The 288,358-nt window shown below is 44.4% G+C and overlaps 2 protein-coding genes across 8 annotated transcripts in view; both read left to right on the top strand.

The window, feature by feature from the left end:
* The window catches only part of AUTS2 (activator of transcription and developmental regulator AUTS2), a 659,297-nt gene extending 628,020 nt beyond the window's left edge, over positions 1-31,277 (top strand). For 3 of the 7 annotated variants that reach the window (XM_085240906.1, XM_085240905.1, XM_085240907.1), the window contains 13 exons: positions 5,522-5,999; positions 7,572-7,825; positions 8,724-8,965; positions 9,411-9,455; positions 13,045-13,140; positions 14,268-14,339; positions 15,741-15,770; positions 17,178-17,249; positions 20,087-20,228; positions 20,729-20,806; positions 22,225-22,308; positions 23,235-23,457; positions 28,081-31,277. In XM_085240906.1, coding sequence (XP_085097032.1) covers positions 5,522-5,999; positions 7,572-7,825; positions 8,724-8,965; positions 9,411-9,455; positions 13,045-13,140; positions 14,268-14,339; positions 15,741-15,770; positions 17,178-17,249; positions 20,087-20,228; positions 20,729-20,806; positions 22,225-22,308; positions 23,235-23,457; positions 28,081-29,320 — 3,056 coding nt within the window. In that variant the 3' untranslated portion in view covers positions 29,321-31,277. The remainder of the gene's footprint in view (positions 1-5,521; positions 6,000-7,571; positions 7,826-8,723; positions 8,966-9,410; positions 9,456-13,044; positions 13,141-14,267; positions 14,340-15,740; positions 15,771-17,177; positions 17,250-20,086; positions 20,229-20,728; positions 20,807-22,224; positions 22,309-23,234; positions 23,458-28,080) is intronic. The other 4 variants (XM_085240900.1, XM_085240901.1, XM_085240904.1 and 1 more) reach the window with 4 other exon arrangements.
* A 66,030-nt stretch (positions 31,278-97,307) lies between these two features.
* Positions 97,308-282,727, top strand: GALNT17 (polypeptide N-acetylgalactosaminyltransferase 17). Its single transcript, XM_085240767.1, has 11 exons — positions 97,308-97,953; positions 144,187-144,370; positions 162,821-162,987; positions 170,836-171,010; positions 172,882-173,079; positions 214,460-214,577; positions 267,009-267,194; positions 270,227-270,364; positions 271,536-271,631; positions 279,238-279,405; positions 279,667-282,727. The coding sequence occupies exons 1-11, from the start codon at positions 97,716-97,718 to the stop codon at positions 279,793-279,795; spliced, it is 1,797 nt and encodes a 598-aa protein (XP_085096893.1). The 5' UTR covers positions 97,308-97,715; the 3' UTR covers positions 279,796-282,727.
* The last annotated feature ends 5,631 nt before the right edge of the window (positions 282,728-288,358 follow it).

Raw genomic sequence — 288,358 nt, 5'->3', positions numbered from 1 at the left:
TTCATATGAAATATTGGAGGGTTCTGCATTCTCAAATCAAGGCCAGCAGCAGCTCAGTGACTGAAGAATTGTCAACATCTTGTGCAATTCCATTAAGTGCTTCTTTTCATTGATCTGCAACTTTATTGTTGACAATTAAATCCATTTCCACGCAGAAGAGAAACACTTCTAATAGGAGGTAGCAAAATCTTTTGTCCTGAATGATTTTTCTTCTGTTTTATAATTAAGTACAAAGTGTGTCACAAGCCTTGCTATTCAGTTGTACTAAATACCTGCTTGCTGTAGGATAATTGATATCAGCAGATGACAGAGCTGCTTGCAACACACTTTCAAATGCGTGTTTTTAATTTGCATAATCAAATACTTTGTTAGTGTCCTTGGAAATTAGGATAAAAGATGGCTGTGTGCTAAAAATGAAGCGTTGTTTTTAGCAGATTATTCTGTATGCAGTACAACAGATGAGCACTCTGGGGTCCTCCTGATACGTGCTGGCTGCTGCACCCAACGATCTTCCCCAGCCTTTGCAGTAATAGTTTCTGTCACCTGCCTTTATTTATCCAAATGTTTCATTGACTGATGTCTAATCAATATGAAATGTACAATCAGGACTTAAATCTGATTAATTATTTCAGGCCGTGTAGAATACTTGTTGAAGTACACATCCCAAGGCTGGCAGTCAGCAGGGTGTACGTTCTCTGCATCCCATTGACTTCAGAGAGAAGTTAGGACAGCTTGTATTGTTGTGATAATCTGCACCAACTGCCATGTTACAACCAAAGCAATTCATTTTATGTTTTCTGAAAGGTGTATTTTTTTTATCTTGCATAAATAAGTTATCAGAAAATGTTGGCTACACAGATTATCTTGTCAAGAGCAGAACTTAACTTACTGAAGAAGCAGAAGAAAAACACATGCTATTCGTAAATTTAATAATGCTACAGAAATGTAAGATTTCCTTGTAGGCTGAATGCTCAGTCCCAAAGAGCACCCTGGCAGGTACAAGAGAGTGAAAGCTCTGATAGTTTTCATACTTTTGCAGGAAGGACTTTTGAGCTTTATCCAGCATCCTCTTGGAAGAATAGAAGATTCAGTATTGATTCTGAATTGCTCTCTCAAGATGACCCAAAGCAGATATGGAAAGAATGAACCTTAATGTGAAGGGGAGCAGTAGGGGGCTGAGTGCTGTGTGTTCTTGTTTTCAAAGCAAACTGTGCATGGAAAAGGTGAATGATGTGGGTTTCAAAAATAAACATTTGGCCTCTAAGTTGGCAGTACCATGCCTGATATTGTTTGAGGACTTCATTCCCCAGGGACTGCCTGGTCAGGTCAGAGATGCCCGATTCGTGTCTGCTCAGCTGCCACTCGGGAACCAGCCAGCTTGAAGTTTAGCAGGTTTGGTCTTTGGTGCACCCAAATGTAGAACTTGTCTTCAGACAACACTTGATCAGGGAAAATTAGTGTGTGCAATGAACTAGTGAACCTCTAGGAATGTAAAATGTGGTGAATTTCAGCAAGGTGTTTGTGCTGAAGAACAGTTAGGGCTTTGTTGTGTGGCTGTGATGTTCTCAACTGGTGCCCCTGGCCTCCTGTAGCTCTTTTGGATCACCTATATGGTACAAAGGAGCCAGAACACAGACTGTGGGTCAAATTTTACTGTGCCTTAGTAAGACAGACAGCGGCATGTCAGGTGGACACTGCATATAACCTGTGTTCTTCATAAAAATCCACGTCTTTCTATGGAAGTGTTTGCTTGCACAGTGTATTTCTTTGTTAACTGTATGTATGCATATAACAGATCTGGCTTGGAAAACAAATGGGTATGTATTACACGTGACATATACATGTATGCAAACTCACAGGAGTGCATGAGTATGTGTGTATCTTCATGGCACTTACATGGAATGGGTTCCCTCTAGTTCCTGTCTGGTCATCTGGTTTGCTTAGAGGACTTCAGTGTGGCCTTGTCTGATCCTACCAAACCAACCAAGTAATAACCACGTAGACACAGCAGAGGGATAACTGCACTTGTGTTACTTGGAGGGGACCGAGCCCTGCATCTTGATTGATCCCCACTTTTTGTGTGTTAAGTGAAAAACAGAGGAATTTCAGATTTCAGACACATCAAAAGGCAAAACAGGAAGGGAAGATAATGGAAGCTGCATGTGCTGTCTGGGTGGTACGAGCTCAGCCAGTGTTTTTCTTCATTCTTCAAAGAACATGGAACTGTGGCTTTGTTCCCTTCTCAGTTAAAAGACTGTCTGCTGCTGGATGCAATAGCAACCCAGTGGAAAAAGGGGAGCCTTTGCCAGCACAGAAGTTACATCACAGTTATTTATCCAAAACAGAGTATGGAGTATGGAGACTGCCATCAAATGAAGCCAGCTTGTCATGGGTGCACAAAGGACGTTTTCCCCTTAGTTTTTGTGAGTCAGTCAACGCTCATAAGTAATGTGTTGGTAGGAAAAGAGTGATCTTGTATTTATGGCTGTGAAGTATTGTTGTTTAGGACTTGAGCCTTCCATATGAAATGCATGGTTGGTTGTGTTCATCACTGATTTGGGATTTCAGCTCCCGAAAGAAAAGTTGTGGGATGAGGAATTCTCTCTTATTCATGTAGCATAATTATCAGGGATGCATGTGGAGAACATGCAAGGCTCAGAGAGACTGCAGGACATCTGATGGCGTTGTGGGGTGGATGCTTAGGTGCAGAGGTGTGAGAGGGAGGGGGAAGGTGTGCACACGTTCAGGGTTTGACACTTGGAATAATGTTATGTTACTGAATGCAGCATCTTCTAAGCCATGAACTAACAGGAGTGGTACAGAAGGGGCTGTGTAATGAAGATGTAAGCAGCAGCAAAGAGTCCCCAGGAGATGATTGGATTCCTCGCCCTTTCTCTCCAGGGGAGGAGGAACTGAATTCCCGGCAGCGAGTTGTGCTGAATAAATGTTATGCACACCAGAGACTCTAAAAATATCAAATGGAAAGATTTAGTGATTGCACCAAGCATGAGGTATTCCCTGTAGCTTCAGAAGTATCACCTCAGCTGAGTTTTCAGACCACCCCACCTACTGTATTCAACTGGAAGGGAATTTCTAATAACTAAACGAGGCCCTCAAAGCCTTAATTATTGTACCTTTCTGTCAAAAATCAAAATATTACAATTCTTAAGCCTGTAAGGTCTAGGAAATTATTTCTCAACAAACTATAGCTCGTTTCTTTCCTCTTTGGGCTCCTGTCTCTAACTTAAAATAATGTTTGATCAGACAAGGTTGAGCCGAAGAATGAATGCAATAACCTGCAACACAATTGCAATGAGGGAGACCTGGGGCATACAGCAGGCCACCATGGTTTTCTGATCCAAATGCCCAAGCAGATCCTGGTGCCCATTACAGGCTGAGTACTCTCAAGTACGTCCATGTCAAACAACTCAGTTTGTTCGTCTCTCCCCAGTTCTCCCTTGCAGTTCCCTTTTGTCCCATCTCCTGTTCATGAACCATTAAAGCAGTCTCTACTGGGCTGCTGCTGTTGTACAGGGCCAGCAAACCACTTAATAACGGGCCTGGCATAGTTTGATGGGTTCTCTGCATGAGAAACCCAAATGAGGAAGAGTCTCTGACACATTCCTGCAATTCTGGTGATATGCAGGTTGGCAAATGCTGTGTACCTGCTGTGAGACCTGGAGAATTACTTCTCATCGTAGATATTTGTTCTCCTTCACTTCAAGGTTTGACCAATTCAGCTGTCAACAATTCTTTCTGAATGTATGTTAATGCTTATTCATTTTATCACTTAGCATTGGCAGATGAATGAGTGAAGTTTTTCTGTCTGAAGATTATTTGGAAACCTGGATGCTTGACCCCAGGCCCTTTAAATCTCGTGCGTTTCCCATATGCTTCATCTTTGTAATTGCCAAAGTTGTAAGTCCAGCTTTACACCATTGCTATGCAATATTGACGTAAATAACTCCCCCAGTTCCTGCGGCAGCTGCTGTTGCTCACTTTTCCAACCCTGTCTTGGCAGCGTTCCCCCAAACTTGCTCAGAGAGATCAGATGAACAGGTTGTCCAGTGAGGTTGTGGATGCCCCCAGCCTGGAAGCACTCAAAGCCAGGCTGTAGCAACCTGGTGTACAGCGAGGTGTCCTTGCCTTAGCAGGGGGTTGGAACTACATGATCCTAAAGGTCCCTTCCAACTCAAGCCATTCTACAAAATACTTGTTGGCAGAAGTTTGGGGGCGTGATTGAAGTGGGAGGTCTTTGTGAAGCCCCAGTGAGGAGAACTCCAGTGTAGCAAGTGTTATAATTTTAATAGCAGTCATTAGTATTAAAGAGACACAGCTGGAGGACCCAAACAAGTCGCTCCATGGCCAGCCAAACCAAGGAAGCCTTGCCTTCCGACCAGTAAGCGTTTAAATGTTCAGAATTTGTGTAACGAGGCACAGAGCTCACAGTGCATTTCCTCCCTCAGTGGGTTGGTGAGGGAGTGATGATAGAGGAACAATGACAGAAAATAATCGTAGTGTACAGGCTTTCTCTTTGGTAGCAGGTGGTTTATTTTGAGGAGAATTGTTGGAGGAAGAAGGAGAGAAGCAGATGCACACACACGCAGCGTGGCTGCCTGGCTCATGTCTTTAAAGAAGACGTATTTCAGGACTAAGTATGTCACCCTCCAAACTTTTTTGGCCATTCTTCTGAAGAACAGTCTCCAAAATTAATGCCACCAAAAGAAAATCGAGGCAAAATTATAGTATTTTCCCTACCTGTGTGTTCTGCTCATTTGGAAGCCCAAGCCATGGCAATGCTGTAGTAAGCACAGGTGTAGATGGGGCAGAGAGGTGCTCCTGGGCAGGGAGTGATGCTGGGCATCCTGCACAGCTCTCCCCTTGGGATTTTCCCAGCTCTGTACATGTGCCCCTATGTAATTGCATTGCATTTCGTATGGTCACTGAGAGAGACTGCTTTGGCCAGACACACATGCAGATGATTATACCCAGCCTCAGAAGTTCATCGGGGCTGTTACACAGCCCAGTCTTGGAGTCACGTGTTTATTGTAACAGCCTCATTTTCTTTAATGATCCATGGTTGCACTGGCAGAGTGGGAAACGAATCCCAAGGAGACGTGAGCTGGGATGCTGGTACAACAAACCCGGTGTCTGTTGAGCTGAATACACAGGACAAAGCAAAACGAGCATTTCAGGGCATCTGCCTTCAGACAGATGTGATGTTTATTTGGGAGGTCTGACTGAAGAATTTTAGAGCCACTGCGCTTAAGTTTTGTGTAGTTGCTTTTTTCATGCATTAATGAAGACACAGAAACTTTCTTGTTATGGTGCAATAGGAGAAGAAATATTGAGAGAAGGATCTGAGGATTAGGGAGACTGCTGGAAGTTACTTCTGCTTGGGTTCAATTCAGTATGAAACCAAAATGTGTCTGTCTGAAGTGCAGCTCTGGCAGATAGCTTACGCCTGGTCTTGCCCGTGTAGTCCCACACTCACCTGTCCTGTCTCTCTTTTTTGTTGCAGATAAAGAGTTAGGAGTCAGTACGCTCGCTGAAAATGCCGACCCTGGTGCTAGGGGGCCAGCTGTCCCGAAAATATCAGGACTAGAGAGGAGCCAAGAGAAGAGCCAGGACAGCAGCAAAGACCCAATACTTGAGCCCGTGGTGCCTAAAGACCCCTGCCCTCAGGTGGCCCAGCCTCTGGCCCAGCCCCAGCTGGAACCACAGCCGGAGGTACCTTGCCCCAGCCCCGCGCTCGCCCCACGGCCGGAGGCTCCGGCCCCACCAGCCCCACCGCCGGCCGCACAGCTGCCTCCAGCCCCGGAGGAACCCACCCGTCCGCCCGCGCCGCAGCCTCCTGTGCAGCACCCGCCCCGGCCGCAGTCCCCGGTGCAGCCGGCCCACCCCAACCTCCCTGCAGTGCAGCCCCATCCGGCCGCTCAGAGCCTCTCGCAGCCGCTCTCTGCCTACAACAGCAGCAGTTTAAGCCTCAACAGTTTAAGGTAGGCGTGCGGAAAGCCAGGCGTGCCCATGTGCTGTCTCTTTGCAAACTTGCTGCCCCCGGTGGTGATGCTTTGTGGTGCCTGGAGGAAGTGAGGGGGGAAACTGGGATAGAGGTGACAGTGCGTCCCACCCCATCCGTGGGAAACTGAGGGGGATTTGTGGCCTCTTCCTCAAATTCTTCCTTAAAACGAGCCAGAATCAGTTTATTTTCTGGTGTTCCCAGCAGTGCTTGGTGATCTCAAGCTCTTTGTTAATTTGCTTTTGCTTTTCCTGCCTGTCCTTGCACACTCAGGTTTTTGAATGGGATTTCATGCAACATAGACCAGTGGAAGAAAATCCCAATTCTTGCAGGCTGAGCTGTTCTCTGAAGGCTCCTTACTTTTACCCTTGTCTCCCTGTAAACCAAGTCTTCCCCAACTACTGACATGCCCCAGGGCAAGAAATACGGTGCAGCTGCTGTTAGCCCTGCTGACAGCTTGGCATAGGCTCACACTGATGACATTCAGGCTTAATTTCTTCCTGCACTGACAACACCTTACATTCTTCAGTGTTTTTCACCTCAGTTGGCCACACAGAGATAATCCTCACCTTTTGTAGGGGGATAACAAAATTAATGGAGATTAAGCAACGTGTTCACAGGATCCCGTGATGTCTTTGTAAGTCACAGACCTCAGGTTTCCCCTGTGGCAGCACAGTGCTCTCAGCAGTGCCTCACCTTTCCCCGAATCTGAGCTTGCAGCAGGCACATGGCATCCTTCCTGACCTGGTGAACCAGTAGATGGTTGCTCCATGGTTTGACTAAAACTGGGAGTTGTTTAAGACTTGGATTTATTTTTAACCAAATTGGTATTGCTCGTCTTTAAAAGCCACTGCAATGTAAACGTGTCATTACTTGAAATAACGACAAGTGGGATTAAGCACTGTGTGATTATACTGGAAACTTTCCCTGCTAAGAAATGAAACCTGAAAAATTGCAACCAGTATAATCCTGTGTATTTATTTTGCTGATTCATCTTCTCTCTTTATATTGTGGAGGTAAGGAGAGTCATTAACAGAATAATAAGCATGTATCTGTTGATGCCTTCCCAACTTCATTTCACGTTTTCCACACTCTTCCATCTTCCTAAGTCGTAGCAGAGAAATTAAACTTTTATTAATGCAGCAATCACTGATGTTGAGCTTCATTTGCCTGAAAACATGAATCAGGAGCAGTCATGTAGAAAAGACCCGATAATTAAGTAATGAATGCACAGAGCTGATTACTCCTTTGTGTGCTGTGCCTCTGTTGTTGAGGACAGAATCCCAGCCTCCTAGAGGGAGGGAGATGTCTTGGGGCTTTGGTGTGGAGGACCATAGGCAGTAAGAGATGCTGGATAAGGGAGAGGTTGGAGGAAGGTGTCTCGGTGGTACTGATAGAAAAACAGAGTAGTAACTTGTATTTGCAGTGTATTACTTTAATCAGTGACAGGTTTATCATGAGCCATGCATAGTACATTGGGGTAGTGTATGTGTGCTTTTAGAGCTTTTCCCTCCTCTGTGCAATGCTTAATTGCTTTTCTTTTTGTTAACAGCAGCAGCAGAAGCAGCACTCCTGCCAAGACTCAGGCTCCCCCTCCACACATATCTCACCACCCCTCCGCCTCACCATTCCCCCTCTCTTTACCAAGCCACAGCCCACTGCATACCTTCACGCCCACCCTCCAGCCCCCCGCACACCCACATCACCCCAATATGTTTGCCCCTCCTACGGCTTTGCCTCCTCCACCTCCATTGACGTCAGGGACCCTGCAGGTTCCAGGACACCCAGCTGGTAGCACTTACTCAGGTAAGAGACAGACAGATCGTGGCCTCAGTGTGGCAAAGGAAACTCAATCTCCAGTTTTAGTCAAAATGACTCCTTTTGGGTCCATTCTATGAGAGCTGCTGGTTGGGTAAAGGGGTCACTCACCACTGAACGATTTGGGGCGATGTCAAAAGCAAAAACCACGCAGACTTTCCCAGTGACTTTTCTTCTGCTCCGGGAATGAAGAATTTTTGGAAGCCTGTGCTTTTCTGTGTCTGCTCCCCAGGGTAAAACCACTTCAGAGTTCATATGGGGCCACCCAAAATCTGTGAACACTGTAGCAGATGTCTGTGCTGTAGCTGTGGTCTGTGCTCAGCCTTGCTTCCCTGCAGCCAGCCTGGCTAGGGAGAGGTCTGGTAGCCATGCACACAGTGCTTCTGAGGTCGGGTGTGTGCAGGGCTGGGGGGAACAGCTAGAAGTGGAGTGAACTGTGCTCTGTTGTACTTTGTGGGAAGATGTCAGTTCCTCCCTGCTCACTGAGAGGGATCTGAGGGAAGAATATCAAGGATGACCAGCGCTTTAGTAACATAATTCATGTCCATGAAGTAGGTGTTTGTGGCCACTCTCCGTTCCCTGACTTCAACTTACCCACACTGCCCCCCTGCTCTAGGACGTGTCGAGGAGTTTAAGGAGAACCTTCACGCTGCGCCTCAGATGAACGTTGAAGTGAAGGCAGGCTCCATGAGAGAGGGGAACTGGAGGCTTTCTTCTCTCAGTGTGGCCTTTGGGGAAGAGCTGGAGGAGCTTTCTTAATCTGTACAGTGTCATGCTTTACTGTGAGGAAGCTTAATGTAGAACGTACTACCACAGCCAGCAGAAATTGGCACAAGGTCTGGACAAGTCCCTGAGCTCACAGAGGTTGCTTTGCTTTGTGTTTCAGAACAAGATCTTCTCCGTCAGGAACTAAACACGCGGTTTTTGGCCTCGCAGAGCGCGGATCGTGGGGCCTCCCTGGGCCCACCGCCGTACCTGAGGACCGAGTTCCACCAGCACCAGCACCAGCACCAGCACACACACCAACACACACACCAGCACACCTTCACGCCTTTCCCTCACGCCATCCCACCCACTGCCATCATGCCGACGCCAGCACCGCCCATGGTGCGTACCCCAGGCAGAAATGTGAGGATAAGTAGAGCACAACTCTATTCTTTATTACGAAAATTTGAGAATTTGCCAGGTGGTGGGGAAGGAGTGCTGTGCTGCCCAGGTGTGGTTGGGGAGGACAGGACGGGCGGTCCTTTCCCTACTGCTGTTGTGTGTGTGATAGATCCAGGTGGCAGCGCAGGGGCTGAGGGATGAGGCTGTTGGCCGAAGGGGCACTCGTGCCTGGGAATCCCTGGTGGTTGGAGTGGTGCACTCTGGTGCCTCCTCCGTTTTCCTAGCTCATAAAGACCTCGTTATACCTTGAAGGGAGAAAAACCCAAACCGGCTTCACTGGAAGTTCATTTTCTGCGTATTTTTCCTCTCTGTTGGTTGCCTAATAATAGGGAATTAGTCTGTGTTACCAACAGAAATGAAGCAACGAAATAGAAAGTAACTAGTTTGTGCTTTGATCCCTTTGCAGTTTGACAAATACCCTACAAAAGTTGACCCCTTCTACCGTCACAGTGTGAGTTTTATTACTCTGTTTAAAACTGACTTAATTGCTTTTCTGTGGTGGGTTGGGATCACCACTCGATCAGTGGCACAATGTTGAATCTCTCCCTAATCATCACTCCAGGATTTACCATTATCGTTCTTGATCGCTTTGGCTTTTGAAGGCTTGCATTTTCTGGTGCTTGTTTCTGATAAAGATGCAGTATCAGCTTTTCTAGTCAAAAGATCTCTTGCTCATACACCACTGGAAGACAGATCTGCTGTGAAAAAGATGAGACAAGAGGTGACTGTAGCATGAAGCAGTACAGAGCAGTAGTTTCATCACTGTGTTTCGGTGGTGCCAAAAGCACTTAAGAATGATATTTTCCCTGAGAAATCTGAAACGAAACGTCAAACTATCATACAAACCCTTGAGGGATAGATAATCTAATAGCTATTCTAATATACCGTATTTTGTTTTATAAAATTTGAAAGCTTGTCTTATTCTTCCCATTTCAAAAGCCTGTCTGACGTACTGGGCTGGTTGTGCTCTGCTTGATGGCAGCGAGGCGATCCAGCTATGCACTAGACATGCTTCTTTCAGAGCTATCAAAAATGTTGTTTACTGAGATGAACTCATTTTTAATATGAATTGTAAAGCTTCTGCTCTTAAGGTTTAGAATCTACCAATTCATTTGCTGCTTAAAGATGGGTGACATTTCCTTCTTCATCCCAACGAAGGCAGGCATTTCATTCATTTGGACAAGAATTTTTAAATCCAGTAGTGATATTTTGATGAGAGAAGGAGTACTGCATCAGCATTCAGAAATTTGCAAAGCATTTGGCTTCATATGTTGATTTTGCTTAGAAGTGGAACTGGGTGAGAAGACTGGTTAAGATGATGGTGTGATGCTTTCTGCTGTCCTGATTAAACGCAGTTCCTGCTCATAACTGATGCCTGTAGCACATGTGAACAGTCCCATTAATTCCTGACACCTTGGTTAAGTGATACAGCGTGTGAGTACCTGCAGGATCACACCTGTGGGAGTATGAGGCAAACATTTAAGCCAAGGATAATCACTCAGAAGGGTCACGCTGCTGTTTGCATCACTGTTTGCAAAACTGCACTCTTGTTTGTGTAGCTTTACATGGATTCGAAGGATAGATTATCCTGAATGTGGCGTGTTGATTCAGGCAAGAACATGGAGCTGGGAAATAAGTAATGAGTTTTGGAGAAAGAAGTACAAGGGTTGATGTGTAAAATAGGAAACAGTGAAATAGTCCTCAGCTGGATATTGTTTTCAGACTCATGGTGAATCCTGCAGGTCTCAGTGTTAACTCTTTTCAAGTAAGGTCAAGCTTTCAGTTGTTCTGTGATAGCCAAGGTGCCGGGATGTTGGCTTTGGCACAGGCAGAGCAGCAGGACCCCGGTGCATTAAGCTTCCCTTGCCTTCCTTCAGGAAAGGTTTGTCCTAATGAAGTTATTGCAAAGTAATCACAATTGGCGTCTGTTGGATATTTAGCAAGCTAATGCCAAAGATCAACATGATGGCAATAAATTTCACTGGATTAGCAGCCTTGCTAAAGCTACAGCAAGGTCGTGGTAGCCAGAGCATTTCAGTAATCACTCCTAGGATGAGTGTGGTTTATGAAGGTAACAGAGCTGCTTGTGTAGTTTCCTGACCAGCCCTTTTTGCTGCCGTAAGTGCATGCCTGCCAGGGCTTTTTCTCTTCTCCAAATACCTGAAACTTTGGCACATCCATGGATCCTTCTTTAGGGGTGAGTTTCTGCAGTAAATCTTCACTATGTGTTCAGCTGCATCTTAAAAAAAAGCTGACAATGTTGTTAAAGCCTGTAAATGAACTCTGCAGGCGAGCAGGAATGTTTGTTGGAGAGTTAAAATCGATGTACGTTAGAAAAGAGAAAGCAGGGGAAGGTCAAATTTAATTAACTTGGCGGTCGTTATAAAACTAAGAAAAGCATTCCTTATTATTAGCTGTAGATAATAGAATATTAAGCCTCGCTCCATCTTTTGAAATTAGTCCATTATGCACAGAATTAAATACAGAAGACACTGGAGGATTCAAACCACATTTTAGTTATTAAAAAGTTACTGTCAATGAGGACATGTCTTGTAATGATTTCTCAAATACCCACAGCCCAGCAGCAACTCATCTGAAGTTTTTTCTGCATCTCTGAAAGGAGCAAGTCCAAATTAAAGAGAAGTGAAAACAACAACAGAAATGTGTTACGAAAGGAGACTTTGTTCCATGCTTTTAAATAAACAATCTCTTGATATCTCTGACATCCTGAAATAATTTCCCATATCTCAGTACCTGTAGTGTGAATAAATGGCTTTCCAAGATCGAAAGGGGAACTCTGATTTTGAGAGAAAGGATTCAGAAAAGCACACACGTGCATTGAGTTAAATCATCAGAACGTTGTGACACTGATTTACTGTGGGATGTGATTCTCTCAGTGTTTGTCCCCTCCACACGTCCAGCTTTGGGCTGTTTCTGTTCAGCTGGCCATCTAGTCCTTTATTTTGATCCCAGAAGCAGCACACAGGAGGTTCATTTTCGATTGGCTGAGTTCAGAAGTGAAATTTTATCAGCTCCTCCAGGTATTTGGCTGGCAGTACCAGTGATGTTAGCAGCCGTCCCCTGCTAGATCCCAAGGTTTCCCGGTGAGAACATCTTTGCAATGAGATGCTCTGAATCCCCACCTCCTACCAGAAAGCAGTTTTGTGTGTGATCTCTGCAGTTCCTGTGGAATTGTGTGACCTCAGTGTGTTACAGCGTAAGGGAAAGATTCACAGCCAGACCACAGAGACCAGACAGGACTTGGTCATGATGGTTTACTTGCTTGTTTCTCATGTGTTTGTGTCAGCATAGGAGAACTTCGTTTTTACTGAGTTGTCTTACTACAGATAAACTGGGGTCATTGAGATCAGTGGAGATTTGCCTCTTTTTATGCTTCGTGGTCTGTCCTGTAAGACCAGAGCCCTCCAGTTTTGGGGGGTTCTACTTTGGCCTTTTTTAATAAGCAATCTTTTTTAGCAATTAAGTTCATCTGTCTCTGCTGCTACTGGAAGTGGCAGGATATCCTCTCAGACAGGCTAATGAAGTAAGAATTGTGCATATTTTCCTCATTTCCGACAGAAACCATTAAAATCCTAGCATACTAATGGGGTTTTAATGATGCAATATCCTAGAGCTTGTGCAGGTTTGTTTCCCACTCAAACAGTAGCGTTCTGTGCCCTGTTTGGCCGGGCCCTGCCTTTTCTCTTGCAGTCTTCTGCAAACCCTTCAAAATCCCCATCCAATTTAAAATCCAGTCACTGCACAACAAAAGCCTCGGCTACGATGGCCCAGTGCAGAGGCCAGGTTGCTGGCTGTATGATTTTGGAACTGCTTTTAAGCTCTGAAGTGAACATCATGACATCTGTGAACATCTCATTGACTGCTTTAACTAACATCGTTGGGGCGGGATCACATCTTCAGCACTTCTCCATGTACCATTTCCCTACCTCTGCAGGAATGCTTTCGCTGTCTCATTCAGCTGTCTGTCCTTGTTTTGTAGTGCACACGCATTTATCCTCCTCTCTCTTTTTCTGTTTCAGCTGTTTCACTCCTATCCTCCAGCTGTATCAGGTATTCCTCCCATGATCCCTCCAACGGGCCCCTTTGGCTCACTCCAAGGAGCATTCCAGCCCAAGGTAGGCTGTGTTTCCATCTTACCACTCAGATGCACTGGTGGCACGGTTAAGTTCAGAAGCAATGCGATTGCTTCTCAGGGTAGCATGCAGTAGTGTGAGGTCATGTAATAATCCGGATTTTAAGAAACAGTGATGGTTATTGTTTTCTCATTTCCATAATTATCTCAGAGCTCCAGCACAATGCAGTACATTGATTTAGTTCCCCACTCTTTTATGATGGCGATGATAGTTAAGTGTGATGAGTTTGTTTCTCTTTTCCTTTGTTTTGATGAAGTCACTCTTGATTTATGAGTGGGAGGAAGTCATTTTCTGTAGCCTGTAGTCTCTGCGACTGAAGACTGAAATCAGGACTGAAATTTCTGCAGAGAAGACACCTTTCTTAAATTGGCCCATCCACTCTAATGACTGAATATGTAAATTGCAGTTCATTAGTAGGATTCTTCATATATATGGTAATCAGTCTGTTAACAACTCTGTTACTTAATTGTTAGTTATAGTGCAGCTGATTTCTTTTTTCTTCATTTTAAGTGAGGAAGATGTTGTCTAAATGTAGTATTTTTTCCTCCAAAAGATGCATTTTGTTGTGTTAGCTGAATATTTACATTCAAATCAAGGGAAAAGCTTTAATTTTTTCCAGCTAGATGTTGCCTTTTCTGATGCTGGTGTGGTAATAGTTCATTGTGGATGCAGTTCAGATCCTTGCACGGTAACCACGTGGATTGCTGCTGCTTTGTGTGCAGCAGTGAGGGCAGCAGTTTTAGCCAGCTCCAGTGCATTATTGATAAGCAGCAGAGCACAGCCTGGGTATCCCAGGTGCTGCTTTAGGTGCTGTCTCATACTGCTCAGCTTTTCAGAGGTGAAAGGAATTCCCAGTGCAACACTGCTGTTGTTGCCTCACGTGTTTCAGGTTACTTTAACTAGTGGGAAGGCAGTGAGCAAAGCGAGTTAGGAAATTGAGATGATAGTACATACATCACTACGTGGATTATAGCAGTTATCCTTTTTGTTTAAAAGAGTTGATCTTCACAGCATAGGCAGTGTTAATGATGAAGAAGAACTGTTTTTCAGTTTGTGTTTTTGTATGGCTTTGTACTCATAAATGCTCTCTTTCTGTGTTACAATTCTAGACTTCCAATCCTATCGATGTTGCAGCCAGACCTGGAACTGTCCCACATACCCTCCTACAGAAAGATCCACGGGTGTGTAAAAAGTATTACAGTATTCTTCTAAACTAAAGCTATTCCTCATGAAAATATTGAGCACTAGGGCTGCCGTCTTCTGCATGTCCAAATCAACGAGTGAAACTAAAGCTTAATCTGAACTATTAAGTCAGTGAGATCAAAGAAGTTGCATGAGGACGGTTTAAATCCTGGTCCTCCTGTCCATCACTGGCTAAAGCATGTGGATGCTGTGCAATGCAGAGCTCTTTCCTTGCTGTCAGGTGGCATCCCCACAAGACTGAGGGCAAACTCCAATTCAGCGTAGAAACGTACAAACCTCTGAGATTTACGTTTGTATTCTGTAATTGTTTCTAATGTGGGTAATGACAGTTATTCCCTTGGTTACTGTATTATTGATTGCAGCAGCAAAATGTGGATGCACTTTATTGATCACTTGGTGCCTCTGGATTTTGAGTTGAAGCACATGTGAACAGCATTTATTGTCTCAGCGCTTCGTCTTCTGGCTTTTTTCTGTTCTTTGCAAATGCCCTCGGGTTGTTTGCTTGTTTGACTGAATATACATTGTTTGCAACAAGGAACATCATGTGGTCCTATTTATTGCAGAACTCTGACAAAAATCAGTGTTGTGGAATTGGTCAACTTCTGAGCTCTGCAGAGCTGTTTTCTTTGGGTTCTACTAGATCGAGTTTGCTCTAAACTGGTGCTGTTGATACCAAAAGGACCCACGTGTTTTTATGTCTGCTCATTCCACCCAATCAAAAAGATAACTGGAGCCTCCCATTGTTAAGTCCCTTCTCTTTATGCTGCCTTTCAGCTTGTAGTGCAGTTTTGATTGTTTCAAGATGATGCCGCGTGCCATCACCAAGTCTGCAAAACAGCTCTTCCATCTGTAGATCTCCTTTTAGAGGAAATGGCTCTCTGGATGTGCCAGCACCAGGTGCCATTGCTGCTGAACGAGCAGGGCAGTGTCCTGCAGGGCAGTCCAGCACACTCGGTGGGAGCAGCCCTCTAATACTGCCAGTACTGCCCTGCCCAATCCCAGCCTTCTCGCAAGCCAGGCAGTTCTGAAAGATGAGAGCAGAAGTTTGCCCAAAGGACATAGCTGTGTTCTTCTTCAGAGCAGTTAACCAGTCATTTTGGTAGCATTAAATCAACAAATTAATGCAGATGCCAGAGGACAGAGTGCTCAGTGTGAGGCTTGTTTTGTTGCTTGTCAACACTTAGGTACAACAGCCATGGGGGGAGGGAGGCCGGCTCCAGTATGGAGGCTGAGGACTAATTATTATCTGAAAGGACTTCATTTGAAAGTAAAATTATAACATTTTAATTTCATCTCTTAATGAAGCAATACAAATTTGTTAATTAGAGCAATTGTTTGAGTGACAGGCATGTAACCAAGCTGTCATTTCTTCTTCACAGTTGACAGATCCGTTCAGGCCCATGTTGAGGGTAAGAAACCTTCTTGTGCTACAGTTTGTCATCTCAGTCCCCGCCGGGTTGCAGCAGCACACTGATTAAAAGCAGCATCGTGTTCCATCTTGGGGATTTTGCACTGTGTTTGCTGAGCAGTGTGGTCAGCATCTTATGATCACTCAAGAAAGATAAGCTGTTTTAAAGCTAGAAGTTCTCCTGTTCTCACACAACCCCTTATTGCAAACAGCAGAGGTTAAATATTGGTAATCCTTGTATTGCTGTGGCTCACAAGGTTCCCTGAGCTGATCCTACAGACTGCCCTGGCAGACATCTCTTGCCATTTTAATGCAGGCTGAAGGATTCTGCTTTTTAATGTTCATTGTGTGTTTTGTGTGTTATTCAGTATGGAACTTCCTACCCGAGTATCTTCTTGTCCAGCACACACACACAATCCAGTTCAAACACAAAATACTTTAAAGATCCAAAATCTTACAGTAATCCAGAAGATATTTTTGTTGGTTTTGCAACATACTCAAGGAAGTACAGACCACGTGAGCTCATTAAATCACTAATGCAACCAATTGCTGTGAATAAGCAAAAGACTTGACTTTATGTTTGTGTGTGTGAGAGAGGGGTTTTATTTTTTTACTTTATTTGTAATTGATTTTTAACTGTTGGCTGATCTACACCTAGATATAGAAGGCAGGCCTATACCATAGTTTGTGTAGTAATTAAATTACTGGTACTTTAAGGAGCTGCTTTCATTCCTATGATTATTTCTAAATCTGTGCAGGAATCATTGTTCATGTGGTTCATTCAGACCCCTAAATAACAAGATAATAGAAAGTATGTCATTATCAAGTCCCCACTGACATGATTTCCAGATGCCCTAGAAATGGACTGCTGAATCAGCAAAGAAACCAAATCATGCTCTCTGGTTCTTTCCTCCCTTTTTCAGCCCCATGATTTAGAAGCATGGTGACAGGAGAGATGCAAAGAGCCAGCTTAAGCCAGTTCACCTTCCCAACCAGAGTGAACTGACTGGCATCCAATTTTGGGGGTTTACTGATGAGCCAAAATGTTGCAGGTACAGACCTATAGTGACGTGAGGGTGTCAGATTGATTTTGAAAACCGGCCTGAGATTTTTAAGTGTTTTTATTTGGATCTTTTGATGGCAAGGTCTTGGAATAGCAGCGCTTTTGGAAATGTACTCAGTGTACTGTATGAAGCAATCCAGCTGTGCAGAGCAGTTGCTAACAGGCAGATAGTTCCAGCAGCACGAGTTGCATTCTCAGCCAGTGGCATCAGAAGATTGCAGGAGTGCAGAAAAACAGAGCGTGGGTTTGTCTGGAGAGGAGGATGAGCAGGAGCATTCCTAGGGTAAAGCATCACAGGTATTGGAAAATCACTAATTCATGCTGTATCCCTCCTGTTTTTTCCAGAAACCCGGGAAGTGGTGCGCTATGCACGTCCACATCGCCTGGCAGATTTACCATCACCAACAGAAAGTCAAGGTCAGTCTTTGGGGCACACTTGCTTTTCACATACATTGCACAGTGCAAACTTGTGAGTGGGAGGATTTGCCTCTTGCTGTTAGCAGGTCTGTACCATGGCTAATGCCTTGTTCACATAACCACAAGTAGCATTATAGCTGCGTTGCTCCTGCAGATGTTCGCTATAATAGGGAGGAAAGATTGGTGTCTTTGTTTGGCCTTACATTGCAGGAGTCAGGAGCTTGTGCTAGAAAGTGAAATCAACGAGGAGACCCCACCACTTTGCAGTCTTTGTATGCAGCTGAGTTGTATTATAGAAGGTAGTGCTGTAAGATTATGAAGATGTTGAGCAGATACTAAAATCTACAGCTAATAGAGTTTAAAAATAACCCTTTTAAACAAGGTTGACAGGTTAATTTGCTGCAGTAGACGTATCTCTCTTCTCTGCTTCCTTATGTTTCCCCTGCTAGTGATCTTCATTCATCTTCCTATTATCAAGAAAGACAAGATTATAGACCTAGAGAGTTATATCTCCTTTTTTTTTTTCTATTTTATTGAAAAGATATTTTCTTGAAATGAAATTATTGTTCCCATGTTATCTGTGTCCTTTGAATCTTCTTTGATTTGATATTCAAAGAGGTCATACTGCTATATTTATAACCTGTGGTAAATGCCATTTTCATGCAGCCATTTCTTCTACCTACTGACTTTGCCTGTTTAAAAACAGTAATAATGCTTGGGCTGTCGGGAAAGGACATTATTTGGTTTTTTGAGGCATGGATGATGATAATTTCAAAAATAATTGGAAAATGCATTTCACTACCTCAGTTCAGTCAGAAAATGAGATATGGTTTGCAGTCATGAAGGCAAAAATGCAGGAAACCCCAGGAAAGAATGCATGTAGCTGTAGATGCCGTTTGCCTGCCTGTACCTCAGCAGCAAGACACCATTCAGACGTGTGTAACCTGTGTGCACACCCAGAGGATTCCTGAGACACAGCCTGAGCCAGACAGCAGCCCTGGGCACAGAGCAGTTCTAGCTGTGGAGCAGGATGACCAGTGTGGGGTCAGCCTGGATTCCAGGCAGATTTTATGCTCCCTAATTGGCCTGCTGGAAAGGACTTACAGCTTGATGTAACGTGCCATGAAATTAGTGCAGGCATTTGCATTGAGTTTAGTGGGCCCTGTGTTATGGTGCTCAGCATTTGCTGCACCTGAAATACATTCATAAGGGTTATCATCAGTAGGGAGGCTCTCTGGAGCAGCAAATGGGAGTAAAATGAATCTGATCAATTTTTTTCCATATTCTTTTGAGGTAAATCAACACATTCAGAAGTCTTTTAACACAGCCGTGATGTTCCATTCCTCTTCAGACAAGGGATTTTTTCATTGTTAGAACAGTACTATTCATATGGCAGCAATTAAAGTTTCTGCCAGATTTGCTGTTCTGAGTAATGCCTGTCAGAGGTTTATAACTTGGTTGTTAAGAAGAATAAAAAGAGCTCACAGCCTAGAAATCTGGCACACAGCCTTCAATTGAGGCATTTATGTTTTCTAATCTTTTTAAATCAATGAAGTACTGCAATCTAACCTCTAAAAGACATGACCTTAACATGGTCATCTTTTGCATTTCCGTATTTTTGCAGGTTATTATCTCAAAACATTGATAAATCTGCTTTTTTTTTCCTTTTTTTCCTGCTCATAGCTTCATAGACATGTTATTAGCACTTGAAAAACAGCTAGTAGGCATGCACATTAACTTGGTCATAACTTTTTAATATGCATATTTATATCATTGTAATAGTCTGTACTCTGAGCTGGCACGGTATTAAATATTGATTTATTAAGCATAACGTGCTCCTGAATTACTGTTCAGATTTACTGGTTCAGTGTTACACGTTGGTAAATCCTTTCAGCTGACCTGCACAATTAATCAGCAATCTGTGTTTAGGGAGTTCTGGCAGCACAGGTAATTGGGAATTTGGTTTTCCTCTGCATTCTATAAAACTATTGAAGTGGGAACCACTAAAGTGAGTATGTGACACAACGAAGAATCCATCCTTCATCCACTTATCATTTACAGTACAGCTACATCGGGAAAGACACTTTCAAAGAGAAAATCTGCTCGTTCGAATACCATATAAATAGAGGCAGTGACATACAGTGCTTTGAATTGGGAGTGCAAGCTATCAAAATGAGACTTGAGTTCTTCAGACACTACTACACCTCATATGTAATTTGCTTCATCTTAGCCCCTGTCTTACTCGATTGCAGTTTGAGAGGCACTGAAAGATACGCAGCATCAAGTGTTCCTTGGCTGCAGCTCCACAGTTAAATGTGGTGGCTGCGGTGTGTGTGTCACTGTCTGATGAGTGATCCCTGCAGTCAGAGGTCAGCAGGCAGCTCTGCCTCTTGCACTTGGTGCTTTCCCTGCTTTCAGCATGCCTGCCCACCCGGGGCTCACATCCAGACCAACATCTCTCTTTTCACTTTGTTTTTATTGTTGTTTTAAAGACAGACCTGTACTTACAGCCAAGTATGTGTTTAAGGCCTCTTCAGAGGTTTCAGTGTTTGTTCTGTTCAGTCAAGCCTGTGCTAAAACTCTTTGCTCCAGAGAGGTTTATGTGTTTGTGAAGATGCTGGTGAACCCTGGGCATTGTTTGGGAACCTGAGGTTGTTTGCCTGCTGTCACGAGGCTGGCTCTGCACCTGTGTCCAGGGTCCTAAAAACTAATATCTGTTAAATCATCAGTTGTTATGAGTAAATTGCTATACCCACAGCATTCTGAAAGTGCCTCTTAGGACAGTCTCTTGCAAATCTTTTTTTTTTTTTTTTTTTTTTTTTTTTAATATATTTCAGAAACAGATGCAGTCAGATCCACACAAGCTGGACTTCGGCCTGAAACCTGAATTTCTGAGCAGGCCCCCAGGCCCCAGCCTTTTTGGAGCCATCCACCACCCCCATGACCTGGCCCGGCCCTCGACTCTCTTCTCTACAGCCAGTAAGTATTGAGGATCAAACTCTTTCTTTGGCTTGCTCATTAACATGCTAATCTGTGCCATGTTGACAGGAAATTTCCCATATGCTTTGGCTTATGAACTCAGCAAGATGTGCCAGAGGCTATTAGACTATTTGATAAATATTTTAAAATTATTCCATATGCTTTTTAAAAAAAGAACAACAATGTGATGAAATGCCATGCAGGTTATACACGGAGAAACATTTCACGCAGTGATATCTGCATCATGGAGATGACAGGTTGGAAATACACTGTACTGTGTGTTCCCCCTTTTTTTTTCCATACTGACACATTTCTCCTCCACCTTCTATAACTGACAACTTCTGTTCAGAAGAGCAGCTGCTGTTTGCATGGGAGCCTGACCTGAGCATACAGCCATCTCTGCTTATGTGAGGTGCTGTTTAAGAATAGTCAGCCTAGAGCACAGGGAGTCCCTCTCTGAGCATTAGCTAGGAATTCACTGTGTTGCTTTGTTTTGGCAGGTGGGGCTCATCCAGCCGGCACCCCTTTTGGTCCTCCACCTCACCACAGCAACTTTCTCAACCCAGCTGCTCACTTAGGTAAGTGAGTACTGCAAAGAGCAGTTCTTGGCCCTCTCTGTGCAAGCCACTCACTGTGAATACAACTCAGAAGTAACACAAAGACATTTTCTGCCCTGTTACCCTTGCAGGATTTGCTGTAGCTTGGTCTTAATTCATGTCTTTTGGTTTAGTCCATTAAAGGTTGTCTATGTGCCAGTTTAACCTTTAAAAATTGTACATTTTATCCATTTGTCTTCTGTAACCCAAGCAGCAGTTCTAAATGCACATGATAGTAAAACTGACAGCACCATTTAAAATACTTCAGAGAAAAAACTGCCTGGGTGTTAGAGGAGTAGCAGGAGGTTAGGATTCAGTGTAGTGGTGTTCATAAGCAGTCAAAAAATACTTGAAGATTAAGGCTTCAGAGAGGTGTTTCTGTTCCAAACTGCTACTGAGATGTCTGCTTTTTATTTCAGTGAGTGGGAAGCAGATCCTTAAAATCTTGTGATCCGGTCTTAAATGTGTCTGGCAGTGACAAAATAGCAAATAAACGTTAAAGAAAAAAACAACATTCAACAAATGTTAGTTTCCTTTTTATTTAATGATGTAATAAGCAACCCGGTGCACCCAAGAGCATCAGAGATCAGGATTATAATTTGATATTTTGTTTTGCATAGGGAGGGATTTAGGAGGACCCACCAAAGTGCTACAGCAGACTCATGGCGTGGTTTCATCGTTCTGTACTGAGCTGCCTACAAAAAATGCTCAGGTTGTCCTTCCTCTTCTCAGTGCTGATGGTTTCATCAAAATCATTAAACTTCTCTGAAATTGAGAAGAGAATTTGCTTCATTTGGCTTACCTACACTCTGTGTACATTAAGTGCCAATGTGTTTCATAGTCCATGCTAGTTTTCCATACAGTACTAGCAGTAAATACCAAGAGCATTACAAGGTGCTGAGGTCAGCATGACATATCCGTACAATAAGACATTTTATATATATCCTGACTGTGGTGTAGGAGACATGGCTGAGGCATGGCCTGAAGGTATTTTGCAAGCGCAATTGCCAGACTTACTAATTGCCTTGCTAGACAGGGTCGTTTCCTGAGGACAATGGAACTGAGTTGGAAGGGAATGAAAAGAGAGAAAAAATTGAGATGCGTGCAGATTTTAAGTGGAGTCGCTGCTTTTGCTGGATTGCAGGCCTCCCTACTGTGTGTAACATCTTGTTTTGCTTCGAAGTAGAAGTTTTTCTTGTAAGATGATCCCATACATCTTTGTCACTGGAGAAAAGATGGGTTCGTATTTCCCACCCTCTCCCCATCACTGCTGTGATGCGAGTGGATGATGTTGGTGGACACAGACTGAGCTTTCATGCAGGCGTAGCACAGCTGGATAACACAGTAATGCCTTCTCACAATGACCAACACACCAGTGAGCTGTTCCCATTGGTTTGCAGAGCCTTTCAATCGACCAGCTTCCTTCAGCGGTCTCACTGCAGTGGGTAGCAATGCCTTCGGGGGACTCGGCAACCCGACAGTCAGTGAGTAACCTCTTTGTTTATGAGTTCTTGTTTGCTGTGTAATTCAGGACGTGGAGTGATGGTGACTATTTGCTGTCATTTTATCAGTTGCGTAGGTCACACATCAGTAAGGGATGGTAATTTGAAAAGTGGACTTTTTCTTTTAAATAACAACATTTTTAGTCACCAGTAAATGATTTCTTTAAGTTACCTCATAGTTTGGGTTCAGCGTAGTGCTAAATGTCACCATTACGTTGTTTATTAAAAAAAAAATAACTGCATCTAGAAGTCATGAGTGTGAGGAGTTTGTGGGATTCCACGTGGTTTTGTTGCATGGTCAAAGTAGTTAATGTGCAGTGCTTATTTGTAATCCCTAGCTGTGGATGAGAACATTCTTTTTTCCTTTCTCACCAGTGAATCCAGGACATGTGCCTGGAAAAGATCACTAACCTGCATTTATTTGTCCAGGGTCATCAACATTTCTCTAGATTTGGCCAGTCACAAAAGATCATCCTTTTAAAAATCACTCTCTTTTACCATACTCCAACTCTGGCATGATTTTGGTCGCATATTATATTACTTTGGTTCAGGATCAAATGCAACAAGTTCCATTATTTATATTCAGTTTATATTCAGTATAATGGTCATTTCCTGGTGTCTCCAAAATATTTGGATTAAGGATCATTGTCACTTTTATCTTTCTACTTTCATCCCCTGTCAATTTTATCCACAGCATTTCCCTATCCAATTAAAACAGCTGTCAGATGCCTGCCCATTTTTAGGAATGAGACCCTCTAATGAATCTCTGTTAATTTCCTTTCCTTTTCCAGCTCCCAATAATATGTATTCATTTTAACTCTGAGTGCTGTAAAAGTTTTTTTGGTAAGTACCTTCACTAGAGCATACCTTTTTCTTAAACCTTTTTGTTTTCCACTTCACCATTTCAGCACCCAACTCAATGTTCGGCCACAAGGATGGCCCCAGTATGCAGAGCTTTAGCAACCCTCACGAGCCCTGGAACCGACTGCACCGAACTCCTCCTTCGTTCCCGACCCCTCCGCCCTGGCTGAAGCCAGGAGAGCTGGAGCGCAGTTCATCTGCTGCAGCTCATGACAGAGATAGAGATGTAGATAAACGAGACTCATCTGTTAGTAAAGATGACAAAGAAAGGTACGAAAGAACACTTCCAAGAATTGTCTAGTTCAAAGCTTGGGGCTCCGTTCCGCTTTTAACCCTTCCCAGCCTGGCACATTGTTAAACCAGAGCTTCAGAAGAGGGACAATCGGGGAGCTGACGCCATCACCGCCTACGATGCAGCACGGTCAGTAGGGAAGCTGCAGATCTGCCTCGGGTGCTTCCTGCTGCATCTGTTTCTCTTCTCACTTGCACCTCAGTTCATCAGAAGGAGTTTTGCTGGAGCAGAGTTCAGGCGGTGTCAAGTGAGAATAGAATGCTTGCCTTGTGGGTGACTTTTTTATAGGTTTTTTGAAGATTCGATGTGTAGATAGGTGCCTGACAGGATGCAAAAAGAGCTGTGAAGTCCATCAGACACATATCTGCACCTGTGAATACTTAACTTTGTAAATCCGATCCTATCTGCAAAACAGATAACCCTGCTTCCACCCCCTAAAATGGCCTGAGGAGAGAAACCACTGATAAAGTTGTAAAATTACACCACCATGAAATACAACGGCATGGCATTTTCCAGTACCACAGCGAGCTTCAGTGCATGCCATTTGTTGAATTGGCCTGAATTCCCCTGCAGAAAACACACATACATGCACTGCTGTTGCTTTCCTTCAAGCACAGTTTTTCTTCAGTGTTTTACATGGACTTGCACTCTAACATGTCCAGGCTGGGAAGGGTTAATGAAAAGTAAAACCTGGTCATATTTTTTTTTGTCAGGACTGTTCCCATTCTACAGTTAACTCCGTAACAATTCCTCTTAACATTTAAGTACCAAATTATAAGAATTTGCCATTCAGCAAGTGTCATGCCTTCCTTGAAAAATATAGAGAGGCTGATTTCAGCTTTTTCAGTTGTGGCTTAATGGCTTTCCTGCTAAGTTTGCACATTACTTTACTACATAATGGCTATTTGTTTCTAATTTTTTAACATAAAAAAATATTTAGGAGATGTGCTTTTCTGACTTCTCTGTCACTAACCCAGATATTAGTAGCCTTTTCAAAAAGAAGTTATGCTAACACATTAGATATTCTAAAAAATACATTGAAGAGCTTTTCTATGTTATTGTAAAATGTGAAGAGCAAGTCAAACTTCAGATCTTGTCACCTACATTTTCCATTTGGAATATTTTCTGTTTGGTAGCATAGCTTCATTATTTTCATGTCTGGTGTTAATGCTTCCAAATAAATTTCTGTTAGAAATTGGGGATTCTGTCCTGCGAAATGCTTAAGCATGTGAGTAACTTTACTGGCTTGAATGGCAAAGCATTTTAGTTACTAATGATACGGGTAGTCTTTACAACTATGTGATTCTTTCAGTTGCTGTTCTGTTGCTTTGTTATGAGGTGTTCCTGCTAAAGAAAATCCCTTTCAGAAATACATCCCCTGCAAACAGCTTTAGCATTGCCTGAACTCCATATCATAGCTCAGAACATAATTTATTTTCAGTGATTTGAGAGTTTAAAAGTAAACGTCATTCATTCTTCATGTTTCTGCACAATTACGGCTACCAGTTTAGTACAATAATGGTTTTGCTGATCCAGTATCGCTATGCATCCATGTGATTTTGAAGAGTTCTACTTTGCAGCATGCTCACTCTGTTGCCTGTTTGAGAAGATGCAGAGAATTCCTTCCTGGAGACGTTCTCCCTACGTAGATGTCTGGGTAGCTTATGAGCCTCTCATACCTCTCCTTTGACCTTTAGGGGCACCCAGCAGGGTGAGGGTGTAGCCTCACCCTTATGATTGAGATCCCAGTCTGTGTTACCTATTTTTTACTAACTTGACCAGACAGAATGGGGAATCACGCCCAGAGTTCTGGTATAACTTCATCTCAAAATTGTCCCATCATCAAAATTGTCCTGAGCTTTATCTGCTGCCAAACGGGCCATCTAGACAAAAGCATTCATCTAGACTTATCAGTGGCAGGTCCCTCGCAGGTTCCTCTGAGCTTTCCTTCTCCTCATTTCAGATTGCTGTGGAAATGAGTTGCAGTGAATCGCTCATTGCTCTTTTAGGATAACGTCTATGGCCAGAGTACTGCAGCCCTTCCCTAGCTGGAGTGAGATAGGATAGGTCCCTGAGGAGAGTTTAAGTATAGAAAATAAGGTGAAGCTCCTCTGTGAGCTCCTCCCAGGGGCAAAGCTGGTTGGGGAGCTGCACTGCCACGTCCTGTTACAGTTCTTGCTTCCTCCTGGAAGACTGCATGCACCTTTTTGTTGTTGTTAAGGACTCTTATTACTGCACTCCAGCATTAGAAAAAAAATTGGTGAATACAGCTGTTGTACAAAACAGAATTTGTTTCTTCTCGGTGTTATTTAATTTAAAAGATGTCACTGAGCAGTTCCATTCTAATGAGGACATCGATGTGTTTGTAATCCTGGAACTTCAGAAAGAATACAATTATGTATTGTTCTCTCTGTCAACATAAATGAAGTAAAATAATTGGCGTAAGATGCCTTACGCATTACCTGTCAGTATAGCATACAGCCTCAAAACATACCTTATTTAGTAATAAGTTGAGAACATGATCTTAAGTTTCTTTTTTGGGGAGTGTGAGGCTTCGAGCTCTTCCCATATTATTGATCTAAGGAGCCCTTGATAGATTTGAAGATTAAAAAATTACTCCTTCCCTGACCAATGGGCAACCATTTACATAAGTGAATAATTACCTAAGTAATCAATAGCCTCTTGAGGTAATGCCATCTCTGTAACTGAAGAGGATGAAATTGGCAAAGGAAAATGTTATTTTGATTGCACATATACTTTCTTTAATTACAGAAAATGTCCATTATTTTCTTAAGATTTTACAAACAATTTAAAATACGTAAATTACACAGAAAAATTGATTAAATATCAATAAAGGACTCAGTCAGCTCCCCCTAGTGAAATAAAACAATTAAGAGTGCCCTTTCGTCAAGTTTTTATGACTTGGTCTCACTGTGTCCAAATCTGGAAGTTGTTTGAAAGACTTAAGTGTTTTGTGGAGAGCAAGAGGAAAGAAAAGTAAAGCCAGGACACAATATTTGGAGTGTTTAGGGCACAGTCAGTCAAAGCAGAACCCCCTACCCAGAAGTTAATTAGTAGTCAGTGCAGACGAAGCAGCTCTGGTATCAAGTGCTCCAACACTAACAGTTGCATTCTGAACTCTTAAACTTTTTTTAGACATAGCCCAAAAACTGACAGTTTTGACAGTTCAGTCTAGATACAGCAGAAGATTCTTCTGGTGAGGTCCCAATAATGACAGTTTCCTTTTTCAAAGATATTTAAGCAGTTGCTGCAGTTTCACTAACCAAAAGTACCTACAGGTTAGAGATACCCAGAGAAGAATGTAAACTGGAGCTGTTCAGGGACTGCAGAGGACCCAGCTGCTTACCCCTCACTTTTGCCTTTAACAGCATGCTGTCCATCACTGATGGAACAGAATTCCCAAATCTAGCAAACAGCACTTGCCCAACACCGAATATCTGGAGCTACCTTCATGGAGAAACTGCAGCTCTGAAATCAGTAGCAGTTAGTGAGACTTGAAAAACATTGGAACTGAGGAATTCATTTTACCTTTCAAATTTGATTCAATCTAAATAGGAAGGCTGCTCCACTTGGTCAGCTCTTCTTCCAGAAAGTAGTTGGTACAGGATCCATTCAGATATGTGTTTTGTTACCTGCTGCCAAACAGTTATTCTCTAAATCTTGTATGCAACATAAATAGGTTTCAGAGATGGAAAGAACTTGCAATGTTTTGAAGGCTTCCTGGCCAGTAGCAGGGAGATAAATCAGCTGTGCTCACTCTATTCTAGAAATGGGAAAGGATTGGTAATCTTAAAAACAACAGACTCCAGAGAGGCGCTACTTTAAAAGCTAGTTTCAGTGATGGGCATCGCTGCTGAAGAAGTCAGTGTATAATCTATTTGTGATGGCCACCTCTATTAAGAGACCTGCTCTGGGGCTTATTTCACACTTAGGTGCCTGTCTTTTTGGAGGTGATTTGTCTCCACAGTACTGGTGTCTTGCGAAGTTTTAATCTTCAGTTTTGAGGAAGAAATTAAATTGTGAGAAGTAAACTGAAAATCTGGAAGGATGAAGATAATGTAGATAAGAAACTTGTAGAGAGGTACGGAAGCTTCTCTGAAAGTCAGTTGAACAAAATATTGTCTGTTTTCCCAAATTTATTCTTAATAGAAGCAGTGGGTAAAATCCTATTACCCGTGTAATTTGGATGTAATTGCCTCCACTTTTTTTTGCATGAAAGTAGTATGTTTTTATAATTCTCTCTCCTTTTTGCAAACAGTTAAGGCTGTGATCCTAGAAATATCTTTTCTAGAGCTAGATTCCTTGGGATCCATGTGTGGACTTCACTGTTTGAAGTTTCAGCCAGATCACTCACAAAGCAGCTACTTCAGGGATCTTCTCCTGCACTGAGATAACAGAACAGACCTAGAGTAGAGATGGGATGCTCTTCTGGTGTTCTGAATGTGTAAAAGAAGCATTGCATTAAATGGTGCTTGTTAGTAGCTTTCTGCAAACCAACAAGTATAGTCAGACATCCTCAAGGCTATGTTTTATTTTTGAGAGTTTCTTGTGCTTTAACTTTTACACTTCTTTCTTCCTAGAGAGAGCATTGAGAAAAGACACTCCAGCCATCCTTCGCCAGCACCTATCCATCCAGTAAACTCCCTCGGACATAATCGCAGCTCCAGTGAGCAGATCAGGAGCCATCTGAATCCTGAGGTTCGAGAAAAAGAGAAACCCAAAGAGCGAGAGAGGGATCACTCCGAATCTCGGAAGGAAATTAATGTTGAAGAGCACAAGGTGAAGGACAACTATATTTCAGAGAAAGAAAGCCTGAGCCATGAAAGCCGAGTGGTGGAAGAGTCGAAGCAAATGTCCAGGGTTCCTTCACCCTATGCTAGGCCACCTATTGTGGAAAGCAGCAGGCCTAACAGTACTTCAAACCGTGAGGCTGAGAGGAAGAATGAGCCAGCGTACGATAATCCGAAGAAAAGCAGTGAAGTCAAAGTGAAGGAGGAGCGAAAGGAAGACCATGATGCTCAACATGAGGGACCTCAGACTCACAGGTCGTCTGATCAGCCACCGCCTATATCTACATCTAACGTCCATCCAAGTCCTTTAGTGTCTATGCCCATGACCGTAGGTGTAACTGGGATACATCACATTAACAGCATCAGTGGTCTGGATAGGACTCGCATGATGACCCCTTTTATGGGAATTAGCCCAATTCCTGGTGGAGAACGCTTCCCTTATCCTTCTTTCCACTGGGATCCAATGAGAGATCCCTTGAGAGATCCTTACAGAGAACTAGATATTCATCGGAGAGACCCCCTGGGCAGAGACTTTTTGCTAAGAAATGACCCCCTTCATCGTCTTTCTACGCCAAGATTATATGAAGCCGACAGATCGTTCAGGGATCGGGAACCTCACGACTACAATCACCACCACCATCACCACCACCCTCTCTCCGTTGACCCTCGACGTGAGCATGAGCGGGGCAACCACTTGGATGACAGGGAGCGGTTGCACATGCTCAGAGAGGACTATGAACATGCACGCCTGCACTCAGTTCACCCGGCCGCCTTGGATGGACACCTGCCTCACCCAAGCCTCATCACACCAGGACTTCCTAGCATGCACTACCCCAGAGTCAGTCCCCCGACAGGACACCAAAATGGTATCCTCAATAAAACTCCTCCCACAGCAGCTCTCAGTGCCCCTCCACCACTTATTTCTACGCTGGGGCCTCGGCCTGGGTCTCCAAGAAGGACTACTCCTCTGTCAGCAGAGATGAGAGAGAGGCCTCCTTCTCACACCCTCAAGGACATCGAAGCTCGATAAGCAGAGCGAGACTAAATAAAAAGCAGAGAGAGGGACAGAACGTTGTAAATGAACATAAATATAAAGACCTTCTTACTAGTCTATTGATACAGACTGGGAATGTGACCCACTGTACAATATGTATAGACCTGAGTGCAAAGATTTTGAAATGTTTTTTTTGTATATTATATGTTGAAATTTTCCAGATCTTTTAGCTAAGTCCATACGTTCCTCGTGTCTCCTACTCTATTTTATTTCTAGTTAAAAAGTTTCAAAATTTGAACTGAAGAACAAGACATTAATCTGAATGATTTGCCTAGAAACAAGCCACCACCAATGACAACCGTACAAAGCTCTTTCAGACCAGAAGTGAAGACATTTGTAGATATTTATGTAAAAAGAGTGCTTCATGGGTTAATGGTTCATATATGCAAAAAGGGTAAGATGAAAGCTTTACTTTGTACAAATGTAAATAGATAAAATTAAGTAACATAATACATTAATACTTCTTAAACTGTGCTATTTGCAAACTTAATATTGATCAACACAGTCTGCTTATGCTGTGTTACATATATTGTTATAGACAGCTAAACCCCTTCAACTATGCAATTAATTTTAAGGCTTTTCACAAAAGCCTTTATAACTCAAAGGAGCCTTTTCAACACACAACATACTTAAAGTCATATTTTCCCTGAACAAGCTCATCTGTACCTGAAACCTATTTCTCCTGCTTGTTTTGATGAAGAAACGGCCCACTAGAAGTGTAGTTTTCTGTCTGAACCCCTGCATCAAGATGCTGATGTTACTGTACCTCATGTATTCCTTAGAACGCGTCAGGTTAGCAATCTAGAATCACTGATACTGTCATGGCAAATAGGTTTTCAGTCACATTAATCTGGGTTAAACCGAGTAATGATCAAATGCTGGCTGTTTTCGAGAACATTCGTCACTTAACACGTCAGATTTATTTTTGGAAGAACCTCTGCTGATAACCATTCATGTCTGTGTGTCATTTTTCTCTGTACGCACACTTTTCTTTTTTTTTAAGTGATGTTTAGCTACACTGAAACAAATCATACAAGAAAGCCAATACTTTTCTAGAAAAATGATGGATGTGTTTTCACTGTGGATCAGTAGTTTAATTAATGAACTCCGCTGCAGATTTCATAATGCAATTTGTTGTATTTCAGTTGGTAATAAAGTCTGTGAATAGTTAACAGGTCAGCCTTGTTGTTCCCTAATCACAGAAGACGGGAATTCACATGAAGAACGTGGTTCTTTTTAACAAAATGCATCATTCTTCTGAAATCTGTCTTTTCATAACACACTTTTTTATAATGCATTAAGTTTCTTATCTAAATATTTGGAGAGAATATGACTTTATCAGAGAGAATTCACTATCTTGTCTACTGGACTGTAAAATATATGTATGAAATAAAATTAGTTCCATTGGTCTTCTAGTGTATTAAAGTGCTATCTGAAGTTGTTATCCTGTTTTGGCAAAAAAAAAGAAAAAAAAGAAAAAAAAGAAAAAAGGTAACCACAGACAGTTGTTTCTAATGATCAGAGATCTATTTTAGTAGTCAACTGAAGGTTTAGTTGTGAGCTTCAGATTTTGTGAACTCCAGATGTTGTGCAGTGTTCTTTTTCCGTTTTGTTTTTTTTTTCTTTTTTTCCTTTTATTTTCAATTTTTTTTTTTTTTTAAGAACAGAAGGAAAAATACAAAACAAAAAACAACAAAAAAAAAAAAACAACCCTGAAGAATATGTACACTGGAACCGTAGCGGTAGCTTTCAGTATTGTAAAGAGATTGTTATATACAAACCTTTTTGCTGTTTATCCTGTATGTAATAAAGTCCTTTCTAGATCCTATGTGAAAAGAAAAGTGAAGCAGCTCTCAATCTTCAGCATGTTTCCTCATCAGCGAAGACTTGTGTAATGTAAATTGTGCCATGTTATTAAAAAATGTGAACTAAACTGCTAGGTGCTTCTTTGTGTGGAGTACCCCATCGTTGCTATGGGGAAGAAATCATACCTTTTCCCAAGAGTGGGTTTTTGTTCAGAAGAAATAGCTGTTAAGAATGGAAAGGACATGACAAGACTTTATAAGCTATCTTATAAAAATCATTTTCATGGTCAGGTAGAAAGGAACAAAAAGGAGACCAAATGCTTGGCTTGCCTGGATTGTTTTAAAATGTGCTAATGCCCTGCTTATGTTTTCTTTTAACTGCTGACCAGCTGTTCTTTTAGGTTACTCCCATACTTATATGTATGCAATTCCTTGTGTGAATTTCATGCAAGTCAATGGCATTTTACCAGCTTCCAGCTGAGGATATGGCTCTTGGTTACTGTGACCAATTTGGGAATAAATACGTACCATTTCTTGCAAAGCTTTTAGTTCCTAGCACAGCTTTCACGGTGACACTTTCTGAAACAAGCAATTGGCTCCTCATGGCATGATTTCCTGCAGGTGCTCGCTCATTTTCTTTGTGTCTGTTACTGCAAACTGCAGAACTTTTTTTGAAGTTTCTTTTGCCAGAGATGATTCATGACACTGAAACTTTTTTTCCTTAGCAAGACTTAAAACTTTCTTCTGCCTCAACAATTACCACTTGTTGTGGTAAACAATTGAATGTATGCAGCCATACATTCAAGCTTAGTTTTTTTGTTTCTCTCTGCTGTTGTAGAATTTCTGCCTGTTCTGTGTTATTCCCACACAAATCTGAAGAAAGTGGAATTCCTCTGAATTTCAACTGTGTAACTAAGAGAAAAGAGTAGCCCAGTGTATTTCTGGAAACCAATTTGGTGTGATCTCTACATTTTCTCAGCAGCAGCGTACCCAGCAGTAGTGTAATACATGAAAAGAGCTTTGAGGTTTTTTTCAGCAAGCAGCCTGTATCTCAGTCTTCTGTATGCACATCATTAAAAATAATTCAACTTGATGAAGGAAAGCAGTCACAGATGTCTGTAGAAGGATAAAACTATGGGAGAAAGCTTGCATGGGTACAGTGAGGGAGTCTGTGAGAGAGGCCCCAGTGAGAAGATCATCTTCCAAGCTCATCTCAGCATTTTGATAGGTGTTACAGCAGCTTTTTCCATGTCTTCAGGGGGAATAAATGTGGATTGTACCGACTATGACCCTTGTCCTCACAGGTGCTGGGAACACTCCTGCTAATGCTCCTGAATTTCCAACCAAGCCAATGAAACCTCAGTCCCAGAGTCCAAGAAAGAATTGAGGCATTTCAGTCTTTGAATTCAATGCAGTTTAAATGGGTGTCTGCCTTTGAAGAACAGTGTGAGGTCTTATATGAGTGCTGACGTTCAAAGAATATGCCTGAAAGGTTTGACAAAAGATGTAACAAGATTTTAATGCTTATAAATTTTTCAGATGTGTTCATAGCTTCTCAGAAGTTTTACACTGAGTCTTTAGCTTGCAGGTAGAGAACAATCTTGGTAGCGGGGTTTTTCATAGCAGACATTTGTCATAATTCTTGTACTTGTGAATCGCCAGCCTTTGAGAAATAAAACACTTGTTAAGATGATACGACATACCACCCATAGGAATGAAGGGACACCAAAGGGTATTGTTTTACGGAATAGGAGACATAAGGAACAGAAAACCCTGAGTGACTGTGCTTGAAACGCGCAGGACTTTGTGCTTTAAAGATCCCACCATGCCCCACTACAACCAGTTCTTCCATCTAGCAGCGTCCATCATAAGTTGGGATGGCAGTTAAATCAAGGTATACAAAGAGGTTCTTCAGAAGCAGTTCTCTGACAGAACTTTGATTTTTTGCTTTCATTTTGACTTTCCATATTGTCTTTGCTGTCTTTCTAAATTTCTGAATGTTTCCTGCTATGTACACTTTACCATGCCTTTCTGCCACTCATGCTTTTTTTTTTTTCTTTTTTTGTGCCTCACAACAGCTAAATATAGGTAGTGATACATACTGCAGATGGATTTTGCTAAGAGCCATGTGCAATGTCTGCTTTTGTTCCTTTTTACCTTCACCTGTTTGAGCTTATGAAAACAGAATTTGTAGTCTTTGTTGGACTGAAAAATGGCAAATGGCAACTGGGGAGGATTCTACTGAAAGTTTTTTGTTTGCTATTACTGTGTCTTATAAAGTGAATATTTAGCATGATTCTTGATAATTTGAATTCTACTCTTTCATGCATGCAGGTGACCTCTGCTGAAAGCCACTTGTGGTACTGGAAAAAGGTAACAGACCATTGATTAGATTTCTTTTACAGAGGAGCTGCTTGGCTGACGGCTTTTTGTTTTGGTAAGAAAGAAGAAAGAGCTGTGGTTCCAGCAAAGACCAAAGACTCAAACAATGCAGGGTGGTGTTAGTCCCATGGTGACTCCATTAAGTCTTGTCTCGATAATTGGACTTAACTCGCCTAGACTCCCATTGCTATCTCGGGGGACATAATCATCTAGTTTTCAGAAGTTGATGTGGATCAGGATCCCATCTTAAAAAGTCTGAGCTGCCTTTTGAAGGTGCTCATTTCTTAACTAGGTAAAGACTAGTCTCTCTTAACTTAGCTGGTTCAGAGAAGCGTATGTGAAAATGAATCATGTTGATTTTATAGTCTCCGGAGATTTTCCATTCTGCTTTTCTATTGTAAAGTACCAATCCTGTCCATTCTTTATGTGAAGCTCTGTGGAACAGTCTGACTCTCGCAATGTGATTGCACCATGCTGGGTGCCCTGTGCATTTGTGAGTGCTGCTGTCTCTGGACAAAAGAAAACAGGGCTTCAGTGAATTAGTGCGTTGGGTAATCGTTGTAATAGACTCCAATAGAATTAGCTTTTGCTGGCCAAAAAGTGACAAAGCTGCAGGCAAGGGCAGGCTCTCTTCTTCCTGCAACCTCCATCTGCAGCAGCTTGTGTCCAGGAGCAAGGTTCTTAGCATCTCCAGGTGCACATTGTGGAGTCAGTTGAGAGTTTTCAGCACAGTTTGTTTTACAAGTTCTGTGTTTGACTGGGCCTATATGTTTCTGCAGGTGTCTTACAACTAAAATAATTACAGAACAAATGCATTTCCTGATCACAAAGAATATGCCCCTCCTCATGTGTACTCTATGTATAGAAATACATGTATTTATATATATCAAAATACATCACGTACAATATTCCTGGGATGAAGATCTGTACAGCAAAGAGTGGAGAATGAAATCATCTTGGTACTTTGTGATCCTTACACATCCCTTTTGCTGGTTTCTGCTGAGAGTTTTACTATAGGATGCGTTCATTGCATTTGATGTCTTCACAACTGGTCTGGTGATACTATATACCATTACACCTGTTTTACAAATGGGGAAAGTTTTGTTGGTAACAAAAAGCTGAGAATTACCAGTATTGTAGGTAACAGCCACCTACTGCCTGAATCATCCCATTAGTCTCCAATGGGAACGAGGTTCCTGCCTCAGTCACCTAAAGAAACAAAAAAAAAAACCTAAATCAGGCAGTCAGTTGCAGTGAGTGATGAGGATTTTCAGAGAGTGCCTTAGAGTACCACTCTAACCTATGCTAACAGCCACCTTTAGTCCTAAATTTCCTAAAATTATCTCCATGAAATAATGGTTTTACTTACTTATTGTAGCAGAAATGCTAAGTCATGGCCTGAAACAGTGATTGAACACCTGTGGGAAGGCAGGGCCTATCCAGGGGAGCTCAGGTGCAAGCAATGCCCCTGATCAGAAGTGGTGGAGCCAGGATCCACCCTTTCGCAGACCTCATCTAAAGGCTGGCAGTGAAGGGAAGGGGAGTCTTGGAAATCCCTGTGTATCTGGGGTAAGTGGCTTCTTTCCTTTGTTTCTGTGCCCATGGCTGTTGTATTTGAACAAGTCCTTGCTTGCTGCAGTCTACAACTTCATTACTCTATTTTCATTGATGTGCCTTCCATTGTGTTACACATCCTAATAGAATAATTTAAGTATCTGTAAGGCCTGTAAGTTGTTCTAGTTATCAAAGGCAGAGAGGCTATAAGGTGACACTGAGCGTGGCTGGTTGATGGCTACCACATAGTGTAGTGTTGAAGCTCAGAGGGTAGCATTTTTGGATTTGTCACATGTTTCTCTATTGAAAAAGCAGGGCTTAGCCCCAGGTATCTAGCCACCACTCCTAGTACAATCATCTTTGTTTCAAGAGAAGAAAATAATTAAGGAAGAGCTTAACTGATTACATAGCTGTCAAAATATACGTTATTACTGCAAACTGATGACATGCATTTCTTGCTTTGCATATTCAGAGCCTTTAACTAATTTCTATTGAATCACTGGCAGACTTCTTTTGTTAAGTGGTGACTGTAAAGCATAGGATCTAACTTTTTTTTTTTTTAATAATGAAAACTGCAAGTATAGGTTTCCTGGCGCTTTCAGTAATCCCCGTGTGTGTGTGAACCTCAATGTATCTGGGACAAACATAATGCATTTGGAGCTTGTAAAAACAATCACCAGTTACTTGTCTTCTAGAAGAGCAGTTTTGTCTGAATTGATACTGGAATGGACCAAAGTACTGGATTTATTTTCACCTGCTAGAAAAGACTGTCATTCTTCAGAGGCACCACAAGAGGGTAGTTAAAGAGAAACTGAAATACATGTAGGCTGATAGAATGGCTATACTGTTTTGTGCAAGGTGAATGTGGTTGTAAATTATTTTCATATGAGCCTGATCTGCAAGGAGTTCTCCTATTTCCTAGCGTAAATGACAGAAATATCAATGGTGATGTGGCAGACAATCAGGTTGGCTAGGAAGTGACCTTGCTCTATCATCTTTAGTAAGAGGAACCAGAAGTGGTTCTTACCCACAGCATTTGGCTAGATAAAGGTAATCATATTCTGGAGAGTTAGGCTTTAAGTGCATGGTGCTGCAGTGAAGCAATGCACTTTGTTGCTGATGTTACAGGAATAAAGCATGCTACTCTGCTGGAAGCAGTACGTACAAGTGAGAGCCAGTGAATATCAGTTCCTAAACCATTCACGAGAATATCAACGTGTTCCCCACCACCTGCCATTTGGAAGGACTAACTGCAGTCAGTAGTGAATTGTTTCCTTTGGAGAAGGGGGGAGGAGGGTGAGGGTTGAAGGGGAATGAAAACCAGGATGTGAAACTGTATATTTAACATTGATAGAGCTGTCTGGTTAACACGAGCAGAAATCTAAGCACTTTTTTTTTTTTTTTCCTATTCTAACATGTTCACCCTTGCCACATCAGCAGAAAGCTAACTTATCCCTGATGCAGTCAAAACCCTGCTGACTCCGAGAGGACTGCCTGTCTCCAGGGGCATTTCTTCAGGGCAGCCTCACCAGTGAGCAACAGATCGCTGCTAAATGGCTCACATCTGCAGGTGCAGCAGCTGTGAGCTTGTACCCTAATTGGCACTGAGATAAACTTGTGCTGAAAGTATCTGTTGTGTGGTGGGTGCTTGCATGGAGGTCTGAAGGGCAATTTGTCCACAGGTGGGTTGATGGGTGGCTCTCAGCACCCTATGGTATCAATCCTTTGGACTGCTACTCTGACTGTGGGCAAGCAGGCCTGTTATGGGGCAGGCCAACCCCTGCAAATTGATGCTTAGCTCCGCTCACTTCTGAGTCACCAGAGCATTTTCCATGAAGCCAAGCACCAAGGTGGGCTGGCAGCAGGGTGAAGAGCCATGTTAATGAGATGACAACTCCTACCCAAGTGCCCTGTGGAGGGCAGGAGCCATCTGTGCTGCCCCGTACCAGTGGGACTTCCAGCAGTGCTAGGGGCTGCAGAGCCAGCAGCCCTGTTGTGTTTTCCTTGTGGTGCTGCTGAGCAGTGTTTTGTTGTCAGCATAGCTACATTATGATAGTCATTATGGTCTTAAATGACTCATTTTCCACTTAACTGTATCATCGCGGCTTATAGAGCATCTGGAGCTTTGCAGCAGTAAATACATAGCTGCCTGCTACAACAATATACTAACCTATTTCTTTGAAGGATTTATTTAGCAGAAGACAGTCGCACAGGCAGGTGCATACAGATGTGTGTGCTGTGGGACATGGGACATGTCCTGGTAGCCCACCAATGTGGGTCACAAATGCATCGTGCTGCTGGCAGACCCATGGAAACTCATTTAAGGTTTTAGTATGACTCACTGCAGCTTGAATTTGGCTTTGCTTTGGGAGAAAAGGAGAGATTCCTGTCAGATGTGTGTGAGAGACCCTGCGCTAAAGCTGTCCTGTGAGGCGTTGGAGCCCCAGGGGTTGACATGGGTCTGCTCATACCTCTCACTCCTGACTGACTGAGGGAGAAGCCCCTCTAGACACTTTAATTTATTCGTTTTATTTCATTTTTCTTCGACTTCAGCCCTTCCTCGCTTAGGGAAAGCGGCTGCAGAGGGCGTTGTGGGAGAGCGAAACCCTCGCGAACATGGCGGCGGGCCGCGGTCGGACGCTAGGGGGAAGCCTCGGCCCGGCTGCCCGTCGCTGGCAGCAGCACATAGTCCCTAAAATGGGATTTCTGTCTGCTTTTTGAAAGTCTCAGGCAGATCTGGCTGCTCCGCGGCCGCAAGAGAGCTCTGTGTCGGCCCGCAGTGAGGAGGCGGGAGAGTCCCGCAGGTTGCAGCGGTGCTTTCAGCAAAGCTCAGCGCTTCCTTGTTCTGATTTCAGACCCGTAAGGTGTTGGGATAATAAAGCTCTGTTTAGGGGGTGTTTTAGTAAAGGTACTTTAGGAAATATATTCAGGAATACAGCAGAAGAAAAGGTTCTGGGGATGTATCAGCAATAGTATATGGAGCAGGAGCTGACCGGCCCTGGTGAGGCTGCATCTCAGTGCTGCGTTCAGTGCTGGGCCCTCACTGCAAGAAAGACATGGAGGCACTGGAGTGTGTCCAGAGAAGGAACAGAGCTGTGAGGGTCTGGAGTACATATCTGATGGGGAGCGGCTAAGGGAGCTGGGATGGGTCAGTGTGGAGCAGAGGAGGCTTGGGGGAGACCTCACTGTTCCCTACAACTGCCTGAAAGGAGGTGGTGGGGATGGAGGTCGGCCTCTGCTCCCAGTGCTAGGATGAGAGGTGATGGCATTGAGCTGCTCTGGGGAGGTTCAGGATGGATGTTAGGAAACATTTCTCCTCCAAAAGAGTGGTGCTGCAGTGGCATAGGCTGCCCAGGTAGGTTCTATGATTCAAATTGAAGTAGATGCGGAGAAAGAATGTGTCAGTACTAAGTTCATCCTTCACCTATGGTAACTAGTTACCTGAATAAATAACAAGAAGGAGTAAGCATAATATACAAGGCTTTTAAAATACATTCAATCACTTATTTGTCATCCAAAGTACCACAAGGTCCTCTCTTAGTATGTCCACAGGTTGTCCCTCCTAGTTGCAGCCATGGAGCAGCACCTGCCTTCTGAGGTGCAAAGGGCCTGGCAACGTGTGCCTGCAGCTGGGACAGGTGACGTGGGAAAAGCATGGGGTTTCACCTCAAATGAAAGGATTGTATGTGTTCAGTGTGCTAGCTGGATTCATGAGCTCTGGCAACTTGGGTGTATGTGGAAGTGAAATTTATCTTTGGTTGTATGGAGATGAGCCAAGTGTGTGCTGTTCTGTAGTGTGTTTCTGTGTATGACTGTGTTGTAAAATTCCATCTCAAAGCAAAGAACTGGAGTATTGAGTTTTGATTTCTCATCTTGCCTGATGAGGGTTCTCAAGAAGGTCACGGTGGGGATCTGTGCCTGTTTCTTCCTCTGTGATAGGATTTGCCTGCCTGGCCCCACTTTCCTCTTGTAAAGAGTGGTTAGGTCTCTTACTGGAAATTCTGTGTGAGAGGTTTCACGGTGTGGGATTATTTAATTTTTCCTCTCTGTACTCCCCCATTGTTCTTGGTAATACTGATAAGCAAAGCAGTAAGTCTGTTCTGGCATATGTTTAGATTGACTTGAATTTAGAGGGATTATAGCCAAAGTGAGCATCAGATTTTAAGAATTATTCTGCACTGACCGCAATAAAATTAGCAGTAATATAAAGCTTAACTCTATTTGAATTCAAATGAATTTGTTCCTTGTTTCCACAGTTTCAACTTGGCTTTGCTCTCAATGGCACCAAGACTGCTTGATAAAACAGAACAATCTATCTCCAGGAAATTCAGCAGAAAGTAGTTGGATCTCTTTCTAATTGATCATGTGAGTTTCTGTGAAATCCTGGCATCCAGACTTCTTGGGGGTCATTCTGTCCCTTATTTTTATCCATGTACATTTGACAACTTCAGTTCTACCCAGACTGAATTTGCCTGTCACTGAAATGCTAAATCTGGAGTGTCCTTGACTTTCTCTTCCAAAATACCTTGCATATGAATGCCAGCAGTGTTTTGGTATGAGCTAAGTACTATGTTAAACCTAGGAATCCAAATGAAAAATAAGATGATAACTCTGCCAATGCTATACTTACCAGGAATTTATGCTTTTGATTTTTTTTTTCCCCACTTTAAATGCATTCTGCTATTGAATGTGCAGTGAAAGACCTTTAATATTTCAAGTTCGACTCCTCAGGACAGGAAAAAGACCCCTGCAGGGGGGTGTGTGTGTGTGTGTGTGTGTGTGTATGTACAGGAGGAACAGTAAGAGGTCAATATGATGGTAAAGTGTAGGACTTTGTTTTTTATCTAGAATACTAGATTTGGGGGCTTGATTTTTTACAAAGGAAGATTAGTGTTCTGGTTTTTTTTTTTTTTTTTGGCATGCATCTGTCTTCAGGCAACTCTGAAGGATTTTTTTTTTAATGGCTTAAGTATTGGCAAATTGGGAATAAGTGGTCTGCAAAAATAGCTGATAGGCATAAAACATCCTCTTCCAGGCTAATGCACTGTTTTTATGAAGATATTTATGATTTTGAGGTAAGGACTGAGGATTATTTAATGTGTATATGAGCAGGATGTCTAAATAGAAATGAGTGGGAATGATCTGTATGTAATAGAGTACCTGGCTATAAAATCATGTCTTTGATGTGAATGTCTGAACCTGCAAGTGGTGCAAGTACAGGTTAAAGGGCTGAAGACTGTGGGTTTTTTTGGTGTGTGGTGGTGGTGCTGTTCTATAGGTAGCTTAAGCTGTGTTGAAGATGATAATAAATTTTTTACATGTTGAGCATCAGAGAAATGCCAGGAGTTCCTAATTTGCCACAGGTAGGAAAAAACATTGTTAGAGATGTTTCTTGAAAAAGTCAGGGTAAAATAGCCTATTGCGATTCAATAGCAGAAACTGTTGCATTCTTGTTTCACATGTGGAACATAAAGGGAACAGGCTATTTGGCAATGTCAGTAGTTTGTCTCTTCGATTCACTAGGTGACTTGCAGGATTATGCAGTGCACCTAATACCAAAATAAGCCTAATTTTCCAAGTGTCTTTGTTTAAAATACATTATGCTTGAATCCCTATCCTGTAGATCTATGAAAAGAATAAATTAAAAGAAGTCGCTCTCCTAGGCAGAGAATGAAACTCCACGATAACATCCAAAGACAAAGCAGGAAATGTCATTGTGAGGTAATGCTAAAGGCTCAGCACCGTTGTGGTCTGACACTGCCTGCCAGCAGAGCAAACAGAACGCTGGGACATCAGCAGCTTCAGGAAGCAGCGTTCAGCCCTCCGTGAATGCCAACGAACCTACATGTATTCTGGAGCCAGCCAAACTTCCTAGGGTTGTTAAGTCAGGAACTGAGTATTTGCAATAACCAGACTTTGAGGTTCCCGAAATACTGCCATAAATCAACACAGTGAACCTGAAGCAGTTTGTAATTAAGGTATTTTTCTTTGAAGTCTGACCAAAGGCTCACTTCTCATATTTTCCATGAGGTTTCCGCAGACCACAGAAGGGAATGTACTGCCAGCTTTGGTAGTAACAACTTTCCTAAGGTTGTTGATCCTGCAGCCCCTAAATTACCTGAAAGGGCTTTTGGTTTATATCTGTCCTGCCTGTGATGTTGTGACATCCTTGCAGTCTACTAGGTGAGCATATGGGAAAACTTGCCGCTGTTGTTGGAAGCTAGCAAATTTCCATGAAGCATCTTGGTTCACTGCCCTTTTCCCATGTTTTTGTGGAAAAATTTCAGCAGCTCTGATTCTGTCTTGTGCGTTTAGGTGGCAAACACCCCAGGGCACAGTCTGGCATATTGAATGTGTGCATGCAGCTGACTTGTAATGTCTAAAGGCCACCACGAAATTCCAAATAGTTAGTGAGCCTTGTATTCTTGGCTAAGGCATGTCTTCCATTGTGTCACAGATCACACATTATACCTAGCTGAAAGGACTTTGTTACTTCACTTACAACCTCGTGCATCTACGATGGATGGCAAGGTGGACAAGAGCCAACACTGTGCCCTTATGGCTCGACTGTATCCTGGACTGCATTAAAAGCAGCATGGCCAGCAAGGCACGGAGATAATCATGCCCCTCTGCACTGTGAGGCCTCATCTGGAGCACTGTGTCCAGATGAGGAGTCCTCCATACAGGAGAGACATGGACCTGCTGGAACGTATCCAAAGGAGGGCCATAAAAGTGCTCCCAGGGATGACAGGCTGAGAGCTGGGGCTGTGCAGCCTGGAGAAGGGAAGGCTCTAGGGAGACCTGAGAGTGGTCTTGAGTATCTAAAGAGGAGCTGTAAGAAAGGGGGTGGAATCTTTGGCAGGATCTGTTGTAACAGGACAGGGAAAAATTATCTCAAAGTAAAAGAGGGGAGATTTAGACTGGATATAGGGAAAAGTTTTACGTTGAGGGTGGTGAAGCACTGGCATAGGCTGCCTGAAGAGGTGATGGATGCCCCAGTCCACTCCTTGGTAGGTACCACTACCTGTCTCATGCTCTAGAGAGCAAGTAAGCAGATGAGTTTATAAGTTAAGAGGAGAGAAGGGATGCAGAATAATGCATTAAGCCCCAGAACTGGTCACTTCAGACTTGTATTTTTCCAGAATTCATTGTAACATTGACAGTGCTCATATTGCTCTTTACATGGATATAAGACTTGTCTCTTTCAAGTTGCAGTGTAGCTTTTTTTTTTTTGCCTGCCCTAAATTCACTTAATTTTCACCTTAATCTATTTTTTTTTTTCTGTGAGGCTACCATGTTGCTGTCTCAGCAATAATAGTGAGAAGTTGAAAGAAGTTAATCATACTGTGTGGCTCAATGCCTTATGGTTTATTATTAAGAATAAAGGCAAGTACTCCACTATTTTATCTCTAATGTGCAGTTAACTTAATTCATAATCCTCTAAAGAGATGGTGTTCTTCCTAATGCTTTGGCTTCTGCCTTGCTTTCAAGCAGCACATGACACTTAAAAGCTAAAATGCTCAGTGCTGAAAACATTTTAATAAATGCATGCATAAGTCAGTCTTCATTTGTTTAAAACATTCAGGGAGAGTTTTCCTTTTACTGGAGTGCCTTGTTGAAATTAATGCTTGGGGGCTGCTTTCCTGTTCCTCTTGTGCTATTGACTCATGATGCAGTGCAGACAGATACCGCTGGACGGATACATTATTAGCTTAGTTCTCTGCTCTAAGCACTGTTAACTGCCTAAAATACCTCTTTCTCCTTGTCTGCTAGCTCTTTTCTTACCCTGGCCGCCTCCTCTCTATTATTTTCATAGTTCAGTGCTAGATCTGACTGAGCATTCGCTGAAGATGTGTGGGCTGTGGTACGAGTTAATAAGCCTCTGCAAGCAGTTAGTTCTTCACAATGATAGTTTTCTTTATTTTCAGTGTATTATGGTGCAATGATATTCGACAAACAGCTTAACAAGCTTCAGCTGCAGAATTTTGGCATTGTTGTGCTTTCAGTTGTGGAAAAACTTGTGCTTGTCCCTGTTAACTCTCCGTCTATGAGCCTGGGGTGCAAGTTCCAAAAGTATTCAGACAACATCCATGCTCAGGTTATGTTCTCAGACTGCATGTAGATGCCAAAAGCTAGTTGTTCTGGAATCTTGTTTTCACTGTCTTTCTTTCTTGGATATGTTCAACTTCAGCCTCTTTCAATCTTGCTGTTTTATCTTGCACATTATCTCACTCCACTCAGCTAATTGGATTAATGCACTCAGTATATTTATTGTGCGCTATTGATTTGACAACGCTGATCTTTTACTCTTAACCATCTCATATTTTCATTGGCCTCAAGCAGCCTCACTAATGTTCCTCTGCCCCCACCTTTGCACTTGGCTTCATGTGTAAAATCTTAGCAGTGATTAAACCCCCTGAAGCTGTTGAGGCTCTGTTCGGCAGGCCCAGCAAGCCTGACTGACTTCATGAGTGCTGGAGGCGAAGGCAGAATTGTTGGATAGCGTCCCACAGCTCTTCATAGCCTCAGTGCTGACATAGGTGACCTCCCAACATTTGAGGCTTGTCCTTTTGCGAGTGTTTAGTCACTTGTGTGCTTAGCTTTGGTGCCTTCTGGGGAGGCTAAATACCTCAAATATTTGCTTGCCTGTGCTTACTTTTCAATGTTCAAACTTCTAACAGGAGCTCAACGTCCAAACTCCCTGGCGACCTGTGCAAATCACTGCCTAAGTGTCTAAAGCATGGAAATCTTCAACTTCTCTAGTGTCAAGAATTGTTTGCAGTAAGATAAGTCTCGGCACTGAAATTATCAGTGACTTGAGGGATTATGGCAAAGCACAGCATGCGCTGATTGCCTCTGTGAAGAAAGGTGCTTGCTCTTGGACAGTCAGATGTACAAGTTCAGGTATGTGTGTGCTCTGCAGAGTTGTCAGCTTCATGTATATCTTCCTTTTGATCCCTGACTTCTGAAAAAGCATATTCATTATTTAGCCTAGAGTTGTGTGCTTGGCTGGGCAGTGGTCTTCCCCACCTTTTGTGGTTTTTTTCTTTTTTTTTTTTCTTCAGTTTTTTTCAACTGAACTGTGTCTGAGAGGCTGACGCACCAGAAGGCTGTGCTGCCCTTCAGGGAGACCCAGGCAGGCTGAGAGCTGGGTGCAGTGGAACCTGATGAGGTTCAACAAGAGCAAGTATAAGGTCCTGCACCTAGAGAGAAATAATCACATGCATCAGAGCAGGTTGGGGACTGACCTGCTGGAAAGGAGCTCTGCAGAGAAGGACCTGGGTGTCCTGGTGGACAGCAGGGAATGGGAGGCAAAAGTGTTGTGCCTGCTCCTTTTTGGTGTTGATCTGGTATTTTGGGAACAGGGTTTGCCCCCACTCACAATGGCTGTGCAGCTCAGAGCAGAGATAAATGTACTCGGAAGCAGGGAGTGCTCCAGGTGTAGGCAGTTTTATTTTCTGTCTCACTGCAGTTGTTTGCCAATTGTTAAAGAATGTTTTCATTATACTGTGGCAGTTGTAAGACACTACCTTGGTTTGACAGCTTCTGCACCAGCTCACTACTCTCATCACACAGGTTTCTTTTAATTTCAACGTTTCGCTTGTCTGAGATCCAAAGCTGTAGCATGAGGAGAGGGCGGCCATCAGAAAGAAAGGGGCTGTGTGCAAGAGGTGTCTGGGACTGCTGTCAGAGGGATACCAAAGGAAGATGGGATTGTGAGGGGATTTTTTTGTGTGTATGTTTGTGTGCTGTCTTACAGTACATTGACCTAAATTTCAGTTAAACAGGAATCCTCTTGAGGCTAAAACTGTAACCCAGGACTGCGAAATTCTTATGGTATTTTGCTTGTGTTTGTGGGGAGTCAGAGTCGCTAAATCTCCCTGGAAACTGACAGAGAAGTTGTGATTTTAAAACAAACAACAGCCAAAAGGAAAAAAAAAATAAAAATGCAAAACTCCAAACAAAACAATGCAAACAAAAGTAAAACAGAAACAAATGTAGGTCAGAGAAGAAAAGGATCCTAGGATTCCCTGCTTGCCTCTCACCCCATCCAGAAGCTGAGTAGCATCATACCTCTTTCAGTGCAAGAAACTGAGCCCATGCAACCCCTCTGGAGGTGGTTGCACGTTGGGGTTTTTCAGGTTAGTCTTCTAAAGCTTATCCTGAGCCAGAATCTCCCTGTGTTATTACGCTGTGACATATTTAATTCCTGACACAGTAGGGAGCTGAGCAGTAAAGTGGTGGATGTGGTTTGTGCTAGGCTTGCTTGCAGCTCTGTGTTCCCCGGTGGCCCTCTGCATCCGTGAAGCTAATAAGAATCTTCCTTAGTCAAAACAGATTCATCTACTGTTATGCTATGCTATCAACAGACAAATAATGAAGCACTGTCTGGCTTCAGTATGAAAGCTTAGTGTTTTAGTGTTCTGGTGCATTTATTTTACCTATGGTAGATGAATACCTGATCAGTGCTCTGAGGTGCTGCTGTAAATTGATTTTATGATGGATTTGAGGAAGGAAACCACTGTGATGCTCTTTGTTTTGTTTGCCTGCTGGTGGTTTTTTTTTTTTTTAAAGAAATTCCTTTGGTAAAACTTTTTCCAAGTTTTTTCTGTTCTTAATGCCTCTTTCAGCTTCTCTTCTGCTCTAGTGTAGGCTGTCAACACCTTTTCTCAGTCACTTTGGTAGTTATCTTCATCAGAATATTTTTCAGGTAGACTTTCTTTCCCCTCCCATTCCCCAGGGTCTCTTCTTGGGAAGCCCAGTGAAATACTGCACAGGAGCTGGCAGGAAGGGGGGCAGTGGGGCTGGGCTGGGCACACTTGCAGCAAGAGCTGGCTCAGCTGCGTTCAGCTAGATTTTGGGGTGATTGCTAATGATTTCCACACAGCCCGGAGGCTGGGATTAACAGCCTCACCTGGCAGCAAGCATTGCAAATAGAAGATAAAGGTCTGAAGAGCTGTGTGTGAGCAGCAGGAGGTTGCGATGCTGGGTGGAGCATGAGCTGAATTTTTGAAGCCTTGGTGGAAGTATTTTAAAAAATATTCTGTTTGGAAAAGGCTGGAGCTCCTGGGTGAGGTTTGGGAGAGATAGGGGCAGGGTGTCCTCTGTCTGCTAGCACAAAAATGGTTAATGCCTAAAATAATCTGATTTTATCCAAAGTGAGTAAATGCATTTCTGATTGGATTATGTTTGCTGTCTGACTTGAGCTTTTCTTAGTTTGTTCCCATGTGGGGGACAGCTTTGAGAGCAGTGGTCTCTGCTGGAGCTGTTGGGATTAAAGAGTCCTGAGTACGTAGACAGCTTCTGTATCCTTAAAACCACTTCAAGCTGGAAAGAAAGCAAATACTAGTTGCTGCTTTGGCTACTTCAGCATGCCTAAACTTCATTTCGCAACATCTTATTTCGTGTTCCTTGTATTCCTTTGTGGTATCAGTTGTCATCAGGTGCTGGACTGTTGGAATTGCTAGCAGTGGAGTTACTTGAATACTGCAAAGCCAAGTGTCCAACTACTGCAAAGCAACACATGGCAAATGGCTTTTGCTACAACAGGTTCTTTGAATTAAAGCTGAGGGACTGTGGTCCTTTATTTTAGGATGAGCAGGGATATATGGCATTAACAGTAGCCACTTGAGTATTTGTTTGTTGATAGCGTAGCATAACAGTAGATGAATCTGCTCTGACTTAGGAAGATTCTTATTTTCTGTGGTATAATTCACCATGATGCCAGTCAGAGGAAATGAGTTACATAAAACAACAAAGCTCTGTCTTTGAAAGTTTTCTTTGGAGTTTCAACTCCCAAGTTAGATGACAAAGGAGAACGTGCTATTGTAGCCATGTTCCCATGAAAGCACCTGTGTGGTGCTTGTTTCCCATTGACCACAGCTGTAACCTGCAGAGCTCTGCACAGAAACAATCCTACTGTGAGCTGCTTTTGATGCTGAAAGATGATTCTCAGATTGTTCAGTTCGTTATCTTTCTATTCAAAGTTTGGACCTGCATTTCTTTCTGCATTTGATCCACACAACCTCTGTGGATGGTTATTTTTGTTGGTTTGGTTGTTTGTTTGTTTTGTTTTGTTTTTTTTTACCTGTTCTGTGTTGTTTTTTTTTTTTTTTCCTAGCATCTGCTTCAGAGACTGCAAATAGCTTGACTGCTGAGAATGAGTGGGAAGGGAGAAAAGCAGCTGGAAAAATTGCTAGTTCTATCTGCCTAACCTTAGCCATTACCTGACAAAATAAACCTCTCTTACTTCCTTCCCTTGTGACAAAAATAAGACTTCGGTCAGAGACAAATTATTTATTAACAATCCATTTACCCCTCAGTGAAGAGCATTGATCGCTACCCTAGTTGTTAAAGGTGTTAAGAATTAGCAAAACAGCATAATAGCAGATAGCATGCAGTTAGGAGAGGCCCAGCCCTGGACAGAGGCTTTCGCATAAGCTGTGAAGAAATGTTTTTTGAGCCTGGAAACTGTCTTAAAACAGTAGTGCGAGGCTTGTGAAATGGGAATACAAACTAAATTATAACTTCGCCACCAACAAAAGAAGATTAATACTTTTCAAACTAGTTTAGCTGCCTGCGTCCAATGAGCGTGTCTTTAGATGAACATTTTGGGAAGTGTTTCTGAATTGAGTGCAAAGAGGCAGCGTTGATGTCACTGGACAGAAATAAGTCTGTTAAACAGCCTTGTACTGGATAGATTTGCTGGAAAGACTGAACTTCCAAATTAGATGTTGTTTCTCAAGGCAACTTCTCCAGGATTGAAGTCATGTTGGGCGAGTACCTGAGGGGCAGGAGCACCCTCTGCTAGGACTTGGTGTTGGCTCTCAGAAGTGGAGTATCACTTCATCTCAGCCTAGCAGAAGAGCAGAGAGCCTGCTGGGGTGCTTAATCAAGTGACTGGCATCATCTTTTGAGCAAGTTCTTGTTAAATTAATATAATTGAAGAGCTGCAGTGCCTTGTTTTTTTTGGCGTGCTTTGCCTATAAAATGTTTTGAAGCTTGATGCACGCTCTTAAGAAATATTTACCAGAGAATGCAGTTCTTATATAATGAGTTGTCTTGTGGCTCTAATTAAGTTAGATTGAAACGTGAAGCCCTTAAATGGGAGAAGTGAGGGGGGGCATCCCAGAGCATACAGCAGGGTAAGTAAAGGTGACAGCACGGGCTGTGTGCCTGCATCCAACACTGTGCTGCCTAAGCATTGTTTGGCTGACTCTGATTTTAAGAGCAAGGCCATAAAAATGGGGGAAGTTGATACAAATGGAGATAACTGCTATTTCTATAAAACCAGACAACAGGTGGCTGTACTAACCTGGCAAATAGGAGTAAATTGTGATCTGGATGCAGAGCTGTTGCCTTGTTGAAGATACCTAGCATTTTATTAAGCTCCAGGAACAGCACAAATTCCTAAGGGCCCAGTGCTGCAATGCACTCTATGAATGGATTTAATTGAATTGTAATGAGGCTAGTTATGGACAACTGTTCCACTGATATGCAGCTTATTGCAGGATTAACTTTCAACTCATCAGTGCAACACATGCTGGAGTATTACTGCAAAAATGAAAACTTTCATGGTTTGAGGTGGGCTTCAGGTCCTCGAAAGCTCCAGAGCCAACTGTATACTGGCATGCTCTGTGTTACTGTTAGAAGCAAAAACATCGTTACATAAAATGTTCTACATGCTTAAATATTAATAGCCAAACTTCTGACTGAGACATCATTCTGAATAATTTTATTATTATTCCTGTCAGTGTTTACATATTGAGAGTTTTAAAAGAGCACCAAAAACCTTCAAATTATTATTATTTTTTTAAGAGATAAGATTCCCTACAGAGCTAACTAATATTCTGAGGACTGCTGTCCAATTACGTGACATCAAGGGAGACTGCTGAGCTCAGTCCCCTGAGTGGGAGGCTGCAGAGAAGGTGTGGTCCTGCAGTGGTAACTTGTGCCATGCAACACAGTTTGCATCCTAAGATGTTGCTTCTGCGGGCAAGAGAAACATGTTTTAAAGTAAAATGTGACTTAATTTCATCGTATTTTGAAGGGAAAGTAGGCCAAGTTTGAGGCTTCTATACTGAGCATGAGTTGAAGTGATTTAAACTGCATCCTGCCTATCAAATTCTTTGTTCCTCATTGTAGGCACAGTACTTGTCCAATTCTACTTAACTTGCCCTTAGGCTAATGTATAAATCTCTGCTGAAATATAATACTATAATTATTGTCTAACTGTTTAAATAGGTACAAATGGCCTATCAATATATTATAAACAGATATTAATATTTTATTAATGTTTTCTGAAAGTTTCAATTACTTCTATTTGGGTATCAATTAGTTTGCTTTTAAACAGAATCCAGAGGAGTAGCATTCAATTCACTTACTCTAAATTAGATGGCAGTATGTTTCACTTAATATAAATTGTGTGTGATTACTTACAATCAGTTTAAATCAATAAGTTTGTGATGGATTTTTTTTTTACCCTGTGCTGTGGGTTTCCCAGTAATAAATCCCTTGTTTAGTCCAGAAGGCACTGGTTCTTTTGGCAGCTTTCCATGCATTTCAGTAATGAGTATTGGATAGGCACAGTTTTAACAAATCAGCATTTAAGAAAAAAAGTCCCTGTAGAGGATAAACACATTAAAAAAAAATCAATTTAACTCAACTAGCTCCAATTCAAATGAACAGAATACTCCTTAAGATTCTTCGGGTCTGTTCCTTGTAGCAGATACTTGTACGTATCCTAGCCTCATAATTTGTAATGTGTTAATTGGAATACTTTATAATTCAAGGGCTGGAAGCTTTGCTGTAACTTTATAACATTCTTGGAGGATATTTGCTGAACTGAGTCGCAAGTTGGGTCGACTTGTGGGATTGCAGTGCTAATCTGCATAGAACATTGCCTTTATCCCAGAGGAGAAAGCTAACATGAACTTGAGGAGGATTTGCTCTGGAGAAGTTGCAGAGAGGTCGCAGTGCCATAATATATCCTATCCTCTGTGAAATTGTATGCTTTTATTTGGGTTTTGATTGGAGTTGGGAAAAGAACTCCAATGAATGTCACTAAGGCAGCAGTCACTTGTGGATGATGATGTCCTGGATTTTGCAGGTTGCTTTGAAGCATGGCTTGCCAGTTAGGCGGATGGGAAGGCTGTGTGACATTGCTTGGGGTTGAAGGAAAGCACGGGCAATAGTGCTGATGGAGCACAGTGAAAGCCAACCTGACTGTGGGACTGTGTGGAAAATCTGTTGGTCTACAGCATATACTCTATTAAACCACGTGGGGATGGCTATAATAATTAATTGAAGTAGAATGGGGAGAGCAGTCTTCATCTTTCTTGAATGAAAAGCTGCTTCTAGGCCAGGAAGCTGTTCCCCATCTATCCTGTGAGTTCTATCCTCATTAATTTATGCTGCAGTGTATATATATGTGTGCTCAGTCTTTCTCCCATTTCATGCTTGAGCTCCTGGCTATGAAAGACACACACTAACAGAGTGTTGCTTCATGAGCCGAAGCAGGCTTCATGAAGCAATTCTTAGAAGAAATAAAGCATGGAAATGAATTAGTGAAATTCCTGCCTTCTAAGACCACCAAAAAAGCGAGGCAGTGCTGAGCATTGCAAGGTCAGGCAGCTGGGAGGCAGCAATGAGGCGAAGGTCTGCAGGAAGAGAGCAGCACAGTATCAAACAAGTGTTTGTTTTGGCCCTAGCATGGTAGGCTGGGGATAATTTGGATAAAGCCATTGAATTTAGTGCAAGTATCAGGGTTAAGAATATGGAGATGCCTGCAAGGAACAGGTAGAGGTGGTAGAGCCTTTTCCTAGCACAAATGTTTGCTTTCTGACACCGTGCCTCAGGTGACAGCCTGGTTTGTGGGGTAACCAGGCCCCCAGAGAAGGTGTGTGCCCAGACTGCCACTTGTTTTCTGAAAATTGTTTCACTTGCTGGATGTTCCATTTCTTTGTGCACATCAGTCCATTTTTCTTGCTTTTTTTTTTTTGTGCATTTGAGTTGCTTAGGAAGCAAGTGACAATCGTGCTGCTCCTGCAGCCAGAAGGGTAGTGAAGGGACATTTAACAGCATGGGTTGCCTTTTGTTTTTAAAGGATCCACTGCCTGTCTTGGCAAGAAATAACAGCTGTTATTTCTCTTCAGCAGAACAAACTGTACTGGGTTGCGCGTTCTGGTCCTTCATCTGTTTTCTCCAGGATGGCACAGAGTGCTGAGCGTTTGTTAATAGGCTAACCTTCAGTCTCCACATATGTGCTCTGTGCATTTGTGCCAGGCTTGTGCCCCAGGCCTTCCTCCTGCTGCTTTTTCAAAAATATGTTATTAGTCCCTCAACGTGAAGGATTATTTTTTATCTGGGCTACCTGAGTGCTCTAATTTGTAAAGTAATTTCCACTGAAACCAGGCCTTACATCAAGGCTAACACCAGAAGAGCTATTCAAGGTGTGTAGGCATGTGTATAATTTTATGCTTTTAATTCATTTGATTTAGCTGAGGCTATTAGATTCCTGTTGTTCTCAGTATGGCTGACTATTTGTAGACTACATAAATTAAATATTCCTCTCCCGGTACTGTGTAACTTAATAATTAAAACTCCTTAATAATATTCTCCTATGTAATTCCTTCATGTGCACCTTAATCTCAGAAATAATTTGCAGGGATAATGTGCAGTGTTACCTACCTCATTCCCCCAGCCCAATTTTTCCTTAGATGGCCGAATATTGTGTTGCACACTAATTGAATTGGCTGGCAAATGCAATAGCTGACCTAAAGACCAAATTTGTAGCTGATCCAGTAACTTCTTTTTTCAGATAAACACGTTGGCTAGTAAAGAACAACTTCAAAATATGCAACAGGTGCTAATTTTGGAAGGAAGTTTGCTTCAAAATCCTTCATTTTCTTTATAACGAAGGTGGTCCTTTCCACCAGATCAGTCTGCCCATGACTCAATCCAGCCTGGCCTTGAAAGCCTTCAGAGATGGGACATCCACAGCTTCTCGGGCAACCTGTTCTAGTGACTCATCTTCTCAGTGAAAATTTTTTTCCCATTATGTTTCTTAAATCTCCATTCTTCTAGTTGAAATTTGTTCCTCTTTGTTCTATTGCTATCAAACTAAAAATTCAGTGTCCCTCCAGGTTTGTAATTTCCTTTTAAGTACTGGAAGACTGCAACTAGTTTTTCTTGTAGCCTTCTCTTCATACTGAACAAATCCAGATCCCTCACTTTTTTGGGGGGATGGGGGGGGCAAATTCTCCAGCCATCTGAGGACCTTTGTGGACATCTTCTGGACCTACTCCAACAGCTCCATGTCTCTCTTGTGCTAGGGGTTCTAGGCCTGGGAACATTACTCCAGGTGAGGCCTCACAAGGACAGAGTAGAGGGGGACAGTCCCCTCCCTGCCCTCTGCTGGTACAGCCCAGGATGCAGTTGGCCTTCTGGGCTGCAAGTGTGTGCTATTGGCATGTTGAAGAGCACTATTCCCAAGATGGATCCCTGGGGGAGCATCACTTGTTGCCAGCCTCTACCTGGACACAACCCCTGTCCATAATCCTCTGGCTGCAACCACCCAACCTTTTCTTTATCTATCGAATAGTCTACCCTTCAAATCCTCCTCTTTCCAATTTTAGGGATAAGGATGTGGTGTGGGACCACATCGAAGGCCTTGCACAAATCCAGGTAGATGACATCAGTTGCCCTTCCTTTGTTCACTGATGACATCACTCCATCATAGAAGGCCACCAAATTGGTCAGGCGTGATCTGCCCTTGGTGACGGCTGCCTGGGATCACCTCTTCATCTCATATGTGCCTTAACATAGCTTCCAGCTAACAGTCAGAAAACTTCCCTTCATGTCTAAGACACCACAGAAGGAATTGGCAAGCCTACTTTCCCACCTACAAGCTTCTGGTCCTACATGCCTGTTAGATCTGTGAAAGCTGCCCCACTGCCTGTATCTCATGACTTCTGGGACGTAGGCTGGGACGTGAGGAGGTTTCATATGTGTGGCAGAACCTCAGTCACTTCCACCAGAATGAGAACCAGTTGTGAGAAATACACTTTCAGGAGTGCTCTCAGGCAAGTAATTGTAGCATGTGAGGAGAGACCAGAGAAGGAGCTGTTGCTGATAGGCAGTGAAAAATTACTGTCCTTTGAAAACTGTGCCCATCCTTTTCTCTTTATCACAGTATCTGGTTTATGGTCAGTTTACAGTAATCACAGCAGTTAGCATTTCTCATCCTTGGAGCCATTTGGGTTTTGTTCTCAGTGCTGTAACCACTGCACTTCTTGACCTGTGCTTTCAAGCTGCTCTTGAGATGTTCCAAGACAGTAAGTTAGTGAAGAAATATGTTCAACTAACTCACCTATACTCCCTTTTTTTCTGCTTATGGAATCCACAACAATTGCATAATAGCAAGGGCGACTGATAACAAGCCTTGTGATCTGAAGTGAAGTTCACAGAGTTAGAGAACTGAAGTACACAAGCTTGTCACACTGGTGCCTAAGGGTTTGCAGTTACCTTCAGCATACTTATGGCACCCAAAGTAGGCCAGATTAAAATAGCTTTTTGTGATGGATAGTCCTATGGCATATAGCCATGCTACTGCATCTGCTTTATTTTTTCTTGCTCAGGACTATTTGCCAATGCATCATGGTTCGCTTGCTATTTTTCCTTGCCTTTTAGGCAAGTATCCGAGTGAGCCAATGCCTGCAACAAACTTTGCGTGATGCTGTTAGTGAAATCCCTACCCATAGCCACCTACACTCCCTCTAGAGCCTGTGGCTGAACAGTCCCACTGTCCTTAGTAGAAAAGGTGCTATGACCATGGCTGACTTCTGAGAGGTAACAGGCTGCAGTTCCCAGCAGAAGCAGCTAGTGAACTCTCCACCCGTGGAGGATATGTGTGTTAGTGGATACCCTCAATAATGGAGCATGGGTCTCCACTCCCAGCTCCCTTTGCAAACTGGTGAGGGTCAGTAGAACTGCTACACTGCTAAGCATGGTGTCATGCCAAGCTGATCCTTAGCACTATAAAGCTGCGTGTGTGAGCAGACTTTTCCCCCGGCTCTTGCACATGGCTTGAAACATGTTGCTCATTCTGGTGGTATGCTTGAACACCTTAAGACTAGCTGTTTGGAAGTCTGATTTCTCCATGCCTTTCAGAGAAGCAATTATTTCCAAGGAGTCATTATATGCTGCTGCATCACCTCCCAAATACTTTTCATCTTTGGTTAGCTGTGCCCACTACTAACAGCTTGCCCAACATCTCAGATCTTTGCCCCTGTTGCCTCTGATCTGTATTCCTACAGATGATTTTGCGTTTTGGTATTGTGAAATTTCAGTGCAGGTTCTAACTAGCTTTAGGCTTGCCTTCTTCTCACTAATTGTTTCTGAAGAGATCCTTGTGAAGTAGACTGAATCCTGTCAGGTAATAGGGCTGCAATTGGAGGAGGTGAAAAAAGTGTTTTGTGCAAAAACTCTTCTTCCCTTTGTTTTTCTTTCTCCAAGGAAAAATGCATGAGGCTGATGGGTGCTGAATGTGAGGAGCAGAAGGTGTTTGTTTCCTTCCTGGGAGAATGGGCAGTGACAGATTCTCTATTGCTCCCATGGCTTGCTGGGAGAGCTGTGTGCAGCCTTGTTTTGTGAGAATCCACCTGAATCCTGATGTCTGTTCATTGACAAGCAGTGTTCTTTAAGCTTAGATTGGTGTGAGGGCAAAATGCCTGAAGAAAGAGCTGGAGTCAGAGCATTGCTCTGTCTGAAGATTGAGTGCAAGTGCTTTCAAACTTCCCTCTCTCTAGTCTGAAGCCATTTATCTTGAGTGAGAACCAGACTTAGCCTCTTCTGGAAGTACCGGATGATGAACAAGCAATCTGCTGGAGAAAACAACTGTTTCTTTTGCAGCTGTATTTTAAAGATTTTTGAATGTCTATTTTCTTTTTTTTTTTTTTTAAGAAAGCATTTTCCTGAAGGTACTGGTGATTCCTTTATCAAGAGAGGACTTGACAAATATGCTGTCCTTATAAACAAACCAAACTGTTATGTTTAGAAACTGAAGTATTTTGGATCATGTGGAAGGGACAGATCTTCTCAATGCACAGCTGCATTCTTAGTTAAGTTAGAAGTCTAAATAGTGAATTGGAGACTTGACTTTAAACAGTCAATTTAATTTAAAACTTACAAAAAAAAAAAAATATGGGGGAAGCACTGGGATGCGGCTTGTTAGTCTCCCCTGTTTTCCTTTGTCTCTCTCTATCAAGATGATAGGAGGTAGTTCTAAATTTCCATTTTTGGTAAACAGTTGGCCAGTGCCTGTGTGTGTTTAATGGCCAGTGCGAATTTGAGTTGAATGTGCAAGCTTTCAGCAGCTGAGGTGGCATTTTGTAGGCTAGCTGTGAGATAAATCTTCTTTTCATAGTGGCTGCGTGTTCAAATAAAATGTTTTCTGCCACAGCTAGGATTCTGGACTTCTGCAGCTTGCATCCTCTTCTTGCCCTCTGACTTACAAAAAGGACTGCCTGCATATGGTTTTTGCTGCAGTATGTCTTCATTTCAATTGTAAACTGTGGCTATTAGTATTCTACAAATAACCATTTAGGCACTTGGGTTTCTCAGTAAAGGGAGAACTTAAAACAAGAATGGATGTGATATTTAAGATTGATGTTTCTGGGAAAGCTTATGGCTTTTGCTCAGAGACTGAAAGATTTCCTCAGTGGCCTGGACTTATTTTATAGTTGTCTCCAGGTATTTTTTTACCATTTTCTTTCTGTAATAAGGGTATATTGTCCAACTTGAGTTTTATTTTTTATTTTTTCTCCACCTCATTAGATGCAGGGAAGTTTCTTCTTGCTTAATTATCAATAAGCAGAACAGAATTAAGAAGCTTCTCATGAAGGCACTTGGGGTGGCATGCATCCATTGGGACTTCAGGAGCTGGGAGTTGTTAGGAGGGATCCTGCTGCTCTTCTCGGGCTGTGGCAGTAGTGAAGCATTTCCAGAGATCTCTTGTGGCTTTCAGCTTGGTTTTGTCTTCTGACTTCAGTTCAGCCATGTCAAATAAGCATCGATGAAGGTGAGTAACCGAGCCCCTTGGGACTGCATTGGAGTTGGTGTATAGCAGCTAACTGCTTGGCTGCACCAACAGCTTTTCTTCTCTGTGGCTGAGTACATCCAAAGAATGTGAAGGAACGTGGGATGCTCACACTGTGAACATCTTTTATCTTGCTGGTGTATTGCCCTGCAGGATCCTTTCCGGGTGCTTTGTGATATTTCACAATTAATTGGAGCACTCCAGTGACCTATTTGCTTGTATTCCTGTCCCTGTGAGGAATGGATCCTATGGCCACTAACATGAGGATGTTTTTAACGTGGAGAGGTTGTTTGTTGATTTCTCTTTTCTTTCTATTTTTCTGATGGATGAATTGGGCTGATTTCAGCCCAAATTTATAACACAGCCATTCTGTCTGTTGTGTAGGGCTGAAAGCACAATTGCCACTTTCTCATTTAAATTCTAAAATTGCCTTTCAAATCTCATGGTTTTATTTATTTTGTAAAAGTCTTCTCTGGCCTTTTGAGGGATGAGCAAACACGGTTTCAGTATTGTGGTTTCTGTAAAAAGCTGTCAGTCACCCCCTGTGCTTTTACCACACAGTTGATCTAATCCCAAATGGTGGCACTGAAAGAGTAATTTCAAACCACTTAACTACCCTTAACTTTGGTAAAGTTGGATTGCTGCCTGGGGAGTGTTTTGCAGTTGTAGCTGGGGAGGATGTGGTTTGCTTGTTCACTCTTCATTGTTAGTTTCAAAAGCTCTTGTTGGGCAAAAGAGAGCAAGATACTTTTTATTTTAATCTGTCATACTTGGTGCATCTATATTTTTGCAGCTGTAGAATTTAACACCTGCTTTGATTTGTGATCTCCAGGTTAATTCTGGAGATTCAGTGCTCCTTAGGTATTTTTACTGTGTTCACTTTAAAGGAAAGGTGTAGGCAGATCCGTCTCCCAGCCCTAGTCAGTGCAGGATACTGTCGCAAATCAGAGCATCAGGATGTGCTCCCTATGGAGGAAGGCCTGATTTTTGATTGTACTACCTTATTACCAAATATATTGCTTAAAGGCAAGTGTGGGGAGCCTTTCCCTTGCTAAAAGCTATACAGACCTTTCAATTAACTTTGACATACTGTAACGTTAACACATGTAGTTGTGGTTTTTACTCCTTATGTTACTATTGAACAATTTTACTGTAGGCCTTAAGAAATAAGTAGATGCTGTAGTCAGCCAGAGAGTTGCAGATTCACCACGTGAGCTTGACAGACTAATAAGCTTTTCTCTTAATAGTATCTGAAAGTAGATTCTGCTAGAACTGCAGAGTCATTTCTCAACTCAAAGACAGGTAGTTCCAGACATGCCTGCCCTGCATTCCCAGCTGTATTAGCCCTGCAGAGCAGCCATACCCTGTTGGCAACATTGATAATGGAGGGTATGTTTTATAGGGGAGTTACTAGATATTTTTCCAGACTTTTGCAGCCACCCATGCTACATTTTTAGGAACAGTTGTAATTGTACGCGTGCATCATTTGGAAGCTGGGGAGCTTCCAAAAGGAAAGGCTGTGGTAGCAGTTCTACGCTGGTTTGGTTAGTTTGCAGCTTGTTAGGAATGTGAATGTGTTTATGGGTGAGATCTGTGGGTGTTGTGTTGGAGCTTACTTCCCTCAAACTACGAGCAACTCGTAGAAAGGAGCGAAGTATGAAAAACAGCAGTGAAAGCATATATTGGCTTTTGCAAGCAATTAAGTAGGAGATAGCTTTTTGGCACTAGAAAGAATAAACAACTGGAAAACTATGGTCATTTGATAGCAAGAATACTGTTTGTCATTATTGAATATTGAAGTAACCAGTAAATGAGACTGTTTAAACCTTGATCAGTCACCAGCCCACGCAGGATCACTTCCTTTTTCCTTCATTGAATGTCACTGCTGAGACTGACAGATTCAAGAATGAACAGTTTTAAATGCGATCACTCCCATCTCAAGGATTTGCCTGGCTTTTTAGTTTTTCAAGTCTCATTTCAGAGTACGCGGCATTAAAAAACATGAAATTACCAAGCACTTCTATTACTTTTGTTGAACAAACTGTTTTTATCTGTTGCTATTGCTTTGCAGGCTCTATAGCATGCATGCATAATGGCTTACTGGTACAATGCCTCCTTCTCTAATTGTATTACACTTCAGAACGTGATTACCCAGCTACAGCTACTAAAGGAAGCACAGTGCAGTCTGTAGCATCAGGACGAGTTTGCTGTAGGACTCTTCCCTTGAAAGTATCTCCAGATCTGAAGAGTACTGAAGTCTTAGCTGTATCTGTTGAGCTTCTGCAGAAGAGAAGAAATGAAGATGGGTGGGTTGTCGTTTATATGAGTGTTGCTACTAATGCTGTCAACACTGACTTGCTGCTCATGTAAAGTTCTGTAACCCTGGAAGGAGAAACAAAGGCAGAGCAAAATGGAGCAAGAGAGGAATTTAGAAAGCTTCTACTAAGGAGAACGGTGATGAGGAAGGAATTGTTTCTAATTGGAACGGACAGTGGGATTTTCCCATACAAATTACCATATCTAATTGACTTGTAGCAGAGTGCTTGCTGTGGTTTTTCTGCAGTGGTGTTGCTAGGAAATGTTGCTAGGCAACTACTCAATGACTGAACCGACCTTTAAGATAAATATATGTATTTTTTCCCCATTTTGATGCTGGAGAGCAAACCTTTGTTTTGTCTTTTGTGCTGGCCTTTGTCTGGATGGTTGGAGTTATTTGGGCATGGGGATTTCTGAAATAATAGTTTGCTTGAGATTTGACAGAGCTGTTCTGTAGGCACGGCCTCTGTATGCAGTGTTTTCAAGAGCTCCATTTCTTCCTTGCAGTGTGAGCAGCAGAAGTTGGCAAATAATGTTTTGAATAATTTATCTGATTTTTGTGATCTTTATTAAATAAATCATTGAAGAAACATTCTTCTCTATTTACCTAGCTATGCCGGGACAGGCAGGGCGCAAGGAGAGCACGCGGTGGCTGTTGGTGCAATCTGACAAACAGGATTTTAAAGACTCTCACGTTGATTAGGCCTTCTAATAATAAGAGTGGTGGCAAAGCACAGAGCGGCCATTAGGACCTATTGGGAGTGTTTTCTTTTTTACCAGCTGTCTTCGAAGCAAATGCCTTTGTTTATTACCATGCTCAAATGAATTATGCTCTTAATTTTTGGAATACTTTTTCCTGTCTGAAAGAAGTTATCGTGTTTTTTCTCCAGAGGAACAATTTGAATAGGCTAAGCCTCCATAATTTTAGAAGTACCTCTAGTTAGAACTTGCACAAAGCTACAGGGATATTCTGGGTTTTTTCCTTGGCGAAGGCTGAAGTTCCAAAGTGCTAAGGCTTAGTAAGTGAGCGCTGAGTGCCAGCCCTATAGGAGTCCTGTACTTTGTCACATTCAAGAGCTGATGGAGAGGGGAGCTTCTGCTCCATAGGAACGCCTGGACAGGATTGAAGCTGTGGGCATCAGGTGTGCAGTCCCTCTCCAGCACAAAGCAGCAGGAGGAGGATCCTGAAAGCTTCAGGCAGAACAAGTTTTTGTTGCTAGGAGCTGGATGGTGCTCCCTCTCGAAAACCCTCGAGTAGCACAGTGGGATGCTGAAAGAAGATGGTATGGAAGTCAGGGCAAGGGAAAATGCAACCCCCCCCCCCACAGGCCTCTGAGAACAGAAAACAGAGTGTTGCTGTCTGCAGGAGAGGCAGGTTTTGTTCGGCTGATGCCCAGCAGCCCTGCCTGCCACGTGCTGCATGGTTCCACTCCTTTCTCCTCCCTGATGTCTAAACAAAACTGTTGTTAACTCTGTGAACAAGGTTACTTGCTCCCCACATTTAAATCTTTCAGTAACTTCACAACTCTTCCTGGGCCTGTGTGCAAGCAGGATGCTGTGCTTTCTTTTCAGCTTTTTAAAGGAAGGAGGTGTGGACATGGTACATGAGTGAAGAAAGCAGTTGGAGTGCTCCTACCTGTCCAGTCAGATGCTCCTCAGCCTTGTTGAACGTCCGATCTTTTCTTCCAAATATGTTGCCTCCCTCCCTACACTTGTGCCTTTGCTATGAAGGGACGTGATTTCTTGAGTGTTTTGTAGAGGGACCTGGCTGATGCAATGTTTGTTTTGGAGTAAACCTGCATGTTCACCACTGTTCAAATTAAAATACATCAGATTTGTTCCAAGCTTTGAGTTAGCTGATACGGATTTCCTGGCTCCTGCCTCTGCTGTGCTGGTTGCCAAGTAGGGTGTTCTCAGATTCTGCTTCTTTAAGCATTCAACCAGTCCGTCTTGAGGTGTGAAAGAGACAGACTCTTCCTGATGGAGCTTTATCAATCCTTTGTGCAATGTCTATTATGGTAGAGGGATTTGTTTTCTCTTGTTGCAGCTAGCTTGGAGCATCCGTGTCTGAGCACAACGGTGAAAATGAGAATGAGAGCGCCAGGGAGGAGAGTCGTGCAATGAGTATTTCCACAATAATTTCTGAAAGAAGGCAGCTTCTACAGCATTTAGGGCATTCATACTACATGTAGCAAGGGCTTGGGGTGATTAGCATGAAATTGAATTTTGTGTTAATCAGCCTAAGGCAGTGGTAGAGTGCAGGACTAGTACATAATTTAGTTCCATCCCATCCCCTCAATAACGAGGGAGCTTCAGTCCAAAGTAGGACTCTTGCTCCTGTGTGGTTATGGGAAGGAATCAATGTAATGAGTGGCCTCTGTATGGGAGCAGAAGTCAGATTCTGTGAGACAGTCCAGGGATTTAATGACAACGAGGCAGAAGCTGGCATACTAGCATTTGCTTTTCTCCTTACTGTGTGCTCTTTGCTTAGGAACAACAGTTGATTTAAATTCAACCAGAACTGAAATATTTGAGGACCAGATATTTTGTAGACATTCTAATATCAAAGCTTTCAATACAGTCAGGTTTGGCTACCCTCTGATTACCGGAACACTGAATATGGTCTTCCATCTGAATGTCCAGATGGACGTCTCTTATTTCTTGTTTGGAGAAAGCATGGTGGGTGATTGGAGCACCTTGCAGAGGCTGAAAGCTTGAGCTACTTGTAGAATGTCAAGTCTGCTGATACTGACTCTCAGACTCACAGTGTAAGTTTAATCACAATGACATTAGGGGAAATGACTTAACTCTTTTAAAAGTTAACTTCTGAAGGAGAAACGTCTTCATTACCCTTCAGCTATAGATTGCCAGCAAGTTGTTAATGCTTTAGCAAGGTTTAAAAACCAACCAAAGCAGTGGAAACACAACTGTTTTCAGGTTTTGATTCTGTACACATGTAATACATATACATGACTGTATTTGTTTTTGCAGCGTTAAGCAGTCACTGTGACATTCCTTAGTCCTTCCTGCAGTCTGCTGTCCTCTAAAATAAAGTGCTGTTAGAGAAATAACTTTTAATTGAAAAACATCAAAAATGAACAGGTTATATAGCTGGGGGAAGGATTCAAAATTCTGCAGCTTGCCACAGTCTACCACAGCTTTCAGAATGTATTGATTTCACAGCACTAAACAGTATATGTGGTGTCAGGCCGTAGATGGAGAACATGTAGAATGAATAATTTACCACCCAGAGAGAGTGAGCCTGTCTACAGGAATAATAAGAAAAACAGCCTTGTGAACTGAGACTCTGATCTCAAAGCTGAGAGCTTTCTTGGAAGTGGAAGCATCTGATGTTGAAAGACCTCTGGAGGGTGAGGTTTGTATGTGAGAGATTCTACACAGCGAGCAAGAAGAAATGCAGCTCTCTCATCTCATGGTTTCACTTCTCTGTGTGAAAAGATGAGATGCTCTGCAGATGCATCTTTGACCTGGACAAGGTTTCACGTTCTCTTCCTTGGAGAAGGCAGGCAGGGTTAAGGTTCGAACATTCACACTTCTCGTGGTCCTGGCAGCTGGGCTGCAAGCTAGATGGGTTCCTTGCACATGAAAGGGAAATGCCCTGCTGCAAAGACTGCCCTTTGGTTTAACTCCTTCAGGTTTTTGGGTACAGGTTTGTTGCCACAAATGCTAAGATGACCGTTAAGGAATTTGCTCTTGTTTTCTGAGTTAAGTGATGAATCTATCTGGAGTAGTGGGTTGCCTAGCTCACCTAGTCAGACCTGGGCATCATTTCACAAAAAAAAAGACAATTATCTTTTTCCAGTTCTATGGAAATGCTAAAATTTGGTACTCGCACAAAGCTTCAGCAGCAGAGATGCTGTTCTGTGAAGCTGCTCAGATTGTTAGCAAGGCCGCTTTCTGAAAGATGTTGCTGACTGTTTTCAACTGCTAATTTAATTGGTATTAAATTAATTAAACAAAGGCAGTTCCTCTGCCCTCCTCCTTCAGGTGAAGCACATATACACTCCACCTCCCCACAGCATTCTTCCCTTTTCATTATAGGAGAGGACAAAATGAATAGAAATAAGGCAAGTAGTAACTGCTAAAAATTAACATTTCAAGCAAACCAGGAAGCTTTCAGTTGGTATGGTAAGTGAAGGAGAAAAGCAGAAGCTGACAAAACATGAAATGGAGAGTATTTTTCTGCAAATGAACTAGGTATGGAAAAATATCTGGCAGTGAAATGTTATTCCTTCTCTCTTGTCTTCTGTATCTTTAACCTTTGCTTAGATTTATGCGAAACAAATTGTGATTCAGAAAGTATTGTACCTTAGTGGTCAAGCTACCAAAATTGAGCAATTTGTGGACGTGGGCTTGTGCCCTGCTTCACTGTTGTTCAGTGACCTACGCATGTGCTCATGGAAGTAATGCTTCCTATTTATTTCTGTGGGCACTGCAACAGATAGAAAGAGCACAACAATGCTACTTGATAGAGCAAATTCTTGGCTACAAAACACTATTGGCTATGCTTTTTCACCAGCCATGAACAAGAACCTACATGCCACGCTCATAAAAATCTTCATGGCTATCTGGAATGTAGCTTGCCTTTCACATCATGCACCATCCACCCCTCACTGTGCTCACATCCAGTGTTTGGTCTCCAAAAATGTTCAGCAAGCATCACTGAATGTCAGGGGTACCTTTTTTTTTTTTTTTTTTCCTGCATGGAGGAATTCAGTTCCACACCTTTGCTTTGTATGTATTCAGACACCATTTTGTCAAACCACCCCTTGGCGGCTATCTGTTACACGGCAAGGAAATATAATGGGATATTGGCAGTTCAACCTCTACTGCCATGCCACCATCTGCCTCCAGTGCTGTGAGTCAACAAAATGAATTGGGAGACTTTATTTTTGGAGCAGCCATTGTAGTTTCCTGTCCCTGGGCCCCTCTAAAAGGGAATGACTTTGTGTCAGTTCAGATACAGATCTTAAGGAAATTGATAGAAAGAGATTTCCAAAACTAAGCAGGTTATATTGGAATCCCTGGGTAGGAACCTAGCACAACTTTTATCAGTAATCACAATTACTCACACATGACTTTTCTGAAAGGCAGGCAAATAAAATGTGTGCTGTGGAACGCTCTGGGATGCTTAGAAGTGCTAATGGTGTTAGTTTCACTGATGGATTCAGTTTGGAGTTTTCTAGAATTAATCCTGCTACCATCATTTACATTGACTTGTTTTGTTTGAAGCTAAGTGTTCTTTGACAGAACATCAAAGCACAGATTCTTCATTACAATTATTATGATCGGTGTAAAAAACAGAGTTCAGTGTTCTCCTAGCTCTAATTGAAGTAAACCTTCAGCGCATTGAAGCTCTGAGTAGCATCAAGAACTGAAGAGGCCTTCGGTCAACTCATGCAAGCTGCAAAGGACAGCAATGCAGATGACACTATACTACTTGCTTGCTGGCCTGTGAGCAGGAAACTTGCAGGCGGAAGAAAGTGCATACCTAATTGAACAGTTATTGTTCTTCTTAGTCTGTGTCTGTTGCCTCCCTGCACCTTGTAGAGGCTTGTAAGATCCCTGCAGAAGTGGTATTGTACTGTTTGAAAAAGCTGGTGCTAATTCTACTGCTCCTTGATGACGTGACCTTGCTATGAAAGGGTCTAAATGTTTTCAAGCCATTGCCAGAAATGCAGAAAGCTCTTTTCTATAATGGCTGTACATTTTTAAATAGAAGCAAAAGTATTGCCAATACTTGTTGGACAAACATGTAGAGCAGTACTTCACTTTCTGAATCTCCTTATGTTATAACAGCGGTAAGTATGTGGCATAATATAAAGGCAGATTATGAGTGTTGAATCTGGAGAGCTGCGTGGGTGCATTGGTACAAATTCTAAGAGCTTCATGTTGCTTCTTTTCAGCAAGGAGAGTCCTGGCTGATGCAGCAAGAATAGTTTTGAGAAGACTATTCTTAAAGCACAGTTCTGTGAAGTGCTATTGTGTGTCAGGGATGTCACGTTTTGCAGTTTCCCCATCATTTCAGAAATCGTTGCTTTCTGGATAACTTCACTTTCCTTGCTTTTCTGAGCCAATTCTTCTATTTTTGAAAGCAAACCTGGAATAAGTAGTTCTCATTTCAAGTTTTATTAATATATTACTTCCTTTGGTGACCTAGAAAGAATGTTGAGTCTTCCCCCATCTTTGGAGGAGAAATGATGAGAAAGCAGGAGGGAACCCACATCTGATTTAAATCTGCTGAACTGTGAAGAGAGTGCTTTGCTGTAGAGGCAGTTGTGTGGGAGGGGATGCAAGTTGGGAAGGCTGTGCTGATAGCTTTAATCCTCATTTTCCTGGGCTGCAAACATGTTCAGTTATTCTAAGTTCAGCCCCAGCCTTGTTTCTATACTAGTTCTGCAGACTTGCTGCTCAGTTCAGCCCTTTCCGTCTTCTTTCCCTCTTCTAATTCTTTGAGTGTCCATGCAAATCCTAGATCTTCACCCCTTGATGCTCAGTTCTATCTTGTCTAGGATCCTTTTGAAGTACCGGAGAGGAGAAGCAATGCTGGGGCAGATCTGTGCAGAGCAACCCCCAGAGTTCCCACTGCAAGGCTGGCTGTGGCTTCGCTAGCTGGGAGCACTCTGGTTGTGCCGTAAGGCTACGGGGCTCTGCTGCCTTTGCTTAGTTGTCAAATACCCAAACCCAGAGCCCCTCATCACTCAGTGGGGCCACAGAGTGCTTACAGCAAAGTACAGCCTTCTCCTCCTTGTGCAGCCTACAGTGCAGCAAGGTCTGTTCTGAAATTAAAGCAAGCCTGCAATACGTTTAATAGGCTTCATGAGATTAATCCCTCTTGACAAACTGAATTTGTCATGATAGTAAAATATAGGAGTTAGTAGGCAATTGAATCAGCTTAGTTTCAGGGCTGGGTATTTAATGAGCATATTTGCCTGCTACTGTGTTTTAATAGTGTTTGATAAAATTATTTCCTGCTCAAAACTTTTTAAACGTGGGAAGCTAGGAAACTTCTTTAATCCTAACCCTGCTATTTAAGGATTCATGAAAGAATATTGGAAAAATGCTGCACAATATATTGCTAACTCCTCTTTCCTTTTTCAGGGAGAAATCTTGTTGGCTAGGACACCAAGTATTGTTTTTTTTCTTTTTTTTCTGTTAAAAATTAAACAAGGTTTTCTGCACTGAATTGGAGAGACTGCTGGTTTTGGAAGTCTATGCTGAAGCATATCAAATATACGGTTAAGCCCAGAAAACCGCCTAAGAGCCCCCAGCTCCAACATCTGCTCCAGTACGAACAGAACAAAGGAAACGTAATGGCTGGGAACAACGTGAGGAAGATAGCATTCTTTCTCTTGTGAATAGGATTGTTTGTACCGCAGTCACTACAGTCACATTTGAACGCTTCCCAGTAGTAAATTAAACAACGCTACTAACATCAGTATTCTCTTATCTACTTCTAAACTGCAAAGAATTCCTCTGGCTCGCACAGTGGCTATCTTTGTTCCTGCGGCCACACACAGGGTGGCTGCGTATCGCATTGCTGCCAGTCAGGGCTCTTCGGAATGGCCTTTATCTACCTGTTTGCTTTTGATACAGATGTATGCGGTACTGTGGTGATAAGTGCAGAACAAACACGGGGAGACTGCGCCGTGCAGGGAGCAGGCAGGGCCTGGCAGGATGCTTGGAGGTAAGTCTGCCTGCACCAGCACTGACGATTACCTGAGCAGCATTTCCCAAAATGAACCTCTGAATAATGTAGCCAGAGCTCCTTGTGAGCAGAGGACAAAATATATAGTAAAAAGCACCCCATGCTGAATTGAGATGCCTATAGTTACGTTGGACTGTAAGGGAGAAACTTCAGGAAGTGAAGGAAAATGATAGCAGCGATACCAGCAATTGTTTCCTTCCGACTTCAGGGTTAGAGGTAATCTACTGAAACACAGCAATAACATGCAAATACAGCAGATCAAATTTACCCTTGTTTATAGGTACTACTGAAATGTAAGAAATTCACAGCGCTATTTTTTGTTGTTGTTTGCTTTCTTTTTAATCCCCGGGGAGAAACATCAATGCCCTGCATCTTCAGTGTGTAATAATTGATTATAATACATCGTATTCGTTTTCTTGAGTCCGTACGGATAAATATTTTAGGAAGCGTAACTAAGGAAGTTGAGCATTTCTTCTTGTCCACATGGGACACCTCAGCCTCTGGAGAAGATGCTTCCTGGGTTAAAAATTAGAAGTTCTTTGGATGTATTTGGATAATGTTCGTTGCACAGACTCTGTGACTTGCTTATGAATGAGCATGAAAATTAATCTCCTTAAGAGGATATATAGATTAGGGGAAGCTTGAGAGATTATTATATCCTGTTTGAGAACATATCAAGTGAATAGAGCTTAATATTATTCATCACCACACATTCCTATCTGACATTAGCATAATATACCTGTATAGAAACTTTAAAATCTATTACTTTATTATTGAAAAGCATTCACATGTTTACTGCAATGCTTCAAACTGTCACTTTTGGCTGTGGTTAAAAATACAAATTAATGATTAATGAATGCAGTTGTACTTCTGACTGAAGGCAGCTGAATATATTGCTAATATAGTCTGTTTTATTAATGCATCTCTCTTTGAGAATCATCTTGGGGCAAAGCTACTCTTTTCAAGGAGCTGTGGATGGAGGAAACACAACACATCTCTGTTTGATAATGAGGGAAGAATGGCTGCTTGGCTCTATGGGTGAACAACAGCTTTCTTCTGGGTTATGTTGAAGATAGACAGATCTGTGCTTCTAAATATGAAAAATCAGCCATGTCTTCTGGTGCTCCCTTGTTTGTCACCGGTGGTATTGCCAAAAGAACATCCCCAAAATGCCCAGAATTACAGACGGCTCAAAATGTGTTCAGTAAATGTTGAGACTGCCTTGGGTTTTTCCTCATCTTCTCAGAAACTAAGTAAATATTAATTGTAATTAAGAGTTTGTGTACTGTAATTCTGCAATTGTTGGGAAAGCAACCTTGAGACTACATTAGGATTGATTTTCCTTTTTAAAATCACTAACAACATTGGCTGACCTACATAGTCTCTGATTATCATTATTTTTTAAATCTAACTTATTGCATAGGCTACAACTTACAGCTTGCACAGAAATAATTCAGTAAGCCTTCAGTAAAAATTACATCAGAAGCAACTTTATTTCTCATAACATTAATAGGCACTTTTGGGGTGTAATTTATTTTTGCAACAATTACTGTAAAGTCTCCTGGAAGATGTATTTCTGTGTAGTTAATGTAATATACATGTATGCAATTTTCTATTTTAGTGCCTATTGATTGCTTCATTTTTCATCTGTATTAGGCTATTCTTATAATTTCCTCCAGGCTTTCAGAAATGGCAGACATTGAGGGAAAATTGTAGTGGCATGTCCTGTGGGAAATGCAAGAAAGCAACTGGATGAGAGTTTCAGCAAAAGACTGAGTTCAACTGCACTTGTTTCACGGGAATTTAAACCGCCTTCCAACCTTTTAGAGATCTGAAAGTATTATGCTGGAGTCACTTTGATCTTATGTATTTTCTGGGAGTTAATTTCTAATTGTGAGTGGAACGTGTGTGTACAAGTAGTGGGTCTGTTCTGCCCTGTTTGGCAGTCCGTAAGTTTGAAAGGTGAGGATTAATGCTTCTCAGTAATGATTTGTGTTGTGGGAAGCTTAGGTTCAGCTTATGAGCAGTTTAGGGAATTTACTGTAGAAGTGTTCCCAAAACTTAGACTTGCTACCTAGGTGCACTATGTTGTAAGGCCAGGATACAGGAAAGGTAAATCTGCTAGTATCCAATACACCCGAACTATTTTAATTTAAAAGCAAACAAAAATGCCCGCAAATCCTCATAATTAACTATAATGAATTGTTTTCTCTCTGCTTTCACCTCCCACAGCAGCAGCTCAGAGGGAATGGGTTTGGTTTTCAGTTCAGGTGCTGTAATGGTAATTTGGACTTGCAGGAGTGAATTTATCTTCACAGTTCTGTGTAAAATAATTAACTGTTTGTTAATATATCTTGAGTCCCACGGTAAGCAGCTGTTTATAATACAGTCTGAGATAATGTAGTTAATTTGCATTAGCTTGGTGGTGGCAACTGTAACTTTTTGTTGTTTTAATGGTAACTTGTGTTTTTATGATGACTTGGCAATAAAAAAGGTCAGGTCGAGGATTTGGCTGCAATTGGGGAATGCAGGATCAAAGTTAGAGTCAAAAAGCTGCCACCCAGTCCTTTCAGACAGTATTACTCTGCCGACACGGAAGGTGTTGGGCAGGGATGTGGGTGAGATCATTCCTAGCCAAGCTCATATGCAACTCTAGTGAAATTGCTGTCCTAAATTAGGTCTGTAGGTAGAATCCGTACCTTGGGAGAGAGGTGGAGGGTGAAGGTAGAAGAGAGAAATCCAATCTATTCAGGCCCAGCTCTGCACCTCTGTAAACGTTTTCAATTTTGTAATCAAAAACCACAGCACCAGAATTGATAAACTGGTTCACCCACGTGAATGTATGACTTTCAGAGGGGCCCATAAAGGAGTTACTGGATACCCAGTGAACATTTTTGGAGTCATTTGCATACCTGGATTCCTTAGCCTGCATTGAAAAACTGGCCACTGGCTCTCAGTGTCTTGTAGGAGAAAAAAGGCTTCTAGAACAGAAACCTTCAACTGATTTTATTTTTTTTCCCCATGGCTTTATCTTCTGTGACAGCTTCTCTTCCACCTTGCTCATCCATTGGCTCTGCAAAATCTCAGACAATGTACTGCCTACACCACGGCCAGGAAAGGAATTATTATTAGATGTTACAGCTTTTGCAAGTTGTTCCTCAAAGTATTCTTGTCCTGCTGTGTGCTACCTCTGCAGTCAACCTTAGCAGGGCAGGACACACTACTCTATTTTGGGATACAACTTCAGCTTCTTGAAGCCTCAGTATAGTCACCATATGTAAGCCCTGTGGCATCTACAAGGATCACTTTTTCTGACTGCACTTCAGAGGTTTATGGGATATTTCTGGACATCCTTTGAGTTCTTAATGACAAAGGGGATCTCTCACCTGATACTGCAGGAGGGGCTCTGAGTTTTAACACGCAGCAGTCCATGGATCAAAATTGATGTATATGAGCAGGATCCTCAGTGCTGGCCAGGACCAAGTCAAGAGTTGGTTTTCTTCTTGTTCACTAATTAACTACCTTGTGAGACAGTCATTAGTGATACTGAAAACGAGTCTTGGCATTATGCCTGGATATTACATTTACTTGATGCACATGGGGGGATCTGATTCTCCCATTACATCTGCATTTGTTGCTGCTGTGCTTCTCTAGGCTCCCTGAGCACGTCAGAATTGTGGCTGCTGCCAGCAGCAGCAGGGAGCTGATACTAGGAATCTGTTCTTGCATTTCCTTTTTCAGACCTGGAAGATGCTATTATTATATATGTCTAAGAGTTTGTGTTGAACAGGCAGCTAGGACGAGTGTCTGTCTAGCTTTTGATATGATACACACAGCCTCACCATGCAGGTAATAACTTTCTACACCTGGAAACCTCTTGTCCTCATGCAGGCCCATCCTCGAGCCTTGAGCTGTTTTTTGCAGTGCTCATGATGAATCTGGCAAACAGCTATTGACTCTTCTGCAGGAATGGGCCAATTCAAACTGTGCAAACCTTCCTTCTGTTCCCTAAACTGTTATCCTAGGTCCTCTGGTGGGCCTAAAGAGTTCCATGATTTAATTTTCTTTGTTATTTTTAAGCAGGTCTCCCACAATAACCCATGCATGTCCTGTTCTACGTTTTTTGGGTGGATGTGATAAAAATAAAAAAGATTTCTGCCATGGAGAAAACAAAATCAGAAGATTAATTAATTACCATTCTGCTTTTATAGCTCAACTTAACCTATTCGCCTTTTTGTTGACTTCCTCAAATATGAGTACAACTAACATCTGTAAGTTTGCTATTTTTTCTAAGAGCCTGAAGATATGGGAGCCAATCTGGCATCTTCCAGTTCTGTGGCAATCCCTTAACTGGGAGAATATAACACTTGTTTTTAAAAAGTTGCTCAAGTATATTTGTTGAGATAAAGCTTGAGTGTTTTAGTTACAAGTTTGAAAGAAGACCAAAGAAGAGAACAAGAAAGAGAAAATGAAATTGGCAGGCTGTGTCCTCCATGAGCTGGCACCAATCCTTTTTTTTTTTTTTTCTGTCACATACTGGAACTTTTCTGAGGACACGGATTCAGGCAAAAAGCAGAGCAATCCAAAGATCATCCGTCTTCTCTAGTGGTAATAATTTCTTAGCTTTTATGTCTTTATGAATCTGAAAGCACTTATAAAGGAATTGATATAATTTTCCCCATTAGCCTGCAGTCAACTAATAGCTGCTGTAGAAATTGGACTTAAGTGATAGGCTGTCACTCTAGTGAGCCACGCTGGTGTCAGGGTGTCTGCCAAGGCAGGAGAGGTGACTGCTGGCTGTCAGATGCAGGTATGGCCCAGATTGTGGCTGTGGTGTGTTGCTGTAAGCTCCCTGTGCTCTAAGATTGCCGTCTGTGGTACCTGCAGGGTGCCTGCTCTTGCTCTGCATGCTTGCTCCTGGCTCTGTGCAGTGGCAGGGAATGCAAAGGTGGGATTGGGGCTGGTGTTGGAGCCTGTGAGCCAACTTGCTCAAGTTTTGGAGTGGGTGAAATAGGGAGGAAGGGCCAGGATTTGTACAGCAGAGCTTTCTGGTGGCTGTTCTGATTTGTGTTGGGAAAGCAAGCAACGCTGTTAATGCTGTAATATTCACAATATTATTACAGCTATCCAGTGATGTTGAGTGAAAATTTATGATTTCTCATAGTCGCCTGAATCCACTGCTATCAGATGAATTCTTTTTATATGTCCCAAAGGTATTCAGGATATCCTAAAGAAACTCTTATAGCCACAGTTGCATTCCTACATGTCTGAAGCATGGAGCGGTTGTTTTTCAAAGTAATGAAGTATGATAGTAGAAAACCAGTCAAAACCAAGCCATTTCAGTACGTGAGATAGTGTTGCAGTGAATGCTTTGCTGGTTCTCATCTTCTGGGTCAAGTTACTTACGTGTAAGTGAATCATTTCTGACTCCCCGAAACAGGTTCTGATTTTTTTATATCAGTGAATTTAGACAATTCCCAATGCTTGTAGTAAGCATGAAGGAGCACGTATTTTGTCTTCACCCATGGAGCAGATAAAGCCTTACCCTAGGTGTGTGCAGTAACGTAAATGGATGTCATATCTTGTTTCCTTTTATATCTTCTTATTCCATTTGACAACAAGAGTCAGATGTACCAGATACATTTAATCTGGAAAAGTGTCAGCAATATCAATTTTTTTCTCTGCTTTTATATTTCCTGCACTTCTAAGACTCTAACTTTCTGATCTGATTTCTCCTGGCCATGCTACGTACTCCTTTTCCTCTTTATTGCTCTTGCTTTGTGCAGGTCACTACATAATATATGCATCCTTACCTTTACATGGCTCTTCTCAGCTGAAAAATAACAAGTCTGACAGGCAGAATGCAGGTGTAAATGATGGATATCATGTTTGTGGCTATAGGCTGCTTCGTGGTAGAACTGTGTTTATTTTATAAGTTCCTTAGTTGCTGTTAGCTCTTTTATATCTTCCACGTTTTAAAAAATAGTCTAGTAGCTTTTATTTAGTAGATAGAAATATAACAATTTATGGCTTTAAAAACAATTCAGGAATTAGAAATAGCTGTTGAGATCAAATGCCATGATTTGGAAGGCCGAACTGAAATTCTCCTCTTCTACATTTGATGTGAAAGTCTTAATTTCTGAGCTGCTGATTATTTGAAGGTTGCTGTATCCTAATCTCTGCTCCTAGAATTTATTCTGCTTCAAGCAGTTCGAATTAAGTCTCCCATGTAAGTGAGTGGGTACACTCATCACAAGTGTTCCAAATACATTCCTCAGGTCTGATTTTGTATTAACACTCTAGAGAGGTGCGTGAGGGTAACAACAGCCAGGGTTGGGGTATTGCAGTAATAGGGATGTTGGTTGGTGGACTGGCTGGAGCTTTAACTTGACCAGTCTGTCTCCAGGGTGTTACTTTGAGATGGGGTTTCAGAAAATATTTACAAGGAGCTGTAGTCCAGAAGGAGGAATTGAAAGTGATAGCTGGTGTCTGTAGGTGGGCACCAGACAGGAATTGAAAGCAGAGCTCGGTGTAAATCTGTGGAAGGGATTTATCTCCTATCTATGGAGAAGGAGAAAATGTTAATGGGCTGGGAATTGTGTAAAGCTGTGAGATGCAGTGAGCAGAGTGCTAAAAGTGTACAACTAAGGGTGCACGTGGGGCCGTCAGTGCTGCTGTTTTATTTGGGCAAGCTGAGCCAAAGCTGCAAAAGCAAAGAAGGCAAGGAGACCTCGAGCCTTGCCTGTGGGATTTCAGTGCTTTCCGCAGCTTTGGCTGCACTGCACTCCCACAGAAATCCTCTGCAGTACAACCACCCATCTCATCAGTTACCAAGTTCTCATGGTCAGTGAAACAAAATCAACAGTGAAAGTACTACTTTTTTTTTTTCCCTTTAACCCGTCCCTCTTCCCCTTGTTCTGTTTGTCTTTCTTTCTCCCTACTGGAACTAGAACTGAATGATTGAAATCATTATGAAAAGTGATACTGAATTATTTTGAAGGCCAAGCTGTTTCTGAATGGAGAGGGTGAATTTTTTTAGAACTTCCTTCTTTGCTGGTTTGTATCAAAAGTACCTTACATAAAATAGAATGCTTACAGAAGATAAAGGAACTAGAGAAGTCTTAACTCCTGCATTCTGTTTGAAAACTGATTTCTCATGTTAATTAAACCTCTGCAGAGCTAACCTTATATGTGACGTTTGGTGTTACAGGTGGCATGGACTGGTCATTATCACTGTGCAGTACGCTGTGGGCCAACCATGCATGGTATTCTTGACAAGGATAAAGCCAGCTGGTTCATATTAGCAGAAACCAGCTTTTATATTTCAGTCAGCTCTTGTGTGATAGTGCTCCCCGTGTTGCTCTCATTGCCAAGCCTGCTTTCCAAAACCCCTGTGGACATTGCTGAATGTTGTCAGGAACAGTGATTTTTCACACTCTTGCGACCATCTGACTCACCCTTACTTTCTAAGAGCAAAACTGTTTTCTTCATCATCTAGCAGTAAAATTTCAAATGAATTAATCTAGTAAAATAAATCTGGGAACTCTTTCTGCTTGTTCTGGGAAAAGCTGCATTCCAGGCACTGGGTGGATATGTGAAAGGGAAAGTATTTTGGTGTGTGTAATGTGTTGTTTGGGTTTTTGTTGTTGTTGTTGTTGTTTTAAACAGCTGAGGAAAGTACATGGATAAGAATGCAGAATTTCAGCTCGTGAGAACTTGACACGAATATGTTTCCAGGATCTGTGGGTCAAGAGGCAAACTTGGTGAACTTCTGCATATGACAAATACTTTCCTAGCCCTGTAATTTCAGCCATCCTGAAATGTGAACAGTACATTGTGCAAGGAGCACAAGCATGTCCAGTGACATCAAGAAGGAAAACAACCAAGGAGGGAGAGTAGACCTATTTAGGTGAAAAGTGCTGTGCAGTTGACATGGATTGCACAGGCTGAACTGCAGCCTGATTTTGGTGCAGAAGTCCCCATCTAGCTGAGGACTTGCAGACAGTGCTATTATATCTAGTCTTGCTCTTGGCTTGACTGACATTACTGAAGAGCAACAGGTGACTATGGGGGGGAAAAAAAAACTACCTGTTCTTACAGTAACACTGAAAAATCTCTTTTAAAAAGGAATTTATTTCTTGTACGACCCTTGGATTTCATTGTGCATGAAAGATACCTGGTGGATATTGGAAATGGGGACAAGGTGCCAAAAGTTGAACTACAGAGGGCATATGAGGAGGCTCTCAGCCTAGGGATGTAAATCCTCTCTTCTAGAGAGAGGAATGGAATTGCGTTGGTTATTGTGAATTCCAGGCTCCCATCCACAGAAGAGCTCCAGGGCTTATAACAGCCAGGATGATGTAGACTTTATGCTTTCTTCCCCCACGGATCCATTCACACTCTTTGCTTGAATGCAAAGAGCTCCTGGAATTCCTATTCTAAAGCTCACGGTGTCTTAGAGGAACAAGACCCCATACAGTGCCAGTGTAAGAATCACAGCAGTGGCCTTGAGAAGAAACCACCAGTGACAACTTTTTGCACTGTTCTGTTCTTCAGACCACTGCCCCCAACACTGCTTTATCCAGAGCTGCTGTGTCCAGCTCTGCAAGCACAAAACTCCTGTGCTTGGTGAGAGCGAAGCATCTGTATGTGTTGGAATTGAATTCATTACCTACATGAACTCTACTTAATCCACTTGGCTGCGCTTATCTATAAAGTATTTAATAAGTGCACCCCAAATAAATTACATTCTGATTACTTCCACCACTGTGAAGCTATTGTAATTGAGGAGATGGTCAGAGAAGGGTAGCTAAGAAATTAACAGGAGCCTGAAGGATTCGATTAGTAAAGAAAATTTCTAGAAGGTTCTGAGAGTAATGGAGGAAGGGACAGAATGTAATACACTATAAATGTTTGAAGAACAAAAATATGGAGAGGAATTATTCAAGACAGAAGGAAGGCGAATCTGGAGAGGTATGAAATAAATGTGAAGGAGAAGGAAGGTCCTGACAGCGAGATGTTTCAGGCTGTGTCTGCAGTAACCCAGGGGGCCACTACACCAGTATCATGTCTTAAAACTAAATTGAATAGGTGAGAAAGAATAACCTATAGCAGGCAACCCTTTTATAAAGAAGGAGTAGATTTATGTAACCGTCTTCAGTATTTAGTATAAATTCAATACTGTCAGCAAGAAAGATCACTTACAACACTCACCTTGTGTTTTTACTTTTAATGAAGCCATTACTGAGGTCATGTCTTTTATTTATGCTAGCATGTTCTTAGCTACAACCGAATAAAGAAGCAAAATGCATTAAATCGATCGCCTACAGATTTAAGGAATGCATGTACATGAAATTTTCTTTGATTTGCCCGCACACTTGTTGGAAACTGACCTTGTATTAGTTTGAATGTAAAAACACTCAATTGACTCCTGTATGAAAACTTCCTTTTTCCTTACCTCCTTGCCATTAGTCAGTCTCAAAATACTTGTATCCCCGTTAGAAAATTCACTTAATTTTAAATGAGGTTTATTAGAAAATCATTTGTGCTTTAAGAGCTTATTAGTTTTTAAAACCTGCTCTTCAAGATAATTTTCAACTACACAGAAGGATTAACGTTTTTATTTAAAAGGTTTTTGTTTCTGTTTTTCATTAATTTGCAACTTGAGAAGAAGCGCAGAAAGCCTCTTACTCAATGGAGAGAACTTATGAAATATGGCCAAGCTTACAGATTTTTTTATGATATGGTGAAAACATTGTCAACTTACATTTGTTTTTTGTTGTTTTTTTTTTTTCTTGCAGTGTTTTGTCCAAAATACTGAGAGCTGTGTCTATACATGCCAATCAGGTTAGGTCTGGTAGGAATATTGTTTTTTCCTGCTGCCTATTTGAGGACCTGATTACTCTGATCAGGTGGAACGGCTGAGCAGTCAGTTTGGTTTCCTGGTGCTTTTTGTTCTGCTAACCACTGGTTACCTGCAGTCAAAGAAAGCCCATTTTTTTTCCATGGGTGAGGGTGCTCACTTCGTTTGAGCCTCATTGTCCCACTCCTCGCGTAAACCTCATCTTTCTTACAGTTTCCTTTCCAAAGCTTCTTCAGGTTGTGTCTCCACAGACAGAGAATCTCAGTCCAAGCAGAAGAAACTGCTGTCCATCTGATGAGCAGATGTTGAGCATCACCAGCAGTGTTACATTCTCTTACTAGCCCGTTCTCAGAGAGGTGTGGTGCTTTTTTGGGGTACCTGTAGTAGAGTGAGAATCAAGCCAATATGACTTTTAAGTGTTAGGATCCTTTAAATCCAGTCCTCTTAAAACTTTGATCTCTAATGTGTAGGGATAGAGTTGTCCCAGTCAGAGCACCTGAGCAATATTTAAATTAAAGTGAATACTTGCTTCCATAGGCCTCAGTGGGACTTCTTCCACGTCTTCAATACAATAAATACTTAAGTGACGAGTTAGGGCTTGGAAACAGGAGCTCTTTTGTCAAACAGTACAGCACTGAGCCCTAAGACAGCTGGCAATCCTAAAATCCATAAGGGTTTATTTTTACAATTAAAAAGTCAAAAGCTCGTGAATAATGTATGTGGTCAAAACAATAGTGCACATTCAAAATACCAGAAAGAACCAGCCTGTGTACTAAAATGATCACTACTGGGAAAAACGGGGAAAAATTAAAAGAAAAAAAGAAAGACCACTTTTATTCACACAGCAACAGCAGCTGTAGTTGGCTGGGGTAGAGGTTTGTGCCATGAGATCATTCTGGAAAACAAAATTAGTAATGGATCGAAGTTGCAGAGTTATGATCTGACCTATGGTTGTGTCACCATGAGTTTTCAAAGGAAGAGCTTCAACGCGTGCTCATTAGATGCTCATCAAATGATAGGCAGTAAAGAGCAATTCTTTAAGGGAAGGACAGGTAAGACGTAACAGATACACCACTGCACTCAGTTCATAGTAGTTGGCCAGAAAAACAGGGCTTGCTAAAAGGCAGTGAGGGCATGTGTATTGGTGTGCTTGTACCATGCCTGGGACTGTCAAAGTTTTTATGTCAACTGGGGCTCTGTGCTGGTTGAACTCATGAGCTGCTGCAGTGGTGCAGTTCTCACAGATCTCTAGCTAGACAAGTTTGGGGAGTTTTGGTCTGCTTTCTACCTAGTGGGTTATTTGAGCATCCTTCGTGGCAGCTGGTTGTGTATTGTAACTGGGAACAATTTAAGTAGATCTTAAAGCTTTAAATGCTCTTGAGACTAGCAGAAAGTGGGGAGCCCCGCAGCTGTGGATGCTGTCTTCCATTACGGCTGGAGGCAGTGAAATCCATGGGGATTAAGAGAAAAATCTCTCTGGGACCTCACATCTTATGAAAAGTCACTTTTAAGTCAAATACTGAAAAACTAGACTATGAGTCCTGTGGCACAGCAGAGGGTTGTCATGGATACTTTGACTCCAGGACACTATAAATCTCATCTTTCATTACATTTACAATATCTTAGCACTTTTAAATCCATTCTCAGAGCAATTGCAAAGCTACATCAAAGTATATGGTACAGTGCTATAAGAATAACTTCTTTGTCTCCTCAGGTGTGGTGAAGGCTCTGTTGCTTAAAGAACTCCCATAGTGCCAATGAGCCATCACTAAGCACCGTTTGGACACTCTTTAATGTAAATAAAGGTAAAATTTGTCATGGTTTGACTAGAGATCCCTTACTGCTGTAGATGTGTGACTGCCTTTCTCTGTCCAAAGTATTCAGTGTTATCTCAACTGAGGAGAGCTATTCTGGATACATGACACTGGTGGATGTGCACAGACCTGCAACCCCAGAGCTGTGGTGTGTGTTTGGGAGCTGGGGCAAGGGCTAGGATGAGAATTAGACTTATTTATTTTACTTTTTTATTTTATTTTGTATAATGTGGAGATAAATCTTTTTCCTTGTGTAAAAATGGCTAACTTGGGAGCATTAGAAATTGAAAATAAGAATCCTTCTTAACCAGTCTTGGTCTTGGAGTGGGTCTATATTTAATAGCCTCGTAGACTCTACCACATTTCCCTGCTAATTGCCAATTAGTGCAATAGATCTGTATGCACCTTCCTAGAATTAATTTATGCTGGCTACTGATAGATCAAAAGAAAACCAGGTGAACAGAGGATGGATTCTGAAAGGCAACTTCTTCCATGTCTCCTTAAACATTCTTCGTAGGAGCTGACAGGAGCGATGATATCTGTGTTATTTCCAATAAGTGGATGGAAGGAAAATGGGTAATGTCTTTCAGAAAAGTTACCTTTCAGGCTAGGTCCTCCAAATGAGAAAGCAGGGAGGTACACTGGAGTTCATGTAATTCCCCCTTTTAGTGTTATCAGAACGAACTGTAACTTGAGCATAGCATACTTCATTGGCTTGAATGAGGCAATTAAGGTCTGACTGGAAAAAAAGTGTGTTAATAATAATGCCTTCTGGCTGCAGTTAGCGTAGACAAATAATTTGTAATTAAAGGTGCTACTCCTTTTGAGCTCTGTCTCCCTCTCTAGTAAGGGAAGACAGCCTTCTTGTTGTTGACCATGGTGGCCTCTCTGGGTTGCAGTCAGGAGCCAGCAGAGCTGTGGATGGATGCTGGGGCAGTCGTGCTTGGCAGATTGATGCCCTGTCCCAGAGCAGTCGTGGCACATTGCAGGCTTTGGTACGAGAACAAAGAGGATTGTGTGAGTGTTAAAACTGCAGAAGAGTTGTCTGCAGGGCAGGGCTGAATGCCTGACCACCTCTTTTCTAAGAAGGCAAACAGAGAGGATGAGTTGGTATATTTTCCTGATGAAAGCACGTACCACACTGACATCTCCTGCCTCGTTCTGGCCCCGAGCGAAGTGCTGGAGGCGCAGGAGGCTGTGACCCTTCTCCTTGGTCTGTCTATTCTTTGCTCAGGGAAGGGAATCCACTGACAGCACATCCCTACGGAAAAGATTCAGAACAAATGCAGTCTCCTCCAGAGCTGTGCTGCAGGGTCTTGTACAGGGCCTGCTAGGGTAAGAAATTTTCTTGTTGCCTTCACCACGTCAGGTCGGGCCCTTATTTTATGATATGCAATGCATATTCACAGGAGCCCTCTGTCACCTCTAGCTTTGTCTCAGTTTCCAGCTCTCGTGCTGATGTTACATTCTATACCTGAGTTAAATCCTGTACTTTCTCACCTTTTTTGCAGAACATTTTTCGATCATTCTCTGTCAAGTGAAGATGAGCAGCACTGTAATAGCAGAGAGGATTAGAGGGGTAGACTTTCGTGCTGTCAAAAAATGTCCAGTTGGTACTTTTGAACTTTAAACATGAGAATAAATACAGGAAGTTAGCCTTGCTTTCAGTCAATAACCAAATTGATCTTGGATGATGAATTGTTTGAGTTTCTTTTGTGGCTGAGATGAAATATCAAAGAATGCATCCGTACTATAAAATTAAGAACAATGGATTTATGAAAATGCTTATGGAAAATGGTTTAGTTTTACTAGGAGATCCAACAGACTCATTAGAAGAAAAGCTATAATGTGAATGCTCTCTGCCATAATCTTCCTTAAAAATAGAGTATCCCGAGTTGAAGCAAACTTGCAAGGAACATCAAGTCCAATTCCTCTGGTGTTTGTGAGTCCAGTTTGGTAGCAGTAGGGCAGTGGTGCTTCCAAAAGGAATCGGATCAGCCTCGTGACATTTTCTTGTAGATGTTGTCCATAGGGAATGAACTGATGTAAAGATCCAATATCCTTTTGTAGAACAAGAGAAAACTTTCTAAAAAACAGTAACTCCTATAAAATAGTTCTGTGGTTTTGAGGCTGAGAGGGGTTACTGTGCTCTCGAACATCCAGGAGAAACTGTAAAGCTGTCCTCATGATGGGGTTGCGAATGTAATTATAGTAAGTCTACACTTCAATGGATCTCCAATCATTAGCTTCAGCCTCAGGTAGATGAACCTTTCAAGGAGAATAAATCAAAAATGCTTAAAAGTTTTAGATATGCTGAAGGCAACACCCACCTTCTGCATAGTAGAAACATCAAAAGGGAAAAGCGGACTTAAAATAATGAAGTTTGGGAACTTGAGAAATTATAGAGGTCACTTCAGATCCCAGTGGCCCTTGAGCAAAACTGTTTCAAGGCATTTTAGTTCTTTGACCTTCTTTGTATGTATTTGAAAGCCACAGCTTTTTACCTCAAGCATTCTAAACAAGATTAAACAACTTCTTAACATCTGCTGTGTTCATAATGTGTAGGAAGAGCTATCAGTTTTGGTTGCCGTCAAGACGGAATGGTTTTTACTTGATTTAGAAAAGGTGTTTAAACATACTGTTTTATGTTTGTGTGTTCTATGATGCTCTGAAAATGGGGAAAAAATAGATTGCTTTAATTTGATGGCTTTCATCTAAAAGGAAGAAAATGCTTCGAAAACAAAGCAAACTACATCTAGAGGTCAATTCTCCTCTTGCAGGCATGAACAGCAGCATCTGTTCAACAGCGAGCAGCAATTCTACTTAGCGATGGAGTATAGAAACATGTCAACACCAGAGAAAACTGGGAAAAATCAGAGGATAAAAATGAGGAATAATTGTTTGAGGTGTAAGTGCAACTGATCTTTAACAACTGTAGGAATGAAGGACTCTTAAGCATTGCCTGCCTTTCTAATTTTTTTATCTTGCCTGATACTGAATGTGGATCAGCGAAATGGTTTTGCTCAGGATGAAGCTACTCAGGGAAGAAAGGGCTCCCAGGACACATCAGGATTTGGTATGTCCTATGCTTGCCTCCACACTGGCTGCTGAGTCTGGCTCATTGTGGCCAGAACTGGGACTGTTGAACTGCAAAAGGTCTTTCATGTAGAAAGGAGAGGGAGGAGGGGAAGGAGACCCAAGCCTTTGCAGGGGCATTTTGCTTTGCTGGGCTGAAGGAAAGACTTCAGAAACTTTGTGATTTGGATAAGAGGAATGTCTGTGGGCACTTACTGGCTCCCTCATCCGTGGCATCTTTGAGTGGATAAATAACATGCATTGAGATGGTGGCTGAATCTGAGTGACTTTCATCAAAGATTTCTAATGAAAAAGGTCTTGGCTGAAGCAAGCAGCAAAACACAGGTGTGGCCCAGAGCTGGGGGTCTGTCAGTACCCAGAGACCTGCTGGTGAGTAACAAGCACCGTGGCCACAGAGAAAAATGCCAGGCAAGAGGCTGGATGGTACGTGAAAGAAAAGCCCTGAACAGCAATTCTCAGCCCTTTGGTTTTATTCCTCCCTGCTGTTCTCCTTTCATTTTGTCAGCTTTATCCTTGACCTCAGTCAGTAGAAAACATCTGGCAGGACACAACACGGAGTCCTGTGTGGAAGCCACCTGCACCAGGCAGATGACTATTTCAGTCTTACAGGCATCTCGCCTAAAATAGAGCTTTCATAGCGTGACACTGTTGACTTTTTGGTGTGACTCTGTTCTGATTCGTGGAGCAGCTGGGCTGCCTTGCCAGCAGCTGATTCCAGTGATAGGTGGGTTTTTCCCTCTGGAATCTTTCATTCCAAACTCTGATCTGAATTCAGAGCTGTACTTTGCTCAATTTCTACATTCCATGGGAGTCATCTCACAGGACAAGGAGAAGCAGACATCGAAGGGGAAATGGTGCTGTCTGCAGTATGCTTTAGTGCTGCTGATTAGAACCAGTGTTGCAGCGCTCTGATTGCTTGATGTTCGCATAAGTTCCCACTTGGGGTTTATAGCCCAGATTCCTACTTGAAACTACTCACAGTGAGACTGGGAGAAACTCCTCTGGAGAATTAAGTGTGGGTTTTTAAACTTGGGATAAAAAGCCTATTGCTGAATCTATTTATCCAGATTTTCTTCAACTTTAATGGCAGTCCTAGCACAGAATGCAGAGATTCAGCCCAAAGTTCCAGGAATTCAAATTTGCTGTTTCCTGACACATGTTGCCTTACACAAGTCACTTTCCTATATGGAGCTTCTTTTTTTGTTTTTTTTCTCTTCCTATCGACATGCTTTGCTCAAAGCTCACCTATGGTGGAATTACAGAACTGCATCCCTGTGATGTTATTCCTGTGATGGGTATAAAACTGAAGTTGAACAGAGCTTGTTTGATATCTGGGCTCTGATTACCACAGAGGCTGTTCGGACAGGCTGTCTGCATGTGCAGATGCTTCTGGTGAGGAACAGGAGGATGTTGAGTCTGTGTCCAGCTGCTTTTGTATCCCCCAGCCTCTGGGATAGGTTCCCCATGCAGCTGGATGGGGCTCTGCATGCAGGCTTGAGCATTGTGGGCTGTCCTTATGGTCAGAGCCAGCAGGTCTGATCGTGCTTCCTTCAGTGTAATGAACATAGTGCACCAGAGTACAATGTGCTTTGTCCCAGGGACAAAAGCTTTCAATGCTCAGCATATTTGCTAAGATCTCCACTACACTCTCTCTCTAAGGAGATTAGTTGAGGAAATAAGTTTTTCTCCCTTAAGAACTGTGGTGCGTTGCTATTTTGTAAATTCACAGATGTCATCTGGAAAAAAACAAAAATATTGTATCAAGCTGTGATGTGCAAACGATTGTTTTATATTCTGATAGATTTGCTTTGTTACTAAAGACTTAGATCTTGTGAAAGCAAACGTGCATGATTTAATTTTTTACAGTGCTACAGCTGAGCAGTTGTAAAATTCAGTTGGTGTGTATTTAGTGTATTTGCAGGGGAAGAAAGAACAACGCAACCAATCTTTCTATTGTAAACCTGATGCTGTACTTTCTGGAGTATATTAGTCACAGTATAACAGTCTTCAAGAGAGAGGAAACAGAAGTATGACCAACCCTTACAAACCTTCGCATCTTCTGCTTTGGCTTGCTTGAATATCCCAGATGATTTGAATTTTTATGTTGAGTTGGAGGAGAGCGAAGCTGCCAGATATTTTAATGTAGCTTTATATTTGTCACATGAGATATTTGGCTCAGAGAAATTGATTCCATGGTTTTGTCTCACTGGAGGGGAAAAAAAAAAAAAAAGGGAAAACGTGCAGTACTGTGAGTACCATGAATAGGCTCAACTCATTGCATGTCTGAATGTTCTTGCAGACTGCAGTGCAACAACAGCCTGCAGTGCTGTCCTAAAGCTGGGAGGTAGGTTGGAGTGCTGGTGCATGAGCTGCCACCTGGAACTGTGGCCTTTTGGACCCAGTCTCCTGGGTTTCTGCTACTCCTCACAAAGACGTGGGGCTCTGAGAAGTTCCTTCTGTCACTGCTGTGTTAGGTTCAGCTGCTCACCTCATTTTTCTTTACACTGAGGATGAAAGGTAATTTGCACTAATCTTCAGAGCTAATGCAAAACCCCGGCGTTGAGACAGGAAGAATGATGCTACATCAATCTGTGAGAAACTGCGATGCAAGCATGGGTGATTCTGGAGGAATAATACATTTAACATTTTTACATTTAAAACATTTAACATATGCCTTTTGTTTTGGTGCCATCCAGGTAAAAAGGCCCCCGCTGCAGCTTTGGTGTAGGAATGACTTCTTTGAGTGGCTCAGTCCACAGCCCTCAGGTAGGCAAACGAGGCTCTCCTGGCAGACACACTCTAATGCTCTGCTGAGATCCTCATTGGGAAACAGAGGCAGGGGAAACGGAAAGAACCTGTCTGTGCCTCGTGTTTTTAAGAGCCATAAATAATACAGCAGAACTTAAATTCTCCTGAAAAGCACTTTGTGCTATTTGAGTATTTTCCATCACAATTTGTCATCTCTAAAATATCCTGTTTTATTATAGATTTATTGTTTTCCTTTGGCCAACAAATAGCACAGTGTGCAATGTATAATAAAGAGCTTGGCAATTAATAAAGCACACACACACAAAAAAAAACAAAAACAAGCAAACCAAGGAAATACTTTGAGATTTGATTATTCAAATCCTTGCCTCCTTCCTGTGGAGCATCTCTGCCAGTCAGGCAAATAAAATTTGCCAGGTTTGACCTGGTTCCTTGGAGAAGGGCCTTGGAGAGGAGGAGGAAGAAGGTCTGCTGGCTGCATGTGGGGCTGGCAGCCTGCTGTCACCATAGGACTCCTGGGAGACATTGGCAAATCGCTCCGAAATGAGGATCTGTTATCCAAGGTGCCCCTCTATGGGCTGTCGGATTCATTAATGTTGTGGGCATGATCCCTTAATAAAAGTAGCAACGTGAGGTAGTTCAATAGGTAATTAAACCTGATGAGCCAGGAGGGGGTCCTTTCCCATGCTGTGAGGTGCTTTGTGGCAGACGGAAGCTATTCAAATTAGGCTGAAGGACTGGGGTTTTGTTGAGGGCTATCAGTGAGGGTGGCACAGAGGAGCACACAGCAGTGCTAGGCGTTCAGTGGCATCACTGGGTTGGACTGCTGCGTTGTTTGAGCATATGTAAGCCACAGAGAGCGTTAGGCAGGCACAGCATTAAATTAAAATCTAAGAGAAATACTCATCCACCTTGGACAAGTTAATACGCACTAGACAAGTACATACACGAACTGTGCAGATCAAAGACAAGTGCTTGATAATGTCTGAATAATGTTGCCCTTTAAGAGACTTGCGCTGAGCTGCAAGGTTTCTCCTGGGATGTGAGTATGGGCTAATTGCAGTGCTGTCAGTCAGGCAGCCCCAGGTGTAGCTCCATCCTTATGCTTTTTTTTCTTTTCTCTGACAATAATCAAGGCACTGCATTCACAAGCTCTCACTTGTGGCCCTTTATAAATGACCACCAAAGTCTGCTTCTGATGTCTGAGACGTGAACAGGTATGGATTTACCCAAGGAGGAGTGGTCAGGGGGCACTGGAGGTTTTCCCTTTCCCCTTTGATGCTTTATGCTCTGAAAAGCTGTGGTGTAATGTTGCTGCCCTTTGCGGTGTGGTAGGGATTTGGTGTTTGCTGGCTATTTTAACCGTCATCAGCTCAAAGCTGAATTGACCTCAGCCTACACAGATGTTAACAAAAAACCACCATATAGTGCATGCACTTTTGAACTTGGCAGCATTCTGAGTGCAGGCTGACTTGGGTGGGTCTTTGAGCACAGGCACATCATGTAAAAGTGCAGGGTTTGCTGTCTGCCTTCCCTGTGACCTCTCTGGGACTGGGGTGTTCCTCAGTTCCTGGAGTGAGTATCAACTTTTGGATGCAATTTCATCTCCTGCTCCTCCTTAAGGATCGTCCTTCCAATACTCCCTGTGTGCAGGCCCTTTTTCTTCCTCTTGTTGTTTGCCTCTGGATTTGAGATGTGCTATAAACACTGGCTTGTAACAGGATGATGCATTATATCAGAGTTAGCTTGTGGACCTGCAGGGCTGCTGCAACAGGCATCAGACCTGTCTGTACTGAATCAAGTTGCTGCTGCAAAACACAAGGCTCTAGCTGGCTGAAAAGTGTGGCATGGTCTTTAACAATTGTGGAATCGTGCATTCGGGATGTGCAAGAAGGCAAACGTTTCCAGTTTTAAACCACTGTCACTGCAATTTCACTCAGTGAGTTATATTTGAGGTGTTTACAGAGGACTGGGCTTTGCTTTTCTTATCCAGAACATGATAAAAATTGCTATGTGATCTGTTCCAGGGATATGAATGGGGGTGGTCTCTAAGTAAAGCTCTACTTGGTATTAAATAAAGGTGTCAAATATTAGTCCATGATAAAAATCCAAATAATGGCTGGTGGATGATGGCCTTCACTCTGTACCTAAGTGTCTTACATCTAAAATGCCATAAAAGTGTTGTATTTTATAGTCATGCCTATTACTGAAGGTGAGAGATGTTGCATTTCTCAGCCTCCAATACTCTATTTGAACGTGCCTTTATCTCTGGCTATATACCCAGCAAACGCAGATCCCAGTAATGTTTTCATTAAAAGACCATATGGGAAGCATATGGGAAATCATCTCTGGTTGACCTGCCATTTATTAACGATGCTTTATGAAGTCTTTTGCTTAGGGTTTTTTTTTTTTTTTTGCCTTCCCTTGAAGTTCAGCTCCCCTCCCCTGAGCAGCTGATACCATTGTTTGTCTGCTGAGGAAATGAAAAAGAAGCATCTAGTGAGGGTTAAACTTCAGTTAGGGGAAGAAGCCTCAGTAGCAGATGAGATCCCTGAAAAGGCTCTTGCTTCTGTGAAAGTGCCCTTAATGATATAGAGGGAAGGTAGATCAGTACAGAAAACATGACCTAGCTGTTCTTTTTAAGCAGAATGCTTACATACACACACACAGTGTTGTTTCAGGCATTGGAAGCTCTTTAAAGGAGCAACGAAAGCTCCTTATTTCAGAGAAATACCACATCAACAGGCTTATTTGCCTCAGCATAGTCCCCCGTGATTAAAGCTACACCTCCAAGAAAAGCTGAAAGCTTTGCCTGCAAGCCGCCTTCTTTGATAATACAGCTGAAAGACCATTCATTATCCCACCCAAGGTAGAGTTTAAAAAGCAGATCCTTTCCAGACTCCCTGCACTCAAAAAAGGAGATTCAGCATGCACTTGTTCAGCAGCAGAATCCACTATACACCAAAATGTTTTAGCATTTCAGCACTGACTGCTGTGGGGATGCCCATAATGCACATACAGACTCTAACTACTTTCTTTGAGCAGTCAGTTGATCATCTTATTCAGATTTTGCAAAAAACTGAGCAAGTCAAGGGTTCACAGATAACTGATAAATTATAGACATTAATAGTTGGAATATGAGTGGTTGACACAAGCTAGAGAATATCATCTATATAAATAGCTCTACTGAGATGTTTGGGGTTCACTGCATTTCAACAAACACGTACAAAACATCGGCTTAGTTAAAATTAACTCCTTATTGGCTTATTACAGCTGGGATGTCAAGGTTTATTTTCTTTCCCAGTTGAATCATAGTCCAAATTAACGGTGTCACCTCGTAGCTGTTCATCAAAAACAATCTCATCAGCCAGAATAGAGCCAGACAAACAGCATGACAACTCAAACAGGCTTGCACCTATGATTACTGATGTGATTCAATTCAGGGAGCTATTGTAATGAAATTTTAAATATAGGGCTTAAGCAGGTTTGAGTTAATGCAGGTATTATCCCAAGCCTTTACTCAAGAATGAATTGCAACTTTGCTGAACGATTGACAGGCTGTAATGCGTGCCTTCAGATTCCGACTGCACTACAGAGGCTGTCCTCAGAACAGAAATAAAATGCATCTTTGCAAGCAATTCACAAACAAATGGAAGAATTAATTCCAGTCGATAGTGTTTTCCTATTCACTAATTTGTTCAATCTAAGTAACTTTTTCCCTCCACCCCACCAGTCACTGGAGCCACTGACTTCTCCCAGGACTACAGGCTTACCAGCATCAGGAAGCATGTAAGCGTTCTGTGCGTGGACTCTGACTCCAAAGGGGACAGACCAAGCCCTCCAGCTGCTGGCTACAACTGGGAAGCTTCAGACCTAAAGTCTTGGAATTCAAAATAATTTGTATGTAGTTCTTCTCATTCTGTAAAACCTGCAAAGCAATAGCTGGTGTACATCTGGGCTGCTCTTAGCCTGTTGATTTTATCCTCTTGCGTGGTCCTGTCTGTGATTCTTCCTTCTTCCATCATAAACCACTGCAGGCAGCTTAGCAGCGGAGTGAGCGAGTAGCTTTTCTGGTGGGTGGTATTTGTTTTTTTGTGTGTGTGGTTTTTTTTCTTTTTAATTTATGCATAGATGAAATTTCCAAAATGCACCACTCGCTTTCTACTTGACGGAATTTTGTACAGGCAGAAAAAAATCCATCCGCAGGATTTTTTCTGGTCAAGGTTACAAATGCTCAGTTTGGAAGCAAGTTTCCACTGTCTTACCCACAAAGCAGACAGTTTGTATGTCTGCTCAGAGCCATGCTACATCCATCTCGCTACCAAAGGGGTTTCCTGCTTGCATGTGCTTTCCTCTGTATCCAGCTGGGACAGAAGAGGGCTTACAGTATCAGTTAAGGGAGATGGCCAGAGACACACATCCCATATTAGCTGTTTGATCTGCTGTAAGTATTCCCTGAAATAGTTTAGAGCTGTGTTTGTGCACAGTGAAACCCCGTGGCTCTTCCATGTGAATTCTGGAAGCTGAAGGATGTTTACCAAGCTGCTGGTGGGATGTGCTCAGCCTCCCAGGCCTGTGGATCTGGTTACCATGTGATTATCAGAGCTCTGTGGCCCATAAGAGCAGTGCTTTCTTTCCAGAACTGTCTCCTCCGCACCACAAGTGCTTTATTTGAAGTATTTATGACACTGTGACAGCGCCGTGGTATGAGTCAGCATCATACTGCTTACACTCCATTGAATGAAGGGAGATGAAGGCGTAATTTCTTTATTACTGAAACCTCTTTTTGACAAAATCATAGAATTTGGCTCCTCCTCATATATATATACACATGTAATGGGTTGCAAGCAAGCACCAAAGCCTCTTGTGAGGACCAGAAGCACACCACTATGCTAATGTGCCCCTACTCTTGAAATAGGAGGCAGGAGCAGCAGTGCTTGCTAATTACTCTGACACCTCCTTTCCTTAATTATCTCTGAGACGTGAGTGTTTTTTGGTGGGGGGGGGAAAGTTGTTGTTGCACACAGTAGGTTATTTCCCAGGGAAAAACCAGAAATATTTTTCCTATGAGCGTTGCTCTTTCTGCAGGAATCAGTCTGCACAGAAGACGCAAGTATGGTGAGCAGGCTGCAGAGAAACCCACCTGGAACAGCATCACTGCTGGGCAGGGAGAAAGGACAAAGCTTCCATAAAGGGAATGGAAGAAAGGTGGGAAACAAGTTTATGCTTTGGCTTTATGTGTGAGAATCACAAACTGTATTTCCCCCTTGCATTCCCCAAACATTTTCTTATCCTTACTGGCACCCAGCCCTACCACCGCTGCAGTGCAGCCCTTCAGAGCAGCAGGGCCTTAAGGATTATTCGGTGTGCTGTAGTGTTTCCATCCACAAAATGGATATTGCTCATATCTGGTTGGTTATGGTCAGTGCTGATGGTTCTATAGCTCCTTAAAGGTATGAAGCCATATAAAAATGCAAAAGCTATTTATGGTTTACTATTTTTTGTATGTGATATTTACTACCCTCCCTGCTTTTGTTGTGTAACGTAACAAACGGTCTTCTGCTTCCTGAAAATGCGTGGTAAATCCATTGCTCAGCAATTTTTTCAAATATCCTTACTTAATTTTATTTTTGATACGCAGAGTTTAGAAACTATGTAAAATATGCCTTAAGTAGCAGAGTAAGATAAATACCGGGGCTCTAACAGCTTCTCCCACCTGCTTTCAATGCAGAGTTGCCAAACAATTTCAGTGCTTTATAGCCTGTTGCCCCAAATCAAATTCTGTGTTGCTTTTGGTTTAAGGGCTAATAGCTTTTTGAAATATATTAGTGCTTTCTGGTGACAGGTCTAAGATTAGCTGTTTATCCATAGTTCTGAGAGGTATTCTATAATCCTGTGGCACAGTAAACTTTATGAGGAATTTTACAAGCGTTCATGAGTGCATTGTGTTTTTAAAATGCTAAAAGAAAAAAAGAAAGCAGTTAAGGAGAGAAGAAAACAAAGCACTGCAGTGTCTCCATCTGATGTTCTGCTGGGCTTTCAGTGCAGCACTGCTGGCAAGAGAGGAGGAATGGCTACACGATGTACAGGGAGGAAGGAACCAGCACTGCAGAACTGGTTTACTAGAAACATACAGGACTTACAAACAGCAAGTAACTCTTCCTTGAGCCAAAGCTGCTGATGAGGCAGAGAAGCTTTAGCATGTACTCAGCAGCACCGAGAGAATGACGTCTCTCTGATTCACCTTTGCTGATATTTTTTTCTTTTTTTTCCCCACTTAATGGGATTTTGGAGGCAGTGTGCGAGCAGGACGCTCGGGCTGTTTGCATTGCTGTGCTGCAGCTCCCAGGCTGATGGCTGTGCAGGGGAGCAAGGCCTGGGGCACCTCTGGGCACACTGTGTCTTCTCCACTTCAAACTGTGAGTCTCCTTATGCTTTGTTCTCCTTTTGCCCTGGGAAAAGGGGAAGCACCCAGGTGCTACGGTAACATTGAGAGAGAAACCTGATAGGCTCTCAGTCTTCTACCTTTACAGAACATTTCTCTGCACGATCTTCGGCCCCAGATGAAAGTGTGCATTCCTTCAGGGGATGCATTTCAGAAGCAGAGCCTCGAACATAATTCTCTTCTCTGTTTCCTTAAAGATGTCATATCTTTCACCCACAACAAATGCTATTGTTGGAAAGAAAGCAGAAAATTGTCAGCCATTCTTCTGCAATGAAAGCAGCAATCTTCAAAGCTAAAAACAATTGCTTCAGGGTAACTCAATAACTCCTTAGACCATATGAAAACAGGCAGTTTGTATTTTTGAGGCATCAAGATTAACAACTGTTTTGTGGAGCTGGAGCTGCCCGTGAGGATACTCACAACTAGCCCCAAGCAGGGCTGGGACGGTGCTCCACCAGTGCATGGGGGTCTGTGCTTGCTGGGTGGTAGGAGATGTCCTGAATCCTGCTTTTGTAACTGCAGAGAAAATCACAGCCAGTTTTGAGCATCAGCTTTCATGGAGCAAGCCATCGGTTTTGGATAAGCATGGATAAGCCTGACAAGAAAGCACAATACAGCCCAAAGTCCGGGTTGTGCTGTCCCCGATCTCCTACAGCAGTTTCACTGAGATGTTAAACAACAGGAGGCAGGTTTTGCCCTGAATGACTTCCCAGTTGAGAATATTTGGAATAAAAAGGTGACTCCCACCTATAAAGAGCCGCTTTAAGGAGCCATCTCGCTCTTTTGCCCCGTTACAGACCCAAAATCTTCACCCAGGATCAGACATGAGAAGTATTTCAGCAGCGTCAGTGAGCTGAGGATCATAGAATCAAAGAATTGTAGAATCAGAGAATCATTAAGGTTGGAAAGATGACTAAGATCAGCTACTCCAAGCATCAACCTATGCCTATGACTGCTCATTCAACAAAACAACATATGGATTGCCCCAAACCAAAGGACGATGCGATGGGAGGGAATTCAGTTGTTTAATTCGAAGTATAAACATATATGTCAGTTTCTTGACCTACTTAGGCTTCTAAACATTACAACTGCTTTGAAGCATATCTTTGCTGGGATGAAGACCTCTTGAAATTTTTATGAGAAGTATCTTTTAAATTCTGCAACGAGCACTTTGTTCCTATTTATCAGTGAGATTTAATTAGTGTGATGCACTACACAGACCGGCGTTCATTAAGCCATTGTTGCAATCTGTGGTACCTCTTTTTTGGGAGGTTTGCATTCTTAAGGTTAAAACACTGTGTGTGTGCTACTTCCAGATGGTCAGCACCATTCAGAGTCACAGCAGGATGAAAGCTGCCATGGCATGACTGGAACATAGCTGAAACACAAATCAGTGCAAGAGATATCTTAATTATCTGAAAAAGGATTACAGGAAAAAGACCTGAAGTAACAAGTATGTGTGCGCTGACTTGTGAAATTCACACTAATTTCTTATTGCTTTTTATTTAAAAAGATGCTTTTTTTTTTCTTCTCATCAGTACAAAGAGAGCTCTATTAGATAAGGAGGAAAAAGCAGCTGTCAGTTTTCCACTGATACCTGCATCTGCATTACAGCTGAGTTTTGAGTGATGCTTCTCCAGCACACGTGCATCTGCATCCTGCCTGTGCCCGAGGAGCCACAAGTTGCACCCCAGTGGTCAGCAGCTCCTGAAAATCTTTGAGTCTTCCCCTTCATCCAGAGCTGAGGACTTAATGTAAGGGATGGCATGGTTAGTTGCCCTTAAGCGCAAGCTGCAGCATCTAGAGAAGTCTGCAGATCCAGGATCATCGTGCAGCAGGGCAGGGATGCTCCATTTCTGGGAGATCTTCTGCTGATGTAAAACTCACGGTTGGGCGTTTAGGGAGAAAAACTGAACCTGGGAAGGTTTGATTGTATCCAAGTAGATGGGCTTCTTATTTTCATGCTCTGAGATGCTTCTGACAGTCAAATGAGAGGAGGGCTCAATGTTGATAGGAATGGGGGTGCACTGCAAATTGTGCTCTGTGGGATTTCTGGATTTCCCTGCCCCTTGTCAGTCAGGTACTCCACTGCTGAAGGAGGGGCTATCAGCTGTAGGTTACCTGTGAACTTATGGCACAATCATAATATGGATTTGAGTTGGAAGGGACCCTTAAAAGCCATGTGGTCCCACGCCCTGCAGTGCACAGGGACATCCACAGCTCCATCAGTGCTCAGAGCTCTTCCAGCCTGACCTTGGCTGTCAGCAGGGATGAGAGACCACTGTTTTTCTAGCAACCTGTGCCACTGCCTCACTGTTACCTTATCGTAACACTTTTCTTCCTTATTTCCAGTCCTGATGTTCCATTTCCCCTTGTCCTATCAAGGGGACGTCAACTTCATATCATCGACTTCGTGCTGATGTGAAACAGAGCTCTGGTTCTAAAGGCTATTGGTTTGACCCTGGCACGGTTACTTTTATCATCTAATTTCCTTGGGAATGTAGAGCCCCTTTTCCAAAAGTCTTTAGATACCTTTTTGTTTGTACATGTAATATGAGGCAACGTATTTCCTAGCTCAAATGAAATGTTCTGAAGGGCTGTGAGATGGTTAGGTGCTGTAATAATATGGGCTATGCAGGTATCTTGTTTCATATAGCAAAGCTAATGGGGATTCTTTTCTGATCATCCAAAAAGACAGTGTTTAAATCACTTATTAAAAATGTTTTTTAATGCTTTGTCAAAGTTTCAGTGAAGTTGCTCTTTTCCCTATCTGTTTTTGATAAAGAAGTTGAAACTTAAAACTAGCTTCAATAAGAAAACGATGTAGGAATTAGCATTCACAGTGATAACCAGAATCTGAAATGCAAAGCAGCAAAACTAAAGAATATTTGAGCTTTAAAATATGATTTTGCTGTTTCTCAGTGGGTTCTTTCATTTCCAAACTCAGTCAAGATTTGAAGCCATTCTAGAAACTTCAGAAGTGCTGATCCTGAAAGATACTTATTGATAATCCTTGCAAAGATCTCTTTTTAATATCCTTGAGGGAACCATAAAGCAATCTCGTAAGCTAAAAGCACAATATGTTGCTTGTTTTTCACAGCATTTCACTGATGTGTCAGTGATGAGCTGTCCGTGCTCACAGACTGAACTTAAAAATTCATGAAATATGAATAGAATCATTGTAATGTAGAACTAAATATGTTTCCAAACTTTGAAGATAAAACTGGGGGAAAAGTTGCTTTTGTGTGGCGTAGCAAAGGAGAATTGTAAGGCTGGAGATAAAGGCTTAACTCCTTGATGTTAAATACATGCTTAATTTACTGCCAGAAATGAATCCTGAAGGAGCACACAATGTGCCATCAACTTAAAAAAAAAAAAAAACAATAAAAAAAAATTAAAAAATCTTTTTGCATGTTTCTCATTTTTATTGAGTTGGGCCTCGAGTGATCAGTGCAACCTAATGCTGTTGGTGGCTCTGGTGGGGAGCAGCAGACTGCAGCCCTGTGCACAACAACCTTATGCTTCAGGTCATACTGCAGCTGAGATTCCCGAGTGCTGCTGGTGCTGCTGGCACTGAGTTTGTGCTACGTGCATCCCACTGCAGCCTTGAGCTCCTCGGGGGCAGATTCCTGCATGGAGGAAAAGAAAGAGCCCATAAGCAATGGAGGTGCTTGTATTCAACTGACCTGGCAAGGGTGGCTCTCTTGGTGGTTTCAGACAACACAGAAATAAAAATCAAGTTAAATAATCAGGTATTCTCCAACGTCTGAGAGAAAAATGCAAGGCTGACAACTTTTGGGCACCACTTGAATCCTGCAAACAAGGAACCCCAGCTGTGCTACCTAACGACTACCAAGGATGTCCAGAGTCTGCCCTAGATGCCTGTTGGCACCACGCTGCCATTGGATATTCTGAAGTAATTTGGATGAGATAACTTCTAGAAACCAAGTTATTTTTATACTTTTAATTCATGTAACTGGCAGCTAGCGTTCACGGTATTTTAAGGCACAGAGATTTTAGCTAAAGGATTACTATGTCGTTAATCAGCCTGCTGAATATTCATGATTTAGTGGATTTTTTTCCCCCCACAGAAGGAGAGAATAATTATTTTGGCTAGCACTTGAAAAGCATGTGTGCTGTTGATAGAACCTCTACCATAGTAGGCAAAAATAGAACTGTTCTATTAGGCATGCCAACTGATCTTCTCTCCCGACACCAACAAATACCCTTCAGTTCTTCTCTTCTGTTTTCTAACTCTTCATGACTTTTGGGGGGTAAGAAAGTAATGAAAATGCACAAAATGAGGAAAAAACAAACAAACAAGAAACCAAAAACCAAAACCTCAAACCAACCCAACAGCCTCCAGGGAAGCTGGGCATTTGTGAAAGCCCACTTTAGAGGGCAGAGTCCTGACAGATGCTCTCACATTTGCTGTAGCCCAGCACCTTGTATTGCCATTTATACCTCAGTGAGGCCAACCTGAAATACTGATTGCATGAGCCTGTTCTAAGATTTCTATCCACAAAGCGTATTTCTTGGTCCGTCATCAGTAGACCTTGTCCTCATTGCATTTTGTTCAGCAGAGCACAATGGTTTCTCCTATATAGGGAATGCATAAACCTACCTGTTGGCAGATAGTACTGCAACTCCTAGTGACAGACAGTTGTTCCTTCGGGCAGCTGAAGGGCACTTGATGATGGCTGCTAATTCTTTAGGTTTTGAGCCCCAGAAGTTTCTAAAATCTTCATCGTTGGATCAGAAGTGCAGCGGGTCTTTGCAGAGGGAAGGGATTTGTTCAGTTGTACCGTCTCCCTTTGAGGCCAGCAGGAGGATTTTGCATAGAAAAAAGCAACGACAACGATACCTGGAAACGACGACAACGGATACCTGGAAAAGTCTTTGTAAATCATCCTGGGTACGAGTGGGGCTGATGAATGTGAGCATCCTTGATTGTATTTACAGCTCATGATTTTTCACAGTTGAGATGAGAGGGAATGGCCCAAAGTTGCTGCAGGGGAGGTTCAGGTTGGATATTAGGAAAAGTTTCTTCTCAGAGCGGAGCTGCAGTGGCACAGCTGCCCAGGAGTGGCGGGGTCACCATCCATGGAGGTGTTGAGAACTATGGGGATGTGGCTCTGAGGGATGTGGGCAGTGAGCGTGGTGGGATTGGCTTTGGGTGGCTGTCACATGGGCCAGGTGTCCTTGAACTGCACCCAGCAGCACTGTAAGGTGGATTATGGCTTTCTTCTCCCAACCCTGCTTGTGGTACTTCAGCAAGGAGCTGACTGAGGCTCTCAGCCTGTGCTGGCAGAGACTGTCCAAAGGGGCAACTAGATAAAAACAAAGGTACAGATATGAAGGTTATAGGACAAGGGGGAATGGTTTTAAACTGAGTCGGGAGGCTTAGGTTGGATACTAGGAGGAAGTTTTTCCCCCGGAGGGTGGTGAGGCACTGGAACAGGTTGCCCAAGGAGGCTGTGGATGCCCCATCCCTGCAGGCATTCAAGGCCAGGCTGGATGTGGCTCTAGGCAGCCTGGGCTGCTGGTTGGTGACCTGCACACAGCAGGGGGTTGGAATTGGATGAGCGCTGTGGGCCTTTGCAACCCAGGCCATTCTATGATTCTATGATTATTGCTTTAGTCAAACAGCTTTAGAAACCTTCCACTAACAGCAGTCTGGGCTCCTTGCACTCAAACTGCAGGAATTTTAGTAGTTTTTTTCAAGTAGGAAATTTTTATTTATTTATTTATTTTTGCTTTACAGTCATATTCTGTGATTGTGGTAGCTCCGTGCCAAAATTTCATAAATCTAGCTTTTTACCATTGGCGTTTAATAATTAAAATAGATCTTGCTGTTTCTTTGTAATACAACAACACTTAGTTCAGTGGGAGTGCGGCGCAGTGAAAGACTTGCAGGAATAGATTCTGTGTCCAGGACTGCTTTAAAACAAGCAGCAGGTACCCTTCTGTTTGCACAACTATTCCTGCTCCTGCTAGTCTTGAGGCTACATGCTTTGCTTTGTTGTAAACAACTCTGCAAAGTGTTTTTTTTTTTCTTTTTTTCTGGATTATCATGCACCAAAACACCCCTTAACAACTCCCAGCCATGCAGATATAATACGCTTTCCCTCAGTGCCAGCAAAAAGCTGTCCTGGGTGTAGGGAACTTCTTTGTAGGTAGAGCTTCACATCCTGCAGACCACTCAGCTTTGCCCCCTTAAGGCACCTGGGCATCTGAGCAGGTAATTTCAGTGTCTGACTGCAGCACTGTGCCTGACGCCCTTTCCTCTGGGTCTATAGCAGGTTCTTGGATCTGAAACCACAGATCAGCCCACAACTAACAAGCTGAAACTCCTAGTCCTTAAAGCAATTTTAGGTTTGTTTCCATGGCCTTGATATATCTCTATATTTTGTTTTTTAAGTTATGGCTTGAAGATGAGGGGGGATCTGCTCTCACCCCTTGGAATGGTGCCTGGGGCGATACGACGAGTCAATGTTTGTATTTCCCACCTATTTTCACATCATCTTCCTGAGAAGCTGGGCTCGCTGTGGCCCTCTGCTCAGACACGGGCTTCCTGCATTGCTTTGTGTTAGCCATGCTCTCAGATGGCAACTTCCCATATTCTGGCACTTAAAATTCGAGTTTCAGGTCCAGCCGATGATATCTACCACCAGAGTAGTTTTGTTTTTGAAGCGTGGTAGATCTGTGCTGGCCAGGCAGGTGATAGCAGCGCATTCGGGGGAAGCAGATGCCCGCTTTTGCGGCTGAAAGCGCGGGGCTTCCAGGCGGGGAGATACAGCTTTCCCCCAGGAAAGCCAAGGAGCAAAGTCGAGGAACGGACCACGCAGCGGGCTGGAGGGCAGGTGAAACCGCACAGCACCGAGCAGCAAACGGGCGTTATTTCCGCCCCTCGCATCCACACGGAGCGCCGCGCCGCGCCCAGCCGCGCGTTACAGCCGGGCGGCCCCGAGCAGAGCCCGCGGGCACCGCGCAGCTCCAGGCGGCGCGCCCGGTGCCGCAGCCCCGCAGGGCCGGCTGCCGAGGGGCAGGGGGCGCTCCCTGCGGCCGCCGAGCGGGGCGGGGAACCGCGCGGCTCCGCACCGCCCCCGCTCCCCGCCCCGCCGCCGCTGCTGCGAGGAGGAGGAGGCGCGGCGGCGGCGGAGGCGCGGGGCGGGAGGGGCGGCGCGGCCGGGCCCGGCGGGGCATGTCCATGTCCCCTCGGCGCCGCGCCGCCACGCGCGGAGCTGCCGCAGGGCCCCCGCCGCGCCCCGCCGCCGGGACGCGCCGCGCGGGGCATGAAGTTGCGGCCGAACGGGGCGGGCGGCCCCGGCTGCGTCTCCCCCGCGGGGCCGTAGGCTGAGCGAGCGGCTCCGCACCCCGACGCGCGCAGCCCGCGGCCGGGCGCAGCTCCCGCGCAGCCGTGCGATGTGCGCGCAGCGGCACGCACCTGCCCGGCCGGTCCCTTAGCGCGGCGCGGAGGCGGGAGGCGTCCCTCGGGAAGTTTGATGGCTTCTTTGAGGAGAGTCAAAGTGCTGCTGGTGTTAAACTTGATCGCGGTGGCCGGCTTCGTCCTTTTCCTGGCCAAGTGCAGACCCATCACGGCCAAGAGCGGCGACTCCTTTCATGACGTCCATCCCCGGGCAGAAGTGGTCAACTTGACGGCCCGCGGCATCAGCTCCATCCAGGACGCTGTGCTAAAGAGGCTCTCCCTCCTGGAGGACATCGTCTACAGGCAGCTCAATGGTAAGAACTGCTCTGTGGGCATAACGCTGGCGTACGGCCGCGGGGCGCCGTGGGATTTCGTGAAGTTTTGGTGGTGGAGCCACGCTGCGTCCCTTTATCTCATACATGGGCTCTCAGCTCGCCGGTGTGGCATCTGATTTCCAAGTTGTGCTCGTGCTGATGGCTCAGAGCACCTGGCACAGGGTGCGAGGAAGGCACAGCAGTGTAAGGCTGCCCTCAGGTCTGGGGTGCCGGCTGGGAGATCACAGCGTTGTGGTTTTTGCATCCAGAGAGAAGGACATTCTGTGGCCGAGCAGAGCAGCACGCGTTATTGATCAGGGAATGGCTTTATTGCCACAGAAGTGCTTTTTTTGGAAAGGAGTTTCTAAATGGCCGTCGGGTCGTTTGGGTGCAGAAGGTCGCTAAACAAAATGCGGTGACTGGGAGAAGTTGAGCAAACAATTTGGTGTTTCCTACGGCTCAGTCCTAACAGCTGCTAATTGAAACCTCAGTAATGCTTCTCTTTATAGCACAGCAAAGGGATTTCTATTAAAATCTCACCAGGTTCAGTAGTTCCAAGATGCAGAAAGGGAGTTCTAAAGATGCCGTGTGGGATAGAGGAACGTTGTAAGGACATAAGAAATGTAGGTGAGGCGTCTAATTAAAACACTGATGCGGAAGCTCATCTTTCTTAAATTGCTCCCCATAGACTCCCAAGTGGCAGCGTGGTCCCAGCCCAGGCTCCCGTTTATTCCTTCCCATCTTTGTAGCGTTAACGACTCCCATCTTCGGTGCTGCAGAATTAGTGGAGTCGGTGCTCCTGGCAGTGCGATTCCCTCGCTGACTTTTGAAGAGGAAAGCAATGCTCGGTGCTGTGCTGCGTTGCGCTGACAGCCGGTGTGCGCTGTGCTGTGCTATGCTGTGCTATGCTGTGCTGTGCAGCAGAAGAGCAGTGTGCCCTTCCTGGGAAAGGGGGGGGGGGGGATTGGAGCAGCTGTGCTTTGGGGTTTGGGGAAGGGGCTGCACAGAGTGAGAAGCGCTCAGCTGAGTGGGAAGCTGTTGTTTGTGCTGCCGCTTCGCCCACTTGTGTGCATTACCTGTTCTGTTTATTGCACCGCCAGAGGATGAAGCAGCAGCGTGGGGTGGCAAGCAAGGTAAAATAGAAAAAGGAAAGGGAATAAGGTGGAAAAGTGGGTTGTAATTGGTACAGAGACTGAAACTGTGAAGCTTGCTGCTGCTGGGTGCTGCTTGGGCGCTTTGCTTACAAAGGGGCAGCAGGTGCAGTTCAGGATAGGAGACCTCATGCCAGGACCGTGGTGTCAGACCTGTCTGCATCCCACAAGTGCAGAGAGAGAGCTGAAGTTAAAGTGATTGCTCTACTCTCATGGAGGCGAGCATGAGATGCCCTGTGCCAGGGCTGGTCCTGGGGCCACAGGTGTGAGCAGTGCTGTACTGTATGGTCCGGGGGCTGCCCTGGAGGAGGTCAGGAGCCTGCTGTGTGCTCAGCAGCAGCTGTGCACCTGGGAGCAGGGGAGGCAGAGAGGTATCACGCGCTGCCCACATCACAGACATTTTCTTGGTGCAGGCAGAAAGCTGTGTGCATGTATGTGATCTCTTACCTGCACTCTGTATTCTGGGGTGCTTTAAGGCACTGCTGATGAGTCTGGCTAGCAAACAGTTCTCACGTAGAGCTATTTTTATGTAACTTTGGGTCAAGTGTATATTTGATATGTGTGTTTTAGAAGTGTACTGCGTGCTCTGGGCAGTGTCTGTGTTGTGCTTCAGCAAGGCTTCACTAAAGGCAGCGGTCCCCCCACACCCATCTCTCTCAAAGGACATCAGCAGTTGGGACCGGGGGTGCGCAGCCACTGGGGCAGCTTCCCCACACCAGTGCTCATCCCTCCTCCTGGGCACGCACAGAGTGGCTATGGCAGAAATCCTTGTGCCTGCTTGAAGCGTGCAGCTACGTGCTCACTTTGTTTCTGCTGGTTTTAGGATAGGAAATGTGCATACTGCTGGCCAGCACCTAGCAAAGCCTGCCGTATGCACGCACCCGGTGCAACACATCCACCGAGAGAATTTGTTCTGGTGCTTGAAGTTGTATTTTGCTTTCAGTCTGACCTGTGCTTCAGCATGCATGCGGTGTCAGAGCATCCTGTGGTGAAGCACACTGTAAGCCTGCAGCTTAGGGAGCATCAGGAAGCATCTGAGCATGGGGAGAAAGCGAAGCACAGTTTGGGTGGAAGTGGCTATGGATTCTGTCTGCGTTACAGCACTTGGCTGGCTTTCAGTGGGAGTTGGAGCTATTTTTAAAAAAGCAAATCTCTTACAAAGCACCGATTCCATACAGATGAAACGAGTGATCCCATCCCACAGCTGCTGTGGTTTCGGTTCTTTGGAGCAGAAGAACAGAAAGAACAGCAATCTGTGGTGCGACAGCCCTCATTTTATACCTGTGCCTGTTTATTTCCTTAAAGGTCGGTCATAAAGACAAGCTCAGCAATGCTGTGTGCCTCAGGTCTGGTAAAGGAATGGTTTTACACCGTCGCTCCCTCTGAGCTATCTATTTTTGTGTTGTTCTGGAAGCAGTGCCAGGCCCTGCTCTGCAGCGTGATGCTCTGTGCTGTCCCAAGCACATCCTGACCTGCTGCCTGCACTGACTCTCACGTGGAGCATGAGACTCGAGCTGGGGGCTGGGCATTAATCACATGAAGCACTGCCTGTGCTTGGTTTTCTCCTTTTAGTCACTCATGAAGAATCCGTGAGAAGGCTGTCCAAATTTGTCTATCCAGTCTTTTTTTTTTTTGGGGGGGGGACGGGGGACGGGGCTAAAGCTCCTGGAGAGCTATACACGTGCCTTGCTCCTTCTCACGTGTTATTCTTGCCCCTCAGCTCGTTGCAGCAGTCCCATGGTTCTCCCTTCCCCTCTGTGCCATTCCCTGCAGGTCCCTACCCAGGTGCTGCCCTGGTGCACGCCGTGTGCTGCAGGTGACCTTGGAGCGATGTGTCGGAGGCTGTTCCGTAGGCATGTGCTTATCTGAGAATTCAGGGAATTTCTAATTCCTGCTGTCATTTTTATGGACGGAATTTTCTTGTTGAGCAGATGTTAGGAGAAAGCTAATGGGAGTCTGAAAGGAGCACACGTGCTTTGTTTGGGATGTTAACCACAACTTGTCTTTGTGATCCAAGGTGTTGTTTTGTTTTGTTTTGTTTTTTTAACACTGACATTTACATAAGCAGACCACATTACCTCCAATTATATGGAGATTCACAGAGATGAACTTTTCGGTTTGGGCTCGTGTTTACAAAGAGAGGATCTGCGTGCTTATGTAAAGGCAAAGCCGAGGTAGCTGGGGAGGATCTGCAGTGTGTGAGCACCCGGAGGAGCACAGTCTGCCTCTGCTGCAGCCCTGTGCTGCCTTTGGGGCCACTGTTGGAAGCCCACCGATGACCGAGGGAATATGAGCCTTGTGTGTGTTCTTAGGGCAGGGAAACCACAAGGCTGGCCCAAAGTTTTTAGCACCGAACTGCCGTGTGCTGAGATCAGTGGTGTCTATGACAGTGTGATTTGAGGGAGGAAAGCTGTGTTCTTCTTCCTTGAGCTTTTGCATTTCTCTGCTCCATCTCCCTTCATTCTTTGGAGGCTGATCCCAGCCTGGGTGTGCAAAAGGGAAACGTTCACAGCGGTGCAGCACGCATTCACCCCTCTCCCCAGAGGCAGAGAGGAGAAGGCTAGCCCAGGGTGCATCGAGCTGCCAGGATGCAGGTGGGATGCATGGAGCCTGTCAGCTGCTCTTAGGTGTGCACCGGTGATGAGTGTTCTGAGCCCTGCTTGCCAGGTGCTCTTGAGGTCAGTGTATGAACAGTGTGCTCCTGAAGTAGCACTACCACTTTGAGAATAAGACATGCAGGGAGGAGATGTCTGAGTAAACCCCAGGTTTGCACATGGGGAAAGCCAGCCCCCTATCAGCACCCACTGAGCACCTTGAGCAAACAGAAGGGAATCGGTTCAGCTGCCCGCTGGTTATCTGAGGCAGGTATTTAGCCACCTCCCAGTTGTGCTGGGGTAAACATCTGCATGGCTACTTGCTGGCAGAGCTCCGGGCCGTGCTACGTGTGCACGTTCAGCAGAGCTCTGGGTGCTGGGTTAAAACCTGTGAGCAATGAAGGAGGAGTAAGCAAGCCAGAGAATGGGTGAGCAGAGACAGGTTTCCCCTGTTGCTGAAGAAGTGCACAGAGCAAACTGCTGTTGTGGTTACATTGAAGAGGAGCTTTAAATTCCTTGGCAGTTAGATAAGCTATGCTCTTTTTTTCTTTTTCTTTTTTTTTTTAAACGAGCTTGTGTCTGTGCTTTTGCACATGCAGTTATTTGCACACACTGAGTTATGAACAAGTGTGTGGCAGCAGCCTCCATGCATACGGATTTTTCTCTCATCTGCTTATCCAATTAAGAAATTAACTTTGTGTGGACATGCAGGCAGATAGGGTAACACAGCCTTTTGCGTGGTCTTCCAAACCTTGTAAAGTGGCACTTAATTAACTTAAAACACTTTAGAGATATGTGGATTTACTTCCCATAAGAATAAGATAATGCTTATCTTCTATAACACTTATCATCCTCGAAGTACTTTACAAACTTAGCTAACTACCGAGTATAAAATTATGTATGTAAATAAGGCAGATTAGAAGCCGTCCCTTCAGCCGTTTAGTGGCATGTAGTAGTGCTACACCCACAGATTAGCAATATGAGGATTTCCTAACAGGTAGGTAATATGTAACTGAAGCACAGAGAAGCTCTCTGATTAAGATAAACAGCTAAATATACAGAACTGAGGGTAGAAGAGCGCTGCTTATAGGCGGAACGGGCCAAACTTTAATCACATGAATGAAATCAAAACAAAATAGATCTTCATAGGAGCACAGCCTTGCTGCGTGAAACCCTTTGATATCAGAGATGGTGACGTGGAGATAAAAGAGAGCAGTGGCACACTGCGATGGATGTGACTGCTGTGTTAACTGATGGCTATCACACAGCATCGGATAGACTTCCTTCCCTGTCTGTTCTGATACCGCGATGTTTCTGAAGTAGAAACAAACTATATTACTTTACGTGGCCTTATATAGCAAGCTGATAAGACCCACAGCTTTCATGTTTGTTGCGTACCTAACAGACTGGGCTGCCATGCTCCCTATTGCGAATAATGCAAGCTGTCCAGATTCAGATTCATGCTTTTCAAAGTTCTCAACCTAAACTCAGTAGCTGCGAGGTGAGCAGCCTTCATGGTCTGTGGACACTTGGGAGCTGCTGCCTGTAAGTTATACATGGAAATTAAGTCTGATACTGATCAAACAATGAACAGGTTAAGTATTCTTAGGAGAAACAGTAGAGTTACAAGGTGAGGCTTCACATCGTCAATGAGGAACCCTCTGGAAGCTCAGACGTTGATGTGACATTTAGTTTACAACCCGGCTGGCTAGGGATTGATAGATAATTTTTGTTTTCGATCATTGTTTGGCATCATCATCTGAATATTCACAGTCGTTGGCAATGAATGAGTAATGAGCCACTAACACGTTTGTCATGCAGAGACAACACGGAGTCCTGAGATGCAGCAGCAGTACCAGCAAACAGTGACAACGTTGGCATTTTATTCTTGCATATTGATCACATCTGACTGACTGGAGGAACAGAACCTTGGGTCCATGGTAAATTTTCCAAAACTGCGTTAGATTTAGGCAACCAAATTAATTGTGTGAGCTTTCAGGGATGTAACTTAAGCTGTTAAAATTATTGTAATTACAATATTACTTCCCAACCTCAGCGACTCCAGTAAGAGACATTTGAAAGTGGATGCATTTGGCAAAACACGGGCATCTAAGTGAGAGCCTGCGGGCATCCTGCCTGGCTCCCAGCTGCCACTCCAGAAGGACACGACTCTGCTGTCGGAGCAGTGTCACATCTGCTGGGCTCGCGCCGCATCTCGGATGCCCCAGGGCTGTTGGAGTGGCAGCAGGCATTGCTTGGACAACAGAGTGCCCTGCTTGCTGGAGATCTTCTGCTTTGATCAGAGGGGACAGGCAGACGAAGCTGGCTTTGGACGTATGCTGACAGTGTGCTTGGCTTTGGGGAAGTCAACCCTGCTGTTGGCCATCGCTCTCCCTCGTTGCTTCTGTCCTGGCAAAGGCTGCACGTGTTTCCCAAAAGGAGATGCTCTGCGTAGCATGTGAGCACCTCTGGTTTGGTACAAAAGAAAACAGAGACGAGCGTGCTCAGGTAATTAAAAAGGTTTTTCTCGTTTTGTGCTTTACGCCACTGATCTTTACGTAAAACCCAACAATCTGGTCCAGATGTCACAGCAGGCTGGCAGGTTGCCTCCTCCCACGCTAGGTGAGGACATTCTGCAAAAATGTTTTCAGGAGATGTTTTCAGCAAGATGTCCTCATTGACGCCTGCAAACGGCCGTTCAGATCCAACACGTGCAGTATTGACCCTACTGTGAGTCAACAGCAGTGATTCAGCTCCACTAACGTATCCTAGTGGTACAATATTATTTTCCCTAAGCAGTTTTGGGAATACTAGCAACCGTATTTTCTGGCCCCCAATCCCCGTGGTCAAATTTCTTTCTGAAATTTTTGAATGCTTTTACATTTTATTGCTGCAAGCATGGCTAGTTCTGCCTATAAATCTAATAGCTTATCGACCTGCATTCTGACACTGGCTGACAGTTATCTAAAAATAATGCAGTCATGATGCAATGGGAGCCCTACGTCATGCCTTACGTTCAAGGAGAGCACAACGTGGAGCTGACACTGAGCCATTCCATGCTGTCTCTGCTGCAGCCTCGTGGTTTTGCTGCTGGCATTGGTGCAGGGATACGAAGTTGACTGAACAAGAGCGACAATTCCCTAAAATCGGGAGTGACTCCTGGTTGCTGTGTGATGGGCACTGTGCAGTAGGGCCCTCCCTGGGATTCCCTCTGTTGCTCAGTATTCACAGACAGTGATGCTAAAGGTATCTGCTGTATTACAGCACTTGTTCAGCGCAGGAAATACTTGCCTCTTGCCAATATGTGTAATACAGAAGTAATACAGTAACTCTTCATAAGTGGATGTTTTAAAATAGGGATCTCACTAGGTTACGTGGCCCAGGCTGTGCTGTAAGGGCACAACTCCCTACTGATAGTGAAAATGAGTGATTCTTGAAAGCTGGGGCTTCCCTACGTGGTAAATCACCGCTCGGTATGAATTTGGTGTGCCTTGTCCTGCCTGCTTGGTTTCAGAGCAGTAAAACCAGCTGTGATGTGCCAGCATTTGGCACGGGGGATGGAAAGGGACCCTTAGTCCTTCTTCCCATCGGTACCCTCAGCTTACGTGCAAAATGCAATCTCTTCTCCCATCTCCTCTACGTGGCAGCAGTTGGGATCTTGCTGTCTTTGCAGGCAGAGGGATTCCCAATTGCTTTTCCTTGATGTGTCCAAGTGCTGCTGGGATACAGAAAGCAGAAAACCATCAGAAAAGTCCGCAGTGGGTTAAGATGGCAGCAGTGCCCCAACCGTTATTTGGGGTGCTTCCTCAACCTGCAGGGAGACGAGCAGCCATGAGGGCTCAGCAAGTGACCGGACTCTGGGCGAAATCTTTTACCTTCTGTTGTATTTTTTATTTGTCATGCAGTATTTCTGAAAACATACAGCTTCCCATGGTTGTGTTCTTAGAGCATAAAAACATAGGGAGAAGGTTAATACAAAGGAGTGAAACAAGTAATTTCTTTCTGGGTCTTTGCTCACATTACACTTCAAATTAAATCACGAAAGCACTCATATTTATGCCAAATTACTGCAATTTTTTTTGGTGAAACAATGACTTGATCACACTCTAACACAAAACAAAGGAGAAAAAAATGAGAATCCATTTAATGATATTTTAATGCTTGCTTTTATTCTCTTACTCAGTTTAAAATAACTTTGGTTGACCTTTATGTGTTTTCTTTGCACCCTCTTCAGTGAAGGATGCTGGAGCACTGACTGCTTTAAATAGGTTGGAGCATAAAAGCTGTATTCTGCTAGATTGTACTGCAGTTTTTCCTATTTGTGCTGGCAAGACAATAATAGTAATAACTCATATGCATTTCTAAACCTGTAGACCCCCATGTAGGGGGATTCCATCCGCCTGTTTCCATGAATTTCAGCCTCCAGATGCTTTCCATGTCCCCACGAGGCTGTTGGGGACAGGTGGGCTCAGCAGGACGAAGCCAGCAGCAACATGCAGGGGATCTGAGGGCAAGCAGAAGCTTTCATTTCAAAATTTGCCCCTCCAGGAGTGTCTGGCAGGCAGCTGTCAGCCTCTCACAATGCCTTGGGTGAAAGGTGCTCCCAGGGTCAGCTCACACCGACTTCTTTGGATCAAGCACTGAATCAATAAGTGACGTTTTGGGGGAGCTTTGTAGCAGCTCTGCACAGCCACTGAAGGAGGACAGACAGCAGTGTGGGATTTTATGCTTTCATCAGTCTTTTCTCAGGATGTTGCACAACTTTCCAATACTAATTAATGCTGTGTTCCCTGTACGCATTTCCTCCCTCCTGATGCTGCCTCTTTGATCCTGTAGAACAACATCAGCCCTTGCAAATTAGAACTGGCTGCCAGGCTGCTACGAGAGAAAGAGGCAGTGCGTGGCAAGGAGTGAAACTGCCACATCTCATCCCAGTCTGAGGCACCCGGCGTCATTTATGTCCTTTGTGCAGCTGCATGGAAAATTGTGACATTCCCCTGAATGTCCATCTCCAGTGATGATTAGTACAAGTGCAGATCCAGAAATACCCGGCTCTGATTATAATTACTGGAACTGAATGTCTAAAGGAAGAAATTCACTCCAAAGCTGCAGGCCCAAGTGTAGACATCTCTGTGAGCATCTTCTTATGAGGCTGCCCAGATTTTCCCCTCATGAGAAACTGCTTTCATTTATTTCTGATTTTTCCAGTTAGGCTGAGGTGGTCGGATACTGTGTGCATCCTCTTTATCTTTCATCCCAGCAAATGATTCCAGGTGTTTCTGGAAATGATGCAAGAAGAAAGCAGGTGTTGTTGTGCCCACGGAGGGGCAGAAGAGGAGAGGAGGGGCTGAAAAGCCAGGGGAGCACAGAAGGAGGGAGATGAGGAGGCTGGCATGGGAATTGGGCATGGGGCAAGGCGCTGGGGCAGGGAATGGTGCCTGCCTGTGTGGGGCCCCTCTGTTTTGCTGTACTGATATTTGGATACACAGCCCTTGCTTGAGGTTTTGCTGTAAGCTATGAAAAAGTGGCCATCTGCAAAAAAATGTGTTATTTGCAATTAGATGTTTTCTGTAAATGAAGTGTAGCTCTCCTTTGATAGGGAACTTCCAGAAGCCTTAATGCCAGGTGTATTTCTGCTGGTTTCATGGTTAGCATTTGCGTGGCAGGGCATTCAGAAGGTGTGTGGGTACAGAGGCTGGGCAGGTATCATTAGGTGTGTGGTGCCTCAGCGTGGCAAAATTATGGGGTTTGTGCTGAAGCACATTTGTAACCTTTGTTTTTACAACTCCAGAAATGAAGCAGTTTGTTTCTTAATGTAGGCTGAACGCTCAGAGTGTGTGCAGGCTGGGTTTTCACATCCAAATGTATGAAATGCTGGCCTATTAAAATCTGCTTTAATGATCTCTTTTCCCATAACTCCTAATATTTGCCATTTACTAATTATGATGTGCCTAAGTGTTTCTCATTTGTAGTACGTATTTTAAATACTGCAGCTGTCCTAGTTCCCAGCTAACTGCTGGTGATTTTTTTCCTTAATGTCTCAGAACAGCGAGTAGCACCATTGATTTTTTTATTTTTTTTTTTGCAGGTTGGCATTAAGCGTTCACCTCACACTGTTCTTCATTAGAAAGTTTTTGATGTAAAGGTCCCTGGTGGAAGCAGCCACGGTTGGGTTTGGCAGAGCAACAGCAGTGCTGAGGAGTGAATACGTCCTCAATGAGCATTGCTTTGTGTCTGACACTGGTGCTGAGTCAGAGAGGGCAAACCCAGGGGTGGTTGTTGTGAAGCAGTTTTTTATTTGGGATTTCCTGCTCTATTCTTATATATATGTATAAAATATATATATTCTATATATATTCCTTTTTTTTTTTTTCTTTTTTATAATAAGTTCTTAGGATTTTCTGACAAATTTGTAACAGGGGAGAGTTGGTAATGTGGCAGGCTGCAACCCAAGCAGCAGCTTTGTGAGCTTCCCAGGCTGCCTTTGGGGAAGAAATAAGGTTTTCTTTGTGCTTTGTTTTGCTTCATCCAGGGTCGGTGTGATGGGGCTGAAGGGAGGAGACCGACTAGATAGGGTGCTGCCAGTATTATTGAGGCCATTGGCCTTAAACCCTGGTGGACCTCCCTGCAAAACAAGGAGCAGAGGATGCAAGGAAAATGGAGAAAAGTGGGAGTGAAAAAGAAAGTGTAAAACATAAGTTAGAAGTATTGGAAGGAAAAGGGAGGAAATAGGCAATTCATCGCGATTTAGATGTTCTGCAGGCATGGGAAGCCCATTAGCTCAGATGTCTGTCCTCCCTGCGTTTCATTTTACCTGAATTTTACCTGTATTTTTCCTTCGTCCCATTTCTCAATCACCTCCACCAGAAGCAACTCCAGCTGTGATGTGACAGCTGCTACTGTCTTCTGCAGCATGTGCTGCCAGAAATCCCGGCTGATTCTAGGCCTTAAGGCACAATGCTGTCTATTTTCTCTATTTCTTCCTATTATGAAATGGTATATATGAATATTAATAATGCCCTTCCTAAATTTAAAAACCTCCAGGCGTGTTGCAATTATGGTTTTTTTTGTGAATGTCAGTCTTTGGAAGATGCATCCTGGAAGCAAACTCTGCTCTCAAAGCACGGCCTGGACTATGGGTGATGCAAGAGTAGGTGCTGCAAACACTCTGGTGTCACTGCATGCTGGGATGCATCTCTGAGTCCAACTGGTTTCCTTCTCTTAGTCATCTGGGCACTGTTTTCACAAGAAGACATTGGGTTCCTGCGTGCTCATCTCATGGGGTTGAATTTCAGTGGTTGAAGTTGAGCCCAGGCTGGTGCTGCCCTGTCGTGATCTTCCAGGATCTCTCAGTGGGAGTTTGACAGGGAGATGGATGACCTGTGTGCATACTGTGGGCTTATACAGAAACTTGCTCTATTTCCCTGATGGGAGTCATCCTTTTCCTTATTATCTAGCTGGAAAAGAAGTATGAATATATATTTCTACCTAGACACACATCTGTCAGCTCTCCTGCTCTTTCCCTTTACGTCCAGTGAAATAATTCCCTCTGAGTTAAGAGAGCAGACCGATGCCAGCTGTACGATGAGCTGCCATGGTCCTCCTGCACGTATTGGCAGCTGCGTGTTTCCCAGCTCACTCTTTGTTTCCAAGCCATAGGCTCCATGTTTGCTGTGTGAAAGCAAAACGCTGCGTTCTGTTGGAGATTCCATCTGACCCACAACCTCGTTTCCCTCCCTTTCCTCTGAAAGTTTTTAAAAATAGATAGAGATATTTTTCCTTTTTTTGCTTGCTCCTTCATTTCCCTTCCTCAAGCCTCCATGCTGAGCCTTGGCTTAAAACCTTAAGAGCTGAAACTCAAGAAGTTGGAAAGAAAAAAAAAAAAAAAGCTGATCTAGGAGTCTTCTGCCCGGATCAATGGAGCAAAGGAAGAGGCTGAAGTTGCACAATTGTGAGTCAGAACTTTGCTGAACGTGCTGCGTCAGGATCTTGTACGATGCAGTTACATTCAGAGGTGCACAAAGGCAAATGCTTTCCCAGTCTTAGGAAGTTCCTTTGTTCTTGACTTTTAAAATACTTAAAAAAAATAAAAAAAAATGCTGATATGGGCGTTGAAGAGATAATGAAATTCTCGTGGTTCACTTACTTTAACTTTTTTTTGTGTGTGTGTTATTAAATAGATCCTTTGAATATTTGCCTTCTGTGGACACTGGAATTTCTTTTCATGCCTTTGAGTTGCATTTTCTGCCATTTGTGTGCTCAGAGCTTGCAGAAAGGAGCTGAGAGCTGGCCCCAAGGTTTGGAGGTCCAGCTCAGCTCCTTGCAGTGGTTGCTCGGATGTGAAATGGCTGGAGCTGAACCTGGAGGATGCTGCTTGGGTCAGCTGGTCATCCCAGCAGCATGTTTGGTTGTGTCTGTGTGGGGACGGCTCTGCACTGTGAATTTGTCCAGTGAGTGGTGGATCCTGCCCAGGTGCTTCCATATGGGTGAGCTGGAAAAGCCCCAGGGAACCCATTCTGGTCGTTGCAAGTGGGCTGTGTTCAGTGCCTTCAGCAGCGTGAGGTTCATGTTGGGTGCTTTATTGACTGGCAGTAAGGATTAGAAGGCTGCATGCTGAGCTTAAAGAAGCATAGCAGCAGTGTCCTGTTTTCAGCCTTGGATTGATGTGAGCTGGGCTTCTCTCCCATCAGTCCCTTAAGCTTTCACAGCTGAATTTGAGAGATGGTTTTTCTCCTTGCCAGGTCAGTAGGACCCTTTGTATTTCATTTGCATTGTGTTATGTCAGAGACTTGGACTTCAGCTATGTACTGAATTCAGAACGGTGTGGGAGATACCTTGCAAGCTTTCATTCATTTTTAATATCTCGGGGTTTTTTTGACAAGTAAATACAGTTTCATATTTATACCCATGCCAGGAATAAATCGAATTAGTCTGAAATTAACTTTTGCTCTTACAATGGTTTGCACATTTCTAATATTAAGGAGATAAGGGAAGAGAGGAGCAAACCTGCTTTGAAGGCGAGCTGATTTCCATAGCAGGCAGTGACCTACATAGCAGGGGGTGGGAGAGAGCAAGCTGACTCAAATGTGGGCTGTTCTTTATTTATATAATTTTAAAGGATCTGCGTCAGTGCTCCTGGACCGAGTCCTCTTCTGCCACTCACCTGGGAACTCAGAGCCAACAAAACCTCGTTGTCCTTCAGGAGTTTCCTGTGGATTAAAAGCTTCGTGCAGAGGCATTTGGTAGATGGCAAAAGTTCAAGTATGGCTTCAGGGGAATGTTAGCCACAGTTCAGCATTTTTAGGAAACCCATTCCATTGCTTCACTTAAACAGGAAGGAGCAGCATGCCTTGCATTGGGGCATTGAAGTGCAGGAGATTTGGGAACGTCCTTGTGGAGAGCTGCCAAGTGGTGGCTGATCTGGAGATCCCCCGAGCTGGGCTGTAGCAGCAGATGGATTGGGACATGCGTTAGCTTCTGTTTTCACACACTCCTTGTTGGGTAGCCAGGAGAGGTGCAGAGTTGTACGTACATATATATATATACTGTCACATCAACTGCGCATATACAGCTTGTGGCCTTTCTCCTTAAAAGAGGGCTCCTGCTTTTCTGTCTGACGAGGAGTTGGTCTCATTGGTCTTATCGTAGCAGGAGCTGCAGAACAACACTGCAAGGCTGGTGCTGTCCTCAGGGCTGCAATGTGAGTGTGCACAGCTGTAGCTCATTGCCCTGTTTCTAGGGTGATCACTTGCTTTGGTGTAAAGTCAGTGTGATGTGTGCCCAGATCAGAACGACTGTCACTTACGCCAGACATTGAAATGCATGGATTTCTGCAGAAAAGGGTGATGAGTCAGTACCAGGGATTGTATAACACGTTAGAGAGCCAACACTCATTTGGCTGCAGGGGGCTGCAAGCCCTGCTCTCAGTTTTTATCCCATTACAGCCTTTATGGCTGTACTGACACCTGCAAGTCCTACAGGCTGTCAATACAAACTGGGTTTTACACTGTTAGGCTTGATGAGAGAGGGCTTATTTGGCTGTTGCTAGTTCTGTATGAAAATCATAGAACAATGAAATGGCTTGGGTTGGAAGGGACCTTAAACACCACCTGGTTCCAGTCCCTCTTCCTCTAGACCAAGTCAGCCAAACCCCATCCAACCTGGCCTTGGCCACTTCAGAGATGTGGGGCGTCCTGAGCTTCACTGAGCAGCCTGTTCCAGCTCCACCATCATACTGAAGAATTTCTTTCTTATATCCAATCTATATCTGTGCTCTTCCAGTTTTAGTCATAACTTGATTTGCATCACCTGCTGAATAGTTCATATAACTACAACCTGAGTTGGGTACAGGTCATGCATTGCAAGAAACAGTGAAGAACTGATCACCTGAATGCTGCTAAGTTGATACTCTGCTTCTGCACTTAAAGGAGCAAGGAGTTCTGGTAGGCAGAATGGGGAGAATACGTTGTTGGTCTGAGCTTCTGATTGAGAACATCTTGACTGAGCTGATCTTAACAAGTTCAGGTAGCGATGGAGATTCACTCCTTTATTCAGAGAATATAGTGTGATGTTTTTCTTTGCTAACCCTGTGCAGTGATAGTGTTTTATAAGAGCACCATGTTCCTTGCCTTTGCCTGAAATATCTTCCTTCTTTTTCCCAGTTCTGGAGTGCAGTGAGCTGAAGACTTCCCTGCCCTGTGGGTACTTGCATTTCACTGCAGCCGTATGTTGGGTTTGCAAAGCCTGTAGGGAATTCGGCAGGATCTATGAACCAAGTTAAAAATTAAGAAGCAATGAATAGGTGAGAAAAGGCTGCTCACAGCCACCGAAGGGTGTTCATGCTCCCATCTCAGCTTGGCTCTATACAATTACTGTGCCCTGTTGCTTTTTTAATAGAATTTCTTTTTCTCTTTTCCGTTCCACTACTCACTAAGAATAGCAAATCTGAGAGGTATAGAGGAAGTCTCATGGCCCGCTTTAAATGTTGCATGTCTTCAGTAATGCATAAAAGAAAAGCTTATTGGCCCATTGCAGAGAGGAAGGTATTTTGAGTCAATCTAACAGAGTGATGAGGAGGGCAGCCCTGCTCTCTGGTGCCGTTCCTTTCCCCTGGGTTGCTCTACACAGAGACTTGAAGCAGCTTTGTCCCCCAGCTAGTCTACTGCAGCTGGGTGGGAAAGCAAGGTCTGAAGGAGAAAATGCTTCAGCCACACATTGGTGAAATGGCATCAATATATGCAGGAATGTCAGAAGCTTTCCTTGAAGTGTAAATCCCCACAGTTCATGTTTAGAGTGGCCCAGCCCTCACATGGACAGTTTCTTTTAGTCTCAATTGAATGGCTCTAGTGTTTCAAAGTCCTTCTTCTCCTACTGACTTTCCTGTCTCGGTACTGCAGATGGTGGGGATGGATTGTTCCTTCAGTCTCCCAAACCTCCAGGTTGTTTCACAGCATCTGTCGAGTCTCAGTGTCAGAAGAGGAGTTGAGAGTCTTAAAGCTAAACACAGAATGGCACAGACCATTTGCAGCTATTCCTCTTGCACAGCGATCCTTGCATCTCAGTCTTTCCCAGTCTTGCATGATACACTCTCTTGTTTAATTTCAGAAAGCAGTAAGGCTTTGATTTTTCACTTTTTTTGTAGCACTTGTATTTAATGTGTATGTCGATACGATGCACTTCAGATTTGTGTGTGCCGATGGTGCAGAGCATAAACTGCCTGAACTGAAATGTAAAACATCAGATATTTTACAGTGTCATTAAAACAAGTTGTGTCTATAGTAGGGTTTTAATGATTCCTTTCAGAAAGATTTATTTTAATATTAAAAAAAGAAAAACTTTAATCAGCTGAACTGCTGGAGAGATAACAAGGCAGTGCTTTCTTAGACTTTTTCCATTTGTTTAAATATTAAAACAGGTTAAGTTTAATTAAAAAATCTTATTTTGCAGGGCACTTAGGTAATTCTGAAATGCCAACTGATTCCTTACATAGCCCTGTGTGCCCAGTTAGAGAGGGGAGTAAGCAGCGTATGTGATGTGTGTGGATGGAGCCTCGGGGCCAGATCCTGCCCTGCAGGGAACCTTGTGTCTGCTTTCTATCCAGCAGGAACGCAGCCTGGTGGGACACTTGCACTGTGTGAAAGCATTTGCAGTCAAGAGATTACATTAGCAGTGTCCATGCTGCTTGAGGAAGGAGGCCAAGATCTCATCAGGTTCACTGGTGTTGACATAAAGGGGAGGTCAGGAAGGGCAGGATATTGCCCAAATAAAAGCAGTTACTGAAAGAGGATGTTTAGTACTCAGTACTCACTACCAGAAGCCAGTGGAGAAGGGAGATGTGAGAAGTGACTCTGGCTCCTGTCAGGGTTAATTCTGGGGAAAGCTGATCTGAAAGCAGGACTTGGGGATCAGCATAGCTCGCCAACTGGAAGGTGTCCTGAAAGGGAATTCAGAATCAAAGCAGTTCGGTTGCCTGCTGTTATCAACCCATCTTCAAATAACTGGTAAACAAAATGTGGTTATTAATACAGTAGCCTCTTGCCTTTAGTTGAAAAGCAGTTTGCTATGGATGATGCCTTCAGAGGCTGGTAAACCATTTCCAAGGTCTTTGGGGTTTTCGGCCAGCAGTGACCATCTCTGTCAGTGCCCAGAATGTTAATCTGAGATCAGAAGATGTTATGGGATGCTGTGAGCTGGTTTCATTTCTCAGCTGGAAGCTGTGGCATTGGTGAGATGTCTTCTAGAGATGTGATTTAATCTGTAATGCGTGGAAGTAACACAAATGTGGGAAGAACAAGTCCCTAAGTCCCAACATTTGCTTGGCATCAGCAGTCTGCCTCTTTCTCACCATCTTTTCATCCAGTTGTTCTGTGGTGAGGTTATAAGCTACAAAGATTAAACCTCATGCTTTGAAACATAGAGTGCTTCTGCTATCGGTTGCTCCATATGGACAGCATGGACAAAGCAGGCTGAAGGCCCATGAGAAATGCCCCAGAGTTTCTGTCATCAGGATTTGGGAGCTGGCAGAGCTCAGCTCCAGGGAGAGGAGCTCAAAGATGGTTGAGCAATGATGATGACAGTGTCCTTTTTGAGATGTGCTTGTCCATGGCACAGGATAAGTACATTCCCATGAGTACAGAGATGGAAATAATAACAGCGGAGCTCTTGGATCCAGTTGTGAGAGATGGAACAGATGGGCTCTTGTGTGCAAACAGAGCGTTTTATGCATTTGCTGGCACAGCAGCCAGTGTGTCTGCTGGAGGAGTGGAGCTTCAGTAATGCCAGACCCTGGAAAAGCCCTGAAAAGCATGTTTTCCTAAGAAAATTAATTAACTAGTTGTTTTTCCTAATGCACGTGGACTGACAACTTGTGCTGGTGCACGTGGATGTTGTGTATTGCTGAGCCCTGTGATTTCTTCCCTCTTGCTCCTGTGAAGCTCCAGTCATTGCCTTGTGCTGAAGGGCTGTAGAACCACCATGCTCTGCTCACGGGGCTCCCAGCCCTTTTCTCTGCCTGCAGGAGCACTCACTGCTTTCCTTGTGTGCCTGCTGAAGGAATGTGGTGGCTTTGTGGGGCTCTCACGTGGGTAAAGAAGTGCAAAATGACGGGGACCTTGTCTTGGAGTGGGAAAAAGTTGGATGCAACAACTTTAAAAGGATTGGTGAGGGGTTGCTGGCAAGCCTTTGAGCAAGGCTATATTATGAGCTAAAGCCATGAGAGCAGGTTCTGCTGGGCAGGGTGCATCAGCTGACCCTCTGGAAGGGAGAGAAGGATATTTTTAAGGACCAGTATATGCAATAAACTGGGGTTGGAGAGAACATATCTCATAGATGTAAGAAGGGGAGTGTGAAAGTTTAGATTCTGAGGGCAAAAAAGCTTACTATGTTTTGTTTCTGCTCTTAAGCCCTCCTAGAATTTACAGTCTGTGCAGCTTGATGGCTCCTTGTACACAAGGCTTTCCAAAGAGATCCTGGGGCTCAGATTTCTAATGATCCCGGAGCCAGAAGAAAACACTGATACTAGTTAAGTGCTTCCAATTCAGGTGCCCAAGCAAAGGGGCAAGCCTCCAAGCAGTTTATTGCAGTTGAACCTTCCTGAAGGGCAAAAACTCTGAGTGCTGCAAAATGTAGACCTCAGAGGGGAAAGGAATTAGAAGAGCTGGGATATGGCAGTGCTCCAAATTTTCCCTGGCTTTGGATGCTTTATATTCTTTGCAGCCCCTGGCTCTATCACTGCTGATAGAAGGAACACGGTGGTGGTGGTGCAGCAGAACTGGGGTCTGACTCAGTGGAACATGCTGGAACCAATGCAGTCTTCCAGTTTAAAAAAACAACAACACTGCAGTAATGGCTTAATATAGCTAGTTCTGTGTGGAAGTGAATATAGAAAACTGTCGCAGAGAAAATCTATGCTTAGGATCTGTGAAATCAGGCTGTTAATGTTTTTGAATATCCTTAGTACCTGTTTTCCAAGTACTGCTTCATAGTTGCTTTCACATACTGAAATGTGCTGTCTGGATATGGCGTACCTGTGAGCTTTCAGCCTGGACCAAGCCTGTGATAAGCAGCTTCCTTTTGGCAAGAGGTCTCTGCATTCCTCCCACTGCTCTCCCTTTATGGCTTCATTTCTTCTGCTTTGCCACAATTTGATTTTGTTTTACAGCTTGCAGCATGAGATCCTGAAATCGTTTGCATCTGTTAAACAAACATCTATTCCTGGGATTGATGTTTTAATTTAATAAAACACCTTTTATTGGGGGTCGGCTGCATCTGGCAGTTTGTAATGAGCCTCACTGGAAGCCCCGTGGGGTGGCAATGTGCAGCACAGAGCACGTGGGGGTGCTTGTTCTGAGCCCCAAAAGTGGGTGAAGTGTCAGAGGGCCTTTACATGGTTTGTGTTCCTTTCTCTGCTGCCTCCTCTTGTGTGATCTCTGAGCTGTAGAGGACCGATGCCTGTGTGAAGCAAGTGGTGTTGGGACGCCCAGGGTCCGGATCTACCTGGATCCATGGTTGCAAATGGAAAAAGCAAACATCTGTGCTAAGGAGCTGTGTGTTAAATGGTGCTGGGAGCTGCTTCTAGATAGGAGAGACTCTTTTCTAACACTCGAGATTTTGTGCTAAAATATCCAAGAACATTTGGTTTTAGATGGTAGCAAGGATGCCCATGAGCACTGTGTACCCACTTGGCCTAATTAACTTGTTGCTCAGCATCAAACATGTTGCAGTTATTTATGAGGATTAGATAAGCCCCAAGACACAGTCTGCTGCTCCAAGTCCGTGCGTAGGCAGGGAGTTTGTACACCAGGATGCAGGTTTTTTGTTGCGGTATGTAGCCGGTGAAGGGACTTGTTTCATTTGCTAAAGCAGCAGAGAGCTATTCCAAACTGCTGCCTTTATTCTTGGTCATCAGGCAAAATGATCCTTCATAAATTGTATATTAGTTTGTGTATTCTTTCAGTATGTCCTTTCTTGTCTTTGCTAAGCTCTGGTAAATCAATGTTTTGGGATAGAAAACAGGCATGCAAAGTCTCGTAGTAATAGGTTTTTAATAAATTCTCCCTTGAGCCATTCATTTCATTTTTTTCTCTTTAACTTGCCCTGTCTCTTTGGTTAGCATTTTGAAATGTTCATACATTGCCAGAATTTTCCAAATAGATTTGAGATGGAACATTAAGGATCTGATTAAATTTGGTGGTGCTCTCCCCTGAAAATTTTGACTTCCAGAAAGTGGAAACATATTTCTAATGAAAATCAATGAATTTTCTTTCCTCCCAGAAAAAAATTGGCTTACCCATCTGCTTAACATTTCTGACAGAGCAATCTCTACAAAGATTTGCAGTCATAATAACCAGTTTATTCTTATAATGGTGCTGCCTTCTAGGATACACATTTTCCCATAACCTCCGATTCTATTCCAAGGCAACTATCAGGGATGCGTTGGACAACAGAAGCTTTGTTGGTATGGGTTAAATTTCAACTGGCAGCTTTAACTGATGAGATTGAACACATTCCAGACCCCACTGACTGCAGTCACCTGTTGGTATGGAGCGGGGATGCACCATGGTGTATCCACCCAATTTCTGTTTCTTCCACTTTTCCTCAAGTGGTTCAGCACTGGTTTATTTGGACCACATGCTGGCTCTAACGGTCGATGCTCAGACCTCTAGAGGAGGAGGACACTAAAGCCAAAGCTGAAGTTGCCAATGAATGTCGTGATTGGTTTGAATGGTTTTGGTACCCCAAGTTACATAAAACAGGACTGGGTGCTTGATGCTACTGCCTATTGACCACCCACAGGCACCTGTTCTTCTCTAAAAATGTCGTCAGTAGCTTCCAGGGAGCATTATGCTCCACTTATGGCTGGAGCTTTGCACATAAATAACTTGTTAAGAGCTTTGGGAAACCTCCTGTTGTAACCGTCGTCCGTTGATTGCAGGGAGTTGACTCCTGTGTTTGCCTTGTATTTCTCTATTAAGGACATAGGATTATCCTGTAGCAAGTGGCATTGCTGCAGAGAAATCTATGCTCAATATCTCCAGCCTTAACCATTATCATGAGAAGAATAGATTTCTTCTCTTCTGTGTATTAAGGACATGTTGTGACTTTGTGGAATCGCTGCAGGAGTAAATGATGTATGAAATGAGAAATCTCTGCTCAGTGCGCGGAGACACAGCCAGAGCTGTAAAATGTTCAGCTCAGATGCAGCCAGAAAAATCTCTGAAGTATCCAGCAAGAGCCCCCATTCTTCCTCTGGTAAAGCATGGTGGTGAGCCTGCAGCTTGTGCCACATGTGCTCAGAACTGCAGCATGGGAGGAGCTTGGGAAGAAAGGTGATTGCAAAAAAGCTACCTAGAGGAGAGCTCAGTTGAGTGAAAAATGCAGAGGTAGTTTTCGGAAAACTTCAAAATTTAAATGTTGGGGGAAAGAGAATGAAGGACTAAGAAAAACAAACAAACAAGTTCGGTAGCAACTGTAGAAAACAACAACAAAAAAGGCTTATAAAAAAAGTTATGTTGCAGGATATTTTGGAGGTCATTTCAGCACTTTGGTTCATGGACAGCAGCAGCCCTTGTAGCGTGGGCTCCCTGGACTCCAAACGTTTCACTCCGTGTGCTTTGTAAAATAAGCTCAATTCTCTTTATGGGAAAAAAAACGTACTTCAGCTCATTTTAAATCTGAGATCTTTACAGAGAATTCAGTTGGAGAACAATTTGGAATTATTCACAAAGTACATTTTTCTTCCCATCTTTAACAATGAGGTGGAACAACCAAGAGAGATAACTCTCTTGGCTTCATGCCAAGAAGCTGCACCAGCGTTCCTGGGAGAGTGCCTGGAACTTCTGAAAAATACATTATTGCTTTGGCCAAGGCCAAGTTAACGGAGCACTTCTCTGCACTTTCCTACAGCAGTACTAGGGACGAAGCCTTTCCCTTCTTCAGACTTCCATGGCAGACAGGTGAAGTAGACCCCTAGGATGTTGCAAACGTACTTCACCCCATGGTTTGTGGTGGTGTCAGTTAGTATGTCTTGCAGTCTTGATGGCTGGGTTGCCTCTGTGCTTGCTGCTTCTCACAGCCCCTCTGGTGCCATCGTGCTTCCCCTGCATCCCTCTGACCGTGTTCTGTGCTACAATGATGCAGGGCTGGAGCGGAGCGCTGATAGCTACAGCTCCGCTGTGATGGACTGCAAATCCTCCTGGCATAGCTTTTCCCTGGTGCAGTGTTACGTATGGATAATATGGGCACAGCTGACCTCTTGCAGCTCTGCAGACACCTTGCCTCCTGGTTTTAGTGGTGCTTTTTTGCTGCTTTTTTGTCACGTGCAGGGAAAAATGACGGTGTTCTGTGCCATCAACTCCTTAACTGTCACCCTTGCTAAGTCTCTGTCAGGGACAAATAAATCTAAGTTTGGGGGGGGGGAAGAGATGGAGGAAAAGTAATTTTTTTTGTTGTCACACAGACGTGGCCCTGTGTGCTATGCTGTGCATTTCAGGCATGCTTGATAAGCTGTAAGAGCTTCTACAGTGCTTGGAGAATGAGGGCACCTGGTGATTCTGAGGTTTTTCTCCTAAATCACAGATTTATGTCATGTTCTGTTGAGAAAATAGCTTTATGGAGAGTGTATCTGGGTGCTTCCAGCAAGTTGTCTTAGAAAAGTGTAATGTAGGTCTTCCACTGTCTGATCTCTCATCAAGGGATGTTCTACAGAGTTGAAGGACAAGCTTTTATGTCCCAAACACATTGGAAGTACGTCTGTCTGTGCGTGCTCACCTGCAGGTCTGTTTGTTCTGTGTGCCACGTGATGCTCGCAGTGTTCTCCTTGACCTTCTGTACATTGGGAACAGCTGACTGTCTTATCCTCCAGTGTCCATCTTCTGTGCCTGAACACTTACTTCAATGCTGCTGGGTGAGACCCAACGTAAAACTTCCCCAGATGTCGTTTGTGTGCTGGGGGAAGGCAACTCTTGGGGGGCTTTTACCAGCACTGCAGCCACTTGCAGCTGGATATTGCAGGAGTGTTCTTAGCAGTGCAGTAGCCACATCTCAGGTTTTTTCCTACTCGATGCATGCTGTAGTAAGGTTACTATTGTGTTGAGCTTCCTTATTCATGCTATGTAGCATTATTAATGTTTTATATTCCCTTTGCACTATGGTGCTGTTATGTCTGCAGCGTTTTTTTCAACCGTATGAGTTTGTTCTGCGCTGGCTGAAAATAGCAGCTCAATAATTCCCAATTAGTTTCTGACCATCCCTCTTTTAACCTTCCTCTCAAATGTGGATTATTTTGGGTACCAGACAATACAAGTGTCGCAGTGACTAATTGAGCAGATGATATACGAGTGGTTGGGGAGGCATTGGCTGTTTGGAACTCTTCTGGCAATCTGCACTGACAGATTGCTGTGGCCTGCACTGCCAGCGGCCCCTGAGCACAAATGGGCTGCTGGGACGGCACTGCTGGACCAGTGGGTAGGTGCACAAAGTCAGTAATAATGTGCACATTGTCAGGGCATTGGTATTTTGAGCCTTTTTGACCATTTGTATTTGTAAGGTATTAATGCTAGACTGCTGCAAAGTTTGCTGCAGCATTTACTAGAAAAAAAGTTAAGCTGGCACAGTCTGATTTTATTGTTATTATTTTTTTTTTGGTAGAGCACATCGAAACCCAAGTGATTTGTTGTTCTCAATACGCTCTGATCAACATATACCCCCCGAAACAGTGGCACCATATTTCCTTGTCCCTTATCATAACTCAAGAGAAAGCCTTATCAGTATCATTAGGAGACAACTGATGGCTTCTATTTTGGGAAAGATGTGTTTCAGTTTTCCCTTTGATAGGCCTGCAGGGGGTACAGTACATCTCTTTGAGGCTTTTACTTCTGTAGCTTCTTTTTTATCTTTTTTTTGTCCCTTCTGTTACAGGCTAATGTCTATGAAAAACGATAATTAGCAGCTTTGTTTTAGACTTTCATCACAGTCTAATGGTTTTAGATGCATGTTAGTAGTCTGCATTAAAAATGAAACCACAGAACTTTACTGGGGTAATGGAGTAATGTTTGTAGGGACATGTAATCAGCTTGTGGTAGAAACCACATGTGCCTTGAAGCCTGCAGAACATGGCTGTGGTGGGAGCCTCTCTGCCTGGGCTTGGAACCAAGAAGGGAACATCTATCTCCTGTGTTCTGCAGAGTGGTACAATAAGGCTAATTTTGGGCCATTGGACAGGACCTCTCCATCAGGGCGAAATGATAGCCCTGGAGGCTTGGAGCCTTCTTTAAATAATGCACAGGAGCACTGCATGCTCTGTAACTGTGCAACCTTCCCGGAGAAATTGATGTCTTTCATAAGTCTGGTTCACAGTGTCTCATTTTTTTGTGTGTCTGAACAGGCTTGCTTCACCTAATAAACTAGTGGTGTGTTGGGCTATAATTTAAGTCCTGGAGATCAGTGTGTTTTTTTTTTCCAGTTTAACAACTTGGGAATGAATGCAGAACTGTACAAAAGGGGATGGTTAACACAAGCGATTAGTGAGATGTTAGGGGCAGTTGTGGTAGGTAGATGAGCCAGCAGTCTCATGGGTGAGTCCTGGTCCTGATTTACGTTATCCTTTTCCAGTAGCTAAGCCTTGACTTCACATTAAATACCTGGGATGTTTTGGGGCGTTTAAGAGTTGTTTTTGTCTTCACTTGCATTCACTTGCATGCATGGTGCTGTCTTCCTTCCTTCTGGAGGGGAGGAGGGGGAACAGTTCTTGTCTTTCTGTCAGCTTTCAAGCCTAGCTTTCCATTTCGGTGCATGCATTGGGGCAGACAGGCAGAGTGGCTGCTGGAGGGATTGATCTTTTCATACCAACTTGGGTACTGACTTCTCCTGAGAGCTTGAACAGCTTCCTCTATGCTTCTCCAGTAAAAAGCCTCACATCTTTATCCTGCTAAGGAGGAGAGGATTTTTCAGCCCACGGGAGGATGATGTGCAGAACGATCATTATCCTGTTAGATCTGTACCCTTTTGTTCCTGGCTCTCCAGGCAAATCTTCCTGTCAGTGTTTCAACCACAGGTGTCCTTCCCTGGCTCCTCTGCTCCTGTGAGCCTTCATAGATCCTCTTGGCCACCCCCTCCTGGAAATGTCTCCAGCTAGGAATGTGTGGCCGCCAGCCCTGTTGGTGGGGGGCCCTGTGTAAAGCAAGCACCAAGATAACAGAATCAAAGATTGACTTGGGTTGGAAGGAACCTAAAAGGTTATTTGGTTCCTCCCTGCCAATCCTCAGGCTGCCCATCATGGCCTGTAGCACCTCCAGGAATGGGGCACCTGCAGCTCTGGGCAGCAGAGCCAGGGCCTCGTCACCGTCCGAGTAAAGAATTTTTTCCTAACATCTAACCTAAATATCCCCTCTTAAAGTTTAAAGCCATTCCACCTTGTCCTATCAGTATATCAGGCCGTGTAACAAGTTGCTCTCCCTGCTGTGTATAACCTCCCCTCAGGTACTGGAAGGCCGCAGTGAGGCTCCCCAGAGCTGATCTCCTCCAGACTGAGCACCTCCAGTTCCCTCAGCCTGTCTCCATAGGAGAGGTGCTCCAGCCCTCTGAGCACCCTTGTGGCCTCCTCTGGGCCCACTCTGAATTTCCATGTCCTTCTTGTGCTGGGAGCCTCAGACCTGAACTGAGGATGGGAGCTTCTCTGAGGCTGTTTGAGGAGAAGCTTTGCAATAAATAGCTTTCTTCACACTTCTGCATTGTATAAGGCTTGAGGAGCAAAGGCCAGGCACAGAGGCACTGACTGTGTCACTGGAATATCAGATGGGGCTGCAGCTCTATTAAGTTGTTGGAGGCATAGCTGAAATTCTGGCTGGTCTGCCAGATCTTCAGAAATCCTGGATAATGATTGAATGTGAATTTAGCCTGCCTGTGGTGCCTGGAGTCCACAAGGACTGTGGGCCTAGTAGCAGCAAGGGCAGCAGTGGAGGCATGCTGCAGCTCTGCAGGTTGGTGACATTGGGATGCCTGGCACCAACCTCCTGTTTGTTGTGCTGCTGTTAGTGCTAATGTTGCACTGTTTACCTTAACGTAATTACATTAACATAAACAAAATGTTTATATTAGTCATTGCAAGAGAATAATTGTTCACCTCCTTTTCCTTTTCCTGTCTCTCATCTCTGTGTTGCAGTCTTTTTTTTTTGTACCTTGTAGTCTTAACTACAAACGAACAAAAACCAAAATCTTGAAAATGCAACTGTACGACTGTAACATTTTAGAATCATTTGAGTTGGAAGGGGCCCCTAAGGGCCATCAGGTCCCACTCCCTGCACTGCACAGAGACACCCACAGCTCCATCAGTGCTCAGAGCTCCTCCAGCCTGACCTTGGGTGTCTGCAGGGATGGGGCATCACTGCCTCTCTGGGCAGCCTGTGCCACTGCCTCAGCACCCTTATTGTACAAAACTTCTTCCTTACATTCAGTCTAAATCTCCTCTCTTCTAGTTTGAAACCATTTTCCCTTGTCCTGTCAAGATGACTTATGCTAGAGTGAGGATGGTGTCAGTGTTTCAGATACGTTTTTTAAAGCAGATGCTCCTGAATCCTGTTTTCTGTGTAAGGAGATTTTCAAGGGAATGGTATCACATGCTCAATTGCCATTGAGTGTCAAGAGGATTTAAAGGCTAAACAAAAGAGTTAATGTGATCTGAAGGCCAAACTTCATCAGGAATCATTAAGATTTAGGCTTTTTACAGCATTCAGGCGTAGGCAGTCGCATGTGTTTAAGTTCATTTTGTTAGTAGGGATACTCAGCCAGGCGTTAAGGTATGCAGGATTCTGCAGGTCTGCAGGACTTTGGAAAATCGAAGTATTCTACTTCCTTATGCTTTTGGAAATCTCTTCTTTCATCTCAAGGTGTAGCTCGAGGAGCCTGGCTTTAGGTATCCAGTACCGAAAATTTTGGCCTCAGTGCCTGAAGCATCTTCTTGTTGTTTCTCCTTCAGAAAGCAAGCTTTTGTTTTGCTGCACTGAGCCCAACAGATATAGCAATTACAATTAGTAATAATGGTCTCCAGTATCTATCACTCTTTTTCACCACGACAGATATTTTAATACGTTTTCTGAAACGTTTACTCTGAGACATAAGTGCGAATGTCAAGTTTCACCCTGGAGGAAATTCCTATTTTCAACTTGAAGATACAGATTTTAACAGAAACGCTGACAGCCTTCCAACGACGCTGCTCCTGCAAGAGCCAGGGGATAACACATGATATTCTGGATCTTTTGTGACGTTAATCTTCCTGAGAGAAGAAAGAGATTTGATAATCCAGCTGCACCAGTCGTGAGTTGTTGGTCTCTCGTGTCTTGAAGATGAGTGTCAAGAAGTACCTAAGGCAGACCGTATTGTTTAGACATCCCCACTCGATTATTTAAACATATTTGTGTCGGCTTCTGGACTGCTTTGCATTGAGTGTGAAAAAGACACTGATACATACAGAACACTGAAATTAAAAGGTGATTTTCCATGTGGTCACTGCAAAGGGTACCTTTATTTAGTGTGCCTTTTCTGTCTTTAACTGTGATATCTTGTTAAAGGCCACATTTTTTTCATTTATGAAAAGATTACTTGTTCTTTCACTTGATCCCTGCCAGGGCAATTTGAGCTTTTTGTGTGTTTGCTTCTGTTTGGTGTTAATCCTGGCTTTTATGTATGTGCTCTACTTCTGCAAGTGCTTTCGTACAGCAAAGTGTCTGACTTCCTTTGGCACGAAGGTCCTGTTTTTTGGTTTTTGTTTTGTTCTGAAATTGAAGGAAAATGCTGTAATTGCATGTAATGGTGTGCTTGTGTTGAAATTAAGCAGAAATATAATTAGAGCTGAGTAGTTCACTGAACCAATGCTTCTGGCCACGCTTGAGAATCGGTGCATCTTTGTGTCCCCTGGCTGTGTGCACAAGATCCATGAGAACTGGCAGGACAGGAGCTCAGGATGTGGGGAACTGTTGTTTAAAATGTAGTCAGATAGAAAAGGCAGGAAGAGAGGATCGAGGGTAACACCACGAGGGTCTGCAGGACCCTAGTGTGGCATTGGGAAAAATCTTTGGTTGCTCATGTGGAAGCCATTCCTTCTTTGAGACCAGAAATCTCGAAGACTTTGCCAGTCCTAGGGGTGTATGGATGCTCTTGAGTTTTCTCTCATCCCTTCTTTCCTATGACCAGATGCTACGAAGCACTTCTGTCCACGTGAGCGTTTGTGGGCAGGGAGTAAGTGTGCACCAGGTACCTGTGGCTTTGCTCCCGTCCATGAATTACACACTTCTCCTCTCCAAACTGCTTCTTCCTCACCAGAAATGGCTCCTGGGACAGTTTTAGGCTTTAGGCTTCCATGAACATCACTGCGGTTCTTTCCATCAGACTTAAATTCACTTTAAAAATCCATTACAGGTCCTATTATCAAGGGCACTATTAAACCCCTGCAGCATCTATCTCTTTGGTGTATATGTTAAGTGGGTGATCTATTTCCACAGTAAAACGTAGTATGACACCATATATCACAAAGCTGCGGATAACTGTGCCAGCAGTTAAATACCTGCCTTGATTTGCACTTATGTCAAGCACAGTGTTGTTTCCTTTGCTGCCAGATGCTGTCAGGTGTCCAGGTAAACTTGGCACACGTGTACTGTGCTAAGTGGAGGTGGGTTGTGTTCTCCCATGAACTTTATGGAGTTGGTATACGTTGCCAGCAGAATTCATTTTCTCTCTGGCACAGGGTGTGATGGGCTTTGTGCCTCAGAGTTCTCTGTTTTTTAGGGTTGTTTTATACACGTACGCTACCATGCTGCCTGCTGGGAATGGGGGCAGGTGGTGATTAGAGCATCTCCTTTAGTGTCCCAGGGGAAGGTTCATATTTGTCCCACAGCTGGAAACATCTGGCCTGTAAAACAAGTGCCTGGTGGGAGGAGAGCCCATAGATAATGTTTGGCCAGCTTGTATAGCCACCAGCAGACTCTGCATGCATTTAATATGCAGCACAATTTGCTGTGGCTGGGCTTTTTGCAAGGTACGAAATACATTTGTGCTGCCTCAATGGGAAGGAAAATCTGTTGCTTCGAGGACATGGGCTACTGCAGCACATGGGAGCACCGTGCACAGCCACAAGATGGAATGGAAGTGAGTTAAGAGCTCCCGAGATGACAGATTTGCTGATGTACAGAAGCTTGGGAATGCACAGCTTGTGCTGTGAATGAGGCCGGGCTGTGCAACAGGTTGCGATGTGCTTCAGCAGCCTGATGAGGCGATGACATGGGAGATAGCTTGGGATAGAGTAATGCTGCTTGGATCCGCTCCAGCAAACATGCCTCTGCGCTCCTGTAGTGCCTTTTCTTTAATCTCTGCACATTCTTCTCCTTTCTTATCTTAATCACTTCTTGCCGCCTTCGAAAAGCAGCACTCAGATATTATTGGTATTTTGCGTAGTATTTGTGCTAGCGCTGCACCGGCTGCATCTCTTGTATGGTCTGTTTATTTTCCAGGGGTGCACAGATGTACTGAGATACTAGAAAAAGGATCATTTTTTTTCCCCAGAGAAAAAAAAAATCACCCTGTGAAAGTGCTGATTTTCATTGTGATTCCATTAAAATGTCATTGGGCTGTATGTATTCTAAAGCAAAGTCTGTTCTTCCTTTGCTGCTACATATGTCATGTTTATATTTGCATTTTAAGATTTGGAATGTTCGTGTCTCAAATAACAAAACTGAGAGGTCTGTAACTGGGTTCAATTAATGCTAAAATAGGAGGAATTGCAGAGAGTTTGGGCAGCACGTGCTAGATGCCTGCTTGGAAAGCTCCAGCTGTCCCCCAGGCTCCCAGCACAAGCTCAGCGTGCTTGCCTGCTCCTATTCCAGCCAAATCCCAAATTAAACAAAGAGCCATTAATGGCACTCATTCTTGCCTTTGCCTGCTTTTAATTATTATCATTGTTCATTATGGGACGAATGCATGGCAGTGCTGCCACTTGCCCTGTCTGTTGCATTGCAGGGAGCACAGCAGTGGTCTTACTGCAGCCCCACGCTTGCATGGGGACAGCTCTTTTTCCTAAGGCTCTATGCTCCCTGCCTCAGGATTAAGGAAAGATCCTTGACTTTGCAGTGTCCTAACACCTGCCAATGTTTTATAGCCCAACCAGATGCAAGATGCAAGCAATCTGCACTTCCTCCATCTGTCTTCTTGTATCTTTCCACGATTCCTTTCTCCATTGGGCTGCTTGCTTCATGTGTCTCTGTGTGCTCCTGGGTGCTGCAAGCACTCCTCCTCCAGCGAATAGGACCCTGAAAGCAGCAGGGTTTTAGGGTAGACTGTTCGAGGTGTGCTTGATGCCACCTCATATGGGCAGAAGTTTGGTATCTGCTGACTGCTGGGCCACACTGGGATCACCTGAATGCTTCTGTGAGGGTGGCTGCTTCAGGTCATCCACAACTTCCTAAAGCCCTGCCTTCGAGGATGGAATTCTCCAGATCCACCCTGAGATGTGCTTAGTTAATTTATACACTGGGATGTTTGTTAGGCATAAACAGACTTAGTGTCCCATCTGGAAGGGATTTAACCAGTCCTGTATTTCTGTAGAGATATAGGGCACACAGAAATCAGAACAGCATCACGGGTGCCTCTGCTGTGGGTGCAGATTCCTGCTCCACCTTTAGCCTGAATGGTTGGGGGTTAAGACCAAGCGCAGTCCACTGGTGCTGAGCTCTTGCAGCTGTCCCATCCTTGGGGACAGTAATAGAAGCAAGAGAGTAGGAGAGGAGAGGGCTGCTGGTAGGCCTGCGCAGCCCCATGGAGGGGTGATTAGGCTGTCTTCCTCCACAGGCAGCTGCAGACAGCCCTAATGTGTTAGATAACATTGCGGTTCAGTAGCCGCATGCTAATACAAACTCATCTATCTTCATTTACCATCCTGCTGCTGTTCTTTCCTTGCCTTTTTTCCTTCTCTTAGTGCTCAGGTTGGCTGACATGCTGATAGTTTATCAGTTTGGTAGGGCTAAGCCTTGGTGTTGCTGGGCTGGGAGATGACGATGGGATGCTGCAGGGATGCCTGCAGTGCTGGAGCCAGCAGCGTCTGTGTGCTGCTGGTTGAATTACTGAGAGATTCTCCTGATCCTTAGTTAAGCTGAAGAGCTCTGGGCTCTTCCAGGAATCTGCATGTAGGTAGCAGATTGTCTACCTAAAACTGCCTGTGTTGTTGTGAGGGTTATTTTCCTGTTCTTTGCCCAAAGAATGCTGCAGCTGCATGCTGTTGTGGCTTTATGAAGCAGATTGCTTGAAGGTCTGACATGTTAGGAGTGGGGTAAGTGGAGCTTTATAGAGCTCCTGGTGGAAGTTTGGGCCATGAGGTTTTTGGTAGCTGGTGCCAGTGGTTGATTTTTTTTTTAACATGATAATGAATCATGTGAATGGGAACACAGCCTGCTTGTTTTAGACAGGGGGAGAGAGAGTAGGATCAAACTTGAGGAGAAGAATGGAATGGAGGTATTTATTGGCCAGAAATTGGCGCTACCTGAAAACTTGCATCAGAATGTCAGACTGTGATCTGTTGTTAATAGAGTGAAACAGGGCTCAGTGCCTTATTGCTGGGGTTCCTAGGTCACGAGATGAGACCTGGTGTGTGTATGTGTAATGATTTGCGGCTGTTTATTATAATTCCATTTGACTAATGTATCGAGAACACCGAATTCTCAAACACAGTCTCAATAAATACCAGAAATAGGCACAGCAGGGTTCTTCTGATTTCAGATAAGCAGCAAGTTACTTTGTGCAGACAGTTACAGGCATGTAACACGGGAATTACAGGATGAGGTCTGTGGTTGACATGTATTTGTTTCAGAATTCATCTGGGAAGCACTGATCCCATTGGTGAGCAGAGCCTGCAGCCTGCTGTTGGACCAGGTCCTTATGGCTGCCACAGCCCACCCACAGCCCTGGCAGTGAAAAGCACTTCTATATGAGCTTTCAGAGCAGCAGTTTCACTGCTATGTGAACTCCCTGTACGGTGTGAGGTCGGTGATGCCTAGGAAAGTTATATTTACAAGCCTTACGTTTGAAGGGTAAGGAAATGTTGTAATTACAGAATTTTGGCTGGTTGGCTTACCCTGAGGAGCTTTGTGAGCTTCTCTGACAGCAAAGCCAAGAAAGAGCTACACATCACTCTTCAGACACTAATGAAAGTTTTCTGCTAGAAATTCAGGGGCCATTTGCCTGTCTTTCCCCCTGTACCTCATATTGCCCAGCTGAAGTCAACGGGAGCCATTTTCTCCCTTTCCCAGCCTTGAGAGGGGATGTTCCTTTTATACAGCACAGGCAAGCGTTGTGAAGAAAGCCAGTGAAGTGGCAGCCAGCGCTGGCTGGGGATGTGAGCCTCGACACTGCAGGAGATCAAGACAGATTTTGGAAAATCCTGTTTAATCCATGAAATCTAAGATAGTACAATCGTACGCGTTTCCCATTCGGAAGCACAGCACAGAGCCCTCAGACCAGGTCCTCATCCCTGCTGAGGCACAGACTGAGTGATAAATTTGTACTGATTAACATCTTCTTCCCGGAGTCTTGCAGTCACCCTGAATATATTGCGTTTATAGCTCTTGTCATTGGTTATTTGTACCTGGGTAGTGTTTAGGAAACTCAGTCATATATCAGGATCCCATTGAGTCAGGCTCGGTACAAATAATAAAACAACTCGCAGTACTCCACAGACCTTACAGTTAATGACTTAACTAATTACTCTAATTAATCTGTGCAAAAATTAGAGAATTTGCCCTCAGACCTTTCGAAAAATTAGTAAACATATATTGTCCTTTCTTCTGTCATATGTTCTCTCATCCGTACGTTTTTCTCTGCCCTTGAGTATATGGAAGCACAAGAGTAGCCATGCCAGGAATGAGAGTAGCACAGAATTCCCATGTAGCCCTTATTTACTCCAAGTACCTTCTGATGTCTGTTCATCCCCTGAGCCGTCGAGGGTGGGCTGGTACTGAGCAGTGCTCAAGGATTTCCTTTGGAGCAGCAGGGATCTGTTTGGTCTGTTTGTGGAGCGTGTTGGCTTTTGTCTCCCCTTTCAAAGGCTTGCTCCAGGAAGGACTGATTTGTTTGAGGCTAGTCTTGTTGAAATGGGCACCATGTTTCATAGGAGAATGCGTGTACTGGAAGTATGATGAATTATTTGGACTAATGAACACGGTACTGTCCTTCTAAATGTATCCTCTCAGTAGTCTGACCCTTTACAAAGATATATGTATATATTTTTTTAGCTAGGTGTTTTCTATAAGCTCATACTGTGCCTTTCTTCCCAGTCTTGTAACTATACTCATTTTGGAGCTTAAATCTTCCTCAGCACAAACACAATTAAAATTTGTCTGCATCTTCTTCACTCCCTTCTTGTTGTGTAGATCATTAAGCATCTATGTGCACACAGAAGAGCTTTAGTTTAATCTGCTGCATACCTGCCTGGGACAAAAATCAGTGCTGTACCTTCACGAGGCGATGACAGATATGGGTAAGTGACAGTGGTAATGTGTCCCAGGGATAACATTTCTTGTGTCTGAAATGAGACTCTGAGGCTCCTTAAAATGCAGCCCCAAGTGGTGGTGGAAATTTCCCTCATGGAAATTGCTCACTGTTCTAGAGAAAAAGGAATTTATCTTAAGGCTTTCTGCAGTGAGGTGAAGAAATCCCTTCAAGTCAGAGTCCCACAGAGCCATTAGCACCTTGGGTTCAGCAGTTCAGATGCTTGTTTTAATCTACAGAGGTGAGCACAGAGAGCAGTTGCCAGTATTGCAATGTCTTTGGGTGCTGTCATGCAGGCTGCAAGCTGCATACCCTTTTGCCTAGGAACTGTGACACTGGTTTGTGAGCCACGGAGTGTACTTCAACTCACACAAATTAATCTAATAAGTTGCTCTGGAGTTCATGTGGTGCATAGCAGCAGCAGCACATCACACTCATGGGCTCCCTCTGCATTTCGTCCAGGGAGAACTTTCACAGGGTTATGATACTGAACTTCAATTTCAGACTTAAAATTCCTGCAGTCTTTGTTTCAAGCCCGCATATGACCTGAATTGCGTATTGATGCCAAAGCAGCACCAACCTCTGGATGTGTTTAGTTTGGCACGTCAGAGCCTGAATTTCTGATAGTAATTATGTTTTGTCAATAATTTGAAAATGGGGTGAGAGAGTATCTGCAGGAATTTATGCAAAGCACTGAAATCACACTCAGCATGGTTATTAAGGAGAAAAGGTTCTGGTACCCAGGGATGTCCAAGGACCTGGAACACGGAGGGGTGAGATGCCTGAGGTAGGGTTTGGTCATGGTACAGTAGGAAGGGAAGGAAGGGCAGGGTGCCCGACTGGCAGACCTCCTGCCTGGCTTGAAACAACTTGACCACAGAGCCAGAAAGAAGTTCATGGGCTCAGAATCATCAGCAGTGCTGGGTGGTTAAAGCAGAAGTGGAGGTGTGAAGTTCTGCCATGATGGAGAACTTGGCGTAGGAAAAGCAGCACTGTTGCTCAGAAAAACTTACTCCTCTTCATTCCACTTTGAGAATATTTATTTTACAAAATTTAAGCCCAAAAGATGAGTTGGGTGAGCATCTTTCTGCTCCTCGCTTCCTGCTCAGCATTTCTTTGAATCCAAGTTGTTCTCAAGTGTTGTGAAAAAGTGACATTTCCTGAATAAGCATGAAGAAATGAATGTAATGCTGTTGGTTTCTTTTTCTCTTGACCTGCATCTGGAGCAGGAGCGATGTTTTGCCCATAAATAAATAATTTCCCCATGGAGAATTTGATCCCTGCAAACTCAGGATGTGTGGGAGGCTTTGTCATGGCAATGAGGAAGAAAAGGTATCTTTGGGAAAGAGTGGGGGAGGAGAATTGATGCCCACCAGCCCTTGTGTGCATTGGCAGAACAGGGCCTATCCTGCTGGACGAGCGTGTCCTTGCTGTGGGTCCTCAACTCTTCTTTCAGCCCAGAGCCCCTGCTGAGGTCTGCTATTCACTCTCTGCAGCAAACATGGGATTTGTAATCCTTAAGGACATTGTAAAGTGGTACCTCCCTTTCCTGAGAAGGGACAACGTCTTTTTCATGGCATCTTCTCCACAGCACCCCCAGTACTTACTGAGCTGTGAGGGGACATGGGATGAGGGTTTGGTGCCTCTGTCTGCTGCAGCAGTGTTTTCTTCTGGGAATCTGAACTCCTGGTAAACCTGACCTGGAAGGGGCAAGGAGCTGATAAATGAGGTTGCTGACCCTTGGTATTGTACAAGAGCCCTTTTATTTCCCTTAAGTCTTATAATCTGCTTAAGGTGAGTAGGGCAGGCTTCGTGAGGCTGGTATTAATTGCATTTCCCCCTAGAGGAAGAGCAAGAGGAAAGTATAACCCACTGTTCAAGTAGTTGCACTATACATCCCAGATCACTCAGGATGATGAGTTGGAGGATTAATTAATATCTTGTTTTTCTCCCTGCGTGTCTGGAAATATCAATGGTGAGGCTTTATTTATTTATTTATTTGTTTATTTGCTACTTTAAGCATCAGAACAAAAAGAACAGCTGATCTCTACATGCTGTGTAGCAGTAGGGTTACTCATTAGCACGGTTTTTAGGGGTAAATTAGTCTGTGTTCATGGGAGCCTGAGTGGGAGTCCATGGGCTGATGGTGGCTGCTTCTGGGCAGGTCTGAGCTGTGACTTGGCCCAATCATTGGCCTCAATGGGACAGAAGTACATCCCTGGTAGGATGACAGGGAAAGAAGGGCTGTATGCTGGATGGCTGGGGAATGGCCAGAGAATTGAGGGGCAAATTGCATCTGTGTGGGAAGCCTTGGCACCATGGCAAACATAGGGCAGATCCTAACGGAGAAGAGGCTTGGCAAGGACAAGGATGCGTGAGACCTCTCCTATTCCCCTTTCTACACTAATCTTTTCTAGCTAAGTCACTTTGGACTGACTATTTTCTGTGTTTGACTGTCTGGAAAATGAGTGGGGTATGCTTTCAGGTCTGTTCTTTTGGAGTGCTGAGTGCAATGGGACTGAGAGGCTGTTGTACCACATACCCTGCTGTACCGTGTGTTCTGCAGAATGAACAAGGGCAGTCCTACTTCAGGTGGCTTAAAATCCGAGTCTCATCTTTAGCTCCCTCTCAGGAGTGCTTTGAGCATTAATTATGTTTTTAAAGCTCTTAGTGCCTATCATCATCCTCTTTCTATAGCAACACAAAGTTAAACAGTCACGGATCTGTGACCTCTTAGGAACAGTTCCCAAAGCTGCACCTGATAGCTCTACCACCAGCATCCAACATAAATTTGCACTGACAGTAGAGAGCGTGCTGAGGTTCTCCTTCCTGGAGACCTATGTCTGGCAAAGCATTTAAGCATGTACTTGACTTATACAATTGAATACTTTCACCGGATTCACTAACCTAATTTTGGAAACTACTTAAGCAAGGCTCTACCTTCACCACTAGTAATACAGAGACAGAATAGAGCAATTCCAGTCTGCTATCTGAGGTTGTGCTTGTGTTCACTGTGATAACACACACATTACATAAAACACCTTAGACCCATTAACAGTGGTATTTTGGAGGATGCAGATGTGTAAGAGAACAGAGGCATCGCAGTGGAGAATATTTCTCTCTGATGACCAAATTAATGTCTTTATTTCTGTCCTTAGATGTTGCGAGTCATAGTGTGTCACCCCTATGACCCATTAGCAAAGCACAAGCAGATGGGAAGAAATGTGAAGAGCAGAAGCACTCTCTGGGGTGTCCTGTGAGTCTGAGAGCACAGAATGCACACCAGTAAAGCAACAATAAATTGTTTCAGCTGCTGAGTGAGAACAGCATCTGAACACAGCCAGAGCAAGTATTATAAAAGAAATTAAATGCACTAAGCAAAACCCTGTAAAATAGAAATACATATTTCTAGAAATAGAAATAAAAACCCTTTCTTCACCTTAAAAAGTAGCAAGTTCACAGCTCAGCAAAAGGCAGTTGGTAGGAAGAAGCGTATACAAACTTGGTGAAGATGCTTGTGTTAACCCTAAGCATAATAATTACACGTTGGAGTGAAGAAGCTTTTATTTATTCTGAGAAAGCCCGCTGTGGACAATATCTTCTTTAATAACCTCGCTCTTCACTGGTTTAGTGAACAGGTTTAGGGGTACCCAGGGAAGGATGATACAGAGCAAAGGGTCCCTCTGCAAAAACCCGGGAGCACCCAGAAGAGGTGTCTGAAAAACACCGCACAGTGTTTCTCACTGAACAGTGCCACGTGCCTTTCTGTCCCTGATTTCCAGCTTTTTGGTAGAGCATTTCAGTGGTCTAAGTACTCTTGGGTTAAAAATACTGCCTGTGCTTGCCTCGCTCCCTTCCCAAGTGAGAATTAGGGAGCAAGAAGGAAGATTTTACACTTTCTGCTGCAGCAGTTTGGTGGCTGATTGCACTTCTCTGCCCTGTCCCTTCCTTCGGCTCCCAGTGGCTCTTCACATGTCATGGGGTGAACAAAGTGTGTAACCTATTGTATAACTAAAGTGCCCCAAACAACACCAGCACAGAGCCTGCACTAGAGTTGGGTATCTCCTGGTTTCCTTCCTTACTACGTGGCCCTTAACAACAGGCCAACAACCTATAGAGAAAGGAAGTCTTTTACAGGACATCACAAACATGCATTGGCAGAAATGACAGACGCTGGCGGCTTGCTGTGGAGATGCATCAGCAAATATCAGATTCCTGATAATGAGAATGCAGAATGTGATTTTTAACCTTTGAATTCGAGTTAATGTTGGCTCGTGGTTTTGTGAGTTCTGTTCTTTTGTCACTTCCAGATTTGAGGGCTGTGAGGGGTGAGCGCAGACTGCAGTGCCCAAAGAAGTTGAATTTTACTCTGGAGCATAAAAATAGGTGCTCTGAGCCCACCAAAGGGCTTGGCTGGCCCTGAGTTTCTTTCTGATGCGGGTAGGAGTGACTGCTGAGGATGAATAGCTGGCAGGATGGCCCTCACAAACCTCTGCATCAGCGCAAATGAGAAAGATGATGATCTGCTGCCGAGAGCAGAAGAGTTTGGGAACTTGAGCTGTCTTAACTATGAGAGAAGTTATGAGCAATGTCTCCTAATTTTCCTTTGTGCTTTCTGGTGCTTGAACTGGGTCTCAGAATAAATGAGATCTCCACGTGCTGCTGCTGCCAGCTTTTCTGAATGCGTCCTGCATGTACGTGGGGCTGCTGCTGTGCTGATTTCCACATGGTTCTAATGGGAAAGCAAGATGGTTTGTAATTGCTTGAATTTCAGTCTGGCTTGTAAGAATAAAGTTACCGAGAACTGCTTAATTCCTCACCGAATGACCTCGTGGCTGACCAGTACAAAGATGCAAGCGTTCATTCTACCCTTGACTTTTCTCGTTCAGGCTCCCGTGTCCCCAGCTGTGTGATAATGCACCAGGTCAGCTGGTTTGTATGGGAATAGCTTGGGTGCCTCAGCAAAGTCCATCAGATGCAGAGCTGGCACTTCTGTGTTTGCAGAATCAATACCCCATTAGGAGCATGGGCCAGGGGCCTTGTCTTTCTTTTGAATGGTGATGCACCCTAAATTGATTTTGGAAGTTGCTGGAACAGTACCAGGTTGTTAATATGAAGTCCTGTCATGTTTTACATTGTACTACATTGCTAAGCTACTAATACAGACTCTCTTAAATATTTCTTTGTGTTTTAGATAGCTATATGTTAACTCATTGCAAACATCGTGCTGGACAAAGCTTTTAGTGTTGCTCTTTAACCTCACTGCTGCCATCAGCATGAAAAGAAGCCATGGTACCTCATCCCTGGACAGAGATTCACTTATCATGGAGAATCCGTAATAGGAGTTGCATACCTTGAGCCCACTTTTATCTCTAGCTGAGTGTCCTCCTTACTTTCTTATTGCTACCTGTGTGCAGTGGTGTTTTCTGATGGCTCCTGCCAACTTAAAATAACAGTGAGAAGATTGCTTTAGAGTGTTTTAAACACTTGATGGAAATTCATTGCTGTGTGTTGGTGGGGAAGTGGTTGTGCCTGCATCCTGGTAAGATTGAATGGCTGAAAGCAGGCCTTAGGCAGGGCTTAATAAAGTGAGCTCTCTGGAGCTCTTGAACATCTTGAACATGGATGCAGCATGCCTGGAGTCAGCTGTCTCTCTAAATGATCTCAATGATGTTTTTGACCCCCGATTTTCCTTTTGCTTAAACCCTTTTGATCTACTACTACTTGGTGAGTTGTTGGTTTTGTTTTTTTTTTCCTCTTTTCAAGTAAAAGCATATATTTCCAGAATACAGTGGTACCGTGTGCTAGTCAGAGATATAAATCTGTATTTGTGTCATAATGTGAAGTGAGATTGCTACAACACATTCTTTTCTTTGCCCCTCTGCAAGTGCACTTCATCCATCCCCCTCCACAGATCCGAGTCTGTTATCTGGAACTGCAAGTAAGATGCTGGTGCTACATATGTCATTCCTCTACATGGCAACTGCTTCAAATACATCAATACCTCCCCTGCTAAAAGTGCATCCTTTTCTACAGCACGCGTGTCTTGTCTCTGCTGATGTAATGATGTGGCTTATTATGGCATATTTAATTGCAGAGAGCGTGATGAGCTGCCTGCCTGTCACAGGAATCCCTTTTCCTCCAGCTGATGTGGAGATGCAAACCCCGGTGCTGAGCACCACGTGCTATGGGGCACAAGGAGAAGGTGGGAGAAGTGCTGGAAAGCCACATCCATTGGAAATCCCCATGTTCAGCTGTCGTCAGTCAGTTCGAGATGAACCTTTACTGACCAGGTGTGATTGGCACCTTGGTTTGAACATCTCATCTGAAAGGCACAGCTGCTGGGGCGGTGATGTTAGTGCTGGGGAAGAGCATTGCTCATTAAACTGCCAGGAGCTCCTCACACACGTCCTGGCTTTTCCTTGGGATATTAATCACCTTCATTCTTGTCTTTTGTATCCGAATTAGATATTTATGCACGAGCCTCCTGCCTGTTTTCCCTGCTAACACGCAGAGAGCTTTTCTTAGCCTGGTCTCCTTGGTCTCCCGATTCAAAATCAGTTCTGTTGCTAAATCCTGCATTTTTTTTTTCTTTCCTGACAAGTAACTTAAAAATGTGCAGCAGAATCATAGGTGCTTATAATATCTCTGGGCTTTTAGAGAGCATACATCTGTGTCTAAGCTCTTCTACTAGTCCCAGGTTTTAGAGTTAACGGTACCAATCCTTTGAACCGGACGGCCTCAGCTGGTTGAAGGATTCCTGTTATTTTGTGCCTGAGGTGAATCATAATCAGGAAATTCATTTCCAGCCACAACTTTGTAGTGCAATGGCTGGAACAGGGCAAGGCTGGCTTTGAAATTCTCCCGAGGACCATATTCTCTCTGCAACAGGTGCCACTGTTCCCTCTGGCTCTGTAGGTAATTGCTCTGTGTTTCCATTTCCATACAGATAAGAAAACTTCAATTACCCATGTGTGTATGAATATACATATAAACTCTTGTAAATGTATATTTATATTAAACATTTCAAACCAATCTCTAACCTCTTTGCAGTTTGAGAGCACGATCTTCATCCATCATTTTCATAGAGTACAAAGTGGGAAGGAACCTTGGAAGTTGCCCTGCTGCTCCCTGTGTGAGCTCAGCTGTGCTTACATCCTTCTGGATACAGATGTTGATCTAATCTGTCCTTAAGTGCATTTACTTAGGAGCTGTGGCCATCCTGGGCAGCCTGTTTTGGTGCTTGCCTAGCTGGGCTGCTGGAAAACTTGTGATTCTCATGCCCATTCATCACAGTGACTTCATTGAGCTCTGTCTGGTCAGTTGGATGAGCACATTTGACTAAGAATTATTCAGTTTTTCACCTACACCAGAGTTTCCTTAGAGATCAAACACGTTGGATTGCAGGTAAACTGCACTGTATTTTCAGTTCGTCTGGCTGGCTGGAATCCCTGCTTACCAAGCACGGGCCCATCAGGATCCATCAGCTGCTTTCTCAAGCTCCCTTCTGTCATTCAGTGTGATGCCAAAGGTTTGAAATCTTCTTGCAGCCGCCCTCTGCTAGTTGTGGTGTTGAAGTTTATCTCTGCAGCAAACCAACATGTCATCTGCACGGCTGAGGATGCTAAGCAGCCTCCAGCTGCTCTGAAGGAAGCATTCAGGTGTGCTAATTGGAAAAGTACTGTCCAAATGGAAGCAGACAGCAGTGGTCCTTTGGTGAGGGGGATTGGTGCAAAGCCTGTTTTGATGCTGAGGATGTGCTGGCTTCTGGTGAGTGCTCAGCTCTGGGTAAAACATTCGTGTCATCTACACTGAATGAAATGGTGTGAGGTTCAGGTGGACACTGACTCTATTGAATACTGTTTTAAGTTCATTTGTAAAATGTGTGTGGTTTATTTATTCATTTTTCCTCCATAGAAAGTGATCCCGTGTCTTGCAGTGCTTTTACTGCTGCATTGGGTGCCTTTTGTGAAAGCTGAAGGATGCTCTGGGGAAGGAGAGAGTGCAAAGGGAGGCTGATGGAGCCGGCTGGGTTTTGTACTGCCTGGGCAGCTTCCATTGCCCTTGTAGCACAGAGAGCTGTATGCTAAGCAGATATGACCTACAGTCAGCGGAAGGGGCATTATTAAATGTAGTAAACAAATCTGAGCAAAGCCTGGGTTAAAAAATAGTGGAAAAACTGCTGCAGGGAGAAAGGAGAAAATGTGTTTGTAGGTCTCCGGCTCCACCAAAGCTGCAAAGGAAAATTGGTGCCTGTTAGTCTGCGAATTACCCTTATCTTTAATGAGCCTTCCTTTTAATAGGCTGTATTTGCAGCGTTCAGCAAGACAACACTCAAAACTACAGCAGTTTTCCATAATTTCCAGCATTGCCTATGACATTCACCCTCTGGTATCTATTCTGGTTTCTTGTACAATACCCCTGAAAGTCTATATCCATTGCATCGTTTCTTTCCATCTTGGCTGGGAGGTCAGAGGGAAGCAGTATCAGCAGTGTAACATGCAGCACATATCAGGCCATCTTCTCTGTTGTTCTTTTCCTGAGTTGGGGATTTCTGTTTAGCCCACGGACCCCTGGCAGGAGTGAGGCTGTGATGGTACGTCCCTGCAAGAGCCATCCGGGCCACTCCATGCAGCTCAGCTCGGATGAGCAGTGCTCTTCAGACACGGCCTTTGATTTTCTCTTTCTGCATCCTTTATTTTCACTTTGAGGGCTGTCTCTTGTATTTATCACTCCTTCAGAAGGAAGGGCTTTGTTATTGTGTGGTTCTAGACATGTGCCTTTAAGTCCAGACTGCGTGCTCTGTAACTCACGTATTAGGATGGCATAAACAAATGCTGAAGGGTGCAACTTGAAGTTCTTGCCCATTATTTGCCTTTTTGGAAATCTTTCCTGTGTTATTTCTTCTCATTCTTCCCTTTCTCCATCTTCAGTTTTCAGGCTCAGGACCTCTGTTTGTCAGTTTCAGCTGTCCTTCTCTATTCCCCAGCCTTAACAAAGGACATTTCCCTTGCTGTAAGTTTGTATGGGGAGGGTTAACGTTTTCTTTCATCTAGGCTGACATGTAGCAAAATGCTTTTCCAACAGGCTGCTGCCTGGGGAGCCTGTTTGGCTGGGCACTTTATAAATGAAGGCCGTGTATCACACTGTATTGCATTTTACCAAAGGTTTTCTCTATCCCAGAAAGCTCCTGTCTCCCAGTGAAATATACTGCCGGTTTAAGAAGGGAATAATATATTTACTGTAACTGTCTAGGGATGGTTTGGCTGTGGAGATGAAATTTTTATATTGTTTTGAAGAAAAAAAAACCCACCCAACTCTTTGTCAGTCCTCAGGGAATGCAGTGTGGCAGTTCCAGCAGGAGGGGCTCCAATATTAGCAGGCGTAAGTGGTGTCTTTCCTTCCTGCTATTCCTGCAGCATGAGAGCAATACATGCCTCTTGTTTCAAAGCTTGGATGTTTCAGGAGGCTTTGAGGAAAAACATCTTTTCATTTTCAAGCTATTTTCTGAACTGCTCAGAGCTCTGATCTGTGTTGGGCATTTAAACCAGATGCAGCCCGTTTCCATCTCATGGACTTGTAAATTCACTAGAGAGTCTCCCAAGGATCAGTCCTTTTGTGGGGGATTTATGCTGTTTATCACTATAGATAGGCTGGAGCAAGCATCAGGAAAGATCTTTTGCCAGTATTTCAGCACTCCTGCTTTGGTGCTTGCCCAGAATGATAACAGATCAGGTTCTGACTGTTCTTACATCTTAGCCCAATTCTTCGAGGAAATAAGCTGGTGCAGTTATTTGCTCTTCTTTGCTCTTTGTGTCTCTGTGTTGTGGCACTGCAGGCCAATTTCAAGCAGCTTTGGCAGAGGGCTGGAGGTTCTCAAAGTGCAAAGACACTGCAAGCATATTGCTGCTAGCAGGCCACAGCAAAGGCTGAGCTGAAAACCAGCCCTGGGCAGCTGTGTGTTGGGAGCAGCTGGGCTACAGAGGTGATGATTCACCTCTCTGCTTCTGCACCACCACTTAATTGTTCAGTGAGTACTGGAGACTGCTGATTCTTTGAGAACCAAATGGCGTTTCCATGCTGACTGTGATGGGCAAACAGAAAATGAAAGAAAATGCGTGTGCTGCCTGCAGGAACCTGTGCTTTGTGGCTTGATGTTCCCAAACAGTTTGCTTGGTTCTGCTGGCTGGAGCCTGCAGGCGTCAGTGGGGAATCCCTGGCTGTGCTGGAGACGATGTCTAAAGTTTTGTCAAAGATGTTTAAGGCTTCTGGAATTGTGTCCTCCTTTGTGCAGCCCTGAAACTGAATGAGTCCAAGCAAATGAGTGAATGGATTGGCCGACTGAGTATTGCATTAAGCATTCTTTTTCACTTTGCCTCTCTTGAAACATCCTTTCACCTAGCTAGAAGCCAGCTCTGTTTGGCCATGAGTTATCTTTCCTGTCAGACATCAGTTGAATTGTGCATGCACGTGCCACAGAGCAAAGCGATGCTCCAGCTGCTCTGATGAACCCTTCTGGCAGCCTCAGCTGGAGGATGCCATGTTTAACCAGGCACGAACGCCTGCATCTCCCACTTGCATGGCACCTGGGAACTGTGACTGTCCCTGTGGGTGATTTTGCTATTGTGGCATTGGAAGAGAGAACGACAGCAATTTACCTGCGGGAACGAACTTTGGGGAAGGTAATGAGTGAGTCGAGATAAATGGATGCTGGTGTGTGTATGCATCTAGTTGTCACGACTGCAATCTTGGAAAAAGGCAGTTAATGGCATTATGAGCTCGTCAGTCAGAGGTGCTGAATGTGAAGTCATGTCCTGGCGTTTCTCTGGTGCCTCTGCAATCAGCAGAGAGGCATCATTTTGCCAGACCTGGAAGTCACTGGGGAGCTGCTGCCTTGTGACGGGGGCACAGATGGGTCTGGAACAGCTCTTCCTGCTTCTTGACTGTATTTTGGGAGAAGTGAAGCATGCACCATCCCCTTTTATGTTTTTTTTTCTGGAGTAAAAGCACAGATGAGCAAGTAAGGAGGTTATCCTTGTGCTCTCCTGTAGTTTGCTGCACTGTGCCCAGCCTGTAAATTCCATGCAGCTGAATTCATTGGTGAAGATGTCCTTGCTCCAGGCATCTCCTGCTGCAGGTAACACCAGCTCAGGTCTCCAGGCTGAGTGGTTCAGGACAAGCTGGGACAGCTGGCTCCTTTGGCTATTGGTGAAAGCTACATTCTTCCTGCCTATTTTCAGGTATTTCACCTAGGTAGTCAGGAACACAGTTGCATCGTGCAAGACAGAGATGAGCACACCTGGATTCAGATCTTCTGGTGTTTCAGTTAGTCTTGGAGGAAGGAGTCTCTCCCTGTTGCCTTCAAGTAGGGAGTTCCATCTATGGAGCCTCTGCCAGCCTCTCCTGCTCTGAAAGCCTCTGCTTCTGTGCAGCCCTTCCTCCAGGCACGTAGATTCAGAGCACCATTAGCAAAAGCACCAGGGAAGTGAGAAGTCTGTTGAAATGAGTGAAGAAAAGCAAAATCAAGCTTGAAAAGGAAACTGGTAGATTCTGAAGAGCGCACTTGGAAGGGCGTTGTGGTGCTGTGTGAAATTGTTCTGACCAAGAAATAGAATTGCTGTGCAATAGGACAGTTTCTTCCAGCTGGTGTTTTGGAAGAAGCATTTCATGGGGGGAGATGAAGAAGGGGGAATTTTATAAACTGAATTCTCTTATAATGTATCTGTTAGCGATAAAGCCATCAGCTGATAACTGGGGAGGATGTTTTGTCTTTTTGGACAGGAGGCAGGACATGATCTAGAGGACGCTGAGGAAATGTATGCATTGCCAGGTGTGCCATTCCTGAGCAAAAAATAACGAGTTTTGAAAAACCAAATGGGCATTTCCAGAGAATTTTTTGTGAGAATGTTTTTAAAAAATACCAAGTTTGTTCTTTTGTCTGTCTCTCGTGGCTCTCTACAACTCTCTGAAAGCAGCTTGCAGCGAGGTGTGGATCGACCTCTGCTCCCAGGTCACAGTGATAGGATGAGAGGTGATGGCCTCGTGTTGTGCTGGAGACATTCAGGTTGGATATTGGGAAAAACGTCTCCAACAGAGCAGTCAGGCACTGCCACAGTGATGGGGTCACCGTCCCTGGAGGTGTTCAGAGCTGTGCAGATGTGGCACTGATGGGTGTGGGCAGTGGGCATGCTGGGGTGGGTTGGCAGTTGGACTTGGTGATCATAGAGAGCCTTAATGATTCTGTGATCTGTCTGGCAGCAAAGGCAGTACGTGATGGCAGCATGCCAGCTTCTCCTTGCAGATGATTTGTTATTACAGTCCTCAGATGCAATCTAATCAAACCCAGTGAGGTCTGAGGCTCCATCAGCTCTCAGAAGCTCTGGGCTGTTTGGAGGTACCTTGTCGGAACGAATAATAACAACAATTTACATCCAAGTATTTCAAACTGTGGTTTACATTCAGAGGTGATTTTCTTACTGCCTCACAATACTGCTTTTTAAGGAAAAAAGTGTTAAAATACGTATCTTATAGGTGCGGAGGCAAAGTGTTTTGAGCAGGCTGGGAGATGGACCATGCTCTTGGACCATTGTGCCTTGGGAATAACCTAAAGGTTGTTGTCCTTTAATAAAAATCAGTGGTGAAGTCTGTTCTGCTCACAGAATCAAGACTCTGCCATTACAACAAAAACAAATGTCTTCTGGTATCTTAATTAAAAAAAAAAGAAGAAAAACAATAACAAAATCATCCATCAGATTTTTTGTTTTCTGACAATGACGAGTGCAAGTCTCTGCTAATGAAAAATATTAAAATCCCAGGTGTCCTTTGTAATAAATAATAACATGAGTACAAACTTGGCTTTGCAATCACCACCAAATCATCAGCATAGCTCTTTTCGTGCAGCTCATTTTGAACTTTGCCCATTTCCTTCAGCTATGCAGATATAAATAAATAATTCAGCTTGATAAAGGTCTGGGTATGCTATACCATAAAAGATAAGAAAGCTTTGAGGGGAAATTGTTTTTAAATCCATAACATTTGTATGCTGTTCACTGTTCAGCCTGAGCAAAAACTCATTCAGCTGGCAGTTAACCAAACCCAATTTTATTCTTATTCCGTGTTCCACCTATCCTTCTCCTGGGGACATCTAACCTCATATGTAATTACCTCTCTTAGAGGGGAAGGGGGCCCGAATAACCTTCCTAACAGCTAAATAAATGCACGGATCCCTGGGACAGGTTATCGGTTGGATGCTGGTGGTGGAGCTATCAGGAGCAGCATGCTCAAACCGTGAAGAATATCAGAATTTGACTCATTTTCCCTCCTATGTTGGGTCAAAGGACGAGAATTGGGGATGTTCTCAGAAAACCAAAATAAAACTCCTTGTCTTCTCAGGTTGCTTTTGTTCCTGTTTTGACTTGGAAGTAACTGGTGAATTTAGCAGTGATGGTGGCTCTCTTTCTCTCGAGGTCTGTCCAAGTCACTCGGTCTCATCGAAGGCTATGGTGGACGTGGCAAAGGGGGACTTCCAGCCACCCTGTCCCCCGAGGAGGAGGAGAAAGCAAAGGGACCCCATGAGAAATACGGCTACAACTCCTACCTCAGTGAGAAAATTTCACTGGACCGTTCCATACCAGATTATCGTCCAACCAAGTAAGTACTGCTGGCTTCGTGTCACTCTGAGAGCCTGGGCCGATGGTTGCTTTCGTGTTCTGGTGGGATCCAGTTTGTTCTTCCCTGCTTACCGTTTTCAGGGCAATGCTCAGTGATGAGCAGCAGATGCAGTCGGTGCAGCCTCCATGCATAGTCCTCCTGGGACACTGCTGCTGTTGAGCTTTAACTGTCCCTAAAGGATTGATGGGAAGGAGGGAGCTGAAGCTCTTAAACCCTTTTGCACCTCAGTGGCAGAAGGACTTTAAAAACTGAGCAGAAAGAGCAACAGATGTCTCCTGAGCAGTGATACCTCTGTCCAGGCACAGTTGAATTGGTCTCGGTGGATGCAGTGGCAATAGCTTCTCTATATTATTTCACTAGAAAGACCTTTTAAGGTGATGGTGATGATGAACATTACCTACTAAGCGCCATCTCACTTTAAATGAGATACCAGATCATTGTTAAGAGTGTGAGAAAAGCTACAGTGAAAGTTATCTGTATGAAAGTTAATTTTAGATATGGCTAGCAGCGTGCTCCTCAAAAGAGGAAAGTGACAATTTTTCTAGGCCTGGAGTGACAGCTCCAATTGAAAAAAACTAAAATAAATAGCTAAGAGAGATTTAGATTCTGAAAGATACGTGTCCAAATGCCTGTGTCATTAGGGTGGTGACAGAGCTATTGCTTGGCATCTGCAAACCATTGAGAATCATGCAGCAAGGGGATGCAGCTCCATGTCTCCAGCGTACTGGCAAATTGTTAACGATGTGAGAGCATGGAGAGCTTTTGTTCCTTCACTTCTCTGCATGCTGCATGAATTTCAAGCAGCTGCTCATGGTTTCCAAGGCTGTCAACCACTGACAACAGAAATATTTGGATGAGTTTTCAAAGGCATGGAGGCCCAGCCTCCGATCTGCTGCTACGGTCTGTCTGGACAAAATAAATTGCAGGTAGAAATTGCACCTTTGGCTATATGATATGCAAATCTCACTACAATGACAAATCCTTTAAGTGAGACCTTCTCTAGCAGTTACCTGAGTCTGAATTTCTTATTTCATTTCTCATCCAGAACTCTGACTTCTAGCAGAGCCAGAATTACTTTGTGAGAATTAATTTGAGAATTAATGTTTTTTTCAGATCTTCGAGGGAAGAAAAGGATTAATTCTGACATTTTTAGGTTTGCATTGTATTTTCCTCGGTCCCACTATCAGTCATTTCATGGGAGGGCGGTGGAGAGGACAGAGCAGACACAGCAGTTTATTAACATATGCATCATTTTGGAGCTGGGCTAATGCTTTGGAGGAGAGAATTTGTGGGTTGCACAGCTTAGTGAATTTTTTCTATGTAGGAACTTCAGGGTGGTGGGTTTTTTGGGTGTGTGTATTTTTTATTAGATCAGTTTTCTTGGTATCTTAAGAGAACGGTTGATGTGGTGATGAAATTAGCTTCATTTTGCTGGAGGATTTGAAAAGTTTCAGCTTTTCCTGCTTCTGACTACAAGATCCATTCGCTATTTTGTGCATGCAATTTTATGGCTGATTTTATGAAGGGTTTAATGCAAACCATTTAAGTCAAGTATCCTGGTCTCTGATTAAAATAGATTCAAGGCAAAGGAAATTAGCCTAAATGGTTTTGAAATTGCAGCATTAGTAGGAAAAATTGTTGAAAACACTCCAGCTGATAAGCATTACAAAGCATGTATTACTTTTAAATATAATAGTGAGGCCTGTTTGTTTCAGCTAAAGGCTGCTCAGTGTCCGGAATGCTGATGACCCTGAGCTGCTCTAGCAGTGAGCTCTCACATCTTTTCCTTTTAACTTTCTGCTTCACCACCTGAGCAGCGCTGGGCTTTATGCTGAATTGATTCCTAAAAAGGTGCTGTGCGTTCAGAGGAAATCTAGGAGTGTTCCACTTTGCCCAAGAAAGCTTTTCTTTTGGCTGAAATACACCAAGTCACCATCCCTGGAGGTGTTCAAGGAAAGGGTGGGTGTTGCATTGAGTGTCATGGTGTTGGTTGGACTGTATGATCTTGGAGGTCTTTCCAACCTTAATAAGTCTATAATTCTATGACCTTATTTCAAGTCTAGCTATTGAACAGTGGGGTTATGAGATAGGCATAAACAACACATTTCTAGCTAGCTTGATTAGGTTTTTGGACCCTAAGATGAGATTTCTTCGTGTTCTGGGAGTACCTAAGGTCTGGAAATACCTTCATCTCTGTTTTCCTGCAAAAATTGGGAAGGATTCAGCTGATCTGTGAGTTTTGTTGTTGATATAGCATATGTTCATTGTATTTTGTATCTGAGCTGGTGCTCAGTGTAGTGGTTAGCAGCACTGCCCAGAGCACTGGGGCTGGACCTGGGTGATCTTTGAGGTCCCCTCCAACCCAAGCCATCCTAGGACTCTGATTTTCTGCCTGCCTATAAAGGGGGAGAGAGGACACATTAAGATGTCTGTTATTTTCTTCACTGAAAGTGAATATTTTATTTACGTGGATCCTATGGGCTGCTAACATTCCCCACTTTGATACTAGCTTTTATGCACCTCTATTTTAATTGATTGATGTATGATTTAATGGGAGCCCCTCCTATATGTAATGAGAGAATAAAAATTGCTGCATTAAATCAGCCTGGCTGTCCATCTTATCCAGTATTTAATCTCTGATAGTGGAATTACCAGATGCTTCAGGTTGAAGAAATCATATTAAGGAGAACTATGAAATAATCTGCCCATCTGCTACGTTGTCTTCTCTATTCTCTTTTCTATCCTATCTAATATAAACGTGGAGTTCTCATTATCTCTTTAAAAGTCTATTCCTTTCTGGAATCCTGCTAAGCTTTTATTCAGTGGTATTTTATGGCATTATGGGATTAAGGAGTAGATTTAAGAAAAATAATACCCACAATTGCAAGGACTATTGAATCATTGGGTGAAGATGACATACTCCTACTGCTGCAAATCTCCGAGCAGCTGTTCTCATGCAGGCAAACTTCAATTCAACACCCGACGTTAAAGTGAAGAGGAAAAACTGTGAGCAAAAAGTAATTTCCACAAGCTTAGTTTTCTGAGGTTTTGAGGTTTTCTAACTAGGAAACCCCATCCCTTCCCACTGCCCGCATTTTAGTTCTCACATACGGCTCATGCAAAGCACGAGTGCATGGGGAACGTGATCTGCTGCTGATTTTTATCACAGCGTGGCAAAAAGGTTTGCATTTATTAGCTGGTCCACACAGCCTTACAGCAGTGCCTTGGGTAGAGCTAGACCATCACCTGGAAGTAATTGCTGAAGATCAAACAGTTACGTATCAATAACTTGATTTTAATTTTTCCCAGTGGCATGTTTGGGAATTGAGTCAGAGTCATTACACTCAGGTGTCTCATGTGGCTGAATCACACCTGTATTTCTAGGGAGCATGGGAGCCTTGGGCTTGTTAGCATCACCTGGCTGTGTTATCAGAGCCTGCTCTGTTGCTCCTGGTTGAAACTCTTTGGGCTATAATGGAAAGGACAGGGGGTTTTAGAGGAGACTTTGGGTTGTTTTCTGGAAACTTGCAGGAGCCAAATGAATTTTTGATTTGATTTTTACCCTTCAGTGACTCAGTTTATATATACTGGGTGCAAGAATGTGTTTTGGGGTAGAGAAAGCGTGCTGTAGGAGGCATCGCTCCTCTTGGGGTATCTGGAGAGCTCCTCTGCCCTCTGCCCAGATCCATGTGTTTCCTGTGGATCTCAGCCTCCATTCGTGTTGCAGGGGTGTCACAGGACCAAAGAATGGTGTGTATATATACATACATATTTGTTTGTACTCAAAATTGTTGAATGCACCTTTGGAAAGTCATGACTGGGGACATGACTTGGTTACATCAGGACTGTGCAGGAGCAAGGGCTCTGGGAGACCTGTAATTGAGCCTCTTGCCTTTGGGACTTCATCTGCCTTTGGATATTTCATGATTAGGAGGAGGAGGAAGAAGAGGAGGAGGATGATGAGGAGAATTCCCTGTACTCCACACATCTAGCATCCACTGTATCTTAGCATCTCATTTCCACTTCAAACTAGAAGCCATGCAAGCTCATTCAAGCTTTTCTTGAAACACAGTGTTTGGGTTTTTTTCCCCTCCAAGCACATTTTTCTTGTGGCTGAGATCTGCAAACATTATTGTAGCAAGTGAGAGCTCCTTATTGGTGGTTTCCTCGAGTATTTTAGTAGCTGGCAGTCGCACATTTGTGATATTATGCCAGTTCTTCAGTCATGTCCTGCCCCAGGGTGTTAAACCAGGCTCGATGAAATGAATCTGCGGAGAAGGGCAGTGCTTAAAAGGCTAAAACAAACTGAATTACATGGTAATATTTGCTGGGAAATAGACTCACAACTCTTGCTTTGTAGTCTTTGCTGTTTACTGCAGACAAAAGAGGTTAAAAGAGCTCTTTCTCCATTGTGTCCAGAGTTCTAGCTTTTGCAAAGTCTTTCTCTTTTTAAACTTTTGTAATCCTATGTACAAGCAATAGGAAGGAAAAGAGAAGCAGGGCATAGTAATTTTCTTCTTTAAAGATCTGAAGGAAAAACTAGCAAGGAGCCAAAGCTGAGTAAGAGGATGCCCCATCACTGCAGACACCCCAGGTTGGGCTGGAGGGGCTCTGAGGGGGGGGTTCTGGTAACGGGGGATGCTGAGAAGGCAGAGATACTGAATGCCTTCTTTACTTCCGTCTTCAGTGAAAAGGCTCTCCCGCAGGTTTCCCACACCGTGGAGGTTAGTGAGAGGGTCTGGGGAATGGGAGACCTCCCTTTAGTCAGGAAAGAGGATGTGCGTGAGCGCCTAGGCAGTACTAAGGTCCACAAGTCCATGGGACCTGATGGGGTGCATCCACATGTGCTGAGGGAGCTGGCAGAGGTCATTGCTGAAACTGCTCTCCATCATTTTTGAGAGGTCTTGGACAACAGGGGAGGTCCCTGAAGACTGGAGGATAGCCAATGTCACTCTGGTCTTCAAAAAGGGCAAGAAGGAAGATCCGGGTAATTATAGGCCTGTCAGCCTCACCTCTGTCCCTGGAAAGGTGATGGAACAGCTTGTGCTGGATAGCATCTCCAGACAGCTGGGAGAAAAGGAGGTTATCAGGAGTAGTCAGCATGGGTTCACCAAGGGGAGGTCGTGCTCGACCAATCTGATGGCCTTCTATGATGCTGTCACATGCTGGGTGGATGGGGGAAGAGCGGTAGATGTAGTCTGCCTTGATTTTAGAAAGGCATTTGATACTGTCTCCCACGACATCCTTATAACAAAGCTGAGGAAGTGTGGGATAGATGAGTGGACAGTGAGGTGGGTTGAGAACTGGCTGACTGGCAGAGCGCAGAGGGTCGTCGTTGGTGGTGCAGAGTCTGGCTGGAGACCTGTAACCAGTGGTGTCCCCCAGGGGTCTGTGCTGGGTCTGGTCTTGTTCAACATCTTCATCAGTGGCCTTGATGAGGGGATAGTGGCCACCCTCAGCAAGTTTGCTGATGATACGAAGTTGGGAGGATTGGCTGACACGCCTGAAGGCTGTGCTGCCATTCAGCGAGACCTGGACAGGCTGGAGAGCTGGGCAGTAAGAAACCAGATGAGGTTCAACAAAAGCAAGTGTAGGGTCTTACACGTAGGGAGGAATAATTGCATGCACCAATACAGGCTGGGGGATGAGCTGCTGGAGAGGAGCTCTGCAGAGAGGGACCTGGGCGTCCTGGTGGACGACAGGTTGGCCATGAGCCAGCAGTGTGCCCTCGTGGCCAAAAAGGCCAATGGCATTCTGGGGTGCATTAAGAAGAGCGTGTCCAGCAGGTCGAGGGAGGTGATCCTCCCCCTCTACTCTGCCCTGGTAAGGCCTCATCTGGAGTACTGTGTCCAGTTCTGGGCTCCCAGTACAAAAAAGACAGGGATCTCTTGGAAAGAGTCCAGCGGAGGGCCACAAAGATGGTGAAGGGCCTGGAGCATCTCCCCTATGAAGAAAGGCTAAGTGAACTGGGTCTGTTTAGCCTTGAGAAAAGAAGACTGAGAGGGGACCTGATCCAGGTTTATAAATACCTGAGGTGTGGCGGCCATAGCGGTGAGGCCAGTCTCTTTTCAGTGGTACGTGGAGACAGGACGAGGGGAAACGGACATCAGCTGCAGCATAGGAAGTTTCACACCAATGTGCGTAAGAACTTCTTCACGGTGAGGTGACGGAGCACTGGAACAGGCTGCCCAGGGAGGTTGTGGAGTCTCCTTCTCTGCAGATATTCAAGTCTCGCCTGGACACCTACCTGTGCGACCTGGTGTAGGGAACCTGCTTTGGCAGGGGGTTAGTCTCGATGATCTCTAGAGGTCCCTTCCAATCCCTACAATTCTGTAATTCTGTGATTCTGTGAGCGCTGATGGAGCTGTGGGTGTCCCTGCGCACTGCAGAGAGTGGGACCTGGTGGCCTTTAAAGGTCTCTTCCAACTCAGACAGTCCTGTGATTCTGAGAAGGAGGAAAATTATGACAGTGTTTCAAGTAGGAAATCGCGCTTGAAGAGGACACGGGAATGAATCTCTAGAAAGAAAGTCAGCGCTAGGATATTTCCTCTCTCCTAGTAGATACTTGTGACCTGAACCAGCAGTGTGTGAAAAATCCTGTCTGTGTTTTTTTGTGGCTTCAGCGTGGACAAAGTAATATTTTCCAATACTTGGAGAGATGCCACTGGAAAATCACTGGGGAGAGAAAGCAAGGAAATCAAGCAGTGAGTGTTGGTGCCAGGAGTGGTGTGAGGAAAGCGTGTCTCAGGGAAGGGCTTACCAAAGCTGGATCTTTTTGCTGTTCAGAGGTGGCTTGATAAGTATTTTCTATGCAAGCATGCTGTCTTTCCAGATCTCTCCTATCTCTTCGTAGTTTCAGGCATTTTAATTCTGCTGGGCCGCACATGTTCCTTGTGTTCTCCAAAGGAACGTTGGAGGTTGTGTCAAACCCATCCTGTCTCTGATCTGAGGTTTGGGATACGAAGACACCAATGGATTCAGCTGCAGAGCTGAAGCCCCATGGTGTTCCTGCCTGCTGCACCGGGTGCCTGAGATGTGATGTCTGCATCCATTTGGTGCTGCCTGCAGTCCTGGAGCCATACTGCAGCTCCTGCTGCCTTCTGCCTGATTTGCACAAGGGAAGAATTCTGCACCTGCCTGCTTTATCTGCACCGCTTTGCCAGTGCAATACAAACCACTGTGCTACTGAATAAATACTGGTGTGGATCTGTATTCTTCAGTGCATCTCCGTACATATGTATGCAGAGATGATTACTGGACTTCCAATAACTCTTCTTCTTGAAAGCTGGGCAAGTGAAGTCCCTACAGAGACACTTTCCTCACTGTTTGCTGCTTGCTTGATGCAGTATCCTTTGCCTGACAGCTCTGTGTGAAGTCAGAAGTGACAAAAAGCTGCAGCGCTTACAAGTCCCAGCAGCTCCGTTTAACCCAGACAATAAGAAAGTGCTTCTGGGAGGGTAACTCTGGAGATTGTTAAGTGGCTGTGGTGGGATTCTGTTGGCGGTGTTACTCTGCCTTAGTGTGATCTTGAAGTGCTGTGGCTGTGGATTTATACACTCAGTACCTTCATTTTTTTCTCATAGTAGGTTCCACTAATTGTCAAATTTCCCTTGCTGACTACAGAATTGTTCCCTGTTCTGAGTTTGGAACATGATGCTTCAGGGAAGACTTTTATCTATGAAGTGTGCTGTAAAACACTTACTAATGCAAACATAAGTGTTAAATGTGTGCTTCGGTGGAAGACAGCTTTAGTGTAATTTAACAACTGGCTTTGTACTTGTCTGAACCCCTGCACTGAAAAATACCTGTTATAAATACCTCTGACTACGCTGTGCTTACGAAAATATGTGAACCAAACAAAGCTTTGGATGTGCTGCTTCTAAAGTGCCCTGCAAAGGAAACAAAGCCTGCGTGTCTGTGCTGCTGACCCATCTGCCTGCCTTTCAGAGAGCAGTTCTGTTGCTTTAGGAGCTCCTGAATAGGTTGCAAACTCACAGCCAAGCCAGGGAGAGGTGTGGGTCCAGCACTGCTGTCTGCAAGTATCGATCCTGAAACCACTTATTTGGTTTTCCAGCATCCAAAGCAGCACAGCAGAGCGGGCTGGGATGGGCAGAGGGACACAGAGTGGGTGATCAGTCCTGCAGTCAGCAATGTGTCTTGAAAGACAGTCAACACAAAGCATGAATCCATTGAAATAATTCTAAAACTCATTACTTTTCTTCCTCCCTACTGTCCCCAGCTTGGGGCCATTCAATAAATCCTAGTCTGAGGGTCTCCCAGTGTTCTGTTCCTTCATGAATGTGAAATAGCTTGTGTGCGTGGGGAGAGATGGGTAAGTGGATGTGACACTCATAATGGCTCTGGCTTTTATGTCCCTTAGACCTGTCTGAACCTAATGACTTTATTACAAGAGCCTGTCACAAAAATAAATCCTGCTCTGCACGTTCTGTTTTTACAACTTAGGAGATCATTTCTTGTTACAACTTGCTGAGTAAGTGATGCACACTTAGAAATGCCTGTGTATACCTAGATCCTGAAATCGCAGTGCATGTTTTTGGTGCTTTAATTGTAAAAATGTAAGGTACAACATTTCTGAGAAGTGGTTACTGGAAATGAGGTGAGAGTTGGGAAAACAAAACAAAACAGAAAGAGATTTCATGGGAAACTTGATGAGTTTTAGAGGTTTAATGATCAGAAAGTCAATTTATGAGAATCTTACGTTCTGAATCTATAAACATAAAACTTTATCAGATAGCGTTAGACCTCTTAAGATTCTTGGGTAATAGAAAATAGTTCACTTTTCCATCTACTTCACAAGGCAGATACAATTTATTTAATATCGATAATCCCTTTTGCCAGAAGATGTGTGACTGAGTCAGCAAAATACCCACTGAAATTAGCCATCAGTGAATGGGCCGTGATTAGGAAATGGCATTATGAATAGAGGGCTGAACTCGTGCTTTCTTCTGAGCTTGTTTATAATCTTTACAAAAAGCAAATGAAGATCAATGCATTTCCTGGAGAAGCTTTATTTTTGTGAGGAGAACACGAACAAAGCTTGTTGGCAATCAGTCCCTGCAGTTCCTGGGCTTATTTGCCATCAGTACAGAAGGACATGCAAGTGTTTGCTTTTCTACTGAGATTTAAAGCCAGAACCCTTTGTGGATATGTAAGTAAAAGCTGAGAAGCAGTAAATTTGTCTGGATTAAGGAAACTTGAGCAAGCCTGAATCTGCCTGGGCACAACAGCGTGTGCGGAGGCAGCAGCAGATTGTGGAGTGATTTATAACGTATTGTGTTTCAGTCACGGTGCTTCGCAGCCCGATCGTGAGTAAATCATTCAATCCAATCAGTGCTGCATCCATACATCAGAGTTTACCTCCCAGGTTTTCAGCTGCACCAACACGAAGCGCATAGCAGTTCTCTGTGGTGAGACCAGGAGGATGTCTGTGAGCTGGTGTGGGAGGGAGAAACGTAACATATCCAGCATGAACGTTTGTGCGGGTGGGATGAGATTCGGTTGTGTGTTTGGTCTTGTGTGAAGCAGGCGAAAGTCACATAGAATCACAGCCTGGGTTGGAAGAGACCTCAAGGATCTCAAATCTCCAACCCCCCTGCCACAGGCAGGGCCAAAAAGGTCCACATTCAATACCAGACCAGGCTAGTGAAAATGGTGGCAGCCTAGAAAACCGTTCAAAAGGTTGGATCAGCCATAAAGAAAAAGGAAGTTATCTCTAAAAATCAGCTGCTGCTTTTTAAATGCATCATTTTATGCTGCATGGAGCAATGGCGTTGTTCTACCCACTGTTCCAGGCTGTATTAGCCACTTTGCTTATTCACTGCCCTACGTATATACAGGGGACAGCAAGAGCTTGAGTTCCATGAGATCTGTTCTGGTAAGAAGCTCCTAAGATGAGGCAGTACAGCAAGGATTTCATGCTACATTTGGTTATGTCCCAACATGTCTAAGCAGGGCTGAGCAGCTGGTGGTGGGGTGCGATTGTCATCACCATGGGGTCATGGCTTGAGGGGCTCGATGAGGGTTTGCTTCCTGGAATGTGTCCATCTGGTGGAAGTTCAGCCGAGGTCTGTCTGGGATCAAGGGAGAGGAGAGGCATTGCTCCCAAACATAGCTGCATCAGCCCGTGAGCAAGGCAGCCAGGTACTTCCAGGAGAGCAAAGTGGGTGAAGTCGTCCTTTGGCAGTGCCACTGTTTCTGCACTGACCTCAACGGGAGCTTTGACTTGGTCTGAATGCCTGTTAATTAGCCACATCCAGCATCGTGTCTACATGATCAGCTGCACAGGTAGGTGACACCTGTAATAGAGAGTGTCAAAGCATACACTGTTAATTTACTGCTTTACATTACTGCCTTTCACACGGTGATCTCTTAGCACTTACGAGCTCATAACGTGGAGGATTTGGTTGCTCCTTTCCAGCAGCATCAGTGTTCCTCTGCTTGTGATGTTGACTGGCTCAGTGCCCATATGTCCCGAGTTGGAGCTTGGATCTGTTCATCTCCTGGTGGGAGCAGCCTGTAGAATGCCATTTTCACAGCCTCTTCCTTCGATCCATGCATATTTTGGCAATATTCAGCCCTGTTCTAAGGGGACCATTTACATAACAGACTGACCGAAAAATAAAAGAGCTCGTAGATGTTCTTTGTGTTTGTTGGGCTTTGCCCAGGATTGCAGGTAGGTCTCCAGGTTGGCACTGCCATTGCTGCACGACCTGTGGGCTTTGTTCCTGAGTGCCACTGACCTCCTGTGGCCTTGGGGTGGCTGCCTGATTTCTGCAGTTCCTCATTTAAAGGGTTGATAACAGGAGCTTTGAGTGGCATGAAGTGGTGCTTAAATCATCGATGCCTTAATTAAGAGGAGAGCAGCCTCCTCCTTCTGAGGTCTCTTGACAGATCACTTGTGCTGTGGGCTTCCACAGTGTCCAGATGTGGAGAATGGAGGCACATTCACCTCCCTGCAACGTGGCCACGTGGGACAAAAGCACCAGGCTGTGCGATTTGTCCTTATGGGACAGATGAGGAGCAGGTGAAGAGCCCAGGGCTCTACACGAGAAGCAGAGACAGCAGACATCATTAATTGAGCTATCCTGGAAAGTATAGGTCTGGTGATAGGCACCCAAAGACCAGCTGTAGGATTACAAACCATGCATGTGTTTTGTAGGCTCTTGGGGCCCTTCTCCACAGAAAGAGCCTGGGTCCCCCCCTGTATAATGGGTTAAAATGTCTTACAAGGTCACTGCTCTGACACTGCAGTCTTGGAACCAGTGATCCAAGCTTCCTAGGTGCCGAGAGATCTATTGATTCTTTTATTTGCAGGATGATGCTGGCTCCAGCTTGGTTTTATAAGAGCTTGACCAAGTTGTAATCTGTGTGATAGTAATTTTGGGGAGAATTCAACTTAATGTGCAGAAATTCTAAACAAGTTGACTTCGTTGCACCTTTGCTTTAATGTTGCAACTCCATATGTCATTGTAGGAGAGGCATTTAAAAGCATGTGAGCTTGTTAAGTTGAACTCTCTCTGCTGCCGAGGCACATTTTGCAGGAAAATCTACAAAATCCTGTAAAAGCTGTGCCAACATATTTGAACACTTTCACGAGGCTTACTGTTTTTAAGGGCTGTAAGTAACAAGAATCATTTATTCTACTAATCAAAAGAATATTTGCCTATTTAAATATTCAAACCCTCAAGCCTTGTACGAGAATGAAATGTCAGTGAGGGATAAGCTTATGAGAAGCACGTTAGCTGGATTTATTTTGTGTGATGGCCAGCAAGGAAATGATTAATAACTAACTTCAAGAACGAGAATTAGGAACTTCTGGATGCTCAGAATTAAAAGTAAAAAATAAAGGAGAAGAAAAACTCCAGCCACTTTGGTAAGAAAGAGAGGAGGAAATCTGTGAAAAAGCAGTCTTTGAGGTCTTCTATGAAGAAGTGTGGTCTCTATAATCAAAGCCACTAAAGTCCTTGTCTGCTTTGTTTTACTCTTTAGGCACCAGCATGAATTTTTATACTTATCCAGTTTATGTCTTATGGCTGGATCACGCATATGAGATGGGGAGGATCATATTATGGAATCCTGGAATGGCCTGGGTTGCAAAGGAGCACAATGCTCATCCAGTTCCAACCCCCTGCTATGTGCAGGGTCACCAACCAGCAGCCCAGGCTGCCCAGAGCCACATCCAGCCTGGCCTTGAGTCCCTCCAGGGATGGGGCATCCACAGCCTCCTTGGGCAACCTGTTCCAACGTGATCCAGTCGTTCCCCCATCAGTAGATGAAGGGGTAACTTCAGAAAGAACTGTGGGTAGAACTGTAGGGCATTGTGCAGGCATGGCTGCTTGTCCTTCTTCATGGTAGTTTCTGATGCTGGAATCCCAAAAAGGATGTGTGTGTTTTGCACCTCCAGAGCAGTGCATTGAGCAGACCTGAAGGGCATTTCTTAAAAAATGAGTAATGGCGTGGAGTCAGAGCTAATGATGATGTAGCCATTAGACAGAGACAGTGCTCATCCATCAGTCTGAACTCCTGGAAGGCTGGCACGGAGGGCTTCTCTGCTGAGCCCCTCTGCCTTGTGGCAGCCGAAGCAGCAAGTCTATCACTTCTGGTGTGTGGCTATCTGTGCCTCCTAACTTCAGAGGATTGGGAGCTCTTTGTGCTCCCAAAACTTACCTCGTGTGATGCTCGCCCTGTGACAGCCATTAGTCAGACCAATTAAACTGTTCCAATGGCTGCAAGAAAGCAGCCCACTGTTATTTTGTTGACCTTTTCGTATGTGTGTGTTTTTCATACTTGACATCCATCCAAGGCAGAGCCAGTCCTGCTTGGTAATGCAGTGTCTGTCCTTTGTATGGGAAATCTTACCTGCTTCCTGCTGGGGGAAGGACACAGAGCGATGAGGAGGCTGGGGAGAGCTGAACAGCAGGGGGAAAGTAAGAAATAACCTTATTTTAAAGTGATAAAAAGGTTATGCGGCAGACTTCTGGGTTCCTGGCCTGCTAGTAATTCATTTCTGGGCAATTGCATGCATTATTCTGCATCACCTCTCCATCTGTCAAGTAGTGACCGTTCCTGCTGTTGTGGAAATGGGAAACTTAAAGTTTGCACTGCACTTAAATCTCTGAATAGGATGTGCTGCTCCTCGTGTCAACAGTTACCTTGCACTGATGTTGAAGACGAGTAAGTACTGATGCTGTCTGGCATTGTCTGAGGGGGTGAGGCTTTGAACTCTTGCCTGTGCCTGCTCTCTGCCCTGCCACACAGCACATGGACTCAGGAGCTCTTTCCCTCGGCAGGCTGCAGTGGTGGTACCTGAGCTGGATCCACAGCAGCTGGCATGCTTATGACTGGACTTGCTTATGTTTTATCTGGAAAACTTACCTTGCTAATGGCTTGCACCAGGGACGTGGTGCCACCAGATCACTGTGTGCTCATTGGATGCGTTTGGTCAGGGTCCTCGAGTGCTGCTCATTTGGGTCAGGCTGGAACCAAGGGCAGGCAAGTGCTGGTAGCAATGGTAATGGGAGGACAGTTGGACTAGATAACCTTGCAGGTCGTTTCCAACCTTGTGATTCTATGATTCTATGACCCCATGCACTGCCTCTGGCTTTCCTCCAGTGTTTTCTGTCCGTCAGTGACTGGCCAGCTGTGTGCTTAAGAACCGAACATGCAACTTAGGGTAAGCTGCAGTTGTCTCTTAGCAGGCTTTGATTTGGCTGGCACCAGGTCCTGCCCAGTTCCCTGTGCTGCTTCTCTCATGCTGCACGGCATGTCTGAGTGCTTCCTTTTGCAAGAAGATTTGGTTTTCCATTGATGTTTTTAAACACTTCGTTTGCCTTCCGTTGTTGATGTGGCAGCATCCCAGGCAGCAGGGCACAGAGCTGAATGCAGAGCTGGAAGTGACCTTTGGAGAATGGGTTGTGCTGATGGGGCTTTAATAGCACCATCTGGGTTCTGTGCCTGCAGTAGCAGACACTTTTCCTTCACTGGCATTTCTCTCCTATTTCTTTACCATCTGACACTTCTCCCAGCTCATCTGTCTCTGGGTTTTCACCAAAATCTCTGCCTTGCTTTTTTTTTTTTTTTGCATCCTCATCACATGGTTGGAGAGATGGCTGCAGACTGATAATCCGTGGTGAATGGAGAATGGAAATGATTCTCTAGAAATAGATCACTAGGAAATTCAGGTTCTGGATGGATTGTTTTCAGACAGCCTGTTGAATTCTGTTTTTTTTATTTTTATTTTTATTTTTTACTAGATCCAAGTATTACCCTTAAAACATGGAGCCTATTTGAAACCCATGGCACATCCCATCCAGAGCAGACTTCTCAAATTTATGGAGTTCTGCCTTCTCGCTAGAAGTGAGAACAGCTATACTTTCTGCTTAATGGTTTTTAATCTTCACGTAAAATTTGGGTAGGCATATTTATATATGGATTGGGGAGGAAGGACTTCACAGGCGGTACAGCTGGGACAAATTAGGAAAAAATGATGGCCGTAATGATTTGAGGTAGTGCGGAAAATAGATGTGCGTGCTGTCAGGAGTGGATGAGCTGAGCGAGGAGTATTGCAGGAGGAGGCAGATTGCTTCTGCAGTCAGTTGGTGCCATGGCTGGGATCCGTGGCGACGGGGTCTGGGTGGCAGTGGTGTGATGTGGGAGCAGGCTGTCCCACTGCTCCTGGGCTCCGGCTGTGTCTGGGTGCTGTTTTTCCTGCAGCACGCTGTCACTGTTGCACAACTTGATTTTGTTGTTGTTGTTGTTTGGAAATGTGCTGACTTGATTAATGCAGCCTGACGCACACCAAGCTGTTCCCCATAAACTCGGCCCTTCCCCCACCTCCTCTTCTCATCCTTCATTTGTTTCCCAATGGCTTCATGCATAAAATTGTCTCTGTAAAAAAAAAATGAAAAAATAAAAAAGCCTCCCTGTAAATATATTTTATTCCACATGCTCCTGATTGCAAAGTCAGGCTTTTGTGTAGAATGAAGATCTTGGACCAAAGAAAGGTGAAGAGGACCAGGGGTGGAGTAAAACCCCATTTCCTACTGTTGGAGGAGAAGTGATGCTTCCCACTGGTTGCTCAGCTTGGGCTTTATCTTCAGCCCTGATGCTGTGCATTGGGAAGGCAAAACTTAAAGAGGGTTTTGTCAGTGTGATTTAAGGAGACATAGTCAAGCATGATTTAATGGGACATAAAATGCCTCTTACTCTGATGTCCCATTGATCTAAATGAGAGACAAAGCCGTAAGGGCTCTGTATCTTTTTGCTATTAATCCATGATATTTTGATATAAATCCTGCAAGCAGGTGCCAGCCTACGTTAGCTGAAGAGAGTAGGATTTAGTGAGGAAAATGTCACTGTGTAACCTGTGCTAATTAGCTCACAGGTGTTGGCAAGCGAGCATTGTTCTGAGCTTTACTGATGGAGTGTTCCTCATCTCGCAAAGAGGAAACCAAGGACCAACTCCAGACTACTTGATTTTTTTTCCAGTTTGAGGTATTTCCTGATGTACAGGGCCAGGTTTTGCCCACGTGTTCTGAAATTGCCTTTGGTAATGATGGATGACTGGAAGTGGGCAAATTTATGTTAAAAAGAGGTGCTGAACTTTCACCTTACGAAAACAGTGACTCCAGAAAGGATGTATGATGTTGATCTCACCATCATCATATTTACATTTAAAAGTTTTCAAAGTATTTGCAATTGTTGTCTGAGAAATCCATCCTTCCTGGGCTGGGAGTAGAGCCACCAGCAGATATGGTGTGAACTGAGCATCAGAAATAAAACCTGAAGTTGTTCTCCTGGAGGATGAGAGGATCTGCAGAGGCTTTCTAGCCTACATAGAGATGTGTTTGCTTTGGTTTTAGTTCAAGTTCTCAATAAGCTTGGCAAAAGCCTTGGGACAGCCAGTTTCTTCCAGCGCTTCTTGCCCCTCTGTTAGCCTCATGTTCCCTTGAGAATGCTCTAGAGGATCACTTTCATCTCACTAATTTGCACGTCCCCAAAGAGACAAGGCCGCAGTCTGAGCTGGTGTGTGTGCTGCTTCCTGGATGCTCAGCCTGAATCCTGAACGTGGATGTGGTCCGGGCTCTGTGTTTGGAGGCTGCAATCACCCAAATGACGTCAGAAGGTTTTCACTGAGAGTTTCTCACTGTCCTGCCCTGAGAGGCTGTGGATGCCCCAGCCCTGGAGGTGTTCAAGGCCAGGTTGGATGGAACTCTGGACAGCCTGGTCGAGTACTTGATCTAGTGGTTGGCAGCCCTGCCTGTTGGTTGGAATTGATGATCCTTGGGGTCCCTTCCAACCCAAGCTGTTCTGTGATTCTATGATTCTATGAAGTGCTTTGTCACCTGGACGTGAATGCTGTCTCAGCCTGAACCTTGGGACTTGTCCCTGTCTGCTGTTCCTCTTGAGTTCACCTGAAGCACTGAGCGCTGCAGGGTCTGGATCAGTCCATGTTGTGTTTAAAATGCTTAGAAGGGGAAAAAAAAACCAAAAACAAACAGCAAACCAAACCACTTCCCATTCCTTGTAGTCATTATTCCTGCTGCTTTAACAAGCTCTCTGCTGACCCTTCTAATTGGGTCGGAACCTGAGCACTCCTCCTGTTGCTGGCCCCGTAGAGCACACAGCACCAGGTGCTCTCTGGCATGCATGGATGTATGCCCATGAATGAGTTTGGCTGCAGGCAGAAGCTCTGCTCAGCACAGCTGCTTCGTGCACCAAAGGGCCCTCGAGAGGGCTGACCCACCTGAGGTTAACTTGGTTTTAAATGGCTGCTTTCCCTGCTCCTGCGGTTGCAACCACAGCAACCAGGATGGGGTGTTTATGTACGGCCTCCTACAGGGAGTTGCACAGGGACAGTGCGGGTATTGAGGTGCCTGCTCCTTTCCTGACCTCTTGTCTCCCTGTAATGCTGTTCTCCAGCCCTCAGTCATTGGGTGAAGGAAACGGTGAGCAGAAGATGAGCCTCAAAGGATTCGCTTTGGATTTTGCTCCATACCACTTCTATCACATGCTGAGTATTCCCCAGAAACGTGGCCTAGGGACCAGAGGTGTGCAGTCATTAGAAGGAAACGCTCCTGATCCTGTGACCACTTTCTCTTCAGCTTAGCAGGTACCGACAGCTGTGAAAAGCAGGTTTTTAATCTCTCACTGACTTTTGTGCCAGGATTTCAGGGTCAGTTGTGTTCACTGTAAAGAGAGATCTGCCTTCTGGAAGATGTTTTTCAGCATTTGAGAGATTCTTTTTTGTGGAAAGCTTGGATTGCTTTAGGGTATGCAACAGTTAAATCAGGAAATGCAACCTTGTTTTCAGCCAACATGCTTGTTAACTAAAGAGGAATCATAAAGAACTGTGTTTCTGTGAAAATCTCTGTCTCCAGTGTCTCTTTTTGGAGCATAGAGAATGCCTGCTGTTGCCTAAGAAACACCCAGCACAATTAAATACGGAGTCATTGCTGGGGAGTCAACGAGCTTGAAGCTGCTCCTGGATATCCTGCATTGTTCTGTCTTTGCTTACCTGGGCAAGATTTAGTTGGTAAATGCTCACTGCAATTCTGTGAACACTGATGTTGCATGGCTAATCCAGCTTCAGTGGGGAGAGGGAGCAGAACAGCTCATTTTCTTGTTCTTCCCTCTTTATTGTGGGGGAAACTGACAAGTTAGGTTGAATTGTTTAAAGTAGGGAACACATTGCTGGCTGGGGTGCAGGCTGGTGGGGAAAATGGAAACACCTTGCATCTCTCTGTCTCCAGTACCACCTCTGACAACAGAAACGTGCCCGAGCAGATGTTCAGCCACCAAACCAAAGCTGGAGTTAAGCAATGACTTCTGAGACCCAGAGAGGTGATCTCAAAGCTTTGGTTTAAGCTGTACTGACTGTGAAGTATAAAGATCTCGGTTCACAGCAGTGCCCTGCTGGGATGCTTCAGAGACAGAAGTGTGTTCAGAAGAATCTATAAAGAGAGCTAAAATGTATATTAAAACTATTTAAACGTGGGTTGTTTTGTATTCGCTTCATACCACGACAGATGGGAGAAAGTTCACAAGTGTGGTTTAAGAACTTAACTCATTTCTGAGCATCAATTAATCTTAACATGGAATAGCAAAGCGGAGCTTCCTTCTAAATGGGAAAGGCTTCCTTTGTTCTGGCAGCTGTGGACATATGGACATGCAAACACAACCTCAGCTGAGCGAGCTGTTTGCACCCTGCCTTGGTGAGCCAGGAGGATGCTCTGTGGTGCTGCCATCTCTTCCTATTCAGTGCTGGTGAAGTCACACCCAGGCAGCTGAAATACCATGCAGAACTGCCCGTGCTGTGCCGTAAATGCTGCACATCAAACATGTTCCCAGCGCTGAGTGCTGCAGCATGCTCTGCTAACCTCGTCTCTTTCTTTCCCCTTTGTGCTGCAGGTGCAAAGAGCTGAAGTACAGCAAGGACCTGCCCCAGATCTCCATTATCTTCATCTTCGTCAACGAAGCGCTCTCGGTCATCCTGCGGTCGGTGCACAGTGCTGTCAATCACACGCCGGCCCACCTGCTGAAGGAGATCATCCTTGTGGATGACAACAGCGATGAAGGTTAGTGCAGGGGTGTGGGGCACCAGAACAGGAGGGGGTTTGATTTCCTCACGTCTCAGATTTGCATTCCTCAATCTCATGCAGCGTTGCGTTGCGTTTCCTTTGGTTGTGATGATGCTGCTGGCAGCCTGCAGTCTGACAGGGCTGTTCTCCCCCTTTTCCATTTCTTCAGCTTTTGTAGCAAAAACTGAAACAGAATCAAACCAAAGTTAAAATTTGCAATAACTACTGATTGGAATTGCAATTAAAAACTAGAAGTCTGCAAAGGAAACTAGAGAGCAGTCTTACCTTTCTCTTAGTTGGAGCATTCACAGGTTCTGGTTTCAGGTGTGTCCTTGTTTCTGGTCACAGCACTCTGCTTGTTGCAGAGGATTACCTCTAAATAAGAAGCAGAAGGACAAGACCCTGGAGCACAGAGATCCAGTTCTGCTTTGGTTCCTCGCAGTGGTGTTACACTCTGCATTTCCCCTTTGTGTGCCTCACTTTCCCTGTCTATAACAAAACTCCAGTTTAAAATATATATATATGTATACCTATTTTTATTTTTTTTTTAATTTCTGGGATCTGCAGAGACCCTCATTCCTCTTATGTGATGTTTTTGATGTGAGAAAGAGTTGTGAAGAGGAGGAAACCAGCGCACCAGGCACACACAAGTTCAAGCCATGACAACACGTGGAGAGAGATGTTAGGTTTCCCATGTTACCTTCGTGTTTTGGTTCAGCCTTCTTACAGGCACTGCTGAATATCTTCCCTTCTGGCTTTTGATTGCAGAAATTTGCAGCGTGTTTAATTTCATATGGCAACGTTTTCGGTCTTGGATTCTTCCCAGATTTGTTCTTCCAGTGTACAGTTGGATAACATCATTAGGGCAGTTAAAATCTCATGAAGACCAGCAAATAGTTGTTGCTTTGATTGCTGCCTTCATTTGCATTGCATGCTTTTGGTATTACTTAAAAATAATAATAATAATGGACACGGGTTGTGGATTCTGAGATGAGAAAGAAAGAACGGGGAGGGCACAGGATGAGGAGAGCTCGTTTCCAAAGGAAGTCTGAGAGGTTGCTCGTCTGTCTGCAGCGAGATGAGATGGTGTGCAGCGAGCTACTCAAGCCTGTAAAAATAGGCACTCAAATATCACAGTAATGAGCACCATAGAAAGCTGATGAATTATAATTACCAGTAGAAGAAACAAGAGGCCAGCTCCTCAGCTGATGAAAATCGCAGCAGCTCTGGTGCAGAAGCTGAGGTGACGTTCGTTGGTGAAGCTGTGGGATTTCAGAGCTCAGATATCAGTTTGGATATTGAAAAGAAAGTGCAGGTGACCTCTTGTTGTGGTATTGCCCAGTCTGAAACACCAAAACGAGACGTTCCTTCTCAAAACTGAACCACACCAATGGGGTGAAGAGAAGAATTCTCTTCATTAGAGAACCTCCTAGTAATGATTGTTGAGTTTTTCTATGCGCTGCCACACACTGACAAATGTGCTTCTAAACAGCCTCCACTCTGCAATTTGCATCACTAACATCCAGTCAGGGACTCTGGAGGCACTATTAAAAGACAGGAGACAGTGAAATGAACCCTTTCAAAAAGCATCCACCCCAAGTAAGCTGAGACTGCAGCTGGTGTTGAGGATGCAGGATGAAATCTCTTTATCTGCAGCTGAGATTGCAAGGCAGGGCCTTTCCTGGTGGCTTGTACGAGGGTGATGGCCTGCAGGAATGCTGTACCAGCACTGGTATTAGCAGGGTGATAGCAGGGCTCTTGCTCCTGGAGGGTTCCCTCTGTGTGCCTGTTTTTGTGCTGCTTGAGCTCCCTGTGCTGCAGTGCTCTGTGGGAGCTGGCGAGGCAGGGGGAGGTGCAGAGAGATGACCCACTCTGATTGAGGGGTGGAGGAGCTGTGTAAAACCAATTGCTTTGCACGCCTGGGCAGTGTGCTATCTGTGTCCCATCACAAGGATGTATCACTTACATCGATGAGCATCCCTCATAATGGGATGGTGTTGTACAAAACCTGAGCACCAAAATGCTGCTGTCCTCAAAAGCCTTCCAGTGGAAGTATGAAAGGAAAATGGGGCAAGGAATAAGGAGATGCTGTTATCCACCAGGGTTAGTTAATAATGTTGGAGCTATGCTGCTGAATCTTTGTGGCATCCTAACAAATGAGATTTTTAAGGGGGGGATTTGAAGGAAGATAATGAGGTAACTTGGCAGATGTTTATGGAGAGCTCCTCCCAAGCGTATAATAACATAGATTTTTTTTCTATAAAAGAAATGATACAAACCAACACATAGCTCTTGAACCTGTGCACTCGCTCTCTGCATCATCAAGGAGTCTCAATGACAGCAAAGAAATATTAATGGCCATAATATTGTCATATTAATTTGCATTAATGGTAGGAAATAATTGTGAGCAGCGATAGTAACATCTTTCAATTGATGCTTCAGATATTGCAAACAAAGTCATTATAACATATGGATTTATTTCTACAGGAAAATAATTACAGGAAAATAGATTCTCATGAGCTCTGAGATTTAGAGATGACTCCTGGAGAAGTAAGTGCTTGTGCCAAGGATGCCAACAAGGATGGAGCTGTGCGTGTGCATTGTCCACTGAATGAGACAAGGGCAGAGTTGTAGGGTTGGAAGGGATCTCTAGAGATCCCCCAGAGCAGTTCCCTACAGCAGGACATCCAGGAAAATGTCCAGGTGGGTTTTGAGTATCTCTGAGGAAGGATACTCTCTCACCTCTCAGGGCAGCCTGTTCCAGGGTTCTGGCACCCTTACAGCAATGAAGTTCTTTACGTTCAGATAGAAATAACCTGTGTTCTTGTTTGTGCCCATTGCCCCTTGTCCTGTTGCTGGGCACCACTGAAAAAAGCCTGGCCCAAGAAATTGCTAGAGTTGGGTGTGAGCATGGGACAGTTTCTATGGCATATGGAGCCTGCATGAAGTCTGGGGGCTCAGCATTATGCACCAGAAAGAAGATGGACCGTCTGAGAGCAGAGGCCCAAAAGCAGTGGCTCCTTAAACCCTGGTGGTTTCCTGGAGGTAACTTCTGGGCAAACACTTGGAGGCCAATGGAAGCCCGTGGCTCTGGACCACGGGCTGTAGGGTGCTGTGTTTTGGTGTGTTTTGTGCTGGAAAGCATTTTTCACATACAGGAAGAGAAAAATTTAGGATGGGAATATGTATAGGTGTCATAGAATCACAGCACGGCTGGGTTGGAAGGGACATGAAGGATCATCACATTCCAACCCCAACCAAGACCCCTGGGATTTCCAGGTCAGCTTCATGTTTTGGAGTCAGTCGCAGGGCTGGAGCTGAGAGCTGAGTGTTGATCTCAGCTTTGTTGTAGTGCCGTTCAGAGAACAATGTTGCACAACGTAAAACTATGCAATGAGAGATGAAAAGTTAATAAACAAGGGCGTTCTGATTCTTTGTCTGTGAGCTGCAAGGAGATAAAAGATACAAAGCTATTGCAATGGGAAAAAATCCCTTTTTGAAGGAAGGAGCGTGGGGAGTTGTAGTTGGAGCCCATTTCCCCTTTGAGCTGCGTGTCACGCTTTGTAAAGACTTTTTTGGAGGTTTCTTTTGTTTGTTTGTTGCAGGGGTGTGATTACCAGGCTGGCGTGCAGGCTGTGTTCAGCACTGATAAGGTGTTTCCCAGCTTGTTGGAGGGATGCGGCCGCGTGCCCCTGAGATGCTGCGTTATCTCACGCTTGCACACTTTGTCTGAGTGCGTCGCTTAAATCAACACCTGCTTTTTTGTGCTGTCTGTCTTCTAATGTTTTTAATCTGGGGTAATATCTCTTTGAAAAGCAAACTTCTTGGTATCAAAGGAAACCTTTGGATGAAAGGCTGCTCGGAGCAGCTGGCTGCACCCAAGGGCGCGTGCTGCGGGTTGCAGTTTAGCTCGGTGCAAGGCGTGAGCTGTGGCTTGGTGCATCACTTTCTTGTTTTGCAGCACCACCAGCAGTGTACGTGTGCTCCCCTGAGGGCTGGCTCACACGTGTTGGGGTTTAGAGAATGGTTTCAGCAAACTTCTAAGAAGTTGGGTCTTATCTCAGCTTTTCCTGGACATCGGTCCCATCTGAGTGCCTGCTCATTCCAGTTGCTCTACGTAAATGTGGGTTGCTTAATTGCAACAGACCTGGTGCTGTCCCACAGGTGTTCAGTACTGGTGCTTTCAGGCCCTGTTAAGGAGCAGAGGGGGCAGTGAGCCTGGTTGGTTTGTCCCTATTTCTTGGGCTTTGGTCAGTGAGAGATGTGCAGCTGAAGGCACTCAGTGTTCCAGCCTTGCCTCTATCTCTGTCTGAGTAGTACCAGCCCAACCTCTGTCTGTGTATGGGAATTGGTTCACACACCTGCTCCCCTGTTCACAGTTACCTCTTTGATATTTGCACACAAATATGAAAAGCTTTGGAGGCTCACCTGGATCTGAGTCTCGCTGCCATAATTCTCGGCCATTTGTTGATCACTGAAGGAGTTTCCTGAGCTGTGATGGCTGTGGCACTTCAGGCAGGTCCCTATGCCCCATGGTATGGGGCATTCCCAGCCCTAACCCATATGCCCTGCAGTGTGTGGGCTTTCTGATAAAGCCTCCATAGACTTTTCCCATTTGGCTCAGCCTGGCAAACACTGCCGTGTTTTCCTTAGGGGCGTAGAGGAGGTGCGGTTCCTCTGGCCATCTGGTGCCATTGGTCTGTGCTCCTTCCTTAGTGTGCCACCGGGTAGTTCCCACCTTGAGGGGATTTGGGAAAGTCTGGGCAGGATTTGCAGCATGAAACACAGAGCAGTGGATATTCCTGGAAGTTCCTACGGCTGCTTCAGGGCTGCTGTCCGTGACACAGCTGCTTGGAATGGCAGCCAGTGGCTCTGTCTCTCTGGCAGGCCAATTTCCCAAAAGGCTCGTGTAGGTGACAAAACACTTTGCAATACATGACATAAGTCATTACAGCTGACAGCTGGAATTTTTAATAGAGCAACAGGTCTATTGGATTCTAGTTTCTTGGACTCGCCTTTCAGTGAAGATCAATACAGACAGATGGAGAACAAAAGGGAGGATTGAAATTGAACCTGCTGGCATTTTCAGTTCAGTTTCTTTCTTCAGAACTTCCCTGGAAATGTCTCATGCAGTGGCAAAGACCGAATGTTCACAGATACCTCAATGTGCAGATATTGATTGCCTCCGTAACGAATGAGATTCAGGAATGATGTGGGTGTGCTGTTGAGGAGCACCCCTGGAGTTTGACCCACGCAGATACCTTGTGAGCACATGGGCTGCACAGACACTGCTTTGATGAGGATGAGGGTGAGTGGGGCAGCCGCTGCTCTGCTCCCACCGTAGCTCCTTTTGGTTGTCTCTTTGCATCCAGAGTTCTTCTCTGAGCTGCGTACCATGCTGAACTACTCACTGGTGCAGTATGCTGTGGATATTCTCACTTTCAGCAATGAGCTGATAGGAGCAAAAGCATTGCAAGTACATAGCATAAGGCAGAGGCAAGGAGAACAGCAGCCAGTTGTACAGCCTTGCTGTAGTTTGTGTGGAGTACTGAAAACAGCAGGTTCAAAGGCCAGATTGCCACTCTGAGGGAAAGTTGACTCTATTAAGCAAGGCTCTTGGCTGTTCCCCTGTAGTGGAAGTCACTTAATTCCTGGCATATTATTTCAGCCCTCCTAACCTTCCTAATATAGCTTTGGGATATGCTGCAGAGATGCAGGAGTTGGAGGTGAAACACTTCTGAAGTTGGTGACAGATGAAAAGGTTTGCTGCTGCCAACCCTAATGCAGCGGTGCTCCGGATCCCAGCCTGGATCTGTGCCTTCTGACAGCAAAGCACATCCAAAGCCCAGCCCACTATTGAGCCTGCTCAATAGGTTATCACCTATTTGGTAATATCACCTGTTTGGGCGCTAAGTGGGAGTCTCCTAATCCCCAAAGTGCTCCGGCATCGTGCTTACACCTGCTGAGCACCATGCCCTCCTGCAGAGCTGTTGCCCACCTTGGAGGCTTCAGACACCAACCAAGGGCAGCACAGATGTGCAGCCTTCCTCTGGCCAGAGCTTGCACAGGCACATCTGAGCAGCTAATTCTCACCCCAGGGTGCTCAGGGCTGAGACAGACTGGGAGAGAAGAGAGGTTGCGAGCCCAGAAATCTGCCTGGCGTCGTTCCACTTCACACAGTTCCTCCCCGGTTCACTAAATCTATACCCTCCTTTTAGCTGCTCAAACAGTTCCCACAAACGTTTATTCCTCTTTCCCCTCAATGAGGAAAGCTTAAAATTCCAATTTGTTGGAAACGGTTTTAATAGTTCCGTCTAGCCTGCAATGCTATGGTCTGCAGTATTGATGACAAAAAGACACAAGAGGCTGTGCTGTGCTTGTGGGGCTTCATCTGCCAACAAGTCTGTGTCCCTGTCTCCTTAAAACCATTCAGAAGAGTTGTTGTCTCCATAAAACACTGGTTTTTCTCCGAATGGCTCAGCATGAAATGGAAGTTGCTGAGTTATGTGTGTATGTGATGCAGATGCTTTGAGTTGAGGAAGGGGCTCATTTGCTTTATTCTTTTTATTCCCATTTCGGCATAAAAGAGAAATGAGACTTTGGGGAAATTGGTATGTGAGGGGAACAATGCCAGTCTGAAGGAAGCGCATTTTATGTGCTTGGGAGAAGGAATGGAGGGAAAGGGAACCAATGCTGCCGTATCCTCTGATGGTATCCCAGGCTGGCCCAGCAGATGGGCCTTGCTGTTGACTCATTTGCTCCCTGATTGCTGTTTCCTTCCTGCAAGAATAGCTTTGTTGCTGATATGTGCTGTATGCTGTGGATTATATTAGTGGTGTATGTCTGGGGGTAATAACCTTCGCTTGGGGTCACTGACCATATCTTAATTTCCTGATGTCTTGGAGCCTGATAGGAATCAAAGACCCTCTCAGGAACTGCTTTCATGGTGTTAACAACGTGTGCTGGTGCACTGTGGTTTTACTTAGGTCTTACAGAGCACGCTTTTCATCAGTAGATCTTTGTGCATGTCACTGATTCACCAGGAGGTAAAAGGACCGAGGTAGAGGCAGAGCACTAGAGTAACCCAGCACAGAAAGTGAGTATTGTAACAGGAGGCTCTGTACCGATGTAGTAGGGCACAATTGTAAGCTGGAGTGTTCCATTAGAGTTTTCTCTGTTGTTTGTGGTGGTTGGATGTTCGTTTATTTGCTGTTTGCTTTATTTTTGGAGTGTTGGGCACAGCATGTTGAAATCTCCCTGGGAAGGCTGGAAGGATGCACGTGACACACAATGACAGGTGATTGCAGTATGTCCCTGAATGGGGTGGTTCTCAATCCCATGACCTCCAACCAAACCTTGGACTGAGAATCTCAAATGGGGCAGTAGAGATTTTGGAGACCCTTCCAAACAGTTGAAAAAACATGCTGCTTTTTGCAGCCTTTCCAACCTCTCTTATACTCCCAGGTTCAAAAATTCTGTACATCTCTTTTCACAATGTGTAACTTGTACCTACCATCGAGTTCAGTGCTGGTAATGACTGCAGGCTGACAGCTCCATCATGTTCTCAGCCACAGCACATGCTTGGGCAACACAATTAAATGATCAGCTGTTCCAATGAGCATTAAGACACAAAGGATGAAGATCTTCCAAATAAAGCCAAATCCTCTTTAATTCTATCAGAGTCCATTCAACATCAGGTTTGGCAAATGCAAAACAGCATTAACTCAAATCTAAGGTAGTTTCAAGTGAATACATCCTTTCTAGCGGTGGTGTCAGGGTGCAGGGGGTTACGTGAGGTGGAGGCTTTGCAAATTTTCAGTGGGTTTCTGGTGCTTCTCCTGGCAGAGGAACTGAAGGCACCGCTGGAGGAGTACGTCAATAAGCGGTACCCGGGGCTCGTGAAGGTGGTGCGCAACCAGAAGAGGGAAGGCCTCATCCGAGCGCGCATCGAAGGCTGGAAGGCGGCCACAGGCCATGTCACCGGGTTCTTTGATGCCCACGTGGAGTTCACTGCTGGCTGGTAGGTGCTAGGCCAGGAGGTCTCAGCGTGTTTGCGGTGGGACGTTGATGTGGGGCAGCCTGTTGTTTTGTTAGGATGCGTGGGAGCATTTCCACACACACGTTAATCCCGTCTTCCTCCTGTGCTGAGTGGTCGCTAATGGGACACGTTGGGATGACACAGGGAAGGTCTTATTTATATTAATTATTGGTGCTCTTGTTTACTGTCATCGTTTCCTAGTCCCTTGTTTGATGTTTCCCTGTTTCTCCCTCGCTTCTAGTTTGCTGTTCACATTGATTTCCGGTTCTCTTAGGCCTAAGAACTGTAAGTTTAAAAAATAAAAAGCCCAGACAGCGGGAGATTGAAAAAGAAAGCATTTCCCACATTCTTGCCCTTTGCAGCTGGATCCCACTGGGGGAGGCTGATGTCTTAGATTGATTTGTTTTCTTCTGCAGCTAGGAATAAGTGCAGAGGCGCAGAAGCAACAGAAGGTGTTTCATAAGGACTCTTTTCCAGAGAGATCCGAAACGTGTGGGTTCAAGTGGCTGAAGTTTCTGTGAGTGTAGATTGTGAAAGGAAACCGAGAGTGGTTTTTCTCTCCTACCATATGTAAAAAGTAAATGGCCCATGTTTAGGAAACTAGATGTAGAGGAGGCTAACTTGTGTCTAATTTGAACGTGAAGAAACATCCACTATAAAAATGCTTCAACATTCAACTCTGCAGCACAAAGTTCTGTGCAGTCATTGGAGTTTTTATAATAGCAGCACATCAGAAGAGTGTATTTAGGAGTCATTACTTATGTTGATATCTGTATTCCCAACTAAACACTCCTCTCTTCAGGTCATTAAGTCTCCACACATGCTTTTATTGGTATACTGAGAAAGTTACAATTTACTGAGCTCTTGAAATAGCTTTTGTAAGGGATGGAGTGGGAGTGGTTCTGCAGCAAGGACTCGGCTCTGGCACTGCATAGCTGCTGCTGTTGCTGTTCTTCTATGGAAGGAGTCTCCAGGTGGTCATCGAGTGCCTTCTCTGTGTTGTTCTGCCTGCAGAGTCAGTCCATGCTGCAAATCCGGCCCCTCGTTGATGGTTTGTCCAATTTCTTTGCTACCTCAGTGAAGATAACAGGAAAGCTCAGTTTAAAAACATGACAATTTTGAAAATTAAAAAGTTCCAAGTGTGGAATTACTGTTTAATAATGTTTGTTGTTGTTGTTGTTTTTTAAGCAAGCATACCAGAGAAAGCATAGCGTGCTGGCTGTGCAGGAGAAGATAAGGTCCACTTTCAGAGCTTTCATTCATTTCAACAGCTTAATGCCTTAGTTTGTGGAAATTGTTTTTTGCTTCTGCTGCTGGCCTCAGCTCGCCCGTGGATTTTCATAGGAGCAGTCAGTGGTGTAGGAGGGTGCTGGAGTGCCCCAGACATGCAGGGCTTTGTCCCTGTCTCTGCTCACAGCCCTGCACAAGGGATGTGTTCAGACAGGGAACCCTGCTAAGTGCAAGCACTGCAACCTCCTGCTGCATCTCCCTGTTGGCTTGGCAGCGCCTTTTAGAAACAACCTTTAATCCTGGCTGTGTAAATGTGTTCTCTCTGCATGTGGTTTCTGTGCAGATAAAAGCAGGGGCAGATGGGTCAGTAGGACAGAGGCCAGGGCTTTGCAGTGTGAGATTGCCCCTCTGTGTGGGTTCTGCTGTATCTCTTCGGTGCCATGGTGCCTCTTCCAAATGGCAGCAAGAGGTGCTCATGACATTCCTTTCTATTTATGAATGGTGACAAGATGCTTATTTCCTTACCCTTATTTAAGCATACAAGCTGTATGAAGGCAACAGTGTCCACGTGCAAACGTGGGGAGAAATTAAATTTCTTCCTGCACATTGTTTCTTTTTCCCAGGGCTGAGCCAGTGCTTTCACGAATTCAGGAAAACCGAAGAAGAGTCATCCTTCCCTCCATAGACAACATCAAGCAGGACAACTTTGAGGTGCAGCGTTATGAGAACTCAGCCCATGGATACAGCTGGGAGCTGTGGTGCATGTACATCAGCCCCCCCAAGGACTGGTGGGATGCTGGGGACCCCTCACTGCCCATCAGGTATGTGGCATGGCCTGCTAGGTGAGGTGTAATAGGGCAAAACGTGAGAAGACAAAGTAAGAAGCCAGCCTAGAGAGGTTGGATGCTCAGAGAGGGTGTTACGTTGTAACGTCACCAGTTGAGGGGTCTTACTGGGGTGAACAGCTTTGGAAAAGGGTATTATTTGGCCATGGTGTGCAGAAACACTGGGAGTTGTGGGCACTGTGTAGGTTTGTACAGTCTTATGTTTAACTGCACGTGACGAAGGTGCTTTATTTCAATTACAGCATTCAGTTTTTGGAAATCATAAGGAATGAGGTGATTATTGCTGCATAATGAACTGAGTGTGAATTTGTGAAATAAAGGCACTGCGTATTTTGAATAAAAACTGCATCTCCTTTCAGGGCAAAGTTAGAACAAGCAAATACATCATTTTACAAGCCCTGAAAGAATAGATCTTAAGTTGTTCTTACACTGATCTCTGCGTGGCTGGCAGCTCTGAAATGTTGTGCCTGCAGAGTGCAGGTATGGGCCAAGTCCATTTGAGCAGAGTATGACAGCAGGAGGAGGGAGAGCAGCTCAATGCGTTAGGCTGGGGTTGCTTTGTGCACAGAGGTCAATTATTTCCTCTCGACAGCCCCCAAATACCTGAAGTGTAACGTGGGCACTGCTGCCTCAGGTGTGGGGTGTGCAGGATGGGCACAGGGGCTGTCAGAGCCAACAGCCTTGTGATGCTGCTGAATAATTCAACAGCTTACTAAAATAACGTTGTTAACGTGCATGGGGGGGGAGGGTTTTGAGAAAGATGAATGGGTAGTGACCACAACAAAAAGCTGATGAAAAATACTGTCTCATTGCATTATGTCGTGCAACTGCATTCAGACCAGAAATAAATGACTGCAGTTATTTTTTTTGTCACCCAGTGCTATGAAAGCTGTGCACTTTATGAGTGTTTGCATGAATGGGATACCGGTGCGGTGTGGTGCTCCATGTAATTATGCATGGGATTAGAGGAAATTCTGAAATGATAATATGCACAGGTACATTAGTTTTATAGCGACCTTTTAAGATAAAAGAGTGGGAGTAAGAGGGGGGGAAAAAAAGGCAGTTTATTCCTTTTGTTTGTTTTGGTTTATGCCATTGATGTGTGGGGATCATGGCAGCATCAAGAGAAACTCCTCTGCCCAAGATAGGGGCTCCAGTTTGCCCCTACCAAATCCTCAGCGGTGGAGACTGGAGAACAGACAGCTGTGGGAATGCACTGGCAGGCAATTTTCTCTCATGGTTGATTCATAAGATATAATTATCCAGGCAAAGAGTGCTGATGGCATGAAATTCATCTAAAATATGGCCCAGTCTCAAACTGGTTCCAGGTTTATGCTCTATCCAATGATTTTCCCACAAGAAGCATTCCCTCTTAGTGGCTAGGAGGGATGCTGGTGTAATACCTGGATTCTGTAATCTTCTGTGTTGTTGTTTTTTTCTTCCATGACATTTAAAATTCTGATAGATGAGGAAACCCTCAATCTCAGCACTCTGCTGTGCATGCATTTCACAACTAGACTCTCCTTGCCAGGCTTACAGACTTTTCTGACTACTTCTGCCCAGAAGATAAAACTGTGATTATGGCATAACATATTGCATCTAAATTAGCACTCATAGAAGAGGAAGGCAGAAAGTGATGTTTTAAACAGTCATCATGTAGATCCTTATCTGCATCAGCATGACCTCCCATCAAGGCAGTTGAATTTTCTCATTCAGACGGTGTTAACGTGTGTATATAGAATCACAGAATAGTATAGGTTGGAAGGGACCTCAGGAGACCATCAGTCCAACCCCCTGCTACAGCAGGTACCCTACAGCAGGTCACACAGGTAGGTGTCCAGAGAGGACTTCAGTATCTCCATAGAAGGAGATTCCACCACCTCTCTGGACAACCTGTTCCAGTGCTCCATCACCCTCACCATAAAGTTCTTTCGCATGTTTGTATGGAACTCCCTGTGTTCAAGTTTTAGACCACTGTTCCTCATCCAGTCACTGCACACCATTGAGAAGTGCCTGGCCTCATCCATTTGCCTCCCACCTCCCTTTAGATATTTAAGAAACATTTGTCAGATCCCCTCTCAGTCTTCTGTTACCCAGGCTGAACAGACCCAAGTTACTCAGCCTTTTCTCATAGGTTCTTCAGGCCCTTTATCATCTTTGTGGCCCTCTGCTGGACTCCTAGTCCTGACTTTTTTTGAGCTGGGGAGCCCAGAACTGGATGCAGTATTGTAAATGTGGCCTCCCCAGGGCAGAGCAGAGGAGTAGGATCCCCTTCCTCAACCTGCTGGCCACGCTCTTAGTAATGCACCCCAGGACACCATCGGCCTTCTTGGCCACAAGGGCACACTACTGGCTCATGGCAAACCTGTTGTCCACCAGAACACCCAGATCTTTTATCTGCAGAGCTGCTCTCCCATAGGTCTTCCCCTAACCTGTACCGATGCAGTCCTTTATTATTAATGATATACTTTGAGCAATGTTTACTGCCAGCCCAGAAATCCTGTTCATTAAGGGAAAACAGAAGAAAGCTGATGCTTTCCGTGTCCTGTCCCAACCAGGTCTTTGGAAATGCCATGAAATGGCGTGCTGTTGACTTGATCATCCAACAACAGGGTGGGAGCTGCCTTCGTTGCTCTCCAGGAAAGCTTCATCTCCCACCTGGCAGCCCATGATTTTGGGGGGCTTCTCAGTAAGGAGCCTGCCTGCTGCTGCAGCACTGCTGGTTCCTTCTGCCCGACTCATTTCGTTGGTGCTGCATCAGGTTTTGTCAGAAAACAGCTTTGGAGAAATTGCTGATATCTGTGAGATTTCTGGCTGGAGTTGCTGATTGTGCTCCAGATGCAAGACTCATGATTTATACTTACAGATGTGACACCTCAGTGGCTCTGGAGGTCTGATTCAGGAAGACAACTAAATGCACTCTTGCATCTTTGTTTCTTCAAAAGCCAAGTAAGCAGGTAGAGCATCTAACCAGACTTGAGGATGAGGGACACATACCTGAGCACAGAAATTAGGGTCCCACTTTTTTTACCAGCAGCAGTGCATGTAATCATAGAATCACAGAATCACAGAATGGCCTGGGTTGAAAAGGACCACAATGATCATCCAGTTCCAACCCCCTGCTGTCTGCAGGGTCACCAACCAGCAGCCCAGGCTGCCCAGAGCCACATCCAGCCTGGCCTTGAATGCCTCCAGGGATGGGGCATCCACTTGCGTGGTTGGTGTGTCCATCGAGAGGCTTGTGAATAGAATATAATGCATTTCCTGACTTTCTCTTGGTCTTTTCTGCACTTGCCTGGTGGATTGGCTCAGCCTGAGAGTTAAAAGCAGTGCTGAATGGCTCTGTTAGCTAGCAAGCCCCCTAATGTGCTGGGACTGAAGGAGTCCTCGGGTGGCTTCAGAGATGACAGATGTGTGTTTGCAGGCATGCAGAGTCCAGCTGGGAAGCAGCAACCAGGTTAAATTGGGCTTTGGATGGGGTTTTGCTGCAGCTGTTTTATGTGGTACTTCATCTTTAGTGGTGTTGGAAGACAAAAGCTCATTTAATTAGTATTAAGATCACTGTGAGGAGGAAATTGGTTTTGAGAGTTATGGATTGTAAAAGAACAAAAAAGCTGGTGATGTTGAGTGGTGGTTTTTTTGTTGTTTTTTTTTTTTTTCCTAATGATGAAAATAATTTGAATTAGCCCACCCAATTACCTGTTATCTCAGCCTCAAATGCTAATGGGTTTGCTTTGCGATGTACTTAGGAAAGAGAGAACACTCGTCATGGTTGTGTAAATGATGCTGAGGTTGAGATGGGAAAAAAACGAGGGTTTTGGGTTATTGAATATGACAGACGAGTGGAGAGAAGGTGCCTAATTCTGCTGCTCAACAAAATGCTTGTGGTGTTTATTATGAACTGTCACCTCTGTCACAAACTGCAAATAACACTGAGATCTCCCACTCTTGTCAAGGTGTGTTTTGCTTGCTGTAAGGCCATAGAGGTTTGTGGTGTTGTTTTTGCAATTACTATATTTATTATATATACATTTGGAAACTGCTTGGTATGTCCTTAGTGCTTCCAGCAGCCACCATCCCAAGCTGGCTTTCACAAGCGCAAAAACTCGCTGTTTTCTTTAATTAATTGATATCTCCTTTCCTCTTTATCCACTCAGACTTTTTCCAGGCAGCTGTTGCAGCTCTGTAGCACACAGACTATGCTCCAACCTCTATAGAGCCACAGAAGTAAAATTGTTCTCAGGAATACCCAACGTGCAGAGTGATGCAGGTGAACCTTTGTTAAGGACAACTTGTTCCTGTGGTGTATCTGCACCTCTGCAGGGATGAGCATCGTACAGCAGCACACAACCATCAGCAGATAGCTGTGCACAGCCTTGCTAAAACTCTTAAAAATGTTTTCATAGAATCATAGATTGGCTTGGGTTGGAAGGGACCCCAAGGATCATCAGGTTCCAACCCCCCTGCCACAGGCAGAGCCACCAACCTCCAGATCTAATACTAGACCAGGATGGCCAGGGTCCCATCCAACCTGGCCTTGAACACCTCCAGGGAGGGAGCATCCACACCTCTCTGGGAAGCTTGTGCCAGCACCTCACCACTCTCTATGTAAAGAACTTTTAGCCACATCTGAGCCCTCAGCCTGGCAGTGTTATGAAAAAGCATCCAGGAGTTGTGGCGGGCTGTTAAATGTAGGTGATGTTGTGAGAGCTGGGCAGAATTTCAAGGATTATTCCTTGGGTTTTTGTTTTTGAAGAAAGTGTTTGTATGAAATGCTGACTGTTTTTTTTTAAAATTAGCTCTTCCTGGCACTCAGTAGCATCTCCAAACTGTAGGGAGGTCCCCATTGCTGTGTGAAGGCAGGTATGAGATGTTCTCACTCTTCTGATGTAGCTGCTTTGGAAGTTAAAGGGAAGGCTGATTTCCATAAGAAACAGACATGGTTGGTAATGGTAACTTGCATTGGGAAGCCTCACCAGGTGTGTCCGTTCCGTGCAGGTGTGTGCTTAGAGGGATGGGGTGTGTATGAGCATCACAACAGCTGCAGAGCACTCAGGGAGCTCTTTAATGGCCATGAATAAAGAGTAAATCAAGCACAAAGATAAAATCACAGTACTGATGAGCTCTGATGTCTCTAAGGCCCCTTTTCATAAGCAGCTCGAAGAAGTTCTGCGTTGACCACCCAAATGCTGATCCCCCCCATGCCCTGTGCATGCTGCATCTGCACACTGCTGTCACCCTTATAGCAAAAATCCCCGTGGCCTCAGTGGGGCCAAACCTTAGATAGGGGATTATCATGATTCTGCTACACAGGGAAGGTTTGTGAGTGCTTCTGGGCAGTGAGCAGGTACAATCATTTTCCCATGTAAACATCTGTAAATCAAACCCATGCTGTCTGTGCTGTGGTTGCTGGAGCCTCGTGCATCCAGGTACAGCACTCTTAAAATTAAGGTCACTCCTGACTGACACAGGTCAGCACAGAGGCCTCTGACAACTTGCAAACAGCCCAGCAGAAGAAAGGAGGGGATTTTTTTCATCAGTATTTAATTTGGGGCAATCTTGTTTGGAGCTGTGTTCCAGGAGAGGAGAGGCTTAGGTCAGAATCCTCATCTCAATAAACTTTGTCATCCATCTCCGGATTAAATTACAACTATCAAGTGCTTTACTGGCTTCAAAAAAAATGGCTTTGCAGGAAGCTTTTTAGTCCTATCAGTGTGGGTTTGCTTTTAGATGCAAAGTTTCATTGACTTTCCAGATTTTGAATGGGAATGCATTGGGGAGAAGTGCACCCTGACTCACTGCACTGTAAGTGACTGTCAGCAGAATGCTGATTTTCAGCCCTCAAACTTCACAGGGATTCCCCATGGTGTGAGAAACCTGTCGTGCCTTTTTGTGATGAATTCTCTGACTCTGGTCATTTTGAACGTTACATAATTTAGTGCAAAGCGTAAAAGAAGGGCGCCTAATGATTTGTCATAGTGTCAGGTTTTACAAGACGAACAGGCTTAAGTTGCTGCCTGAAAGACTATCAAGCTTTTGCTGAGGGTGCACCTGGGATTTAAGCATATGTGGGTGGTTTGCAGCAGCCCGTGTGCTGATCAGCTCTGCCCGTGTGTGTTAGTGCTGCATCAGAATGGTTTTTAATTTCTCAAGGACTGTCCTTGTGATCGCATGCATTGACTGCAGTGAGGAACTGGCCAGACTCATTGAAATGGGTGGTGAGATTTCTGCCAAAGACCAAAGGGACTGGGGCTCTGCAAGTGTGATTTTTCTTAAAATTGGAGGAAAGCTGCTGGAGGAAAGGATGGGGGAGGTGATGGGGTCACCCTTCCTGCAGATGTTCCAGAACTGAGGAGGAAGATGTGGCACTGAGGCAGTGGGCAATGTTGGTGGTGGGTGGACGGTTGGACTGGATGATCTTAGAGCTCTTTTCCAGCCTTAATGATTCCACGATTCTGATGTGTCTGCAGCCTCTGAGCATTCTGCTTGATGCTGTTGTAGCTGCCGGTGTGCACCTCTGTGCAGTGAGTGGGCTCGTGCTTGGTTGGCTTGGCCGAGTTGCCATCAGCATTGATGGTAAGCATTTGAGAACCTCTAGGTAGCTCGTTGGAACACAAAGGGTGAATTTGGATGCTGAGCAAGGCCAAGCAGCTGCTCCAGAGAAGCTGTGCATCTCCTGGCATGGAAGAGCCTTCCCTCCAGCCGGTCCCAAGCCTCCAGACCAGCTCAGTGCAGCGTGATGTGGATGTTCCTTGCATTGAAACCACCTCTCCACACTAAACTGAAGGCATAGTGCACGTAAGGCTTAGCAAATCAGCAGGAATTTTTCCTAAAGCGGGGTCAGGGACAGCTGGGATTGTCCCTGCAGGAAGCAAACAGCGTGCAAACATTCTGCCTCCTGAGAGGGTCACGTAACGTAAGGCATTTCCATGAAGAAAGAAGGTTGGCCATGCTGGAGAAATTTGCCTTTGTGTTCTTAAAGCTTTATGTAAGAGAAGTATTTTGATTAAAAGGAGGAAAAGAAAAAAAAAAAAAGGAAAAAAGCATGCTCCTGATTTAAAAATAAATAAATAGATGCACGATCAGAACTTTTAATCTGAGCTCTTGTCACAAAAACAGCCTTTATTGATGTCAGTTGCTTTAGAAAAGGGAAGAATAAACAGGATTTGGCCTTTAATTTGAGAAGGGTTTTGATTTTTGGAAGCATTAAAGAGACAGAAAAGATGGGTATTGAATTATTTAACAATTGCTAGTAAAATTAAGCCTCAGTCAGCCTGCTTTCACTGAAATAATCTTATGAATAAAAACAAAACAATCTGGGGCAACAACAATACACAGAGCTTCTATCCCGCTGGCTGAACTGTTTCAAAGTAGTCCATGAAGTGCTTTTGCAAGTCAGAGCCAAGCTGAGCCTTTTCTGTGCTCTGCTCACACTCCCATAGGAGAAGGCTGCTGCTGATGGATTATACCAATGGCTTTTCTCCCTAAATCTGAAAGCGAGGGCAAAAATATGCAAAAAGGAGTTGGGGGAATTTGGCCCTTTGAATTTCTTTCTCCTCTAGTAGTTAGCATTTAAGTGATTTATTGGCTGAAGCCAATCTATTCTCATTAAGCAGGAAGTATCTAGTGAGTTTTGAGGTGGGTGTTCAAAACAAAGAGGTGATGATCGAGGCAGTTGCACTCGGTGACAAAACATAGCAGCCCTTCATCAGACAGGACTTAAAAGAGTGAGAGCAAGTGCTAAGGGCTATGATTTTCTTTCATGTGCACTTTAATTCACTGTTCCTTTCAGTCAGTGGAACGTAAATAAGCATAGTTTAAATTAAAGGAAAAACAGATCCTTATTATCACATCCATCAGTGGGAGCAAGAAGGATCTGATGCCACAAGCTCCCAGCTGCCTCTGCTTGGGAGTTTGGGGGTTTGCAGAAAGGCTCCCAGCCCAGAGCACCACTGTGCTGGTAGTCTGAATTAAATCTTCTGGAGCTTGAATCTCCTCGTGCTTGTAAAGCATCTACATGTGGGTGTGAGCAATGGCCTGACACACTCATTGTTCAAAATGTGTCTTGTTCATTGGACCCATGCTTTGCATCCTCAGCATTAGGACCAGCTGTGGCATTTGCAAGTGCCCAATTTCTGTGCTGCTGTGTGGGCCAGGGCAGCTGCAGCTCTTTATTCCTTTTTGGTTTCCATTGCAAACGTGCAGATGCAGAAATCTGTGAGTGAACAAAGCCAAGGAGGGGCAGCTCAGAATCCCCCTGACCACTGCCTCAGTGGTGGTGTGGCCACAGTGAACGTCACAGGAACTTGAGAGGTGTGGTGATGTGGAAGGAGGTCTGATGATGTGACAACCAGGGAGCAAGGGGAGTGGACATGGCACAGGAGCTGCAGCTGGGGAGTGACTTGGTGACAGCAGAGGAGTTATTCCAGAGACAAGCATGATGGGTCCCCTGGCTGCCGGCTCTCTGCTATCCATCGCTGCTCGCTCTGAAGGCAGAACTTTCATGGCAGGATCTGTTCTACAAAATTCAAGCCCAGATCAAGAATTATTAGCTCTGAGAGCACTGTTAGGTGCAGGTTTGGTCTCCAGCAAGCACTGCTGTGGGCCCTGCACATGCATCCTATGGATGAAGGAATCATTGCTGAACACCAGGCTTTGATGGAGACAGCTTGTCTGCAGAGCACAGCCCCCACACCCCCATCATTTTTCAGAGAAAGTGACACATCAAAAAAAGTGCAAACTTCAAACTAAGCATGGAGAATGTTTCAGGCTTTGAGAAGGAGCTGCTACATTCCTGGAGACACAAGGCTCCTGGGGTGGGGATCCCTCATCTGCCACCCACAGACATGGGGCGCACACCCTCTCCCCACCTCCTGATCTTTGGGGAAGAATTAAAAAGTGTTGATGTTGTTTGCTTTCTGTATGGTGATGGGGGAGTTATCACATAGCTTTGGTTCCTTCTAGTCCTGGCAGATAGTGGTGTTGCTGATGAGTTTTGCATTCGTATGGAAACAAAAACACATTCAGACATGTTTGTGTTGTTGTTTTTTTGAGGCTCCAGAATGAAGCTTTCATCAACACCTTCAAATTACTGCAAGTAGAGACAGCCTGCAGCCAGCTCTGTGCTGGGGATGGGGCAGCTGCCTGCCTGCAGGGACACTACCAGCTGAGGGGTCCTTCAGCTCAGCAACACCTAGAGAAGCTGTAGGAAGAACATCGGCTGTGCTGATCCTAAAGGATTCTGTGAGGCTCTGGGTTGTCACTGCCCCTGCTTTTTTGAGGTCCCTAAATCAAAAACCTGCTTTGCTTCTAGTCCCAAGATAAGTCTTTGAGGGAATGCGAGACTAAGAGCAGGTTTTGCTCTGGTTAGCACTCCGGCTGGAGTTTATCCCTTGATACAACAGTTGAGGAAGCCCGTTTTTTCTGTGCTGGGCATCTTGGTGCTTAATGAACACCTTTCTCTGATCCTAATTGCCTTGTAGGAGCTGCTGTGCTCCTTAGCAGACAAGCAGGTATTTGCTAATGAGCAGTCAGACTCGAGGTGCTCTTAACATGATCTGATGAGCATTCACTTCTTTGCTCTGATTAATACCTGTGTGAACTCACCATTTTTTTTATTTTTTTTATTTTTAATATTTTGGTGAACTGCACTGACGCAAGGAAACGGGGTGTCTAGAGGTAGGGCCGTGCTTTGGGCTTGTCTGCCCTGGGATAGCAGCCCTGTAGCCCATCCTCACCCATCATTAGTGCTGTTCCTAAAGTTACAGGTGTGGAGACAGCAGCAGAAGTAGTGTGGTATGGAGTCTGTTAGCCTGGAGTGTCAGCTGATAGCAAAGCATCACTTCTTGAATGCCAAGAAAGGGTGTCCTCCTCTTTCCTTATCTTTTCTATCTCTCTGATTTCCCTTCAGAAAAAGGAGAAGAAAAAGACATGAAATAGTTAAGCAAACAGCTGTCAGTACCTTCACGTGGTGCCTGGAGACCTCAAGTCCGTGATCACAATCGAGTCCTGTCTGTCTGAATGGGTGGGTTGGGCTGGGGGGGCCTCAGTGCCGGAGGAAGAAGTTTCCTTCCCCTGGTGATGGGCATCTTGATGGCCAGCTCAGCCTGCAGAGGGTTCCTTGCTCCTTGGGGGCAGGAAGGCTGTTAGTTTCAAGTTTGCCAATCTTTGTGCATTTTTCCCAAAGTCACAGCTTGGGGGTGTTTTAAATGAGCTCTTTCCTTCTTTTAAGTGCTGGATTGATGTCAGCAGAGGCAATAGTCCATTCTGTTACCATCGCCACCTCAACCGACACTGCTCTATTTTTCTTGGCAATTAGAAAAACCATCAATCATTTTCACAAATGTGCACCTTAAATTGCCTTCTCTGGCGCTCCCGGTTTAGCGTAGATGTTTCTTGTCAAGTCCAGCCCTGCAGAATAGAGCAGCTGACAGGCTTCCAAGAGCTCGGCACAGGTTTTCCATAAGCAGTTTCCACGTGGGATTTAACAGCCATGTGATTTAGTGTTTCTGACTTCTTTTTTTTAAGGGGATTTTTTTTTCCCTCCCCCTTTTTTTTCTCCTGTTGTAATGACAAGAGTCTCTCATTAAGCATGGCAAGTCAGCTAAGGCAGGGAGCCAAGAAGCGGTGGCTGAAATTCCTCACTGGGCAAACCTTCTGTAGTTGGAATAATGGAAGGGTTGGGGGACTGTGGGGTAAGGGCTGCTCGGCGTGTTGAAACCAGCAGCAGCCCTCAGTGGAACTTGGCTTTTGGATGTGATGAGGGCGTTTGGGGCCAGATGGTAGCAGGGTGAAAGGCTGATGCTAAGAAATGGTTTGGGGATGAAGTTTCTATGTTTTTACAGAGAATTGGGAAGATTCCCCGATGCTTCATTAGTGGGCTGCTTGCTCTGGAAGAGAAGTGGAGGGATTTCCTGCACATTGCATTGGGGTTGAAACTAGAGGATCATTATGGTCTTTTTCAACCTAGGCCATTCTGTGATTCTATGATACTATTCTGTGATTTGATACGGGGCTTTTCAGGAGGGTGACACTGTAGTGTCACCTCTCTTATTGAGAAGGGATCAGTGGTTGGCCATAACTGAGCGGCGCCATTACAGTGTTAATTATGTCTGCTTGAATTTGGTTTAAAAAGGAGCAAGAGGTGACTCAGAGCACTTTCCCTGAGAATTTCTCTTCTGGGTACAGCTGCAACTTTCGTAACGATTTGGGATGTGTTATTGTGTCTCCCTTCCTTTTCTTTGGTAAAGGAAAGAGAAGCGAACGCTTGCTAAGCGATGTTCCATCAGCCCAGTATTTAATTTTGTCTTTTTGGTTCTGTTGGCAGCTTTGTGGGCATCACCTCAGACACAGGCTGAAGGTGTAGAGAAGAGAGAAGCTTCGTGGGCACTCTGTCCTTGCCATTTGTCTGTAGGCTTAGCACTTAGATGTGGACAGTTGTGAGCATGATCACCGTTTCCTATAGGAAAAAAAATATATATAATTTTTGTTTTCAGATCACAGTGTTTGGTGAAGATATCTCACCTTCTTTTGAGTGAGTTTCTGGATCTGTATCTTTCTAAATGCTGTTCTATTCTCTTTGTATTGTAAAGCTCTCTGGCCACTTGTCAACAAATGCAAAGTTTCCGCTGCGATGTTGCTGCTGGAAGAAATTGTGGTTGTAAGGAAAGAAAAGCTCATAATACACAGTATGACTTACTGATGGGGAATTGAGCTCTGAGTGAAGGATGAGCTAAAAATAAAGTGGAAAGTGGAGGGAAAGGAGAGATTCCAGTTACTGTTGGAACAGAAACGAGGGATGGGGGAAGCAGATGGCTGGCTTGCTGCTAGCCACAGTTGATCGTTCCAGCTGATTTTGGGACAGGCACAGGTAGGAATTGCCAAGGAAACCCGCTTGAGTGCTCATGAAGATGAGTATAATAGAGGATTAGTAGTTCTACTGGGCTGTGGCACAGGGCTGATGGCCTCTTTGTGTCTGGGACGTGAAGCAGTGATCAGGTAAAATACTTCCAAAGTGCTGTAAACCGAGGAACGCTGCAGCCCTATTAGTCTGCAGGGCTGTACAATAGAGGCACGCTTTCCATTTTAACAAGAAAAAGCCTTGCAGAAAGACAGTGCAACATGACTGCTTTCTTTCAAGTGAGTCTGCTCGCTTCTCTTGCTGATTTATAGTTAGCTTAGTCAAGAAATTCCTGCACGCCTAGTAAAATGGGTTCATTTTTAACTGCAAGGGAGCATTTGCTTTATATACGGTAGTTTTCTTTTTGTGCTTTTGTGAAATAGGCCGTAACAAAGAAATAAATCATCATAGCATTATTAAATTAAAAATAAGCCTAAAAAACCAAGCAGTGCTGCCAGCCAAGGTTAAACTTGGATCAGGAGATTATAGTTTCATCAGACCTTCCTCCCACTCTTTGCTTAATTTGGTACTTAAATGAACTTAATAACCATTTCAAAGATATGTACACCCAGCTGCTTTGGAGAACAGTCTCCTGGTCCTCATGATCTTATTTTGGGTCACACACATCATTGCACTAATGTAGTAGAACTGTACTCCTAGATGCCACCATTTATTTGGATGCAAAAGCATTATGCTTGCTTGAAGCAGGGATTAACACGGAGTTTACCTGTCTTCTTGAAAAAGCAAAACAAGGCGTTTTCATTCCACTGGCAGATTTTGGGTTGATTTTTATTTACTTGCACGTGGCTCACATTCTGAAGGGTGCAGAATGACAGCATTCTTTGGAAGGAAGCTTAGCACCAACAGGCAGCTCGGCGCTTAGCAGTCGTAGGGGACACATTGGCCAAGGGCTGCGGGTGCGTGGTGATGAGCTGTAGAGGATTTAGAGAAATCTGTCCAAGAATGTTTTATTTCTCACGGTCAGTCTAATCCAAGAGACCTGAGCTGGCATTTCCAGCAGTCTTGCCTTTCAGAAACATTTTATCCCTTGAAAAGCTCATCTTTAATTACTCTGCACCTCCATTCCTGTTGCTTAAATAAATGTGATGATTTTTTTCCTCCCACTTCTCTTTCATTTGCTAGAAGTGTGACGTGGGGAAATGCTCGAGCACGTTCCTCACTGCAGAGCTTGAACAGGAGGGCTGAAGTGGAGCTAAATGTGAGCTCCATGGCGAAGTACTTTGCTGAACCCTGGCACTGTTTGTAACGGCTTTCGTGTGGCTCCTTTTGCTATTTGTTTGCCTTAATCTCATTCAGTTGTCTGGATGCCATTGCTAAACAAATGAGATGATAATTAGCATAGCAACATCAGAGGAAGTTGATTTTCCATCTATAATAAGGCTGATGATAATTAAACATGCATGACCTCATTGGATTGAATATGAATCAATTAAAATTAAAGCTGGCTGGGAATTATTTTTCTCCTGTGATTTTTTTTTTTTCGGAGGAAGCGAGAGCAGCAAAACGAGTTCTAATGAAACGAGTTAGAGCTGGTTTGCACCCTCAGCATTTAAAAATGATAACGCTGTGATGCTTCACGGGTGGACTGTTTGGTGGGACTACCCCAGCCTGGTGCAAAGCTCCATTTCAATGAAGTTTTTCACTTTAGGGGGTAAAAAGTAGTGAAAAAGGCTTCAGCTTTCTCAACCCGGAGCAAATGTGTGTGAATGCTTTCCATGTGTGTGTGTGCAGGGAGCCACATTCTACAATGCACAGCGGCCAGTGGGGTGCATAAATTACCTTTGTAACACGTTTTAATTTCCTGTGCATGAGTGAACGTCACAATGGAGCAGTTTCTTTGGAAGGGAAATGATTTATTTAAAGGCAGAGTGGAGGGATGAAACAAGAAGGGAGTTGGTGGCCCATTTGGGAGCCGGCGATGCGCTCACCTGCACCCACAGAGCGGGGCTCCCCTGGTGGGCAGCTGGGATGATGGAATGAATTTCTTCTTTTTGCCATTCTTTTCTTTACTTCCACCCCCCGTCCCTCCCCCTTAAAATTGGAGTTGTGGTGGCAGTGCAGCCATTGCAGCCAGACCTGCCTACGGCTTTTCTTTTCGTTTGTTTGGGTTTTTTTAGAGCTGTGACATCTCGTAACTGGCAGCAAGATGCAGCCTGGTTTAGTTCAGTCATTGACCTGGAAAATGGGAAACCAAAGCCTGAGTAGTCCCAGGTCACTGTTTAGCATTTTGGAATATGCTTCCAGGCCCTTCAGTTAGAGCACTTCTAATCTGTATAATTTATCAAACATGAGCAGGGCTTGAAAGCAAAATCCAGCCACTCTCTTGCTATGATGAGGATGCACTCTGCTGTTAGGGGAACTCTGAGATCATCTCCTCCTTTGACTTCATGATGTCCTGGTTGAATTTCCTGAATAGCAAGTTACTCAATGTGTCTTCTGTGGGATGGGGTCATTTTTTGGTCCTTTTCTACCCTCCCCCAGCAAATAAATGAGTCAGTCACATTTCATCCTGCATCCAGTGCTAAAGAAAAGAAAATGCTGAAATACTGTTTTTCTCACCTTTCCAAATAATTTTCTTTCGAAATAATTTTGCTTCTTGACCGCCTTCAGTATATGGGAGCACATGGTGTGTGTGGTAGGAGGTGGCTGCTTAGAGGATAAATACAGTCCCTTGTGCTCTCTGGGTTTTGGCAGCTGACTCCAATTGTGTTGGGGACATTTATGATTCACATTCCCAGGTCACCTTGGAGCTGATAAATAACTGGAGTGAAGAGTCATGTCTGCATGGGAATAATCCTAATCGTGCACAGCACGTGTTGCACGTTGCCTTGCTTGGCCACATGGCATATGACAAAATGATGTTGTGGGATTTGTTTTAATACATTAGTTTAAACTTCAGCCTTTTCCAAATGGATTTGTTTTGTCCATCGCCAGCATCTTCCATGATTATGGAGAACTGTTTTGAGAGACAGACATAAGATGCATTGCAATATGTAGTATGAATTTTTGTATATAATATAAATTAAGGAAATAATGTACCTTAGACTAGGAAATCCCATTTTGTTGGTTTTCATTTCTCCCTGCATTTGTCTTGTTCAGCTTTCACTGCTGCAGGAATGGTTAACCCAGTGTGATTGGTGTGCTTCCTGTTATTTCTATAGACTTTGCTAAAATTACAGAAACTACTGTGTGCAGGCATCGAGGAAACAGGTTATTGCAGATGCAGAAATGGCCACCAGCTGAGTACAGATGAAGGCTCCATAAAATGTTAAATCATTCTGTTTCAAGTGTGTTATCTTACCATGTGCCAGCCCACACCTGCTCATCTTTCATTTGGGCTTTTTCTCTGTAAGGCAGCTTGTTCCAATGGCTTTCCAAAGTGGGGAAAAAAAAAAAAAAGTCCATATTTCCATTTGGAAATGTCTACCAGTGGTGGGTATGAGACACCACGTGGGTTGTTCATTACAGAACGTTTGAATCTCATTGCGTTGCATAAGTAAGAGGGATGTGTGCATGCTTGGTGCACAGGGATATAGGTTTTGATCATTGTGCTCTGCTGTTTTCTTATCTAAACCACAGTTTAAGGGGGAAAAAATAAGGGGTGATGGGAGGGGGAAGGATTTTCTGAACTAGACACAGCTGTCTGCTGTGCTGGAGGAAGACCACCAAACACGGGGGCAGCTGTAGCCAAGGAGTGATGCCTGGTGGGGTGGACGTGTTCTCTGTCCAATTCCTTGTCAGGCAGCAGGAAAAAAGCTTCCTTTGGTTGCAGCAGTGGGCTTCGCTGTTGTCTCGTGGTGTCTGTGGGGCAATGAGGTGATCCAGCAGGGTTTGCTTGGTTGCTGCCATTGGTTGTAGTCTGCTGACTCTCTGGTGACTGTGTGGTGGCCTATGAGGTGGAGGAGACCAGAGCTGACTCAACTGGCAGAGATCTGCAGTGCAGGTGTTTAGGAAAGGGGAAAAAACGATTTGAACTGTAAGCTGAATGAATAAGCTTTGATGCAGAAGGTACAGAAGGATGGTGAGGGTAGCATCCTGTCAGGTGTGCTTATGATCAAATTGTGTTTCAGACTTGGAAGAGGAAGTTAAATGTGTCCATTTGAAGCAGATATTGATAAAACATAATGAGTTTGATTGGAGTTCAGGGCTTCTTTGGGCTGGAGATGGCAGCCTGATAAAAGGATGAGGTTTAGCACCAGGGCCTTTTACTCTTCATTAGGACAGATCTTGGAAACAGCTCTCCCTTTTGCCTCTTAATGGCACTATCAAGGCCAGTAGCAGAAAGGCAGAATGCAAGTGGCTGCTGTTGCCCAAGATGCTATTACAATTAGAGTAGTCCCTGAACCTCATCCAAACTTACAATGTAGTATCAATTCAGGTTAAATTGGGAAACTGAGCAGAAAATTGCTGTCTGATGTTTTGAGTGTTTTTTTGCATCTTAACATTATCTGATATTGGATCATTATGTACTGATGCAAAATGGCAACAAGTAATAGCACAGCACTGCAAGTAATGACGCTGGGACGTAAGAGAAGGAAATAGGGAGTGAAATTTAATTCCTGATGCGGTTTCATGAAATAGAAGTCAACTCAGGTGCACACTTGTTCAGATTAAATATAATGATCTGTGGCTGCAAGCAAACTCCGAGGGGAATGCATATCTATAAGTTGGGTGAGCGGGGGGAGAGTTGCCATGGAAATGCAACCAATGTCATAGTTGCAGCACGTTGCAAATGGCTCGTGTGTCATGGCTCATTTTCCAGAAGAAGTGGGGGAAGACCCGGAATTAAGGAGAAACGTCTTGAAATGTTTGTGGCAGGATGAGCCTGGGATTGTGCAGGGATGGCATGACAGGCAAACATCATGAGATATAACTGCTGTGTTGGGAGGGGGATGCTGGGAGACAGCCTGCTGCTTCTGGGTGCTTGCATTATTGCCTCGAGTGGAGGTTTGCTTTTATGTGTACTCTTGGGAAGCAGCTTCTGCACAATGCATTGAGCTTTTCCTCACTTTTGGCCTTCCAAGCCTTTGGCAACCCAAATCCTTCCCCCTTGTTTTTGTTCCTTTAGTCTCTGTCATTTGGTGGCCCTAGGGTTGGAACTTGATAATCCTTGGGGTCCCTTCCAGTCCAAACCATTCTGTGATTCTGTGGTTGTCACGAGGGAACCCCTGGTGTTTGCAGCAGGTTTGTGTGCACACAATTACCCGTTTCCTTACAAGTTGCTTGCAGCATGGCCAAAGGTCCAGAAGTATTGTCTGCTCTAATGCTTTAATTGAGAATTGCTCGCTGTTGTGTGGACTGACACGTCACTTATTGCAAAAAGGAGTGGAGCACTCAAGGATAATTTCCTTATTTTTCTGATATGGGGCTGGAATCATTTGTTTACCATCCGAAAACGTGCACAAACAGTTTGTGTGCTTATAGCATCTCTTCAGGTAATTGTAGTGTAATTGAGGCTTCTGAAGTAAGAAGCTAACAACAAATAAATGTCTTTACAGTATTGCCATCTCTGTGTATTTAAAGCATCTCCTTTTGCCATAGTGTCTAAATAGAATCAAATGCAAATTTGTAGCCAGATATGTTGGAATGACAGAGGGTCGGAGGGTTGGATGGCCAGACTCAGCTGGGTAGCCCATCTATTGGTGTCACAGTCCTGTTGTTGTTGGGCTTCCCAAGTGCTCACAAAGCATTGATGTTCAAAGCTATCAAATAATGCAGATTTGACTTTTGAAGTGTCTGCTTTATTGAAATCTCAGCAACTTCACATCAGAGTGAGATCCTCCAGCGTCTCCCAAGCAGTGTCACCAGGCCGTGCAGTTCAAAGAGATGGGAAAACTCTGCCTTCACATCTTCAGGTCATCTCCTGGGTTACAGACCATGGGCAGCAGAAGTGGGAGCGAGGCCGTAGTGCAGAGAGAGCACACATCTCCTTTCTTAACCCCCATCTTCTACTCCAAGCAACTCGTTGCTGTGCGGTAGGGGTAACATCAGAATGTAGGCCTTTATTTCCCCCACCGTAGTGATGATGCTGTCGCTTCTGTCAGCTGAAAAATGATCATTTTTTGGCTAATTCCACCAGGTGTAACCAGGGGGCAGATATTCCAGACCTGCAGCAGCTCTGGAGCCTACTTTATTTTCTGAAGTAAAGCAATTCTCCTTAAAATTAAGAGTAATTTCTCTTTTCCTGTTGAATTATTTCATTTAGCAGCAAAGAAAGGCTGTGGAAGAAAATTGAGTAGAGTTTCCCTTGAATTCAAAAACACTGTAGTGATAAATATGGTTCTGAATAAACCTCCTTGTAGTCACAAATCAATTAATCTTTTTTTACCCTTACACTCCATCCTGAGGATTTACTTTTTCATTGAGCTTTTGCTAGCTTGTGCAAGATACCTAATTCTTCACCTGGATAAATAACTAGTGGCATTTTTATTCTAAAGCAAACTGGCTTTATCTTTCTTGCTGTGTACAAGCAAATGGAAAATAACCTTCATTTATTTTTATATATTTTTTTTTAATTTTTTTTTTTTTCCTCCCAGAGGATCCTCTTCTGATTTGTGGCTTAGAATAAACAAGAGTTCAGGGCCCAGCTTTCAGCAGCAGCACGCTTGTCTTCTGAAGTCAAGGCTTAGCATCACTCTGCTTTAGCCCCTTGGTTAGCAATTATTCCTTATGTAATGGCACACTGTGGGTTCAAATGGCAAGAGCTGTCCCACTAGTTTGGGTAAGCCTGGCTGGCACGGTGGGCAGGGACAGCTTTGCTCTGTTTGTGCTTGGATCCAGCTGAAAGCTGTGCAGTGGGTTTAGCACGGAGCTGTGCAAGGGCTCGTTGTCTCCAGAGCCATTGGGAGGATATGTGAGCTGAGCCCAGGGCAGGACAGCATAGACACGTGTCCCTGCTAGAAGCCATGGAGGCACTTTGAGTGATAGCATCTTTCTCCACCTTTGTTTTTCTTAAAGCAAGAGGAAGAGAAAAAAAAAGCAACAAGAAAAAGACTGAGTGTGCTCAGGCAGTGCACAGCATCCTGCTTGACTCACGTGCATCTCTGTGGTGAAGCCCAAGCAGGTTGCTGCTTGTGCTGTTTGTTGTAGGGAGGCACTAACATGGCTTGGGTGTGAGTCCAGGTGGTGGCTTTGCTACCTGTGCAGGTTCAGATTTCTGGTTTGGGAGATGCCTGGGCTGCAGAGCATCCCTTAATCAGCATGTGAACATGACAGGAAGGAGAGATCTCTGAGTCTGTCCTGACTGCCCATAAAAAAGCCTCTGGAGATCCAACTGTGCACTGGCTCCACACACATCCCCTTCCCACATTGCATCTTCATGTCTGCATTCCACCCTTGTTCCCTGCCAATGTTAGGGGAGAAACATTGGGAAATAATCACTGATGTTGCACTTGAAACTTCAAAAATGATGAGTAATTCCACAGGTCTTCTATATGACCAGCTTATTACTAACTGTGAGCTTTATTGCTGTGCAGCCTATTAGTTGCTTATGCAGAATGGGTTTTTCAGCTCTTTTTTTTTTCCTAGTGACTTAGGTTTTGTGAGGTGGCTTCAAGAAGATGCTCATCATCCTCATCCTGCAGCGTGATTGGCTTTTTGGTCTCATTTTTATCCAACTGGTAAAGGTGAGGGATGCTGCGATGCCCCACTTTACCTTGTTGTGCACAGAAAGGGCAGCTAAGGAAAGTCAGCATGACATTCTTTGTGAGTGCAAAGGGTTGTGTTACAAAAGTATGGCAGAGAATTTGGAGCACAAATTGCGGCACCGCTTGCTTTCAGCCTTACAGAAATATTTCTAAGAGGATGGGACACAGGAGTGGGAAGCTGGAATTTGGGTTCAGAGCTCCCAAGAGCTCTTCTTTCATCCCTTGTAGATGCAAAATGTTGATTGAAATCCTGAGAAATAGAGGTATTTAAAGTCTCAGACAGGCTTTTCTGCTCTAAAAGATTTTCTCTCATTAACGTCTAACATCAAGGATGCTCCTTGAAAAGCAGAAACTTCCCATATAAGTGCAGTGGCCCATTAAATGCCTTGCTTCGTTTGTATCCCGTGGTTGATGAGGACAGGATTTTCTTTCTGGGCTTTTAGTGGGAGAGGCAAAAAAGGTAAGGGAATAGTAATTAATTGCAAACTCTCTTTCAGAAGTCATGCAAAGTGTTAGCTGCTGTAAGCCATCTTTGTGGAAAGCGCCGTGTGTTGGATCCCCAGCTGGTGAAAAAGGGGTTTTTCCACCCCAGGGTCTGGCTTATTAGATGTAACCAGCAGATGGTAATATACCTATTTGCTGTTAGACGTGGTGGAGAACAAGGTGGAGCTGGAAGGAGGCAATAGGATGCCAGCTGGGCTGTCTTTTCTGTCTCAAAGAAGTATCCTGCTAACAGCAATGTGAGTCACATGAGCTAAAATTATTTTACAGTAACATGGAGCTGCCTTAAAATGACAACGTGAACAGCTACAAACATTAGCTACATCCAACAGCAAGTTTAAACTGGTGGCAAATGGTTCAAAAAAGCATCCCATTGGCTTCATATTTGGTTGCAGTTTAATTTATTGATGGGACTGCCTTCATCATCAGTATGACCACCTAAATCTCATTCTGGTCAGCAAGATTCTTCTCTTTTTCCCACTTTTTTTTTTTCCCTTTTTCTTCTTTTTCTTTTTTTCTATTTATTTTTATTTTTGCCCTGGAGCGGGAGGGAGGGAGGGGTGTTCAGATTCAGCTCTCATTTATAATACATGCTTTGGTTTTTCTCCCCTTGACTTGCTGAGACTCTGGTGGGTGTTTTTTCTTTGTCACAGTACTTCCCATAGAGATTGCAAACAAGATTAAGCTTTTAATAGACACAGACCAAATAAGCAGAAGCAGTGGTCCCTCATGCAGTGGCCTTGAAGTCTGAATAGGGAGAAAAAGGTGTTTACAAGTAGAGTGAAGCTTGGGAAGTGTAAGTAGCTCAGTCAAGGCCACACATCAAGCTGTGGGGAGGACAGGAACAGAGTCATAGGCTTGCAGCTTGGGGCTAAGGCACTAATCATATCGTCTCTCAGCACATTTGTTTACTGTGTCTGTCTAAACTAAGCAAGGCGATGTGCCCACAGAAGAAAGGAGAAAACAAACAGTTTTGTTGTGAGGAAAGTGCATTGTATTATGTGTTATTCCATGAAAGATCTGCCAGGCCGTGATGCATTGTCTTAGCAGTGCTGCATTGTGATGCAAGTGCTGGATAGACCACATGTGGTGTCAGCAGTAAATTGTGACAGTCCCCTAGGCTGACCCCCACACCACCTGTATGTCTTTGCAAATAACCACCACAGCAGATGAGGTGCCATCAGCCCCCTCTTTGTGGGTCTTGACAGCATCAGGATGATGGATTTGGAGCCACTGAGCCATGAGATTTGGAGAGCCAAAGTCTGTAGTGCTGCTAAGAAAGGAGCTGCTGCTGTGCCAGGTGGGTCATTTTTCTCACCTGGCTGCCAAACTTGTATATGCACGTGCAAGGCACCCAAGGAGGGGGATGTTTCACACTGTTTGCCCCCAAGGCACTAAAGGAGCCCAGTTGTGGAGGGAGAGGAATTGAAAAGTTGTGACAAAGTACAGAATTTATTTTGATTTCCTCCACATCAAAAGCTGTCGGGACAGCTACAAACACAACGTGGCTTTGGAAATATGAAGAGCAACAGTGATGTCTCTCTGAAAAGACTTTGTCTTCATGGCAGCTTTGGAATAAATGCCTTTTTCTAATGACTAACTGCAGGATTGTGGTGGGATAGACCTGCCATGGCACAGAAGGAGATGATTTGGAGTTTCCCCAGGAAGCCTAGGACCAAATCCCTTGGCTGAACACTGCTTTGGGATTTAAGAATTGCTTTGGAAGGGCTTGGGAGGGTGGAGTGGATATCTCCATGGCCCTAAGGATGCAGGGGGCCTGGGATAGGGTTAGGGTACTGCAGAGCTGAGCAGGGTGCCTGTTATTTGTTATATCAGGGCCCAGCCCCAAATGCACAAAAATCATCAGGGAAGAAACCTGAAAATGCAGCTTGCTACCAGCATCTGTTGGCATATTTTGGTGAAAGGGCTGCCTGCTGCTCTGCTAAGGATAAATAGTTGGCTTGATTAATCACTTTATAGTGATAATGCCTTGCTGTTAACATCGAACCTTTCCCGCAGTATTAGGAAAGCTAATGGAAATGCAGAACCATCTTCCTCTTTTCTCACAGCAGTAAGAAAAAGGAAGAGATCTGCCCCAGATCAATGAGGTACAGGATTGTAGGCTTCTGGGTCACCTTTGAATATTGGATTTTGGTTCTGAAGACCTCTAAGCACTGCTGAGTGACTTGGATCAAAGTATGAGTTGAGTTCTTAGGATACAATTCCTATGTGTTGTATCTCATAGGATTTTAGCTCCCAATAAGCTGTTATTCACCATAAATGAAAACATTTGCAACAGCTGATGAAGGCCAAATATTTGGTGGATTCATCTAAGAGTGCTGATGGTTTTGGTGAATGAACTGTGTACAACTACTCCTGCTCTGAAGCTTCAACCTGTATCTCTTGTTTTCTTACCAAGACTCATATTTTCTCATCCAGCATGTGGCTTTATCTGAATGCTGCTGAATAATCAGCCTCTGAAACAAGAGAGGGGAAATAAGTGAGGCAGTGAAGCTGAAAACACATCTTGACAAGAACAGGGAATGCTAAACTCTCCCAGCAGTAGAGCTGGGATGCTGATGGACAAAAGGAACGGAGGATCCTCGTTGCTCAGGAGATTTGCTCTGTGGGTACATCTCGAAACAGTGCTAATAACTGACAATATTTGCCCCTTTGTGCAATAATAAAGATGAGACATTTATCTCTTTCCTGAGATTTCATCAGAGAAATGGATGAGTTCTGAATGACTCACCATATGTTCCACATTTGGGCATCAGGCTTGCACTTCTCCTTTGCCGTTGGGGACTAGAGTGATGGAGAAAAGCAGTATGTCAAACCTGGCTGCCATAATCTTCCTCCTTTGCTCAGCAACTTTAAAACACTAATGTTTAATGCAGTGTCTTCCTTTCCTTCTGCTGCTATTCCCCTCAGACTTTTCCACTCACTTGTGCCGTCAGCATCTTTTGCTCCCCCTCGCATATGGCGTGCATCATTTCCTGTATATTAAAACCTGAAACCGGGAAACATTTAATGTTCCTAAAAAAGCCCATTACAATGAAATTAGAAACACCAGAATATGAAGGCTACTGAAAGGGAAGGGAATTTCTATCCAGGAAATAACAGAGTAATCTGTCTGTCACATGTCCTGTTGCATTGCGAGCAGTATGTAGGTGGAGCTCTTTGAAGAGCTGCGTATTTAATCATGGTAACTTTGAGCATCTGGCTTTGGGAGATGGAGTGAAGAGCCCAGCTCCATTGTCTCGGTAGATACCCTGCAGGTATGGATGCTGCTGGCTACAACCCAGTGTGCTGCAAACTTTGGTTGCTGCTGGCTGGCGTTGAGCCCACTGCAGGATGCTCAGGCCCTTCTCAGCAGCACCACCCCCAGCCAGACCATTGCAGCACTTGGCATCTGGCCTTCCTGAAGCTTCTGCTGGCCCCTTCCTGAGTCCCTCTGAACAGTTGCTCCAGAGCGTTCGCTGGACAAATAAATATCCTTGATATTTGCAAGAGATTTGGGGTGATCAGAGATGCTTGTGTTTGCAGGATCTTCAAGTGTGAAGATCATTCTAGGCAGTGAGGACATCCCTGCCACAAGGATCACATGAAGCTTGCTGTCTTGCTGCTATCACTGAGCCAAGTCTGCATAGGGATCTCTGGGCCCACGGACAGCCCCTCAGTAATGGAAATATTTGTTGCATGGGGGACAGAAAAAAGCAACTTAGGGGTTATTTGAGTTTCTAGTGTATAATGCCCCAAACCAGAAAGCTCCTAAGAACATTGAGTCTGAAATCTGCTCAGTCTTATTATTGTCATTACTATTATTTGAAGGCTTTTGAGTGAAGCAGATACGTCTTACATGCTTCCAACATATGGCCTTAGTAAATGATTGCCCTATTTATATCCCTGGAGTTTTGTCAAGCATCTGTTCTGAGCACAGAGTGGCAAGCACGAAATTCTTGGTCCCCCAAACGCAGTGTACTGCATGGATCTGCTAAGAAGGCAGATGCGATTTTTAGGTCAGTTGCCTGGAGCAGGCAGTTTTATACAGTCACGTTGACAGCAGCCCACGTATTCAAAAATATTTTCTTTTAATCCCAGGAGTGGAGTCTGGATCGTCTTTACGAGGGTCTGTGGTGTCAAGGGGAATGGTGGACTCTCTTTTTCTCCTAAAGACGTAGTGAGTTTATTGGCTGTGTGTGACTCTGGATGCAGCTTGCCTTGATGTGGGCTTCCAGTGAAGCTGAATTGGTTTGAAATGTTTGCCTTGTTACACCCGAGTTCTTGACAGTCACTAGCTTTGAGCTAGCATGCTGGAGTGATTGCTGCTGTGTTAATTCACACGTGATGGGAAATGGTATCAAAGGAAAAGCAGAAATAATGTGTGATTGGGATGGCGTTGAGCTCTTGAATAAATCTCATGAGCATATATGCAATTCCTGGTGCGGATTGCCCGTTCATCTGAAATGCTCTTTCTTTTCAGTTCACTCATGCATGGAGCAGCTCAGAACTCCAGTGCTGGTTGGAAATGTCAGAAGTCAAAAATGTGATGCCAGGCTTTTGCTGAAACGTTTGATACAGACTGAAGGAAAGTTCCTTTCCAAGAAAGCAGCATTGGAAAATACGTTCTGTCTGTCTCTTTATGACCCATCATATTGTGACATGTATTGATGGCTGGGGCGTTGAGGGCACTGTAAGGACTAATGCATTTAAAAATAAGCAGGACAATTAATTGCCTACGTCATGGAGGTTTGTAAGAATAATCGGATCTGCTGTAATAAATATCCCATCCAGCTCCATGTGCTGCCTCTGCCAGTGGGTGACAGCAGGGAGCTGGGAAAAATAAGGCAAACCCAACGGGTTCTGCTTCTCCCATCTCGTGCCATGAGTGATGCCAGGTTAGCATCAGTTTGTGCCCATGTTGGAACTGTTGGACCTACCTACTAGGAATGCTGAGTGCTCGGCCCATCCCTGGATGTGTGGCACTGCATGCCCAGCATCGCTTATTTTTCTGAGAGCATTTTCTTTCTGCACTTCCCCTGAGTACATTTTCTGCCTTCGAGCATCTCCGTGTAAGAAATAGCAGGTAAAATTCACTGCTTTTAATCTTGGAGTTCCACTTCAGGCCTTGACTTTCCAAATTTTCATTCTTTTCTCTGTTGCTTGGCTCTACAGAACTGAGACAATGGAAGAAATAACTTGAAGGAACGTTAGCAGTGTGATGGTGGTACTCATGTTCCATTAAAAAATACCAAGTAATTTAAAATCCCTTTCCTAGGCACAGGAGATGCAGATGTTGAACAGTGAAGTGGAGGGAGCATGCTTTCATCTCTCCTACAGGATGTTATTTCCTGAAAGCAGAAGTGTCATTGTTATCATTCAAAGCCTCTTGGGGTGCATCACATACAAATTTTACTATAAGAGGGCTTCAAATATATGCTGGTATTGTAAATGCTATTCTGGGCTCCCTGTTGCTGATGGAAAAAACTCTTATACCACCGGTCTTATTCTTTTGTGAAGTACTGTATTAAAGTGTGTTCCATCTTTATGGAAGTGAAAATATCTCATTTGGAAAATAAAACTGAATGACTGTGGTTGTGTTGTCAAGTGATACTCAGGTGGAAGTATGTCTGTATCGGTACATAATACTGAGATCCTTTAAAAAGAAAGGTGCTTAGAGACTGAAACTGTTGTGGGTGCTTCGGTCCGTGGTGTCTTTTACCTGGAGGTGTTCAGTGCAGGCTGGGGAACGCACGTTGGCTGGATGCTGTTCTGTGCTGGGACGGTGCCCAGAGCAGCCAGGTGACATCAGTGTCCCCACGGCTGGTTTGTGCATTGAACCCAGGCTGGCGTTTTTAAAGTGATGTCTCAGGAAAGACCATCAGGGGTGCAGAATCCTGGGTGTCTCTGCGTGGCTCATTGCCTTGGTGTGTTACTCTCCCCATGTGCAGAAAAAAATTATCCAGTCTCTAAGTCAGTCCTCTACAGCCCTTGTTTTCTTTCTAATTCTTGCTAAGCCATGATGTGATGTTTGTGGAAGAGTCCCCAGGTGGGAACTCCAGATGTAGATCTTTTGGTTGAGTCAAATATATCTCTAAATCCTGCCTTCTCATGGAGCCACCAGAGATCCTTAATGGAGCTCGAGGCTGAAGAGGTTGGTGAGAGGTTTGTATTGGCTTCTTTGCAGAAGGCAGCATCCTCTTTTAGCCCAACTAATCGCCATTTCCCATAGCTACGTCTTGTTGATTGTTTGTATTGTCTAAGTGGGCAGCTGATAAAACTATACGAAATGGGGAAGCAGCTGGTGTTTAATTGCTGTGTTCCTTATATAGCGGCTTGGCCACACTCTGGTCTCTCTTCAGCTGGGCTCAATCCAGAGTCAGCCTTGTGCTGGAGGTTTGCTGGGTTTGGGTAACTGAAAATGTGAATTTGTGTCATGCGTTCCTGCTTTAATTAAAACCTGCTGCTGGCTGAAAGAGCTGGGGCAGACACAGGACTTTGCTTTTGGACGTGGCTACCAAACCACTCTGTCAAAATTCTGAAGATTGTGGCTAAAACCCTTTCTCCTACTCAAGCCAATTGCGAAATTCTATCTTCTCTTGAGCCAAGACTTTTCATTTCTAAGAGGAGGGTGTCAAGATTTAGGCCTGGTGGTATTTGTTGTGGCAGCAGCTCTGCTACAGACTGTGCTCTGCAGGAGCAGCCTGCCTTACCTGTTTGCCATACATCCAAGGTACAGCTTCTACGCTCTGCTTCAGTGGGCAGAGAAATTCTCCTTCTCCCTTTCCTCTTGGAGGGAGTGAGCTTCCAAAACAGGATGGAGATTAGATCTCCAGCCTCCTTCAAGTCTGGATGCCGTTCATTTTGGCAGAGATTTTTCTGAAGGAATGAAGGAGCACTGGGGTCTGGAGAAACTTGTGCTCAGATGTGCTGCTGCGAGGTCAGAGATGTTCATGTGGGACTGAATCTGCTGCTGCTCCCAGGGTGTAAGTGGGCTGGAGTCAGCAGCTGTTGCTTAAAGGTGCCTCATTGTAACCAACAATTGTGCACAAAACAAGATGCTCTCCTTGTGCAGCATCTCTGCCCACACTTCATTCAGGGAGGTAATGGGATTTCAAGTGCCCCCTTGTTGGAAAGGCTGAGATGCTAGATTCATGCCGTGCTGACTACAGAGCCACAGGGATGTTTCCCCATAGAGGCCTTATTTCCTAGTGCACACGGCTTCATGGAGCAGCAGGATCAGGGTTTGCTGCTCTTGAACCCATTCTGGGCAGCGATGGATGCTGCCTCTCCCCCATGGTGGGAGCTGACTTTCCATGGTAGGTGCCGTGTGTTAATTCTCCAGTCAGAATGGTTTAAGTAAAGTAAAAAGGAGAAGCTGGAACAGGTGAGTTCCATGTAAGCATGAAAGTAATCTCATTATAACATGCAGGGCACAGAGAGCTGGGCGGGATGAGGAAGCTCTGCCTTGTTAGCAGGCACGCAGGGCTCTGAGCCCTGGCACTGGCCTCTCTGTTCTGTTTAGTTTCAGCTTCCCTTAAAATTCCTGCTGTTAATCCACTTTGCTCATCCGGGAGCCAGAGGCCTTCCTGCTATTTTCTGTCAAATTAAATTAATGGGGAGAAAAGAAAAAAAAAGAAAACAAAAAACCAACAACAAAACAACTACACAGATGCTCTAAATCTCAGGCTAATAGTGCTGAGTTTTGGACCTTGCATCTTCTCAGTGCAGTTCAAATGCAGCCCTGGAGACACTGGGGCACATGGAAAGGCAACAGAAGGCAATCGCTGTGTTCCAGCAGGGCTGGATTTTTCATTTAGCTCTGGGAGGTGAGATGTGGGATGAAGCCCTGGATTTGTAGGTGATCTCTCTCTGCACACATATGTGGACGTGAGCTGATTTGCCTCAGGCAGTGCGCAGGAGTTGTTTGTTGGGTGCATTGAGTGCATGGATCAGATGTGCTTTTTTGCTGAAATCACTGTACAGAAAAATTGTTGGGAAGCCCCTACGTGTGAGAGGGGGCTGCCCAGCAAACTGCCTGGGAGAGCCGGGGTGGGAACTGAGTTCTTGTGGTTTGGGGTTTGGATGTTTTTGAAGTGATTGGAGGTTTTCTTTTAAGATAACTTCAGGCCCTTAACTCTTCACAGCCAGCATGGAAACTGGAGAAGATGGATCGCCCTGGTCACAAACACTCAGTGGCAGGAGCTCCTGCAGATGCTGAGGTGCAGAGCTGTCGTGTCCTACAGACACAAATGCCATTTTTGTACAGGAAATGATTAAGGCAAAGGTTGCAACTGCCACAACATGGCTCCAGCCATCTGCCTTTATTTTTTCTTTGGCTTGTTGTATTTTCAAATGCGGAGAAGAGCCAAAGGGAGAGGGAAATGGGCTTTTGGCTATAACCAAATGTAGGAAGCTAAACTATATTTCTTTGGTAGGCAGCTCAGCCCTCTTCCTGGCGTCATGGTACCAGTAGCACCAGCAGCTCTTCTTCCTGCTCTTGCTTTCTTTCCTTCTGCATGGTTGGGTTGGAAAGGAAGCTCTTGCACGATCCAGATTTAGGGCTGAAGTTTCGTGGTACTGGTGGGATTTTTGAGAAATGAAGCTGTATGTGTTTGTTTGCTTGCTCTCTTAATAGCTGCTAGGGGATGAGATGTTCTACAGAAGGTCCATATGGAAGTATTTTTCATGACTGTTAATGACAACAAGCTGTTTGGGCCTCGATGAAGAGCTGAGTGGGAGGGAAGTGGGGATCTGAAGCTGTTGGAGCTACTTGTGGTCAGTGCCAAGGACGTGCTTAGGGCTTTTACTCCATTGGAGCCTATGCAAGAACCAAAAGTGAGCACCAATCCTATGGAAAATACGTGCTCTGGGCTTCATTGACTTAGCCATCTTTTAGTTGAAAACATATTACTGAAGTCAAGACTTCAGTAGCAAGGCTTGCACGATGAAGACCAAAGCCTGTATTTCTACTTTTTGAAAATTGCTAGGCAAAAATCACTGAACTACGTTGTGAACATCAGTTTGGGTTTAAATGCTTCCCTTCATTCTGATTAAATTCTTCTGCCATCCCCAATTTAATCTATGAAATGTTAAAATATCAGATCTATTCCTCTCAATTGAAGCAGGGACAATAGAGCTGCACGTCAGTAAAGAGGTTCTTCAGTGTAGCATCAGTGTTGAAGTGTTTGGATGGTTTTCACATACCAATTAGGAACCTTTTCATTACAGCACTTGTCCTTTGTAGGTTACACACAGGTTACCCCACTGCTTCAGAAGAATTTGGTTTTGCTGTTTGCTTCATGTTATTGATTGCCCCTCTAATGTGGCAGCAGCCTCCTTCCACACCTGCTGAAGCAAGAGCTCTGGCAGCCAGGGAGGGGGTTAAAACTTTCCTTTTTCCCTTTGCTTTTCTGTGGTCCTTCCTCAGACTGTTAAATTCCACATGTTTTCTTTCTGATTAAAGGAAAAATCAGAGTGAGAGTGCTTTTGGCTCTTTTGGCATGTGGTGCTCTATATAAAGAGAGGGAATAATCGTTGCTCCGTGTGATAAAACTGGCAGCAATTCCTAGCACATGCCTTTAGTTTTTGTCTTTCCTTCCTGCTGTTAATCTTGCACAAGCAAGAAGCCTCTGCAAAGATGCTTTAAAAGTGCAGTTGAATTTGATATCCATTTTTCCAGAAATCAGCAGCGTGGATCAGAATGCATGAGGTGCATCCTGACAGTGTGAACTCATTGCAGCTCTTGGCTTGGTTCAGCAGTCTTTGGTTGGATTCCTATTGGGTTTGCAAGACTCCTCAGACAATCTGCTGATGAAAGTTCCCCTCTTGTCTGACTTCTTTTCTAAGAGTTCAGATGTAACATCCGCTCCTCCAGTTTTTTCCAGACCATGGATTCAATCACAAAGTCTTGATTTGTTTCAAGCCTCCAGTGTGCTGGAGGTCTGCCAGATCCTGTCCACAGAGGAGGAGAAAAGGCTCTGGAAGGACCTTATAGCAGCCTTCCAGGACCTGAAGGGGGCTACAGGAAAGCTGGGGAAAGACCTTGTATAAGGGCATGTAGCAACAGGATGAGGGGAAATGGCTTTAAACTGGAAGAAGGTTGATTTAGACTAGATATTAGGAAGAAATTCTTTACTGTGAGGTGCTGAGGCACTGCAACTGGTTGTCCAAAGAGGTTGTGGATGCCCCCAGCCTGGAAGCACTCAAGGCCAGGCTGGATGGGGCTGTGAGCAACCTGGTTTAGAGGGAGGTGTCCTTGCCTACAGCAGGGAGTTGGAACGAGATGATCTTAAAGGTCTCTTCCAACCCAAACCGTTCTATGATTCTTTGATCTGTGGTGATGGAGAGTGCCCAACCTGCCTTCAGCTGCTCCCTCTCCATCCTGGGAGCCTTGCTGCCAGAGTGGCTGTGAAAGGAAGGATACACCTTGGAAGGTGTACTAAATGAGCTTTTGTGCCAACTTCCCCAGTTTGACTGTGTGCAGCCAGTGAATGATGTTTTATTCCTCAGGACAGCAGTCTGAAGAGGAAGAAGGACTTGTTTTCCATGTTTCCTTTATTTCCTGAAGATGTCTGCTTCAAATGAGCTCCCACCATGTTTCGAGTTAAGCGTACAAGTGAAATCTTGGCTCGTGGTCAGGTCCAATTCTTCTTGGGCTGATGCTGATTTTACACATGGCTAAGCCCATTCATTCCATTTGGGGCAGTTACCTAATTACCAGGAGCCAGAGAGTGCAAGCTGGCCGATGATGTGTGCTGCCTTTTACACGAGCAACACATAATTTGAACACTTTTAGTTTTTTTATATGCATTGAAAGTGAACTCTTGCCACTAAGGAGCTTCACAAATCCAGATTTTTCATGTAGAAAAAAAGCACTGCTTGGGTTTTTTGAAGTAACTGGCTCTTTGTGGGTTCATGTTGGCATGCCCCATTCCAACAGAAGTACATTGCAGGCTAGACTGCCAAACTCAGGCCATGTAGGGTTGGGTAATAAGGTGTATGAGCATCAGCTTTAATGATCATCTACCACAAGTAGATAGTCTGTAATGATTTCATTGCCTGCTCTGTGATCTGTGCTGCCTCATGCCACCATTTCAAAGAGCTCTTGCTTCAGTAGTGGTCCCCAACTTGCATACATCTATGGGAGGAAATGCTTAGAGCCTTAACATTTTCATAGATCTTTTGGGGATGATAAAGGCACCTGGGGATTGAATGGGATTTCTGCTTGTGAAGCCCATGACCCTGAGTTACCTGGCCCTTAAGCAGGTAGTTTGGTAAAATCCCTTTGTACCTACGGGGACATCAGGTTTCTGAATGGGTAGATCTGCTCTAATCCAAACGGGGGTGAGTCCAAAACTGCCTCTACACCTCCGAATTTCCTCACCTGGCAGTCATTTTTTCTGACCTCGCTTTTACATTTTGATACAGTTCTTCCCGTATTCATTTTTCTTTTCTATCTGCTTCACTCGGTGTTTAAAATAAAACCCCGAAGCTTGAGAGATGAGAATGACATTTACTATTAAATGCTGGAGGCACAAAATGTATCTGTTATGTTTCTCAGGAATTGTGCTTCTGTGCTGTGGATGCGTGAAGGGTAAGTTAAACCTGAGAGCTGCCCTCGCTGCGAATGGGCTCCTATCAAATACTTGTCAAAATAAACGCGTTACTCAGCTCCTTTGAGGTGCTTACAGGGCCATTTCAGCGCACTCTCATTTACCCACAGAGTGAAACTGCTCCATCTGTCAATAACCATTATTCATGTCCCTATTCTTAGTAGCAGCCCATAGTGAATGTAAACACGTTTACCTAAATTCTGTCTGCAGAAATATCTGTGAAATTCCCAATAACGTCCGTCTCCTGAATCTTTAACTTCAGTATCCATTACGGCAGTACATCAGAAAGCAACAAGGGCCTGAGCAAAACTAATTTGTCACGAAGAGCTCCATCATCAGCCAATGAAGACTTTGAATGATGCCTTCAGTTTAGCATTTAGGAGGAATTCAGGTTTAGGAGATACTTCTGAGTGCCTGGAGGAAACCGAGGCCATTTCTTGATGAGGCTCCATTGGGATGGGTTAATGCTTGGATGAAATAATCTCAGTGGTCTTTTCCAACCTTACTGTTGATTCTGTGCCATTTCAGACTCAACCAGAGGAGGTTTGCTCTCGAATGATGCTCACTCACATCCACACCCTAAGAGCCCAGATTTTGTACTGTCACCACTTTTTCTGTTTTTCTGTAGGATTGCAGTTTCTTCTGCAATCTGCATACATGCCTATCGGTGCAGATGTTCTTTGTGTAATAGATAGGGTGGTGGCACAGCCTCCTGCAGCTGTGGTGGGAAGAAAGCGGCTGTGGCTCATGTTTCTGCACTGAGCTCATTCCTCTTGTTGCCTCCGCATTAGGAGCAGCTGAGCACAGAGCCCCTGGGAGTGTTTGCCAAGGCATAGGAGCCCAGTAAATTAATTGGGGTGTGCTGATTTTGCCATTCTTGGTCATAGGCCAGGACACCATATGCTATGTAAGTCCTTTTGTGGGTCCTGAAGGACTCTTTGGCAGCTCAGACCTCGAGTCCTGTTCCTTCAGCCCCAGGCACACCCTGCTGCTGAGCTGAGCTGGGAGCTGTGGCTCAGGCAAGGTGAGAGATGGGTTTACCTGTGAATTTTGTTCCCTGCAATCTGGAGAGGAGAAACACAACTGAACGTCAGCTGCTTTGCTGCCCTTGAGAAAAAGTATATTCACATTAAAAAAGAAAAGTAAATAACATGTTCCTGTTAAGTGCCTGTTAGTTATACATATTACATCTAAAAGTAATTATCATTTAATTAGCAGTTTAGCAACAGTGGAAGGAGATGAAGTCACAGTTGCATTACATTTATTACCAGTAGCAAGCAAAGGGCTGTGGTCCCATTTGAAAACTATTGGGATTAGGATTAGGTATCATATGAAGTGAGCATGTGCAGATGGACCTACAGCCTCTGCCCTCCATCCTGGGTGCTCCTAAGGATAAGCATTTGCTTTTTTATTGTTATTTTTGTCTTTTTTACTTCTCCTGCACCAAACATTTTGTTACAATAACTCAGGAGTCAGAAGTGCTGAAAGATCACATATTGGAGGAAATAACAAAAAAAAGAAAGCTTTCAGCTTCTTGCAGGTGGAGTTCCAGCATTGTGTGTCCTCCTGCCAGTGGGGTTTTGGAAGCAGTGCAAATGCAAATCCTTATGTCTAAAGCTATCTATAAAGCATTGTCTCCTCGAAGAACTGGCAGTTTAAAGGTGTTTGATGGCTCTTTCTGTGTTAAATCCAAGCATCCTGGACAACTGATGAAGGCATCTCCTGCTCTGCTCTGCTTGACGAGGTGGATTTTAGTCGCTGCCAATTAGCAGAGAGGAGGTTTGAGTATTCTTCGGGTGGAACTTTGAAGCCAGTTCCTAACGCTGCCCCAGGGAGTGCTGCTGCTAGCATAGAATAAATAGGTCTGATTTGCATGTATAAACACTAACCTTTTAATGAAAAGTTCACCTGAGACTGAAAACTCCCGAATAAGCTGTTCAGGAGGGCACTTCCCACTTGCATTGAAGAGGTGACTGATAGTCAATAACAGGAAAGGACCATGACCTTCTGCTGATTAATCTTTAAAAGGTGTGTGCTCGCCGTACATACCTTGTGTTAAATAGGAGCAGCTTTCCTGTGTGCAGCGTGGGGATGCACAGCAGGGGGAAGAGACTATGATTTGCTTTCACCTCCCAGCTCAAATGAAAATTGCAAGCTGCTTTATTTTGCTGTGATTTTATTTCATGTTGGTTAGCAAGTTTTAACTGAAGTAGATACAGGAAAGCATCTATTTTCCTCATGTAGACAAAACTTTGTGGCTGAGCACCTTGATTTCTCATAGAATAGTTGAGTTGGAAGGGATCTGCAAGGATCAAGCCCAACTCTTGGCCTCACGCTCCCAAAATTGAAACCCTGTGCCTGAGAGCATTGTCCAAACACTTCTTAAGCTAGCATGCATGGGGATGTGATCACTGCCCTGGGGAGCCTGCCCATGACCACTACCTTCTGTTGAAGAGCCTTTCCCAACTGACCCTCCACCCTCCTTTGGAGCTCCATGAAGAAGATGCCACTTCTTCATGAGGGCTTGGGGGATGGGAAAGAAGGAATCAAGGATTTACACAACCATCAGCATTCAACAGTGTGTTTAGTGCTGGGTGATCCAACACATATTTTGGTTGTATGTATGAAAATCATGCTCTGTTTTATCTCAGCCTCCAACTCTGAGCCTGTGTGGCCTTTCCTGTGTGAGCATCCCTAATAAATAGCTTTGAGGGATTATTATTACTATTTTCCCCAGTTTTACTTTTGTGGATAAATGGGTGACCATTAGGGTCAGCATCATCAGCTTACTGATGTTTGCAAGTGTGCAGTTGTGCTACAATCCCTTGTGGGACTCTCTTTCCCCATGTTCTGGGCAGGCAGCTTGGCTCATCACTGCAGGCTTTCCACCAAGTGGGTAAGACTGGTTTTCCCCATGAGTGCTTCTGTCTCCAGGAATAGCTCTGCAACTGCCATTAAGCCAGCTAAAACGAAGAACCATCTTTTAAGCTTATCTCAAGGGAGAAGTCTGTAATTGCAACCATTTCCTCAGAACCATTCCCAAACAGACCGAGTCCCGACTGAAGGGTAATTATCAAATTAACCTTCTCCACAAAGTGACTTCTTCAGTGCTTGTACTCTTGAGTTTACCATTTTTTGGTTCAAAGCTGTGCACCTCAAATATTGTGATGCAGCATTGCTCCTTTGTGCAGGCAGCGCAGGACCAGGACCATCGGTCAGCACCTGGCTCTGTTACCAGGAGTCAGGAGTGTGATGGAGAATGAAATGCATGTGTGTGTGTGAATCTTAGTGACTGAGCAACGATCCCTCCCAGATCAGTATGGAAGGGTTTCTCAAGGTTGTCTTCTTCAGCTGAGATCCCTATTAGATCACCGTGAGAGATGGTTGGAGAGCTGGTGTGTGACCTGAGAATCCTGTTTCCATGTGGCTGTGGAAATGGGGTGAGTATATGGGGCCGTGGGTTACGTTTTTCACCTGGCCTTTCTGACCTGGCATACCATGGTGGTGTGTAGGGCTGAGCTTTATTCACTGGGGGTGATGTTTGTAAAAGGCTAAATGGTTTTTAATTAATTAATTAAGTCTTCACATGTTTTGAGGACCAGTGGGATGGTTTTTCTCCCTCCTTTGCATAACGCGAAGGGCAGAGGGTGGGAGCTCAGGGACCGTGGTGCTGGTAGGTGGCCTTCAACATCAGCAGTAGCTTAAAGCTTTACAAAAAAAAAGTGATGCAGATCTGTGGAGTTCTTTGGGTATGGAACTGTAGTTCAGCTGACAAAATGTGTACCGTTGGGGACTGTTACTGCCTGCACATTTTGACTGTCTTAGCAGCATACGTTTGCATGAAATGTCTTGTTAGAAGTGCTTAAGAAAATGGGAGCATGGAGTTGGGCTTTTTTGGCACCCTGTGATCTGAGGTGCTGGGCCAACCTTGGTTTTTGCAAAATAGGCAAGGACGGAAAATGCTTTTAGGTAATGACCTTGGCAGCAGTTTTTAATGCAGCAGGAGAAAATTTTCAATTAGGTTAGAGTCCAGAAGCTTGGACGAGTAATATAAATCTGCTTTAGATTTGCATGCCATATCTTAACACACCACGGGCACTATCAGGGCCTGCACATGGCTTTCGTTGCTGCTGGTGGCCTAAAGCAAGACTTGAAGCAGCAGACTGTGTGATTTCTTACTTGTAAGGTTGTTAGCTGCCAGTGCAGTTGACTTCGGATGACTTTACTTTGGGAGGGGTCTGGCATGTGTACCAGCGGTGGTAGTTAATTCAGCAGATCTAATGCAGAAGTTACTGAAGTGATTTATAAATGCTGCTTCTGAAGACCATGTAGGTATTACACTCATCTGGTAGATGAGATACAGAGAGGCTGAATGCCTCGCCTGAGGTCCTGGGTGAGTCATTTCTTGATGTGGGAATCGGAGCAGCCGTACAAGAAAGCAACAAAGTCAAATGGATCTCAGGCAAGGTCACAGCCACGGCAGACAGAGTAAATGTTTTCAAAAACACATTGTTTTCGCAGCTTCTGTGTCATTAAAAGTTAAAGCTGTATTAATCTCCTGTAAGTGCAGAGAAGGCATTCAATCTAGCATCTCTTTTATGTGATATCTCTTTATTTTTAATTTGTTCCACAGACTCTGTAGTACTTAGCAACAGCGGGAAAATAAACCCATTTGAAACAGACAATTAAACAAGGTCACTGGGGCAGGGAAGCTAGAATTATTCAAGAAACAACTATTGCAGATGCCATCCTGGGGATGATATTAAGCAAGGTACGCCGCTGTGGGCTGAAGTGCCTCTCCTTCCTAGAAATTTTATTGCATTGTCTTGAAAGACATCCAGCTTTTATCAGCCCACACCATTACACAGGCACTGAGGGGAAGCTGAGAGCCTGGCTGACTCAGTAAGTGCACGTAGAAGCCCCTCTGTAGGAGGCAGAAGCAATGTATGTTTCTCCTTCCAAGAGGCATCTCATCCGTGACACTGGGGCTGCTGGGATGGGCATCTTGTGCGCTGTTGGTGATGGCTTCATGCAGCTGCCCTGGTGCTCCAGCACCTTCGTTACTGCAGACTTCTGGAATTGATGACCTGAAGTTTGTTGTTAAAGCAAATCCGGGCTCTGCAGTGGGTGTGCAGGCTGTGTCTGCCCTGCGCCTTTGTTTCTGGGAGAAGCTGTGGGGGCACAGAGGGGTGGGATGGGTGTAGGGAATCACTGGGTCCGATGTGATCGAGCAGCAGGCTTGTTGTTTTCCATTTCATTTTCAATCATTCAGTTCCTCTCCTCTTCCATTTCTCTGGCTGGGGTCAGGCACATGAGATCTTGTGGGATTAACCCAGTTCTACAACCAGAGGGATCAATCCTTAATGCCACGTGATTGTATTTAATTTCCACGTCTATTCTCTTCTTAGAAAGCTTTGTTTTGCAAATCAGTCTTTATTACACAACACATTCACCTTCCCACAGATCAAGAAATATGGAGGTGTATAGCACTACAATCATTTTTGTTTGAAAATTGGGTTCTTCGTTTTATTTAGAGCCAAAAGAAAATTCTCTTACCATAGCTTGCCATGTAAAATTAAGTGAAGATGATCACCTTAACCCTGATGTAGCCCAGAAAATAATTTATAGGATGCTACTGGAAGCTGTGTACTTACTTTTGCTAAGTTTGTTAATATAACTGAAAATTTTGATGTTATCTGCGTGTGATGTCAGCTCTCCAAGGCATTTCAGCTCTCCAAAGAGCATAAAGGGCAACCAGGTCTGGTGGGAGGTGTCCCTGCCTGTAGCAAGGAGTTGGAACTAAAGGTCCCTTCCAACCCATTCTTTGATTCTGTGATGATTGTTGGATGGTCACTGTGGGATCCAGGCACAAACCCAGCACAGGTGAGGAGTTGATTCTCCTCAAGGAGAATTTTGGGCTTCATTGTTTCCTGCTGAGATGAGGCTCCCAGCAGTGACCCCCAGTTGGAACACAGAGGTACAGACAGGCAGCAGAAGAGGAAAATAGTGCATATTTTGTATAAGTCTTAGATTTCAAAATGCAATACATGATGTTTGAGTTTCATGTGTTGAGTGAAGAGTGGCAAACAGAGACGTCAGTGGCAGAGGATGCCCCTCCATGGGGTGAAAGACCATCACAGATGTGCTGTGTTTGGTGCTCTGTCTCCTAAAGCTTTGGGATTGGGATGCTGTGGGAAGAGCAGCTCTGTGACTGACACTGATCATAACAGCGCCTTCGTGGGAACTGGGTGCCCAAGCAAATTCTTAAAGTTCTCAGCCTTCCTGCACCTGTATGACCACCAATTATTATTTTTTTTTTGTATCTTTTTTTCTACATATTTTATAACTTGCGCTTTAGCATAAAATTGGAAGCAAGATCCAGTTGTGTAGGAAAATTAATTTCCTTGAATTGAAGAAGCAATCTACTTGAGACTTTTTAATCATCAGATGGTAACTGTGTGCTAAAGAAAGGAAGACCATTAACGTAACTTAATAGACTAGGATAAATGTTTTCCTCTGTACCTTCTTCATCTTTATTTAGAGATTCACGCTGAGGATATTTCATAAAAGCTGTTCTTCTTGACCTTCTGTCACTTGCAGCATAGAGGAGCCAACAGAAATAATGGCAAGGATCTAAGGCTTGGATTTCTGGATGCTAACACAACGATTGTGCTAAACATTTCTGTTCATCCTTTCCTGCCAAATTCTGCTTTTCCTTTCTCATTAAAGCGAGCGCAGCGATCGGGACAAGCAAATGCATTGAGCTGAGCTGAGCTGTGTGATTTTTAAAAACAAACTGTGTTAATGCTTTTAATTAAGGGGCAGAGAAACAAGAGGCTTTATCAGCTCTTTGTCTGCAGGCCATAATTTCGTGGCGGATGGGCTGTTATTGTAAGCGTCTACCTTTTTGAAGGATTTACTGCAAAATCAAATGATGTTTTTATTTAAATAGTTGAGCATTGCATGATTCTCATTTATTAAATATGGAGGCATTGTTACAAAGAAGAATGTAGCACTTAATTTGTATTGCTTGAGGGAGCTCGGATCCGCTCGGGAGCGCTGCTTTGCATGCTTTGTGGTGTCGTTTGTTGAAAACAGAAAGCACAGGAAAATGAAGAGGAGGGAAATGTGAAGGTGAAGTTGCAAAATCCCCATCAGGCTTTTTCTGCAAGCATTTCTGAAAAGATCAGGGACTCTTTGGTCTATAAAGAGAAGGTATGTTGCAAAATAATGATGAAGAAAAGCTTTCCTGGGCAGCAGTCGAGGGCTGGTGTTGGCAATTTGGAGAAGTTCTTTTTCGTGGTCCTTTCCAATTTGTCTTTTCAGAAACGGCCAACTGGCTGCCCAGAGAGGCTGTGGATGCCCCGTCCATCCCTGGAGGTGTTCAAGGCCAGGCTGGATGGGGCCCTGGGCAGCCTGGGCTGGTATTAAATGGGGAGGTTGGTGGCCCTGCCTGTGGCAGGGGAGTTGGAGATTCGTGATCCTTGAGGTCCTTCCAACCCTGGCCATTCTGTGATCCTGTGTGATTCTGTAATGTTGTTGAAAAATAAGGTTATTCAATTTGTATTGGTAAAACCCTTTGGCCGAGAGGTTATCATTTTGTTGTCAAATGCCACCGTGGCACATCCTGTGAGTGAGCTGGGCTCCTCATCCCTACCCAGTCAAGCTTCCATGCTCAACTGTTGAGGGTTGAAAACCTTGCTGATCTGGGGATGAGTTCCCAGTGCTCCAGATGAGGTCCCTCTGTCCCCCACATCTATTCCCCATGGGCTGGGTTGTGGCTGCTCTGTATAAAACCAGGGCAACTTCTTTTTAATTGCAGCAGGTGATCTAGGATAACGGAGCTATTAGATTTGGCATCTCTAATGTGCTTATCGTTTCAAAAGAATTGTTTCTACTAATGGCAGCTAACTTGCTACAAATAAAGCAGGAAAATGGAAATCTTAAGTACTGGAGTGGCAGTGCATCATGAAGCATTACATTGCTTATGGGAAGGAAAAGTGAGCTGGCTGTCAGGGACAAAATCTATTGGAAAAACTCCTCTGATGGATTCTGATGTTGACTCATTTAATATGGCAGCAGCATTCAGCTGTTCTACCAGTCTATTAAAAGTATTAAAAAGCCTATAAATAATAATACTTAAGTGGCTACAGCTCTTCATCCGTGGCTCCTCTCGCAGATGTGGGTGTTTTGTGCAGTGTGGATGGCAGGGTTGAGCATGGGCCTGATCCTGTGAGCCACATTTGGGTATGTTTGAAGATGCTTTCCCCCTCTGCAGTCGCTGGTTGCTCAGCTCAGCCTTCGGTGTGCTCCACAGCACGGAGAGCCCATGAGCTGTGCTTTGAGCCAGGGCTGGGAGGCTGTTCTTTAAAATCTGCAGTCTTGTTTCCCTGTTTCTACCTCAGAAACAAGTTTCCTCCAGAAATCATGCTTTTCTAAGTGAATGCAATTCCCAGACACGCGTGCAACCCCCTAGCATGCAAGCCTGCTCCAAATCACGTGAGGTCCTCAGAATGCAGAGGTGGTGGACCAGCTGTCCTGTATGGTTCTCCTTGCTCAAAGCAGCATCATTTTGTTTGCTTTGTGTGGGCAGGAGGGGTCCTGAGCAAATAGCAGAATCTTGGCAAGCCTTAACCTGCAAAATTCCTCATCTCCTCCCTGCTGATCCTTCCAGTTGGATACTTGTGCTGTTTCTTTTTCTTTACAGCATGGTTTGAAACAAAAGCAAGTTAAAGGAGCAAATGGTTTTTATATTTCTATTTTAGTATAGAAAATATCCTGGGGAGTAAGCTCTCTGCATACCATAACCACAACAGATTAGTGTGTCCCCAAGCAGCAGGGGCACAACGATATGGCTTTGTTCAGTGCCGTGCTCTGTAGCAAAGTGTAATTTTACAGACAGGGTCACAAGTGTTTAACCACTCACAAAATGCCCTGAAACGTGATCTCAGCTTGCAGAGATCAGAACAGCATCTTCCTCTCAGGGAAGCTGTATCAGATGGAGATGCAGTCCAGCGTTTTGCAAAGCAACGAGGGAGGGCTGCTTTATGTGCATGTGGCAGCAGGGGTGCTTAGTTATCACCACCACCTACCCCGTCCTTGAAATTGCATGGTTATTATAAATTAACCCCTGACACTGAGTTTTTCCTCAATCTTTCTGCTGTTACACTGATGTCATTGGTATTGGTAGGACCTTTCCTGTTTTTTTTTCTGTTATTTTCCTTGCCTGGGCACTGCTTGGCTGCTCCTGCAGCAGTGTGAGCTGGAGGGCACGGGGGTTCACAGGTGAGTGGGAGAACTTCATCTCCAGCTAACCTCAGGCACTGTAGGTGTTGGTGGGACTCGGCAAAAGGCCCAGCAACGTTTCTGCAAGCAGTTGTCCTCAATTTTTAAAGGATTTGCTTCTGTTTTGTGCTCCTCTATAGCTGATAGCAATGCCTTCATGATATATTATAAAGATCCTAAGTAGAGACCTCTTTTCGTGAATACTAATATCTGTCCCGAAGTCCACTCTGTTACTGGATGTGCTGGAACAGAATAAGATGAAGGAAATACCAGTGTTTTATTTCCTTTGCGCAGGGGGAATGGAAACCCAAAGATGGTCCCCTTGGTCCACTGAAGGTGGAAAGCTATCAATAATTTGTTGCATTTCTGTTGTTTTTCTTTTCGTACAGGACGCCAGCGATGATCGGTTGCTCCTTCGTTGTGCACAGGAAATTCTTTGGAGAGATTGGGCTCCTTGACCCCGGGATGGACGTGTATGGAGGGGAGAACATAGAGCTCGGCATCAAGGTTTGTGCCACAGCTGTGAGCAGAATCTAGCATTACTTAAGGAACCAAAAGCAAAACTTCAGCAGGTTAACACAGTTACTAAAACATTTCAGGTGAATTGTTGGCTTGCTTTAAAGAATTTATATTTGAGTTTAAAGGTGAAAATGACTTGTTTTCAGGGGTGAGAGCAATTTTTGGGGGCAGTATAAACTGACCTTGGTCAAGTTGTCACGTTGGCTGCTCTAAGCCATAAATACCTTCAATATCAGTAGAAATATGGCGCTGTTTTAGGGTGGAAGTGGGACTCTTGTGAGTATATCAAGAAGATATCATAGAAGCATTTAGCAGTTGCAAATAAAATGTATTCTTAAATAGGCAAAGCTTTTAAAAGCGAAACACTAACAGCCATGTTTTTAGAGTTTCCTCAATAAATCCACGAGACGTTCCTCGTTGCAGCATCTACTGTGACAACATCACTTGATTGCTGCATGCAATATTAGACGGAGTTTAGTGATTCAAATGTGTACATACAGTGAAGTGATTCATAAGCAATGAATTCTGTGTACAGAAGCAACCTGGGATGGAAAAGTCTGTGGAGGTTTTTCCAGACATGGTTTGGAGTACAGTACTTGTATGTTAAAAGGCTGATAGGGAGAGACTTGAGACTTATAGCTGGAAAATTGAATTGACTGTGCTGTTGTAAAAATGAAAAATCATTGTTCAGTTCATAGATTTACCAGAGGATATTTGCTTTGCTGGCAAATCAAAAGAAACTTTAAAAATCTATTGTTATTGGCTACAGGGAGCAATAATCTCATTTAAACAAGGGAGTAGAAATTAAAGGCTTTAAATATGCCACATAGCTCTTCTCCATATGAAGTGATTATTGTGTATCATCATGCAGCTCGCTTCCTGGGTCTAGAGAGATCCAGCTCCAAACTAAGCTTCTCTTGTGACTATCCTAATTTGTTTATCTATGGTTTTTTTTTAATATCATCACTATGGAACTAGTCTTCTCACAATTAATAATTTAACCCATCTGTTAGGTTTTGGGGGGATTTCATGGAAGATTGGCTTCTTAACTAGAAAAATAAGATGATGTCTCAGGGACAACTGGGGAACATATGTCGTCTTCTTTTTCACGTGCTGAACTTTTTAGAACCATGCAATAAACATCCTCTTGGAAAAAGATAATCCCTCTCTTCCTCTCTTCCCCCAGTGACTCACCCAGGCTTGTGTTTGCAGCCTGTGTGTTTCCCTGCTTCTTGCACACGCGTGCACTGCATGTTCTGGTCAAGACTTTAAAAATATTGGTGGTTTTGAATAGACAAAATATTTAGGAAATCAACCTTTTTAGGCAGTAGGTTTTCAAATATCCCTGAGCTTTTAAAATCAGTGCAAGTGACATCTTTGGGCAACTGGGAGTTCTTGGCACAGTGATCCCATGTAACGTAAGTTGGCCACTGTCAGGTAGCTCATGTTGAGGGGAGAGCTCCCATAGATGCTCTGTTTACAATTGCCAGATATTTTTACTTCTGCTGTACAGTAAGATTCTGTTTATAAGTAGTTTACCCAGGGCTAATCGTTGGCTGTATAAGGAAGCAGAGAATTGTTATGGTTTCACACAGAACTCGGGGTGTCAGATGGATTTAAGCTTTTTCCAGTCATCCTGCAGCTCAGAGATTGTCAGCCCTTCCCCACATGCCTGCGACCTTCCATGGCCAGGGTCTGTAACAACCATCTCACGTCATCAGTAATGTGTGACTCTGATGGAACCAAATCTTTTCCTAAAGGTTCAATTTGAATATAAAATGTCGAAGCTTTTATTGCTGTTTTTGTTTGTTTGTTTTGGCTGCAGTCAGAGAAGCAATTTGATGCTTCCATGTTTGTTGTAGTGATTCTCAGATGAAAAATATGTACAGAAAGGATTTATTTTTGTTTTGATGGTGACGCAGATTCCATCCTGAGAATTGTGGCAGTTTTAAAAACATATTATTCTTGTATTAGAAAAAAAATTGCTCAAAGAACAAAAATGAGATAATAAACCCATTGAGGCTTTGAGAACAAAACTGAAAAATTACAGTGTTTCAGGCAAAACCACAAGCTTTTTACTGAGTTTTAGCATAATTTTTAATGCTAAAATTAAAGGTAAGTAATCTGAATAACAAAATGCAATAAATAATTGAGGAGACTGTCCTAACCTTGGAGGGCCGAGGCTTGATACTACACAAGAGTCTCATGAATATATATATCTGTTGTATTGCATCTTTGTGTAGGGGAATATTTGCAGATCGCACTTTCAGTTGCTGATTTTGGTCAGCTCAATGAGAACATTTCTGTGTGAGCCACTTAAAAAACCCAAACCCCATTGCTCACATTCATGAGGTAGCTCCGGGCTCACTGCTTTCCCTTACATGCTGGGGAGCATCCTTGGGTTGCTCAGTTAATAATAAAGCCATTAAGCGTGTTCTTGCCCTAGGCAAATTCTTGTTCTGCTCACGGGTAGCTTTGGCCCCGACATGGGGAACATGTTGTTCTTTGTATTGTCTTTTCTTTTATCACTGGAGTCTCTCCAGAATGCTGTGCTTATTCTCTCCTCTTGTCCCTGATGTCCACTCCTTCACTTCCTGAGGCAGAATCAACTCTAATTCTCCTTTTCTTGGCAGAGAGCACAGAAGTCTTTGCTAAGCTAGGTGGTGTAGGCTAATATTTCAACAGAGAGATTTTCAACACTTTTTTTTTTTTTCCAAAGTGTGCCTTGCAATCTTGCAATCATATTATAAGCTCCAGGTCTTTCTCACTGTGTTGACAGCCACAAGGACCCCATATTTGATCAACCAGTCCCTGAGTTAATGCCTCCCAACAGCAGAGTGTTGGTGGAAACCGCCTCCCTGTGCCTGCAACTGGGTAAACTGCTGGCTGCATGGAGCCCACAGAGAATCATTCAGGTTAGAAAAGGCCAAGATCACCAACCCCAACCCATCCCCACCATGCCCACTGCCCACGTCCCTCAGTGCCACATCCCCACAATTCTGGAACACCTCCGGGGTTGGTGACCTCACCACTCCCTGGGCAGCTGTGCCACTGCAGCATCACTCTTTCTGAGGAGAGATTTTTCATAATGCTCCACCTGAACCTCCCCTGGTGCAGCTTAAGGCCATTACTCATCAGCGTGGGAAGGATGCGAGAAGGCTTGCATTTTTCTCCCAACATCAGAGAATGGCACCAGAGTGAAGTCATACTTCATCTTACTACATCTCTTGGGGTGTTCCTTACCCATGGGAATGCGACTTGTAACGTGAGGATATTTTTCATTTCATTGCAGTAGGGATGTGGCATATAGGATTTTGTCTCCCATTTGTATTGGTGGAATATGTAGCTTCAGTTTCCAGCTGTGAAATGTCTGTAGCTTTCAAATAGCCTCACATCTCATCAGAAGGAGCTAAGCAGCACAAACATCTCCTGAAAAATTGCCATGGCCCCTATCACTGACCTGGTCTCAGTCCTACCACAGGAATATGGAAACATGGACAACTCTGTCTCATCGAGATCCCACTACCCATCCCTGGAGCACAAGCCCCAGGCCCCAGAGCAAACAACTGCTCTCCCAAATCCAAGCTTACACCCAGTCTCTTCAACCCATTGCTTCACTGAGCAGATTTTGTGAACCTGGTGCCCAATTCCTGTCTCTTGAAAGCGTTGGTGCTGCCCTGGATCCGTCTGTCCATTTTGACACAGGGCCTTCTCCAACCACCTCCTTTCATTGAGAGTTTTTATTTTATTTTAAGCCTGTTTGTGGCTTTTAGGGACTGAATGACAACACAGGCAGACTGCTTCTGCAGCATCTCGCTGATTCTCTGCACAAAGGGTTTCGTGTATGTTCATGGTTAGTCACAGACATTCGCTAAAGATGCTCCGTGAAATTGTGAGTGTCTGTTTGAATAAAGATGCAAAGGGCTCTTGCGTGACTGTTGCCATGATTTCAAGTCTGGGATGGGTTACAAGGTTATTTTCAGAGTATTTTGTTCTACTGTCATGCATTGCTAATTAAACTCATTTGAGTTGTCTTTCAGAGATTAATTTAATCAATAAGGATATTATTACTCCTTTGATGGTATCATTTGTACGAATTGTCACTTGAAGAAAGCAATTAACTGAGAATGCTTATTAGCTGATCCATCCCACACCTTATTTGTATAGTAAGAATCGATTATTGAATTCATTAAGAAAAGCACAATCCGGGGATCCCTTTGAGGTTTAGTAACTGACTGGAGCTACGTTTTATTATGAATTTTAAATTGTCTGAAGCTCGGGTTGGGTTTTTTATACCAATTTCCAGAGGAAAAGAACAGCGTGTCCCCCAGGTTTGTCAGCTAGGTTCATCAGCCCAGACTTAGTGCCCCCAAACCCACAGCTGTGTCTACAGAACGGGCAGAGTTGCATCCCTGTGTAGCTGTGAGGGCTGAATCATCGAGCTTGGAGTAGCAAATGGGGGCACTGAGAGCATTAACGTGTTGTTGTTAGGAGTGGTTTCCTTAATAACCACACTTTCATCCCCCAGCCACGTGGTCACCTAAGTGACCCCACTGCATTGGCAACGACACTGATCCTCTCCCAGAGGGTACAGTGCATCCTTTCATCTTTTGGAAACTCTTAAGGTAGATTAAATAGCCTTTTAATGTACAAAGGCACTTGTGTCTGTTTCATCCATGAAGGAGCCCGTTTTGTTTACATGAGTGTGGTTATTCATATGCTGAAATGTTGAGAGGGTCAGGCCCTCAGATGCAAAAAAAAAAAAAAAAAAAAAAAAAGGAAAGCCATCAAACAGATATACTTAAGCTTCTCAAGGGAGCTTGACTTCTTCTGCATGTGTTTTCCATAAAACTATGGTTGTATCTTTTTGTTAAGGAGAATATAGGTAGGGTATTTAGAGCAAAGAGTTCCTCTTTGGTGGATGCCCTGTCCTTGGAGACATTCGGACCAGGCTGTGAGCACCTGTTTCATCTGCAGATGTCTCTGTTCGTTACAGGGGAGTTGGACTACATGGCCTTTAAGGGTCACTTCCAACTCTCATGACTCTATGATTGTATGATTCTAACATCCATAGCTGTGCTGGGCCTGGGACTGTGTGGAGGAAGGGCAGCCTGTACCCAGTCTCTGAAGTGGAAGAGTGGTGGATGCAAGTGTAACAGGAAGCACAGGGATGCGTGAATATTTGGCTAGGTTTTTACTGCACGAACCTAATACTGAAATAGTTAGTGCCTGTCATCAAAGTCTGAAAATATGCCCTGTTAGGATGGAATTTATTTTTATAGCACCAACCGAATGTGCAGACATCCAATACTGGGTGTCACGCTTTGACTCTGCGACGTGTGCTTACTGCTGTCTTTCAAAGTGTGTTTCACTGGGGCTTTTTCTTTGATCATCCTCAAATGCCTCCCTTTCAGTTCTGCTGATTAATGCATTAAAGTCTGGGTGCAGACAGAGATAGCTCACAGCAGGCAGCACCTGAAATCCTTTTTGAGCCGCCTCGTCCATCAGTGCAGGGCTGTGAATTACGGTTTCTCCAGTGCAGGATGGGGTTTGGTCAAGTCTGGCAGATCTGTGCTGATGCTTTGCTACATTTTTTATCATTTTGAAAAATAGAAGGCTGAAAAGCATGTAATTTATTCATAAGGCTTTATTAGGCTTGTGAGGGTTTGCTGAGATGCAGTAGTTAGGCTTGAATTGAGTTTCTCATGGTGTGCAGGGGTTTTTTCCCCATCTGCACCTAATTTTGCTGAGATTGAATTAGTCATGAAGTTACACGTGCAGCAGCAAATAGTTTATTTGGAAAGTGGGGGGACAAATTGGCCTAGTGTTCTGACTTAGAGGTGGATTTTGAAGCAAGATGTCTCCCAGGCTTTATTCTCTGGTCGAGCTGCAGGAGGTGTCACTGCATGGACTGACATGTTTCTGGTTGCCTTTGGCTGGTTGAACACTTTGGGGTGACTTTATCAGCTATCAGTTGCTTACCTAGAGTGTATGTACTGTTCAAATATCCCCCCTCTTTTGAAATTTCTGAAAATTTATGCTGAGGAAACCTAAATTTCACAATGGTGTTGGATGCTGATGATGCAGAGAAAGCAGTGGTGGTGGGGGATGCTCAGGAGGGGCACTGGCAATAGGGGAAGGGCTGAGAAATCTTGGGGCAGAACTCTGTTAGAAAAGCTGGGGGCATAAACCTGGGTGTAATTTGTGGCTTTCCAAAGCCTCAGGGAATCCTGAAGTGTAGGAAGCATTTTAAAGAAGAAACGCACAAAAAGCCCTAAACCTGCCAACAATAGAAACTTAAGACTAGCTTTTAAAAAGTATTTTATCAGCCAGGAACCAAAATCCACTTAGAAATTGAGGCTTAGGGCTCTTTCCAAATGAAAATTGAGTTAACTCAGAAGAAAGTAAGAAGCAGAGTAGGACTGACCTTGGTAAAGGTCTTAGAAATATAGCTTTAGAAATAGTGATACGCCGGTAATGCATTACCTTTGTGTATGGCCACAGTCTGTTTATGTGTACCTGTATCCCTGCCAGGGAAGTTGATTTTGCTCTACAGAGTGATTTTTGTGTGGTTGGAAGAAATATTACCACCATTGAACAATATCCAATCATTGCATGCATTTATTTTAAGAGCAGAAATCAGTGCAAGTATGACTTCAGATCCTATGTTTGGCATTTTAGTTGTCAGCTCCGTATTTACTGTAGGTGCTTAAAAATGCTTTATAAGAAGCTCTGGCGCAGTTTTCCAAACTGTACAGATGCTTTTTCATCAAACCTATCTCCATGGAAATGGAGCTGTGTTTTGATTATTTCCTAACCAGGTTCTAACCCTCGGTACGGGGAGCTGCAGAGCTCTGATCAGCGCCGCAGTGCCGTCCGCTTTCGAGCTGTCCTTCCTTGGGGAAAGGAATTGCAGGCAGCCGCAGCGCTCCTGCCTCTCTCCTTCCTCTTGATAGAAAATAAATTGTCATCCCTGCCTGTTACCGCTGAAAGAGGGGAAAGGGACCATTCTTTTCACCCCACTTGATTCTAATGTTTTTACTGACAAGTTGATTTTTATGCCGGGAAGACACCGATCATCTTTACTGGGAAAGATGATAACTCCTCATGTGCAATGAGCTGTGTGTCGTGGACGAGATTGACTGGTGGATGAAGAAATCCATTTTAGGACCCAGCTATGCCTTATCTTTCCTTGAAACTGGCAGGCATCAGCTTCTTACTGATTTTTCACAGGGTCGATGCTTGCCTCTAGCAAGCACAGTTAGGGATCTACCAGACCTTGGTTTAACACTGGTCTGGAGCTCACCTTGATCATCCTGGGCCTGCGTGGAGAAAACCAATGTGAAGATCAGTGCAGGAACCAGCAGTGCTACTGCGAAGGCCATGTGGCTGTGGAGGCTCCTTGACTCTCAGAAGGTTGGATTGTTTGTGCTTTTGAGGGAGAAGTTTGGTTGGCCCAACACTGCTTTCGTTGGACAGAGCCTTCCATGCTGTTTCTTCCACTGAATTTGTCACAGTGGGGCTTGGACCATGCTGGTGCTGTCAGGTGAGGCTGCTCCAGAGGCTCCATGGGCAATGTGCTCGCACCCTGCCCATATCTCAGTGTCTGGCATCTCCAGTATCCCCAGGACAGAGGCTGTTGCTTTTTTTCTGTCACATGCTGTGTTCCATGTGTGTGACACCCACCCTGTGAGCCCTTTCCATTCTCACTCGGGGTTTCTGAATTTTCACTCTTCCCTTCTTGTCGCATCAGAGATGCATCTATTCCTGTCCATATTCCCTCAACGCTCCAGCATCCCCAGAGGGGAATGCCTGGGCTGCTTTAGGTGAGGCAAGATGCCTGCACCACAGTCCCACTCAGCTTTCCCATAGCAGGGGGGATTGTTTGGCTGGCTGGGCAGGGGCACACTGACACGTGGAATCCGGCTTTCACACATCAGCATGCATGTCAAGGATTGTGTGGGGCAGCTTGTTTTGTTGTCATTCACTACAGGATGTCACATCTGGGGGTAAAGACGTTGGCTCAGGTGAGGTCCCAAGGCTTGGCATCGCCATGCTTTGGAGTTCACCCTCTGTTCTTGCACAGAAATTAATTACTTAACTCCTCTTATCAACAGCGATAGGCATGAGCAGCTGAGAGAAGAATTCCTTAGCTTTCCAACTGATATATTGGTTTGCTTCTTCATGGGCCTCCTGGGCCCTGCTGAGTGGAAGCAGCTTGGGACATCCCTTCTCATCCTCCCTCACATTTCCAGCACTGAGTTCCCCATAATGGGGGGATGATGCATGAGCCGAAATGCTGCTGGCTCTGAGTGCCTGGCAGCTTCACTCAGGAACTGCTGAGGTGCAGCCAAGTTAGGCCCCCTGAAACTTATAGCATTGCTCCCTGGAGGACAACAGTCCTTTAAGTATTTCTGGGTCCCTGAAACAGTAGTTCTCTGAAATCTGCTTTCTTCTTTCAGTCTTCACTACACAAGGTGAGCAGCAGCACGTTTACTCTGTGCGTGTGCCTATGATGTCTGGAGTATAAATTACCCCATAAAACAAAAAACAGGCTTGTATCTTCCTGAAAACCAACTCCAAGCCAAACTGAACTTTGTCTTCTTACAGAAAGCACACTTGGGAAATACCGAGAGAAATTGACATGAAATTACACACCAATAAATGAGGCTCATAATAAACCGAGATGAGAAATGCTTTTTTTTTTCATCCCATTATGTTTATAAAGCTTTCAGAAAGCTCCCTGCTCATCATGAGTGGGAAGGCAAGGTTAATCTTTGCTTTTCATCTGTCCTTTCTTATGAGAAAGCCTCACTTGTAATGCACTTTCTAAGACAGTGGGATGCACCGATCTCTTCCCTACATCATCCAGAACCACATGGTTGGGTTTATTGATCTCTGCAATCTCTGGTGTGCAGGTGGCTTCAGACCTTGGAGTGGTCTGATACCATCATACTGTGGATAAGGCTAAGGCTTATTCATTGACTGTAGACTGTTCTACAGGCCTAAGGATTGTTCCTGATGAAAATGTAATCAATGCCGTTATAATCCTTTTCAGCCAAAAAGCTTGTAGCAAGAAATTCCCAACCAATTCCCAACCAGCGCTGAGTGTGTTCTGTGTCTCCATAAGGCTTTGCAGTCATCGTCTCTCAAGGATTTTCAGGTCAAACCCGTTGGTTTTTACAAACAAAACCACTGTTTTTGGAGAACCCCTGCTGTAATCACAGCCTCAGCTCTCAGCCATTCCAGCTGGATTTCATGTTCATCTGAACTCCTTGGTGATGCTGAAAGGCAACTGGCAGCCTGATGGTGATGGCAAGACCATGTGCATTTCTGAGTCAGCAGAAGGTAGCAGCAACAATAAAAGTGCTAATTACCAAGTATTGCCCTAGCCCTGTAGCAACTGCAGCTTCATGCTCAAACTAAAATTAAAGAAGCCCTCTCCACCTGGATCCCCCCTGCCTCCTCCAAGTGCCCTTGTAGCATCCTGTTTTTGCTGGAAGATCCTTTGTGCCCACCTCAGCTTTCCCTTGAACATCGGAATCCATTTGTGGTTGGCATGCTACTCATTGGGATTGCTTTACATCACCTTCATTTGTCAGCTTTTGCCAGGTGTGATGGATTCTTTCACCTTAGGTACCTTAGGTACCTTAGGTCCTCCAAGAACAAGAAATGTGGTCCCACATGTTCATATGCCAGTCACCTGCCTCTGACCTTTTGTTTTCAGTATTACTGGGCATCGTTTGCTGTTGTGCTGCCACAAGCTCCAGCATGCAGTGAGTACAAAGCAGATGTAAAATACTCAGTACGGATGTTATGCTTGGTACAAGATCATGCCCAGCTCTGAAACTTTGCAGAAAGCCCTGGAAGGTCTCTGCTTTTGGCACGCTGTACTGTATCCAGCCTATGGCTTGCTCTGACCAGAGCAGGTCCCACATACTCTTGAGCTTCCTTTGCTTGTTTTACCATATTCAAGGTAGCTTTTTCATATGTGAAGCATGGCTGGGGTAGGAGTTGCATTGTGTGACGTGTTGAGTGTCTTTGAACACTGGCAATATTAATAGCAGCGGTGTGAAGTATCAGCTTATTTGATCATCGTATCAGATTGATTGACTCAGCTTTTCTACAGCATTTTCGGTACCTGCAGACTTGAGTCACCGCATCAGTGCAACAGGGAGAGCAAAATTCTCAGAAAAATTCACTGGGACCTTATCATTTACCTCCTACAGCACTTTGGGTAAGTCTTCTCTTTCCTTTTGTGCTTAGCAAAAGCCCAGATGCGCCTCCCTTGACGTGCCATTGCTTGAGACTTGCCCTATGCATCATGGAGAATAACATGGAAACAACCAGGCATGATTTATGTTTCCCAGTGCATTTATCCTTCAGTCTTCTGTGTCCTTGTGCTGCTCGGTGGAGACTGCAGAGGTGGTGCTCTGTGGGACTCATTTTGAACAACATTTGCAGGCAGAGCTCCCTGCAGAGTGAGTACTATCACAGCAGTGAACTTTTTGCTTCCCCGTGCTACATTTATTATTCATAGCTAGACAATCATCTCATAGATGATCTAATGGCTGTGGAGCACTGCTGCTGTAATGCCTAAAGGGTGGTTAACCCCAGTAACACGGCGTGGTTTTCATTTATCTCCTTGACTTCAGGGTTTTCCCAGGAGTCCCAGGGCAGTGGAAAATGTCACAGTTTGATGTCTGCACTGCAGGCTGGTATTAAGCTGTCAGCCAAATCCCATCCTCAGATTCTGTCAGGGTTCAGGTGTCTGACCAAAGCTTCCTTGGCTTTACCTAAGAACTCAGACGCTCGGGTATTGGATACCAGGGAGTGAAAGTGTATATTTGTATTTTTCCCTGCACTGGGGCTTTTAGCAATACTTTCAGCATCCAATTTCTCCCCAAACTGGTTAGAATCAGCCAGCGCAGGAAGCTGCTGAGGCCAGTCATTGAGTAAAATGAAATTCCACCTTTGACAACATAGGCTGTGCTCCAGCAAATTGCTCAACTTTTAAGCATATGGAGCTTAAAAAAAAAGCTCCTGCTTAAATATAAGTGCTTCTTAAGTGCCTTTCTGGATGGGGGCCCTCTGGAGCTGAACTTGAACCATAAGGGTTAATATCTGCAAAATGAAATAGGCAGCCTTATTTTTGTTGGAAGAAAATGTTTTTTGCTTGTCATTTCTTCCCTCCAAACAGTTTCTGTTTTATGAACTAATTAACCTGTGTAGCTTTAAAATGTATGTACATCCTTCTTGGATTTTGCCATGTCTCACCACCTTCTGGGGAGTTATTTTGTCTTATTTGCACAGAGGATATGAGGAGACATTAGGAAGTAAACTAACCTGTTCATTGAATGAATTTATACCTACAGCTGCAATAACAAACCTATTATTTCATATTCATCTACAGGCCCAAAATACGTATTAATTAACCAAAGTACTGCTCGTGGGCATATGCAAATGAAGTGAAGTCATCAATCATGCTGAGATCACTTTCTTTTGCATTTTTGCTTTATTGAGAGATACCACTTTGTGCTGTCTGCAGTCCCTCAGTATCAGATCTGTGCTTTGAAGCTCAGTGTTGGGACTAAAATGAGAAAGAGAATCAGAATTTCCCAGCACTGCAGAAACTGCTGCAAATAATGCAGCTTCTAATGAAGAATTCATATGTAATCCTATAGAGAAGATAACAGTCTAGATCTGCCTCGGGCAAACAGAACCCAGGTTTATTTTTATGGAATGGGGATTTCATTCTGTAAAGCCACAGAGTTAAACAGAGAGGGGTAATTAAATCACAGAATCACAGATATGAATTCACATTTGAACTATACTCAACCTAGTGATAAAACAGGAATTCTAAGCCCACTGCTCTGCTTTACTAAGACTGAAGGTCTTAGAATGCCCAAAGCAGCACATTGCAAAGGACTTCCCACACTGGCCTGCAGTGTGATCTCTTTAGAAGGAAAATGATCCTTGGGGTTGTGACCCCTGCCTGCTCCCCCGTGGCCAGGACACCCAATGGTGGGGATGCTCCAGGTACATCTGATCGATCTCAGGGCAGCATTCTCATCACCGACCCACTGGGCAAACAGCCTCCTCTGTGTCTTTTGTCTTATTTGTTGCTTTGGTGTCATTCAAGTATTGATTGTGCCAAGGGCTTATCAGTGTTTTTATAATTGCTTCTGAGGATGCATTTTGTTTGTTTTCCAAATGAAGCATCTAGGCTGGGTATTAAATGGTGACCTCCTTGGGTAGGTGCTGTAACTTAGAATGCTTAAGCAGTGCTAACGTAAACATTGCTGGCAAAGACATTGTGAGTGGTAGCTCTGTACTCTGTCTTTTCCTTCTAGAGATGTTAACCCTCCACCAAAGGCAGATACCTTTCAATATTCTCCTTTTGCTGATGGGATCCTACAGCACAGATGTGTCTGTATTAACCCCAATTGCTCTCTTTGTCTGTGGTGCCTGCCCCTTTTGTCACTGCAGAAATGGGAGAATGGACGGAGAGAACTGGTCCAAGTCTCCAAGTGTGGAACATCCCCCTGAGACTTCCATTGGTCCTCTATGTGGAGGGGATGCATTTTGCCCTTCCCAGTCCCCTGCAAGCAGTGGTGAAATCCAGGAGAGAGAACTAAAATCAGACCTGAAGATCAGATGTCCATTTTTGGGCTGGACCTGTAGAGTCATAAACAAATGCAAAGATTTGCATCCAGAATTAAAATATATCCCCTCTCCTTCCTGGGATTTAGGGTTTAAAACCATACAAATGTACATAAATAATTTTGTTTTGTATTTAGATGTCAGGGGGAAGTTTTTCACTGAGAGGATGGTGAAGTGCTGGCACAGACTGCCCAGAGATGCTGTGGATACCCCATCCCTGGAGGTGTTCAAGGCCAGGTTGGATGGGCCCTGAGCAACCTGATCTGGTACTAGATCTAGCAGTTGGCAGCCCTGCCTGTGACACTGGGGTTGGAACCTGATGATCCCTTCCAAGCTAAGCCATTCTTTGATTCTATGAAAACACTACCTTTGGCCATTGATACTTGAAACTCAGTGTGGGTTTGTAGAAGGCTCATGTTCCTCATTGGATTTTTCCAGCATTGGGAGCCAGCCCTGGGCTTTGGCTGTGAACATATAGAAACCACTCCTTGTAGCTTTGGTTTCTGCTCAGCCAGCTCCAGATCCTGTAATATCTCACCGTTCTGGTGAACTTGTATTTTGGCAAGCTTTGTTTCCTTTTCATCTGTGCTTCCCCATGGCATCTCCAGTGGGTTCTTAGAGGTGGTGAGTCACAGGAGATGACACATTTCTTCTGCCCCAGGGGCTCCTCTCTCGCCTGCTTTAATGGCCATCACAGATGTCTCCTTTCAACACAATTTGAAGAACCCAGAGCTGGAAAAATACGCAGAGCTCTCTGATCTTCCAGCTCTTGCACAGAATTATCCTGACAGCTCCCGCGCCCTTTTGTTCCCATCAAGGACTTCTTGCAACTCTACCCAAAGCCATGAGCATCTGTGGCCGAGGGGCTGAGACCAGAAGAGTTATCAGGGCACCCACAAGGGTCTGACACTGTCTTGTTAGAAACTGGCATCACTTCCCTGCTGTTTTACATTAATAATGAGCATACACAATCAGGGAATGTCTCTTACTGACTTGTTGGCCAAAGATTAGCTGAATCACAGAATGCCTTTGGTTGGAGAGCTCCTTAAAGATCATCTAGTTCCAATCCCCCTGCCATGGGCAGTGTTTCCACCCCCCAGCTCAGTTTGGATTCCATCCAACCTGGCCTTGAGCGCCTTCAAAGATGGAGCATCCACAGCTTCTCTGGGCAACTCCTGCATCTGCTTGCAGGGCCCTACTGTTGTCTGATGATGCATTTCTAAGTGGTTCTAAGGTTGTGGAAAAGAAGTATCAAAATATGAAAGACTTAGTAATTATTTAGAAAACAAACCTGTCTTATTGCCTCCTAGGAGGTCTCGGTTACTCAGATTTGTACAAACTGCAGGAGTGCAGACCTTCTTAAGCAGGACATCTTAATGGTAATTTTTGCTGACAGTCAAAAATCAGCCAAGTGAACCATTCGGAGAGCCTTTCAGAACTGTTCATTTACATCATCTGCTGCTTTTAAATACGTGGAGGAGTCTCTTGTCATGTCTTCTACAAGAGTTCTGTTGTCTACTTAGATTACATGAGAGGGGCAAACAGTTGTTCAGGGATTATCACTTGCATGGTACAAGGAGAACATTCAGTAACAGTACTAGGATGGTCAGCTCCTCAGCTGAAACTACCATTCAGTAATTTATTTTCCTAGTGTTCAAGCTCAGTGCTGACTAAAGGGGCATCCAGCACTGACTCTGGTCCCCAGTGCAAGCAGGAGGTCTTGGAGTTGAATTGCTGGTGAGCAAAACATCTTTGATAGAGATCTTGCATCAGGCCAGAGAACTCAGCTGTATGTTCTGCTTAGATTTCAAGTGGAAAGTTCATGGTATAGTACTCTGTGTGTGTAATGGATTTGCTTTGCTCTTTCTGTGAATTGCATAAGGGGAAAAATGTGCTTATTGGTATTGAATTTAGAAGACCTGTACCATTTACGGGGAAGATATGTTCAGTGTGAAATGGAAAATTGTCAGTTTTGCAATCTTTGCAGAAGTTCTCTCAGCTTTACTGACCAGGCTTCTGCAATGTGGTTTTAATCCAAGTCTTAAAAACTTGAATGCATAATAAAATGCCTATGGCATTTCATCATTTTCAGCTATATTGCTGTAACTGGTGTATATATCTAAAGGCAATCATTGCTATAGAGCAGAGAGGAAGATACAGAGAGGGTTTTAAATTTCTGTAGATGTTGAAACATTAGAAGAGGGAACTGTAATGCTGATACACGACCAAGCTATTTCTTTCCTTCTCATAAAATTACGTCTCTTCTCCTTTTTCTCCTAAAGTTGATCCGACTTTGAATGTGCAGCTTTCAGAAATAAAATGATTAACGAAACAACAGGCGTTCATAAACTCCTGGTTTTATAGCAGCATTTGAAGTAGTGATTGATGCTACGTGCGCCTCAAGCAGATGCGCACACCCCTTCGGTCCATTACCTGAACTGTAGATAAATTAATGTTATATCTGGTAGAGCCGTGTGTTCCGTCGCACTCATCCTGCTGGTGTAAATTAATGTAAATTGGGAGAGAGGAGAATATTTTTTTGGTAGCTGTAGGAGACCTCAGCCAAGGCTGAAGATCTCTGGATGTTGCGCTAAGGGAATGATATTGCTTTTGCAGATTTTCTGACTTAAGAGTACACCTTGAGAATGTATTTTTTTTTTCCCCTGAATTTCCATATTTCAATTCCAGTTAAGAGGAAGTCCTGGAGCATTTTGAGACCAGCTGCTTTCATTGCTGGCAAGCATCGCTGTAAAGGAAGGAGAGGACTTCATTGCAAATGAGCAGTGTGTAGTAGATTATTCTCGTTGAAAGCATTTAGCTCTTGGCAAATGTGTATCTTGTAAATAGAGTAGACTATAAAGAGTATCTGATGATGTCGACTGAAGAGCATGAAAAACCCATTGTACCAATGCTCCTGGTCATCACCTGGAAGGGTCTGTAGCTCTCAGGAGCAAACACACATGCGAGTTTCTCAATTAACATTACTTTGAAGACATCTGGTGCTTTAAATGGAGAAATACTGTTATGGTTAACATACATCAGCTGTTGGGTTTTATGTGCCCCACTGATTTCTCTGCCAGTTTTTGTCCATCCTCTTTATGAAGCCCTCTGCTCTGTCCTTTCTTTGGGGACGGGTGCTACAGTCTCTCCTCTTCTGGAAAGACCACCTCTGTGCCAGTGGTAACTGGAAAGGCAGCAAGTATGCAGGAATTTGTTGAGAGAGGAGCTGAGCAAAACAAGGACATGGCTGGGGCTGCCCACATCTTGCCCATGCTGCATAGCTCAGGCCATGTGTCTGGGAAGGTAGGAATTTGGGTTGGAAGGGAGGAGCAGTGGGGTAATAGGGGACATGAAGGGACTCCTGCATGGGGAAGGTTGCCGGTGGGTGGCACCCAGCCCACAGCAGGGATGGGGCTGGATGGGCTTTAAGGTCCAGGCTCACCAAACACAGGCCGTTGACCTCTGCCAGCTTCACATCTCAGAATCCTCCCTTGAATTTGGCTGAAGGCAAAGAGAAGACTTCCTGAATGTTATCCCTGCTTGGTTTACTCAGGCATCTTCCACCGCATGCTTCCATTCATTTCTCAGTGCTTACCAAAGTGATGCCACTTTGGAAGCATAGGGCTGTGGCCATGCAGTGCTGCAGCTCTGGGCCTCCTTGTTTCAGGGTCTCCTCTTGAACCTTTCACTGGAAAATCCTGGAGGGGGATGTGTCCTTTATAATCAGAAGTGGTGCATCCTGTTGAACTCCTGTTGTGGGTGTTTGCATGGGCTGCACACCCACGTTTGGGGTTGCTGAGAACAGCTGCATCGTGCAGTCCTCATCTGACCTCTGTCTTTATGTCCTCACTCCACAACGCCTGTGTGTGTTTATAGGACAGCTCTGGGAAAGCCATAAAGCCCGAAAGATGCACACAAGTTTACAGCAAGTAATTTCTGAGTTGTTTCTGCGCCTTGCCGCCAGCTAAATCATGATATGCAGGGAAACGCTCCGCAGCCAGGAATGATTCCTTCTGACAGAGCAAATCAGCTCAAAATCTCCTCGCAGGAGAGGTTAAGCACAGCAGACCCAGATCTGTCAAAACTGCGCTCATTTCATCGTCAAGGCAGGCAGTGTCCTCCCTTCTACTGCTGGGAGCATGCTGTGTGTTAACCCCTCACCCTCTGCCTTCCACCTGCTAATCAGCTTAGGGCCTGCCTTCTTCCTCCTCCTCCTCCTCACTGCTGTCCTTGCCAGCCCATCGCAGCACTGACTGGCGTTGCAGATTTTCCTATTTGATTTTTGTCTTTTCTCACCGTTGCTCCTCAGTTGACCCTTGACGACATCACTCATAGAGATGCTCAAAGATTCTGTCTGTTTCCATTTGTGGAAATTTCCCATTTGGCACCCTGCTTCTGCAGCGGGAGCTCGTGCGTCAGCGTTTTCCTTTTAAACCACTTTAGGGAGGTCTAGATGTGCCATAAAGATGTGTGCTGGTCTGAAAGCTGATGTTCAGGTAGCACCGGCACCCACGCTGGAGCTGTGGAGGTGCAGGTGTTGGAGCAATCATCTCAAATGTGCTTTTTGGCACTGCCTTTATCACCAAAATTTGGTATTTCTTCGTGAGGTTCATCCTCTGCCCTACTGATTTGCCTCCTGTTTTGGATAACCAGTTCTGGCCAAACGCAGCAGTGCACTTTTGGGGATTGCTCTGTGCAGGGCTCTGTCTGCAGGGGTGGGAGGACCTGCCCATAAAAGCTTAGTTCCCAGACCCTCACTGTAGATAGTGACAGTCTTTCCTGTCTCAGTTTCTTTGAAATGCAATGCTATTTAAAGAGAATGAATGTTCCTCCCGAGCATGTACAAATATATAACATATTTCATAACATCTTGCCTTGCAGTTCCTGCGCATTGCATAAGAACTGCTGCTTAAATTATGGTGATGTCCTGGAAATGGCACGTTTGGATCTTAAAGGAGTAAGCAGATGTATTTTCCTATAAACATGCATAGGGCAGCAAGTACTAACTGAAGTTGGTAGAAAATGCCCATTTTTCTGCTTTCCTGCTTTCCAAACTGATCCACAATAAATAACCTGCAGACAGAAAATGCAACTCCTTGGCATTGGCTAAGGTGAAATCTTAAAACATAAAATAGAGTAAAAGCGCTGTCTTTATGAGTTTCTCATGTATAAAAAGGCAATCTCTATCCAGGCATTTTCCTATTTCTCTTGGTTATCATCACAGTAGGTAGAAATTTTCTGTTGAAATGGGATGTGGTATTACCTGTGATGCCCAGATCTCTGAGATGTTCATCGTTATTAATAGCACGTCCTAGGATGGTGCAGTATTGCTGAATTTAAAGGACTGCAGAACCAAAGTTTATTGCCAAGGCTGTTTGATGATGAAGGAATGATGGTGAGCATGCAGCACTGAAATCCAAAGCTTTGGATTTTCACCATTCAAGAAATCTTTCGAGCATCCAGAAAGTATTCCTCAGCTCTCCTAGTTTCCAGGGGGACTGCATCCAGCAGCAGGCTCTTCCTTTTGTTCTGCAAGGCAGAAGAGCAAAATAGAACGTGGGCAGGCACGTGGCTTTCCTGTATGATCCCATTGGCTCATCCTTGTGCAGGTTGTCCTGACCTTCTGCTTGTGGTAAGAACATCCCCATTGAGTCGCATGGCATCAGCCTTGTCCTGCTCTCCAGGTACTTGGAAATCGTGTGGTTTCTGCCCACTCGTGACATAGAAAATAACCCCCTTGGGTGAGGCTGATGTAACTGTTTTCCACGAATGTTCTGTCAGTCTTCTGGCTTCTGCTTTGGTAATTGCTACTGCCTTGGGGTAATGCTTGTGGATGGTCTCTGAGTCAAACCACTGGTCTGTTGGAACTGGGCCTTCCATTTGATGGTTAGGTTGATGCTGGTGATAGCAAAAGTCCTTTGCACTTCTGTAGGTCGTATTTACTGCAGTAGATTCACACCCTTTGATACTTGCTGAAGTCTCTGGAGCCCACTCTGCAATTGTGCATGTGACCAGCAGCTAGTGATGAGCTTGGGGCTGCTTGAGAACTGTTTGCAAAGGTGTTGATGTCAATTCTTGGGATCAGAGCCAGCTCCAAACAGCTGAACTGCCCTGCAGCACCTGTGCTGGGGCTTTCCTGCCCTCTCTCTGCTGCTTGGGCTTCTTGGAGAAGCACAACCTGCTCAGGTTTTCTGTAACAAGCAGAAGATGCAACTGGAGGTGTTTTTTTTTTAGGGAAAAAGATACTGTGAGATTCCACATCCTGACTGGGAGTGTCACGGTAAGAGGTTTTCATTTCTAAAAGCTATGAGAGCACCTTGTGTCAGCCAGGCTGAAGCTTTAGGCTGGGTTTTGCATAGACTACAGCAGCTGGTGCAATTTAATGTGAATAGCTGCAGCGCCTCTTTGTATGAACTTGTCTCTCTCCGTCATTGTTGTCATCATTTATGTTTGGTCTCTGGATGAAATACATTACATTAACAAATATTTCTTGTTTACATAAAAATGCTGTGGGGAAAAAAAATAAAATAAAAAAAAAAAGAAGTCATCGCCCTGCCTGGCATTGTTCTGACCTGGGAGAGTCTGGAGAGAAGTGGAGACTCAGCGTGTCTGCATCACATCCTATGGTTGGGCCAGATGTCACAGAGCAGTGCTGTTTTAAAGAAGTGCTTTTTGCTATGGTGAGCTTTACAAGCTGATACATCCATGACATGTGAATATCTGGGGCTGGACAATACACTGCAGTTATAAAACAGGTCATAAGGGAGCATGGAAAGGGCAACCACAGCCACGATGGAGCAAAGCGTTGCTTCAGTCTTTTGCTGCAGACAAAGTGGCTCCTGGTGTTTTTCCACCAACCGTCCGCTTCATCCCCAGGGAAGGCAGGTTTCTAATTGAGGAGATGCGTGCTGTATGCTCACCCTGAGCTCTGATTTATGGGAGCTGCTGTTGGAATACATATTCATGACACTCTTTGCATAAAGTAAAGCAAATTATTGTTGTGAAAATATACAGGGCAAGAATTGGTTCAATTTGTTACCTCCTGAAGTGTCTCTTGTGATTCAAATGAAATGCAAAGTGGCGAGCTTGGTTTTCCATTAGTCTACCAGGGAGGGAAGGGCCATACATTACAGAGCTGTATTTGTACAGACGTGGTGTGGAGGATTACTAAACACTTTCTGCACCGTTGTCTGGCTTTGGTTGCATCTACGTGTGACACCTCATCAGCTGCTAAACCCCTTCTGCTCATTCACACGGCACATGTGCAGTGTGTGTTAACATAGCTCTGGCCATACCTGAGGGCATTTTGCTGTACCCACACTGTCCCCCGTATTTTATGGGTTTATAATATCAACATGTGGCAATTCATAGGGAGAGAAGAGTTCAAAATTGTTGCCTAATGTGGGTAATTTGTTCCCTGTGTGTTGTTCACCCAGCCCTTGGTGTGATTTAAGGTGAGATTCTGTGTTTGAGTACCTTGCCTACTTGCATGTGAAAAAGGCCCTTATCTTTTGTCAGCACTGCCAGAATTGGGCAGATCAGAGGGAAGAGGCGTTCAGCACTGATTTCTGCTTGAGTTTTTAGCATACTGTATAGATGAGATCTACCATCAAATTAATGCGCTGCAAACTCTCAGTAATTACTTGAAAGAAAGAAAAGCTTGAAAGGATGGATTAGGTGCCATTGTGTGAGGGTTTTCCGAATGGAGGACAGGTTGCTCCTGCTTCTACCCCAGAGGGAAAAATACTTAAGGACCCAAGCAGGGTCTGCCTTGTGCAAATTCAGCCTTCTTCCCTTTTCCGTTTGAATTTTAAAATGTTTCTGCTTGTTTTATGCACCCATTTGATTGGCTTTGAGAAGGAACATGATGTTATTTACAGTGCTTTAGCCTTGCACTTTAATCTGTTTTTTAGTAGCAGAACAAATTAACTGCTTTCTCCGTCTCTAGAAAGAGAGCTCTGGTTCAGAGCCAGCTCAGCCTCGAAACAAAGGAGGCTTTCAGTCACCACATCTTCCCAAGCTTCCCATCTTCAGTGGATTATTTTTTTTATTCTTCCTCTGATTTAAGATCAGAAGTGGATATGTCTAAAGCCATATATTTACTGCACACCAGGCATAAGCCCTGGAGAGCTAATGTAGCTGGACTCGCTGCAATTTAGGGCACTGCACGTTCCCAAGATCAAATGCTTTCCCAAGAAAGTGTGTTTGATACATGTGAGATCCTTTTAAGTGGCAAATGCTGCACAGGCAATCAGATGCTGTGAGTGATTATTAATAGCAGAAATTAATGTGTTGGGAAATTAGAAAGCTGGAGAAAACTCCTGAAAGGGAATCACCTTTTGGGAACTGGAATACAGCATCCGGGGAGCTTAGAAAGAGTGGGAAAGCTAACCATTTCTCTGATAGGAAGAGCACACTGCTACTCTAGGGTCAGCCTCTGAGATAGGACAAGAAGTGATGTGTTTAAATTGTGCCAGTGGAGGTTCAGGTTGGATATTAGGAAACATTCCTTCTCAGAAAGAGCGGTGCTGCAGTGGCACAGCTGCCCAGGGAGTGGTGGGGTCACCAACCCTGGAGGTGTGTTCCAGAACGGTGGGGATGTGGCACTAGAGATGTGGGCAGTGGGCAATATTGATGGCAACTGGACAGTTGGACTGGATGATCTTAGAGGTCTTTTCCAACCTGAATAATTCTATGATTCTATGACGGTGTGATTCTGCTCCTAAAAGATCCGCTCTGAAAGATGGTAAAAACTAACAACGGTGCTGCTAATGATGGCACTGCAAGCACTAAACAGTGTGGGGTTTTTTTGTGGAAATAGTGTTTCAGGAGGAATCAGCTCATCTCCTCCAGGCAAAGCCGTGTGAGCCTTGTGTTACAGAGATGCTCATGGGCTGGAACATCAGGGAAAGCCTCACCGCTGGTAACAAAGTCCCCTTGTGTCCCAGATTTCAGGAATTTGGAATAAAATCGATGGAGAACCTGGGAATGCTGCAGGCAACTGGCTTGGGATGAAGCTTTCTTAGCAGATCCTGCCAGGAGGAATTTCATGACCTAGTAGCAGTAAAGTGCCCCAGAAGCCATTTTCTTCTGCCATTGATCAGCATTATCAAGAACATTTTCTTTCTGCACTGGAAAGCTGCTTATCAGAACTTTGCCCAGCCTGGTTATTTCGTGAGTCTTTGGAAAGGGTTTTGAGAAAAATCGTGCTTATAAATGCACTTGCATTTTTTCCCCTGCTGCCTTAGCAGCATAAACTTAAAACCTCACATAAAGTATCTGTTTATTCTCAGTCTTCAGTTACAAATCATTGGATTTCATGTGTTTTCCCACTTGCGTTGTTCAAATATAGACTGCATCATGCATATGAAGGCTTAACTATTGAAGGCTCAATAAAAAAGGAGAGACAAAGTGTTTCTTAGTTTGTCTACGTGTCTGTGTCTTGGTTTCAAGAGGAAGCCAGTGGGAGCAGAAATCACCTCCTCCTGCCCAAGACGACACTCTGGGCGTTAGTGAAGCTTTTTTGGAAGACAGAGTAAACACCGTAAATTCTTATTCCCCTTTTAGTTCTAATCCCTTGTCTCAATTATCGCTGTTGTTTGGCAAACAACAAAATTCCTGAACTAAAACCAGACGCAGTAGGAGTTACGTGGAATTGTTTCAGTGAGGAAGGAGGACACTTGGAATATTGCTTTCCTGACACTGAAATGGAAACCATTTCTAGAAAACTAACTTTTTTTCATAGAATGATAGAATCATAGAATGGCCCAGGTTGGAAGGGACCTCAAGGATCATCAAGCTCCAAGCCTCCTGCCACGTGCAGGGCCGCCAACCTCCATATCTAAAATAGACCAGGCTGCCCAGGGCCCCATCCAACCTGGCCTAGAACACCTCCAGGGATGGACGGGGCATCCACAGCCTCTCTGGACAGCTGTTCCAGCACCTCACCAGTCTCATAGTTAAGAACTTCCCCCTGACATCCAACCAAAATCTTCCCTCCCTCGACTTAAAACAAAAATTTAACAGTTTTCCTACATAAAAGGAGAAATGGGAGCACTGCTGTTTCTCAGGGGTCCTTCCATGTTCCCGCAGCACTGGAAGTGGGGCTGGGTTCATCCATCTCTGCAAGCATCAAATACTTGCCAGCAGCTCCAAGTCAAATGAAATATCCTCTTTCAGCCCTAAAACTCCCTCACAGATGTGAGTTTTTTGGATCCAGCTGGGTGAGGAGTTAATGTTGTGGGCACTTTGTGCTGTGGCAGTCACCCCACGGCTGTCAGAACCACGACCAAGGGGAGATTTGAACTGGGGTTTGTGGAAGCAAAGCCCTCTGAGCTTGAAAATACACGGACGCTGAACGTTCTCTTTTTCTCTGGAGAAGCTCCAAAGCTGGGGGAATCTCATCCACCCGTAGCCCCCAGATCTCAAATAAAACTTGGACTTGGACAAACATTCTCTGCAAAAATACTCCTGCAGAAATAGCTTCCACGAATGTTTGTATGTATAAACAAGTCCCAGCTTGGCACGGTGCTAATAGCTATAAGCAGTTGTTAGAATTAATTAAAGTATAATACATAGTCTGGGAAATGAAACTCAATTTTACATTCGGTCTTTAGCCTAGTTATACGGTTACAAATGTGGTAATAAGTGTTGAAAATGCAGGTGAGTATCATGCAAATTAAAGGGAGAATGAAGTATTTTCTAATTTTATCTGGGAAAACACATTAAGGGCTGCAGCGGGTCAGCTGGTGGAGAATTAATCACTTCCCAGCCCCTGTGGTTGGGCTTTTGGGGAGCTTGAATAGCTGCCTATTCAATCAGGAAAAATAAAGGGAGTTTTAGGCTTTCTAGGCGTTTTGCCCAACAAAAACAAAAGGTGTCATTAACTGGCTGCTAGTGCCTAGTTTTTCAGAGTTAGTTTTCCCTTAAAACTTTTGCTGGGGCTATTTTCATTTTATTTTTTTTCTCATGTCAAATAATACAAGCAAAGAGCTGAAATGTTTGTGCGCTCTGATTACTCCTTATTATCTTTATGTAGTCTTAGGTAATACAGGAAAATATTGACCTTCTATGCTGAGCTAGCTGTTGGGATTTTATTCTTGCTAGACAGCAGCCAAGAAGCAAGCTTTCTGGCTCTGTAGGTTACATTTTTTCCATCATTTTGTTGTTCTGAGTATGAACTCCTGTTGACTCTTAGGCATATTTTTTGCCAGCAGAACAGATACATGATATTGAGCAAAAAGAGTGGGTCAGTAAGAGACAGCTCTGGCCCAGATCGCAGGCACTTGGATGGGCACAAGCTGTTCTAGAAGAGATGAAGCCAACTTGCAGTTCTTATAGCTGGTCTAAATCATTGGATTTGGCATGGAATTGAAAGTGCTGCAGCCCAGCATGGTGCTGCTCAAGCACGAGCCACCCAGCAAACTGTGGGTTGGTGTGGTGGCTGGACTGCTCTTGGGATGCTGGATGAGGACAGAGGTGTGGGACTCCCATTCTGACCAGCCGGACTTTCACCCCAAAGCTTCATCCCAGAGGTATGACCAAGGACAGTGGTGGTGGTCTAGGTCACCCATCTCACATATAGACAATTAAAGGCCCAATTACCCGATGTGCCTAGGGCACGTGTGTCCCTGAGCTCCTCACATCACGTAGAGCTGCAGGGGTAGGATTTGGATTTGTTGTTTTGCACTTTTGGAATGGCTGTTTGTGTGCATGCTCTTACCCTCACCTATTTGTTGTAGATTTGGTAATGTGGTTCAGCACTTTGCATGTCCTACTGCTCCAGTGTTTTTCTGGCCTGCTTTTTGTTCAGAGGAATGGAGTCAAGGTGCTTTGTTCATCTTCTCCCAATTCCTCCCTCCTGCTCTGTATCAGTCCTCAGATTTTCTTCCTTCGAAAGAGTAAGTAAAAAGTAGGTCAGTGCTTTGGCTACAGACTGATCTTCCCCAAGCCAACATGTCTTAAAGGTTTCGTCATGTTGGATGAAGTCACATCTGAGTGGAGTTGCTTTAATTACAGCTCGTTCCTGGGCGAGACATGGAGGGAGATGTATTGCAGATATATTTTGTTTTGTGATTTTTGCTTGGAAATAATGTTAGTGTGGCTCTTTTGCAAGCAGAAAGTCTGTGGACTTGCCCATGTTTTTTGCCGTATTCAGCAAAAGCACTCAGCATTGTTGTCTGAGGGTGCCCTCGATGTCTCTTGATCTTTTCATTGCTCCGGCAGCTCAGGAATGACTTCAGAAAGGAACATTGTTGGCTGGATGATACCCATTTCAGCATGTTCCATCACTGACACAGGACTATTCTAGCTCTAATGCAGCTCTCTCAAATAAGTACAAATTTCAGTACTTCTTCACTGCAGAGTGGCCAACAAGCAAGACTGAACTATTCCTTGGCTTTTCAAAGAGAAGGAGGCTGTGTTGACCCTGCTGTGAAGGGAGGCTGTGCAAATAAATGTTTCATATTACGTATCACAGATATCTCAGCTCTTAGGATCTTCTAGGGACTTAGCAGTGGTTCTTGTGGCAGCAGAGTGAGACAGATTTGTTGCACTTTAACCTCTGTTTTTTTCATCAAGTTTCATAAATGTGAATGAAAATTCATGCAGTCGCGGATGTTAGGTGTTCAAAGTATGAACTTTCAAACAATGTGGACAGTTCACTATTCACTTTGAAGCTAAATTCTCTTAGGTTTTATGGTTTTATATTTGTATATGGTCATGAAAGCCAAAGGCAGCCAGCTGTTGAGGCATGTATTGCAGAATTGCATTGCAGTTGAATTGTACTGTGTTCTTGTGTTCGACTTTTTAGTTTGGTTTTTTATTCTGAAATATGGAACTCCTATGCGTAATACTGAGCAAGATGCCTTGTCCAGAGTTGTCCAGAATATCTCTTTATTTTTCAATAAATCATTTTTAATTATGGAAATGATGGGAAAGTGATTAAAAGAAAAGAAAAAAAAGGTGACATTAAAGTGGTCGTTTATTGATGTTACAATCCCAATGGGAAAATGAATTTTTGAATAGCCAATTTTCTGAATGCCTTCAGGAGCGTGCTTACTGTTGCTTTACCTCTGAAATCAGACAGTTTGGAGTATTGGTTTTTCTGTAGAATCAGGAGCTGCATGTGTTGTGGAAGATGAGGCCATGACTTAACCTGGGATGAAGTCCGTTGGTGGGCCATTTGGGCCAGCCAGTTGTCAGCAAATGTTGAAACAAGGAAGGAGTGGGGTCATCGAGCTATAGGGCTTATTGGAAGCACTGAGTAAAATTAGTTTTATGATCTGAGTTAAATCTTTAATGAACAATTCACATTAAAAAAACCTCACTACACGTCTGGAAAGACATTTTGATGAACAGTCTTGGCTCTGGTGGCATCTCATAAGTGAAGCAGTGAGAAGAATAAATGAGCCCTGTCTCTTACTTTACCTTTTCTCTTAATATCTTAATAGTTGATAAGTTTTGAGTACTAGCAGTTAAAATAGAAAAAGAAAGGGAAGCATTTGTCACAGAGGCATCAACATAGCAGGCAGGAGCACAGTCCTCTTGCTTTCATCACTAGAGTGCTTCCAAGGTCTGTATTAGAATGGAACTGATTTGAGCAGAGGACTTGATGAAAAGAAAAACGAGAACAGTATAATGTAGAATACTGAAGAGAACTGATGTATATACATATTGCAAAGAAGTGTATATACTACGTGCAAGGAAAGAAATTGGAGATGTAGCCTGTCACAAGGAGTATTTTTCCTCGGGCTTCTCCTACACTGCTTCCTTGCAGCCTCTCTTTCTCTCTCTTGTCACTATGAAGTTCTCCCCAGTTTGAGTACCAGGTTCAGCAATTCCTGCTCCTGATGCTTATTCAGACTGGTCTGGACAAAGCTGATAGATTGACAGTGGCCTTTATCTAAAAGCAAAGAACGAATTGTCAATAGAGAATGAGGGTTGCTCTGAGATTTCATTTTGTTCTTTCACCCCAGTTAATTGTGGGCAGAAATTGATGTAGCTGTCTGAGCAAAGCACTGCGAGAGGCTGCCTTTCACTTCCTTAATTGAATTCCTGTATGCAAGGAAGCCTCTGGACTGCTGTGAACTCAAAACCTGATTGCATCACACATGGAGGACCAAGGATCCCTGCCAAGTGGCGACCTACGATGGAGCCAGTAGGACACAACTGTGCCCACGATGGCCCCTGTCTTGCCCAGTGCTCACCCAGAATTTTTGCCCTTCCTGATAAGTTGGAGCTTAAAATCATTGCTTTAGCTGGAGGAGAAGTAAATTGGGGTCGTTTCAGGAAGTAGTATAAAGGGAAAATAAATACCGTGTGTTTCATGGAAGGTGGCTGTTCCCATGGACTGTGTCTTGCACTAGCTGAAATAGTGAAATTTGGGATCTTCACTGAATCAAGAAGCACTGGCCCAACGTGGCTAATAGTTTCTGTTTTCTTCCTGTTCACAGCTGCAATATATCCAGAGGGTCAATTGAAAATGCAGGCTTTCCTCCTTCCTGGTGATATTCAATTGAGTTGAGCATCCTGGCCAGGTTTGGGCTTGCATTTCATTCCAGGGCAGTCACGTGTGCTGCAGAGCAGAGCTACAAGCTGCAAAATGACTTCTCTGCAGCAAGTCAAACCCACTATTGCCAGTGTGAGCTTCCTGATCAGGAAGAAAGATCCATTGCCATGATTCTTGTGTGTCCCCTGCAGGGAATTTCCCTCTCTTGCCATGGTTCTTTACAGGGTGCGAGCAGGGACATCCTCTCCTGCGGTACAGAAAGGGGCTATAAATAAACAAGCAAGATTTTTTTTTTATGTTTCCCTTAGTTCTTCCCACTGTTGCTTGCTCTCTGTGGTGAATGCATGATATCAGTTATTTCCAGTGCATCAGAAAGGTCAGTCATTTGCACAGAAGCAGCGCTTGAGATTTATTTCAGGCTCCAGTTGTTCCCAAACGCCAACTGAACACAGCTGTTCTCTTCTTCAGTTCCCCATCTTTAAAATGGGAATAAGAAACTTTCTGTTGCACATTTTTGTGCAGCAAGGAGTAGCAGAGAATATCCATGGACACAACACTCAGGAAACCCAGGTTCCAATTAATTGCAACAGATTTGAGGAGTGAAAAGTGCACATCACCCTGAAACGCCCACCCTCCCGTGGCACTATCAGGTGATGACACACAAGGTTATTGTAACACCATGTAATTGCTACAGGCTAATTAGCATCACAGATGCTGTTGGCATTGAGGATCAGGTGAGAATACAATCCTGCGATCCTGGCTGAAAACCAGGTGCTGGTTGCATTTCTGCCACACCGGGTTGCCACACTCTTAATTCTCTGCAGATGAAGTGACTGCCTGAGGCTGGTGGGGACCTCTGGGTGCAGCTGTTCCAAGCCCTGCTTAAGCAGAAGTATGCACAGAAGGTTGCCACATCTATATGGCTTTTCCTCTAAAACAGTTTCCTTAAAAGAGAAAAAAATAATAATCCGTAAAAAATACCTTCACATGGTTCCTATTTGGCACCTGCAAAGCAAAGTGCCATCAGGAGTGTGTTCGAAATCAAACTCATGAAGATTGCATTTTCTCATTGACTTTAATTTGCAGGGTGCATGTGCTCAGCAAAGGAGCCCCTGGGCAGCGGGCATGATGCTTATTCATGGGCTTGCTATTAATGCATGCAGTAACTCATCGTGAACTAATTAAGCAGCTGAATTCGTAAAGGAGACATAAGGGAATAGAATACCGGGCATTTGTTTAAAGAACACAAAGCAGTGTTGTGGTTTGGGCAGCAGACCGTTGTGAATCCCACTGGCCCCTCAACACCAGCAGCAAACCCTGTCAGCCACAGGGATGTGTTATTTCTGATAGCAAATACTTCTGTTTTTTTCAGAGTCTCTCTGAAAGCAGGGAGCACTACTTCTTAAGGTGATGTGGTAGCTGGAAGCTGCCAGGTGCCAAGCCCCGAAATTCCTGCTGCCAGTCACACTGCCCACCTTGATAATCAGCAAAGCCAGATCCAATGTGAGCAGCTCATCTCTTCAGCAATTTTTCTAACCCTACAACTTGGTTGAAATTAACAATTGAATTGCCTGGCATAGGGTGAACCTCAGAATGGACCGAGATGCCAAAGCTCAACGTTGTTCTTCACCTAAGTGGAAACGGCTGGGGAGAACCCAGAGTGGAAGCAGCCACGAAGAAGGGAAGAATGGAAATGGAGCAAAGACTCCAATGCTGACAGCTGAGACAGAGAGAGAGCAGCAGCAGCACTGCAGCTGGTGCTTATAGGAGAGGCTCTCAGTAATTGCTAAAGCTGCTTACAGAGGATTTTTTTATTAGGAAAGATACTAACAAATATTTTAAAGCTGTTCTAATACCTGGAGCTGTAGACCTAATGGTGTGTTTATCCAAATTCTTCTGGTTGCTTCTGTCAAAGCAGCAGTCCTTGTTGATTTGTCAGCTTCGTAGACTTGTGCATGCATTGTGTGGGTGTCCTGCTGGAAATTACATCTTGTTTACTTGCCTTTAATCGACAATTAGTGTGAAGTGTTTCTACCAAACGGATAAAGAAATTAGCAAGTGAGAAAGTAAAATTGTTACTGGGGGAGACATCTGGAAAGACTGGCAGTCATAAGTGCATACCTGCACAGTGCATGAGAAATATTTTGACAGTTCTACCTGAAAGCAGGCTTTGGTGTTGGCACTTTTTTTAATACACTGATTTTTGTAAAGAGTGGCAGTGAGAAACATGGCTTGGATGCTTTAATGGAATCTGGAGAGTCTGTAATATGTTTCTGGTTTGGATGAAAGAGGAAGATTGCTTCTAGTACTTTTATGCTCAAGAAAACAAAGCCAAAATCATCATCCCCCTGTGATGTCTTATCTGTAACTTGTTATCAGAGTGGTATCTACATGCAGCTTTCATAGAGTCACTGAGAATTCTCAGCTCAGAGAGATCCAATTTCGCTGTTTCTTTATATTGACCCTTTCTTAAAAAATAAAAAGAAAAACTGGAGAAGAAGCCTAGGATGATGAATTGGTTTTCAAGGATCGATGCCTATGGGCTGTCCCTGTGTGTATGAAGATGAGCAAATGTGGGAGGACCATGGAGGCTGTAGGGGCTCCATCCTTGAAGATGCTCCAGACATGGCCCAGCCCTGAGCAACCTGCTGCATGCTGGTTGGAGTTGGACTGGAGGGTCTCTAGAAGTCCCTGCCAGCCTCAGCAGCACTGTGATTGTGTGAAAAAGGAAACACTGGATTACATATTGTCTTGAGACAGATGCATTTTTTCCACTGCTGAGCTTTCTGAGGGTGAACACACGCGGTTTGACACAGTCCTCGCTTTGGTGGTGGCTCGTCCAGCAGCAACCTCCAGGGTCATTGGAGGTGCCTCCAAAAAGACAGACTGACAGACAGCACTGCTCTGCTTAGCTGAACTGAGCTGGGATAGTCAGGGCTTCAGAGCAGCATGGCAGTTCACTGTCAGCAGAGCATTTATGTCGCGCTGGGAATTAATCTTCAACCTCCTTCCATTTGCTTTAGCTGCTGATAATTCTGTCCTCTGTGATTTTCAGCGAGGAGCCCTATTAGCTCAAGCTGTGTACAGCGCCTTCATATAACTGAACAACAGAAGTTAATCTTTTCCCTTTCATCTCTTTTCCTGTGTTGGTTCTGAGCAATAGCTTTGTAAGTTTTCACCCTTCTTAGCATGCCAAGCGTTTCCCTCATCTCTTTATCTTCTATTTTCCTTAATGTCCTTATCCTTCTTCTTGAGACAGCCTCATCTGCAGGGACTGATGTGCTGCAGATGCAGAGCAGCTAGTTGAAGGAGGTTTAAGAAAATAGTTATCTGAAGATTAAGAGGAGATGGCAAGCAGCCGGTTCCAGTTTTATCAACTTTTGCTCCTTGTTAATTGCCGGTGGATAGAAAAAGGGGTTTTATGTTTCCAGAGATAGGGAGTTGATAACTTGTTTAATCTTCCGATCTTGTTCCAGTCTCATGACTCACACAGGAAAGGAAAAAGTTTCTCTAAAAGATCGCATAAGATAGCCACCAAGCTGCTTCTTTCTCTGGGCCAAGCTTCTCCCCCTCGTTCCCAGGATGAAACTAAGCCAAAAATACCATGCCAGTCCTAACACTACAGGCTGGTTTCAGTGAGTGTGGATCAAGTGTCCTCTGAGCTGATTTCTTGCTATTCTTCTCATCTGCAGAGCGACTCTGTGCAGGCAAAGTCCCATCGGTCCCTGTTGTGCATCCCCTGCTTCCCCAGGGATCAGGCAGGAGATCGTGACAGGGGTTTCATTTCGCCCCATGCAGGCTCCTATATATTTTGTTATACATTGATTTTGGAACAACAGCTTTAGACCTGAAACCTTTCTGGCTGAGGTGAGCAGAGCTGTATGTCGTCAGTGTTATGGGAACATGGTGGGTGGTTGTGCACACACAGACTGTGTCTGCAGCAAGGTGCAGGAAGTATTTGCTCTTGGTTTTTTTCCTTTGCTTTTGCTGTGCCCCATTAAAAGGACACGTGGACACTTGCTGCACCCACGTCTTTTCTTCTCCGTTTCAATCACTACTAACAATTCCTGCTGGAAAGAGCTCAGGAATTTTTCCCCTCTCCTGTAACCATTTGTACTTCATTATTTTTATGGAGAAGAAATAATGATTTGCAGATGGCAGTGGAAGAGCCCTCCAGGAATGTGCCTTTCATTTTGGATATGCCTTTTTACCGTGGTTTGAAGCCAATAGATTTAGGAGCTGGAATGAAATCACATGAGGCCAAGTAGACACTGCCAGATGTGATCTTCCCAGCTTCATATTTTTGATTTCTCCTCATTTTTCATAGGCTTTTGTCAAAGCAGAATGCCCAGCCTGCCTCTCAATTAGCCCTTCCCAGCTGTAAAAATCAGCAAAGGGACATCAGTGGGGTGGTGCCTAATTGAAACCACCCAGTAATGTCAAGTGAGAATTAACAGTTTGTTCTCTAAGATTTGGGGTGTGTTATCATGGTAGGGTTTTTTTAATCCTCTGACTATCCCAAGTTCTCACTAGTTCTTGCAGTCCTCAAATGAGTCACCGCTTCAGTTTTCAAAGATGTTTTCTTCTGCTAGGCTGTAGATTTCCTGCTGCTTTATAGATTTTCACTTATTTTTTCTCTACGAATGACCTCAGAAAACTATAATCACTTGGTCAGCAGTGCCCAGGCCTGGGTGACCTGGGGGGAGGACAAGGTGCTTCTATTGTGATCAGTTAATGGCAAACAAAAACAAGCCTCGTTTACGACATGATGAATAAATCACTGTGGGTGGAAGGGATTTGCAAAGAGCTGTGGGCTGGATAGGGTCCCTGGCTTGGGGTCCTCAATGGACCAGGCCACACCAAGGCTGCCTCCACCCTAAGGAGGTGAAAGGCCTTTATTTTGTCAAGCTAATCTACTTAATTTGTTTCATAAAGATCTAATAACAGCTAGTGCTTTGTTCTAGTGACTAAATATTTTACTCCTTATTCAATGTCTGCTGAGGTTAGTAGGAATTTTTGCATTGATTTCTATGGGCCTTGCCTGAGGCCTAAAGTACATTCAGGCACACACTGAAGTGCACTGTTGTCTCCAGAGAGCCCAGAACATGGGGATGCCAGCCCTGACTGAAGATCTCCTTAACCAGTCCCATCTCTGGATGAGCTGCATGGCATCCATCCCATGTCTGGCCCATGTCTGGCCCCACATTTGGGCTGCCACCAGGGTCAATGCCTGCAGAAGGCTGCTCACCCCAGCCTACATCACTGTGTAGTGCTGCTCGTGGACATGCTTTCTTCCCAGAGAAGGGAGGGAAAAGCAGAAAAAGAGGAGTTCTCAGTTTTCTTCTCCTTTTTTGGTATGGGAAAACATTGCATTTTTGTTCTCATTGTATAAAAACTAGCAGCATGAAAATGAAATACAACAATAGGATGCCCCATCTTTGGAGGCATTCAAGGCCAGGCTGGATGTGGCTCTGGGCAGCCTGGTCTGCTGGTTGGCAGCCCTGCACATAGCAGGGGGTTGAAACTAAAAGATCATTATGGTCCTTTTCAACCCAGGCCATTCTACAGTTCTATGAATAGAATTTGGTCAAAGGAAAACACTTTCAAGAAAAATAACAAGTACAATATCATTGTTCCAAGTAATTGTTACTGCCTTCTGGAAGGATTTAAATGCCTCTTACTGGTTGATCCAGAGATAGTGTGGGGTGCGACACCTGACAACTTGTAAATTAATTGCTACCTTTAAACCATATATTTGTTTAATAGCTGCTATTGGTTCATTTTAAGAGGTTTTACGGATCTGGGATTAAAACCAAGTCCCTCTGCCATTGCCAGCATCAAGGCTTTGGCTGCGTTTTGTTCATCGTGTGTGTGTGAACCATTAATATATGATCTCAATGCAGATGAAATTAAGTCCTGTCTTTATCCTGCGTGCATGGAGCTTAAGAGAAATAGAAGCAGCTTTTTCTACACCAGCTTTCCACCAGCACTGCTGAATGAGGGGTTCATCAATGGCTTTGCTGTACAGGTTTGGTGAGGAGCATCCTTATATAAATGCTACATACGTATGCCTACAGTGCTCACAGTAAAGCAGCACAATGACTGGTCAAACTGGAGAAGCTCTGAAAGACAAGCATCAGTGTTTCTGCTGTTGCCTTTATCTGGGACTTGGAAGAATGAAAGAAAAATTCCAAACTTCAGTGATTTTCATGGAAACAGAGTTCCTGCTGTCTGACAAGGTTGGTTGTCTGAGCTTGAGGTTCTTGACGGGATTTCTGCTAGGAACACCTTGGCTTGCCCTTTGTTGCTGAGCATGGATGCCGGGCATGCAGCTCAGGATGTTGCTGCAGTTTTAGGCAGTGGTTTGCCCCAAACACCTTCAGCATGGCTTTATTACAAGAAGGGGGAACAGAGTGTGTGTCAGTCCCTGGGAAAGCTGAGTCATTCCTCCTGGTGAAAACTCATCAAACTCTCAAAACTAATTATACAGAGGTGAAAACAGTCAGCGATGAGCTTGGTACCAGCAGTTTGAGTTCAGATTCTCATTTCATCCTGCAGAAGGATGAGTAATTCTAAAAGGCTCTAAAGACATTTAAAAGCACCCAAACCATGACAGACAGAATGCAGCAAATGAGAACAAGGTAAGTTATTATATGCTTTGTGAGCATATACAAAGCCCTGTTATCACGGGTACATTAGTACATGCATTATCATTGTGTGTGTACCAGTAATATGCTTTCTTTGGCGTGGGGCACAGCTGGTGACAACAAGCCTGATCTTTTCTTTCCCCAGCAATACTGAAGGCTCTGGCAGTCTTTTTGGCTCTGAACTGGGTCAGAGTGTAATGAAAATAGAGATGCAGCAGCTCTGTGGCAGTTCTTTCAGCAGGAAACTGCTTATTCAAACGTACACAGGATCACTTGCTGATGGGAGAAAAGTCTTCATCTCTACACTCAGGCAGAAAGCTAACAACGCATGGAAGTGCTACGGAGGCAGGAGAACCCCAGACTTTTCCTATTTGGGCTGTCCATGGCTGTAAGAGGGATGTGAGCAGCCAGGCAGGCTTTTTTCTGCCTCCAGCACGATGTGCATAACTGTGCTTAACGGTGTGCTAGAACTTGCTCATTTACAGGAAAGATCAACGAGCATCTCCTAGTTAAACTAATGAAGCAGAGCTCAGAGGCACTTCTCAGACCCAGAGCTCTCCATGCGCCTCGGAGGAGTAGATCCTTTTGCACCTGAATGCATCTTTCTAATTAAAATGAAGTTTTATTATCGTATTCTGATTGAAATTTCGGCCCTGGTACGTGCTGATGGCATTGGCATCTCCCAAGTGAACCGCTGCTGAGTTCAGTGGTGGGGGCCGCACTTAAGACTGATTTAAAGCCTATTGAAGTGGATGGAGATATTTCCATCTTCTTTCAGGGATTTGGCTTGCTCTTCACAAGTGTAATTTGAAGCTGAGCCAGGATGTGGCCCAGACTTCATTTTAGAGGGAATTTGGTTGAAGGATTTTCATGCTTTAAGGTTTGCAGTCACTTGAAGGCTGCCTGGTGACTTGCAGGTGTTTAAGAAAAAAAGAATTAACACGCTGGTATGACTTGCAAAGCCACAAATGGCCTCAGAGGATCCCTTCTCCTGCATAACCTTGCTAGAGCAGAGGGATGTATTAAAAGCAATCTCTGCTCAGCATCTGGTGCTGCAGCAATGGGCACTTTTTCCAACAGGTGTCTGAGAAAAATTTAGTAACGTCAGTTGGGCAGCAATCCGGGTGGGGTCTTCTGATTTTATGCTTTGTTTCCATCTCTTATGGTTTTGTGTGCTTACAGGGAATTGCTTTATTTGTCATTTTAAATTCATACAGAGCACATGAATGCCAATGAATCAGGCAGCTAATAACAGTTGGTGTTGAAATCTAAACAAATGAGCATAAGAGAAATGAGTCATCATGACCCAGAGACACAGTGCTGCTCATTGTTTTCTTCTGTGTCGTCCACTTCATATATTCTTGTTTCCAAAACTCATTATTTTGTTTGGATTTTGAAATGCCCTTCAGAAAGTACTGAAAAGTTTCCAAAATTGAAGTTTAGCAATGATCGAGTTGATGGTAATGTTTTGCTTTGGTAAATCTGAATTTTGCTCCAGTCACAACTTTTTTATTTCTTACAATTTATTGCAACTTTTGAACTTAATGCAAAATTAAGAACACATCAGCTGCACATTTTGATGAACCTTAAATGCTCTGCTTCCTTTTTGAAAGAATTTCATTGACATCAGAATATTGCAAATTTTTAAAAAGGCTTAGATCCTTTTGCCTCAACTTTTTGAGATATAATCAGATCTTCATATATCGAATTCAGAGCAAATATCTGCAACCTGAAGGATGAGAGCAGAGCCAGGCACTCCACAGCCATTTGTATTTTTGGTGTATTCATAAAGCTTCCTGGACTAAAATGTCATGCACACATGCCAGAGATGCCTAAAAGCATCTCCTATGCTACTGCTCTGGGGCTTGTAACCTCTGTAATGCATTTTTTTAGGAATAAAATAGAAGTAGCTACTTCAGCAGAAAAGTTATTAGTGCTGGTGTGCCCTTGAATGGGAAGCTTCATATTTGGAAGGAAAAGCTGAAATGAGACTTTTTCGATTTTATGATTTTGTCTGTGGAGAGGGTCCTTTTAATCTCAGTTTAATGAAAGCCAGCTCAAGATGTGTAAGTGACTGTGAGTGCTTGGAACAGTCAGGGAAAAGTTGAAGAGAGCTCCAAAGTGAGGTTACAGAATGACAGAACCACAGGAATTGGCAGGGACCTCAAGGGATCATTGGGTCCAACCCACTCTGCTAAAGCACGTACCCTACAATATGTGGGCATCCAAAGGGGGAGAGGAGACTCCACCACCTCCCTGGGCAACCTGTTCCAGTACTCCATCACCCTTACCATGAAGAAATTCTTTTACATGTTTGTATGGAACTTCCTACGTTCTAGTTCTAGGCCATCACTCCTTGTCCTATTGCTACACACCACCGAGAAGAGCCTGGCCTCATCCATTTGCCTCCCACCTCCCTGTAGATATCTATAAATATTTATCAGATCTGTCCTCAGTCTTTCTTTACGCAGGCTGAACAGACCCAGGTTACTCAGCCTTTCCTCACATGCGAGGTTCTTTGGGCCCTTTATCATCTTTGTGGCCACTGGACTTCTAGGAGATCCCTGCCTGTTTTGAACTGGGGAGCGCAGAAATGCAGACAGTATTCTAAATGTGGCCTCCCCAGGGCAGAGCAGAAGGGTAGGATCACCTCCCTCAAGCTGCTGGTGACACTATTTGTAATGCACTGCAAGATACCACTGGCCTTCTTGGCTGCAGGAGCACATTGCTGCCTCATGGCCAACCTGTTGTCCACCAGGACCCCCAGGTCCTTCTCCACAGAGCTCCTCTCCAGCAGGTCATCCCCTAACCTATAGTGGTGCTTGCGATTATTCCTCCCCAGGTGCAAGACTTCACACTTGCTCTTGTTAAACCTCAACAGGTTCCTCCCTGCCCAACTCCCCAACCTGTTCAGGTCTTATAGATTGGTAGCACAGCTTTCTGATGTGTCAGCCACTCCTCCAGCTTTCTATTATCAGCAAACTTGCTGAGAGTGGACTCTATCCCTTCATACAGGTCATTGATGAAGATGCTGAACAAGACCAGACCCAGCATTGACCCCTGGGAAGCACTGCTAGTCACCAACCAGACTCTGCACTGCTAATGACAACCTTCTGAACTCTGCCAGTCAGCCAGTTCTCAACCCACTTCACCATCCTCATCTACCCTACACTTTCTAAGTTTAATAACAAGGATGTTGTGAGAAACAGTGTCAGACACCTTGCTGAAGTCAAGGTACACAACATCCATTGCTCTCCCTCCATCTACCCACCCCGTGATGATGACATACCCGGTTGGCCTATCATTATTTCTCACTGGTGAATCCATGTTGACTACTCTTGATAACTTTATTCTCTTCCAAATGCTTAGACAGGTATCCAGAACAAGTTGTTCCATAACCTTTCCAGGGACAGAGGTGAGGCTGACTGGCCTATTTCCCAGATCCTCCTCCTTGCTTTTTATGAAATCTGGAGTGACATTGGCTATCCTCCTGTCTTTAGGCACCTCTTCCATTTGCCAAGATCTTTTAAAGATGACAGCAGTTCAGCAGTCACCTCTGCCAGCTCCATCAGCACATGTGGGTGCATCCCATTGGGGCCTATGGATTCGCGTACATTGATTTTGGCTAGATGCACTCTGACCAGATCCGCCTTCACCAATGGGATTTCTTCCTTTCTCCAGACTCTCTCTCTTACCTCCATGGTCAGGAATTCCTGAGGGCTAGTCTTAGCATTAAAGACTGAAGCAGAGAACGCATTCAAAACTGCCTTCTCAGTGTCCCTTGTTACCAGTGCACCCACCTCATTTAGCAGGAGATCCACATTTTCCCTAGTCTTCCTTTTACAGTTGACATACTTGGAAAAAAAAAAAATGTTTTTTATCCTTTACCTCCTTTGCAAGGTTCATTTCCAAGATGATGAGTTTCTTCTTTAGACGAGACAGAGTTTGGAGTAGGGCTGGGTAACCATCGTACACTTTCTTGTTTATAAGAATGTGATGGTTCATTTAGATAAATGACTTGGGAAACACTTCACAGACATGGAGGAGAATGTGGCAGAATAAATTATCTCAGTGACACATCAGGAGCACCCATCTTTTTCAGTCTCTCAGACTAAAATAACTGAGAACAGTCTGGCCTCGTTAGTTGTTTACTGCTAATGAGTGATGTCTTTCATCCTTTGCTCCTCCTAAGTGGCAGGAATTGCTTTTCCCACACTGCAGCCTGCTTACAGATACATTTTGAATGTATTAGTGAAAGTTCTGCTGTAAGGGACTTGCTGTCAGCCTTCACCGTGCCATGCAAAGCTCCACAGGCCACCAGAAGGCCCTACATAACAGTTACCCTTCCCATCCCTAGTGTGCCAGGACATATAAATCCTAAGTCAGAAGATTTAGGCTAGTTAAGAGAGGGAACAGGAATATGTCCTCCACAGACCAGCACCACTGCAGAAGCTATAGTGCCCTGCCTTGTACTGTGAACTTGGCCAGATGAGAGGACAACTCCATGAAGAGCCTAAAACTTGATGTTTTTTTGAGGACACAGTATCTAGTGGCAGACTAGTATGGGCCCACAGTATAGGGTGATTAATACATGCTCTTAGTTTCTGCTTGGGGAAGCCTGCCTCCGTGTCCCCTAGCTGGGAGCTGCCATGAATACTTGAGGAGCAGCATTACTTAGGCTGGGTTTCCTATCCTGCTCCAGCAAGAGTCTCTTGTTGTCCCTGGGCATCAGTGCCACTAAAGTTCTGTAGACTGATGGCAGTGAAGTCTTGAAAGTCCTCCTCTGCTTCGCTGCTTCATGCAGAACATGGAGAGCACAGCCGTATGTTGCACCATCACTACTGGGGTTCCTGGTCCATCCGTTTTCTCCAGTACATTCTGATTTCTTCTGGAAGCTCTCACTTCATCTTCTCTGCCCACGCCGCTCTATGGAGACAGCTGATGTGGAGGAGCTGTGGGAGCACTGAGTGAAAGCTGGCTGCGTCTGCCAACCCGCAGGATTTTCTGTCCTATTCTTGTGAGAGAGCTGCTCGAATGAAAAAAACCAGGCTCTTCCTGGAGTCCTTGTTGTCTGGCTGTAACTGGGGGAGAGTGATTTGCTTCTCTTGGGCAGCCTGGCCTCTGTCCTTGCCTCCTCTGTTCAGCCCTCCCTCGCTGCTGGAAGAAGAGCTGGAGGAAATGGCTTTCCCACAGGGCAGCGAGTCCAGTGTGCAGATGTGTAATAAAAGGAAAAAATGTTCTGTTGCCAAGCAATTGCAGAAGAGCCACTCTGGCCTTGTGCAGCAAAGCTGCTGAGAAGGAGCAAAGCCCCAAAGTCACCCTCCAAAGCTTTGCTGTTTCTCTTGGATGCTGAAGGGGAAAAAAAAAAAAAAAAAGGGAATTTTCTTTAACAGAGAACAGCCCTTTTTTCCATGATACAGCATGTGCTAATTCAATCAAAGAATACCAATTGATGTTTTCTTGCAGACCTCTTCCCTATCTCTTCTTTGGTGGTGCTAGCTCAATCCAAGCATAGGCGCTGAGGGGGGTGGTCATCTTGAATCCCGTATGGCACCATGAGAAAAGTAGGCACAGATCATGACGTGTGGGATGTATCGTGGCCATGACATACAGGAGCCCTGCCCTGGCTTTTTTGGACACTTAGAAGTAGTGAGTTACTCTTCCCATGCCTGTCCCTGGAAAAAAACAATAGGAAACGTAAAAGTATCTGCTGGGGGTTACTGAATAAAAGGCCTCTGTCTGCTGCTCCCTAAGTCCCTGAGTGACAGATTGCCTGAAGCTGGGAAGGAGCTGGGGCCAGGTGTCACCATGTGCTTGTCCTCCTCCTTATTCTCACCCATGGATACTGGCAATGGTGAGGCCAGAGGCAGTACGCCAAACCAGTTTGTTGCTTTTAGTCTTTACACAGTGCAGATAAGGCATGAATCCCTGCACACCACACTGCAAAGGAGGCAGTTTTCCCCCTGGGGCAAGCACTGATGGGCTCTGCCCTCCTGGGACCATGGAAACCATCCGTGCATTTGGTGGGGATGCCTAGAATCAGCCAAAAAGGAAAAGACAGAAAAGATGCAGTCACTGTGTGACATGGGCATTCATAATGCATTTGGGGCACTCACAGCTACAGCACTGTGGGCAGTTTGCTGGTGGGTGGGGGGTGGATGCCAACACAGGACAGCCTGAAGCACAGCCCCATTTTTTTTTGGAAGAGCTGGAAAAAAGCAATTTTGCCTTACCAATGAATTTCTACAGCGACTGCCTGTTTTCTGTGCTGTCCCAGACTTTGGCTGAAAGAAGTAGGAATATTCTCTATGGAAATGTCTTATTAGAATATAATCACCATTTTCATACTTCCTGGTGCTTTTTGAGGCTTGGAGTTGCAGAGAATGATAATTGGTTTCTTCGTGTTAGAACAAAATATCCGAGTGTGTACTCATAAGTGTATATACATATAAATAAATGAAAACATTCATTGTTTTCATCAACACGCTTCATTGGGAAAAAAAATCCTTATGAGCTTTTTATTGCTCTCTAATAGCTATTCAGGTGACAGTCTGTCTGCAACCAGCATTGTGGGATGTATCACTTCTACTGCAGTCATTTCTAATTGGCAAATCAAGGACAAGAGAAGTCAGGGAAGAATGAATAAGGACCGTGCTCCCATTATTAAAATGCAGCCTCAAAATTGGGCTGTGCTGAATGAAATGCAGTGCTGCTAAGCAGGCTGGCAGTTCCTTCTGCAGGAATTGAAGACATCATTATTCTACAGAGGCTTTTTTTTTTTTTTTTTTTTTTTTTGAGGAAGACTAAATTAATTATGCTTTTAAAAAGGAACCAGATATAAAAATAGAAGCTGATGGATATTAGATGCTCTTAAACAATGATTATGCATTTGGGGAGTTAGAATAGATGTTCGTAAGGTCTATTAAATGCTTAGCATGACTTGTGTAGATAACAGGATGGCAGAAAGCACAGAGCTGTGGTAAACAAGGTAACATCAAAGAAATGAACTGGGTCCTGTCAGATTAAGCACACAAAGGTGCTAATGTATGATTTTGCCAAACCATTCTGCATATCATGCAAGATAAATACTATTAGACCCTCATAATAAGTGAACTGAGTCTAGTTCTGTTTCGAAGGTGTTTTTGTTTCGTTGGATCCATGGCTTCAGCAGAATGCAGCTGAACTGTGGAGGACTTTGGGATGAGGTTGTTCAGTGCAGGGATTCACTTCTGAGAATGGGCTGTTCAGAAAAAACAGGGCTTTTATTACACATCTCAGTTGCTGAAGGTGTATTCTTTAATACATGGCAATGTGCTTGCGTTGCCTCTCTTCTTCTCTATTAACTCAGCTTCTCATTTTTAAATTTACTGCAGATCTTTGATCAACTTAAGTGGAGTCTGACCTATAAAAGATTCCTAATCATCTCTTCCTTTCCACCAACTTGTTGTTCTTATTGACCCAGCTGCAGTTAACATCCTTTATGCTGTTTCCTTTATGGAGGAGGAAGAGGAAGGTAGGCTCTGATTCATCTCACCTGCGCTTAGCTGTCTGGTCTAGCTGAATCACACAATGAATGTTCCCATCTTCTCTATGGTCTAAGGAACCTAGAAGACATCTCAGACCAGATTTTTAGTCTGCTCCTAGTAGATATCAGCTGTTCAGGTACTGTTTGCAAGCAGGTAGGAGACAAAAGTTTTTATATGCTTATATGATAATTGAACTTGGAGAAGTTCCTGAAGGTCTCTTCTCCTCAACTGGAAAATCTGACATTGCTCAGAGATGAGAAGCATTTGAAAAACACCATTGTATAGATATTTAAATTTAAAATAGCCTGAGGATTCCTACTGTGCAAAGTTACTCCTTGTATTCCAGTATCTTGAGGGGACCAGTGTAGCATGAGGAGCCATCCACATGTTGTTACAGCCTCCCTCCTCACGGTATGTTGTCTGGTTAGACCACACTATTACTAGAAGGGGAGAACTAGGGTAGATAGCACAGAAATAACTTGTCAAGCTGCTCAGTGGAAGAGCCAAGATGATAATTCACAACTTTTCTACCCTAGTCTAGTGATATCCTCACAGGGATCTCTGTACATCTGTCTTAAGCATCTCTGCACAGGAGTTGCAGAATAATTCAGACTCAGACTTCTTGAGGGCTGTCATCTACTTCAGCTCAATGCTGGCTGAGCTTCAAGACTGGATCAGCTCGCTCATGGGCTGAGGATGGAGGTCAGAGGCTCCTCAGCCTGTGTGTCCCAGTGCTGGGTGCTCCCATTGTGCATCCTGGCTGGGTGAGATGAGTATAAGGAGGGTTTGTTTTCCTGTTCAGGGAAGTACGGATAGTCTGAAAGGAAATACACTTGGTCAACTGGTGCCATGGGATGGAGAAGCTCCAGCTCTTCTCTCTACCCTTGTGCTACCAAAGTACTTCCAGGATTATGTTATTTGTACGTGTGCAGGGGAAAAACAAGGAATTGGGGATATTTCAGGTTTTTCACAAGTATAAAGAAAAAAATCTAAGCATCATAGCGGCCGTGTAGTCTGTGTGTTTTATCTTTTTCATGAAGCTCTCGCATGGACCCATCAAGTGCAGCCGTACGCTGGATTGATTTACAGCAGACAGCTTTGTGTGTGTGTGTGTGCAGCTTAACTTTCAGCCAGAGCTCAGGGCAGCGGGCAGACACTGCAGCAGTGTGGAGGACTATCCAGCCATCCCTCCTGGGAATGTGACCCAAGGGACATCTTGCTAGAGCAGCCCAATTCCCTTCTGCCACACAGCCGCCACACATCACCAAAGTCACCCGGAGGCAATGCAGAGCTGTCGTTTCATTGGTGTCTCACTGCTGTTACGTTGCACTGACGAGGTGCAATATAACGAGCACAGCTGGTGTTTGCTGCATGAAAAATCATTAGTGGTCATGCTCTGTGGTGTCCGTGCTGTGACCAGGCCCCCAGGGATGTAGAGATGCGACAGAAGCTTTGTGGCTGGGATTTGGGAAGAGGAGGAGCAAGCTGATGGAGTATATCAAGCTGGTGGGTTGTGCAAGCAGCCAAGGACATCTTTCAAAACCATTTTGATCGCTGCTGTGGAAATTTGGTCCCGCAGACCAATGGAACAATTTTCAGCGTGTGTTATAAGAGGAACTAACATGAAGCAGCATGCTTTCTGGGCAGCTACAAAGGACACTTTCCTGCTGCAGCGGTAGGACATGAGCACAGCTGAGGTGTGTGGCCATCCTGGGAGAGGCTTGCTGCTGCTCTTCTGGGCATGAATAATGCAATCTCACGTCTTCCCATGAAGCTGTGACTGTTCCACTGGGTTGGATCACCCTCAACAGTTCAAATACATGCTGTCTCCATATCCAAACAAGGCTTTGATCAGGGTTAGCTTCTACAGAGACAGCATTAATTAAGATTTGTATTAATAAAAACAGGAATACAGCTCTGTTTTTAGGCAGTGCCGTGTGCAAAAGGGGGGAAAGCCCTGCTCTGCATTAGATCCATTTTTATTTCCATCCTATCCAAGTCTGTCCCCACTCACCCCACAGCCCCTGTCTTCTTGGCTGTGGTTTTACTGTGGTAGTTGAAGGCTGGTGCTGGCTGCTGCAAGCAAGTTCAAGTCCTCTGAAGCCAGACACCATGCACCCAATGTACTCCCATACCAGGGGAGTGCTGTGGTCTTTAGTAAACTGACATCTAACCATGAATGCAAGCCCAGACCACTTGCAGTGGAAACCTTTGAAGATGAAAGAGGTGAGTCCAGGTGGACGGGCACCAAAGTAATTTCATGCTCTTGGAGTAGCTCATGTCTACATCAGGCAGCTGCACTGCTGTTACCATCATCACTGCTGTCCCCATGCCAGGGCTTCCAAACGTAAAAATCACAGCTCCAGCTCAGTGGCTTATCTGTACCAAAGGGAAATGGTTCCGGAGTTGGCTGGACTTGAAGGAGTGGTGTTGAACAGATGATGGTGCTGATGAGCAGCTGGTAGGAGGCTTTTCATCTTCGAGAGCCTTTGCACAATGCTTCACCTGCACATGTGCCAGAATTTTAAAGGAGTTTTTTTAGTGGAGGTCGAAGGCTGTCTGTGACAGTCAGTTATCAGCAGTTTTGCTGATGATAGCTTCAGAGCCACGGCAATTGCTCGGGCTTTAAACTTTCACACTTGCTTTGAGTTGCAAAGTATTCATTATTTCAAAGCACAAGACGACCGCGCTGAAGATGAGATTTTAGCATTGCCTTAGAAAATAAGCAGATGGCAGAGTGAATGGCAAAAATATGACAGAGCAGCCCCAGTCTCTAACCATCTGGTTTGGACCTTATTTTCAGATTTCAAACTTGCACACATTAAGTCTGTCTGCAGCATACGTGGTGCTGTGAGGGGGAATGTGCTGAGCAGTAGCATGCAATAGCCCACGAACCTCAGTAACACAGGCAGCTGGCTTTTCCCCTCTAAAAGAAGGGCCAGATGATAGCTAGCTTTCACATTTTGCTTGCCCACAGCTAACTACTGAAATGACAGTCTGATTTCTGCACTGAAGAGTGGTAGGCATGGCACAGCTCTCCAGGGCAGTGGGCACGGCCCTCCGTGATCAAAGCTCAAGGAGAGTTTGGGCACTGCTCTCACACATAGGGTTTGGGTTTGGATGGTCCTGTGTGGAGCCAGGAGTTGGATTTGGTGATCTTTGTGGGTCCCTTCCAACTCTGGCTATTCCATAGTTCTGTGATTCTATCATTCTGTGTTTCTGTGATTCAACTAAAATACAGTGCTAAGGTTTGTAATGCAGCATTTTTCAGAGGGATGTAAATTCCCGTGGTCCCAATGGATTCACCCCCCCCCCCTTTGGAGATTCCCAGTGGCTGGGTGTGGGAGGGCTCTGCATCAGGGACAGACAGAGCCCTTTGAAGCCCCTCCTAATATGAACAAAATCAAAAACTGAGGGTAAAATCCTCAGGGAAACCTGACAGTTTCAGTGCTCATGTTTGGCATTCTTTCTAAACCTAATGAATGAGAAAGTCCATAGCAAAAACATCTGAGAGCTTAGAAAGTGTTGTCAGTCTGGGTTAGAGCTCTGACAAGGCACGACATACCTTGTGTGTCTGTATGTGTGTGTATGGGCATTCACACCAAATAGCAGACACTGCGTACGTTTCCTCCCTCAATATTTGCATGTTCTAGTTTTAAACTCATTAGCTGTTCTTTTTGATGAGTTGCTTGAGCAATTTTCTGCAGAGAGGATCATCTGAGTTGCATTAAATCCTATCCATCTACAAGTATCTACGTTGGAGCTCGGCTTCCTTTCAGTGCCTTCCCCATCAGTGTCTGATGAGAGGATATCTATAATTACAGATCACAAAAGCTGCAGTCGTGATACGCTGGAGTTAAGACGACTGGAAGGAGCTCGGTGAGCTGTCAGCTCCAGCATGCATTGCCTCTCTCTGCATAAATAATTCTGTTTCAGAACTGCCTCTTATAGTTAAACTGCTCCATGACACCTTCCCCCTTCTCCTGCTGCTCCCCACGTGGAGCTCTGTTAGTCCAGAGAACTGTCTGAGGATAATTTTTTCTAACGGCTTTCCATGCATGAAAAATAGATCAAAATTCCCTTCAACTCTTTATGCTGTTTTATTTTTACAGCTTTGACAAAAGTGGTAATAAGAGAATGTGATCAAGATGCTTTGGGTACGTTAACGACAATAAAAAACAAAAATGAGCAACCTCCAAGTAGATTAGGGTCAAATCCTGCCAGTAGCTTGTGTCTTACAAGGGTGTAAAGCCCAACGTGATCGTTGCCTTCCAAAAGGGCTTACAGGTATTGTTGATGCTAGTTTTAGGCACTTGTCTTTTATGGGTCCATGTAATAATCTTTGCATTATGCTATTACAGCATAATCAGGTCCCTGTCGTGCTGCCAAGACTGATCAGATAGCATCAGTGCACTGAGGAATTTTCACGCTGAATGTACTATGAAAGACACAGATTTATAACACGATAGCTGCAAACCACTTCAGCACATCGCCAGGGCTTCGTGCTCCATGACTCACATTAAGAGTGATAATCCAGCGTCTGGTTAACATCCCATGGATTTGGTGCTGTAGAGCAATGAGACAATGCCAAGCTTAGCCAACAGGAGCCGGTGGCACAAACCTGGGCTCCAACCAAGGCTGGGATATGGGCGAGAGAGCATCTCTGCAGATTCAACAGGCGTATTCCCTTCCTCTTCTTATGAAAAATTACTTTTAGAAATGTTAAACTGACAACGCTACGGTAACCCCAGCTGCTGTAGTTTAATTTTAAAGTAATTAAAGTACCCGTCCTGATGTGCTGAGAGGCAAAATGGTCCTTTTCCGCAGTGTTTCTGAGCCAAGAGGCTGGGGACACGTGCCTTCCAGCTAATCCTCCTGTGACTGGAGTGTTTTAAATACAGCCTCCCCTCACACCCATTCTTACGTACCTTATCTGGTGATGAAACCAGATCAATACCCATTGTACCCAGCAATGATGCACAATGTAGGACAGGTTTTGTTAGATTTGTTGGAGGAGCGCAGCATAAATTTTTCATTGGAAAAGCCTCAAGTTTGAGCAAACACAATTACAGTGTGGATGTCTCATTCTCCTTGAACTGTGGCAGCACAGAGAAATCTCTGCTTCGCGTCGGCGTGAAGCTTGCTTTATTCTAGCATCTCCAATATGTCAAATGTTAAACTATTTATGTTCCACGCAGAGCTAAGAGGATGGAATCCGTCACTGTTACATCGTGTTGCTGTAGGTTAGGATTTGCGGAGTGAATTTGGCACCTGGGTTCTGCTTCTATTTGGCATTTTCTAAATGGCCATGATAGCAGGAATACATGGTCTCAGCAGAAAAGCTGGGGAGTTTGAACACCAGATTATGTGGATATTTCTTGTCTGGATCTGGTACACAAAGACAGGAACCTGTCCAAAGTCAGGACATTCAAGAGGATTCCTTAGGAATTTTTTCACTCAGAGGGTGGTGAGGCACTGGAACAGGTTGCCCAAGGAGGTTGTGGATGCCCCATCCCTGCAGGCATTCAAGGCCAGGCTGGATGTGGCTCTGGCAGCCTGGGCTGCTGGTTGGTGACCCTGTGCATAGCAGGGGGTTGGAACTGATGATCATTGTGGTCCTTTTCAGCCCAGGCCATTCTGTGATTCTATGATCCATCAGCCCCTGCTCACACAGAGTTGCCTTTTTCCAAAGGCAGCGTGAGGTTGTTGGTCTGTAGGTACAACACTGCACCTTTGCTGGATGGCTGCAGCACAGTGCCCATGAAAGTTCACTGCTGTCAGGTAAATCCTCTCCTCCAATTGGATCTGTGAAAATCCACATACCCAGACTAAAAGAACTAAAAGACAACAAGCTCTTTTCCAGGAGTGCTTGTGTGCACCTGCAGAGATTGTGAATGCTGTATTCTTCTTCAGTAGAAAGAAAACATTCTTTTCTTCCCTTCCCCCTCCTCCATTGACTTCTTAACTCATTTTCATGTTATTTAACTTACCATTTCGTCTCCAGTTCTTGCTGTGGTTTTTACAATTAGATAGCGCTATTCACAGCAGCACATCAGTGGTGATACAGCATATAACATATAGATAGACATTTATGTATATAAAGCATAACCCAGCTGCTGCTTATGAGAGTCTTGCAACTTTGGGTACAAGGGTTTGCAGAGGTTTGGGGGAAAGCCTTCTTCACCTCATTGCTAACCCTTCTTCTGCAGCGCTGTCATGTTGGCATAAAGGCATAGGAGCCAAAATGGGAACACAAAGGACAAACTGCCTCAGCCATATAGTGAGAAATGTGTTGGGAAAGTGTTGTTTCCTGTGACAAAAGGAATAATTTGGAGAGAGAGGCCATATCTCAGAGCTATACAAGGGAATTTGTGCTGAAATTAGTATTTCTTTGCCATCTTTTTTTTTTTTTTTAATTTTTTGCTATTTCTCAGTTTTATTATTTAGGTCTTTGTTCTGATGTGCTCTTATTATTTTAGCTGCCCTGGGTAATTGTGTTTTTCCCTTAACTAAAGAAGTTGCTTTTAAAAGAAAGGCGGGGGGTGGAGATAAGGCAAAACTGTTAAATGGGAAATCTGTTGCTAATTAAGGTACACTTTTGCTAATCACCTTAGAAATGAACTTATCAGCTGGAAAAGACTGGAGTTTGTGTAATGAAAGTTAGGAGCATTTTTCCCCGTATCCTTCTGTCACAATACATTCGGAGATTAGAAGTTTACCTTGCAGACTCATCCTGACACCATTAGACATGATGTCTCTTTGCATTAACAACAGGCAGGCTCGAGCTGTTCTAGGATATATTTCAGTCCGAATACTTAAAATTTGCCAAAGTTATAAGCAAGGAAAGTCAGGATCCTGTAATGGGAGCTGTCAGTGTGCATTATGGAAGTCTCGGAGAGCTGCAGCTAGAACGCCACGTTCAGGACCCCAGATAGCTGCTATCCCTTCTGACTTTTTATTATGGTGATTATTAATGATGTCCCATGGGTGAGGAGGACACACAGCATTATGTAAGGCAGTGCCCAAGCAATGGGATGTTTTTTCTCACGTGGATGCAGATGATAAGAGAGGAGAAGGTGCTGCACTGGGGCGATACCAACCTTTTCTTAGTATGCCTTAAACTTCTGTTTTCCAAGTGAATTGGGTTTGGACCCATTCTAGCAACAGGACCTTCTAGCAAACCTGAAGATGTGATACTTCTTGAGCCCGCTGGGGAGGACAGACGATGTCCTGAGGCTGGTGTAGCACAGGACAGGTTCTCAGTACCCTCCTTTATGGTTGGACTAGGTGAGGTCTTTTCCAACCTTAGCGATTCTATGATGCTATGATTCCTGCAGGCACAGCTCCTTTGGGGCTCCCTTTTCCACCTGGCTGGCTCCAGTGATGGCAGGCAGATTGTCAGAAGTCCTTTTGTTTCTTAAATAATGCTCCTGGAGGGTAATTGCTGCTTTTGGCAGGCAGGAGCAAAGCAAATTGATGGTTGCAGTGAATTTTGGAGGGCAAAGGGGATCGTGGACAGTAATTGTTCCTAACTGCATACCACTTGGAAAATTGTTTCTGTGATCACTGCAGTGAGGTGGTCAAGTGAAATGGGGGTTTTCTTGCTGTCTCTATTACCAGCACAGAGGGCTGTCTGTGTGCTGTACTTTGCACACTCTTGCCCATCCTCCCTGCCTAACCAGCAGGGAGTAGCAGTGGAGGACATGTGCTTCTTGCCATTCCCCCAAGCACTGCACCTGCTGACATCCCAGCCATCATTAGGAGCGGAGACACATTAAAATGCTCCACGTGAGCAGTGTGAAAACAGCTCTGATTTTGCATAAGACCTGCAGGCTGATGGCAGGGGAGACGCCTGGGAGGTGGGGGAATGCCTTACCTTGAATATTGCAATGTATTTGCATGCTCACGCACAAGAGAAGATCCTGCACCTCCCTAGAAGCTCTACTGCTGCATTGCATCACGCCAAATTTGTTCCCCCTTTGGACTGTCCCAGTGCAGGTCAGCATGGTGCTGTTTTGTCAATGCTTTCACACATCTGTGACACCTTCCTCCTCCTTGAGGGTGATGGGAGAGCAAAACTGGGTCACCCCATCCCTAGAGCAAGGTGATGGAGTTTTGCACTAACCAAGAGCTGCCTCCTTCGTGGGCAAACACTTCTAGAAAGTAGATGGCTGATGCTATTTCAGCTGCACTCAAAAATTTCATTGCTTGAGAATTGCTGGTTTTCCATATTGAATTCTTACAAAAGTCACCTTTTGCAAAGGACGGCAGTCAGACAACAGACAACAGTTGCATTCCTCTTGCCAAGGACAAAAGGAGATGGCCTCAAGTTGCACTAGGGGACATTGAGGTTGGATATTAGGAAAAAATTCCCCAAAAAAGTGGTCAGGCACTGGAGCAGGCTGCCCAAGGAGGTGGTGAGGTCACCATCCCTGGGGGTGTTCCAGAACCATAGGGATGTGGCATTTGGGGACATAGATCAGTGGGAGATATTGGTGGTAGATGGATGGGTGGACTGGATGATCTTAGAGATCTTTTCCAGCCTCAGTGATTGAAAACGCACCAAAGCTTTCCTGGTGATGGGTTTGTTTTCTCTTTGTTTCTCTGGCAGTGCTTTACTAGAATTCAGTGTTAAGTGTTTTTTTCTACCAACCCAGGCATCGTTCTGTACATTTGTGTAGACGGGTGGAGGAGCAGTCACTGAGTCACTGTCATTTACTGGAGGGGAATGTTCTATTTTTAATTCCGTGTCTCTTTACGGGTGGATGATTGGCAAGCTAATAGTCATGGTGAAGTTTGAATGTCAGAAAACAAGGGGAAACTTGTGACTTGTTCCTCATATTTAACCTGCTCTATTACACACTCCACCTCGAGTCTTCAAATCTTGTCTTTACACGCTCTCCATGCTTGTTTTATGAATGGGTATAATTGTTATTTGTTCCACTGTAGCAAGAAGTGTGAAAGATTCTGCCAAATTAAAGAGGCTAAACATGAATTAATTTACAAGAACTTGTTGTTTTTTCATTGGTCTCGATATTCTGCTTCTCTTGATTATACTTCTGCTAAGAAACACAGACAGTTCCTTAAGGAACAAGCAGAAAAAAGCCCATGCTGGACTGATTGCCCATTTAAAGCTGTGAGTTGAAATAGATAGAGTACCCAAAGGGACTGTGGGTTCATTTGCTATGAATAAGAAAAGCCTACTTCTCAGTCTCTCCTTATTCCTTAGATACCTTTGGTGCAACAGCAGGTTGCTCAAAGGAACAGCAATGAAGGTTCCCAAAGGAGTTGTTGACAACAGAAAGGAATCTGCACTGGGGGTCTGAGCACCTGAGGACCTGCTCATCTGCATGCCAGCAGGATCAAGAAGTCTCTGCCACTGGGAACAAGTGACATCTGGGCCCTTGGCTTGCTCCCCTGCTCATGGGGATGGCAATACTGGGGTGGCACAGCCCCTCCCTATGTAACAGCCCCATGTTCTCTTTGTTCCTGTTGTTGCCAGCAGAAATGTTGTAGAAGCTGTTAGATTTTTGTCTCTCTAACGACAGTGTAGGATTTACTTACGAGATGATAGACGCATGGTGTTTTGTTTTTCTTTCCCAAAGAAGTGCCTTTTTAGAATTAAGGTTTTATTGATCTCTCTGGCTTGTGGATACATAGATAGTCACTGCCATTTCCAGCACTCTCTGCTTATTATAATATATGCATTTCAAGATCATTTGTACAGATATTTCAAAAATATGAGGAGCTGCCTAGCATAAAACCGTGTGAATTATTAAAACAGAACACAAAAGACAAAATTACATTCTTACTACCCGAAGCGAGCTTGGTGGAAGATGGCAATTTAACTACATGATGGCTTAAAAGTTTTGAGAATGATTCTTTTGATCTCGGATCAGGATGAAGTCTCACACACTGCTCCACAGCACTGGGGGAGATGCGGGGCTTCCCCAGAACTGGCAGCTCCAAACAGTTGAAATATTGCCACTTCACCATTCTAAAGGGCAGCTGACAGAGCAGTGAACTAATTCACCTTTTCTAACGTGATTTCATTAATATCTCCTTTGTGTCATTTAGATGGTATTAGCACAGGAAGATGCAAATGTTGGGGGTTTGGGCATAATATATCTCATCCTTGGCTAGCTGTGGCCTGCGTGGTGCTGCTCACCCTGGGCTCCTTTATTGATCCCTGTGAGATAAATGGGGTGAGTTTGTTTTTTTTTTTGTAAGGTATTGGGGGCTTGGAGTCTCCTCGTGGTGCTGAGAGAGCAGGTTGATAACCTTTAGAGAACGCAGATGGGATTAAAGGTGGTGAGCCTGGACGAGATCCCAGAAACACTGGGTGTTACAACAACTGTGCAAAAGGATAATGCAAAGCAGACTGCAAAATAGGCGAAACTGGGATTATTAGGCCTGCCTGACATATGTGTTAATAATGGTTGCCCAGAGCCTGGTGTCCTTGCCATGGATTTTTTATATTTAAGATAAATAACTTCTTGGTGAAGGCAAACAGACAGGGAAGAACTCAGGTATGGCGAGTCGTTCTGCACATTCCCTTTGTGTCTGAGAAAAAGAAGCTCTCCAAATATTTTATTAACTTGTAAACTGTGATTTAAGGGAATTTTAAACAGCATGTGAAAGAAAAAATAATGAACAAATGTTTTCAAGTGGGAGAAATCTGTCCCTGCCATATGTTTCTCTGAGTCATCCCTTCTGCAGAAGGAGCTCTTGCGATTGTTTCAGTTATTCCAGGCACTAATCCTTTTTATTTAGTAGAAGCATCTCTGCAAACTCAGCACCCCATCCTGCAACGCAGTAATACCATGGGGTGCTAATGGTGGGATGATGTAGTCATGTAGTCATCATCCCACCAAATGCAGAATGCCTTTTGCTGTGGGCACAGGTTAACTTCTCCCTCTGGCTCGGTGCTGAGCAAAGTCCAGACATGACCACAGATTTCTATTTGCAGCTAGATGATGAGATACCGTGTGCTATAGAAACCACAAAACCTTCTTTCTCTTAAATTTGCTCACAGACCCTTTGCTGATGGGAGTTCTGCCTGGTTTCGTTGCAGGTGTGGCTGTGTGGTGGCAGCATGGAAGTCCTGCCCTGCTCCAGGGTGGCCCACATCGAACGCAAGAAGAAGCCCTACAACAACAACATTGGTTTCTACACCAAGCGTAACGCCCTGCGAGTGGCCGAGGTGTGGATGGATGACTACAAGTCCCACGTGTACATCGCATGGAACTTGCCTCTGGAGGTATGGCCATTGTGCCCTTCTCCTGTGTTTTCATTTCACTGGGTTAAAATGTTGAATTGTAGAGGATTTGGTGCTCCCAAGGGAAGAAGAGCCTTAAATACCCTCTGTCCCACCTTTAGCCACAGAAGCCATCAGGGCTCTTTCAGCTTTGATGGAAGTGCTGCAGCACCTGCAGAATTTGAGGGAATTCTTATAGTTGCCATCAGGTGTTTTCATTTTAACTTCTCAATATTAAACCTGCAGCATAGTGTTTATCTCCCCACTGAGTGTTTAAACAGCATGAGTTTATGTCATTACACTGTTCCTCAAATGGAGTCACAGAACCATAAAATCAGAGTGCCATTAAGGTTAGAAAAGACCTCTGTGATCACCAACCCCATCCCATCCCACCATGCCCACGTCCCTCAGTGCCACATCCCCACAGTTCTGGAACACCTCCAGGGTTGGTGACCCCACCATTCCCTGGGCACCTGTGCCACTGCAGCACAACTCTTTTTGTGGAAGAATTTTTTCCTTATATCCAATCTGAACCTTTCCTGATACAACCTAAAGCCATCACCTCTTACCCTATCACTGTTACCTGGGAGAAGAGGCCGACCCCCACCTCTCTACAACCTCCTTTCAGAGGTAATTAATAATGGCATTGAGGCTTGCCCCACGGTTTGCACAGATCCATGTCATGTGCAGGCAAACTCAGCACTGGGAAGGATAAGGCCAACGGTGCTTAGGAACTGGGTAAAGGGTCAGAGGCTGGTGGCTCACAAAGGGGAGATGCCCTCCCAGCAGCACCACGTTTCTGCTCTAAGAACACTGTTTAACTCTGATGGTTATTATTTATTTCCATACAGAAACGTTCAGACTTTCCCAGATCTGATGTTATTTTTCATGTAAATCCTGCCTTGTTGCAGGATGGTGTGTCGTTAGGAAGCTGTGGGATTCTTCCAGGATGCTCAGGGAACAGATCCTACACCATCTCGAGGTGATTCCCTACACTTCTGCACAAAGATCTATAAACTGCAGGTGGACTTTATATACATCCACAGCTGCTGTTGATCTCTCATCTTTGTGCAGGTGAAGTCTAAATCACAAAGCCCAAGACCCCTTGTAGTAACAAAGTAAATATACAGCCATCCTTTTGGTGATGGAAATAAGGATTCCTTACAGATCTTGCCCCAGCTAAGAGTTGCTCCAGGTTCCTGCTGCAGCAGCATGCCTTCTGGCAGCAAGGTGCTTCAGGGCGTTTTGAAAGGCATTAGCAGGAGCTGCTGCTGCTGGAGGAAAGGTTAAATCTGGAGAGATTTCCTGGCATTTGGAGCCCTAGTAGTCACAACTTCGTACTGCCTTAGAGAACAACAGGTAACTGGGAAAGGTTGGTAACTACCCATGCTGCTGGTGTGCCCTTCTGGGAATGGTGGAGAGCCCTGTGTTGTTTATTTTTGTTAGGAAATAAATGAGTAGGGATGGAAGGTGATGCTGCGTGGCAGGAGGGCACAGGTCCCATGCATCTCTGAAAAGGCAGCATAGTGACAATGTGTCACAGCATATCCCAAATTGGAAAGGACCCATCGAGTCCAGCTCCTGGCTCCACACAGGATCCCTTCCTCCCTACCTCTCAGAATCCAAACCCTTTATCTCAGAGCATTATCCAAATGCTTCCTGAGCTCTGGCAGCTCAGGGCTGTGCCCACCACCCCCTGGTACAGAAGCTTTTCTTAACCCCACCTGACCATCCCCTAATACAGCACCAGGCACCGAATATTCCAGGCTCACCCATTCAGATCTCAGCCTGTCCTACCTGTCTACACTGAATGGTCTTTATTTCACCTGTGAGCTACCAGTCACAGATTAAAATGGTGTCTTCTCTAAAGCAGAGTGAATAATTCATTAGGAGATCATTACAAGCATTGTAATGGAAAATTGCTTTCCCAGCTGTAGTTAATGATCACTGGAAGAGAAAAGAGCAGGAGCTAAAATAGAGTAGAAATCCAGACACTTGTAGGAAGGAGAAGTGGCTGCTTTGTGCCTTTGATTTCCTTCCCCTGGTTGCTGCATTAGTTCCCCAAATGCTGTAGTGAAATAAAAGGTTAAAAAGGGTCTGCTCTCTTCAGCTCCTGTGAGTTTATTTCCCATGGGACAGGTGCTGCAGCTCTGTGTACTTTTAGATCAGCGTGAGCAATGGGGTTCCTCCAGGGAGACTCTTTCAACATGTATTTGTCCAAATTGTCAAAGAAGGATTTTTTTTTTTTTTTGAGGTTCATCTTCTGTTCTCCCATGGTTTTTATCCTTTGTTCTTAGCTATCTGCTTCTCTTCTATTTGAATCATAAATCTTTTCCTTTAAAAAAAATATATTTTTTTTTTCTTTATTTTATACCTTTCTAACCATGCTGTCCTCTGAGGTACCTCCTGGAAGAGTCTCCATAGAATCATAGGATGGCTTGGGTTGGAAGGAACCTCGAAGATCATGTAAGGGTGAGGGTTTTGGTGCTTGGTGCAGACAGGACTTTGCTTTCCCGGGATTGAGCACACAGCCATCTTTTAAACCCTGATGTACATTTGCTGTTAAGCTCTTCTGGAAATCCACTTTGTCAGTACCTAAGTGGTAGGTGAGATCTTTTAAAAATAGCTTGGTGTTGTGCCTTTTGATAAACTCCATCACTTTCAGACTGATCCAAAGTCAGAAGGGATTAATGGGAAGCTTTGTCAGCGCCACGTTGCACTTCTCATATTTCCTCCCAGGACCGAAGTGTGTCTGGTGGCCAATGCGAAAATGCCTTCAAACCCTGTCAGAGAAGTGAGTGTCTCCTTTGCTGTGGCTGTGAAGCCTCTGTCCCAAGTCAGACTTCTCTGATGATGATTTCAGCCTTGAGCACACCTTCCAAAACTTCCTGGCACAGCTTCTGTGTGAAGTTACTCAACCTTTGGAAGTTTCCAAGTGGATTAGAAAAAATAGTGAAATCAGTGAAATGCACTCGTTTTCTCTTTTTTTTTTTTTAAGAGCTGTCCAGTGATCTGCTGTGTCTGTTGTTTTTCAGAATCCAGGTATTGACATCGGGGATGTCTCCGAGAGAAAAGCCTTAAGGAAGAGCTTGAAATGTAAAAATTTCCAGTGGTATCTGGACCACGTTTATCCAGAAATGAGAAGATACAACAATACTGTTGCGTATGGCGAGGTAATTAAAGCTGATACATCCTTAGATGAGACAGGAAATATTTACAGTTGGTGAAGCTCTGATGAGAAGTAGCCTCAAAGGAGTTGAATGTGAATCAGACCTTACTGTTCCCCTGTAGTTGTACAAATGTTTATAAATCTGTTCACGGTTGCTCCTGAAAACCTGTGTTGGGATCTATTTCTAATCTTGGAGACTGCATACAGTAAAATATTTTAATGCATTATTTACTGAGTTGACACAAAACAGTGTGTTGTCTATCGAGTGCATGGATTATGCAGCAAACATGTAGTCATTTTATAAAACCCTTTGACTTAACCTCAGCCTAATTTCTTACATGGTCTCTGTAGGATATAATACATTGTCACAACAGCTTAAGGCTGAGATAAAGCAAGGAGACTTAATTCAATCTCTCTTGGCTTTGAGACAGTACTAGGAATATAAAAACAGGCAACTAGCAATATTCTGTTGCAATTGGTCTCACAGAACAGTGGCAGTTCAAGAAGGCTTCTCGAAACACATCCTGAGCACCCCAGATGGGCATCAATTTTAAGAAAGTTTCCTTATTGGATTTATTTAATAGCTTCAAGGCACCCGCCCCCAAACAAGCAATATTTTAAAGGCATTATTTCATTTTACTTGATCTATATGATGAAACTGGAGGGAGGACCTCTGCTTTCACAGACCTGGCTTGTAGCATGAGTCCAGCACTCTCCAATGGGTGTCTTTAAATACTTAGCCAGCAGCTCTGTGTCTCCTCCTGCATCCCTGTGACAGGTCCTAGGATTTCCTTGTGTTATCTGGACATCATTTTCCTTGTTGAACGCTTTGGGATTCTGATGAAATAGGAATGATTCCGCATTGGTTTGAGGCTCCTGGCAATGCGCTGAAAGCAGTCTAAAAATACGCTTGCTACTACCACGTATAACCAAATAAAAACACTGTTCAAGGAAGCTGGCTCCTTTGACTGGTGATTATGATGTAAAAATAGTCATCATTAGGCCCATGTTTAAAGAAAACATATGGCACAGTAAACTTTTCTCTGCCTGATTATGCCCATTGATATATAATACCACATATTCTTTTCATGGCCAGAGTCCTGGCTGCATACCAGTCCCCTGCTTATGTCTGAAGATGCAGGGCTGTTTAACTACGCTGTCTCTATTTCTTACAGCTTCGAAACAACAAGGCAAAAGATGTCTGCCTTGACCAGGGCCCACAGGAGAACCACACAGCAATATTGTACCCGTGCCATGGCTGGGGACCGCAGGTGAGGAGCCCACGTGTGCTGGGAGCAGATGCTGGAGGGATGGAGGATGGAGTCTGGATGTGCAACGTGTCTGTTTGGTTCACTTTCAAGTGTACAAGGCCTGACTTTTTGTTTAAAAAAAAAACCTCACATAAAAGATGTGCTTTCCCAACTACTCTTAGAGCTATTTTCTGGATTACCATAATTGCGGCAGAGCTGCGAGTAAAAGCATAATTTGAAAACATCTTCCAGGCAAGGGTAAATAATTCTGAAAGCAAATGGCCAATGAGCAGAGCAGAACACACACACAAGAAGAGCATTTTAAGACTTTTTCTTTCTCTCTTACCTGAGAGAGTAGAAACGAACCAGTTGGGATAAGAAAACAAACACTGCTTTTTGATGGGATGATAATCAGCCATTTCAGCAGGGCTGGGCTTTACACAGTGTTAGTTTTCTAGCACTTCCTTCGCCTCTCCAAAGTCTTAGGAGCAAACTAGAAGCTTCTTATCCTAATTTCAAACTCATTCTGGATCAAAATTCATCATTACAATGTTCACACTCCGGTCTTTTGGAGGATCATTGAAAGTGTCAAATACTCAGAGTGATGATGAATTTATTTGGCCTTTTATGCAGTTTTATCTTTGATAGTGTTTGGAAAAGCAAACAGCAGAGGAATGCTGGTGGCTCAGTAGCAGTAGGGTTGGAAAAAAACAGGAGCAGTGCTTGCTCTGTTGCTACTGGTATCTGTAAAGCCAACAGCAGATTCTGAGCTGGACTCCCAGGATCTGCAGGCTCCAGGTTAACTTAATTTTTCTCATCTGTTCTTCCTCTTGTCAGTGCCTATATCCTCACTTCAGTATTTTGCCTAAATTGTGTTATTTCCTTCCGGTTTTTCTTTCTGCGTGCCCACTAGCCATCATCTCAGCATGCAGATCTCTTAACACAATGCCTCTCTCCCATCCAGTCTTGAAGGAGAAAGTTAACGAGTTTCTTAGGTCTGGAGGTGGAGTAACTGTCTTATCGTTCACGTGGTGGTGGTGGTGGGTTTGTTTTTTTTTAATTTATGATGTGTTTTTTAGGTTTTTCTTCATTGCCAAAGTCACACTTAGCCTCCCTAAAGCCACAGTTTAGCAGCAATTATTCTACTGGCACTTCAGCTCTGTCCGTTGAGACCCTGGTTGTTCATCACCAGGGTATGCTGTATGTCTGACTTGAACCTCCTGCTTTTGTGTCCATTTCCCATGTAAATGCTGTGGCTATCTATATTGGAAATATAGCCAAGATGCAGGGTTTGGAGGTGACAAGTTCTGAAATGGGACAAGCTCCTCTGTAGCATGGCTGTTTCTTCCACTGTTTTTTCTCCTTTGGCAAGTCTGTGGCCACCACCAAACTCAGAAACATTTCCCTGCTGCCATTGCCATCAGCCACCTTTCTACTGAAGGAATTTCATCCACTAATCTACTTAGAAACTGTACCTTCACTGCTGTCAGATTGCTGAGTGTCTGGTCTGAAGACATTATCCACGTTCTCTCAAAAGAAGGTGAGATGTTCCACAGGAGCAGCCCTCTGACACCTGGCGTGCTGGGATCAGTCCTGTTAACTACATTTCCAGGAGGACGAGTCTGACACAGGAAGCTCACTGCTGATTTGGATGAGGTTAGGGGAGACAAACCCATCCGGTTGTGCTGGGATGCTGAGCTGGATATATTGAGGGCATAGGCAGAGATCTGTAGTTGTTTGCTGGAGAACAGTCTGTCTTTGTGCTTTCTAGGGAAAGCCTATCTTTCCATTACCTGGATCTTGTGAAGCTGTTTGGCAGATATGCTATGCCATGAAATAATACTGCATCAGAGCTTCAGCTTGTCCCAGAAATGCATATATTACATAGAAATGCTCCAGACCAGTGGTAAAACTGCTTCCAAGAACTTTGTAAGCCCACCCAGCGCCTTTGATGTGGTCTCCATGTGGGCTGGGAGAGAAAAACTTCAGTTTTCTTCATCACATTGCAAAAGAAAGCTCAGTACTGCATTTGCATTCATTAAGACGTTCAATATTATATAATCAAGACCACCCCCATTAAATGCCTGCAGGTATTTGCATAATAAAACACTGCCTAGATAATTTTCTCCTATACATCACAAAAGAACTGGGGGGGAAGGCAACTCCCCACTGTAAAGTAGGCTTTCCCAGTGTATTTGGGGTGATTTGTTGAGTGGATTTCCAGTACAAGCATCACAGTTTTCCAGTTGATGCAGAAGGTGCTGTGGCCAGTCTGCTGACTGCAAGTTGGTTTTTGAACAGAACTTGAGAACAGAATTTTCTTTAGTTCATTGGACACTGCAGACAGGTGTAGCTCCTTCACAGTGCTTGTGCAGCCCGTGCACCGAAGGAGGACTTTATGCAATTACTGCCACTGCTGCTTTTCAGGTGGGAAATTCATTTTGGAGTTCATAGGAAAATCTGATACCTGTTCCCAAGGGCCTGGGAGCATGTCTTCTCATTCCTGGTAGCTTCCCAGGATGACATTTGATTTTGATCTCTTTTAATTCTTCCTCTGCAGAACGATTTCTGCTAAGGATAGGCAGGAGGGTGAGTTGAAGACTGGGATGGAGCAGAGTGGGGATGTAGAGCTGCAGGACATGGCAGCTGTGGCAGCCCTAGTGACTGTCTGAGGACTGAGCTAGATATCTGGGAAGACTGGAATGTGTAAAGAGTCCATTTTCACAATACAGTCACTGTCAGCTTTCCAGGTTCACTGGCACTAAGTAATTGCAAAGCTTACCTGAACCTGAACTGCAAACTTCAGGAGCCACCTGAGCTGAGGCCATGGGAGTCCTCCGAGGTAGAGACAAACCTCACTTTGGTTCATCCTTGTCTTTAAACAGAGATCAGTCAACTGTGGCCTATCAAGTCACTGCTAAATATAACCTAGCTGTTGCATAAATGCACAATTTCTTTTTCTTAAATGGCACAAACTACCTATTGGACTTCCCAGATGGAAACTTAAACCTCTAAGTGTGTTATAATAGGAGAAACTGAATTAGTCTGACAATGCCTTCTAAGCCTGGGTTTTAAGACTAACAGCTAAAAGCAGGTTACTGATTTTTTCCACAGCTTCTTTTGTGATTAAACATAACAACGTTTTCTTTTTCCAACCTGATACTCTGAAATAAAACACTGCCTGTTGCACGAGCTCAGCACAGGTTTTTCTTCCTGGTTTTCCATCTCACGTTCTCTCTTCCCTCTCCAGCTGAGAGCCAGTTCTTGGCAGTTCTTTTGTTTTGCCATATGTGCAATTAGCTTTAACTCCTTGAAAAGTAGCTATCAGGGAGTGCAGAAGCTTTGAAATCAGCCTTTTGCAAAAACACAGGCACGGCACAAAAGAAATTGGACTTTCACTACTACAGTTTAATTAATGGGCTGCATGTTGTAATTTATTACCGGAAGTATAATTAGAAGGGATGTAAACACTTTGTTCAAATAGCTCACTTGCTGGATATATATATATATATATAAAGCACAAGGACTTGCAGTTCCTGTTGGGTTGTTCAGCAGTTCAGCACACAGAGTGGTACTTGTGTTCACATCTTGGCTTGCCTGTCCACTCCTCTCCCTGGTGCTGTCACCCATCACAGCCACGCTGAAATCCATTTCCCAGTTTAGGAGTAGGTTCATTGCCTCAGCAAGTAACGTGTGTGCTCTCAGCTGGCATTTTAACAGCACAAGGAAAGCACCAAGGGAGGTTTCTTCTCCAGTTTCTTCTCCAGAAAAGTGGCAGTGCATTGGCACAGGTGGGGTCACCATCCCTGGAGGTGTTCCAGAGCTGTGTGGATGTGGCACTGAGGGACGTGGGCATGGTGGGGTGGAGTTGGGCTTGGTGATCTTAGTGTCTTTTCCGACGGTAATGATTCTGTGCAGCATGTAAACTGATGTGGTTGAGTGCAGTGGATCCCATACCTGATGCCAAATATGGACGAGTTCTTGGCTTTTTTCTCACAGCACCTTTGTTGTAGAATCTATAATGGAGAGATTGTTGGGTTTTTTGTCTTTTTTTTTTTTCTGTTTTCACTTTACCTTCTCATTCTTTCTGCTTTTACTCATTTCCAAGTCAAATAATTATCAGATTTCATAATGAAGTATCCTTTTATCCTATAATTATACTGAATGTGCTCTTTTAGACTTTTTCCTGATGGCTTCATCTTTTAAGCAATACATCATGAAAAAACCTTGCAGTAATGATGTATCACACTAATAATATAGTAATACCTCATTGGAGTGACAGAACGATTGTGATATATTAATGTGATAGAAAGCACTATAATGCTATAAAACTTAAGATAATGTTCACCCAGCAGAGCATTTCATTTAATTATAGGATAAAATATGTTTTGCCCATTTAATCATCAGAACCTGGGGACAAAGTCATCAATACTGAGATCATCCGGGACACCGCGATGTCAAGGATGACAAAACAGCACATCAGATGAAATTGGGTTAAGGAGAAAATACTGTACTCTTTACTTAACAGTTGCTAATTGATGATCTGCTCACTGCAGAAAGGAAGCTAAACAACCCTAAATTATTTTCCAATGCAGTCAATGAAGGTCATCAAGGCTTTTATTTCCCAGGTGCTAAGATGTCTAATTAACTTTCTCCCATCCCTGAAATGCAGCCAGCCAGAAAAAATAATCAAAGAAGAGATATTGTTGGTACTGCTTTGCAGTGCATGGGGCACGTGTGCAGTGCCAATTTAGGACCCAGAGCCTCATCCAAAGCATCCTTTTTTAGTCCCAACGTCTGTTTTGATGGCATAAAGATTCATTTTGAGATCCCAGAGCTTTTTGTCCCTTATTTTTAGGATTCAGTGACTCAACTGGAGATCCAAAGCTGTCTTTTTGTAGCCTAAACTTGGAAGTGTGTTTGGAAAATGCTGCAGGTACAAATCCTTTTTTCTCTCTGGGGATGTTGCCAAGGGCTGCTTGCAGTGATTAAGCTGTAGAAGACTTCATCAAGATTAACCACTTTTCAATGGCTAGCTCATTAGTGTTTTCAGACTGTTTTCTCTGGTCTATCCCCTTGGTCTGCTGGTTTGTCTACTGTCTTGTGTGAGGCTGAGCAATTTCTTCAGGTGCTCAACAAGTCATAGAATTACAGAACCATAGAATGGTTGTGTTGGAAGGGACCTTACAGACTATCCAGTTCCAACCCCTCCCCCAGTTGATTCCCCTCCTATCTTTAAGCTCCTTTCAAGTACTGGAAGAACACAATGAGGTCTCCCTGGAGCCTTCTTTTCCCCAAGCTAAGCCATCCCATCTCCCTCAACCCTTCATCATAGAAGAGGTGCTCCAGCACTCAGTGACCTCATCTGGACCAGCTCCAACAGCTCTGCATCCTTCTTGTGCTGGGGACCCCAGGCACTGATCAGGCATCAAGCATCAGCCCTGGCTCATTCAGCTTTCACCTGAAACTGAAGAACAAACTCTCACTGATTGCCCTGGGCTGTGCCACGTTGAATCAGGCAGCTTGGCTTCATCTACTTCATTGGTGGGATGGTGAATTGCTGCAACTGCTCAGAAGGTTTCTGTGGCAATGGCACGTGGGGTTTATTGATATGATGAAGCATCTTCTAAATAAGGCCCGAGTCTACTGTGAGTGATGAGCTGTCTGGAGCTGCTCTTTCAGATGTAACACTTCTCATCTCTATTCATGCAAACCCAGATAAAAAGAGCTGGTTAGCTTCTCTAGAGCAGCCCATGGGGCTATCTCAAATGCCTCCAGATCCGGACACTTGTTCAGGGCTTTATTTATCTAGTTATTACAGGTAGTAGATGACACATCTAATAGATGCACTTGATGCTTTTTTCATAATATCCATGTTTGTTTTTCAGCTCATTTAGCCTCCCTGCAGCCACCACCCCTTTCCCTTCCTGGGGAAAGATTTGATTTGTGCTCTGCTTACTTTTCCCACCACATTAGGTGACAACATGGTGGGCATGGGGCCAACCTTTCAGAGGACAAACTGCTGAACAGCATAAGAAAAAGAAGCGTGTAGCACTCTAATTATGGGCATGGTAGCAAAAATGTCAGGAACCAGAGGAGGAGGGTAACCTGAACTGCCTGTTTGGGACTCTAGATGCTTTTTCTGTCAAGACAAGTGGGCCCATCCTCTGGGCTCGTGCTCAGATACCAACTGAAATGAATTGTGTGGCTGAAGGCATTGTCAGTCTGAGAACACCACCTCGAAAATCAAACTGCTGAAAACAAATTATGTGAATCTGAGCCTTATGTGGTACTCAGGGATTCCTTCCCAGGTTGTTGCTGCCTTGTGCAGAGGGCAGCTCTCTTGTTGGGAGCTGTAAGTGCAAATCCTCCTGCAGCTGGGAGCAAAGTGCACTGAGCAGAATCTCAAGGAAGAGAGGCATTGTGGGGCCAGCAGGAGGATCCAGCACCCCTCTCTCTATAAAAGGGAGAAATAGAGGGAAGGAAAACAAGATTCAAGCAGTGCATCTGCTGTTACTCGCTCAAGTCAGACTCCTTTACATTGTTTTAGCTTGATTTTCAGTGTTTAATTATTCTAACAGAGATAACCCATACTCCCAGTGTGATTTACTGTCTCTTTTTAAACATCTGGGTCACAGATATGCTCAGTTAATTAACGTGCTGAATACTCCTCATTTGTCTGCTAGATAATGGATTGATTCATAATTTAAATAAGCAGCTGTGTATATCTTTCCCCTGAACTATGAAAGGCAGGCCGCTGTCATTCATCTCCTTTTCACTCCTGAATTTAAAAACGTTTAGGGAAACATTGTAGTGGGGTCTCTCAAGCACTGCAGATGCAGGAGCCTTTTGTGCATGGTGCCATCACGGTGCCAGCTGCTTCCCACACCCCCAGCCCCCAAAGCCTGGCTCTCGCAGCATCCAGGGCTGGATGGCATGCATGTGCCAGTGCTATTGCAGTGGTCAGGTGTAGTTCTGAGCCTTTGCTGCACAGCTGAGCTTTGGGGGATGTTTGGGCCTGCGTCCCTGGTAACAGACCAAGTGATACGTTGCCCCTTTGGCTAATGTTGAGGTTGTGGGAGGGCTGTCCCAGGTGCACTAGTGGCATTGCTTGCTGTCCAAAGCAACACTGGCTTGGCAAGCACATGAGCAGCCACACTGGGCAAGCATGGCCTTGGTGCCAGCTGACTCCAGCCAAGAACCAAGGCCAGGAGGAGGCTGCCCTGTGAGCATTAAGGCTCAGAATCTCCTCTCCTCTCCTCTCCTCTCCTCTCCTCTCCTCTCCTCTCCTCTCCTCTCCTCTCCTCTCCTCTCCTCTCCTCTCCTCTCCTCTCCTCTCCTCTCCTCTCCTCTCCTCTCCTCTCCTCTCCTCTCCTCTCCTCTCCTCTCCTCTCCTTCCCTCTCCGCTCCCCTCCCCTCACCTCCCCTCCCCTGTTTGCAAAATAAACTTAACAGGAGAGAAAGGCTGGAGAAAGGATTATTCTTTTATCCTCATCAGTTCTATTTTCTCTCTTCATCATCCTCACAGATTCTTCCTTGGGCTCCGCCATGATTGTCCTCTTCTCTATTGCTTTTAAGTGATACTTCAAGGATACTGATGGTCTTTTTCCCCTCCTCCCTATCCCAGCTTGCACGCTACACCAAGGAGGGGTTCCTTCACCTTGGTGCCCTTGGGACCACGACGCTCCTGCCCGACACCCGCTGCCTGGTGGACAACGTGAAGAGCCGCTTCCCCCAGCTCCTCGACTGCGACAAGGTCAAGAGCAGCCTTCATAAGCGCTGGAATTTCATCCAGGTGTGTTCTGGGTCTGCCATCACTGCCTCTCTGTCTCATACAGTGGGCTGGTAGTGACAAAGGTTGCTCCAGTCAACCCCGCTGATTATTTTGGAAATGATTTTATTGCTTCAGTTTCATTATCGCCCCACAAAGCACTGTGCACTTCCCAGCCATGCATAGGGTCACAGCCTCTCCTACAGCGTGCAGTCCTGATTTGCTTCACAGGCACCCCCACGTCTTGAATTCTTTTTGATGTTTTCTCCATGTCTTTAATTTTAGAACGGTGCCATCCTGAACAAGGGAACAGGGCGCTGCTTGGAGGTGGAGAACAGGGGAATGGCTGGCATCGATCTCATCCTTCGCAGCTGCACAGGACAGAGGTGGACAATTAAAAATTTCATCAAGTAAAGAGTGGAGAAATCAGAGGAGTTTCACCTGAAAGATGGCTGACTTGGACCAATCCATCTGGACTCTTTTGGAAAGGACAAAATATCAAAACAGAGCTTTATTCATGTTATTAGGAGAGGACATGGGGGAAATGGGCATTTGTGTCTTTATTTTTATTGTATATTAGTCTCCCACAGGTGATTTCAACTGTGTGAAATTGGGTCAGAACTCTAATTTTCTTCTGGCAAGCACTCTAAAAGGTACCACTTATTTCTGCTGGAGTAATTGTAATAAGCTCATGCATCCTTGTGAGCATTTCACTGGCAGGGAAATGCTGTTTTCTCAGATGACTCTAAGTGCTCCCAAGACCCATCCAGGTTTGTACTGTGATTGAAGTCAAGAGACCCTGCATGGCAAGCGTGCAAACGTGCGTGCTTGTGAGAGGAAAAAGTCACCAAGCCTCAAAGAAGTTGTGTTTCTACGACGTGGCAGCTCACTAGGTGCATTGTATCTTTTCCCTTTCTTGCTCCTGCATCCAGCATCCCTTTTCTTGAGTCTGGGGGAGACAAAGCTCTCAGAGATTCCCTGATAAATCCTGTAGATCTCTCCAGTCCCCCATCACAGATGTCATGTCATGAAATACAGTTGAATAAGAGTCCTGAGCTCCCATTGTCTGCTCCCCATTGCCCACTTGCTACTGTTGGCTCAACCAGCCCTGCACTGCACCAGCCCCTCTGTGGAGACCCCAAGTGGAAAGCCCCACAGTTGATTGCCTCCCTGTTTTGGGGTCTTTTGGATGCATGCCTTGTTAGAATTAACCCACAGCAGCCTGAGCATTGCACAGCAGGCTGCCAGCCTGGCACTAGCCCCTTGGGGACTCCATTACCACTTTTTTTGCTGTTGGATGGATGTGCTGATGTGTGCAAGAGCTGAAGGCAGGTCGTGTGAGAGAAAGTCCTGCTCAGGCTTCCCTCCCATGGAGGCTTTGGGGTTTGTTTTTAAGGCATCCTTGCCTCTGAATGAAGACATGAATAGTGGTAGTCTCCTTACCTCTGTAGTGGTGTAGTTTTGTAGTTTTCTTATTGAGGCTCGAACACATCTATCCTGCCTGTTCAGTGTGCTTCTGCAGTGATGTTGATGTAAGGAAGGGAGAGGGAGGGCAAGAGACCAATAAATGGCAGCTTGCCTGAAGTTCTTCATCTTGAGGTCACTTAAGGCTTGTTGATACAGTGGTAACACGATCTCACCTGGTTTATCTGACCCGCAGTAATCCTGGGAACCAAGTCTATCCAACCACTGTAGGAGACTTCAGTTTGGGGTCCTGGTGTCTGGCTAAGTGGAAAAGGGAAACGTCTTGAAAAGTCGTTTCACATGGATGTGGGACTAATGGGTGGCCGCAGGCTTTGCTCAGTTGAGAGGGGAAGCCAGCCCATCTCCTGTCCTTCTCACAGAATAATACTCTTTCTGGTTGCCCTCTGGCTAGGGTGCACTAAAATATATTAATATATGAGATGTATGTGTAAATATGTTTCCCAAAGATGGGATGTGCACAGAGTTGTTTGCTGCAGAGCACTCATGCCTGTCTTCCATTTGCATCGGGATAATGCTACCTGGGTGTTTAATGAGTTTAATTTTCAATGCCATGCAGCAGGTTTATGACTGATGTTTTAGTAATTTATTGAACAGAAACAGATATATTTCATTGTTCCTTACTGCATCACATCTGATTGTTCACTTACACGTGACAAGACTCATTGGAGTTGTCTCTGGGTTTTCTCCCTTGCCTTCCGTAATGCAGTAAAACCTCCTGTTGTCCTGAATTGCAAAGTAGGGACTCAATGTAGAAATTTGCTCTCTTATTTGCTGTTGCATCATCTCTCATGTAATAAATTTTAGCACTTACGAAACAGACACGATTGCAATGTCCTTAGATGCATGAGATGTTTCCCCTGCATTTGTTGCTGCCTTCTAAGAAAAGCCATTTGCCAATGGAGAGGACTCCAAGAAAGTCTGGGGGATTTGAGACTTCACAGCTAGTGACCAAAATGTAAAATTCCCTTTTAATTGAGCAGTCAGTTGCTGTCAGTCATCAGTGGAAGCCACATACTGTTTAGCACTGGGAAAAGGCTGCGTGTTTTGGAGGGAGTGGGGGAGAAAAAGGAATCCTTTGGATGTTGCTGTGCTATCGTTCACGGTTCTCAGCTCCACTCTAGTCCTGCCAGTGCTCAGGGCGCCGGCAGATGGGCTTTGTCAGATTTAATTGTGGTGGTGGAAGGTGTCCCCGCCGCCAGCTTTCCATCTGCTGCTGGAGGCTTCTGTCCCCATCATCGTCAGCAGTGAGGAGCCGCGCCGTGCCTGCTGTCATTTGCAGGATGTGCTTCTCCAGCAGGCGGGGATCGCTCTGCTGAGCCGTGAGACTGTTGGCTGAGGTCACTTCAAGATGGTGGCATGGCGGTATGTGGTGACATCCACGTGCTTGTCAGCTCGCTCAGGTGGCACGAAACGTCTGGATCCCATTGGCGACCAGCTCCAATTCTTCAAACACAAAGCCAGGGGTGCGTTCCCTTCGTGCATATCCCAAACGAAGGAGATGTGGAAGTGAATGCTTTGCTCCAGAACCTTCAGGTGGGGAAGAAACCCTGTCAAAGTGATTTCCCTCTTCTCACTGCTGTGCGTAGAGTGCTTGGAAATGACTGAAAAGCAGCAAAATCGTGGTTAAAATGGGGAGTTTTATCTGCTGTGTCCCTGTAAGTGCAGTTCTGTTCTCATATTGGTTTGTGACATGCAGAGATGATTGCTGAGGCGACGGCCTGAGGTCTGCACCCTCCTAAACCTTAGAAATCTGTCTTAGGAATCTGGATCTAAATGTTGCATCTTGCGCTTATCTCTAATAATAATGTTAATTGCTTTAAAAAGTGATATCAAAGTGGTTCTTATTAAATATATGATTTGAGCCTTGCCTCTTGAGTGATTTTAAAAAGATTCACCGTTGATGAGATACAGAGGCAGTCATTCTTCTCTGTTACTCAGTTAATAGAAAAGTGTGCTGCTGTTTTAATGGAACTTCCATTTTAAAAAGAAATGGAAATGAAGGAGAAATCAAGAGAGATGGCCGGTGCAAATTAACCTCCCATTTCATCCTCCCATGCTGGCTGCCACTCACAAGGTAATGCAATTACATTCAAGAAGTTAAAAAGAGATGTTACACGGTAAAACAGCATTGCTTGCAAATGTACCCAGAGTGGATGCTTCTAAAAGTAACCTGAAGCTCAGTTTCATGTGCCCATGTTGTCCTGAAACCCAAGTTGGCTGGTAACGATGGTCCTATGAGGTCAATGAGATGTGTAGATGTGGATGGTAGGAGCCATGTCCGTGTGTGCACCCTACAGCAAGGGCACTGTTGCTGTTTTTATGAGCTGAGGGCATGGCAGGATGCTGGAAATACTCCAGGTGAGTGTGGCCTCCAGCCCTGAGCTCGTTTTTGCAGAGCATGATCAATACAGCTTCAGCACAGAGCATCCAATTTGCAGCCACTGCTCTCCTAAAGGATGTCACGGTGGTAGAAAATCCATATACCTTGAATCTCCATCACAGATGAAAAGGTGTGGTGCCAAGCTCTTCTGAGTTTTTACTGAATTATGGAATTCTATTTACTGCATCACAGAAATGTAGGAATTGGATCATCAAGTCCAATCCCCCTGAATGTTTGTGCCTTGTAGCTGGGCTGATCCTATGTTTCTGGAGGAGGTGATTCCTGGAATCACTCCTGTAAATCAAAAAAAAAAAGTCCCAAATTATTTATGGCTTCAGCTCTTCCTGCAGGCAGGAGCCACATGATGTTCCCAGACCAATTGAAGCTGCTCAGGTCATTCAGGTCTGCAGCAGTCAGTGCTGGTGGGAGCAGGATCCAGGCAGAGCATTCTGCTTGGAAGCAGAGTGACAGCATCTGTCCAGCACCACATTAAAATGAAATAACACAGCAGGAGTTACAAACCCAAAACTCAAGCTCAGCAGTCTCCACTTTTACCCAGGATCCCTGGGGGAGAGCAGCAGGTTAAGTGTCACATCCCATGGGGTGACTGAGCTAAGTCCCACTGCCACCTCTGCTCTCCTTACCCCCAGCTCAGGCTTAGGGTCACCCTGGCTGTGCTCAGCACAAGAGAAAATACCAATCTAGGCATTAGCTCTGGTTAGCACCCGAAGTGCTCAGTGTTTTATTCAGAAGGCATGCAGGAATTGCTGCCGAGAATGGCTATCCTGTCCTCTGTGTTATTTCTCTGTCAGAAGGCAAAATAGCAAGAAGAAAGATTGTATAACCCACAGAGCTTTCCAAGGAGGAGTTTCTTATTTTATTCCCATCTGGTGTCTCCGAGACATGATGGGTAATAGCTTTCCAAATGTATTTCCTGCCTATTGTCATTCTACGTTTTATTGTTATAGGCAAGAATTTCAGAGTTAGGCAAGAACCCACATAGGAGCTAATTCTTATTGTGCTCTTCAGAAATCACAGCCAGGAGGAAAATAACAGCAGAGTGGGGTCAAGGTGATGTGCTGTGCTGAGAATGGGATTGGCAGCCGGTGGTAAAGCAGTAACAGCTTCTGGCATTGTGAGAGCAGAGCAGCACCCAGCAGGATGCTCTGAGCCTTACATCCTCCCCTGGAGAGGCAGAGAGGTCCCTGGGTGTCCCACAGGTCCCCTCCTCGTCCCATGGCATGGGATGGCAGCAGACAGAGCTCCCCAGGAATGCTCCCTGCACTCTGCTTTACCCCTCCACTCCAGTGTCAGCTCACCACCACCTCCATTCCCATCATGTTTTTGGCTTTGGTGCTATTTTTGTTCCGCTCTCTCTTTGTCTTTATAACTATCTTGTTTTACTTTTTGTGGCTGGGGCCGCCTTACGTTCCTCTCTTTGCTCTCAGCAGGAGGTCGCTTGGTCTCTGTCCTTGCTTGCTCCTTTATTCTCCACGTGCTTCCTTCTGTTTGCTCTTTTTCCTTTACTGTTTCTTTTGATTGCTTATTTCTCCTGATTTTTTTTCGCTCTTCCTTATTCTTTCCCATTTCATCTCCTTTTTTACCTTTTGCTTTGCTTTCCCTGTATTCTTGCTCTCTCTCCCATTGTTTTGTTCATTGCACATCACTGTTTTGCTATTTAGATTCCCCACCTCCTGTTTTTCTTCTAACAAGTTTGCATTTGGAGCTGAACCCAGGCAAGCCATCTTCTTACTTTCTTTAAATTTTAATCACAGTGCCTGTTGGCCAAACCTGTGTTTTATTGCTTGTACATCAGCACAGCACGTGCCATCCTACCTCTGCCAACCCTATAGAGTTGGGCTAGTAGTAGGGTTAGGGTTAAGGTAGATGTCAGATAGTTAGGGTTGAGGTTGGGGATAGGGTTATAGTAGAGGATAGATGGTTAGAGGTGGGGTTAGGGTTAGAGTAGAGGATAGAAGGTAGGTGGATAGGGTTGGGGCTGGGCACTGGTTGGGCACTCATCGCGTGGCCAAAGTGCTGGTTTCCAACCTTTGAGACTTAACCACCATTAAACCCTGCAGACATCAGGGAAATCCTGTTTTCAGGTAGTGCAGATCCGTGGAGTTTGGGAACACATCTCTGTGAAGCAATGGGGTGAACCTGTGGCCATCCACTGAGAGGATTCGTGCAGAGAGAAGGGGAAAGAGGTTACAGGAAGAGGTGGATCTAAGAACTTGGACTCTGTGGGCTGTCATTTTTAATATGGGGGAAAATAGTCACACAAGTCCTCCACGACCTTCCCCAAAATGAGATGATTGAGAGCAGAAGGAATGCCGAGAGCCTCCTGTCCAGTGGTGGGACCATGAGCATGTGCCACATCAAAGAGAAAAGATATGAAGGGGATAAGGAAAGGGAGATGGAAGAGACTGGATAGAATCAGTCAGATGGAAAATGGGGAAATGTTGAGCTGCAACCTCCAGCTGTGCTGATAACAGAGGTGCCTGGCACAGCATGGGACCAGGGGAGCGGTCAGCCCTGCCATGCCCAGCCCTGACATATGACCATGGGTCATCCCGGGGTATGTGAGATCCCCAACCCCCTCCAGGCAGATGTTTGTCCCATCTGCTCAAAAAAAAAAAAAAAAAAAAAAAAAAAAAAAAAGAAAAAAAGAGTGAGCTGCAGCTTCCATGCTTCCCAGCCCCAAAGCATCACTGCTTCTGCATCACCCACTGCTGGAGCTGAGCATCACTCCCAGCTGTGCACATCCCACTGAGAGATCACAGCCAGGGGCACACAGCTGCCAACCCCATCACTGCCAGGTGATAGCGTGGCCCTGCTATAAATCATAAACCCTATTAATTATAAGCAATCTATACAGCAAGGTCATGGTCTCACATTTACTTTCCCACTAGAATAATTCCATTGACCTCCCCTGTTTAAGTGTAAGAGCTCCTGCTGAGCTGCTTTGTTGCAGTTGATAGCAAGATAATTATAATCCCATCAGTGGTTAAACTGTTTCAATAGGCAAAAGACACACACTTCAGCCTTTGATGGATATCTAACAGCTCCCAGAGATTTGATATTAATCAGCTGCTATCTCTGGACTGTTGGGAGGCAAGTGATCGTTGACAATAGCTGGCAAGGGAAAACATGGTTTTTCAGTGATGCACATGTAGAAAAACAGTGCTTTGAAAGCAGAGTGCTTGTGGGTGCATCCCAGAGCTGATGGTCACCTGTTCCAGTGCTCTTGCTGTGGGTAAGAGAATGGTGGTGATGGGTTGATGGTGGGGCATGATCTTGGTGGTCTTTTCCAACCCCAGTCATTCTAAGAGCATCTGTGTGATCTGACCAGAGGAGGGGGATCTCATGCATGAGTTACTTTGTGGCCGGAGCCACACAGTGGGGATTGAAAAGCTCCCATTAAAATGTTACTGAATATTTAATTGCTTGTGAAATCAGTGCTCCCCCCCAAGTATTTGAGTCCTTCCTGGGAAAAGGTGGCAGGTAACATCTATTCGTTATTCAAAACGCTTAAAATCAGAGTGCTTAAAACCTCAAAGCCAAACGAGCTGCTTCTCATGTTGTAATGAACAATTTCCCCCATGCTGAAAATATGTGCGTGAAATTGCTAAAAGTAATAAGCTCATCCATTTCTCTGCAATTTTGCTATTAAACTGCAATGAGACAGACAATCGAGTCAATAATACTGATGTTATTCTAAAGAAATCAGCTGGGCAGAGGGCAGGGAGCTCCTCCCATGGAGAACAGAGCTTCTCCCCAAATCCTTGGGACCTTAACGTGAATAATAGCACCCCATATTTTGGCTTCTTCAAATGTGGGACTCCTCTGAGATTCCAAATAGATAAACAGTGCATAGAAAGTTTCCTGAGGAGGACTTTTAAAATCATTATTATTATTGTTTTTAATCTTGTTAGGTGTACACGCCGTTCTGTTGTTTCTTTTCCTTTAATTATTATTATTTGTGTGTGAACATCGAGAGCGATTGCTGTAACTGTTGGCCTGGAAAACTACCTGGGAGATGTTTGCTGCAGCATTTCATGCTTCATCACTGTTATTTTTCAGCTCTGCTGTGTGCAGCCTGCTCCAACCACTTATTACAGAAGACCCTGCCTGCCCTAACCATTCCAGTCCCCCCATGCTGGGTGCTGTGAGAAGGAGGCAAAGCACAGGGAATGGGCCAGGAGGGTGATTGGCCTTGTGCTACTGGTGGGGATCTCTGCCATCCTGGGTGCTGGTGTCCAGGCAGAGCATCCAGCAAGGCGTAGGCTGTGTTAGAGATGTGGTAGATTTTGTGTTCTCTAAATAGCACATAAAGGCTGCTCTTAGGTTCAGGTCAACCTCACTGAGTGGGTGACAACCAGCCCACAGCTTAGAAATGGATGGGTTTTGAGGTCCCTTCCAACCCAACCATTCTATGCTTCATATTTTCACTACAGTCTTGTCATAGAATCATTAAGTTTGGAAAAGACCTCTAAGGTCCCCAAGTCCAACCCCAACCCGCCTTCACCATAACCCTCAGTGCCACATCTCCACAGCTCTGGAACACCTCCAGGGATGGTGACCCCTCCACTCCCTGGGCAGCTGTGCCACTGCAGCACTGCTCTTTCCGGGAAGAATTTTTTCATAATATCCAACCTGAACCTTCCCTGGCACAACGAGAGGCCATCACCTCTCATCCTATCACTGTTACCTGGGAGCAGACGATTCGTCTCCTGACTTTGTTGGCATGAAGTTGCTTGTCCCCTTGTAGCAAGGCTTGTGTGGGACATCCACCACTGCCCATCAGCTTGTGGGATGTGACAGCGCTGGCGGATGCCCCGTGACTGCTCCCTGAGCTCTGGTGCTCCATGAAGGAGCTGGTGCCCACTGCTTACCCAGAGGCCACCTCTTGCCCACTGGGTTGGTGTCAGTGTCCCAGTGCTCGTGGCAGAGCCCTGCATTCCCCTTCTGTGTTTGTTCATATACCCCTCCTGGAAGGGAAATGCGCCATGATGTATGCAGATAAAAAAACAAGAATAATCAAAAACAAAACCCCCAAGCCCCTACAAGCACATCAGAAATCCCAGTTCATGAGACCCCTGGGGAGGTGAT

The sequence above is a fragment of the Meleagris gallopavo genome, chromosome 21, assembly GCF_905368555.1.
Source record: "Meleagris gallopavo chromosome 21, MGAL_WU_HG_1.1, whole genome shotgun sequence".
Lineage (NCBI taxonomy): Eukaryota > Metazoa > Chordata > Aves > Galliformes > Phasianidae > Meleagris > Meleagris gallopavo.
This window is presented reverse-complemented; position numbering and strand designations above follow the sequence as displayed.

What these genes read in the sequence shown, in the direction of transcription:
- GALNT17 (XM_085240767.1), top strand. Translation starts at nt 97,716, where the DNA reads ATGGCTTCTTTGAGGAGAGTCAAAGTGCTGCTGGTGTTAAACTTGATC. An exon ending in GACCCCTCACTGCCCATCAG is followed by an intron (nt 173,080 to 214,459) that starts GTATGTGGCATG and finishes CTTTTCGTACAG; the next exon opens with GACGCCAGCGATGATCGGTT. An exon ending in AGCGCTGGAATTTCATCCAG is followed by an intron (nt 279,406 to 279,666) that starts GTGTGTTCTGGG and finishes CTTTAATTTTAG; the next exon opens with AACGGTGCCATCCTGAACAA.